The sequence below is a fragment of the Pleurodeles waltl genome, chromosome 6 (genome assembly GCF_031143425.1).
Source record: "Pleurodeles waltl isolate 20211129_DDA chromosome 6, aPleWal1.hap1.20221129, whole genome shotgun sequence".
In the NCBI taxonomy this organism is placed as follows: domain Eukaryota; kingdom Metazoa; phylum Chordata; class Amphibia; order Caudata; family Salamandridae; genus Pleurodeles; species Pleurodeles waltl.
The window spans coordinates 298,085,456-298,373,813 of record NC_090445.1 but is presented as its reverse complement, the minus strand read 5'-3'; the positions used below and the strand labels follow the sequence as shown (position 1 = coordinate 298,373,813).

The window sequence follows — 288,358 nt, the reverse complement described above, 5'->3', positions numbered from 1 at the left end:
ACTAGTAAATTTGTAGGTGGTAAGGTTTCTAAATACAGAATGATCTAACTAGAGTACTCACTTTATTAAATAAAGCTCAACACAAATAAAACTCGGGTGAGGAAAAAGGCAAATATCTGCTGCCATAGTGCATATTCTTCAGAAGTAACAGCATACCTGTTAACTCACCTGATTTGGTAGGTGTCACCCACTATTTAGTTCTATTTACAACCCTGACAAATAAAATGCTTCCAAAGACTTTATTGGAGTCACCCCCTTTTTCAACCTATATCACCCTCTATGAAAGTGTTCATGCTACACTCACCCTCATTAGATCATCCTCTTAAACGTCTATTTCCTTGGTGACAGACACATGTCCCTCAAAAACCGACATTAATAAAGTGAGTCAGAAACACCCACTTAAAAACGTTAGAAGTGCATCTGGAATAATTTACTACAGCAGGCCTGGATGGATGCTCTTGCTTTATACTGATGCTGAACTTGATCGTTGATGAACATGAGTACCATGTATTTTAAAATACAGTTGCAGCAGCTCAGGAAAAGGATTTTAGGCATAACCTCATTGCAAAATTGGATCTAAAAGAGACCTGGAAATGCAGTGTAGCAGGACACCCCTATTAAGTGACTGGGTATGCATGAACCTTACACATTGCTACGATCCAAAATGTACTGTGATGTTGTGGAAGCAATACTGCACCCCAATATTTTGGACACCCCACAATTTATTTTAGGCGGTTCTCCCACTGAATACATTTGCATATAAAGGAACTCTCCCTGTCATCAGTTTAGCACAGCTGCAAATAAAAGACATCGGGAACCACTCACTGAATGAGTTCTAGATCAAAGAAAAGTCAAAGGGATTTATTATAAAATTTGCATAATTACAGGGTACAGAATAAATGCCATAAAGGTGCAAAGTAAAGTTATACAGAGTAATGAAAATGAGAAATCATTCTAAGTCCTAAATAGCAGCAATAATCAAAAGGGATATCAACAGCATCCCTATTAGGTAATCCTAAAACTCCGTCTCGCTCCTAGAATCTAGGGGTCTTTACACACAATTCCTGCATAACAGTTCTGTAGAAACATCAGATTCATCATAACATGATCGAAATTACCAGCTCATTGGCAAATCAGAATTTAAAACGTCACTGTCTTAAAACATAAGCGCATTCTCATTGTAAGAATTTACCAAGAAACTTCCATGAGACTGCCACCTGAAGATGCTCAAACAAAATCTGAAACGTTTAACAATGGTGCTTCAAACGTATGAAAAAGCGTTGGTCTGCACAGCGGAAATGAAGCAGAAAAATCTGGATTAGCAACACTTGGGTACATACAAAGCTTATTGAAAATGTGTATTCAATACAGTAGAAATGACCCATTATATTAGCTCCACTTTCCTTCTGTGAATCCTGTGTGGAAAGAAGATTCGTGTGGGACAGGATGGGAGGAGGAACAGTGAGCAGGAGTAAAACGACAGAAATAGCATCGATTGTGTCCAAAATGTTTTTTCGCAAATAAATGCGGCCTAACTAAAAACACATCAATAAGCACACTTCTCTACATCCTAATATATTTCTTTCAAGTATTTTTAATTCAGTATTTTCCTATTGGATCTGACATAAAAAGCATAATTGTTCATTACTTCTTGTTGCACACAAATATAAACCAGGAACAACTTTCACAACGTCATCAGCACAAAGAACTACAACAATCACATCCTATCAACATAACACTAGCATCAGTATAGTTTCTCATCCAACTATCCAAAGATGGTAAGAATATGCAACCGGTTCTCTTTTATCATTCCACTGCACTCCATGCATAAGCATAACACGTTTGCTATATTGAGCTTTGTGCGCCCGTGCAGACATCGCACTCTAGACCCAAACTAATCCCACAAAGACCTCTCTTATAAAATCACACTCTACCAGCCAAGCACAATGAACCTCATTCTCCAACACCCAGGTCAGCTTTGTGACCCAGTTAGGGATATAAAGCGTTATACAACTACCACAACACAATAAAATAACATTGTGTTAAATATGGTGTTAAAAACCTGACAAAACATCCTCTTTTTGTTCACAGAAAGCTGACAAGCACGTCCTTGACACTGCTCAGTAGTCACCAGTGAGATGGCATTGCATATATCCTGAGAGACGCAAGCCCCTAAGACAAACACTTAACCATCCAACTCATGCAGCTTGACTATAACTATTGGGAGGCCCCCTGACTTCTGCACTACCGCCAGCCATTCCTGGCTTTCCAGCCTGGGGGACAGGATGGGAGGAGGAACAGTGAGCAGCAGTAAAATGACATCCAAAATCCATTGTGTCCAAAATAGTTGTGATGGAACGTTGAGCCTCTGTATGCAATATTATAAGTCCCAACGGAGAACTGTGTGGTAATATGCTCCTGTTGGAGGTATAGGAAATGGGATTACATCCTATTCCACTGGAACTTCAGGAAGTGAATATTCTGTGGGAGGCTGTTAAGTTTTGAGTCAAGAACTGGACCTAGGGGGAGGGGCTTGGCCAGCCACCAGCAAAGATGGCTTAAATCCCCCATCATCTGTCCATGAATCTGACTAAGACCCACTTGTTCGCTGCTCCAGTGAAACCTCACAGCCTCTGACTGCTAACTCTGTTCTCTGCGACAGTCTCTGCGGCTCACACAGCCCAAGATCTGCTGACCATCCTGACGGTGCTGTGGGGGACAAGATTGCAGATGGAGTGGAGATGATTGTACAGTGAGGTTGCGGGTCGGGAGCGCCACCTGGCCACCAAGTGAGCCCTACTCTTCCACACTAGATGCTTTGCGGACCTGATGATTGGTGGAGGGTGTTGTGGCCCTGCAGTGCCTCTCTCAGTGACCGGAGGACAATCATGGACCTGACAGCAGTGGGTGGTGAGTGAGTGCCAACGCTGTGTACCTGAGAAACAGCTACAAACGGCTGGGTGCTATGTGATTGCACACCCCAGTGGCCCTGAAACAAAGTGTGACCAGGGAGATTGAGCCTCCAGTTACCCATCATGGAAGAATTTGGTGCCCCTGGCCCCGCGTACTTTCCTCGCTGCAATGAACTAGGGACTGGGGCTCTGCCCCCACAAGGCAGCGTTGCTGAGGCAGAAGAAGCATGTGGAATCACTTGTGGTCACTACCATGAGAAGTCCCCGCTGAGGCTCATATGGGACACTGGCCACCTCTAAAGAGGTGATGTGGCGCATGGAACCCCTCTGACTATTGAGAGGGACTAAATCAAGGCAGTGGCAATTGGTCCTACAGGGGGGGACAGACTGGGCCCTGTCCCTGAATGACACTGTATGACTGTGGGGGAGACCCTTATGGTGCGTCTGCTGCCGGGGACCCTGGGTGACCAGAGGGCTGGAGCTCACAGATACTCACCTCTGGTGTATTTAGCTTCCTAAAATATCCATACCTACAAAAGGGAAGATGGTCACAATCTATTCCCTTCATCCTCAGCTCTGCATATCTGCTTTGACTCACCACGGATGGTGCAAAAGGCCTGGTCCCACTAGTCCCTCCTCTTGCCAGGGTATGATGCCTGAGATACCTGGTGTAGGAAAGTACCATCTTGCCTGGCATGTCACCCCCATTTTTAAATGTATGTAAGTTTGTTTTTGCCTGTCTCACTGGGATCCTGCTAGCCAGGACCCCAGTGCTCATAGTTTGTGGCCTGAATGTGTAGACCTGTGCAGTGACTAACTGTGTCACTGAGGCTCTGCTAATCAGAACCTCAGTGCTTATGCTCTCTCTGCCTTTAAATTTGTCACTATAGGCTAGTGACCACTTTTATCAATTCCAATTGGCACACTGGAACACCCTTATAATTCCCTAGTACAGGGTTCTCCAAAGTCGGTCCTGGAGAGCCGGATCTATGCCAGGTGTTTAGCATATCCACATTTAGAAAAAAGATGTTTCAGAAATCTACATTTTTTTAAATGTGGATAAGCTAAAAATCTGGCATGGACCCGGCTCTCCAGGACCGACTTTGCAGAACCCTGCCTAGTATATGGTACCTAGGTACCCAGGGTATTGGGGTTCCAGGGGATCCCTATGGGCTGCAGCATTTCTTTTGCCACCCATAGGGAACTCAGACAAACCTTTACACAAGACTGCCACTGCAGCCTGAGTGAAATAACACACACGTTATTTCACAGCCATTTTCACTGCACTTAAGTAATTTATATGTCTAACCTTCACTTGCTGAAAGTTCGGTGCAAAATTACTAAGTGTGAGGGCACCCTTGCTCTAGCAAAGTGCCCCCACATAGTTCAGGGCCATTTCCCTGGACTTTGTGAGTGCGGGAACACCATTACATGCCTGCACTACACATAGGTCAATACCTATATGTAGCTTCACAATCGTCTTTGAATATGACATTGTAACATGTCTAAGATCATGGAATTGTCCCCAAATGCCCAATCTCCATTATGGACCCCGGGTAATGCCAAATTAGCTCTCTGGGGTTTTCTCTGCAGCTACTGCTGCTTCCACCCCACAGACAGGGTTCTGCCCTCCTGGGGTCTGGGCAGCCCAGTCACAGGAAGGCAGAACAAGAATTTCCTCTGAGAGAGGGTGTTACACCCTCTCCCTTTGTGAATAGGTGTTAAAGGCTGGGGAGGGGTAGCCTCTCCCGGCCTCTGGAAATGCTTTGAAGGGCACAGATAGTGCCCTCCATGCATAAGCCAGTCTACATCGGTTTAGGGAACCCCCAGTCCCTGCTCTCCCCTTTTGGAGGGTGGAGCATGAGCTCCGTCTTCTACAGAAGAGCAGTGACAGCTTGCACATAGCCAGTGTAAATTTCATCAGGGAGTCTATGACAGTGGCCTGGCAGTCCCGGACATCGGTCAGTACTACTGGGCTTCACATCTGGTGGTGATAAATGACTAGGTCTTTGCAGAACAAAGGCGAACTGGTATAATCGAGTAGACAGAGAATCGATGGGACCTGGGGACGGTGTGTCAGTTCTCTACCGTAGGCACAGAGAAAGAGGTTTCCGACACATACCGAGACGGCGATGAGGGCTTGGGGGCAGGTGACTAACTATTTGGGTTGGAAGAACAGACTCACTAACTTGACCCTTCTGTGGGACAGTGATTTGCTGCAAGAGGCAGGCCATCTTACCGGCTTCTCAAAGCAGAAAGTTATTGGCATTGAGCACTTGCAAAACATATTGCATGAGCACTCCCTGGGGCAGTTTGACATTCTGCGTCAGGAATATGTGTAGGAGGCAGGCCTGGCTTGTAGTGGGTACCAGAGGTATTTACACCTTGTGCCAGGTCCAGTTATCCCTTATTAGTGTAGAAGAGGTGTTTCTAGCAGCTTAGACTGATGGAAGGTAGCTAAGGCAAAGCAGCTTAGGCTGAACTGGGAGACATGCAAAGCTCCTACTAAACCACTTATATCATATGCACAATATCATAAGAAAACACAATACACAGAGTTACTAAAAATAAAGGTACTTTATTTTTATGACAATATGCCAAAAGTATCTCAGTAAGTACCCTCAGGTAGAAGGTAAGTACTATACACAAGTTATATGTACACACACCAAAATTAGGTAAGTAAGAGCAAGAAAAGTAATGCAAACAGTGTAGAATTACAATAGGTTGCAATAGGAACACATAGGTATAGGGGCAACACAAACCATATACTCCAAAAGTGGAATGCGAACCACGAATGGACCCCAAACCTATGTGAGCTTGTAGAGGGTCGCTGGGACTGTAGGAAAACAGTGAGGGTTAGAAAAATACCCCACCTCAAGACCCTAAAAAGTAGGAGTAAATTACACCTACTACCCCCAGAGAGCACAGAAGTCGTGATAGGGGGATTCTGCAGGAAGAACAAACACCAGCAGTACACTGACAACGGATTTCCGGATCTGAGTACCAGTAAGACAAGGGGACCAAGTCCAATAGTCGCAGCAGTGTCCAGGGGGGACAGGAGCCCAGGAAACCCAGATGAAGGTGCAAGGAAGCTGCCACGGGTTGGAAGAAGCTTGGAGTTCTGCAAGAAAGAAGAGGACTAGGGACTTCTCCTTTGGAAGACGAATGTCCCACGTCGCGATGAAGCTTGCAGAGGTGTTCCCACACAGAAAGACCGCAAACAAGCCTTGCTAGCTGCAAGGGTCATGGTAGAGGTTTTTGGGTGCTGCTGAGGACCAGGAAGGACCAGGATGTCGCCACTTGGAGGAGGAGACAGAGGGGGCACTCAGCAACTTGGAGAACCCTCACAGAAGCAGGCAGCACCCGCAGAAGTACCCCAACAGGCACTTAGAAGAAGAGTGAACCGGAGTCCATGCGAAGTTACAAAAGGGAGTCCCACGATGTCAGAGGACAACTCAAAAGGTTGTGCACTGCAGGACAGAGTGCTGGGGACTCAGGCTTGGCTGTGCACGAAGGAAATCCTGGAAGAGTGCACAGGAGCCGGAGCAGCTGCAAATCACACAGTACACAGCTTTGCAGTCTAGCGTGGGGAGGCAGAGACTTACCTCCACCAAACTTGGACTGAAGAGTCACTGGACTGTGGGAGTCACTTGGACAGTGTTGCTGTGTTCCAGGGACCACGCTCGTCGGGATTAGAGGGAACCCAGAGGACCAGTGTTGCAGTCTTTTGGTGCCTGCGTTAGCAGGGGGAAGATTCCGTTGACCCACAGGAGATTTCTTCGGAGCTTCTGGTGCAGGGTGAAGGCAGGCTACCCCCAGAGCATGCACCACCAGGAAACAGTCGAGAAAGTCGGCAGGATTAGGCACTACAATGTTGCTGGTAGTCGTCTTGCTACATTGTTGCGGCTTTGCAGGCGTCCTGGAGCAGTCAGTGGTCGATCCTTGGTAGAAGGTGAAGAGGGAGATGCAGAGGAAGTCTGGTGAGCTCTTGCATTCGTTAGCTGAAGAATTCCCCAAAGCAGAGACCCTAAATAGCCAGAAAAGGAGGTTTGGCTACCAAGGAAGGAGGATTGGCTACCAAGAGAGGTAAGAGCCTATCAGAAGGAGCCTCTGACCTCACCTGCTGGCACTGGCCACTCAGAGCAGTCCAGTGTGCCCCCAACACCTCTGTTTCCAAGATGGCAGAGGTCTGGGACACACTGGAGGAGCTCTGGGCACCTCCCCTGGGAGGTACTAGTCAGGGGAGTGGTCACTCCCCTTTCCTTTGTCCAGTTTCGCGCCAGAGCAGGGCTGGGGGATCCCTGAACCGGTGCAGACTGGGTTATGCAGAGATGGGCACCATCTGTGCCCATCAAAGCATTTCCAGACGCTGGGGGAGGCTACTCCTCCCCAGCCCTTCACACCTATTTCCAAAGGGAGAGGGTGTAACACCCTCTCTCAGAGGAAATCCTTTGTTCTGCCTTCCTAGGCCAGGTCTGCCTGGACCCCAGGAGGGCAGAAACCTGTCTGAGGGTTTGGCAGCAGCTGCATTGGAGACCCCGGAAAGGCAGTCTGGCAGTACCCGGGTTCTGTGCTAGAGACCCGGGGGATCATGGAATTGTCCCCCCAATACCAGAATGGTATTGGGGTGACAATTCCATGATCTTAGACATGTTACATGGCCATGTTCGGAGTTACCATTGTGACGCTATACATAGGTAGTGACCTATGTATAGTGCACGCGTGTAATGGTGTCCCCGCACTCACAAAGTCTGGGGAATTTGCCCTGAACAATGTGGGGGCACCTTGGCTAGTGCCAGGGTGCCCACACACTAAGTAACTTTGCACCCAACCTTCACCAGGTTACTTATGTGCAGTGGTAAATGGCTGTGAAATAACGTGGACGTTATTTCACGCAGGCTGCAGTGGCAGGCCTGTGTAAGAATTGTCAGAGCTCCCTATGGGTGACAAAAGAAATGCTGCAGCCCATAGGGATCTCCTGTAACCCCAATACCCTGGGTACCTCAGTACCATAATACAAGGGAATTATATGGGTGTACCAGTATGCCAATGTGAATTGGTAAATTTAGTTACTAGCCTGTTAGTGACAAATCTGGAAAGCAGAGAGAGCATAACCACTGAGGTTCTGGTTAGCAGAGCCTCAGCGAGATAGTTAGGCATCACACAGGGAACACATACAGGGCACATACTTATGAGCACTGGGGCCCTTCCTGGCAGGGTCCCAGTAACACATAGACTAAAACAACATATATATAGTGAAATATAGGGGTAACATGCCAAGCAAGATGGTACTTGCCTACAATATGAACTGTCAGAATCAGAACAATTTAGATACCTGCAGCTAGGGCATGCATATCACAGAGGGAGAGCAATTGCAGGAGGCTACCCCACTTTAAGATTGCTGGCTAGCAGATCCAATTAACAAAAAAGCTATTTTCACTATCTACAAGAAGCTAGTTAATAACTCCCCTGACACCACGGTGACCCTTAGGGAGGCTTGGGTCTATGACCTGGGAGGAATAGAATATGCCGATCAGATAGAGGTCCTATTAGAACCGCAAGAGCTAGCAATTCGAACATGCTTCAGACTGGTGCAATTGAGAATCTTACACCAATCTTATCACTCTGGGGGTACTGTTACAAAGGATACAAAGGACAAACACACCACTGTGCCTCAGAGGTTGTGGTCAGGAGGGTACCTTTTTCCATATACTTTGGGACTGCCCAGTGATACACGAGTATCACGAACAGGATGTCCCAGGTCCACTCGCAAGAACTTCCTATGGATGTCAAGTGGCTACTCCTACTGCTAACCGGAGAGGAGCTTTGGGCAGGGTTGGCAGCAGGGGTAGCTAAAACAATTGCACAAGCCTGGGGAACAATGACCTCCCCACGACTGGAGGATTGGGAAAATGATCTAGACTTGTGTGAAAGAGTAGAACAAGTAGTCTAGCAGAGTAGGGGTTGACCTAAGAAGTGGGACAAAGTGTGGGGTGCATGGAATGCCTTTCAGAGTTCTGGCATGGAATAAGTGGGACATAAATGGGCTGGGAGAGGTGTCCCTGTTCTCTGCAGGGAGGAGGTGCGAAGTGATTTGATGTAGGTTGTAAAAGCACTGGACCTGGTCTGGAGCAGATGGCTGGGATGACTTTCCTGTAAAGTACATCTTAATATAACAAACCTTTTTCTGCAACTTGGATCTTGGACACTCATTTATGAAGGATTAAACTTTGGGACAATCATGTGAAGGCAGAGGTGTCACACACAATAGCAGACCACTTGACAGGTATGACTGATTCCCACGCAAACGATTGGTGCCCGCTCATACATTCTGTACAAAAATTATTACCTTGCACCACCAATTACACATAGAGAAGGGCCCTTTCTGGCACCTCAAGATGCCATTTAAGGCCTGCACTTCCCTAAAGTCACACTCCTACACCCCTGAAACTGCACCCCCCCATTAATGTTTATCCTACTTCAGCGACATTTATAGCCTGTCCAACTCCTGCAACCCACAATTTTCCACCCGAGAGCACTCCTTTGCACTCTCCCCACGACACTAATATTCTGTGCCTCTTTCTGCTACCACATGCCCCTTCCCAAGACCTTAAAACACAGGCAATGATATTGAAGTACATAAAGAAGGTTGTTAACCTACTTCCCTTCAAATGATTGATGGTCTTGCATTCTGGAACTGTTAAGGACAATCTATCTATTTTAATGGGAAGAGAGGACAGAGATAGCACAAGCAAGCAACAGAAAGCAAATTACTCTGTGAAAAACAAGCACTAGCTCAGGTGTCAGATTACAGGGTTATTCATGTGGGTGGCACAACCAGTGCTGCAGGCCCACTATTAGCATTTGATTTACAGGCCCGGGCTACCTCTAGCGCACTTTAGTAGGGACTTACAAGTTAATCGAATATGCCACTCATGGAAAAGCCAATTACACATACAATTTACACAGACAGTATTTACACTGTAGCACTGGTCAGCAGTGATAAGGTGCCCAAAGTACCAAAAACAGCAAAAACAATGTCCAGCACACAGTCAAAACATGGGAAGCAGAGGCAAAAAAGACAGGGGAGACCACCCCAAGGATGTCAGGTCTAACACCTAGTCCCCCCCCCAGCTGAAAGTGGGTAGAACTTCCCAACCACATGGGAGTTCTCATAACTAAGGTGGAAGAATCTGAACAGACCATCATAATTATCCTGTTCCAGGGTGGTGTTCCACCGTAAAGTCCATTCCCTGTAGGGAGATAGACCACCTCAACAGTTTTGGGTTCTCATCCCTCATCTTCATTAACCATCTCAGGGGCCTGTGGTCTGTCTGAACCCAGAAATGAGTTCCAAACAAATAGGGTCTTATCTTCTTCAGTGCCCAGACCACAGCAAAAGCTTCACGCTCAACTGCACTTCACCTATGTTCCCGTGGAAGTAACCTCCTACTAATGAAGGCTACAGGCTGGTCTAGACCCTCTTCATTTAGCTGTGACAACACTGCTTCCACAACATGCCCTGAAGCATCAGTCTGCACAACAAATTCTTTAGAGAAGTCAGGTGCCTTCAGAACGGGTGCTTTCAGGGCATCAAAAGCTGCCTGGCAAGCGTCAATTCAGATCACCTTTTTGGGTTGCTCAGTCAAGGGAGCAACAATAGTGCCATACTCCTTGAGAAACCTCCTATAGTAACCTGATCTCTCCTTGGCCCCCTCATTCAGAGCAATCTGCCAATATCCAGACGTTAAATCAAATGTGCTGAGATATTTGGCAGCCAGTAAACGATCAATGAGCTCATCAGCTCGAGGGATTGCATGTGCGTCAGTCTTCATGACTGCATTGAGTCCCCAGTAATCCACACAGAACCTGAGTTTGGGAGTGGCTTCAGGAGCAGCAGCTTTTGGGACCAAAACCACCGGAGTGGTCTAAGGTCTACTGGAAAACTCATTAATCCCAAGAGCTATCATTTTGGATACCTCATCCTTAATGCTGGCTCTAAACTTGTCAGTTACCCTGTAAACTTTATGTTTCACAGGTGGACTGTCCCCAGGGTCCACATCATGTGTGCAAAAGTGCGTGACCCCTGGGATCAAGTAAAGGAGAGAGGCAAACTGTCCCAAAACTTGGCGGCAGTCCCTCTGTTGTTCTAGAGTCAGTGAGAAGGAGAGGTTCACACCCTCCACTGAACCATCTTTCTTTTTGGCAAACAGGAGGTCAGGAAGAGGATAATTCTCTTCCTCCGCCCCCTCATCTGTTGCCAAGAGCATAGTCACTTCTGTCCTCTCAAAGTGAGGCTTTGGGCGGTTCACTTGCAGGACCCTCAAAGGATTCCTAGGAGTCCGCAAGTTCACCAGATAGGTGACATCGCTCTACTAGGCGATCGCCCACACTTTTTGTCCAGGATGAAGCTCAACCAGAGTGGCATTCTGGTCATACCATCATTTCATATCTTACTGGCTTGCTTTCAGATTCTCTGGGCGAGCTTCCCGAAGCGGGCAGTCTGGTTCCTAAAAGCCGGCATGTAACTGAATATATCCTGGAAGTGCTTACTGGAGGCCTTCTCCAAGCCTTCCCTAACCAGACTCAAAGGTCCCCAGAGAGGGTGGCGATACAGCAACTCAAAAAGACTAAATCCAAAGCCCTTTTGTGGTGCCTCCCTGTAGGCGAACAGAAGGCATGGCAAGAGGACGTGCTACTTATGCCTCAAGGGCTCTGACAGGCCCATAATCATGCACTTCAAGGAGCGGTTGAATCTCTCAACCAGACTATTTCCTTAGGATGGTAAGTAGTGATAAACTTGCAGGTTACCCCACACTCCTTCCATAGAGACTTCATATAAGTAGATATGAAGTTGGTACCCCATCAGAAACCACCTCCCTGGGGAACCACATGCGGGTAAAAAACCCCATCAATGCACGTCCAACCACAAGGGCAGTGATTGATTTCAAAGGAATAGCCTCTGGGTAGCATTGTCCACCAAGACCATAATAAACATGTTGGTCAAAGGCCCCACAATGACAATACCAACCCTTTCAAAGGGGGTGCTGACAACACGAAAAGGTTGGAGGGGAGACTTACATTTCCCCCCACTTTGCCACTTGCCTGAAAAGTTTTGCAAGACCTACAGTGTGTATCAGAGTGCCTGCGCAGTTGGGGCTAGTAAAAGTGGGTGACAAGCCTCTCAAAGGTCTTGTTCTATCCCAAATGTCCATCTAAAGGAACATCATGAGCCAAACCCAGTAGAAAGGCTCTGAAGCACTGGGGTAACACCAGCACATGGGCTGCCCCAGGCTCAGCAACCTTATGCTTGCAATATGGGAGGCCATCCTCCTAATAAATCAGATGTGAACCAGACTCCTTGCAAGACGCCTGGTCTGCAGCCTGATGCCGCAAACTCTCCAGAGTAGAACATGTCTTCTGTGCCTCACAGAATGATTCCCCTGGTGGGTTCCCCTTCCTGCTGCCACTGAGTCAGCTCAGAACCTCCTCTAGTTCAGCCACCTGTTTGTCTGTAGGTGCCGGGGCATCCCCCTCAAGTTCAGCCTCCTCTCAGACTGTGGGAACTTCTGGAGCGGGTTTCACGCACCCCATGCCCTTCCTCCCTTATACAGACACCTGGGCCACTCCTTCAGGCTCCAGATATTCCTGATCACCCTGACGGGCTGCCATTGACCGTGTAGACACACACACCCATCCAGGCAGACCCAACATCTCCAAGTGAGATCTGTGTTACATCACCTTCCAAGGGAAATCATCCAGGTCATTGCCAAGCAGACAATCTTCAGGCATGGTTGCACTCACAGTTACTCTGAAGGCATCTGAGACACCCCCCATTCAAAGGGAACCTGTGCCACTCTGCACAGGTACTCTGAGTTGTTTACCACAGCTACTTCGTGAAGTGCATGGGGAGCTACCTGCTCTTCAGCCCCCAGGTGACTTCTCATAGTAGTCACACTGGCTCCTGTCTCTCTCAGAGCCTCCACCCTCTGCCCATTGATGGGCTCCCACTGCGTGTACTTTTTAGTGTTCTCAGGCACAAGGGTCTTCTGGACCGTCTCACTGTCCCCTACTGAGACAAGGGTCATCTCAGCTGGCACCCACCCACCTGGAACCAACTCCTCCCCAAGCACTACACTGGCCAAATGCTGTGACTGAGCACCAGTGGGCGCCGGTGTCCTCTTGGGACATTTGAGATCCCCCCTCACATGACCTACCTTGTTACATGCATAACACTTGCGGGGACCCTTCTCTGCAGGTTTCCCCGTAGAGACCAATAGCTTCTTTTCACTGGAGGGCTGGGGTTATTTACCCTGGAAATTAGGTTGGGGCCCTTTAAAGAACTCCCCCTGTTTACCCTTACCCCCCACTTCTTCAGATCGGGACCCTGCCCACCCTTGGTGGAGTCTCCCCCATACCTCTTGTGGACCCTGGTGCTTTCCCACCAGTCCGATTCCTGAGCAAGCTTCCTGGGGTCAGTCAGCTTGCTGTCAATTAGTTACTGGTGCTGCTCTGGAAAACAAATACTGTACAAGTGCTCCCACACAATTAAGTTGTAATGGCCCTCATAAGTTGTCACCTTACTGCCCTTTCATCCAGTGACCTGCAAAAAGAGTCAACACATTCTAGCCAAGTTTGGAATCCTTTATTTTTGTAGGACCCAAACTTGTCCTTGTACTGCTCAGGAGTGAGACCATGTCTTGTGAGTAGGGCGTCCTTCATGATCGAGTAGGTGAGTTCCTGAGGTTCCCCTAAGGATGTCGGAGTGTCCCTCCCCTCTACCTGAAAGTGGTTCAACAGACCTGTCCCCCAATGTTGTTCAGGGACCATGTTCATGTGGAGAGCAGACTCATATCCCTTGAACCACAGATAGATGCCATCCTCACTTTTGTAACCCTTCACAGATCTTTAAAAATGTGTCCCCACTCTCAGGCTGCACTGAGGTACTGCTGCCACCATCTCTACCAGACTGGCTCCTCTGATCTAGTTCCCTCAAACTAAGCTCATGAGCCAGCAGTATATTCTCCTCTTCAATGGCCAGTCTCCTCTCTTCCATCTCGCTCTGCACCCTAAACTTCTCTAACTCCAGCTGGTGAACCCTCTCTGCCTGTCTGTCCTGCAACTCAGACCCTTGGTTGACACACTGATACCTGCCCTGGAGGCCCTCCCCCAGGCAGAACAGGTACATCCACTAAACCATTGTGAATTTCGCTGCACCTCCCTCTCCTCATCCTCTTCCTCGATGTACCCCCCAACCTCCTGGGGTGTCACCCAGGCCCTCAGTGCCTTTTGCAGCTCCTCCTTCCTGGTGGAGCTCTTAATGGGACAGGCAAGATCCTTACAGAACTGTTTCAGTTGAGCAACTGTGTACCTTTCCAGTTTCCCTAACTCAAAATCAGCTCCATCTGGTGCATCTCCAGATTGAGACATGATGGCAAATCAAAAGAGCAAAGTTCCAAGAGTTCCCAATAAGAAGTTCAAGAATCAAAAAAAGATCACCAAAAATATGGAATCAGGAAAAAATCCAAAAAGAGCAAAAGCAAAAACAAGTAGTATGTGGTCACGTAATGGTCTGCACTGAAAACAGTAGTGTACACTTAATCACTGGATGTCAAGCACAAATACAAGTCTGATCCTCACCGCTGATCACCAAAGTTAGATATGAGGTTGGCAGTCTGGTTACCCCCTGTCCAAGCAAGGACCCTCATTCTAGTCAGGGCAAAGGAGAAACACACCTGGTTAACCCCCACTTTCCCCCTTGATAGCTTGGCATGAGCAAACAGGCTTAACTCAGAAGCAATGTGTAAAGTATTTGTAACAAACACACAGTAATACAGTGATAACACTAAAAAATGGACACCACACCATTTTAGAAAAATAGGCAATGTTTATCTAAATCTAAAAAGACCAAAACGACAAAAATCCAACATACACAAGCCAAGATATTAATTTTCAAAAGAATAAGAGTCTTACTGCATAAAAAACAATGGAAACGTTGCCTGGTCAGTAGTGTTAAAGTCCCCAGAGTACCAAAAACAGAAAAAACTGACTCCAGCACACAGTCAAACCATGGGAAGCAGAGCCGAAAAAGACAGGGGAGACTACGCCACGGATGCCAGATCTAACAGAGTCCAATACTAGCACATATGTTAGAGCGCCTAGAAATAAGTTCACTCTGGATGTGAGCTGTATTACAATGTAGTGAGCTGATATGACGTGAGTAAAATAATTTGAGAGGAGGTTCACTGTTTGCGAACACCATGCACGTGTTTGCCAAACCAATATCATATATAAGCCAGACTTAAGTACATAAATGCCTCTGGCAATTGCAGGATGTTTATTAGTTTAGAATTTAGCAAGGTGCCTTAACAAGTCAAAACAAGCCCCACCTCAAATTCTTTGCTAGAGCTGATCAGAGCGAGATATTGCCTTCAGCTTTATATCAGCTGGGTCGGTGCACTTTTAAAACTAGTGATGCAAAGGCCAAATGGAGTGTCTTGGCAAACTGCTGCCGTTCAGCAGACAGTAAATTCCTGAGGCCTGCTAATGCCTGATTGAGTTATTGGCTCCCTGCATGAATATCTAGAAAGGATTGCAACTGGGATGTAAGGCAAACTGGAGGAGGGGCCATCACACGCTGTAACAGGAGGAAGCATGACGTAGTGTGATGGCCAACAAAAATGCTAACTTAGTGAAATTGCTTGGGAGGGAACTCAGCAGACAAAGGAGGGACATTTCACAAAATACACCAATAAAAATTAATCATTTAAAGAAGAAGAACGAAGAATGAATTGCAAGAGTGGGCGTGTTTAAAACCCCAAAGAAAGATTACAATTGGCCAGAGCGCTTGTGCGCGCAAGCCTAAAAGAACAAAATTTAAATGTTTTAAACGCGTGTCTTTTTAGAATGAAATGCATCACCCTCAGCAAAGTGTTATCAGGCAAGTATCGGTATGTTTAGGGCACTTCCTCCCAATATCTGAATAACAGTGGTGTCCTGCTGAAGTGTCCCAGTGAAGCATGTGAGATACAATGCTCCTTTTGTTGGGAAAATTAGCTCTGAATAGTTGCCAAAACTCTAAAAACTGTTATGTCCTATCCTGAATATACTGGTTCATATATAATTGGAAGACTGCCCCTCTATGGCAGGATGATGGGAAAGCCTCATTAAAATAGGTATTTTTGCAACACGGTGCAATATTTTCCTTTTCTCTTTTGAAATGGGAAAAAGACTAAACTAAACAAATTGCAAGATCATTTTTGTACAGTGTACAGCCCGAGCCAAAGTATTGCCAGGTGCTCTATATGTAACAATGACCTCATTTGCACATATATGAGCGCCTTGAATAGATGCATACAGGGTGTGCACTGTAGAAAAATGTGTCTTTATTTGTAAATCGTACATCCTACCATGTTACGAAATCAGTGAAAGCCACAAAGACTCAAGCTATGCAAAGAAGGACAGAAAATATTTACAGGAGTATACCAATCGGACCCCCCCCCCAGCAGTCAGGCAACCATGTGCTGATGTCTCCCGGCTGTTCAGGGACAAACAAACACAAGCATTGGCAAAGGCCAAATATTTCTCCATTATCTTTTTTCTATGCAACTGGCTTAAAATATTAAAGAAATGGTATAATAATGTTAGTTTTTTATTAAAAATAACATTATAATCACATTTTTCTAATATTTGTAAGCCAGTTACATAGAATAAAAGACAGAGCAAAACGTATTGGCATGCACGTTAGAATTAAGGAGATTGAAGAATGAAGACCGAAGACAGAATAGGGCAGATGACATGAGAAGACAGAAAACGTGAGAAGATTGCAGACGTGAGAAGGCTGAAGACAGCATGCAGCAAAGAAGACAGAACACGATATGCAGAAAGAGAAAAGAAGACGGACAGCAGCAAAGAAAGAAGACAGAGAAGAAGGCATCAAATAAATAAGATGTTAGCGAATTAAGAAGACGGCATATTGGACGAAGAAAGAAGATAGCAACAAAGAAAGAAGACAGAGAAGACGGCAGTGAAGAAAGAAGACGGCATGCAAGAAGAAAAAAGAAGTGCCTTCAGCATTGCAGCCGGAGTAAGGGCACCGGCCAGTGTCGAATAGGAAGTGACCTATAGGAGAACTTAGTCTGCAGACAAGTCCACGGCAAGACAAGCAAAGAAGATGATGAAGACAGGAAGTAATTAGAAGACAATGTGCTGCCCAATCCGCAGCAGGTAAATCAGAGCTATGTTGGAGTAAGCCAAAGGTAAGTAAGGGGCTGGTTCCAAGCACCTTTTATGTTATTTTTTTCACTAACAAAAGATTTTGCAAGCATGCGCGCATGCAGGCAAACCCTAAAAACAGTGTGGAGGGAGGTACTAATCTGCTGCCCACCACTGGAACAAACACTTTTATTTTTTTATTTTTCCTGCATCAGTAGATTAAATCATGGCCATCGCGCACCTTGGCTAATTTTGCAGTGAAAGCGTGATTCATGACATTGGGAAAAGCTGGGGGGGCATCTGTTTAATGCAGCTTTAACATGAAGTCAGCGTCTTAGTAGCATCGGAGTACAGTTTTTAGAGTAGGCAGAGATTACTGGCCTGCAACTCATAATGCTGCCTGTCTAAGTGTTCCCGCCTTTTTTCAGTGCTGCATCCTTCATGAGCGCTCCACTGAGGTATGTCTTCCCAGTGCTCCATAGGGTTCTGTGAAGAGGAAACAGAGCCTTTGTTATCGAGGAGAAATTGATGCATATGGTTTTGTAAGCAAGACTTTCTTTGGGGATTCCTGTATCTGGATACGTTCATATGGAACATAGGTGGTCATTACAACCCTGGCGGACGGTGTTAAAGTGGCGGTAAGACCGGCAACAGGCCGGCTGTAAAATAATTGCAATTACGACCGCGGGGAAACCGCCAACAAAGACAGCCACTTTAACACTCCGACTGCCATGGCGGTACAAACAAACAGCGCGGCGGTCACCGCCAACAGACAGGCGGAAGACAATGTACCGCCCACACTATTATGACAGGCCAATCCACCACCTTTTCCGGGGCAGATACACTGCGGATAAAAACACAGCAGAAACAGGAATTTCGAAGGGAAAACGCTCACCTCTACATACTCCACTAGGAACGAGGACACCATGGAACCGGAACTCCAAATCCTACCTGCGATAGTCTTCCTGCTCCTCTACCAGGAGCACGAATGCCGGCAGCGAAGACCACGGTGAGTACTGCACCTATGACACGGGGGGAGGGAAAAAACAGGGACACACACACACGCAACATGCAACACCCCCACCCTCACCCACTACAACACACATACTAATGCATATCAATACATCACAGTTACACCCCCCAAGCCCCCCGTAAGAATGCAAAGACCAAATAAAATGAGTGTAACCATCGGAATATATTACAAACAAGTAGGCAGAAATATATATATATATATATATATATATATATATATATATATATATATACAACATGTACAAAATATATACCAGGCATAGTAGTCCAGGTACTGCACAAAGAAAGTCTGTGGAACACTGGGACCACACAGTATGGGCGAGGCCCACACAAGATCCCCGACCATGACGGAGAGAACACTGCAGGGGCATCAGACAGCAAGAAAACAGGCACCTCAGGGGGAGGGAAAGGGGGAGGCACCTCAGCCGCTTGAGTGCATGACACCAAATCAACAAGGGGGCCACATGCCCACTGTCCAATCCTGGGGAGTGCAAAGACACAGTCTCTCAAGTCTCTACAGTGGGTGGGTTGCCCACTGCCATATCCTGGGGAGTGCAAAGCCATAGTCTCTCAAGTCTCTACAGTGGGTGGGTTGCCCACTGTTCAATTCTGGGGAGTGCAAAGCCACAGTCTCTCAAATCTCTACAGTGGGTGGGTTGCCCACTGTTCAATTCTGGGGAGTGCAAATCCACAGTCTCTCAAGTGGATAACAGTCTCCACTGGTTCTGGAGGGGGACTGGTGCCCAGAGTGCATCACTCACCCAGTGATGGACCCAGTTGCGTCAGTGCCCCTGCCGCTCAATGGCAAGCGGTGCTTGAGTTGGCGGTGCCCTGTTCAGTGGTGCTTGAGTTGGCGGTGCCCTGTTCAGCGGGGCTTGAGTTGGCGGTGCCCTGTTCAGCGGGGCTTGTGCTGGTGGTCCTTCATGGCCCAGCGGGGCTGGTGCTGGCGGTCCTTCATGGCCCAGCGGGGCTGTTCAGCGATGCTTGAGTTGGCGGTGCCCTGTTCAGCGGGGCTTGAGTTGGTGGTGCCCTGTTCAGCGGAGATTGAGTTGGCGGTGCCCTGTTCAGCTGTGCTTGAGTTGGCGGTGCCCTCTTCAGCGGGGCTTGAGTTGGCGGTGCCCTGTTCAGCGGGGCTTGAGTTGGTGGTGCCCTGTTCAGCGGGGCTTGAGTTGGCGGTGCCCTGTTCAGCGGGGCTTGTGCTGGCGGTCCTTCATGGCCCAGCGGGGCTGGTGCTGGCGGTCCTTCATGGCCCAGCGGGGCTGGTGCTGGCCTCCTGGGCAGCTGGGCTGGTGCTGGCGGTGGCCTCCTGGACAGCTGGGCTGGGGCTGGCTTTGGCCTCCTGGGCAGCTGGGCTGGGGCTGGCGGTGGCCTCCTGGGCAGCTGGGCTGGGGCTGGCAGTGGCCTCCTGGGCAGCGGGGATGATGGCGGTCTTCCCTGCCGTGCAGCTCTTCCCAGACTTGCCAGGTTTCTTGTGGCCCTTCCCCACCTTGGAAGGTGTCACAGCTGACTCCACACTCCCAACGGGACCCCTGGGAGCGGCTTGGGTGGCTGGAGTCTTCCCCCTTTCCCGCCGGGCACTGGCCAACTACTGATGCTTCACAGGTGGGGGACTGTCTGTGCTGTGGCTCCGTGCCACACTGGCTGTCCTGGTGGCCGGTGCACTCCACATACCGGTGACTACAGGCACCACTGGTCCCGGAGATGTTGTGGCTGAGGTGCTACTTTGGGACCTATGAGATGGACGAGGTGGGGGAGGTGTGGGAAAAAGGTCAAGGCTGGACAGGAAAAGTTTTTGGGACACACTGGGACGGGTAGCTTAAGGGGGTTTGGGAGTGGAGGAAGAGGTGGTCGTAGGAGGTGTTCGTTTGGTGACTTTGGGTGCAGGTGCATGCCCTGGAGGCTGTCGTGAGGTGGATGGCTGTTGGGTGGGTGTGTGCCTGCGTTTGTGTATCTTGGGAGGGGGCGTCACAGACACACTGGGAGAGGACACAGGGGACGTGTGAATGGTAGTGGGGGTGGTGACTGCACATGAGCGGGGTGTGCTGGTGGGTGTGCTGGTGAGGGACGTAGTGGCTGTAGAGGTAGTGCATGCAGGTGTGAGTGTAGACGAGACTGGGAGGGAAGAGGGAGACGACGAGGAGGGGGACACAGTTGAGGCAGTGGATGTTGGTGTGTCTGCATGTGTGTGTTGCTTGCATGAGTGCCTGTGGGATGTGTGGTGCTAATGTTTGCCTGAGCTTCCTTTGTGTGTTGAGGTGTGTGCATGTTGGTCTGATGGTGTGCTTGGGATAGGCTGAGGTACAGGGGATTGGGTCAGGGTGGAGGAAGTTGGAGGGGGAGGCTAGAGACGGGGACAATGGCTGCCATCAGTGCTGAGGCCAGAGTTTGAAAAGCTCGGTGAAGGGCCGCCTGACCAGAATGAATGCCCTCCAGGAATGCATTAGTTTGTTGCAACTGCCTTTCTACACCCTGGATGGCATTAAAAATGGTAGACTGCCCAACAGTGAGTGACCTGGGGAGGTCAATGGCCTCCTCACTGAGGGCAGCAGGGGTGACTGGGGCAGGGCCTGAGGTGCCTGGGGCGAAGGTGATGCCCACCCTCCTGGGGGCGAAGGCTGAGGGGCTGCTGGGAGGGAGGTGCTGGTAGGGGGGATGGCGGCTGTACCTGCAGATGCGGGGGCACAGATGTTGCCATCACCACAAGGGAGCTCCCATCAGAGGACAAGTCCGTGTCGCTGGTGTCAACTCCTGTGCCCGCCGTGAAGCTCCCCTCGCCCTCTGTCCCACTGGTGAATTCCGAGTCCGTAGTCTCTCCCTCCAGGGCCATGTGGGATGCAGCTCCCTCGTGCTCCGGTGCCACTGCTCCTCCGCCTGATGATGCTAATGCACACAAGAACAGGGAGACCACAAAAGGGGCGGGGGCGACAGAAGAATGACATGTTGAGTGCATGGATTACTGCTACAGTTGGCGGACAAGACAGTCACAGAAGCCCCCTGCACTACGCCGCACTCTTGGGCTCCACTGTTCAATTCCTGGGAAATGGCCTACAATGCTATGAACGACATCTGCACACATAGATGATACAGGGGCATGAATAGCTGTACTTGGCACTCTACAGAGGTGGGCTGGGGTGCCACATGGCCTGCCTTACGGAGGGGCCTTGCCTACGGAACTCGCCCTGGCCTGGGGAAACCCACAGCCCTCCTCCCCCACCCAGACAACTCCACTGCGCGCAAAGTCAGCAGAATGAGTGTGTACTCACCCCCTTGTGTCTGCTGTGATGCCCTCAAGCGCCCATCCAACTCCGGGTAGGCCACCACCAGGATCCTGAACATCAGGGGGGTCATGGTGCGACAGGCACCCCTTCCACGTTGCGAGGCCATCCCCAGCTGAGCCTCCGCCGTCTTCTTGCTCCAGCGGCGAATGTCCTCCTATCTTTTACGGCAGTGGGTACTCCGACTGTGGTAGACCCCCAGGGTCCGGACGTCCTTGGCGATGGCACGCCAAATATCTTTCTTTTGGTGGGCACTGACCTACATGAAATGTACAGGGGAAGAAGAGAAGTCATTACCAACTGCACCGTCAAACTGATTGGCCCCAATACCTACCCTTGCCATGTGGCACATGCATTCACCGTCTTTCATGCACGCAGCACTCTGCCCCCTTCCTTCTCACATCCAGCACTCTCCACACAGGCATCGCCCATACAACATGCTCCCTGTGTACTTACTTGTTTGTCTTGAGGACCGTAGAGTAGCATGTACTGGGGGAGGACCCCATCCACGAGCTTCTCCAACTCCTCCGATGTGAAGGCAGGGGCCCTTTCTCCAGACACACAAGCCATTGTCTCTTCCAGAACGAGGTCACAGCAGCACTTGCAGTGTAAGTCCTCTCCTGTCGAAGATCTGGTATCAAGTGATTGAACAGAAAGAAAATGGTAGTCACGTCCGCGGCGGTGCGCACCGTCACCGCCGGCGTACATCGTCATTGCCTCCTGGGACCCATAGGGTCCAATGTTAACCAATGCAGCATTGCGCCGCGGTCTTCGACCGCATACCGCGACGGTGTACAAAGCCAACGCAGTTACTTCACATCCCATTGTCCCACTTTACAGGTCAGACAGCCGCCATTTCAGGGGCCCACATGGCTTCATTTTCAACTGCGTCACACATACCTAGGCCTAGTCTCAACACACATACAGGCCACCTTTTGTGTATAATTGGTGTTCTGGGTAAACTGTGGGTAAGTACCTCTGAGTTGTTTGACTCTGTGCTTGCTGTTGTCCTTCATAGGCACCCTCCGCTGGGACATGTGAGGAGATGGCAGCATCCTCCGGAGTACCAACCGTAGGTGGACCTGTCGACAATGGAGGAGCGACATTTGATAATTACCTACAGGCTTGACCATGCCACAATCTAGGAACTGTGTACCCAGTTGGAGCCAGACCTGATGTCAGCAATCCGCCATCCCACAGGAATCCCCCCTCAAGAGCAGGTGCTGTCAGTGCTCCATTTCCTTGCAAGTGCCTCTTTTCAAACAACTGTGACCATGGCATCAGGGATGTCCCAGCCTATGTTTTCCAACGTATTGTCCAGAGTGTTGTCTGCCCTTCTGGAACACATGCGGAGCTACATCGTTTTCCCTCAGGTGGAGGATTTGCCTACAGTGAAAGGTGATTTCTATGCCCAGGGACATATCCCCAACATCATAGGTGCCATTGATGGGACCCATGTGGCTTTGGTACTCCCCCACAGGAGTGAGCAGGTGTACAGAAACCGGAAGAGTTATCATTCTATGAATGTACAGATGGTATGTTTGGCAGACCAGTACATCTCCCATGTGAATGCCATGTTCCCTGGCTCAGTGCATGACGCCTACATCCTGCGGAATAGCAGCATCCCTTATGTGATGGGTCAACTCCAGAGGCACCATATGTGGCTATTGGGTGAGCAACTGGAAGCAAGTCAGTGGGAATGGTTGTCTGGGTCTGGGGTTATCCCTCCAGGTTAGTGTGTGTCTAAAAGTTGCCCCTCACCATTTGCAGGTGACTCTGGTTACCCCAACCTGTCATGGCTACAATGAGGCCCATGGGGGAACTAGGAGGGTGATCGAGCGGACATTCGGCCTCCTGAAGGCCATGTTCAGGTGTCTCCATATGACAGGTGGATCCCTATTCTACTCACTAAAGAAGGTGTGCCAGATCATCGTGGCCTGCTGTATGCTTCACAACTTGGCTTTGCGATGCCAGGTGCCTTTTCTGCAGGAGGATGGTCCAGATGGCGGTGTTGTTGCAGCTGTGGAGCCTATGGATAGTGATGAGGAGGAAGCAGAGGAAGAAGACATGCAGAACAGGGACTCCGTGATCCAGCAATATTTCCAGTGAGACACAGGTAAGAATACAATCCTGCCTATTACATGTATTTTAACACTACTACCTCTCTCCTCTCTGTCGTTTTCACCCAGTGTATGGTCACTGAGTTGTCACTTTCCCTTACGGTTTCACAGATGTGGGTCCCACTGTGTGACATCTGCTTAGATTCCTCATGGACTAGAGCTGTGTGACATAGGTAAGTTGACATTACTATTTAAAAAAAACATTTTGTCACTGTAATTGCTAATACACTATTTCAAAATCACAGACAGACTCCAGATAATTTTGTGCTTTAGGTGTGTTTATTTAAATGCTAAAAATTGGAGGGGGTAGTGAAGCCCATACACTGTTCCTCCTGCATGCACTGGGTCTCTTGAAACTTGGCCAGTACCGTTGCCATTGTCTCCTGGGAGTGGTGGTAGGCTCCCATGATGGAGGAGAGGGCCTCGTGGAGAGTGGGTTCCCTTGGCCTGTCCGCCCCCTGTTGCACGGCAGCCCCCCCAGTTCCCCTGTGCTCCAGTGCCTCCGTCCCCTGGACCGTGTGCCCACTACCACTGCCCCCAGGTCCCTGTTGTTGTTGGGGTGGTGGGTTATCCTGGGTTCCATGTAGTGGTGGACACACAGCTGATTGATGTGTCCTGGGGACAGAGGTATGGGCCCGCTGAGTGGATGCTGTGCTGGTGTTTCCAGAGGAGGGAAGGTCTGTGGTGGCCTGTGCCTGTGTGAGGGGAACCGACTGTCCAGAGGTCCCCGATGGTCAGGGCTGGTCATCTAGATCCAGTTGGACATAGGTGCTGTCATCACTGTGGGCCTCTTCTGTTGGCGGTGTGGACATGTGTGGACCCTCCTGTCCGGTGACGTTGGGTAGGGGTCCTGCAGGGGTATAAAAGGATGTTTATTACATCTGTGTGTTTAATGGTGTGCAATGGGTGGGTGACAGTGTACCCCAGTGCTAGCATTCCTGTGTGGGATCTTGTATGATGATGGTTTAGGGGGGTGTATGGGTATGTGCAGTGGCCATGCTTTGGTGATGGGTGTCCATGCTTTGTTGTTGCATGCAGGGCTTGGTGTTGGGATGTGTGGTTTGTGATGTTGGGACATTTGTGAGGAGTTGGGGTGCTGGGGGTGAGGGTGGGGTTATGTGATAGCATGCAGGTAGGGTGGGGGATGTAATAGTAAAGCTTTGACTTACCAGAGTCCATTCCTCCACCTACTCTTGCGAGGCCCTCAGGATGCAGAATCGCCAAGACCTGCTCCTCCCATGTTGTTAGTTGTGGGGGAGGAGGTGGGGGTCCGCCACCAGTCCGCTGAACCGCCAGGTGGTGTCTTGAGACCACGGAGCGCGCCTTCCCCCGTAGGTCGTTCCACCTCTTCCTGATGTCCTCCCGATTTCTTGGGTGTTGTCCCACTGCGTTGACCCTGTCCACTATTCTGCGCCATAGCTCCATCTTCCTAGCTATGGAGGTGTGGTGCACCTGTGCTCTGAATAGCTGTGGCTCTACCCAGACGATTTCCTCCACCATGACCCTGAGCTCCTCCTCCGAGAACCTGGGGTGTCTTTGCCGTGCCATGGGGTGGTGTATGTGATGTGTGGGGTGGAGTGTGTGGTGATAAGTGTGGTGATATGTAGTGTTGTGTGAGGTGCGTGGAAGTTGTGTGGGTGATGGTGTTGTGTGCCTGTGGATGCTGTTGTTCTTGCTGGTGGTGTCTCTCTCTGGGCTTCTTTCGGATTTTTTGTTGTGGGGGTTTGTGGGTGATGTGGGTGTGTGTTTTATATTGTATTGGGTGTGTGGGAGTGGTGTGTGTATGTGTCTCAGGTGTGTGTATTTTGAATTGTCCAATGTGGCTATGTTTTGTAGGAGTGTGTGTATTTTGAACGCGGCGGTGTGTACCGCCAATGGAATACCACGGTTGAAAGACCGCCGCATGGATTCATGTGTTGTGATAGTGTGGGCGTATTTCTGTTGGCATGACGGTGGAGGTTTTGTTTTCGACAGTTAATCACTGACCTTTGGTGTGGCAGACTTGTGTGGGTGTCTGACTTTTGGCGGATTCTGAGATGTGAGTCATAATAGCTGTGACGGAATTCCGCGGCCGCGGCAGTGTGTTGGCGGTCTTCTACACGGTGGTAAGCGCCTTTTACCGCCAATGTTGTAATGACCGCCATAGTGTCCGTGGTAGCATTAAGTAATCATGATCAGAGGTCTCATTAGGAGTTATGGATGTCGAGGCCAGGTGATTCACTATGTTAGGATTTATGAATAAGTAATTAATCCAGGTACAGATATTGTAGGGACATGAGGTGAATGTATAATCATTTCCAGTAGAATGGAAAAGTTACCACGGTACAATCAGTGCGTGATCTGTTATTAGATCCTGTTATATATTTCAGCCCCTGTTTTGTCGGCGGTCTGGTTTTCCAGACTTGTCAAGAATGGGACCAATGGTGATGTTCCAATCACCTCCCAGTAGAACTTTAGTCTTCCTGAAGGAGGTGATTAGTTTTCTTTAGTGTTGGAAGGAAATCTGATTAGTCTCCTACTGGGACGAAGATAGAGCCCACAAATATGCAAGAATAGCGTATGACACATTTGACAAATATGTATCACCCCTTTGGGGTCTGTCTTTGTCTGTAGTACCCTGGCAGGGAAAGACTTATGCAACAGCATTGCAATGTCTCTCTTCCAAAGCGATGTGGAGGATTCAAGTGTGGAGGGTGTCAGAAATGTATAGCTAGCAAGTAAGGATTTGCCCACCCAGTCTCAATACAATTTTGCTCATTCACAAGCGTCAGGTGGCTTTCCTGAATTAGGGCAATATCCAGTTGGTTACTATTAAGATAGGTGAGAATTACTAACGTGTGATGTAATGAGTCAAACTGTTAATTGCGAGAGAGGCTATCAACAGTTTCAGGAAGACAGGTCTCGTAATGTCAGTTTCCTACTTAAAAGAACGGCTGCAAAAAAAACAAGAGTGGCAGAGGGGTGGGTGCGGTCCCTGTGATTCTCAGGGGAGAGAGAAGGAGGGATGTAAAAACAAAAACAAAAACAAAAACTAAAGATTACAGCATGAGTAAGAGGGATGGCTGGTAGTTCTATGGGAGGGCTGGTGTGAGGTGGATAAAGCAAGCTGTATGGGAAATATGGGTGAGAGTGGAGGGGTGTTTGTGTGAGTAGTCAGACTACTTGCTGCAATTTTTAGCTGGTGATGGGTTGGCTCCCTAACCAAGGGAAGGAGGTGGCTGGGGCCAATAGATAACAATTGAAAGGCAATAACAAAAACATTTGTCTCAACTATAGAGAGAACCAGTGTGGGGAGCAGACATTCCAGTCAGGGTGCCACATATCTATCCCCTCTGTACCAAGAGTCCCAGGAGGTCTGTCAGGGTGCACATGGCAGTTGTTGGGAGAAGTGGTGGAGAGAGTGAAAAAGAGGTTTTAAGCGTATGGATTGCCGGGCATTGACACAAATCAATCCCCTTCATGACCACCACCCCACAAAATATCTGGGGAAAACAGCTGCAAGAGAGGACAGAGAGGTATGAGACAGATATGAGATCTGTAGGTGGTAAACCAGTAGGCTGTAACTGTGGAATGGCATGTAGGAGGTGGAAAGGAGAGGATGGGAGAAGGAGAGGTGCAGCGGGGTAGGCAGTTAACTACTTGAAAGGGGATCTCGATTTGTCTCTGGGTTTGGTATATGCCCCTTGCCGTGCCTTCCCTTCTTTGCACCATATGGTTGTTACTGTCGCCCATCAGTCTCTCCTCCTGATCCAAATGGGTTGGACTGGCTTCACACATTATTGACATGGCAGGATCATCCAATGATGAGGACGTCCCATCCATGTCCATGCATTCCAGTTAATCAAGGAGTCCATCAGGTTCATCATATTCCTTGGTGCTTCCTTGAACAGTTATCAACATCTGAGCCAGTTCCAGGAAGCTGTACTTAATTTATTTCCTATGGAGACAGGATCCCAAAGCAGAGAACTGGTTCTGCTTGGCATTTGTATCACTAGAGAAGTCTGCTGAGAGACATACTTGAATGTGCATATAGGGATACAAGCCATGTTTTTTCGCTGTCATAATAATGTGATGGGCCTGTTGATATTGAACACATGGGGAGGGGGCTTTTTAGTGTTGCAGAGTCTCCCCTGATGTGCCCATTGAAATTCCAGTCGGCAGATCAAGCTCAATGTTCAACAACTTGGGTCTCAAATCACTGAGAAAGCCATGCATATTGTTCCCTTCCCATTGTTCTGGGATTCCAGATATCCATACATTGTCTCTTCTATTGCAGTCTTCCAGGTCTAATACTTTCATGTGGAGTCTCCATAAGTCAGGCCCCCATTTGGATTGTGTATTGGCATGCCATTTCACATTGCCTAGTCTGCCTTCCACTGATGCAATCTGCGTCTGAAAGTTGGTGATGACCCCACACAGGGACTGTACCACTGATGTATCGTCCAATACTGCTGCATTGACGGTACCTACAGAGAGTTTGATGTCCTTGAAATCCTTCATCAAGGTCACCACTGCCATTCTTTGGATCTGACATAGTAGTGGATGACTACAATTTTGAACAGTTGGCCACTGGCTCTGAGTAAAGAAGTTGGAGCACACATTTGACTTTTGACATTTGTTAAGTATTGCCTGTAGGCCAGGCTCGTTCAGATTGGTGAATGATTAAGGAGAAGTGGGTGAACAGATAGTCAGTATAGTGGGTTTTACCCTTAGAAAGATCTGCCTGCTATTGAGACGATCACTTCTATCTCGGGCATGGGGGAAAGACCGAGGTGTAGATGGTAGGCTGTTTCACTTATGTGATAGGGCAGAGGGGTAACTGTCAGCTATGAGGAATAAAGCAGTTTTCAGCTATAAGTAGAAAAATCAGGAGCATGTCCTTGGACTAGGGAATGTCCCAGATTTGATCCCATGAGTGGTATGAGATAGGGGCCAAGACAAGAGGCAGAAAGAGAGAACGTTTCTAGGGTTTCAGTATTTGTAACCTAGGGCTGTACCTGTTCCAAGGGGGGTGTTGCTGTGTTTTCTCACAGTCCTCTTTGTAATGAACTGAGGGTATGTCTGGTCTGCAGTATCTCAGGGCTCCCAATAAGTGATGTGTAGTAATTTCTTGAGCAGCTGTGCTGAGCAAAGGGAAGGGGCTGTGGGGACGAGACCCACTCCCAACACAATGGTAGGGAGCTCTTTGACATGAAGTGGCCTCTGGTCTTGCAGTGGAGCAGGCCCGGTTTAATACTGGGCAATCAGGGAGAGGGTGTTTACCAGCTATTGTGGTATGTGTAGATGATTTTAGCTCCATCTTCTGTAGTGGTAAGGTGAGTGTGGGCCTCACTCCCCTATTTGTGGCAATCAGCCTCCCTAAAGTGCCCATCTCATCATGGCACTGCTGGCTACCCTCACCCCTCTTACACCATTACAGGGAAGAAGTTGCTCCAGGGACAGGGATCTCACAGGGCAGACAGTGTAGGGCCGAGAACAACTGCCATGTGAGACTGGGGCTCAGCAACTTCACCGGAGCTATACTGATGTGTGCCCATTGCTCCTTGGTGTCAAGCAACACCCTCCTGCTCATGTTGTTTCAACAAAGAAATATTGGGGGAGGCTGGGAGACATTTGGGCAGACTCAGATTAATTCCAGTTACTGACTTGCAAATAATGCACTACTGGGCTGCCCTGTTTTAGGGCTTAGCAGCTGTCCTTCTCTTTGCTCAATCTTCTGTGAGTCCTGACTTGCCTCTCTCACTTCTTACCAGGTCAGGTGGGCTCCCAGTTCATAGGCAGACCCACAGCTCGTCCAGCAAGCTATACAGATGTCTGGTGATACACACTGACCTATGGGAAACTGTCTGTCATACTGACACCAGCCCTAGATCTCAGTAGTTCTTCGAGTACTCCACAGAATACTCCCTTCCTTGTTCTTGAAAAAGTCAGAAATGAAACCAAGTGGTGTAGTTTTGGCCCACTCTTATTTACACGTATATGACAGGGGGTGCTAATCTTACTCTCAATGCTCAGGATCCAGCTTGGAGTGCTTCCTCTTTATATTACATGGTTTTCCACACTGCAGATATAATCTTTGTGAAAGGTAACAGCTCTCACTGCAGGTAGTTGAGAGACTGCTACCCAAGACATGATCACAATTATGAGTGAGTGATTTTCATCAGCCTTCTGAAGTAGCACTCAGGAAGAGACAAATGAGGGACAGGTCCTTCCTAAAAGCTTCCCTCCATCTAAACCCAGATTCTACTGATTTACCCAAATCCCCACCATTAAACCAAATGGCAGTGCTCAAGAAGGACTAATCAGTTACTCCCTGATAAAAAAGGTCACAAGATAATTTCTAAAGGAAGCCCTGCCTCTATTCTCCCACACGTCAGTGTCTAGAGTCACACCTCTCAGCTCAGAAATGCAAGCAATAAACTTCCACTGTCTGGGAAGGCTATTGCACAATCACCATCTTATGCCAAGTATCTAGCCGGTTTTAGCAATCTTATACTCATAGCCATACGGATCCTACTATCATGCCATACAAAACGCACACTTTTATAGGATGTCAGCACATAATGCATACGTAATTTAATAGTATTTTTTGGTCTGACATGGTTATACGTAAGTAGAAATGTAACAGTTAAAAAATAGAGAAAGTTATGGTAAAAAGTAACAGCCTTACCATTTGAGGATCCTCAGAAAAAAGGGAGAAGGTTGAGGTAAGTATACTGTTTATACTTTGATATGTAATCATCATTCACCATAACACCCATGGGAAAAGGGTAGAGAAGCAGCTACATGTAGGATAGAACAATCCACCATACTACCAGTGTAGTAAAAGAACAATGGTACTCCTTTTGTAGGAGTATATAGGAATGCCTATCTGAGATATTCAGTCACCGAGGTTTAGGGAGTAAAAGCTGAAGAAAAAAAAACATATCTAAGACAATAAAAAGGCTTATGTTTTAAATGACCTGCTTCTTATAGGTGTTTAGGCCATAGCATTATGTGAAAGTGACATGGGGCTCCATCGTGAGCATTCCAGGAAGTATATAGGTACATTCATAGTGGTATCACGTCAGAGTATTCTTTATCCAGGCTTCACTTTGGCAAACTTTTCTCCCTTTAAGTATTTGTGAAAACAGTACCCCTTTTCTTTACAAACTCCCCCTCCTTGCAATGACCACTCACTGCACTGCCACAAAGTTGTGGCCAGCAAATAGACTTCTCCTGGCGGCGTCTATCATTCTTCTGACCAGGTCCCCAATGTGTCTTCAGGGTAATCGAGAATCCTGTCCTCTGGTCCTGGCAGGTCCGGCTTCCCTCACTGGGTTTCTGGTGGACTCCTTCTGCGGCATGCTCAGAGCTTCTCTCAGTGGTTGGCTCCTTCTCGATGTGTGTGGGGCTTCCTTCAGCGGCTGGTTCCTCTTCCGTGGTTGGCATTCTTCCGACGTCCTGTTTGGGAAACTGCAGCGTGCTACTCCTCTGCCTTAGGGACAATTTTGTGGAACTCACCCCGCCCATGTAAAACTAAAAGGGAGAGTCTGCTTTTACTGGTGGTCACCAGCTTTCAGACTCCAGCCCCTTTTCATATTTAGAGTCTGGCTTTTCTTTTTCCATGTTTTGTCGGTGTACTTGGGGCTGCAAGGATAAATCTACCATCCTGGCCTTGGGTAAGTGGGGGACTGAGGAGGTCGTCCCTCACAAGATTAAACTCACATGGTGTAGGCTTGCAGTCTGCCCAGTGATAACCTGCCAGAAGGCGCACACAAGAAACAAACACCAAACACCAACATCACCTATGTTGGAGTTCAATGCACGAAAGCACCCATAGGAAAACGCATAAAGGGACCATGCATGGACATCCTCAACAGTGAGACACATCCCAAAGAACACTCCACCAGGTGCTAAGACACCACCAAAAGGGAAAAACACTCAAGGTAACCAACCAAGAAGAAAATTTGTGTTAGGAAGCTGTTAGAAATCGGGTCTCTAGCTAGATGTGGTAAACACCCTTGTCCAAGTGGGAACCACAATCCTAGTCAGGGTAAGTCACACACAATACAAATTATCTTGTGCCCACCCTGTGATAGCTTAGCACTGAGTAACACAGTAAAAACACAACAAAAATACACCACATAGGTTTAGAAAAATAGATAATATTTATCTGAACGAAAGGTGGTCAAAACCATGAACATTCAATGTACATAAGCAGAGTTATGAATTTTTAAAGATTAAATCCAACTATAGCGCCTAGAAAACACAATAGCTCCAACTGGGGATATCACAGCGTTGTTGACGGAGTCATCCCCAACAATCCAACACCACTGGTGCTGGACACGGGGTCACACAGACCCCCAGGTACAGTACCTTTGGAAAACGATGTACAACGGCGTTGCATGGAATCGGAGAGAGGCGTCGCTGGAGTTGGTGCGGCGTCAGTCCTTTACAGCATCTGAGGAGATGAGGCTTCAGTTCCGCTCTGCGAAGCAGGAGGAGGTGAGGCGTTGGTTCTGTCTTGAGGTCGAGGGAGTTGAAGCAATGCGTCCGTCCTTGGTGACCCGGCAGGCTCGCTGGTTCGAATCCGAGAGGTCTGATGTGTTGAATTCGCAGTGTTGCGAGGACCCTGTGTGACGTCAGCCGAGTGGCTGCAATGTTGGAATTGCGTTGCAGGCTGGAGTCATTGTGTGCAGCGAGGTCCACGGAGCGGGAGCAGGCCTCGGCACCACTGGGGTTGCTGAAGTTGTTTTGGAGTAGCTAGAGTCAGAAACTAGCAAAAAGCTAGCTGGTGGAGTCTTTTTGGCCCTGACACTTCAAGAAACAGGAAGCAAGCTCAATCCAATCCCTTGGAGAGCACTTTTCAGCAAAGTCAGAGGGCAGCAGGGCAACTGCAGGGCAGCAGTCCTCAGCAAGAGTCCAGATGAGTCCTTTGGGCAGCCAAGCAGTTCCTCTTGACAGGTTGCAGGTTCAGATCCAGAAGTGTCTGAGTTGGTGGGGTCAGGGTCCCAGTTTATATACCCCAAAATGCCTATGAAATGGGGGAAGACTTCAAAGAGTGGTTTTGAAGTGTACAACTTCACTTTTCAGTGTTTGGCAGTCCATTGTGTGAGGGCAGGCCACTAGCATTTGAAATGTAAGGGTAAGGCCCTCCATCCTTCCAGTCCAGGAAGTCCAATTCAGTATAGAGATGAGTGCAGGTGTGACTGAGTGTAATGTGTTTGTGGTTGTCAGGGTGAAATGCACAAGGAAGCTGTCAACCAGCCCAACCCTGACGTTGACTGGAGACAGGGTGTAAGGAACAGATGAATTTTAAGTGCAGAGAAATGCTCACTTTCTAAAAGTGGCATTTCTAAAATAGTAATAAATAATCCAACCTCACAAATAAGCAGAATTTTCTTTTACCATCCTGGCCATACTAAATATGACCTGGTTACCCCTTTCTGATCAGACCCTACTACTCAAACAGTATGTGACGGTAGTCATAATGCTATCCTATGAAAGGAGCAGGCCTCACAGTAGTGGAAAACAAATTTAGGAGTTTTCCACTACCCGGGCATATAAAACACACATGTACATGTCCTGCCTTTTACCTACATAGTACCCTGCTCTATTGGTTACCTGAGGCCTTACCCTAGGGATGACTTATATGTAGAAGAAGGGGAGATTAGGGCTTGGCAAGTACTTTTAAATGCCAAGTTGAAGTGACAGCAGGCCCGAGACATGGTTAAGGGCCTACTTATTTGGGTGGCACAATCAGTGCTGCAGGCCCTAGGCACATGTAGTGCTCTTTACTAGGGACTTACAAGTAAATTAAATATGCCCATTGGGTATCAGCCAATGTTAACATGTTTTTATGGAGAAAGCAGATGCACTTTAGCTCTGGATAGCAATAGCAAAGTGTTCAGAGTCCTAAAGTCAGCAAAAATGAGGTCAGAAATAGAAGAGGAAGGCAAAACATTTAGGGGTGACCCTGCGGAGAGGCCATTTTCAAAAGAAGCCCACCACCAGGGACACATATGCTATGCAGTTGCCAATGGGGATAGGTGCATTGCCTGTCTCAGCCAATTTTGAAATATATGTGAGATATTCAGAGAAAATAACCTTAAGAGATCACTCACCAATATTGAATCATGTCCCACCAATCCAAAATGGTAAACAACAGGAATCTATGCACCTGGTATATCTTAAACAAGAAAATGCACTCCAGGTCATCCCCTAATTCGAACCAATGTGCAGCAAACTACCCAATGTTGAAACGTGTGGCATGGAACTCATCAGTATGTAGCTTACACAAATTGAAATATGACATCATTTCACTGTCCATAATCAAAGCACCATGACTCATTTCCTTGTGGAAAGAAAGTGCAGGATGACTTTGTGGAAATCTCCTTCGACTGGATGTTCCTCTCATTCCCTATCATTTTAGTTCCCTACATCCTTGTTGCCATTAAGGGGAAGGCTTAAGGACCAGGTTGTTGCTTATAGCTATACCCCTTACAGTGGAGATCACTGAAATGGGTCCCTCTTGTTTACCCTCTGATTCACTTGCCCACTGCAGTGCTGATGATATGAAACTCTAAGAGGTAACAAAGGAGCAACAACAAAAACATGGCCATGAAAGCTTCATGACTGACACTTGCCCCTGTTTGATACCAAGCACACCCCCAACCCCTAAAGAAAATCACGCAACTGCACTCATCTGACCTCCCCAGTACACCAAGGTGAACAAATTCAGAAGTCATTCCTGGCTCCAAAATCAACCAGCCCACCAGATGTTCTCAGTGATTCACCAATACTTTTGTCTTTTTGAACACCTCCTTCCCCAAAGCCTTTCCAGAGAAGTAGCTCACCTTCAGCTCCAGACTAAGTTAACTCACTCTACTCTTTACTGTCCAGAAAGCCAACCTCCTATATCTAAGGAATTGAAGACACTGCTACAGGACTGGTACTGAGGAAGCAGCATTAGGAAAACATCTCACAACAATGAAATCTTTGCCCTAGCTCCATGTTAATTCATTAGCCAGCTTCAATATAACCAATAGAAAATTACAGTGCCAAAACTCTGAAAACGCCATATGCTCCTTTGACAGAAGCCTTCTCCAGACTGCAGCAACTCACACCAGCAGGTCAATATATTTTAGCAAAAACAACAAGTGATGGACGGAATGCTGAACATTGTCAAACACTCACCCCCAGTCATAGATCTGGGTTTAATCCATCGTTCTTTTGCTCACCATGCCACCCCAGTTTGGACCCAGCCATATGAAATCAGTCTTGACCCTGTTCCTCATGGGAACAGTCCAGACCGAACTGCCAAGCCAGGTCCTCACTGGACCGGAAACAAGCATCCTGGGACCGGTTTCGGGGTTTCACCCCTCATCAGCCAGGCTAGCTTGAATCCAGTGGCATGGGAAGCATGGGACCCACGTCTGGGCATACCCTTCCCACTTAGGGCGACAAAGCAAAAACAACAAGTGATGGACGGAATGCTGAACATTGTCAAACACTCACCCCCAGTCATAGATCTGGGTTTAATCCATCGTTCTTTTGCTCACCATGCCACCCCAGTTTGGACCCAGCCATATGCAAATCAGTCTTGACCCTGTTCCTCATGGGAACAGTCCAGACCGAACTGCCAAGCCAGGTCCTCACTGGACCGGAAACAAGCATCCTGGGACCGGTTTCGGGGTTTCACCCCTCATCAGCCAGGCTAGCTTGAATCCAGTGGCATGGGAAGCATGGGACCCACGTCTGGGCATACCCTTCCCACTTAGGGCGACAAAGCAAAAACAACAAGTGATGGACGGAATGCTGAACATTGTCAAACACTCACCCCCAGTCATAGATCTGGGTTTAATCCATCGTTCTTTTGCTCACCATGCCACCCCCGTTTGGACCCAGCCATATGCAAATCAGTCTTGACCCTGTTCCTCATGAGAACAGTCCAGACCGAACTGCCAAGCCAGGTCCTCACTGGACCGGAAACAAGCATCCTGGGACCGGTTTCGGGGTTTCACCCCTCATCAGCCAGGCTAGCTTGAATCCAGTGGCATGGGAAGCATGGGACCCACGTCTGGGCATACCCTTCCCACTTAGGGCGACAAAGCAAAAACAACAAGTGATGGACGGAATGCTGAACATTGTCAAACACTCACCCCCAGTCATAGATCTGGGTTTAATCCATTGTTCTTTTGCTCACCATGCCACCCCCGTTTGGACCCAGCCATATGCAAATCAGTCTTGACCCTGTTCCTCATGGGAACAGTCCAGAACGAACTGCCAAGCCAGGTCCTCACTGGACCGGAAACAAGCATCCTGGGACCGGTTTCGGGGTTTCACCCCTCATCAGCCAGGCTAGCTTGAATCCAGTGGCATGGGGAAGCATGGGACCCACGTCTGGGCATACCCTTCCCACTTAGGGCGACAAAGCAAAAACAACAAGTGATGGACGGAATGCTGAACATTGTCAAACACTCACCCCAGTCATAGATCTGGGTTTAATCCATTGTTCTTTTGCTCACCATGCCACCCCAGTTTGGACCCAGCCATATGCAAATCAGTCTTGACCCTGTTCCTCATGGGAACAGTCCAGACCGAACTGCCAAGCCAGGTCCTCACTGGACCGTAAACAAGCATCCTGGGACCGGTTTCGGGGTTTCACCCCTCATCAGCCAGGCTAGCTTGAATCCAGTGGCATGGGAAGCATGGGACCCACGTCTGGGCATACCCTTCCCACTTAGGGCGACAAAGCAAAAACAACAAGTGATGGACGGAATGCTGAACATTGTCAAACACTCACCCCCAGTCATAGATCTGGGTTTAATCCATCGTTCTTTTGCTCACCATGCCACCCCAGTTTGGACCCAGCCATATGCAAATCAGTCTTGACCCTGTTCCTCATGGGAACAGTCCAGACCGAACTGCCAAGCCAGGTCCTCACTGGACCGGAAACAAGCATCCTGGGACCGGTTTCGGGGTTTCACCCCTCATCAGCCAGGCTAGCTTGAATCCAGTGGCATGGGAAGCATGGGACCCACGTCTGGGCATACCCTTCCCACTTAGGGCGACAAAGCAAAAACAACAAGTGATGGACGGAATGCTGAACATTGTCAAACACTCACCCCCAGTCATAGATCTGGGTTTAATCCATCGTTCTTTTGCTCACCATGCCACCCCAGTTTGGACCCAGCCATATGCAAATCAGTCTTGACCCTGTTCCTCATGGGAACAGTCCAGACCGAACTGCCAAGCCAGGTCCTCACTGGACCGGAAACAAGCATCCTGGGACCGGTTTTGGGGTTTCACCCCTCATCAGCCAGGCTAGCTTGAATCCAGTGGCATGGGAAGCATGGGACCCACGTCTGGGCATACCCTTCCCACTTAGGGCGACAAAGCAAAAACAACAAGTGATGGACGGAATGCTGAACATTGTCAAACACTCACCCCCAGTCATAGATCTGGGTTTAATCCGGAAACAAGCATCCTGGGACCGGTTTCGGGGTTTCACCCCTCATCAGCCAGGCTAGCTTGAATCCAGTGGCATGGGAAGCATGGGACCCACGTCTGGGCATACCCTTCCCACTTAGGGCGACAAAGCAAAAACAACAAGTGATGGACGGAATGCTGAACATTGTCAAACACTCACCCCCAGTCATAGATCTGGGTTTAATCCATCGTTCTTTTGCTCACCATGCCACCCCAGTTTGGACCCAGCCATATGCAAATCAGTCTTGACCCTGTTCCTCATGGGAACAGTCCAGACCGAACTGCCAAGCCAGGTCCTCACTGGACCGGAAACAAGCATCCTGGGACCGGTTTCGGGGTTTCACCCCTCATCAGCCAGGCTAGCTTGAATCCAGTGGCATGGGAAGCATGGGACCCACGTCTGGGCATACCCTTCCCACTTAGGGCGACAAAGCAAAAACAACAAGTGATGGACGGAATGCTGAACATTGTCAAACACTCACCCCCAGTCATAGATCTGGGTTTAATCCATCGTTCTTTTGCTCACCATGCCACCCCAGTTTGGACCCAGCCATATGCAAATCAGTCTTGACCCTGTTCCTCATGGGAACAGTCCAGACCGAACTGCCAAGCCAGGTCCTCACTGGAACGGAAACAAGCATCCTGGGACCAGTTTCAGGGTATCACCCTTCATCAGCCAGGCTAGCTTGAATCCAGTGGCACAGCGAGCCTGGAACCAACGTCTGGGCATACCCGGCACACTTATTGCGACAAATGCAAACACACAGAAATGATGGATGGGATGCGGAACCAATCAAACATTCACCCCCAGTCACAGATCTAGGTTTAATCCATCAATACGTTTGCTCACCATGCCATCCAGGTTAACGTCAGACCTAAAAATGTACACTAAATTCCAAACCTGTCCTCCCCACTAGCTAAACAGCTTTTATATGGCAAGGTAACATAACCTAGTCAGTGGCATAGCCAGTGTGTCATAGGCCCTAGTACAATGAAGGAAATAGGTTGATGCTGTTTGAATTGTAAAATACAGCAGTAATAACGGATGAGTGGGCCCCTGATACAACTGGGCCATGGTGCCTCTGCATCAAAGGAAGCTAGCCCTGGCTTTGAAGCAAGTTTGTTTGAAAAAAAATAATGGTGTTATTTTAAATAATTTGTAGTTTTGGATAACATGTCCAAGTCCCATTCAGTCGCAGTGTTTTTCAAAGAGACAAGAAAAATCTGAGTATAGATATAACATACTGTGAAAAGGAGATACCAAAAAGATGAATAAAGTATAGATAAAAAGAGAGGAGCAGGTGAAAAATTATATATTGTATTTACAAAGTAGTACTCTGGGGATGCTTTTTTTAATGTAATGCATATAACGGATAGGTTTACAAAACATTGTGTGGGTTGTTGGAGCGTATATTTTAGTAATGCTTTTAGTGACCCAGACATGAGCAGAAAATTTCATGATTAAGAGTTTAACATAGAGAAAAGCTGCACTGACAGGTATTTTTAAAGGTGCTCATGCTTTCATTTGTGGTTGTCATCATCGTGCTAATAAGATTTAAATAATGGCAAAGTATATTTTATACTCTAGATTAGCTGCTAGTATTGAAGCTAATTTTGTTCTTTATTGTTTAATTTGTGATTTATTAGTTTAAATAGATGTGTGCATATATAATAAATGCACTTCTCTGTCATATTTAAAGTGATCTTTGTCAAGTTTGTAATTCTTAATGAAATGTTTTATATATTCAGATGATATATTATTAATGCTTAATTTACAAGTTTGCATATTATGGCCTTCATTATGACCCTGGCGGACGGCGGTATTTTGTAGAAGAGTAATGTCAACAGGCTGGCGGTACTCTTTCCCAAAATATGACATACCACTGCGTCTGCCAGGGCGGTAACAGCCGCCGGGCTGGAGACTTCAGTCTCCAGCCAGGCAGCCGTCACTGTCTCACCCACGGGATTATGACCCCGCCTACAGCCATGGTTTTCGTGGCTTCCTTACTGCCACGAAAACCATGGCGGTAGGCACTATCAGTGACAGGACCTTCCCTGTCACTGATAGGGGTCTCCCCCATCCCCTCCCTTAAGCCCTCCCCCAACCTCCCCCCCACAACAGACCCCCCACGACATACACGCACATTCACGCACCATCATACACATACATACACACGCTCATACCCACATTCACCCATGCATGAATACATCCATTCACACACACATCCACACACATTGACATACATACACACACCCAAGCATTCACACAACACAACATACATGCACACTCACAGCCATGCATGCACAAACTCATTCCACAAGCCACACACCCGCAGGCACGCACACACATACACCCACACCCCCACACACATCACCCCCTACCCTCCTCCTCTGTTGGAGCACCAGACTTACCTTTTCTGAGGGGGTCCTCCAGCAGGAGACGGGACAGGGCGCTGCTGCCAGCAGCAGCGTTCACCAGCAGAACACCGCCAGGCCGTATCATGTGTCATGATACAGTCTGAGGCAGCCTACTTGCGTGGTGCTGCTGCTGGCAGCAGCGCCACCTTACTGCCGTCCGCCGCCATGGCCGTAGCCGGAATTCCGCCATCCTTATGGCAGAATTTCGGCTACGGTCATAATATGGCGGACAGTAGGTAGCTGTGGCGACGGTGTTTTGGCAGCCGTCACCACGGCGGTAGGCTATGAATACCGCCAATGTTTTAATGAGGGCCTATGTGTGTTTTATTAACAATTATATTTATGTATGCTATTTCTTCTGTTAGCATAACTAAGCCTGCAGAACTCATATGTGCAGTCATGTAAAAATGATGAATTATTGTTTTTTATAGCATTACATTTTCCTCTAGTTTCTGTTCTCACGACATGCTTTGCTAGTAGTCAGAGACTCTTTTGTTCAGTTATACAGAGACTTGTAGTTAAATGACCTTGGTTCCGGAACATTTAGGCCTGTGGACATAATGTAAAATAAACAGTTTCAACTAACACAGATTAACATGGGACTGAGACAAGTCAATTGTATACACTGGGAAGAAACTGGATTGTTTCAAGCAAAAATAAATTGTTACCGAAATCTTTGGATTCACATGGGAAGAGAAGACAAGTACATACAAAACCTGATAAAATACCTGATTATTGCAACCTGACATTTTATTGATATTTGATTGAATGATGCCTCTTTTGCATGATGTGTGGTCACTGAACTGGTGAATCAGAACAAAGTATTCCTTTTGAGTTAGAGATTCAACTCTGTATGTTTCAGGCAGAATTGCCCTTTCTTTTACGCTCACCCTGTCAAGTTCTTCCCTTGGCTCTTGATCCTGCTGTTCTCTGTGCAGCTTGTGTTCTGCACTTCCCTGATCATGCTTCTAATGGACTTTGCTGCTGATCTGATGCTTTGCTGATGAAGAATCCTTGAATGCTGACCCTAGGAGAGGTATAGCTCTCTGATGACTGTCATTTTCCTTGACATGTCTGTCTTTTACTAGACTAGAAGCTAGCATGCTGACACTTGCATGTTTTACTTTTCTCATTAGTAATCCGTAGCCTGGTATGGAGAGATCTAAACCAGTGCAGAGGGCCACGGCTGCAGTGGTGTAACAAAGGTCCCCGCAGTGTGGGGGGGGGCTAAACTCCAGTGGGCCGCTTCAGCACAGTACCCTGACATGAGAGCTTCTTATTGAGTTCAGAGGGGAGCCCTCCATGAACTCTGCAGAGTTCATGGAGGGTTCATGGCTGGTTCTGGACAGTGAAGATCCTATGCAGGCACTGCATGCTGATGGCATTGGCCTGGCACTGCAGGATAAGAGCACTATTAAAATTCATGCTGAGGCTCACTGCTTACCAAAAGTGGGCTCGTATTCCATGAAGTAACCTCAAGCCCAAGCATGACCTCAAATAAGCTGTGTAAAGAACATACAGATTAATTGGGCAACCGATAAGTCATCACAGGTCAGCTCACACTGTGGCCTCCGTCCATGCTGGCTACTGGATGGTATATATAGCCACATAACTGGCTGCAGTGCTTGAAATGGGAGAAAATGACTCCTAGATCCCACAAATTGGGTATCAAGGTGTGGCAGCAGAAATGGGGAGACATCATGAGCAACAGAGGCATAAAAAAGTAGAGACAAAGTCAACTTATACATTTATTAAAATCAAATGAAAAAGACGGACGTGGCACTACATCTGTTCTGGCTTACTTAACTGGTCACAAACAGGCTGCATTTTAAATTATCTTACAGGGATAAGGCAACTGCTGCATGTCTGTGTGCCCAACAATTTTCTATACCTTTCAAACCTCATTGTCTCATACAACATTTCCTATCCATTTATTTAAACATGTGTATGATTCATTGACTCTGTTTAATGTTAATGTGAGCTGTAAAGAATTTTGACATTCTACACTATTGTATATATAGCTCTATAAAAGAAATGACATAGAAAATAAATTAATGTTATTTAAATCATTATTAGTGTAATTGCGCTTAAATGAAGGTACACCTGACAGTCTACAGTGCATGCAAATCTCTTACATACAGTGGTTCACCCAAGTCAAGCATCTAGCTCCAAATCGTAGTGTCTCTTAAGCACTAAGGAAGTTGACAACAAACTTCGTGCCTTATATTCTCTCTATGGCACTGACATCCACATAGCTGCCAAGTTATCACACTGCATATGTTTGACATTTCCAAGTTTTGGGTGTGCTTATGTGTGACATTTAATACTGTGTGTGACAATTTGATTTGAATGGCACTTCATAGCGAATAGCACAAGGCAATTTTGTCTATGAAATAAGATAACAGCCATTTTAATCTTTGCGTAATATAATGGTTTAAAATTAGCCATAAAACAAACAGAATTCTAAGTGCTAAAAAGCAAGGGCAGGCTTACGGTAACACTCACCCAAGACATGGGACCAGCCAGTTATGTCCTGACCTTGTCCTGACCCTATTCACACCATTACACACGAAGACACACAGGCCCTCATTATGACTTTGGCAGTAAATACCGAATACCGCTGTGCTGACTGCCACCAGCATACCACAACGGAGGCAGATATTCATCCGCCACATTATGACACATATATACAAAACAGACAGGAAACAGCCACAACCACAAATCCGCCAGACCCGCTGAACATGATAACCTGTCAGTACTAACACCCATATCGTCATGCCACCAATAATACACCCTCCAAATAATGACCCATCAATCACCACAGAGGACATTCAACGACAGTAAACCATTGGCGGTGAACACTGCTGCAGCAGGGAAGACCACCCAAAGACAATACAAGACAACATTGGCCATAACAAAACAAAAAAACACAGCTGACACAATTACACACATCCCAAACACCCACTAACAGCAAGATAAAACACACTCCTACATCACCCACAATCCTTAACTAACAACTAACACAGAAAGACCACAATAGCTAGCCACGCAAATCACAGAGACAACTACACAGATACACCACAACCACCCATTTATCCGTCACGCACCACACACCCCACACCACATTACTCAACACCCTCTACACACCACACACACAACACCCATGTCCCCACAAAGGCACCCCCGTTTCACTGATGAGTTGCGGTCATGGTTGAGGAAATAGTCAGGGTAGAGCCACAGCTGTTTGGAGCACAGATCCAGCAGATATCCATTGCCAGGAAGATGGAGCTATGGTGAAGGATCATGAACTGGGTGAACGACGTGAGACAGCATCCACGAACAAGGGTCAACATCAGGAAGAGGTGGAATGACCTACGGGGGACGGTAAGTTCCATAGCAGCAAGGCACCAGCTTGCTAAAAAGAGGACTGGCTGTGGACCCCACCTCCTCCCCCACAGCTGACAGCATGGGAGGAGCAAGTATTGGCAATCCTGTATCCTAAGGGACTCACTGGAGTTACCGGAGGACTGGACACTGGTGAGTCACCATTTACTACCTATCACCCCCTCACACCTGCATGCCACCACCACCCCTCACCCTGATACTCATTACTCCACTCCATCCCACACAGCGCACCACCTCAATTAACAAACCTCAATGCCAAGCCCTGCATGCCATACCCACTGCATGCACATCCCTTCCAGCCCTGCATGTACACCCACCACCAATGCATGCACAGCATGGAAAACGAACAATCCTACAGTATATCATCATACACAGACAAAGCTGTTAGGGCAACAGCAACAATATAGGGGAATCTAGGGATACAGAATATGTCACAGACATGTAGCATAACACACCACTTACATCTCCACAGATGCCCCAGCCAATGTCAGCGGCTACGAGGTCCCACGGCTACCCAGTCTCCCACCAGAAGATGCCCCTAATGGTGACATCAACTCTGGACCACTGGTCAGTCGGGTACCCCAGCCCACACACAGTCCACCACAGAGCCTCCCCCCTCAGTATCCAACACCACAGCAGCCACCCAACATCCTCAAACCTCTATCCCCAGGACACTTTAATCAAACGTGTGCCCACCTGTACAGGGACACAAGTCCACACCTCACAGGCAAGACAATGAGGGTCCTGGGTCAGTGGGCACACCGTTCAGGGGACACAGGCACAGGGGGCCAGGGACACTCTGAAGATGACTGTGCACCAGGGGGAGGACAGGCCCAGGGAACAGAGTGTCCAGGAGGCACTCACTGATGTCCTGGGGGCTTACCGACAATCCCAGGACAAGATAGGTCAGGTGACAGACATCATGCAGGAGAACCAGTGGTGGCAGGAGGAACACCACCAGGAGATCAAGAAAGAATTGCAGGCCCTGAACACCACCATGGTCTCCATTGCAGGGGTGCTGGGTGATATGGCATGAGGGAGTATGCAAGACACCAGCGGGCCCCTTCCACTAGCCAGTCAACTGACCAGCCCTCCAAATCTGCTGTAGCTATGGACAGGAGGCCTTGCCACAGGACCCACAGGCTACCAGCACCCCTCCCCCTCCAGAAGGTGACCCACCCCGCAAACATTCCCTGCAACCCTAACAGACACCGGATACACTTGCCTAGACCCAGACCCAGACCACTGCCAGGAAATGAGACCCTCCTGAATGTCCCCCTTGTGTTCCACTGTGTCACCTTGCCCACTTTCAACTGCCATTGCTCCCCTTCCTATGGCCCCTTGGATACTGGACCTGTGCTACAAACAGACTGGACAACTACCCGGGACTATTCCCAACCTTCACCCCACTTTATTGCACTTCCCATTGTAGAACAATTTTCAATAAACACCCTTGGAAACAACTTGAGTAATAGTGCTTTAACTACAGGTAATTTACAATGTAATCAACTGTAATGAACTGCATGATCCTTTGTAAATGTCCAGTAACATGTTGATCCATCGAACAAATGTGTCTCAGCAGTCTGTACACATCACAGTAGTACACTGTTGCAACAACACCAACATCTGCAATAAGGAAAGGCATGGGTGACAGTCAGTTGGGATGCAAAGGGAATGACTGGCATTATGCAGCAGTCTCAAAATACAACACTAAAATGTAGAAATGTTTAGTTCAACAGTCAGACCTGAGTGTCATTGGAAGTACTGCTGGATCAAATGTGACCTGTTGTCCACATCCTCCTCCTCTTCCTCCTCCTCACTATTCTCAGTGTCCACTGTTGCCACAGCTGCATTGTCACCCCCTCCTCCTTCAGATAGGGAACATGGTGTTTGAGGACCTAATTGTGCAACATGGAGCACACAACAACAATTCTGCAGACCTTCTCAGGGGAGCAGCATAGGGATCCACCTGTCAGATGGAGGCATCTGAACCTAGCCTTCAGGAGCCGAAGGTCCTTTCTACAATCCTTCTGGTATGCCCATGAGCATCATTCTACCTATTTTCAGACCCTGTTCTCGGATTCCTAACAGGGGTCGTGAGCCATGACAGGTTTGGGTAGCCGGAATCACCTGCAAGAAGTAAGGGACACACATTAGCCCTGCACAATGGCATGGGCCATTATTCCTGAAGGCATACACTCACATACATTGGGTGGGGACACGGCTCACCTATTAGCCACACTCTGTGCCTCTGTCGTTGTGCCATCAACTGTGGGACACTGCTATTCCTCAGGACAAAGGCATCATGCACCAACCCTGGATACTTGGCAGTGATGTGGGAGATGTACTGGTCAGCCAGGCCATCTGGACATTGAGTGAGTGGAAACTCTTCGATTCCTGTACACTTGCTCACTGGTTTTTGGGGGGACTAAGACAAGATGGGTCCCATCGATGGCCCTAATAACATGAGGATTATGTCCTATTGCATAGAATCCAGCCTTCACAGTGGGTAAACAACTACCTGGGGGAATGCGATGTAGCAGCACACGTGTCTGAGCAAGGCAGACAAAACCCTTGCAAGCACAATAGAGAACATTGGCTTTGACATCCCTGCAGCCAAGCCCACTGTCACTTGGAAAGAGCCAGCTGCCAGGAAATGGATCACTGAACCTGCACAAGAGGGGGGATTGCTGTGGGGCTACTGATAGCAGGAAGCAGATCTGGCTCCAAATCTTCACACAGCTCTGTGATTGTGGCCCTGTCCAGACAATAGGTGAGTATGATGTGCTGGTCCTCCAGTGTAGCCAAGTCCACAAGGGGTCTGTACACCGGTGTGTGCCTCCTCCTATTCCTCCGCAGTGATTGGTCCCTAAGGGACCCAAATGTAAGAAAGGAGTGACAACAGGAATCATGAACACACTACAGCAGTCTACATAGAGCATGTGTGTATGCTGGACACTGGAACTGTGTAGGTGAGTACATTAGACTACAATGACGCACTAATTAATCTATACATGTGTACCTGCATTAGAAAATGGCACCCGTCTGTCCTGTTGCACTGGATTTAGCAGGTAGAGTATTTACTCCTCCAGGAGTATCCTTTATTGTTTCTAGACGTACGAAAACAGCATCTAGATGTATTTCTTATCCAGCTTTTCTTCATAATCAGAAACTATGTGCAGCTAAGTGCTTGAAAGCCTATGAGGATTCTACTAGCGAAGTTTGTCGAGATGACCAGGGGCAAGTATTGATTTTGTTACAAAGACCTTTCGGTCCAGTTTCTGCAGCTACGCTGGCTAGATGGGTTAGATGGTTATTAGGAGAGGCTGGCATTGACATTTCCAAATTTGGAGCACCTTCTGTCCGTGGCACCATGGTTCAGAAAACATTTTGTACAGGTTCTCATTGGAGGACATAATGGCAGCAGCAGACTGGTCTTCAGAGTCTACTTTCAAGGAATTTTATCATAAACCTATTGATGTGGCTTCGATGGGAGTGGAACAGCTTTGAACTAGCATAAACTGAAGCCTCCGATCCTGACATAGAATAAAATAATTTCTACCTTACGCAACAAGAATTTTCAATTCTATTAAGGACACAGAGGCGAGGATTACCCCGCCCGTAAATCAAAAGATATTTCATATGGTCATAAATAATGTTTAAGTTCGATACACTGATTTGTGATGTTTTGATACTGTATACCCTTCCTTCGATACATTTGAGTCATGACAAATATTATTGGTATGTTTTATTGTTCCTAGGTTACAAGGTCACGGAGGCAAGGATTATGCTTCTCTCCATTCAGACAAACAAAACAAAGACATCACTTCCTGTGATGCAGTACCACATGACCACCATAGAGCCTGTTCCCAATATAAACCCATTAAGGAAATAATGCCTCCTCTTTCTGTGCAGGAGTCCAAATAACAGTAAAAGTCTGAAGAACAATCCCCAACGGAGGGAAAACAGCAAACCATACAGGAACTTCAACTGGACCACCGAAGATCCAACCAGCGAAGGGACCAACGGACCGGGTCCGAGATGGAGATCTCAGAGGACAGGAATGACGTCAACTACACGAACAGGAGTCACTTGTCTCCATTGCCTAAGAATAAACAAAGAAATCGGGCCATAAACACTGGACTATACCCTTTGACATTTCAATATCAATTCAAAAGGGGAGGGTAAGAAAAGGAACACAACATGAAAACAAGACATATAAATAACACGTGTGATACAATATAGAAAACACTTTTGCGAGGAAGGGATAATCCTCGCCTCCGTATCCTTAATATAACTGAAAAATTCTTGACCCAAAAGCTAGAATTTTTTTTATTCTATGTCAGGTCCGGAGGCTCCAATTATGCTAGTTTAAAGCTGGTCTATAACAATCGTTGCAATGTCTAAAATGGGTTTGTAGTGAATGGCCTTAAAGATAGACTCAGACAACCAGTCAGACGCTCCCAAAATGTCCTCTAGGCAAGATCCTAAAGAAAAAGATTTAGAAGCCATGGTGCCTCTCGCAGAGTGAGCCCCAAACTGAGTGGTATCAATGCCCACCTTATTCATAAGCCACTGCATCCATCTAGCCAGACTGGCTGAAGATACTGGGAGGAAAGGCTTCAGTAAAGAAATGAATAACTGACCGCCCATGTCGGAGCAAAATTCACCTGTACTCACCTCATAATCTTTTAAACATTGTACAACACACAATAATCCGGGAACCTAGGATAAAACATGGATCTAGTATTACATTTAGTACGGCGAGAAATAGTAAAAGATACCCTTTCAGGGGAAAAAAAAAAACTCCACCTGACAGATCAAATGTCTTTACATCAGAACCCCGTTTACAGGATACTAAACAAAACAGCATAGTAAGTTTAACAGAGAGCTGCTTCCTGGAAAGGTACTTATTAGCTGGCCAGGATTCTAAGAAATGTAAGACAATACTTACATCCCAAAGGGGAGAATAGCATGGCTGAGGAGGGTTAAAAAAACAAATTCCCCAAAGAAGTTTATACACATTTGGAAGTTCACCAATAGGTTTGCTCTCAATGGGAGATGGCCGACCTGTAATTACTAACAGATCTGTAGGCCATACCTGAAGCTGCCAAATGAGATAAGAAATTTAGGATCATAGAACAATCAGCTGAGTATGGATCAACACATCATTCACTGCATCAAGTACGCCAGTGTTTCCAAGAGGATGCGTAACGCTTGTGAGTGTTAGGGGCCCAGGGTCTCACCATGAAATCATGAGATTTGCGCGAATGGCCTGGGAGAGACCATTGTTCCCTGAAATTCTACACGCCACCAGGGTCAGGGAGTGCGATTGCACTAGAAGATGAGGAAGGTCCATCGGGTCCAGTAACAGGTTCCAATGATGAGGAAGTATATCAGGAGGACAGGAAGTCATCTCTAGAACTACAGGAAACCAAGCTTGAGCCCTCCAGAGGGGGGGTCACAAGTGCCAGCTCTGCTTTCTGCTGACACACTTGAGTCAGAACTCTGGGTATCATCATGAAGGGAGAAAAAGCGTATCCCAGGAACTGAGACCAGTCGTGCAGAAATGCATCAGTCGACTGGGCTTCCGGATCTGGGTGCCAACTGAAAAACTGATCCAACTGCCGATTGAGGCGAGACGCAAAGAGGTCTATCGCGAAAAGGCCCCACAGGCATTGGAGAGAGTAAAATATTCTCAGATGAAGTCTCCAATCGCTGAAGTCTCGAAGGTAAAGAGACTATCAATTGGCTAATGTATTGCTCTGACCCGGGAGATTCTCTGCCACTACTGAAATCCGATGTTGAAGGCAAAAGTACCAAAAGTCTTTGGCAATCTCCACCAAGAGGTGAGCTCTAGTCCCGCCCGCCTGTTGACATAATGGACTGCTGAAATATTGTCCATCAGGAGAAGGATGCAACAATTCGACTTCTCCGGTGAGAGGCTGCAGCCTAGGCCACCAAGAGTTCCAAGCAATTGATATGAAGAGCTAGCTCTGCCCTTGACCAACGACCCCCTGTAACTATCGAGCTGCAGCAGGCTACACCGCCCCAGCCGCTGGCATTGGATTAGATCATGATCTCCAGACATGAGCCAAAGATCGCTCTTCCATTCCAAGCATCCATATGATTGAGCCACCACTGGATCTCGGTCTTGGCCTCAGATGAGAGGGGAACGAGGGCAGAATTGCTGAGGCCCTTTTGGAGATGGGAGATCTTCAGACGTTGAATGGCCCAATAATGGAGGGGACCTGGAAATATAGCCTCAATGGAGGAGGAAAGGAGGCCCACTATACGTGCTAGGTATCTCAAAGATACCATCTATTTGGACAACATTGTCCTCAACTCCTTCGTTATGTTGCGGACCTTGGCGAGTGGAAGGATCAATTGAGCTAGGACAGAGTCCACGTGAAAGCCCAGAAACTCTAGCTTCTGGGAAGGAAGCAGGATGGACTTCTGACTGTTGATGATGAAACCCAAGTCCTGAAGGAGAAATATCGCCCACTCTAGATGGGTCAGTATAAGAAGAGGGCACTGAGACATGATGATAAGGTTGTCAAGATATATGATCTGATGTACCCATTTGACCTGAAGGTGTTCCACAATGGGGTGCATCACCTTTGTGAAGCCCCAAGGCGCTGAAGACAGGCTGAAAGGAAGAACCTTGTATTCGTAACAATGGCCCTGACATAGGAACTGAAGAAATCTCAGATGAGGAGGAAAAATATCAATGGTCAGATAAGCATCTTTTAAGTCTATGTGGACCATCCAATATTTTTCTCTTAAGATGTCCCTTAGCAAGTGTATGCCCTCCATCTTGAAATGGCGGTAAATGATACAGCCATTGAAATCCTTTAGATATAGAACCAACTGGGAACCACCGCCCTTCATTTTTACAAGAGAAATGGGACTGAGGAAATTGTAAGGGTGAGGAGAGGATTCCACTAAGGCCCTTTTGGCTAGGAGAGCTGCGACTTCCAAGGAGATGAACTCCAGATTTTGTAGGATAAAAAAAGATTTCCAGAGGAGATACCCTCTGTACTGGGGAATTATAAAATTCCAGTTTGAAACCCTAGATAGACTCCAGGACCCAGGGATCCTGAGTGATCTTTTGCCAATTGTGAACAAATAAAGCTGTCCTGCCCCCCAGAATCACTTCTAAAACCGAAATAAGTATCACCTGTAGGGTTGAGCTCCACATTGGAGGTATAGAATCCCTTAGATTTCCCTCTACGGAATCAGTTGCGACCTCCACGGGACCGTGTAGGGTAGAAGGTGGAGGTGGAGTCCTGTATCCTCCTCTGGCGTGTTGGTAGTAGCCATGGGGGGGGGGCCTTGATAGTAATTGCGGCTGAAGGCTCGCCCTCTGTAGCGTCCGGCCGTTAAAAACAGGGCAAAAAAACTTTTTTAAGGATCCCGGAGCCCTGTCTAGGTTGGCATAAGTGGAGGCGAACTTGGAAAGTTCTTTGAGGAGAGAAGCGATCCAAAAAGTAGACCCTGAGCGAATGGGCCCTATTCAGACAAAACCAGATGTCAGTTTGGGATCCATCTTGATTAGAATGGAGTGCCACCTCTCACTAGAGAGGGCACAGTTTGCGTTTTCCAAACAACATAAGGCTCTCTGGGCCCAACCAACCAAAACTTTTGGGTTAACTGGGACACCTGATTCCTTAGCCTGAAAACTAAGTTCCAGGATCTTAGTAAGTGGACCTGAGACATCCAGGATTTTATCCTGACAACCCTGCCAGTCATGATCAATGCCCTTTTTAGGATTCTTGGAGAATGTTTTGAGATAGGTTACCAGGGTGGGGTCTAACTCTGGGATGTCTGACGTTTGAGGGGAAATCAAGTCTGGGACATTCTGATCTCAGCTGAGATCAGACATCTTTGTTGAAACTATGGCAAATGTGTGGCTGAACGTATTCGGCCACCTCTGAAGGCAGAGCCCAGGAGGAAGATCTAGGATGGATGATATCTTCCGGTTCGAAAGTGAGTACTTTTAGGGGCTGAGAAGGCACTTTTGCGTGCTGGGATTTGGCCTTTTGTTTATGTGGAGGGGAATCAGTGTCTTTTTCCAGATTTTAGAAAGAAACCGAGGAATCAGAATCCTCCTTACTCTCATCTCTTGGATTAAGTGATTGTGACAATGAATAAATCGTGAACCGTAGCCAAGGATTTCTTAAGTTGTTCAAAGTTAGCTCGATTAGGATTTGCATTGAGCTGGAGGGATCTTGCGAAAAGGACAGCTCTTCCTGGCTGTGAGAATGGGGCATCCAACCCTGCTGCTGGCTGTATAGATTGGGCCAAGGCCTCATTGACAGTGTGTCTAACATCAGCATCGAGGGCATAGCCAAGGTCTTGCTCAAACGACCCCACAGGATCATCATAAAAAGTACCTTCCCCAGAGTCTTCTTCATAACCAGCCATGGTGGACAATACCAGGTCACAAAAAGCGAGAGTTTAAAGGACAGACAATCTGCCAATAATAACTTCCAATGAAGTGGGGAGGAGTTGCTGACAGTCCTCAAAGTAGGCTTACGGTGCTCAGGCAAATTCCCAAGCCAGAAATAAAGTGTGGAGGGAGGCCTTCTTAAAATTAGAGAAAACACAGAAAAAAAAAATCAACCAACAAAGTGGTATTTCAGTAAGGCAGGGCCCAATTATAATTATTATAGCCCAACAGCACAGCCGAGTGGGCGTAGGACAGAGAGCCAGTGAAATCCTTGAAGAGGGTGCATATATGCGTCCCTCACGTGTTCTGAGCCCACAGGGAACAATGGTGAATGCGCACGAGCCAGGAAAACACCAAAATAGAAAGAGGACAGTGCGTCAAGCATAATGCACTGTCCTCGCTCTCCCCACTCCCACTCCCACTAATAAACTATGCAAGAGTTAAGGAAAACCCTTGCTGGGAGGATAAATGTTACCAAAATGAAGAGATGTGGGTGCCAAACAAATCGGAAGCATCCGATTTAAGTGTGCCAATTATCAATCAAACAATGGCACAAGATAAAGGCAGCCGAACATGCGGCGCGGCCAGGCGATATGTTTAAAAACGCCAGTACCACCACACATGCTCTGCAATCACTGTAACTAGGAAAAGAAACAATGGCACTTAACTGCGAAGCAGCAAAGAAAGAGGAGGCGTTATTTCCTTAAGGGGTTTATATAGGGCTAGGTTCTATGGTGGTCATGTGGTACTGTGTCATAGGAAGTGATGTCTCTGTTTTGTTTTTAGGGTCGAGCCTGCGTCGCATGCGCTCGCGTATGCGTATCGCAGTGAGACGCTCTAGGTATTAGAAAAGGATTCGGAGCCCTGTCGACGTCACGTCAGTGTTTTTCATTGGTTCGTGGGCTTGCCTATTAAAATCTGCTTGCTTTCATTAGTCAAAGGCATGCATACGTCATGCCTTTTCCGGTGGCTAGCCTTCCTCGAGCGCATCGACCAAGTACAGAAAACATCCGAGGCTCGCTGTTTTCTGTCCGGCTCATGGACTACTTTTTCTCTATTTTCCTAGCGCGATTTCGCTTGGCAGAAGTCGAGCGCTTTACACAGTTAATTGCACTTTCTCGTGTTAGGTACATAAATGCACTTATGCCGATAGGAGAAAAGTCGGGTTAGGAGTTTACAACGCTATCAGCTCTAACATGAGCAAACGCGAGACCAGCTGCATTGCAAATGCTTGTTCTGGTTGCCTGCTGAAAAATGAAAGAATGGAAACAGAAGCACAATCGGAGTCTTCGGTCCTGACATAGAATTGGAGAAAATAAAACCACAAGTTCCGTTTTCCTTATCGACGCTTGCTGTAAAACAAGGACTGTCATCCAGTCCTAATTCTACCAGAAAATTCACACTTGTATCTGCACTCCTGGAAAATGTTTCGACTCCTGAAAAAAAGCATCCCGCAGAGTTGGCGACCATGCCTCACTTCTTTTCTATCGTCACCGATAACATTAGATCGCTGGTGCTTTAAAAACATATTATACATTGATAGTGATCTCGTGTTTGGAACTAATTTTTCGTTTCCTCTCCTCAGTCCTTTGAAACAGTGTAGGCAAAGCATTTTCACACGAGCCGCTACTTGCCAGCACTTCCGTGTCATGGGTCGTAAAAAGCTGTGTGTCCGCAAGGATATTTCGCATTTCCGTTTCACCAGTCGCCGTGCGGGAAGAACAGGAGAAAGAAGCTGCTTGCCCGCCTTACGTTCTTCTTTGAATACACCTCTATCCATATACCGACTTCAGTTTTATAAACAGCAGCCTCTGCCGTGAAGACATCCGGGAACATGTCTGAGGAGGTAGGGCAGAGAGTGGGGCTGCTGGGTAGCGGAAAGGCAATTGGTAGAGAAAGACAGGCAACAAACAAGACAGACTGCATGAGATCTCCAGGCTCCTCTAGTGCCCACCATCTGCAATCCGAAGGGGAGGTGTCTGTGTTTGAATGTGGTCAGTAGCGCAGGGCCTCACCACAAGCTCGTCTGATGTTAGATTTTGAAGGGTTTTTGTTACCCCGCTAGTCACACAAGTTTAGTGCATCACCTTAACAATCAGTTGCAGCTGAAAGGCAAAAGGTGCAGAAACGGTTACTGTCGTTTAAACAAGCCATTAGTTGTAGCGTTAAGTGACAGCCTATTGACTTTGGTCATTCTTGTTTTATCTGTCATGATCTTTGCAAAACATTATTTTTAAGGAGTTACCCGGCCCTCCTAAATATAGAAAAATCATCGCGTCTAGGGAAACGTATTTTTTAGTCCAAAAATGGACACATTCCCTTAGTAGTCCCCTGACGATAAGGGGAACTACTTTTTGTGTGGATATGCTGTTTATGAAACGAAAGCATAATGTAACCCAAGCCGGTGAAGTTAGACAATGGCTGAAAGGGCTGTGGGTTGAACAAAAATTTGAATAATATATCAATAGACGTGTGGATGTAGCCTGGCTGAAAATCCCTATAAGTATCTATCTTATACACATACTTTCAGTTAAATCAAAATGTCATACTAACACCTGACGTAAAAAAAAGGCAATCGATCTAGTGTTGGCTGCCAGCCCTTGCTAATGCTTTTTTATGCAATGTTTATTACAAATAGATGGAGAGGGTTGAAAATCACAGATAACTAGAGAGCCTTGCAAAAACAGAAACTCACAAAGACAGAGAGTTGTATATATACATAGCGGAGTAGGTAGATGCTAGACTTGCAAAGATAGAATGATAGACTTGTAACAATAGACTTGTAGTTTCAAAGATAGATTTACAATGATAGAAGTTGCAAAGATAGAGGCCGAGAGCGATAGAAGGACAGGCAGGTAAACGTTAGGTAGATAGATACATGACCGTTAGACAAGCAAAGAGGTAGATAGTGTTCCGAAGATAGATATATAGATAGATACACGGCACAGAACACATTCAGTTAATAATATAAAAGTTAAATATATAAGCATAACATACAAAGAACACTGAAAGTAAATTAGAAAGACATACATGCAGGACATAAATACTAAATTGTTTTCCAGATATAATCGTAGCCCTGAATTAAAACACATACATTAGTACAGTTGTAGCTTTCATTGTGTGCATTCTAAAAAGAGAATTATTTTATAAAGAATGTAGTGAAATGGACACAATCTAGTTTACTTTGAAATAGTATCAATCAGATAATTAAAAGAAGCTCCAAAAGGATTTTACATTGCGAGACAGGAATTAATAAAGCTTGAATGTGTCCTATGCTATGAAGAGGTGTTAGAAAGTGTCCTGCTATCAAATCAGGTTCTAAACACAAAGGCAACACTAAAGTAGTTATAAAGTAAAATAAAAACACTGGCACTGAAGGGAACTACTTTGTGTGTAGATGTGCTCCTTTTGTAAGAGCAAAATGCAGTCACTGACAGTGAAGTTAGCAGTGGCTGAAATAGGCTGACCCACTCCCCTTTGCCATGTGCTGTAGTGGAGGTGAGCAAAATTTAAATAACACAGCAACAAACAAATTAATGAAAAGAGGTGACTGAAAGCCACTTTATATAAGCATATTATATATATATCATTTTTGTAGAAGCAAAAGGTTTTGGGTTACCACAGATCTAAAAATAATGTTGCGAAGGCACTTGAGCAGAATAAACACATTTGCGTTTGTTTGCATTTTGTGTACAATGTCTAGTTTTTTTTTTTTTTTTTTGCATTTCAGCATAGTGCAAACACTACCCAAAGGTAATGGATCGCTTTACATAAACAGCAGAATAATTACACAGGGTCACATTAAATTTCTTGGGCACATGTAGATTGCCATTTGCCCACATTCGCAGGATGTTGGGCCAGGATTTCAGTGGGTCCAAAGTCAGCAGCTTTTGCCTTAACGCCACATGCTCTCAGTTTTAACCAACTCAGAGGGTAGGGCTGATGATTTTTTTTTTTTTTTAGCCACCCATTGCAGTATTTCAGCCTTCTCCTGCTTATAACTTCCTCCACCTCTCTACAAGTTAATAGGATCATTAAATACCCCTCTTTTTTAATATCTGACTCATCTTATTACAGGTATTCAAACATATGAACATTTAGTAAATATGCATGCACACAAAGCTACAATGTATTTAGACACGTCAATAGTTACAGGCAGTGTTCCTCATAGGCAAGCATATTGGCACCTAATTGACTCTGACCAACAAGCAGGGCTACCATATGACTCAATGTTACAGTTGTGCAATAATTTTTTAGGTATGGCTTGATAGTGCATTTGTCGCAAGATATTGTTATTAACCTACAAAAGTGCTTTAACAAGCACTTTCAAGAGAGGGGTTCTAGCTCTGTCCACATGTTTGTAGCCAGGAGTACATGTTTTGCTTGGGCAGAACGTTTGAGCTTCCACAAAAAAGCGCTTGCCCACACACAATTATAATCATGTTGTTTATCCAGCTGCCTGAGCAAGCACGAATGCTATTGAAGTGTCCTAAATAACTATATACTTTTCAGTGTTGGTTTTTCTGTGGCAGCAATACATACAGGAAGAGGGCAACCATTAACTTTAGGCGTTAAGTACAGTTTTGCGTTTGAGAGCCCATTGCTACACTTATCCACGTGGATGTTTAGGTATGGCTTGACAATGCAGATGTCCCTTGGCCTTAAGTGATGAACATAAAAGAGCTGTCAGAGTCCTACTGAGAAAGGGATTTAGACTGCACCCACATGTTGGTTCTCCAAAGCAAGGGATTTGACTGGGAGAAATGTATGTGCTTCCGGTAACAAGACTGCTTGTATTGCACTTTTTTACTTGTGGCAAAGTTTACACTCCATTCTGCAGGCCTTAGTTGTTTAATGTGGCAAGCCATTGATAGCTAGAGGCCTAATCTGTTTATTATGAAAAGTTATGATTATTGCACTAGGCCTGACATATTTATTGTGAAAAGCATATGTTAAAATTGATAGACATTTAAGGTTGGATTGTTATTACTTTATATGAAAACCTACTCAATCAACCGCCACAATTCTTATCAGGGTGAAACACAAGCAAACCCCAAATTAACCTGTGCTTAACCTTCTGGTAACTTGGCACAAAGCAGTAAGGTTTAAACTGTAGGCAATGTATGAAGTATTTATGCAGCACACAAACAATAATAAAGTGAAAATGCAACACAAGAAAAATCCCACACTGATATACAAAATTACAATAACATTTAATACATTATCTGACACCAAAATGATATAAATCCAATAAGTAGAACTGGAGATAGGCTTTTTGAAAGATGTATGTAAAAATAGTGGTTAAAAGCACAGAGCTCCAACTCTCGCCATCTGATGGCGCCACACCAGAACAAAGTCAGTTAAGCCTCACCGCAGTGGAGTGTGGGACTGATACAGGGATGAGTTAGGCCCCCTGAACAAAGTACTTTAAATCTAGGTGTAGAAAAGTCTTCCTTTTTGCCCTGGTCACCTCCAAACATTTTGGACATATACTGGTGGTTACTGGCTCTTGCCTGTGCCCTGAGTACTGCTAACCAGTCCCACAGCCAGTGTTCTGTGTAAAGTGAATATGCAAATTAGGCTAAGAATAATTGACAGTATCAACCTACCTATAAGTCCCTAGTATATGATAGGGCATGTAGGTTTAGGGACCCCACCATAGGTAGTGCATCCATAGGTGCACTGCTGAGGTGCCCAGTGGCATTTAAAAGGCAGCCCTGCCTTGCCAGCTCCTTTTAAGCTAAAGTTTCACACAAATTCGACTTTGGCTTTAAAAGTATTTCTAAAGTCTTAAACTACCTTATTTTTACATATGTCACCTCTAAGGTGTGCCCTATGTTCTCCTATGGCTGGGTGCTATGTAACTATAACCAGGGGCCTTATAAAACGTGTTTTATAAACCTTTGTGAGGAAAAATATCCAAATTCATTTTTCCCTCACTGTAGGTAATGGGCTCTATAGGCTAAAATTGGGAGACTATTTAAAATTAATAAAGTCCCAAAATGAGCTAAATTGTCAAGTTTGGTATCAAACTCATTGTTGTAATAAATCCAACAATTTGACATTGTTGTATTTAATATAAACTAATTCAGGGAAAGAGTTTTAGAACTCTACCTATAAGTTGCTAACGTCACCGCTGTAGTGCCTTTTCCTGATGGGCCAGCTTCTGGCAGCCTGGCCAGGTTGCCTCAATGAGATGTGAAGTGGCTTGGGCTGAAGACAAAGACAGTGCCTGGGGGAGGAGATCTGCCTTAGCAGATGGTGAAAACAGGATGAGGGGAGAGCAGCCAAACTTGACGTCAAAGGAAGAAAGGACATTTGGAGCAGCACATGACCTCCCCAGTTTCCGGCAAACCAAGACAACCAGGTGCTCTCTTGATTAGATTGAGAGGGTAAGAAAGGGGTGTGTTAAGGATTTTTAACCACACCAGTGGGTGGACTTAGCCAGACATAACCTCCAAAATTAAGTTTCTACCATTTTGGATTTTTAAAGAATGTTGCTCCCTAGTATTGATTTTTGCCACACTTCCAAGGAAGTGGTCATTCAAGAGGGTGATGCCCTGCCTGTGGTTGGACAGTTGCCCCCTCTCCCGCTTTCCACCCCAGGAGCAAGGATAAATTTGGCAGAGCTGCACCCACACCTTAGATCCCTACAAGTAACAATGTCAGAAGAAAGAGGACTACCCTGCTGTACCCCTGATCTGCACCTGGACACTGCACTCTGAAGGACTGCACCAGCTGCACACTTGGGCTTAACTATAAAAAGGGCTTTGCCTTACTCCAACTGTTTTCAAGAAGGGACTCCCTGTTTGCTGCAGGTGAGAAAGAGCTAACCAGCGTCCCCTTCATCAAATCCTGAAGAAACTGATCAGCTGACCACTGTCTAGTGGTCATTTTGTTGTTTGAGCCAGGTGCATTTTGGGAGTTGGAGTCTTAACCCTCAAGGAGCAACTCTGAACTTCTGGAACATTGGGGTGAGTTGTGGACTCCTAAAGCACCTTCAAAGACCTTCTGGAAGAAGATCAAGAAGTTTGGAGAACGTTTTGGAGAAAAGCTCCATAAAGGGACCGTCCCGACATCGTGAGTCAAGCCGCCTTACCTCAACCGCGATCCAGTCTGAGTTGCAGGTTTGTCCCACTGAAAAGTTCTGGAGCCCCAGACTTCCAGGATTTCACTGGGGGCTCCTGGAAAGGCAATCCGATGACGTCGACTCGAAATCAGCTTGCTGAGAGAATGAAGCTCTAAAAAGTGACAAAGTCCGAACGTAAAAAGTTGAATGGGACTTCCCATGCAGTGTATCTGAGGAGGGCTCCAGGAACGTCGGATCCAATTTCTACTTCGGCTTGGATTTGACTAAGCCCAAAGGTAGAATTCTTCACCGAGGCCTCCTGAGACTCGTATCCGAAAAGGGCTCCAAGGAGGTCATATCCAATCTGCGACTTCATTATGGTGAGAAAATTCTTTAAGAAAAAGTCTAAGTCCGAAGATAAACTTTAGACCAAGGCTTCCTGCTTACTGTAGCCGATCAGGGCTCCATTACGGTCGGCCTCAAACATTGACTTTGCCCCGGTTGGGGTGCAACCAGATACCCAGCGAGGCGCTTTTTGTTTCTATGTGCTAAAAAACATTTATTCTTTGAAAATTCATATCTACGGTTCGCCTTATCCGATTTTATTTGTTTTGGTTTCAAATTAAACATATGAAATATCTTAAAAAATTTTTTTTTTTTTTTTTTTTACTCTTTCCTGTGTTTTATTTAATACTGTTTTGTGATATTTGAATGATTTAAGAATAGACCAGGGGATGGTAAGAGGCAAGAAAAGGTGGATCCTCATCTTTTTTAGGCAGTGACACAGCAACAGCCTTTCTCAGTGATGGTGGAAGCTGGCCACGCTGTCGATAGTCATTTAAAAAGTGTCACCAGCCTAGGAACAAGTTCTTTTGTAAAAGCTGCATAGAAATCTAAAATCTATTGAGGCCCAGCACCTTTCCACCGTGCCAAATCCTGAATTGCTCCCTGCACCTCTTGCGAGAGGAGCTGTGAGCACATTCTCACCTTACTAAAAAAAAAATACAGTACCCCCATAACACTAGCTTCCCATTCCTTGCCCACAGACGAGGCCGCTTCGGCAATATCATTCCAGTATTGAGATGTTTTGTCACCCAGGAAGCCCTGAAAAGCTGTGTCGTCTAAAAGAGTTGGAACAAAACACCCTACAGGGACATTAGTTCTGCTGGAGGACCTTTGGAATGTGCCCAGCACAGGAGCGAGATCTAAGTATATTTGTGCTAAGTATTCCATCCCGGGCACTTGAACATAGTGTTCTACATGTAAAGATGCTGTCCAGATGGACCTCAAGATCCTGTAATCCAGAACGGTAGGCGTATACATACGATTCTGGGTGGCGAACCTGCCAGCAATCTATCAAGTCCCATTTGCCAGACCACGAGCGATCTGCCACTGCTAGCCTACCCACGGGGGGCACCATGTAGGGGCGCTTGTGACCTGTCCCAGCCTAAATCTTCAACACAATTAAAATCACCTCCCACCACTCTCCAGTAAGGGGTGCTAAGCCGATATGAAACAAGGATTGATCCACATTTGGGGCATAAGTATTTAAAAGGGTTACGTCCCTACCATCCGGGCTAGACAGAATGAGGAAGTATCAGCCCTCAGGGTCCACAATCGCCCTGCTCAAGCAGAAGGGGACTCCAGGTCGAATCCAGATATGGGCACCCAGGGAAAGGTGCCCTGAGCATGAGGCCCTCAGAGTCCGTAAGGTGGGTCGCCTGAAGGAATGATATATGGGCGACCTGACACTTCAAATAAGACAGCACATTATAATGTTTATAAGGAGATGCTAGGCCCTGGACATTCCATGTAATTAGTTTAATTTGTGTCCTCATGCGGAGAAGAAGACTTAGATGAAGGGCCACAAGGAGATCCCACTAATAACAAACTCACCAACATGCATGCTTCACTGTACCAAATACACAGCCCCCACACAAATTACAACACCTGTTATCAAACATTTCTCCCCCACGCCACAAGGACTGAGACATACAACCATCCTGTCCAAACAATACCACAAACAAGTCCAGAAAAGGAACCAACTAGAGGCCAATTAAGTCCATAGCAGAAAGTTATATGGGGAAGGAGCCACCAGTGAGAGGTGGGATCCCAGCTCTCAAAAAGACAATAGCATGAAGGGACGTGATGCTCAAAGCCCCCACACCCTGTCACCCTCCCAGAGTCCCTCAGACAGGGCCAAAGAAAGCAAACAGTACGCAGATCAACCCGTCCCGTAAATGTTGCATGTAAACAGGGCAAAATAGTTAGTATACGCCCATAGGACCACATCAAACCAAGTCATCCACTGATCCTGGAGTGACAGGTGTTGTAAGAATCTGAGGCAAAGGATTGGCATTCAGGGGATGTGGGCTGCAGAAAGTTCCTATCAGAGCCCATGGTGGTAGCTATTTCAGTCACCCACGATTGTTCCAGAGTCACCTGTGTCATAGAGGGGGGTGTCGCCTCCAGCCTCTGGGAACGCTGACACTTTGGGTGCGATGAATAATTAGGCCCAGAGGACTCCGGACACATCGTGCTCTTATTGTAGAATTCAGTCCAGTTCCACACTGCAGATTGATCCATAAAGAAATGTACTTTATCCTGAGGCTGGATCCGCAGGTGAGCAGGGTGTATCAAGGAGGACAAGAGGCCCAGTTTGTGTAGTTTCTTCTTCACTGCCATAAAGGAAGCCCTTTGAGTTTGAACTGAAAAGTAAAATTCAGATACAATAACACCTTAGAATTGTCCTCCCCAAATGGGCTGTGGGCTCGGGCCTGTTGGATATGATGATTCTGGTCCCTAAAACGAAGGAGGCGGGCCACCACAGGGTACCAGGACAATGCTCCAGAGGTGGTACCCTGCATGCACTTTCCAGGGTATAGAAGTTGGAGGGACCTTCCGGGGCCACAACTTCCTGGAACCAGGACTCTAGACAGGCCAATAACAAGTCTCATTCTGCAAGTTCGGGCAGCCCCACAATATGGATGTTGCTGCTTCTAGCCTGTCCCTCCTGATCACCCAGGCAGGGGGCAAGGCATTGAGTCTGTGCTTCGAGGGCCTGGATGTGGTTGTCTGCCAACTGAACTGCTGATGTCAGTAACTAAGCTGTGGTCTCCAAGGCTGTGACCCTCTCTGAGACCTTCCCCAAGTCTTCACGTATAATTCATAGCTCAAAGGAGAAGGAATCTATTTTGCCATCCAACCGCTCCCTGAGGCGTTAATGGCAGCCAGGAGTTTGTCAAATATGTCGTCCATGTATGACTTGTCTCTGCTGCCTGCTCTCTGCTTGATCCTCTGCTGGAAGGTGCTTGTAGCTGCGTCATCCTTAGCGCATTGTGTGCGCCCCATATTGACCCCTTAAATGAGTGTAGGCCCTTAAGTGATACCTGATGTATCTGCAGAGAACGGATAGCGGAGTGGGGGATCAATAAACTCTCAAGGCCCCCACAGTACTTCAGAGAGAGAGGGGCACATATCATGTTTAAGATCATGTTTTTTCAGACAACGTAGCAACTATTTATGCCTTTTTTCCATTGTACTCCAGAGCCGCTGCTTGTCTTAACCCTTGGTTTCAATCCTCGGATGATTGCTTTTGTGCACCTCTAGGCGTGTTCGCTGCAGGGTGGCAGCCCTCCTGCTGCGGAGCCTGCAGGGTAATGGAGATCAAGCTCCCCCAGTCCCATCGGTAAGTGTCCTGCGCAGTGGGACTAGTGAATTGCTTTTGTGCGCCTCCTGCTGCAGAGATTGCTGGGGAATGAAGTTGAGGCTATCCCGGTCCCGTTGGTAAGTGTCCTGCACAGCCGGACTAGAAAATTGCTTTTGTGCACCTACAAGTGTGTGTGCTGGGGGGTGGCAGCCCTTGTGGCGCAGAGTCTGCTAGGGAATGGCGGTAAGAATGCTCTAGGTTACTCCACATCAAGCCTATTGACTTTAAGGAGCTATCTGCTCCTGCTTGACCCAGCATCCCCCTCTATATGCAGCGAGTGGCGTAAGCTATCCATCCTGTGCTTCATGAACTATTTATTAGCTCCCTGTTATGCCAGGTTCCACAGTGATGGAAGCATGTGGTGGTGGTCCCAATGCTCAAAAAACTTTGTTAAACCCCACCAAGTGCAAACATTATCAGACCATATCGCTGTTACCATTTTTCTCCAAAGATGGAGAGAAAAATGGTAAGCAGCTCCTCTCCACTTTTATTGAGGCCAGTGACCTACTCCACAGGACGCAGTAGGGCTTCCACCCTTCCTATAGCACAGAGTCTACCCTATTACTTACCACAGAATCCATTCGTCAAATTGTAGACAGGGGTGCATTCTAGATCTGAGTATGGCTTTCGACACCATCTCTCACAAGCGTTTGTGGAGTAGCGGTGTCAGCTATAAAGCATGTGATGGTTTCCTCCTTCTTGCAGGAGCTTTCAGGTGTTTTAAAAAACTTTTCCATTCTCTTTTGTAGCAGGGGGTGCTACAGGGCTTGTCCCTCAGCCCAACGTTATTGTACTTGTACATTTGACACCTGGCAGAGGTCATTGTATTTTACGGCTGCAACACCATTACGTATGCAGATGGCACTCAGCTCATCATCGTTCTGTCACAACATGGTGTCTGTACTCTATTGGCCCTCCACCTGTGTTTGGTTTGACAAGAGGCTGACCTTCAACTGCCAACTCATGGCTCTGACAGGGAAATGTTTTGGGGTCTTGAAGACCCTTAAAAAAACCTTATGCTTCCTGCCACAGTCTGCATAAAATAGTAGCCTATGCACTGGTTATGTCTAGCCTGGACTGCTGCAATATCCTGTACCTAGGGATGTCTAAAACCAGGCTGAAGAGATTCCAACAAGTGTAGCATGCAGGGGCCTGCCTTCTGTTGGATCTTCTCAGACTGGCTTCTATGGGGGCCGCACTGTCCAAGCTCCACTGATCACCTTGGAAACAGGGATACTCTTTCAAAGCCCTCTGTATTTGTTACAGGGCTTGCGCAAATAAGGGTTTGCTTTCTGCATTCCTTCGTCAAGCCTTACCTCCTTCCAGGAATTCTAGATCCTCTGGGGCTTTGCTGGCAAGCATTCCCTTTAGTGTGCATCAGGGACTCCTCAGTTAATAACTTCTAACCTGGATTTTTTGGCTTGGGCAGATTTCATGTTAAATTAGTTGTATTCTGGACATTCAGGAGTTAGACTTTCAGTGCTGGGACACTTCAGCTGAAATAGCCATGCACGTTATAATTTGCAGTATTATTAAGGGGAACTAGGTCTGTGGAACTCACCACAGTTGCCACAGATGAGCCAGGGATTAATCCCATTGTCCAAGGTGCGGTTACCCGTTTGATTAGGATCCTGGGCTAGGAACCGCTGCGTTACCCATGCCCTCCACTACAGGCCACAAAATATAGGCATGAAGGGTGGAGGGCTTGCTTGTGCCCATGGGGCATTATTGACTTTGACCCACTCTGTTATCCTCTCTGATGCAAGACTGATTCTGCTCCAGCCCACCTGGGCTCTCACTGGTGATCCTGATGTGGCTGACCGCCTAGCTCAACTAAACTTTCAGAGAAAGTTACTGAATCTGAGACAGCCCTACCATCCTTTCTGAAACAGTTCTTTGACTAACTTATATACTACACTTGTCTTTTCTAGAAGACCTTGGCCTGTGACCAACCATTCTTTTGTCCCTCCAGCCTTTTGCAGGTATGCTAACATTTTGAAGACTCTGCTGTGAGTCTGCTCTCCTGTCAGATGATCCTGACAAGAACAGGGGTGTGGAATTTATTAAAATATCTACTTGTCCAGGGGACAGGTTGCTTCTCAAATCTACTTGTCCTGTAAAAAGATCTACTTGTCCCTTTGGTGCCATGTAGTGTGGCGACAAATTATGGCAGCAATCTCATTATGTAAGTGCTCTGATAATAGCCTCTCTGATTATGCCAGGGCTACTACCATAGCATGGCTTGAATACTTGCAGTTTCAATCCCTACTGTAGCAATTTCCTTATTTTGCCACCTTTCTGCAGATCTGCATAGTGGGGCTGGAGGAAGCAGTAAGCAATAGTTCCAGGGCTGGAATGCCTTTGAGTCTGCAAACCTACTAACCTGCATGTTTTAAAGATTTTTACCAGCTTCTCTCTAATATTTTCCCATAATAAGAAAGGTTGGACATTTACTCCTGACAATGGCAGAATTAGAACTTCTTCCAGGGTTGGGAAGAAAGTGGCTGGAGGGAAAATGAACTTGCAAATGCTCAATAGATTTTTACATGAGCAAATCTACACATCGTATTTACCCATGCTAAAATACAGTTCACAAATATTTTATAGGGGTACGACATATACCATGGGTGCACTTTTGTGACTTTCTTTAAGAATTTGGGGCCACATGTAGGTAGGTTCAGATTTGCGACCTGCAAATTGAGAGTCGCAAATCCGAATGTAGGATGGTGTCCCTGACACCATCTGTGATTCGCAAGGGCTTCGCAAATGCCCACCTCATGAATAATCATGAGGAGGGTCGCAATTTGCGACCCCCTCGCGAATGGCGGCCCTCACAGGGATGGTGGCCTGCTGGACACAGCAGACCACCATGTCTGTGACTGCTTTTCAATAAAGCAGGTGTTTTTTTTTTTTTTTTTTTTAAATGCAGCACGTTTTCCTTAAAGGAAAACGAGATGCATAACAAAAACGAAAAATGAAACGTTTTCGTTTCTATTTTTCAGAGCAGGCAGTGGTCCACAGGACCACTGCCTGCTCTGAAAAAATGTTTACAGTGACATTCACAATGGGGAAGGGGTCCCATGGGGATCCCTTCCCTTTTGCGAAAGTGTTAGCACCCATTTGAAATGGGTGCAAACTGCGATTGGTTTGCGCCCGCGTTCGCGGTCACAAAACAATCCTACATTGCAATGCGAGTCGCAATTAGGAAGGGAACACCCCTTATTAATTGCGAGTCGCAAACCCGTTTTGCGATTCGGTAACCAGGTTACCGAATCGCAAAACTGGGTTTGTGCATCGCAATGTGCTTTTTGCACGTCGCAAACAGCGAAAGTCGCTGTTTGCGACATGCAAAAAGCTACCTACATGTGGGTCTTGGTCCCTAATTAGGTCTGGAGTTAACAAAGACATTTTGTTTTTATTAAACTTCTATTTCTCTCTCTTTCGGCTGGCTTTACTGTGAGTGATCGCATTCGGCTCTTCCACAAGGAGCATATTGCCACACAAAGTAGTTTTGTTCAGTGTCAGGAACTACAGTGGCAATCAGTGACGTAACGAAACTGGAGGGTGCCCCTTTGCAAAGAACATGGAGGAGCCCCCTCTCCAGACTCACTCGGGGCAGGTGCTGTGCTGAAGTGGCCCCCTGGAGGGCGGGTGCGGGGCCTTTGTTATGCTGCTGGTGGCAACGTGTGCTTTTAGAGTTCAAAAACTTTTTGGGGGGGTTTTGCCAGTGTTTGTTACAATGTTGAGGTCCTGGTAGCTCCCACAGCAATAAAGTGTTACAAAAGCCATGTCAAAACAAGACACGCACTGATGAAACTAAAAGACTTATAAAAATATGTCAGATTAGTTGGCTTTGTCAGTGTTTGTTTATTTTCATGCTTCCCATAATCGTGTTGAAAATGGTTACACTGATTTTCCATTAGAAATATTTTTGGGAAATACTAGCATGCATCAAAACATTTTACTAAATGACACTTCATTTGCATCTAATCAGAGAGAATTCTGGGAGCATTATATTTAGCCTCATAGCCTAAACTTTTCAAACATGTGTATACAGTTATTTTTTTTTTGTACTGGAACCAACGTCATTAGTGAAGTGTGACCTTAAAACATTTATTTACAGCACTCACCCTAATAATGAAGGCTTTCAAATAATGAACCATAAATACAAGCTCGAACAGCATTATCTTTTGGAAACACATTACCTCAACTGCAGAGTGTTCCACTCTCTGTAAACAGGAAGCCAAAGGGTTTGTGCTGCAGGGGGTTGGGCCTACTTGTCCCAAGGACAAAGTAAACATAAAAACTTGTTGCCCTTGACCCCAAACAAGATGTCCCGGGCGTCGGCCGATAGGAATTCCACATCCCTGAAGAAACTGGAGTGCTGCTACTTTGCCCATGCCATGTATATCCAGAAGTACACTGCCTTGTGGGACTTGACATTTGGAGTGTTTCCTTGATGTGTATGTGTTACACTCACTGTATAACTTGCGCTTACCCTTTGGTACCTTGGCACTGAGCAATGTGTAAAGCATTGACACAGCACTATCACAATAAATACACTAACCATCACAAAAGAGACTTCACACATGTGGTATGTTAATAAACACACATTAATTAACACAGTATGAACTTCTGGGCATATATCACATGGCCCGATATCAGGAATGTGTACACACAGATAATGACAACACTTAAGTAGCTCTGTGGGCCAAGGCTGCACGGGTAAAACCAGTGTCAAACGTAGTTTTCTGTTGGCAAGAAATCAACATGCAAAGCAACACCACCGGCCGATTTAAGCACCAACACGTGATCCTCAGGCAGTCACACCTACACCTACACCTACACACACCTACACACCTACACACACACATATATATATATATATATATCCGGCAGGTCAGTTGATAGCACTATGCAGGCACAATGCAGGCCCAAGCCCTCCTCCAGCTCACCCGATTACCCCACACCCACAGTTTGGAGAGAAATCATCCACACTCCTGGTACTAGGCCGATCGCAGTCAGATTCACACTTAGTCAGAATCCCAAAGGAGAAGTGGGGGGGTTAGAAGACAGCAGTTGGCAAATGGGGGGTGGGGTGTTGGCCACCACTCAGGAAGTTCACCCCCCAGGATGCAGATCAGAAGCAGCTAAGTGCAATAGTTTGTTCAACCCAAGGATTCCGTGATGTGCCTTCTGGCACCAGCCCAGTTCTGCGAAGCACCGGGGGAGGAGATCACGCAGTCTCTTGACCCACTTCCATTTGCTTTCGGAAGCATTCCTTCAGCAAAGTGAATTACTCTCACCGCCCAGGCCCAGCCCGGGCAATACTACCTGGCAACACAATGTAGTCGGTGGCTAGGTGAGGAGAGGGCAGGTAGTTCTCTGCAAGGAGAACACAAAAGGAACTAACCGTGAAGGGGAATGCAGCAGGGGAGCCTCTTGGAAGAGAGAGAGCCCCCCCCCCCCCCCATCTGGTACACGTTGATCAGTCTCACACCCAGCAATCCAGGCACAATGCCTGGTGCCACCAGACAGTTCTAGTCATACACAACGAATTGTTATACATTCCATGCCTCCCGGGAAATAAGGCATAACACCTGTTGGGCGATGATACAGGTTGCACCAGACAGTTCTTAGAACATTCAACGAAGAGATGCTAATTTGTGCCTTCCTGGAAATAAGGCACGACTCCCAGTGTGGATTGGTATTGGTCACACTGGACAGTTCCGATCACAGCACAGGCACTAGTTCAACACTGCCAAAGGAGGTAGAATGAGGCACTCCTATGGGTACATCCTAACCTCCGAGGGTCCCCCTTCTGAATCTGACATTGCACGCAATGAGCATGCTGTTGGCATGTCACACGTGAGAGATGCGGCACACTAGACAAAGTGGGCCACCCAACTGGTGAATCCGCTCACCGCAAACAAGACTCTTGTTGAGGGCCGGCAATGCTGTGGCTACACTCCTTAGATGCGAGCAATGCTCTTGGATCTCCTCGCCAGGCAGTCTGGTCTTCATAGTTCTCAGTTCCACGCTCATGGCGTGCTACCAGTTGAGATTCAGCAGACAATATGGGCACTTATGAGGGCATGACTCTCCAGGTGTCACATGTAGTCAGTGTGGGTGCAGGAGGTTTTTGGTGTCCCTGAGTCCTCCACAAGAGAACAGGGGGCAAGCCACAAGCCCTTGGAGAGCACACGGCAGCAGGTAGTTTGCCCAGGCCAGCCACTTTTCAAGAAGGGTGTGCAGTCCCTTCAATGGCAGTAATCAACAGATACTTCTGGCAGTGTGCACCGCGCGGACCAGGTTTTCCACTCCCATGTCCCCACAAGTATGGCACCAGTATCTATACTGTAGTGTGCCTTTTGAAGTTGGGGGTGGTTCAAAGGTTCTCCATTTGAACCACTAATATCTCCCCTAAATTTCGATCCTGTCTTCCATGGGCCCTTGGAAAGCAGATCTTAATCTTTAGTGGGGCCATGATCTGGCTCACAGAGGCCAAGTGTCAAAAACTCTCCCTCCAATGTATCCAGCCAGGCCCTCAAATGGCAGAGGTCTGTCATTCCACTTGCATGCCCAACGTTTATAGCTGTTGCATGCACAGTTCTGCTCCCCCAGCCTCCAGTGTGAATTAGAGCCAAGTAGGAAGGCACACAACAAATTTTGGAGCAGAGAAATGCCCACTTTCCAGACAACGTATTTCTAAGCTAGTAATGATAAAAACACCTTTACCAAAGTAAGGGGTTTGTCCTTGCAAATCCAATGATGGGAAACATTATGAGGCTGCCTGCTCCACAGCAGTCCACTTCTGCAGCGTGGCGTGATTTCAATCAGTCCCCCATGCTAGCCTTATGGGAAGAGCAACCCTCAGAAGTAGGAAAAACACACATGGGTATTCTTCACTACCTGGGCATAGAACACCTTGGTGTACCTGCTCTGCTTTTCACCTACCGCTTGCTTCTTCTTTGCAGGACTTAACCATGGGGTGCCCAATTGGTAATGAAAGGTCTCCTGTGGGCTGGCTGGGGATTTAGAAATGCCAACCTGAGCATATGTGCAAAGACGTTCACGCAGGCCTGCAGTGGCAGGCTGGGCACGCTTAGAACACCATGGTGCAAGCGTGCACACTCAGACCTGAAATGGCACGCTTAGCAACATGTTTAAAAACACTCTTGATGCAAGTGCACACACACTGGCCTGCAATGGCAGGCAGAACACAACACCATGGTGCAAGCGTACACACTCGGGCCTGCAATGGCAGGCTTAGCACACGTTTGAAAACTTCCTTGGTGCAAGTGCTTATACTCTTCTAATTGCAACATGTTTAGGAAGGTGCACACACTGTACTTATGGTGGGAAAGCTCCCAGATCCTTAAGGCCGCTAAAAGAGAATCAGCAAAATCTATGTGGGGAAAAATCAAAAATGTTTCGGGAACCACTACCTCAAGCGTGTCAGGTCTAACATTGCCCCTTCTTGTGCCACTCTCCTTGTCTTTTTCCCTGCCAAGAACTTGTTTACATTTTTTTGGATTTGCCCCTTCTTATTGCTACTCTCCCTGTCCTTTGCCCTGCTAAGAACTGGCCACTGTTGGCTGTATTTCCCTTTCATGTTGAGCTCAAATCTCACTCTTGCTGTTGTCTTGTTTGTAGATTGCAATGTGTTATTTAATTTTTCTGTTGTTGTGCAAAATATTTAAGTGTATACTAATGGCTTTCAGTGTAGTATTTCCATTGACATATTTGGTTTTTACTCTTATACGAGAATATCCCCTGCTCCCAAATACATCAAGATCCAAACCAACTACTCATGCATAGTACAGATTGCAATATCTGCTATGTCTACAGTGAGAATCTTCTTCCATGTGTTTTGTGGTGAGTACATTTCAATGTGGACTTCGATGGATTTGACATTGCAATTGTTGACACTCGCTGACTATATGTATTGACAACATATCTCTCCACTGCATTTTGATTAGTTAAATAGTGCATTGAGACAACTTACCAATTAATATTTGTGAATTACAAGTTAAACTTTTTTTTCACAAATTAAGGATTTCTAACTTACATCCCTGTGAGCCTGTATTTGTAACATATGAACTAGCAGGTTTTCTCTTTAGTTGAGTGTGTGTCCATGCAAAAAGGGACATTTAAACGCTGCAGAAAGTGTGTGAAGGATCACTAGTCACATCAATTTTCAGAGGAAACAGAGAAAGCAAGAGAACTATCAAGAGAAAAAATTAGTGTGAAAAGAAAGAGTTCTAAAGTTAACTTAAAATGTAACCGGTGTACTCAACCAAAGAGCTACATAAACAATCATTAGTGAGTTACTTCTCTTAGTGAATTGTATGCATTTAGGGCTGTTCCGGTTTGTGAAAGGAAGGTTACTAAATATCCGTTGTAAGTGTAATGTAAGAATAGATGTATATGTAATTTAAAACAGTCATAAACTGTTCTTACTTTATTAAATTGGATCCTTAGTGTTTTCAAAAGTGTGAACCAGATTTGAAAGCCAAATGTAAGAAATTATTTTGAATACCCACATTGGAATAAAACAAGAACTCTGTTTACTGTCATTCTGATTTTCTTTTCAGCAGGAGCCAAATCAATTTTATTGTGTTGTTATCAAAAAAGAAGATGAACTTGAAGATGGGTATCATGATAACTCAGTCCCTGAGTTCACTGGGAATGCAGTATCACCAGGTAAACTTCTCTGGTTGTCATTTATTAATGTGAGACTCCTCCTATCCTCTTATTACATACAGCCTTGACCTCTTTTGAGAAAGCTGCTTTGCCTCCTACTCTTCGCAAATCATTATTTACCTACTAGAAATTCCTCTACTCTTTAATTGGTGAACATCTAGAATTAAGCAACAAATTTGAATCCTGGGACAGATATGTTGTCACTCTGCTGGAGATCTTATAATAAGTTTAACAGAATTATTAGAACATCTGTTTAATATTCTGAAAAGCGGCTAAGGGGGACAAAGAATCAAACTGTTGTCTCTTTCGGGGTGGATGGGGTGGAGTGAGTGATGACTATGATAAACATTTTCCTTTTTTGTGCGACAGGTCATTATGGAGGACTGATGCACTGGTAGGAAAACAGAGAAGATGTTTACATATCTCACATCAATGAGCTAAGAGCCCTTCCAGTAGATAATAAGAATGATGCTGTTGAGTGAAATACAACCATTGCCTGTGATCACACAATTTGACCGAGTGGGGGAAACAGGGATTGATCCCAGGTTTTCTGGTTTCACATTGTGCAATTCTATTTCATTTCATTCGATCACTCAAGTTACGTCTGTTTTGCACTTGACTTTCCCAGGTAGGTGATAAGAAGTAGAGAATGTTTATCCCAAGATACGGTAGAAGCTTAGAGATTCAGTTACAGCACAACAGAGTATAGTGAAAGCTATCACTGCCCACACCATGTACATGCTTAGCTCTCACTATGCCCACCTTGCACCCCCACCACCCAAGTCCTGCTCCCAACCTGCTGGCAGCAGTGCAGCACTTTGGTACACCACAAATCATCCTTTTTGCTGACTGGTAAAATGCTTCCAAGCACCTATGTTCTTGTACATTTTGAGGATCTAGCATAGTTAGTAGTTTTTTCTTCTATATTGTTGATACAATCGTAGAGCCTTTTTCTGAGTCGATATCTGAAAGAGCAACACTAGTTATCATTCAATACTTCTACAATCATGATTTTGTAAGACTCTATGTATTATAAACCACACATTGTAGTATTACAGTCACGTACAAAATCCACCAGGACATCACTAACCTCATTAGGAGGAAGAAAGAACAGGGCTATGATATTCATTCAACAAGGCAGTCTAATAACAGTATTCTTCTCTCTACATCAATAAGCAAGCTATCTCAAAAAATGAATAAGCATTCTACTTGTCCTGATATGTGCTAGATTTGTGGGATGACTTTCCAGTACTAATTCATATTACATAACTTTTACCTCTAAGGGGCCCATATGTCTCTGTGTTTTAATGCAACCGGAAGTTATCTTGCAAATATGTTGGATGCACCGCTACAGAAAATTAGGGGGCTGCTTTATATTTTGGCAGATGGAATAATTTTTATCACCTTGGTGGAGTACTTTACTCCTGCCATGGTAAAGGTGCTCTACTGTGAGAAAGTAGCCTCTTTCTAGCATAGTTACTCCCACTTTTGGCCTGTTTGTGAGTGTGTCAGTGTGTTTTTACTGTGTCACTGGGATCCTGCTAGCCAGGACCCCAGTGCTCATAGTTTGTGGCCTAATGTATGTGTTGTCAGTAGTGCTTGACTGTCACTGAGGCTCTGCTAATCAGAACTACAGTGCTTATTCTCTCTCTGCTTTTAAATTTGTCACTGTAGGCTAGTGACTTCATTTACCAATTTCAATTGGCACACTGGACCCCCCCTTATAAGTCACTAGTATATGGTACCTAGGTACCTAGGGCATTGGCGTTCCAGGAGATCCATATGGGCTACAGCATTTCTTTTGCCACCGATAGGAAGCTCAGACAAACCCTTGCACAGGCCTGCCATTGCAGCCTGTGTGAAATTACGTACACTTTATTTCATAGCCATTTTCACTGCACTTAAGTAACTTATAAGTCACCTATATGTCTAACCTTCACTTGCTGAAGGTTAGGTGCAAAGTTACTAAGTGTGAGGGCACCCTTGCAATAGCAAAGGTGCCCCCACATATTTCAGGGCTATTTCCCCGGACTTTGTGAGTGCGGGGGAGCCATTACACTTGTGCACTACATATAGGTAAATACCTATATGTAGCTTCACAATGGTAACTTCGAATATGGCCATGTAACATGTCTAAGATCATAGAATTGTCCACCCAATCCAATTTGAGTATTGGGGAGCCAATTCCATGCATCCTGGGGGCTCCACCATAGACCCCCAGTACTGCCAAACCAGCTCTCTGAGGCTAGCACTGCAGCTACAGCTGCTGCCACCTCACAGAAAGGGTTCTGCCCTCCTGGCAGCCCAATCCCAGGGAGGCAGAACAAAGCATTTCCTCTGAGAGCAGGGTGTTACACCCTCTCCCTTTGGAAATAGGTGTTACAGGCTGGAGAGGGGTAGCCTCCCCCAGCCTCTGGAAATGCTTTGAAGGGCACAGATGGTGCCCTCCTTGCATAAGCCAGTCTACACCGGTTCAGGGACCTCTTCTCCCCTGCTCTGGTTTGAAACTGGACAAAGGAAAGGTGAGTGACCACTCCCCTGTCCATCGCCACCCTAGGAGTGGTACCCAAGAGCTCCTCTGGAGGGCTTTGAGTGGCCAGTGCCATCAGTGACGTCAGAGACTCCTCCTGATAGGTCCATAACTGATAAGGTAGCCAATCCCCCTCTCAGGGCTATTTAGGGTCTCTCCTGTGGGTTCTCTTCAAATTCTGCTTGCAAGTTTCCTTCAGGAATCCTCTGCAACAACTTCAGACTCTTCTGACCTCGGATCAAGAAACGCTGCAACTGCAACAAAGAGTCTACACGAGACACTTTTCTTCAGCAACCTCATCTCCAAGTCAGCAATAGCAACAGTTTCCACAGTGTGCACGCTCTGGGGACTCCCTGTCTTCATCCTGCACCAGAAATACTGAAGAAATCTCCAGTGGAGTGATGGAGTCACTCCCCTTCTCCAAGCAGGCACCTTCCAAGATGACAACCGGTACCCTGGGACTCCTCTCACAGCGATGAGCGTGCTCCTAAGGACACAGAGGATGGACATAATCGACGTAGATTGTCCTGAGGTCCTGCTGATTCAATTTGGAGAAGGTAAGACCTTGCCTTCCCTGAGAGCGACGGTACCCCTGTGTACTGCGTCTTCTTTGTCTCCTGAGGCCTCTCTGAGCTCTTTGCAAAATTCCTTCATGCACAGCCTGGCCCATGTCCTCAGCACTCCTTATTGCGATGCTCAACTTGCTGAGTTGTTCTCTGGAGGTGTGGGACCTTCTTTTGCTGTGCTGCATCAACCACGTTTTTGCACCTCCTTTAAACCCAGGTCCTGCGGCTCCTGGGGGTGCTGGCTGGCATCCAGAGGGCTCTCTAAAGTGCTGAGAGCCCCCTCTTCCACCTCACACAGAGTTTAGGCCCCCAGATCCCTCCTGGGTCCATCCAGCGCCATTTTGACACAAAATGCACTTTTTACGTAGCCAAGGCTTGTTGGTGCCTTCCAACACAAAATCTCGTCTGCAACGATCTTCACGCCGTGGGGCATCTTTTGCATCATGCAGGAACCCACAGGCATCTTCCTAGGGTGCATTTCTACAGTCTTCGACTAACAGGGGACTCTTCTTTTGCCCCCTCTTCTGGGTTGAAAGGGGCTCCTGTCCTTCCTGGAACGTCTTTCGACTTCTGGACTTGGTTCCCTTCCTTTGCAGGTCTTCAGGTCCAATAATCCAGCAGTTGTTCTTTGCAGACTTGGTTGGCTGCTGCAAAATCCCCAAAACGAGGTGTAGTGTGGCCTAAGGAAACTTGCAGTACTTTACTCCTGCTTTTCTGGGCTCTGGGGTGGGGTAATTTACTTACCTTTACTGTATTCTCACTCTCCTAGCGATTCAGCACACACTACTCTTGTCTAGGGGGGAATTCGTGATTCGCATTCCACTTTCTTAGTCTATGGTTTGTGTTGCCCCTAGACCTATTTTCTCCCATTGCGTTCTATAGGATTTCCTACTGTTTGCATTGTTATAGGACTGTTTACTTCTCTAATTTTGGTGTCTAGTGTATAATACTTGCCTCCAGAAGGATTATTGTCTCTAAGATATTTTTGGTACTGTCACCCAAATAAATACCTTTATTTTTGGTAACACAGAGTATTGTCTTTACTTGTGTATCAGTACTGTGTAACTATAAGTGGTATTGCATGAGCTTTGTGTGTCTCCTAGTTCAGCCTAAGCTGCTCTGCTATAGCTACCTCTATCAGCCTAAGCTGCTAGAACACTACTACTTCACTAACAAGGGATAACTGGACCTAGTATAAGGTACCCACTACAAACCAGACCACCCTCCTACATCTACCCACCAAATGTAAATATGTCCACTACCCCTGTGGGCATCTGCAGCATTTTCAGGAACTGTCATGACTGCAGTTCCGGGAAATGCACTGTAAGGCTGATGGTCGGCTCCATCATCAAGACTCTTACCCCCGAGTACTACCACCCTCTGCTTTGCCAGTAATAGAGCCAAGGCTGTAAAAGATCTGATACTTGGTGGGCCATCTGAGATATCCTACAAATACTACAATTCGGGAACTAATCATTCTATGCTGCATCATTTCTCTTATTCATTATATATCTCCACCAATACACTGCTATCCCAGCAACCAGGCTAGATGAAGAATATCAGCCCTATCATGTGAGTATCGAGCTCGTGTAGCAGCCGCAACAGTGCCAATTCTACTTAGGCGATACAGGGTATGGTAGATTCGCTGCAGTAATTTTAAATTAAGTGACTTTTTCCATTCAGTGAAACCCTTTCTGTCTTCCAACAGCAGTAGCCAAATGTCTCATCTGTGATGCCTGTTACAGCTGCTGTCTCCCTGCTGCTTCTAGTACAGTGGTTTCCAACCCTTTGACTTCTGTGGACTCCCACTTTATCATTACTGGAACCCGGGACCCCCACTGAATCACTATTGGAATCTGGGAACTCACCACTTAGTCAGTACTGAAAGCCAGGGACCCTGGCCTAAATATTGTCAATGATTTGAAACACAAAACATTACACACAAAATACAGAAACAAGCATTCATCAAACACATACAGCATGATAACACATTGTATTTAATTTGCAAATATAAATCAAAAACAAAAAATGTGACTTTAATAGGATAATTGGAGTGTTTCTAAATTCTATTGAAGCAACACATTTTCCATACTACAGTCTCTTTGATGCACCTGCACTGACCCCACAAATCAATCTGAGGATACTAATGTAATTTTTAGCCTTTAATTTAAAGTCATTGACCTTTGCAGAATGTTTTAAATTGTTCAGTTGTACATTTAGCTGCATTATATATATACACTTTATTAATCTGTTAATATTGTTTAATTTTCTGAGCAGTAACGGACCCCCTGAGGAGGCTTTGTGGACACCCAGGCGCCCCGAACCACTGTTCTAGTACAGACGCTTACCCGTAAACAATTAAGTGTTGCACCAGAAGTGAAAGGTCACCCGGTTGGGGCTGAATAGTTACACCCAAGGTGATAGGGCACCTGGGGCAAACTGGCCAGCACTGAATGTAGGGCACAGTGTTTGGGAGGCCTGTGAAAAGAAGGGCACTAGCCCTTGGGGTGAAATAAAATGATGGTTGAAGGATCGCTTGTAAGTTTAAAAAATTGCCTAAGAAACTGCAGCCTCATTCCTCTTATAAAAGTGAAATTGTTGTGGTCTGAGTCTTTTTGGTATCTGGGGGGGTAGGGGGGTGGTAGCGGGGTAGTGCGACCAGTAGGGGGTGCCGCCGCTATGCACAAGGAGTGCTAATTATTGATGTGATTTGGGTGGGGATGAGGCTTTTATGGAAATTGTGAGTGAAGTGTTCTCAGCATGTTGCTTACACTGAATATAGTCACAGATATGGGGTGCGATTGTGAGGGAAGAGAAAAGGCGCTCAAGGACAATAAAGGGCACAATGTGTATATAAGGTGCCTTCACAAGGGACAACACCCAATCCCTAAATGTTTACCAGGTAATCAAAAACTAAACAGAAACCTACGTGAGGCACTCATACAAATATAAACAAGAGTAAAATTGTGTTGAACATAAGAAACATTTAAAATATCCCAATGAAATATTTCACAGTCCAAACAATTAACCAAGGATCATTTGTTAATGCATTGTCCAGTCTTTATAATTTATTGAAGAAAATGTATCTGGATACTTAGTTGTTCAAACTCTTAGGTACTCTGCCAATTTTAGAACATAGAACCCCGTCAGTCCATTCCTCGGAGATTCAGCCAATTCTTGAACCTAAAGCCAACACGTGTATCGTCACGGGGAAATAACCCCTTCGACTTCTTCAGGCCTTATTCAAGAATGAAATATGCCCGCCTCTACAAATTATGATAACCTTTCCTTTGACTCCCCCTATTTCCTACCCTGTTTTTGGGCGGAGGTGACATTCTCTGTAAGATCACTAAATTAATCACATTCACTTTTCATTCACCATGAACTGAAGACGTCCTGGAAAAAAACTATCTTAAAACACATTAAGCGACTACAGTTTTACAACTATATGACCTGCTGGTCTTCTGAAGAACTAGTGTAAAGTCTCGAAAGAGCAATATTGTTGATCCAGCGTAGTTGAGATCTCTCTTTTGCATGTGCCAATTTTAATGCCATGTCCAAATGTTTATAGTTTAGTACTCTAGCTGTGGTTGACCTTGGTGGTGCTCGTGTGTCTGACTGCAGATTCATTGCCCTGAGCACTTTCTCAGCAATGTAGGCTGATGAAAAGCTGGATTTAACAGATTACTGAGGAGTGGTTCAACAAAGGTTTCCTTTTTAGCAGTGTTCGTCTAATACAGGATACTGGTGATCCTAATGCTCATACACCAATAACTTGCTTCTGGATCGTCATTTCTGGCTCTTACACGTTCCAGGTCTTTTTGGATTTTAAGATTATTGTCCATGTGCACAGGCATATCATCTTCAGTATTAGATTTGCGGCGCTTCATGTGTCAAGTCTAGCCGTATTTCTGGCTACAGTGCAGTCTATTCAAGGTACAATAGGAATAGTTTTGCCCTCTATTATCTTCATGCTGTTTCTCCTATAACTCATTATGGTCTTGATATTTTAATCCATTGGGGTTCCTGGTTGGGAAGATCGGACCAAGTTCTGAATGTCTTGGACTTTGTCACCATTGTGTACTGAGAGTCTGATGTCAGAAGTCCGTTTTGCTTTGTCTTAATCAGCTGTTCCCATTGCCTTGGAGCCGGGCAATTGGGTCTGCAAGCTAACTGAACCAATGTTCAGTTCCCTGCTCCTCTGAGTGCACTCATCTAGCACCCGCACAGGTCTTAATGTTGGTCTTGTTCAATATTGCTTATTTTGACCTCCTTGCCTCATGATTTCTTTACCTGGCCTCCGATCATCTCATAGCTCTGCCGCTCGTACACAGATAGTCATAGGCAACAGGGGCTTTGTACCCTGCTGCCTGTTTGGGTCCATTTGTGCACTGATTCTCCTTATTGTCACTTTGTCTGTTTGCATCTGATGCTCAGCTGTCTGCGGTCCTAACTGCTGCAACTGCTGCTGGACAGACCAGGGAACCCCCCTGCACCCGAGCCCCATTGAGGAATTTCGATCCGTGTCAGGCTCTCTCACGTAGATGAGTGGGTGAATGATCTGGATGACCAGATGAGTGCTAATAGCCTGACACTTGTTTGTGCCAGTTCCTCGGCTAACCTGGATGTAGGTCTCTCAGTACTTGTCTGGGGGTGCAGTATGCTTCATCCTCAATGCACAGTGCTGCAAGCCGTGCCCCACCATTTCCTAATCTAAATGCAGATGCAAGGGTGTATATTGTTACTCGCAAAGGCTTAATGGATCTCCACTCCCAACATAAATATTGGATTATGTGAGCGGCCAGAGAAGCAGCACTGCAACATGGCTATTTCCTAGGCCAGCAGATTCTGTAATTATGTTTATGATGTTCCTGCTCCATGCTTATTATAATATGGAGCTGGGCAGTCAGATATCTGCTAATTCCTGTATTGTATTTGGACCCAAATCCCCGAAGACCTGTTGCCCAATAAGATGGGACAAAGCACCCAGTGTTCCAACAGGAAATACAAATACTGTATAAATTGACCTTCTTGATCTCTCAGCTGCTCCTCTCTGACTGGATCCTGAAGTTGTAGAGAGCTATGAAAACTCTTGTATTGTACGTTATCTGCAGTATCCAATAATGTTCAATGGCTTCCATTCTGTTGCCCCATGTGCCTATCCTACTCATTGCATTCCACCTCTGCTTTAAAAGTTTCCCGGTAGTGCTTCCATACATCTTCATGGTGGTAGGGATGCTATAAAAATCTGCACATTAATAAAATATTCCATAATCTTTTTGGAGTAAGAAGAATGTTTTTTATTTTTTATTTTTATTTTTTAAACATCTTTTTATTATTTTCAAGATTTATCACATATTGTTATGCTTACAGTACATTGTACTGGTGAATTCAGAGGTATATCATACACATAATTGTTTGGTTGTCAGTGGTATTTTACATTATACACCATGTATGAAAACCTTGTAGGTAGCATAATACATTCTGCATATATGTAGCTTTATACATTTTAATCCTGCGTCCCTCATAACATTTAACCTTCCTATTCTACATTATTTTTTTGTTTTGTTATTTTAACTTGACATCACAGCTTTATAGGGGGGCATTTACAGTTGTGCAATAGTAATTTCATTATCAAGTTGTACCTCTTTGTGACTATACAACATATGCTTATATTAGGAGCTCTCCACTATCACTCACAACACGCGTTTTTATTTCAATGACAAGTTACTGCCTGAGACTGTTTATTGGCATCGGTATTCTAATTTATACTGCTGTGGCCGTCGAACATAGACACTTCTATATTTTAACCTGGATCCCTTCCACTTCGCATGATGTTACAAATGCATCTAATAGTTCGTCCCATTCCGCAGCCAAAGGATGGCTTCTCATTCCTCTACTCTCCTCTCTTCTAAGGGCTATACATTCTGCCCTTCCCCAGTCTATCACTTCTATACTCCATTTTGTCACCGATGTGGCCATTGTGGCCTTCCAACGCTTGGTTAGTAGGAGTTTTGCCAATATAAGTGCTAAATGTATTAATCGTGGGAGTGCTTTCCCTTTTCTTGAGTGTGGGAATAGCCCCAGCACACAAGCTTCAATTGTCTGGCATACAGTGCTTCCCGTTGTTTTCTCTAATATAGTTCCCACCCCATACCAATATTGGGCAATAGTAGGACAGCTCCAAAGCATGTGTATTAGTTCTACCTCTTCAACTCCACATCTGGGACATCTTGATGGTGCTTCAGGGTATAGTAAATGTAACTTGTGCAGTGTGAGGTATGCTCTATGCAGTATAGCGTACTGTATACATTTGATTCTTGTGTTGCAGGGAATTTGACTAGGATACTTTAATGTTGCCGCCCAATCTTCATCGGACAGCTCTCTGCCAATATCTGTTTCTCACTTAGTTTTTAGTTTTGTCAGGGGTTGTAATAAGTGAGTCCTGAGACCTTGGTAGAGCCATTTTATTAAGTGTTTTCAATGCCCTGCGGTGTATATAGTACTTACAAGATTGTGCGTAAGGGGTTCCATACCGTCTGGGGCCCAGTGTATTTTTTTACATAATGTATAATATTGGCATGGAGAAGGAAGAGCAACGATGACAGGTTATGCTCATGTGTGAAGTCAATGTGTGCAAGTATAACAGTGAACCAACCGTGTCCACGCCATCATGTGTCCATCTTTGTATTTGGCGATGGGTCAGTGCACCGGCATTAACTGGCAATCCCAACAGTGGTATATTAGGGGAGTAAGGGGTTGTTTTAGCTGTGTATTTGAGTGACCGTTTCCAGTATTGCAAGGCCACTCCTAGTAGAAGTGGCATTTTCTCCGGAGTCTGAGAGCCAGGACACAACAAGGAGTGTATGCTGCCTTTATCCAGCATTATTTGGGTGTACTCTATTTCCTGCAAGTTTCGTCCGGCCAGCCAGTATGCCAGCCATTGCAGCTGGCTCGCCACACAGTAGGCCTTGAAGTCTGGTGCACCCATGCCTCCCTGATCCACCAGCATCTGCAACTTGGCTCGGCCTATATGGCGCCTTCCCCTTCCCCAAACAAGTTCAAGCAGCATCGAGTGAAGTGTCTTAAAGTAAATCTCTGGCACTTTCACCGGTAGGTTCATAAAGTAATATAGAATGCGGGGCAGCATCACCATTTTGGCCAGAGCCAGTCTACCTGCAATTGATATTGGTAATATTATCCAAAACTGGATCTGTGGCCTAAGTGAAGTCATCGCTCTTTGTAAGTTACCTTCTAAGAGGTCTATTGGGGTACGATAAATTTGTATACCAAGGTACCGAAATGTGTCTGTGGCCATTTGTAGTTGTTTATCACCAAATGGTACTGCGTTTCTCATATCTGGTCCATAAATGGAGATAGATTATAGATTTATCAAAGTTTATGGCCAGTCCGGATAGTGGTGTAAATTCTTGAAATATCTGTGCTATAGTGTCCAGGTTTAGCCCTAGATCTTTTATGTATAATATAATGTTGTCAGCATATAATGATACTGTGTGTTTTGTTCTAGCTGTATCTATTCCCCAACACTCGCTATCATGTCTCAGTCGGTGAGCTAAGGGCTCTATCGCCAGGACAAACAGTAGGGGGGATAATGGGCATCCTTGCCTGGTGCCCCTGTGTACCTGGTAGGCATCTGAGATGTTCTGTCCTGTGCGTGCCCTTGCCGTTGGTGTAGCATATAGCAGATGAACCCAGCGTGTGTAATCCCGTGGGACACCAAATTTCTCCAACACCTTAAACATACAGTCCCAACTCAAGGAGTCGAACGCTTGACGAAGGTCTAACGAGAGACATCCCGCATGTGGGTACCTTCCCTCGGCAGAGTCCATCACAGGATATAATCGGAGGATGTTCAGGGAGGTGTTCCGAGACGGAACGAATCCGCATTGATCCGTATGTATTAGACTGTCTATAAAACTGAGTAGTCTTTGCGCTAATATGTTTGCTAGTATTTTATATTCTGAGTTCAGTAAAGACAGGGGTCTATAGGACGATATGTCTGTTGCGGCTTTTCCGGGTTTTAATAGTGAGGTAACTATTTCCTGTTTAGTTGTATCTGGGAGAGTTCCATTTTGTAACGAGGCATAGTGTAGCTTTTCCAATTGTGGGGCAAGCTGTGTGAAATAGAGGGAATAGAATTCGGACGGGAGTCCATCCGATCTTGGTGTTTTATTACACACTATGGTGGTCATTACGACCCTGGCGGATTACTTCCGCCAGGGCCGCGGGATGCGGTGGCACCGCCGACAGGCCGGCGGTGCCCCGTGGGTCATTCTGACCGCGGCGGCTTAGCCGCGGTCAGAGAAGGGAAACCGGCGGTCTCCCGCCGGTTTCCCGCTGCCCCCAAGGAATCCTCCAGGCCGGCGCAGCTTGCTGCGCCGGCTTCGGGATTCCGACTCCCCCTCCCGCCATCCAGTTCCTGGCGGTTCTCCCGCCGGGAACCGGATGGCGGGAGGGGGAGTCGCGGGGCCCCTGGGGGCCCCAAAATGTATTTCACTGTCTGCCTTGCAGACAGTGAAATACGCGACGGGTGCAACAGCACCCGTCGCACCTTCCCACTCCGCCGGCTCTATTACGAGCCGGCATCCTCGTGGGAAGGGAGTTTTTCCCTGGGCTGGCGGGCGGTCTTTTGGAGACCGCCCGCCAGCCCAGGGAAAAACTCATAATACCCTCCGCGGTCTTCTGACCGCGGAGCGGTATTATGGAGGGCGGAATTCTGGCGGGCGGCCTCCGCCGCCCGCCGGAATCGTAATCAGGCCCTATGTTTCTAATAGTCTCCCGTATCTCTTCTTGTGTTATCTGAGTGCCTATTTGTAGTCAGGCCTCTTCCTTGAGTGTTGGTAATGTAATGTCATCCAGAAAGGAGTCGATCTTAGCCTGATCTGTTTTTGGCGGGGCAGAATATAATGTAGTGTTGCAGTCGCAGACTGCTGCATTTATCTCCAATTGTGTAGTTATATTAACTCGTTGTGGTGTAACAATATGGAGAATGGGAGTGGGGGATGACTCTTCTTTTATTAGGTGTGCCAGTAGTGTCCCTGCTCTGTCCCCTTCGCTGTGAGCGCGTTCCCAGTATTTAGCATAGTCTATTTTTCATTGCCTTTCAATGAGTTCTGTATGTTCGGCCCTAGCTTCCTGTAGTTTCTGAGCCTTAGAGGGGTGTAATATCATCTCTTTTTCTAGGGAGTTCAGTCGATCCTCCACTTGTATTAGCTCTCTTGCCAATACCTTTCATACTTCCGACGCTGCTCCCATCACTGCCCCCCTTATCACTACCTTGAGCGCCTCCCATTCCAGCAGTGGGGAGGACGCCGAGCCCGTGTTGTCAGCGAAGAAGTTTGTGATCACTTGGGTCATAACGTCTTCTAATATTGATGGTTGTAAACACCATGTAGGGATCGGTGTAGACCGTCTGCCCCACAACAAGGTCGGCTCTAAAGGGTTATGGTCTGATAATGTTTTCCCTAGGTATGTAACCTGTGATATCTGTGTTTGCAGTGATGTAGTACATACAACGCAGTCTAGTCTTGTGCACCTTGTGTGGGTGTCAGTAAAAGGAGCACTCTCTCATACCTACATTTCTAGCCTGCCATATGTCTGTTAGTAACCAGTTGTGCAGTGTGTCTGCCTGTCTCTGTGCATTAGTGCCTGGTAATGAGGGGGTGGTGCGGTCCAGAGTGATATCTAGTACCGCATTAAAGTCTCCGCCCAGTATCCATGGGATATGTGCCCATTGTGATAGTACCCTTGACAGGCGCTCCAGGAAAATGTCTTGGGCAGTATTTGGGGCATATATACTACCCAGTATTATGGGTCTCCCATCTAAATTGCCTCTGATCAGTGTGTACCTGCCCTCATCATCTATCTTAGTCTCTATTACTTAAAAGGGTTCTCCGGCCCGTATCCATACTGCCGCTCCCCTCGCAACGTAGAGTATGATGTGTGAAGGAGTTGTCCCCGCCATTTCTTGCGGAGTTTGGTCGCTTCATGGGTAGTGAGGTGAGTTTCCTGAAAATAGGCGATGTGCGTTTTTCGGCGATTTAATTGGGCCAGTATTCTATGTCGCTTTTGAATAGACCCCATTCCCCGTACATTCCAGGTGATAATATTGTATTCATGTAACAAAGTCATTCTGAGGTATTAATATGGTTATCATTCTCGTAGCCCAACTTAGCCCCTGCCCCTCTTGATGTACTATGTATGATGTGTGTGGTGATGTCGAACTTATGAACCAGTAAAGAATGCCTGTTATTAGACTTAATACTAGGCGAAGCCGAAACTGGCTTTGCTAAACTTTTGTGCAATACAAAACCATTATTATTGCAAACCAAAGGAAAAATATACAAGGAGCCTACGCAATGGGGTTATACAAGATGTGCGTTCAGTAGTTCACGCACGTGGCCAACGGGTTTCTTTATGTATAACAGGGATCACGGTGCTCAACCCCCTGGGCCCTCCATTTAGGAGGGGAGATGTGGTCTCCACAGAAGATGGGTGCATAGTCAATGCTGAAGTAGTGGGTGTTTCCCTTAGAGATCTTGTGCTGTCTGTGGGGTGGCAGAGGGGAATAACGCCAAGCTTCCCTCTGAGTCAGATGCTGCGGTGCTATCCATGGACAAAAGAGCTCTGTGTGGGGAGGGGTCTATTCCTTGTAAAGAGTATGCTGATTGTAATGCATCAGTTAGACCTTCCAGAACCTGTAATAGCGTCAGGCCAGTTTTTTTCCATGCCGATTGTAGTCTATTGCTTTTGTCTCTGCGGGGCTGGTGGGGCTGTCTCGGGGAGGCATACCACTATGCTCTCCAGACTCTTGAGTGAGGGAAGGTTGCATCCAGCCAATTACATGCCAAGTCAGGTGTTTCAAAGAAGTGTGTTTTTTGATTGAATGTGATTTGTAACCGGGCCGGGAATAATAGTGCGTATGTTATCTCTTCTGCTCGTAATCTCTTTTTAACAGATTGGAAAGAAGCTCTGCGTTTCTGGACCAATAGCATGTAGTCTGGGTACAGGGAGATTCGGGCATTATCCACTGTGATGGGGTCCAAGTCTCTCGCTGCTTGCAGTAATAGTATCTCAATCTCTTTAGTTTAGTTTTTGGGCTATCAATGGGTGTGTCGGTCTCCTGGTGGAGGTCCCTTACCCGGTATACGGTGCGCTCTTTCTACTGCGAAGTGTGCTGACAATCGGTCCATTGTTATCTTTTTCAGCCAGTCTTCTACATATTGTGTGGGGTCTCTCCCCTCTTTTCCTTCCAGGAGACCAATTATCCGGACATTATTGCGTCGAGATCGTCCTTCTGCATCTTCAACTCTTTCCTGCAAAGCTTCTACTTGTTGCTGGAGGTGCTCGATGGCGTTTTTATTTTCCTTGTGAGTCGGGAGGAACTCAGCGACGTTTGATTCAGTTTGTTTAATTCTATCTGACAATTTCTTCTGGTCGTCTTTCAGGATACTCAATTCTATTGTAATGGAGCCCAGTTTTTTTCTCTATCGCTTGTTGCAAGTCTTTGATTTCCTGCAGGATAATGTCCAGTTTGTCCGTTTGGCCTCCAGATGGCATTGTCAGCATTGGATCATCGGGGTCGACATCTCCATGCCTTCAGGTTGCTTGCCTTTTGTGCTGCCCATTATTGTATGTCTTTGGAGCAGTTCTATTCCAGTAAGTTGGTATTTTTAAACACTCAGTGACGTCAACAGGGGAGTTTGCGCAGGTTACGGTTTCTTCCCACACAGCTATAGTTGATTAATGGGCAATTGCGCAGGGAGCTTTCAAATCACAAGGTAGACACCGACTGATAGTTCTATTCTGCCCAATTCAGGATATGGGGCCGCCTTACATCGAGATGTAAGATTTTCGACTTTTAGCGCTGTATTTGTGTTGGTTAGTTCACTGTATTTTTCCCTCTTTTAGGTTTATGTGTCACTTTAGTGTTTTACGGGCATCCCAACTTTGCCACTTGACCGCTCATTACGTGCCAGACCTTGTTTTTGATGAATCCTCCTCAGCGTGGGAAGGCGGGATCTGCAGCCCAAGCCCTGGCTCCCTCATGCAGGATCAGTCACCGCTAATTTTCTGTCACTTCTCCCGCACATCGGGGCACGCTGTTGTGACTTTGCAATGCTTTCTCAGTCCCGGCCGCAGCATAAGCGTAGCCAGCTCTAGGTTTTGTCTCTCCCCTCGCCGCACCACGCTTCGCGTTCTTTGTAATTTTTCACCGGGGGGGGTGTCAGGGGAGACTCCGCCCGCAAGCCCCGGTAGAGTACACCACCTCAGCCCAGATTCCTGCGCTCGGTATTGGCCCCGGCCCCACCACCCACTCACTGCGGCTCGACTCCAGTCTGGCTGCCATCCCGCTTCAGCTCAGCCACCGCGCAGCAGGCCCAGTTTTCGGGAGGGTCCAGCGGCACCTTTTCGAACGCTATAGGGAGTTTAAGCTGCGCTCCGCAGACGCTCCGTCATCTCTCCTGAGCAGCGGATGGTCCGTTGTTTGTAGTTAGCTCCAATTTCACTCCGATTTATATGATTTGGCGGGCCTGAGACGGGAGCTCTGCGATCAGACGACCACCATCTTGGGCGGTTAGCCACGCCCCCAAGAAGAATGTTCTTTTGCAAGCAAATATTGTTTTAGAAGGAAGAAAGGCAGAGTTAACCATTTAAACTTGCAATCTGCGTATCCAAACACCAGCAGCAAGCATTTAACTCACAGACCCATTCTGTAGTTTTGGCAGTATCCCACCATGGAGTGTGAAGCACAGTGTACATTTTATTACGCTATAGTTTGTGTAATAGAAATAACCATTTGTGTGTGGTTTTCTACCAGATTTCTTTACTTGACAGTTTTTTTTCTGGCTGTAGAACTCTGCACTTTATGCCAGCTAACCAGTGGTAAATGTCTGCTCCTCTTTCAACATGATGAAATTGGCATAACTCTTATTGGTATGTCAATTATTTAGAAGTCCCTAATACATGGCACCTAAAGTGTACCCACAGCCAGTAAGTTAAGTCGCCAGTGGACTGCAGCACTTATTGGGCCATGCACTAGAGTGGCAGTATAAACTCTTCTTTTAACCCCTTCGCTGCCAGGCCTTTTCCCCGTCAGGTGCCAGGCCCTTTTTTTGGCTATTTGGGGCAGTCCGACCTTAGGCCCTCATAACTTTTTGTCCATATAAGCTACCCACGCCAAATTTGTGTCTTTTTTTTTCCCAACAACCTAGGGAGGCTAGAGGTACCCAGAGTTTGTGGGTTCCCCTGGATGAGACCAAGAAATTAGCCAAAATACACCTCAAATTTCATTATTTTATTTTTATCGGAAAAAAGGGCTGCAGAAGAAAACACATGTTTTTTTTCCCCCTGAAAATGGCATCAACAAAGGGTTTGCGGTGCTAAAATCACCATCTTCCCAGCTTTCAGGAACAGGCATACTTGAATCAGAAATCCAAATTTCCAACTCAATTTTGGCATTTTACTGGGACGTACTCTATCTTTACTATTGTTTGTGCTTTCAGCCTCCTTCCAGTTTGTGACAGAAATGGGTGTGAAACCAATGCTGGATCCCGGACAGCTAAACATTTCTGGAAAGTAAACAAAATTCTGAATACAGCAAGGGGTCATTTGTGTAGATCCTTCAAGGTTTTCCTACGGAAAGTAAAAGCTAAAATAAAAACAAATGGAAATGGAGGTGAAAAAAGCACCATTTCTGTTCACATTTTCTTCTATAACGTTTTCCAACAATGGCAGATTTTTTAAAGCAATATACTGTTATGTCTGCTGGGCTCGTCTGGTTGCAGGGATATAGGGCTTGTAGGTTCATCCAGAACCTTAGGTACCCAGAGCCAATAAATGAGCTGCACTTGCAATGGGTTTTCATTGTATACCGTGTATATACAGTGAAATATAAAGAGTGAAAATAGATATCAAGGAAGCCTTTGTATTTCCAAAATGTGCACAAAATAAAGTGTTGCGAAGCAGTGGTTATTTACTCATCTCTGCATTTCGGAGTCCCCATACTAGAATGTGAATTACAGGGCATTTCTCAAATAGATGTCTTTTTTTACACACGGTCTTACATTTGGAAGGAAAAAATGTAGAGAAAGACAAAGGCAATAACACTTGAACTTCTATCCTGTGTTCCCCCAAGTCTCCTGATAAAAATGGTACCTCTCTGGTTGGATAGGCCTAGTGCCTTTGACAGGAAATGCCCCAAAACACAATGCGGACACATCACAATTTCCCAAAGGAAACGGACCTGTTTTTTGCAAAGTGTCTAGCTGTGGATTTTGGCCTCTAGCTCATCCAACAGCTGGGGAAACCTAGCAAACCTATAAATTCTTTTAAATCTAGGGGACTTCAGAATGGGGTGACTTGTGGGGATCTCACCAGGTTCTGTTACCCAGAATCCTTTGCAAACCTCAAAATTTGGCACAAAAACACTTTTTTTGCTCACATTTTGGTGATAGAAAGTTCTGGAATTTGAGAGGAGCCACAAATTTCCTTCCACTCGGCATTCACCCAAGTCTCCCGATAAAAATGGTACCTCACTCGTGTGGGTCGGACTAGTGCCCGCAACAGTAAATGCCCCAAAACACTACGCGGACACATCAAAATTATCAATTGCAAATCTACCTGTTTATGCGGTGGGGGGGGGGGGGTGGGCATCTGCATTTTTGGTCCTGGGCGTACTAGCCATCTAGGGAAACCTACCAAACCCAGAAATTTCTGAAAACTAGACACCCGAGGGAGTCAAGGGAGGTCTAACTTGCGTGAATCCTCCAGTGTTTTCTTACCCAGAATCCTCAGCAAACCTCAAATTTAGCTAAAAAAAAAAAAACATTTTTACCACATTTCTGTGGGATCAGAGCACCGGCACAAATTTCCTCCCACCCAATGTTCCCCTCAGTCTCCTGATAAAAATGAAACCTTGCTTGTCTAGGTGGGCCAAGTGCCTGTGACAGGGAAGAGCAAAAACATTGAGGGGGGACCAAAGTGGGCCCAAAAAGGCAGCTTGGAAAAAAGTTTTTTAGGCCGACAAGTGGGGCAGAATTTGTATCGGTATAGATGCGACAATGCTGGGTGGTAGGAATTTTGTGGATTCCTGCAGATTCCAGAAGGTTCCATCACAAAAATGTGAGGAACATGTGTGATTTAAAGCAAAGTTGGAGGTTTGCAGGGCATTGTGGGTAAGAAAATGGTGCGGGGTGCATATGAAGCGCACCACCCTGGACTCGCCTAGATGTTTACTTTTTAGATGTGTCTAGATCTCGTACATCTTTCTACATGGCAGCGTCCCAAAGTCCAAAAAGTGCTGCCCTCGCCATTCCAAGTAGGATGATTTTGAGAGTCAGACAAGCTCTCATGGCCCAAATGTAAAACCAGAACCCAAAATAATCAAATGTCCTTTTGCTTGCCGTTGAGATAAGATCTTTTAGTTTGCGTGGGAGAGCTGAAAGACTGTTACCCCCTTAAGTTGGGGTGGGGGCGTAACCATGCCCATACTGGTTGGTAGCCACCACCCCACTATTTTTTTATTTTTTATTATTCCTTGGCATCTAGTAGGCTTTCTGCCTCCCCCCCCGGGGAATGGATCGGGGGTAATTGCCCCATCTGCCAACTGGTGGGCAGAACAGCTTTATCCCCATTTCTTGGGGGGCCACACCCCCACCGTCTTTTTTTTTTTTTTTTCCTTTTTTTTTAAATCTTCCCTGGTATCTGGTGGACTTTTTGCCCCCCCTAGGGGGCAGAGGAGCCTTACTAAAATAGGCTGATCTGCCCCCAAGGGGGTGGGGGGGGCAGAAATTACCTAAAATAAATTTGCCCCCCAGGGGTGCAACCCTTGCCTAAGGGGGTCGCTCCCCTTGCGTGAAAGTGGTGCAAAAAAGAAAAGACCTGGTGTCTAGTGTTTTCTGCCCTCTTTGGGGACAGTTGGCCTAAGAAAAATATGCTGATCTGCCCCTAAGAGGGGCAGAAATGGGCTAAAATAAATCTGCCCGCCGGGGCAGCGACCCTTGTCATGCTTCCACTGCGATGGGAGGTGACTTCTAATGAGGTTAGCGTGCAATCGCTCGCTGACGTCGTCAGATGTCACTGCGGGGATAGGTGGTGGGCTTGGAAAGGGAAGCAATTCTCCTTCCCTCTCTGCCCATGGGAGGCCCTCGAGGGGGAGCGCTAGCGCTTCCCCCAAGGGCTGGGTGCAGGACGTAATAGTTACGTCCTGGGCACCTGAGCGGTGCTTCCCAGGTCATAACCGTTGCATCCCAGGCACCCAAGGGGTTAAATATTGATAAGTTACCCCTAAATAGGTCTTACTGCCCATGAATGCAGGGTATATGGTATTTACGAATACGGTGTGTACAAGCTTACTGATAAATATCTCCTTACATTGAAAAGGCTCAAACTGCGTTTTAACTGCAGAGCAGTGTCCTGCATTATTAAATGTAATATTGCTATATCATCATGGGAAACAGCTACACAGTTCATTATTGGATTTTTTTTTTCAAATAGTTGTTACCGACCTAATTAATTTATAAAGTCTGATTTGTAATAAACATTTTAGAACATGTGGTTTTAGCAAGTTGCCTGTTGTCTGCCTGAAGACTCTAAAAGCCTGTTAGAATGAGCTTCCAACTGTCACCCAGGAGCTGAATAGCCTCCTTATTGAGGTGTGAACTTGCTCCCTGAGCTGAGACAAGGGCCTTGAATGTGAGGAGGTGTTCGCTTTCTCTGGCATGCTGACTTTATGGGCAGTGCCCACAAACCAAATTAACTTTGAAGAGGCCTTTGCTGTAAGAGACAGATGTAGATAACACCTGGGCCTGTCCCTTCCTTTGTTCCTCTAACCAGTCAGACACCAGGCCCAGTGGGAGAGGAGCTACCACCAGAATCATTTTTGAGTGACATAGTGGAGGGATTGCTCACTTCATTGGCCACACCTCTAGAGTGAGCTCGGAATACCTTCACAGGGGAAGAAAGGTTCTGCCATGTTGGTTTTGGAAGGAGAGGGGCATTGTGGGATTGTATCAGTAAAACACATGGTAAGTGCTGAAAAAGTAGGATTTCTACCTGCTGGTTAGTGAGTGAACAGGAGTTTCTCTTACCATCTGGCTGGCACTGGACATAAATGTAACACCCACAGTGTCCTCCTGAGATCCCTTCTGGACCTGCTCTTTATAACCTGAGAAGAACCCTGAAGACGATCTGCTCTCCATCTTGTAACTAGGACAAATAAATGGACTACAAGAGTAATAAGGCTGACCTCCTTTTTGAACTACAGGTCAGAAGCTCTAGGAGGCCTTTTTCTGCAGCTGACCATTCCTGAAAAGTATCTGACTAGCAAGGGACATTCTATTGACGCAAAATTAACATTTCTCTTGATAGGACCTCTCCCACAGCTTCATCAGACCTCAATTTGGAGCTATCCGACAACATGGAAATCTCTTTGGGCACAGCCTGCTTGCTTGCTCCACTGATATTTGACTTTCATTCCAGAGACTCCGGGCCCAATTTATATCTTGGTGGATGTGAACTGATTGTTGAAAATTGTCAGTGTCATACAGCTGATTTCAGTGCCTGTCACTGCTTGACATGGGAGGACGAGGGGAGCATTTTGTTTTAGTTTAAAAAATAAAACTTTTTTTTTCTTTCTAGTAAAAAACAATATAGTAAATTTGCCATATGGCTCCATTCTGTTCTTGAAGCCGTCCGTCAAACCGGCATCACAGTTCCTACCAATGTTAGAAGTGTACACAGTGCTGGCAGGCATAAATATTTGGGGTGGTTCATCACCACTCCAACGCTGGTGGAGGTTCTTCAGTTGAAAATATATAGACCGGACGGGAGATCCTCTGCCAGCATGACTGGTGAATTGAAACCACAGTGTCGGAGGACTGGTTGCTGGACCTCAAAAAACTAAATCTGAAGGTAAAACTTTTCATTGGGATGTACTCATTCCCTGTATCCAACCAGCCCTCCATTTTAATCATCCTTAAGCTTTACCCTTGTCCCTGTCAAATGATTCCAGCACAGCCAGATGACCTGGTAGCACTATCGTGAACCTTTAAAAATTATAAAATCATAACTCCAGTCCTACCTAATGGAAGCTGGTCATTTTGGTGCCATGTTATTTATTAAAATGTTCTCCTATGTGCTCTGTACTATAGTTACCAGGGTGTTGAGTTCAAGTTAACTTGGTAACTGTAGCGGTTCACCCAAACAATTATTATGGTTATTATTTGAGGCAGACACTTATCCCCCTCAACTAAAACCCACATTTCTTTTATCGTATATAGCATAGGAAATAGAATTGCCTATGATTTGCAAAAGCTGTGAAAAGTTTTCATTAAAGTGAAGCCACGGCTACACTTGTAGTACTGTAAGACCGCTTTTACTGTGTTGAATTACACTTAGGAGTTTACAGCGCACTTACAGTTACTAGCAAGTCCAGTTACTAACACTTTTGACTGCCCGGAGTGTTGGAAATTATTATTTCAGTTAACAGTACTAATGTGTAAAAATATCTCTAGGGCTCTCTTTGAAACCAAGACTAGATGTTTAAAATATAAAACAAACTTAAGCAGAGAAATTCAACTTCTGAGAAGAGGTTGATTTTCAGGAAGGAAAGCTAATCTTGGATTTCAGACCTAACACCTTTTGACAAAGCTGGTTCTTGATATGGCCTTCCCACTAGTACTCAGATGCAGGATGTCTTTAGGAAAGTGTCCAGAATTTAAGATGGATTCAAAACCCACTAACTACACGTTTTCTTTATTATCCCCACTGATCTCGAACTTTGACAGGAACTGCAGTCAAGACTGCTACTGTCAAGGTACAACGTTTGTTGGATGGCCTCTGTGTTTTCACAACCATCCACCAAACTTTAAAAAATTTGAAAAACAAACACCCCATGCTAAGGGAGTTTTTTCACATTGTGGGCGAGGGGGATCATTATTTGTATTTTTCTGTTCCTCACCTACACGTTTTACCTTGTGACAAACCGAAAAAGGACATCACACCAGCCACCCTAAATAAGAAGGGCAAAGTAATCTATTTTTCTTATGGCCACTACTCTGTCTATCCATTGGAGGACGCCTTGTGTCGAGGGAGGCAATAAGGGCTCTGTCAGAAAGCTGGCAGTCTCCTGTTTCTAAAGGATTCAGATAGACTGAGTGTTTGGCATAGAGGATGCTTTGTCATGTTTCTAACAGAGCACCCTATCTGCCAAACTCAAAATAAGCCAACAAGGCTTAAAAGTCAATACAAGAAATGTTAACTTTTCGAAACGTTATCTCTAGCATTAACTGACTTCATTTGCTTCTGATTTTGCCAGAGGCATATCTGCCAAGTGCCCACATCTCCAATGTGCCATTCTTTTAGCCATTAGTGTCTGTTTGTTTTATCAGCAGAGCAATTCATGCTTGTGTTTCTTGTTCAGTAGACACTATTGGTAAAATGCAGGTAATGGCTTGAGTAGGCAAATAACTACCATCTAAATACCCAGGACTATCACAACGGGTTACAAATGACAGCATGTTTCAAAGCTAATCTGGAGATACTGTGAAACCATCACAAATGTGTGTTTATGTTGTCTTTTGGTTTCAGATACCTTATCACAAACGTTAAAATCAGAGGAGGTATCGTGTGTAAGCATCGGTCCGGAGCCAAATAAACCAGGTGAACATCTGCAGTTGGGAAGGTGAAATGGAATCTGTTGTGTGTTGTAGGGTGTTGGTCAAACTGTAAAAGATGAGTGAAAGGGCTCTTTCAAGTAGTTTTGGAACAAATGTGGAGACTTCTGAGTAAAAGCCAAGGGACACTTTTAGCCCCCAACCATCAGCATCTTAATGCTGGCCAATGCTGGTGTTCTGTAGTAAACAGGAGTGCTTTAAACCTTGATCCCCGTGGCAAGCTCCATCCTAAGTTCAGTAACCCATTTACTAGAGTAGATCTAGTGCTGAACATCACAGAATCTTCCAAGAAGCTGGGAGGGGAAGCAAGCAGAATATCTCTGATGACACTGAGAAAGGTTGACTGGACTTCTTGAAGTTTGATGGGATGGTTATTTAGAGGAAGTTTAGGTTGGATGATAGACTTCCCACCACCTCCATACACTGCTGTTCCAGCTCAGATAGGGTGGGAACCAGGATATCTTATAAAAAAACAGAAATATGTGCATGTTTTCCACCTCTGGATTCTGAGTGTGTTAGATAAACCTCGAGCTGCACTTTTGTTGTCCATGGAACACTGCACTCCTTGGTGAAATGCTAAGTAGGTGTGACTGGCAAAACTTCAGCAATTAATTATGTCTTTCAGATGAGATCACATTCATTGGCAAGACAAGGGGAAATAAATGATGTACTGGCTTCACTTCAAATTTTGTAAGGTATACTCCTACTACATTATCCATGGCAATTAATGCTCACCATTTGAAAGGCCAAAATAGAAGATGTGAGTTTTGTTATTTTTGACATGAGGTTTTCTTAAGAGACAAATAAGTTAATGAGTGATGGGTGTAGAGCATTCTTAAAAAAATAAAGTATCAAACTGTTTAAGCCAGTCGGAATGCCAGGTCTTTCTTATTACTGAAACTAATTTGATATCGTTTTTAACTTTCAAACTGAATACAGACTGGGTGGTTAAAGTTGAAATATCTGAACTTGTAAATGTCAGGGAAATAAGATGATTTGTTTTATTCATTTGATGCTCCCGTTAATTTCACAGCAGGGTGAGAACATTATGGTACAGTTGACTCCTTGATGTAACTAGTTCTTCTCTAGCTGAGTGTTTCCATCTTCAGTTTAAAGACCTTGATCCAGTAGCCAGACACCATTCTTCCTCTCATTTTCTCATTCCCACCAACATGGTTAGGCTTTCATGTGCAGTAGACTTGTGTCATGAGTCACCCAACAAGATGCCTTCATGTTTTTGAATGTTGCTCACCAACATATTGCTCACCTCTATTGGTATAAAATATCCACTCAATTTGGTGCCCCTTTTTATCAAGAGACCCCTATGACCAGACAGTGGCATGTCAAAAGATTGGTTTAGCTGATCAACTTTCTCTTTGCTACAGTCTCTATATATGTGGATGTTACAGGAGGCTGCAGAGATGTTTAAGACAAGTGTAAGTGATCTCTAACCCAGTGCCCCATCCTTTTAAAGGTACATGTTTAGGGAGAACACAGATCTCACCACTGCCTGGTCTGTGTCTGTTGTGTGTTTGAAAGGCTCCAGTACAGTCTTTCTCTGCCTCTAAGTCCATTTAGAATTCGCATCACCCGACACCCTGGTTGTGAGAATTACTGTGGAGGATAAAAAGGTTTAATGTTTAGTTAGTTCATCAGACCAGTAGGCCATCTGTTTTGCCCTTCTGCAACTAGTATCACTGTTAAAAACTGGGTTATTAGTTGTGAAGGATGAGAGTTTTTCACAAGTCTGTAATTGTCTTTTTATCGGGCTTCAAGTACTCCTTGTAGCACTTGACTCTCCCAGCGTGGTGATGAAGAGCAGTCCAAGTCCTACGAGGGGAGGTGGGGTGGACCTCTAATCCCAGCGGTCTACTACGCAACACCAAACAAAAAAGTATTATCCAGTCAGTGCTTTTTCCTTTAGAAAGGAAAAGTGTGTTTATTACGCACAAAATACTATATAATACACATGAAGGCACTGATTACGAGTCTGGCGGTCAACAGACCGCCAGACTGGCGGTGGTGGTCTTGACTGGTCCAAGTTTGGCTGTAGGACCGCCAAACCACCACTGTCTCTGCCGGGGCTGATGGTGGTCTAGGTTGGAATAAGCCAGGGCGAAGCTGAACTCTGCGCCACTGTGCTGATTACAACCTGGTTCTCCCTCAGCCTTTTCATAGTTGTGGAGAACAGGTGCTGGGGGCCATGGGGGGGGCCCTGCACTGCCCATGTACTTGGCATGGGCAGTGCAGTAGACCCCCCTGCGCAGCATCCTCGCGGTGCTCACTGTCTGCCTTGCAGACTGAGCATTGCGAGGATGCTGGTGCACCCATCTGGCGGCAACATTGCCGCCGGCTAGATTACGAGCTGGGGACAATGCTTCCGCCCCTTTCCCACTGGGCTGACGGGTGGAAACCTTGGTTTCTGCCCGTCAGCCCAGCGGGAAAGTCGTAATAGGCCCAGCGGGGAGGTAGCCAGTAAGGCAGCAACCTCCTCGTCAGAAGTTCGGCGGGCCGGTCATCCTGTCCGCCAAACTTGTAATAGGGCCCTTGATTACAAATGTAATATATGCATATACATGCAGTTAGATATATAGAATCAGATTGATAGAGATACCTCTAGCAGACCCTGAACCCTGTAACCATAATAACCCCCTTATATACTAGATACAACACCACAATATACAGTGGTGGTGTTAGCAAAAAGGCAGGGCTACTGGGAACAGTATATATATATTTTATATTGTATGACCCACCATTGTAGTCAAAAGAATTTAATTGTTGCACAATCTGTGTGTGTATATGTATAAAATACATGCACTATAAAACTATAAAAAACAAACCGTCTAAGAAAAAAAATATTATTTAATGTAGCCAAAAAATAAAATATTACACATTTAAAGCCCAAAAAACACATTTACTAAAAATTCTCTAAACATTAAAATAAATTTATCAAAATAATGAAATATTATAAACTATAAAAAAGCAAGCAATTGATGCTATAAAATCTATTTTACAAATATTATGAAAGCTATTGGAGGCTAAGAATATTCATTATACTGTTCTCACTCTGCCTTCTGCAACAGTACGGAAAGAGTTAGACTTCAGAGGGGTTAAATATACTATTCATACTCCAATCTAAACAACCACAGTGTTGGACTTTGAAGGGGTGATGTTTACTATTCCCACTCCAAACAGTGCATCAGTAGGGGAAGCGTTGGATTTTGAACGGGTGAAAGTTACTGATACCACTCCAGTCTATGCAACAGTAGGGAGAGCATTGGATTTTGGATGGGTGAAATTTACTATTTCCACTCCAGACAGCGGAACAGTGGGCAAAGTGTCAAACTGTGAAGGGATTAATTTTACTATTCGAACTCCATGTCTAAACAAGAGTATAGAGAATACTTCGCTTTGAACGCATTATTATTACATATATAAGTAACACTGTGAATGTAGTATAATAATAATGTTAAACTCTACATATAAAAATGACTGTTCAGTAAAATATATATATATGTTAATGAATGAATAATTGAATAACAATTATTTATTAATTCCCCACCCTATGACCCCTCAAACCTAGCAACCTTCACCTAAGATGTAACAAAACACAGAATAAGAATTGCATAATTTGCATTTTTAAAATCAATAAAATGATTAACAATTAATAGTTAATTGTTAATTATGAATTAATTACCTTTCCAGTCTAAACCCCTACAAATCTAGCAGCCTGCAACTAAATATATTTAGTAAAAATAAGTATTCGATAACTTACATAGTTTCAATTCAAATAAATAAATAATTTACAAATAATATTCATTTATTACTATGTCTCACATTATACCCCTACAAGTGTAGGGCCCTGCAACTAAAATATATATATATATATTTTTTAATATATTTTTATTGTTTTAACATGTAACAAATAATCATAGAGAAAAGAGATAGATACAGGTGATCAAGTTACATGGCAAATAGTAACATGTTCTGCACAGCCCTCAGCTATCAAATCAGGTACCTCCTGGTAAAGATGCCCAGTGGTGCCGGTGCGCGCGCGATCAGGGAGTGGCGCGCGCTGGTTTGGTAGGGCAGGGCACAGGGAGAATGTTTATCTGATCGACCTTAAGAAATTAAGAGTCTATTTCTAGGGAAGTATAGATGAGAGCACAGGTCAGGGGGTGGGGTGCCCAGCCAGCGAGCGCCGTGGGCAGAGGGGGGGCACGCAAGGGGGGGCACGCAAGGGGGGGGGAGGGGGCACCGAGCCGCTTTTTTTTTTTGTTTTGTTTTGTTTTGTTATTATTGTACATTGTTATTGTGTGTTCCTTTGCCAGAAGTGTGTTGAGCTTTCCATGTGCCCGTGTAGTTCTGTGTGCTTTGAGACACAACCTTGTTATGTTTATGTTAATATGAGGTAGTGTTAACGGGATTGTGGTGTAAAGTCTCGGGGATTGCCGTTTTGTAGGATATTCATGGTGGGCGTTCGTCGTCTTTGTTTTCTATGGTTGTTACAAAGGAGTTCCAGGTGGTTAAGCCTTTAACTAGAATCCCCCTGGCCAATAGGAGCTGCAGCGTGTCTGCTTCCGCTTTGGCCCATCGCAGCAGCTCAGAACGCCACAGATCTATCCCAGGGGCGGCCGGGGCCTTCCAATGCATGGCTATGAGGCGCCTGTACATCACCAGTGCCAGAGCTATACATCTCAGTGACTGTTTCCGGTTTTTAAGTCTTGGAGCTATCCCCAGTAGGCACAGTTCGGGTGTGGGGGAGAGCGTAATGGTCGTCCATTCCGACAGCAAAGTTATTATGTCATTCCATGTTGTTTGAACCGGGGGACAGTCCCAGGTCATGTGATAGAAGTTGGCGTCAGGAACAGAGCATCTGGGGCACACCTGGGTTGACTGAGGGAACATGCGCGTAATACGATGAGGGGATAGGTATGTTTGGTGTATATAATTGAACTGGGTATAGCGGAAACATGGGTTGCGTGATACCTCTTTTATCATGTTCATAGCTTGGCTCCATGCGTGTTGTGAGAGTAGTGCAGTCAGCACGTTGTCCCATCTGTTTTTTGCTTGTTCTTGTCTGTGTTCTTGGTGGGCTGCTAGGATCGTGTATGTTCTGGATACATTTAGTGGGGTGTCTATGCTGCCCAGTATGTCGTGGAGCGTGGGAGCAATGTTGGGTTCTAAATTGCCGCAGTTCCACCAGGAGCGTATTATCTGTCTTACTGCTCCAAATGTTATGAAACCACCCTGTCCCAAGTCATACTTTTCGGCATGAGCATTGAATGTTGGGAGGTGCCCTTCACTATATATATATCGCCGATTGTGCGTATGCCTTTATCAATCCATCCATCTAGCCCCACCCTTGCAGCTATATTGGCAAGTTTTGAATTAGCTAGTAGTGGAATTTTGGGGGAGTACGGCGGTTTTTGGGCGCCGGCTAGGACGTAGCGGCCCCATATCCAGTGCGCGGTTTTCAATAATATATTGCGTGGGTGTTTGGGGTGTTCACGATTCATCAGGTATTGTAGTAGTCCCGGGTTACCCATTGTGGAGAGAATCAATTGTGATTCCGCGCTATCAGGGCACCCAAACCAGGTGGATGTCCACTGTATCTGGGCGGCTGCGTAGTATAGTTCAAGTCTGGGTGCTCCCAGTCCTCCCACGTTCAATGGTTGATATATTTTAGTTAGTGCTACTCGGCGCCGGCCGGTGCCCCAAATTAAGGCTGTTAATAGGCTATTCAGTGGTTTCAAGAAGGATGCTGGTAAGATCACTGGGAGGGCCATAAAGTAGTATAATAGCCGCGGGAGGATTATCATTTTTGCTATGGCCACTCTGCCCAGGGGCGAGAGCGGGAGCGAGAACCAGAAGGGCAGGGAGCCTCTTATGGATCTGATTGCTTGACCTAGGTTGCCCTCCCTAAGGTTGTGTGTATCATGGTATATATTTATGCCTAAGTATTTGAAAGTATTGCTGCACCACTTCAGATCGCCCGAGCTGGGAGGCGTCCTGAGTGCTTCAGGGACTGGGCGCATAGGGAATATACACAACTTTGTCCAGTTCACCTTTAAACCGGCTAGAGCGCCGAATTCACTCAGTAGTTTCAATAGGTCCGGCAGAGTTTCATTGTGATTACAAAGGAAAATAAGGGCATCGTCAGCGTATAAAGATACTATGCGGTATGTGTGATCGTCGCGGATGCCCCATAAAGGGGCAACCGCTCATAATCGGGCTGCTAGTGGTTCGCTAGCAAGTGCGAACAGGAGTGGTGACAGTGGACATCCCTGTCTGGTTCCCCTTTCTATGTTGAATGGTTGGGAGATCGTGTCGCCAGTTTTGACTCATGCGATGGGGTTAGCGTAGAGCACCCTCACCCAATCCATGTATATCCGTCTGAATCCCATGCGCCGAAGTGTATCCATCAGGAAGGGCCATCCCAACGTATCGAAAGCTTTTTCTATGTCTAATGACACGGCAACACAGTGATAGTCGCCCTCTGGGGAGTTTGCCATTAGGAGCAGTAAGTTCCGGATGTTGCTGAAGGTGCTGCGACCTGGTATGAAGCCGGATTGGTCTTGGTGTACCAGATATGTCATATATGGGAGTAATCGATTGGCTAACAGTTTACCTAATAATTTACAGTCTGTGTTAAGTAACGAAAGTGGTCTGTATGAGCGTACATCTAGTGGGTCACGGCCCGTTTTGGGGAATACCGCTATTAGAGCCCCCCGGCAAGTGTCAGGGAGTTGGCCGCGCTTCAGGGCTTCAAATAGCATAGCGAGATATGGAGTTAATGTTTGAGTCGGGAACGTGCTGTAATATTCTAGGGGTAACCCATCGCTGCCGGGAGCCTTGCCTTGTGATAGTTGTTGTAAAGCCTGTTGTAGTTCCATAATGTCTATTGGCCTATCTAGGTCAGCTGTTTGTGGGGCGGTCAGGCAGGTCAGTGTGATATCTTTAAAAAAACTCATTCAGTGATTCTGTGGGAGGTGGTGGGTGAGCTTTGTATAGTGTACTGTAATACTCTCTGAAGGTGCAGTTTATCTCAATTTGCGTGTTTACTATTAGTCCTGTGTCGAGGCGGATGGCCCCTATAGGAGAATTCTTTGGTTCGGAACGCGTGAGCCATGATAGGAGTTTGCCTGACCTATCTCCTTCCGCGTGCGCACGCGCCGTGTGGTGTTTGAAATCGAAGAGCCTTAGTCGCCTATCCGTTTCATGCCATTGTGTACGCGTTCCGGTGAGCTCAGCTTGGGTAATTGTGCCACAGGCAAATTTACATTCCGAGGAGTGGACTTCATCCTCGAGCTTGCGGAGCTCGCGTACCAATGTTTGGCATACCCGTACCGTTGTTGATATGCAAGCACCTCTTATAACTGCTTTGTGGGCGTCCCATTCATTTGCTCTTGTGCTCGTTGATCCGTCATTGTGAGTGAAATAGGAGGAGATATGTGTGGCTAGTTCTTTTCTGAATGGCAGGTCCTGTAATAACTGTGTTTGCAGGCGCCAAGTTGGAATACAAGCGCGTGGCTTGCCCCACTTGATATGTGCAATAAGTGGGGAATGATCTGAAATTACTCTGGCAGTGTATTCAGCGCTTGTCCCGCCCAAGATTTCGCCAACCGCAGGATCTCATCTGAGGGGATATGTGTTTCTTGAAGAATAGCTATGTGGATGCGATGTCTTTTTAGATGTGCATGAATTCTGTTGCGCTTGTTTATTCCCGCCATGCCTTTTACATTCCAAGTCATTATATTGTATATTGGTTCCTTATTCATTATGTTAATTTGAGGTTTAACGTGTCAGCGAAGTGATCCCGGGATCCCATCCCCAGTGTCTGTAACGCTGTCAGAATGGCGTGCGCATCCCCAGCCCGAGCCCCCCGCCTGTCCTGCACCGGCACGGAGGCCACTCCAGCCGCGAAAAGGGGAGATAGTGCAGAGGTAGAGTGGGAAAAATAGAGAGGGAAAACAAAATACAACGCTAAAGGATATTTCGGGTAAGGCCCGATTTGAATCAAAGTGGCACAACCGGTTCCTAAACAGCAGTCCAGGAGGTTAAGTTCCACATGGGTTTGAGGTTGATTGGGAGCGTGTGTTAATTGAGGTTGGACCTCCAGTGGCCCATCTCAAGGATAGTTCTTTCCCTGTGTGCGTTAAGTTGTGGACTCGTCTCGCGGCGGCAGTTCAGCGAGGAGCCGGAGGGGCGGAAGCCGCTCCGGCCCCGGTCCAGGGCAGCCGTGCGGCTCCATTCGTGGCTACGTGGGAAGGGGGGTCCAGCCCCCCCCCTCGCATGGCATCTGGAGAGAGCGCGGTTCCGGCTCGCGTGGAAACATTAGAGTTCGTCAGCCGAGCGTGGGGTGAAGACGGGACCGGCCAGGAGAGGGGAGAGGGATGGACTGGACCCCCCTCCGGGAGAGCCATTGTCGGTGTTGTCCGCCTCGCTTCTGGTGTCGGTTTGGGATCGGGTGAATGTGCTAGTTTCCTTTAAGCTTTGTGCTTGATCGGCTTCCATCTGTGATTTTGTTGGTCGAGATGTTGTTTTGGGTTTCTTTTTCCTTCTGGATTTGGGGGTGACCCATTCTTCAGTTGGTTCTTTTCCTTTGGGCGAGTCGACCAGGCCCTTTGCATGAATCCATGTCCATGCGTCCTCTGGAGTGGGGAACATGAGTGTTTTATCGTCGGTGTCTATACGCAGGCGGGCTGGAAACACAAGTGAGTAGATGATGTTATGTTCCCGCAGCAGTTGTTTTATCTTGACGTATGCCGCTCTTTTACGATGCACTTCCAATGTGTAGTCTGGGTAAGCGGAGACCGTGCTGTTTTCCAAAATGATTGGATTAGCGTTTCTGAAGTGCTGGAGGACGGAATCTCTTTCCCTGTGGTTAATGAACCTAGCTATCAGTGGGCGTGGCGGTGCTCCGGGTCGGGGGGGGGTTTGCCCGGAATTCTATGGGCTCTTTCTATTTCCGGAACTTTGGCGGTGCCTTGTATATCCATAATGTTTTTCAGCCATTTTTTGATGAAATCTTCAGCTGTAGGTAATTCCAGGCGCTCCGGGATGCCAACAAATCTGATGTTATTGCGTCTGGAGCGCCCTTCCGCTTCTTCGGTCCTGCGGTGCAGTTGCGCCAGTTCCGTTTCCATTTGTTGGATTTTATTTTTTAATGTCTGCTATCTCTGGTTAAACCGTTTTTAACGTTGATTCTGTAATATGCACTCTGTCTGTCAGTTTGTGGTGATCATCGCGGAGTAGGGAGACTTCCAATGCCACCGCGTCTATTTTCCCTTCTTGGTCTCCGTTATTGCTTGCATGATTTTGTCGAACTGTTGGGAATGTGTTCGTAGGGTTTCGCTCAGTTGGAGCAGTGTTGCAGCTTGCGTATCAGGGTGTTCGGCGTCATGGAGGGATTCCCCAGCAGTGGGGGGTCCCGGTTTGGGGAGCTTTAGCTTGACCATGGTGCCCTCTTCTTGGGCGGGATAAGTAGAGTTAGGTAGGATCCAGCGGGGGTTCCAGGAGGTTTAGGCCAGACAGTTCGTGTGTGATATGGAGATGCAGCGTTCGGTGCTACCGTTGTGGGGTTCTATGAGTAGTAGTGCGAAGTTTAGTACTGTTGTGGAGCCAAAGGTTGTCTGAGATTATGTTATTATTAGTGCAGGATTATATATATATATATATTTTTTTCTTTGCCTCTCCTGCGCAATCCACAGTGTCCTCACATGTGTAGCCCCCTCAGCAACAGCCTCCGCTGATTGGAGAGCAAAGGTATTATCGTGCGCCAATGGTGTTTATTGTAGTCAAGTACTTACTACTTAAGGAATTTTGTTTTTCTGGTATCTAATTAAAGATTTTTTCCCTTTTTTCACCTTTACTCACTTTTTTTTTTTTTTTTGTCCTTTTATGCTTTTCTTTGTTTTTTGGGTTTCTCCAAAGTAGTTTTTGTGACTAGTCCTGGTGCACCCACGGCCTCAGGATTATATTTGCTCGTTCCTTGTTGCTATCCTAGGCCGTGGACAGGCCCTCTTGTTTTCCTCGGTGTGGGGGGAGGGGCAGGCACTTCAGGTAGGCCATATTTCTCGGCCTAGTCGTAGCAGGCCCAAAAAGCAACGTTCAGGCCACCCCGGTCCGCACGGGGCGCGCCGCAGAGCCTCCGGGAGTCCGGGCCCCCTGCGGGACGGCCCTCCACAGCTCAGCTTCACTCCAGGGGTGAGCAGCCCCGACCGGACAGAGCGGGACGCGCGTGCGCCCTGGGCCCGATCCCCCGGAGGCACCAGGGCCCGCGCGCCGCCACCGCACGAAGAGAATGAGGCCGGCGGGTCGCAGCTCCCCGCCCGGGGGTCGGCCCTTCCGCCCCTCGCGCTCCGGGTCGAAACCGCCCCATTTGACCGTGACCAGGGCAGAGGGTGTTGGAAGCGATCAGCGTGTTCCGGGAGGCAGCGCACAGCCCCCGCGGGCCCCGCCAGGCATCGGGCGGCAGCGGCCACCACGCGGGCCATGGGCGGCGCTCTCCTCCCCTCACCTCCTCAGGTGCGGCCGCTCCTCGGCGCCGGAAGCCTCGCGCCCGTCCCGCTCCGCTTCTCGCTTCAGAGGCGCCACCGGTCCAGGGTGTTCGTGTGCTGGGCTTCCCCTAGAAAACAGGGGGGAGCCTCTTTGCGGTGTTGCGCATCAGGGATCAGGATATTTTAATAATCGGTGGGCCGAGAGCGGCGCTCCTGAATCAGGTGGCCGCTCCGGCTGCCATCTTGGCTACGCCCTGCAACTAAAATATAAGTAAAATATTTTTTACATTGTTTTGCATAATTAAAATTATATTAAATAATTAACAATTTTTACTTATTACTTGATTAACTTCCCACCCTACACTCAAACAAATTCACCAGCCCAGAACTTTTTTTTACATAATAAATATCAGTCCTATAATTAAATACATTTTAATAGATATTTCGTAATTACTACCTAACTTCCCACCCTACACCCCTACAAACACACCGACCCACTACAACCCCATAGATTATTGACTTATTATTTTAAAAAAAATTCTAAATCACTTACAACTACAAGCTATATTTTAAAACAAATATTACATTTATATAAACGATAGTAACACATAAAATTAATACATCAACTAACATTCAAATATTTAAATAAAACAATATATTGTATTAAACAAATATATGAACCACTATCTTATTGAAAAATATATTCAAACATATTATTAAAATAATATAGTATCTCAAAAAATGATATTCTTCTCAATTATATTTGTGCACCACAATATTTGTTTATTACAGTATTTAATTCTGATACTTCTTTATCCCAAAATGTTTAACTTACACCGGCCTTGCATAAATAATGAGACCTTCCCGCTTGTGACTCCTGTTTTATGACTGCCTTGCATCACATCATTTTGTTTTAAAAAAAAATTCTTGAGCGCTTCCCTGTCCAACCAGGGGCACCTATGATCTTTTAGTGGTTGTTGGGGAATCCCTGGCTCGCTCCCCTTATACCTACCAGGACCTCACAGAAGCCAGCGCCACTCTCCTCTGCACCATCCTTGGGGGGGGGGCAGGAGATACTCTGTTGAGTCATTCTGCTGGCATGCTTAGCACCTCCCCCAATACAAGCAGGGGCAGAATATACACCTGGTAGTATTTTGGTGTCCCGGAAGCGGTGGAGTCCCCCTGGGACATTGTTTATTGTGGCAGGTACCTGGAGGTGGGGTGTTTGGGACCAAAAGCTGGCTAGGGAGAGGGGAGGTGGGGCAGACATGCAGCTTAATAATGAATTAAGGGCTTGACATTTCCCAGGGGAAGTTTAACAAATTGCTGTGAAGCATCATGGAGCTCCGTTGTCTCTCTGTTCTCATAGGATGCATCTCTAGACTAGTTTTGCTCCTGGTGGTCAGCCCTACCCACCACGAGTCTCTTCTACTGGTATCCTGGCCTCTAAAGCAGTACGTTTCATGAGAAGCTTTGTTTTAGTGCTTCCTGCACCTCCTGGTTCCATGCCAAATGCATCCAGGACATTAAGGGGGTCATTTGAGTTTTGACGGACGGAAAACTCTGTCTGCCAAACTCCCAACAGGGTGGCCGCCGCCTACGTGGCGTCCTAACAAATGGAGTTATTAAGAGTTTCCCACTAGATTGGCGGCAAGAAATGTAAGTTTCCGCCTGCTGGCCTAGTGGGGAAAAAGGCTACAGCATTGTCTCTGGCTCGCAGTGAGCCAACGGCAGTGCTGTAGCCAGCAGGGTACATCAGCACCCTCGCAATGTTCTCTGTCTGCAGAGCAGACAGTGAACACTGCAATGGTTCTGGGCAGGGGACCCCCTGTGTCTATGAAAAGGCTGACTGAGAACAAAGTCATAATTCCCCAGGGCAGCGCTGCCTTTTCGTATTGGGATCTCTGCCACCGCCAGCCTGCCTGATCCAAGATCCTGATGGAGCTGGTGGTTTCCTGGAGGTCCGATCGCCAGGGGTGTTATCTGGCCACCACACTCGTAATCAGGCCCTAAGTTCATACATGGTTTGTGCAGGTCTAGGCCTACACATTCCTTGGGTACACAATGCTTCTCCTGACTCACTCTGCTTGGCAATGGTTCAGTGACTCAGGACTGTTGCCATCAAAACAGTTAGGTCTTAAACGTGTCCCTCGGGTCACTGGTATTTCTCTCTGTGGAGAATGCACACCTCCAGTACTCTAATGCATCCGGTTCACTACATCCTCGAGATACAGGCGTGATCACCTTAGAGGACCCTCTGCCCTTCACCCACAGCACTTATGATGGGAACTATAGCTGCCACTACCCTTGCAGAGGACAGATTTATCTAAGGAAAGGTTTGCCTACTCAAACCGGAGGAATTCCCCTGACAAAGAATCAACCCTGGGCAACCAAAGACACAGGAACTATCCTTCAAACTCTAGCCGACCTGTTGTGTCAGAACAATGTCCATGCCACTCACCTGTGGACACTCAAGCCTCACCGGGTCAACTGGAAGTGCCACTGTGCCTTAAGTAGGCTACACTCCATCCAGACAAAGCCCAGACCACTTCCCAGACTCCAGGATCTGAAATTAATGCTGTTAGAAAATGCCCCTTCTTGCATGGTCACCTCTCTTTTTTGCTGAATTATATTGCTGGGTTTGGCCCATTTCTGTTTACTGCCCAGTGAATGTGCTCTGATTCCTACCACATGTAGAAATTGGCTAATCCCTTGTTGGTTTATTCAACTTTCATATAAGGCCATAGTATATGGTATAGAAAATACAGCTGTTGCATAGAAAATTAAAATATCACCTGGCCTAGAGCACCTGTTTTGCCATCCCCTGGTGTGACAATGGAGAACATCTCTTCATGCCTACCATTGTTGCCTCAGTGCTACAATGCAAACATTGCAGCAAAACCTGTTACAATAATGCCATATAACACACATAAATCGTCCTTTTAAATATTAGTAAGCCACTCCTATTTAGGCCTTGTGGCCCAAAAAGTAGGATGCATGGTATTTAAAAGTGGCCCATATAGAAAACAAAAGGACACTTTAGGAGAAGCTTGATTTCAGTTCTGCCTGCACCAGACCTGTTGTCTGCTTGAACTCCTAAGGCTCTCTCTTGCTCGGGGGCAGCAACTATAATACCCTCCTTGCTGCACTCTTCAGTCTTATGCCCTCCTGTCTGTTTCTCAGAGCACCTGTGAGTCAGCTGCAGGATTTGCGAGATCCATCCTAGCCCTGGGATCAACTGGAGTCAAAGGTCATCCTTGCAGGGTATTAGGTGGCTTCTCATTCTTTCGCCATTGTCACTTCCAGGTACAATGTCTTCTTGTCTGTCTCTCCCTTGTGCAATTTTTTAACGTGGTAGTGGAATGTTCTAGAAGCCAAGCACCCCTGGAAATCCTAGGGTTCACTGTCATCACTACAGCCCTATTTCTGACAGTCCAGTAGGGTGACTTCATGGAGCTTACAACTTAATAACACATGCCTTTACAATTCATGTAACTTAAAGAGTTGACCTTTACAATGTGTTGCATTACATTGTGGGTCCTTACCATGTATTTCTGTGGTATTCTATACAAAACATTGGGGATCCACCAAGCCCCCTTTAGTGTGTGTGTGTGTGTGTGTTATCTTTTGTTATTAGTTTGGAGGCTACCTCCTCAAACCACACTTTTTTTTTATACTCCTAACTTTTAATAGCCTCTTCCTTAATCTCCATCCACCACTTAACCCTAAAAAATACCCTTACCTCCCTTTACCTCTATCGACCCAAAAGCCTCAAAATTACTCTTACATCCCTTTACCTGGACCCACCACTAAACCCTAAAATTACTCATTGCTCTTTCTACTTCTACCCATTTGACCAAAACATTATTGTACATTCCTTTACCTCTGTCCACCATAACTTCACCATTACCTCCCTTTACCTCTACCCGCCCCTTAATCCTTAAATCACTTTTACTTCCCTTTACCTTAACCTTGTTTAAATATAAAAAAATAACGTAAATACTAGACATACTTACTGTGTGGTAAGATATCACATAGTAAAGGATGCATAGTAAAAGTTAAAACATGTACTTAACTGCATTGTAAAGACTACGTGTAAAGGTCCTGTGTCCTAAAGACTGCTTCCCTGAGAGCCTCAGTTCTGTCTTTATCTGACAAACCTGCCTGGTCCCTTCCCACCAAAACCTCAAAGTTGAGTTTCTCTTGTCTTCACTCCAGAGGTCTGGCCCTCGTTCTTTGATTCCTCGGGTCTGAGCTGTTCCACCACAGGAGCAGTGTGAAAAGTGTTGAACGTTTTCGTGCATATGTGTTTTTTGTGAAGTATTAACAATGTGCAGAATGTACTTTTATACTCTGTTACGCAAGTATTCACTGTTTTTTTGCTTATATTTTTCTTAAAGAAATATCCTATGAGATGCTGAAGTGCATTTCCTCATTCTTGTTTACTAAGTCTTAATTTAGGCCTGGCAGTCCTGTTTTCTAAAATGGATGTCTTTCTGTCTTCCCCTGCACACTTCACTGTTTATTTCTGCAGCAAACATTCAATCAGAATCTTGATTGTTTATCTTCACTGGCATTGTTCCTGTTCTCAAAGTAATCTTCCAAGCTTGGTTACAAAAACCATAATAACTTATGTCAAGGTCCTTCCATTAACTCACTGTGCCCTATTCATTCATAATAGCATGCTGCAGTTCATGTATCTAATTTGTTCTACCATCTCCGGATGGCATTAGCATAAAGTGGACAGAATAAATATTCATAGGGTAGGATAGTGCTAAGGCAATATGACGCTTAATGAAACTGTTAGGATTTGCTAATGAAATTATACATTTGCTCGTAGCATAAAACCACATTTTTCTTTCTGTTCTCTGAGATTATTTACTATATAAACTCTTGATTTTTTGAGGAGGGCCAGAAGACTTACTGATTCTACTAAGGGTGCTGTATGTTTCTCTATTGATTTTGCTGCCCACTTGGGACTTAGACTTTTCTTGATTTTGCAGATATTTGTACTTTTTATTTACTGAGTGCCTTCTTGTCAATTATTCTATACCACATCTTTCAAATTCTGTAATAAAACTCTTACATTTTTTCCACTGATCTAGAAATCAGTTATGGAGTGGGCCCTTTTACTTAATTGACCTCATTGATAATTTTTAATGTTTAGGACATGCATACCTCGCATACTTATTGCCTCATGAAATTGAGGTTTAACACGTTCTCCAATTTATCAATGTATGGGCATTCTATTGAGGTGCAGAAAATGTGGTTAGCCCATGCCCGCAGTTTGTGGTAGCAGAGGATGGTTACAAGTTAAGATCATCTGCTTTAGAGATTACTTTTTCTGTCCTCTCCCTAATTTTAGTGGGTTTCTTAGTGTGGGTTTTCCTGTGGTTGATTTTGCTGTCTACCTGGCTTGTGGTGGTGTTGCTGAGCAAAACAAATTTTAAGTATGAATAGAGCGGAATAAAGTGTTCCAGTGTGTTCTGGATGTACTATGGTATGCATGTGTGATAGATTTGTATGTAATATGTGAGGATTTTGTTTATGCAGTGTTTATTCCTCATTCAATTGATAGTTTGATTTCTGTGATTTTGATGCACTATTATTTGTGATTAGCATCGAAGATGGTTTGGTTTTTATTATTGTTTGGTTTGGGTATCAAATTCACCTGAATCCAAGATCTCAAGGTATTACTGTTGAACTTGTCTGCATAACGGTAGTGCATTTTGTAAGGTTCTGTAATACACAGAAAGGGTTTTTTCTGAACTAACGTGTTTTCCTTTTCAGAGGTTTGGGTGTCGAATCCACTGTAGAGTAATTTGGTCTTTGGTGCACAGGAGTAAATACACTTTGCTAAGTTGGATTGCCTCTAATGGGAATCTGGTTTAATATAAATTTAATTTCCCAAGTGCATTGGTGATACTAGTCTTATTTCTATTGTTTGTGAATTTGATTTGCTGATACTCTCCTATTGAGATTAAGCAGATAAGAATGTATTTTCATCCTAAAGTGTATGTTAATTAAAAAAGGCTTTAGAATTGTTTTCTTATTCACGAAGAAGTTGGTTGCAGTTGGTTAGTCAGCAGAAGAGCAGCTTTGGGATTGGTGTGACTTTGCACACAGTAACTGTGCCATTGGTTGGTTGCTTTCGAAGGAGTGTTGTGATAGCCACGCTGGGATTGGTTGTTGTTCTCTAACGTTTTTTTTGCGTGTATTTAATACTTTTGAATGAGTGTGAAATGGTCCTTTCTTCAAAATTATCCCCAAACATTTTGCAAACCATCTTCTGACTTTTTGTGAACAAGTGGCACTGGCAGCTTAGAACATCTCTACACAGAGGTGCCTGTTTCTGAATCCTGAAACACTACTGTCTGTTGCGGACAATAGTGAAGACAAAAACAGGAATGATGATGAGGCTGTACCAGATAATGTCCTCAATAATTTCGGACGTATAAGCCAAGACCATAAATCAGAGAAACCCCTCTCGAAATGGCTGATCTGATTTTGTCTTTTGATAGCTCTTGCTTAAAAGACCATCATTGAGTACTGAAGGCTGCAGTAAATTTTATGGCAAGACCGGAGGCTAGCATCATGCACAAACATTTATTTACTATTTCGAAGCAGCAAGCTCTTCAAAGATCCAATATTAGAACATGGCATGACGCATGACATGAAGCCTAGAACACTCTGTCTATAAAACCTGATTACATCCATCTTTTCCCTCTTTTGTTTGCTGCTCCTTAGTAGATAAATATATTCAGTTATATTTGACTGAGGTTGCGATTGGTATAGATTGTATATTTCTTGATAAGTCAATCCCACTTATAGATTTCGGGAGCATATGAAGATTTGTTTTTGATTAATTTAAAAAAGAAATGACATTTGAAATGTAGTTGTTTTTATTTAAAAAAATATATAAATTAGTTAGGGTAAAAATGCTCAGAATACCTGGGAAATTGTTAAAGAGTGCTTAAATAAACAAATCCATTTTAAGACAGGTTTTTAAAACGTGCGCCACGAGCTGTGTCTGCTTGTGTGACAAGGTGATGACAGGTCTGCCCATACTTGGTTCAGTAGAGATGCGAAAGGGGGTGGCATCTTTAGTAAGGGCACACTCTGCATTTAGTGCATTTTTAAAAGGAATTGGGCCGTGTTTTACAAACGTCTGCTAGGACGTTAGAGGGAAGGCTCTTAGATTGCATTTCATGATCAGAGGATTCATTAAGAATTCATGAAAGAATACGCTGAGGATTGCTTTTAAAACACGTTTAGCATAGTTGGAGGCTGCATTTCAGATAGGTAGAATAAGTTGCTAGTGATAAGGATATTTGAATGAGTTTTGTGGTAGAAATTAGGTATTGATGTGGTTTGTTTATACTCAGGATGGCTTAGGAACAAGGGAAATATGAGGCGGATAGACTATAGGAGATTGTGAGACAGGAGATAAGACTGCAGGAAACTATGAAATCTATTAGGCAGTAGGAAAAGAAGATTTATAGGAAATGAAGAGGAAGAGCTTTGGTCTTTCTCTGCGGAGAGGAGTATTACATGAATAAAGATCAGAGGGGTAGGTGGATGGAACGAGCTACGGTGGGCGACCCGGGGCTTACAGTACCTGCATATGGGGTGGGCCAAAGTTCGGTGTTCTCACTCCAGGGGGCTGGTCAACGAATGTGCATTCTAGCCTTGTCATGGAAATACGTATGGTGGCTGATGGCTGTTCTTGCAGTCTCTCAAGTGTCTGTCTTGGGCTGTCCAACAGAGCTTTATGGGCCTTTGCCAGTACACCAGTAGGTGCCAATAGCCAAACTAAAGAGCCTTCTCCAAATGAAGTTCTTGAAGGGGATGGAGTCATCCTCAAGGCTGCAGGCAAGAGCCTTAGTTGGCAGCGGGGAGCCCCAGGTGTGTCTGGAGGGAAGGTGGCAACTGGTCCCCTGCCACCACTGAAGCAGCCAGTCAGGTGGGAAGTGGGGACACCTCCTTCTTATGGCTTCGGGATCTCCGTGCAGCTGTGTGTGTCCACGGATCCTGCTGCACTATACAGTGAGTATGCAGTGCGGGAGAAGCCTCCTCTCTCACCTCCAAGCTCCACAGCCAAGGGCTGGCCACATTGCACAGGTGTGGAGGAGTGCCAGTGAGATGTCTGGGCCACCCATCTCCTTGCACCACTAGGAGGAAGAGCAGGGGTGAAGCCAAATGCTCATGAGGTGGAGTGATGATGTCATGTCAGGCAGTGTCCTCACTATTTTCTGGGCCAGGACAGGTGCTTCAGTCCTTGTGTAGGGGATCCATGTCCCCACAGCAGACGTTGCTGTGTGCCTAATCCTGGGCAATTGCAACAAGGGTCTACCCAGCTGGGTCTTGTATTCGGAGGTGGGCACCGTTGTGGCAGGCACTGTCTGCGACTCTGATGTCCGCTCCTCAGCTCTTTTTCACATCTGTGGGGTCCCGTGGTCTTTGTCCATCTACCTGCAACACCCTCCCCTCCCCTCCCTCTCCCCCCCCAAAAAGTCCTTGATGAGTGTTAGGAGCCGGGGAAGGCCAGGGCAGCCTGGGTTTGCACCATTGTGGCTCAGGCTTTTGGGCAGCAGCTCCAAACGCTGTTGGTGGTCACCGGGCCGGACCTGGTGTGCAACAGTGCCAATGGACACCCCTCCTCCCAATTCCTCCCCCCACCCACCTTCCCCACAGGGAGCTGCAGGAGATTCAGGGCACTTACGGGCAGGTAGTCAAGTCCAGCCCGCAGATAGTTGGAAATTTCAGCGATCTACGATGCGGAGCTCTAACTGGGAGCAGCAGCCTTCTTGGCTCATCAGGCCTTGCCCCCGGTGTAAGTCAGTTGCTAATATCACATGTTAAACCTTATTAAGCAGTGTCCTTCGTACAAATGTAGGATGGGTAATGGAAGTCATGTGTCATATGTGTGTACGTTGGAAGATTAAAATCACATTCAGTGAGAGGCGCTATGGCTTCCAGAGTATTTACAGTAGGAGCCATCTGGAGGAGATGATGAAAGCGACAGATTGGTCAAATGCCGAAGTTTTCAGGAACTTCTGTTTTAAGCCTGTGGAGCACGTTTCAAGTTAAGCTTTTAGAGACTTTGAACATGCATAATTCTAGCCTCCTGTCTTGCCATAAAACATGATTCTCCTAGTTTTGGTGGATAGAGAATCATGATTTTATTAAAGACAAGGATACTAGCACCTCTCTTCTCAGGTATATAAGGAGGCGAATGGGAGGGAGTAGATGGAACTTGTAAACAAGGGAGAAGCAGTTAAGAAATTTTGAATCGAAATGAAGTCTAAATGTGGTAGAATGGAAATATTTGTAAAAGTGTTGAAATAGCATTTAGATGATAAACGTTTGAATTTTTTGCAGTGAAAAGATACATTACACGATTTGGTTTCTTGCAGATGCTTAAGAAACATCTTTGGATTAAAGAGAAGCTGAGGTGGACTTAATAAACGAAGAGCTGCGCCAAAAGATGGGGACGTTGGAATGTTATGGGGTTTTATACCCTGTGTGTTCTGGATATCTTGTTATGAGTCATACAATGTTGCAAGCCTTCTTGTCTTTAATAAAATCAGGATTTTCCATCCACTTAAGCCATGAGAATCCGCATTCTTGAAGCATCATACCAGAGTGATGTATTTTCAGCAAAAGTGGCAAAGTTGATGGCATTGACAAGAGCATGTTGCCATGCAGATGATTTGAATGTGATGATTCATGCAGGCAGCCATTATGATTTTGGAGTGGCCTATGACAATGGATGGTTATAGTCACAAAGAGGGGTTATGACATTATCTATAACTCCCATGAGGAATGATTGGACTTGTTGGAAGACATACAATAGCCAAAAGAAATTGCAGTGATCGAGTGTACTGCTTATAAGGTCGGAAAATATATGCTCACACTTGAAAATAAATATGCAGAGCAAGTGGCCAGATATTGTGCAGTTGAGGCTAAAACTGTGAGATCCAATGCACAAATTACCATTTGAGAGACAGAACAAAAAGAATCAAGTGAGGTTTCTTCTGAAAATGCAGAGAATGTAAATTATTTCTCGCTGACTCCAATACCATCTTCTCTGGGTGAATTGAAAGACTTCAGGAGGACATACCAGAGAATGAAAAAAGAAGGTCTGAAATGTTGGGTTTCAGAAAGAATACTAAGATATGTAGATCACTCCTGAGCACCAATACATTTTATCTGATTCAGTGTTAAACAGGGTGACTAGATATTTGCATACACCCTCTTGAAGGGATGCTATGACCAGAACTTTTATCAGATATTGGGCAAATTCCAAATTGAAAGGTATTGCAGAAGATGTTTAGTTTGTCAGAGAAATAATCAGAGAAAGATGACTGCGGTCCTTGTGAATCATATTGGCAAATCAGAAGGCTCATTTACGAGACCTCAAGCAGATTTCATAGAGGGACCAATTTACATTAGCCTTAAATACATTCTCATGATTGTCTGCTTATTGTTTTATTTTATTTTTTTAAATGAGTTGAGGCCTGTACCTCCCAGAGATCAGACAGCGTGACAGTTGTCAAGCTTTTTTTGAGGGAATTATTATCCAATTATGGTCTGCCAGCTTCTATTAAAGACTGGCCCCAACTCTCATTTTAAGAATGAAATTTGTGAAAACGAATGTGTACAGCTTGCCTAATTGATCAAAGGTTCCACTGTAGTTATTTCCCTCAATCAGTTCTGGAGAGGATAATTGGGACCAGCCTAAACAAACTGGCCAATGTATGTGCATCTACTAGTTTGAAGTGGCCAGACTCTTATCCTTTTGTTTTGATAAGTGTTAGAAGTACTCAGATAAAAAAAACTATTTGCTTGCCTTATGAAGTGCTAAGCAGCAGAACAATGAGATCAGCCTATACTCCTTCAGCTATACTTACTTCAATGACTGATGATATACTTGATTACTGCAAATGTGTGGTTGGTGGTGAAATTTCCCACTAGGTGAATTTAGCAAGAACATAAACTAAAGAAAGTCAGCGTCATACTCTGAACTCAGATGACTGGGTTCTTATAAAGAAGCATGTCTGTGAAGGTTGCCTTGGCAAAACACTGGAGAGACCCTTTCCAGGTTGCACTTGTGACTGACACGGCTGTGAAGTGTGCTGGAATCCCACATTGGATCCAAGCTGCTGACACAAGAAAAGTGAAGGTTGTGAATAAGTGGACAATGACTTATTCACGGAGTCCAGCTCAAGATCGCAGCGTGGATTCAGAGGTTGTGAAGAAATATTCCAAACTGGGGAAGATTATGGTGAAACTGAAAGTGAAGATACTGCCAGTTTTAATTCTAGGGTCAGAGTGAAGAGCTTTTTACAAAGTCAAGAGTGGTGGAAAGAAGTAATCTCTAATCTGACCAGTGAAAGGCACCAGTTGCAAGTTCAGGTCTCAAGAACTCCCAGAGTGAAAAAGCAGGTCATAGTGAGACAAGAAGATGCTGAACAAAGTACAAGTCCATTAGTGAGTGAAGAAGGTTCAGTAGTAGTCATGAGTGACGATGCAAGAGTCGAAACACAAAAGGCACTAAAGAGAACATGGAAAATAAATCATAGGCAGATTGAAAGGTTAGTCATTCCAAGAAGAGCCTGGAGTGATTATAGTTGGCTCAGACAGTAGTGGGAGTGAGTCATGTGTTGCTTTAAAACCAGAAGGAAACAGAATTCCAAATAAAAACTATGTTTCACTCTAATGGGCATATTTAGCATCTATGTCAAAGAAGATGAAGAAAAACAAAACGTATAGATCTGTAGCCCAATAAACTGCTGTGGATTCCATTTTGAAAGTGATTTAGGAGAAGAACCACCTTGAACTTTTGAAAATCTGGCAGTGGTGAAAATAGAGATTGAACTTTACAAAAGAATCCGGATGAAGAAAAGAATTTGAGCAAATCAACTAAAGAGCAGAGCTGGAATTGAAAGAAAACAGCATAGATGTTTTGACTTTGAAGACTTTTGATTTTTTGAACCCTCCACCCCAATTTTTAATCCGGATTGTGTTTAGTTTTTTTGTATTTGTTCTCCATAGAAATGGCATATAGCTAATGTTGCAACGTTGTTGGTTTGATCTCCTTGATAATGGCACTAATAGTTTTAGTTGGTTTATTGTTGTGCCTCATTTCTGTGTTGGAATACGAGTCCACAGTGGTTGAATCAACTACAGTACATCAGGTGTTGGATCTAAAAGATAGACACATAGGGACAGTCTAGTCAGTGGTTTTCATGATAATATCTATGCTATTATTTTGAGTGAGAATGCATTCTTTATGGAGGTCAAGCATTGTTTTCTGTGTACATTCCTCCTTCGGCAGGTGATGATGCGGCCTACTTGCAACTTCAGTTTCTTTTGGATTATCCTGTAATGTGTTTGTTACTGTATTTAATAGCCATGGGTTTCTATTGCCATATCTATCAGCTTTTTACTAGAAGACCTTTTTCTGGGATGTATGACGGAACCACACATATATTTACTATGCATGCCTTTACAGTGCTGTTAATACAACGCATGGTCATTACCACACATTAATTTACAAAGAAAGTTTTTACCACGCATACCTTTACCACAAGAATTTTGTGGTAAAGGAATAGGCGTGGTAAAAAGTAGAGTAATAAGTATAACCCCTACCTACTCTAAAACACCCATACCCACCCTAAAACATAAAAATTCCCTTAGACTCCCATTCTCACCCTAAAACTCCTTACCACCCTACATCTCAAACCAACCTTGAAAAACCATTTACTGCCCAAAACCCATCATATCCACCCTAAAACCTAAAAATGCCCTTACCACCCCAAAACCCATACCCACACATAAACCTAAAAATGCCCTTTCCACCCCAAAACCTATACCCACCCTAAAATGTCCTTACCACCCAAAATCCAGTACCCACCCTAAACCCTAAAAACCATGTGTGTATATATATATATATATATATATCTATATATATATCACTTAAGGCACTTAATACATACCTGCAAAACCTCTACCCCCACATACACCTTTACCATTCATGCCTTTACAAAATTACAAAAATAATACTTACCTGCAAAACCTTTGTTGTAAAGGCATGTCCGTTAAAGGTATCTTCATGTTAAAGTTTACAGGGGTGTTATAGTTGGGAAATCGAATTTTTAACAAAAACATAGAATTTTCTTTAAAAAAAACAAAGATTTATATTTCGTTTCTGAATTTACTCGTACAAAACCTTAGAAATTCACCAGTTATAATTATTTCAAGTAACTATAACTCGTGCCCTAAGGTAACTATATATTGTGCCCCGCCATGCACAGTTTTTTTATGAATAATTTTACAACAAATGTTACGATTATATTATCCGTGATGTTATAAAAGATGCCATGATTGCTATAATATCTGGGGTAATTATTAGTGCATGGCAAGGGCACAAGTTATAGTTACTTGAAATAACTAACCAGTGAATTCTTTAGGCTTTGTAACTGTAACCTCCCTGTAACCTTTGTTTTTTCCAGTGAATTTCTGTGTTTTATTTTAACGTAAAGTAATTTTCATTACGTTAATCCAATCACCGCCGCGCATGGCCTTTGGCCGTGCGCAGCAGGGGTTGACTGGAAGGACTGCGTTCAACCTCCATAACCACCCAATCTTGCGCACGTGCACAGTGGCAATTGGCCACAGGGCCGGGCCTGCGGTCAGGCCCTGCAGCCAATCCCCTCTAACCACCCAACCCTGGGACAGAAAGTGAGACATTGAGTGAGAGAGCGATTTAGAAAATGATTTGACAGAGAGATATTGAGAGCGAGAGAGACAGATAGTATTTTTAGCCTCTGATGAATGGTATACTTAGAATTAGATATTTCTGGACAAATTGAAAAGAAAAATGATTTTGCCAGTTAAAAAGAGTGAGATCACCTTTCAGCTGGCCTTGGTCCCACAAGCAGGGAGCTGCTTTAAGTAGCAGCTCCCTGCTTGTGGAAGCAATGTCAGCCCCACTTGCAGAAAACAGAGTGTTTCCCCTGACTTGGCCTGAGCTGTCAAAGCTCCCACCAAGTGATAGCAAACAGCTATGGCCTGGGATGGGCCATAGCAGGAGCTCTCCCTAGGGGTGGTGGTCCCCAGGGCCATCATTGGCTCCTCATGGGGGGCAGTGGCCCTGCCCCGTCACGTTTCAATTAGCGGAGTTGGCGAATTCCCTTTTTTGCCCCATTTATTTAAATTTAAATCCCAGTGGGGTGGAGGGCCCCCACATTTAATTAGTCATTAGCTCCGGGGAGGGGGCGGTCTCTGGGGTAGCAGAAGGGCCAGGCGGCCCCCCACATTTAAATAGTCATTAGCCTCAGGGAGGTGGAGGTACCTGGGGCAACAGTGGGAACCCCACCTTTCATTATATGTTCGGTCCCAGGGCGGTGGTGGTCCCTGGGGCTTCAGCAAGCCCAGGAGGGTTGTGGGTGGCGAGGGGTCTGGGACCCCAGCACCAGAGCTAAGGCTTTCCCTACCCTCCCTACCCTTGCCCCTTTTCTTATTTTTTTATGTTAATCTTTGTGGGACTCGGCTGAAGCAGTCTCAAAATCACTGCCAACATTTCCTGATTGAAGTATTGTCAGCCAATCAGAGCTCTGCATTTCCCTGCAGGAGCTTGTTATTATTCGCTAACTCTTTGTGCATCTAGATATCTATATTTATTTTACCTTTAATGTCTCAAAAAGTACTGAATGGATTTACACCAAATAACAAAATTCAGTCTTTCTGGGCCAACTTTCGGCCTGTAGTTGTGTCTAAAATCCCGATCGGAATTATATTGGGAAATGCACTTTTTTTATTTATTTATTATTATTTTTTTATACCCCCCCTTTTTTTTTTCTCAGCCCCTACTTGACCTATCACCCCAAAACTTCCCATGTACTACACGATTTTCTGGAACACTTTGGAAAATTTTGTGAAGTTTTGTCAAATGTCACCAAAGGTATAGGCAAGTCAAAAAACACATTTCAGTGGAAACCTGATCCTAACTAAAACTACCTACTGGCGACGTGTGTGTGTAATTCCCAGGAAAAGAAACCACTGCTCTCCGTTTTTCATGAAAAATTAACAGTGTTTAATCCATGCCAAGAAACACCAACGCGTTTCAACTCTGAAGAGTTGTGAACAAAACTGTGTCTCAAAAGGCAGGACTCTGAAGCTGATAAAGCCACAACAAGGTTCATGGGTGGGACTAGAGTTCACACCTAGATGCCAGCCATAGTGACAAGTGCATCAAGACGCTAATCCTGGGTGCTCAGCCCTACTATATATGATTACTTTCTGCTCTAGCATATTTTTCACAAACAGTAAAACAAATCAACATACATCTCTTCCTTAAAAATATTTAGCAAATATCCTTCCATCTATAAAATACGTAGATAACTCCTAATAGAGTCAAACTATATTTAAGGGTTTGCAAATGTTAGATAATAAGCATTTTAAATTAAATTAACTATGATTCTAGTCTCTGTTATCTATGTATGCTGGATGATATTGCAGTAGGAGGCTATTCCTCCATCTGTCTTAAATATATTACTGCCTTGATTCTCTCATCTTTATTCAGTTGACGATGAGCACTGGATATTTTGTCTTTATGACAGACATTTTAAGCCCCTGGCTTAAAAAAAAGAATTATATTTTAACTTTCCTCGATCAGCTGCCTGTGCTACCCTCTGCTGACCCTGCACAACACAAAATCATAGGAACACTTCCTGTTTTTTTTTGTCTATCTTCTGTCCGAATGTAACAGAAGTTTGAGAGTGTGGCCTACTCAGGGTGTGGGGGTAGCATTTTCAAGCCTTTCTATGAAATTCCTTGATTATTAATTTATTAATATTGTGAATGTCATCTGTGTGCTTCCGTCACAACGCTGGGGCACATGGGTTTAGAGGAGGAGGTGTCATTGCTAGGCAGTGTTAGGCAGAAGGATCATGGTGACACACAAAGGTAAGAGAACACTGAAATTGTTCTCTTAATTTACACCAGCTCTGTTAGGTGCCTCGTATGGTTTGTGTATGCCTTTGTGCCCATGGTACACAATCATTGTAACGCCATCTCACAAATGTGTGTAGAAATTTGAAGAGACAGAGAGGATGCAGCAGCAGGTCATGTTCCCACTCTTCATCTGCTTCATTGAATGCCACTGACATAGGTTATCTGCCTCTGAAGGGGGGCCTCCTCCCTTCATCACAAGCTAAATGCAGCCCAACATCTCAAAGGCAGTGGTTGCTACAATTGAAGATTGGCAGAGTTTTTACTTCTGTGTCAGAAGAGCAAAAGAACTCTGAAACTTACTACCACTTTATGGAGAAGGTTATGATGCAGGAGGTGTTGCTTGATGTCAGAGACTATGGGCCTCATTGCGACCCTGGTGGTTTAATGATTGCCAGAGTCGTGGTGGCCGTCTGACCGCCACCAGTGTGGCGGTCCGAGCGCCATATTACAACCATGGCGGTAGTGCCACTGTCAGACTGCCAGAATGGCCAGACTACCACTTAACATCGGACTGACAGTGCTAATGGTACTAATCCACCAGGGCACCGCTGCCCTGCAAATTACAACCTCCTTCTCTGCCAGCGATTTCATGGTGGCAACACCACCATGAAAAGGCTGGCGGAGACTGGGTGCAGGGGACGAGCCGTAGACAATGCTGTAGGCCGTTTCCCGATGGCCCAGCGGGTGGAAACTGGGTTTCTGCCTGCTATGCCAGCGGGAAACTCTGAATGGGCCCGCCGGGGAGGCTGTCACACTGGCGGCAACCTACTAGTCGAGGCGGGCTTTTCCTTCTTCCAAAGTCGTCATAATGCGCTATGTTAGTTTGCCACCAGAAAGGGGGATCAGTTTGGGAAGAGAATATGTTTTACAGATATAAACTGCGTTCTACTTCCTGAGAAGAACACTGAAAGGTCGATCTTCACCAGATTCATGGTTAAAATGTGTCCTGTTGATGGCGAGGATCTGAGTTTGGTGAATGGAGTACCTGTAGGTTCCATGCACTTTAATCTACATGAAAACCTTCGATAGAATTATGATCACCATTGTCTCTTTTCTTTCACTCAAAAAATGAAACTATCAGCTCCACCTTTTTCCACATCTTTAACATGCAACAAGTTCGAGATGATTCTTAGTTACTGGGATCTTCTGCCTTGGACTTCATACTTTGTCACTATTGCCACTTCTGGGCGAGAATCAACTGCTTGCTTTCCCATTCTTTCACACTCTGCTGGCTCCACTGTAAATGTACTCACCATTAGATCTTTGCCAACCACGTATTTTACATTGCACAGTTGATCTTTCACCCTGTCAGTCTTCAAAAATATTATTTAGAATAGGATATTCATCTACTTTTCTTTACCGTGTACGGCTTTAGGCCATTGCAGAGCACAGAGTTGGCATTATTGGATATTGCAGACAGCGATAGGCTAACCCTAAGCCAAGGAGGTGTTTTTGCTCTGATTTTATTGATTTGTTGGCTGCGTTCCGCACCATTCTCTTTATTCTGTTTTTTGCCTGGTCATTGACAGGTGACTTCCTTGATTTAAAAAAATATATATATTTATCATAAATTGAGTACTGAAAAAACTGACATTTTCAATTTTGGGAAGTCTCCTGTGTTAAGGAAATGAGCCAGGCGGCCTACTTGGATATGTTGCATTTTCGTTTGTAGTTTGCCCGTGGTTCCTGCATAGAGTGCGTTACCGTAGTCCAGTCGGCTGCTGACCAGGGCGTAGGTGACTGTCTTTCTGGTTTCGACGGGAATCCACTTGAAAATCTTGCGGAGCATGGGCAGGGTGTTGTAGCAGGAAGAGGAGTCTCCGTTGACATGCTGAGTGCTGAGTCCAAGATGATTTCCAGGTTTTGTACTTGGGTGGTGGGTGTGGGTGCGGCTCCTAGGGAGGTAGGCCACCGGGAGTCATTCCAAGCGGAGGGGTTGCTGCCGAAGATGAGGATCTCTGTTTTTTCTGTGTTTAACTTGAGGCGGCTTGATTCCATCCAGTTGGCGATGGCGTGAAGTCCATTGTGGAGGTTGTTTCTTGCGGTTATAGGGTCTTTCGTGAGGGAGATGGTCAGCTGGGTGTCGTCTGCGTAGGATACTATGTTGATGTGGTGGGATAGTGCGATGTTGGTGAGAGGTGCCATGTAAACGTTGAAAAGTGTTGGGCTGAGGGAGGATCCCTGGGGGATGCCACAGATGGTCTTGGAGGATTCGGACAGGTAAAGCGGAAGGCGGACTCTCTGGGTTCTGCCAGAGAGGAATGAGGAGATCCAGTTGAGGGCCTTGCCGTGGATCCCGGTGTTGTGGAGGCGTGTTCGAAGGGTGTGGAACAGACGGTGTTGAAGGCTGCAGAAAGGTCAAGGAGGATGAGCGCTGCGGTTTCGCCTTCGTCAAGCATGGTCCTGAAGTCATCTGTAGCAGCGGTGAGTGTGGTCTCAGTGCTGTGGTTCTTGCGAAATCCGGATTGGAGCGCTTTGCTGTCTTCCATGAAGAGGGATAGTTTGCTGTTCACGATTTTCTCAATGACCTTCGCTGGGAAGGGGAGGTGGGAGATGGGCCGTTGGTTCTTGGGGTCATCTGGGTCCGCCTTGGGTTTCTTCAACAGGGCGTTGACATCGGCGTGTTTCCAGCTCTTCGGGAAGGTGGCTGTCTTGAAGGAGCTGTTGATGATGGTGCGGAGGTGGGGGGCGGTGATGTTGCTGGGTTTGTTAAAGATCTGGTGTGGGCAGGAGTCCGAGGGGGAGCCGGAGTGGATGGAGGCCATGGTGTTGATGGTGTCTTCATTGTTGACGTGGGTCCAGGCGCATAGAAGGTTGGTGTTGCTTGGTGCGTAGGGTTTGTGGCTGTCTGTGGTTGGCTGGTGGGTCTGGGGTTTCACTGCTTTCGGCTGGTCAGACTTCAGAGGCTAGGTTTCTTCTTTGGATTCCTCTTCATTCTCATATTTTAAATGGCTTAAAAAATTATATTGACTTCCCGTTTAAAACGTTACTTTCTGACGGTTATTTGGTTTTGCCATAGGGCCTTCTATAAGCATTCTATTTACCGTCCAAACTTATATCTTGATCACGTTCCTGCACTCATCGTTCTTTCTTTGTGCTTCTCTTTGAAATTCCTAAAATGCAGAAAAACACATAAATGGTATAACCTTTTCCTTCCTGGCATCTAGGTGCTGGAATCTTTTCCCTTTGTCTATCCATCTTAAATCGAACTATCTTTTATTTTGCTAAAAACTTAACATTTTTATTTTTTCTGCTATGGTTTTTTAGTGGTTTTCTCTTGGACTTCTGGTGTGGGGACTTGAGGGCTAAGATTAATTGTTGTGGGTTCATCCTGTGCTTAGTCTTCGACAGCGATGGCTGATGCCTCACTTGAGACCGGGAAGAGGAATAAATGTGAACTCTCCTGCACCCTGTATTATGACTGATGCCAAGACTGTTGGTTGGGAGGCAATTTTGAGATGATAGAGATGTAGAAGTGTGGGAGCAGGGCATATGGTTTGCGATCCTTTAACTTGAAAGAAATGTTTGCTGTTTTGAGGGATCTGTAGAATGTAACTTGAGCATCCCTTGTCACGACTGTCCAGCATTATCAAGTTCTGTAGGTACAGCTAGAGCTGTGCTAATAGTCGAGCCATCTGCTTCTGGTCCGTAATCCAATAACTTGTGTGTGTGTTTACGAATGACAATGTTATTGGTGTAGTTTGGCACTAGTAGTGAAAGCGATGGTGTATTCCTCAAAGTATGCTGTGTAGCCCCTCCTTTTAAGCCTAGGACCAATGGCAACTTCAGAATTAAATGTGGCATGCTAATAACGCTTACTATAGATGTCACTTGCTGACATGCTCTTGTGTGTTTTTAGCGGTACAACAGTAGACGTCACTGACATCAATCAACACATGGTACTCATTTAAAAAACCCCATAGCGATGAAATGCTGCGTCAGGGGCTACAAACTGAGCATGTTATAAAAACATGTCTGCATTAAATAGAGAAAGTCCAGTGACACTATGGGGGTTATTCTAACTTTGGAGGAGGTGTTAATCCGTCCCAAAAGTGACGGAAAAGTGACGGATTTACCACCAGCCGTATTACGAGTCCATTATATCCTATGGAACTCGTAATACGGCTGGTGGTATATCCGTCACTTTACCGTCACTTTTGGGACGGATTAACACTCCTCCAAAGTTAGAATAACCCCCTATGCCTTCGGGTGCTTAGCTTTCTAGCGGCAGATCTTGCTTTTAAAGCAAGCATAGTTTAGCACTTTAGTTCACAGTTTGAAGTGATTCGAGAAAACGTTCCCAGACTTTAGAAAATGATTATGTTAAAAATGAATAGCGCCGAGAGCTGCTATGTTCTCTGAGGAATTACAGTTTGACAAATCACTGTTACTAGGTGTTTTGGAGTGATCAAAGACTACAACTCGGGGCAATAAAAATCTTACAAGTGTCAGGCTCGTCTGATGGCTTTAGCATGAACCCACTGAGCTGTATTTGACCTTGCAAGAGTCACTTGTTTCAATCATTGGATTCTGGGGCTCTGTGCTATAGCATTCATCCTTGCCTTGGATGGTTCAGTCCTATAACGCTCCTTTCTCACCCTCCTACACATGGCCAAGTATTTCATGCAGCCGAAGGTTAACAAGCATTTGCAATGCAACGGGTCTCGCATTTCTCCGAGTTAGAGCTATTAGCAGTTGTAAACTACCAACTGGAATTTTCTTGCCTTATTAAATAGGGAAAAAAAACGAGCACGATTGTGCTGAAAGGTAGTCCACAAACCGAACGGAAAATAGCGAGCCTCGTATGTTTTCAGTAGTTGGTCGCTGCCCTCGAGGAGGGCTAACCACCGGGAAAGGCTTGAGGTATGCATGCCTTCCACTAATGAAAGCAAGCAGATTTTTCCATGAACCAATGAAAGACACTGACATGGGCGCGGCTCTGAGCCCCTTTCTAACTACTACAGCATCTCGCAATGATACGCATGCGCATGCTACGCAGCTTGACCCTAAAAATGATTCATTGCAATGGCAGATGGTGTGAGGGAGAGAGGATCTGTGTCTGAGGCAAGCGAGTGAGGTGAGAATTGGCAAGCAGCCAGGCGGTGGGGGTGGTTGGTGGGGGCAGAACAAACATCAACAAATGCGGGCCTAGAGACAGCCTGAAAAAGATGCACTCTGATGGATTGCTTCACTTCAAAATAAACAAGCATTGAAAAATATAATAAGTTTTGTCTTTGCAAAATCTATGAGCTTTGTCAACACCAAAGTTTTTAGACATATTGTACAGAAGCGCAGGCTACTGTGCAACATGGCTTAAATTAAATGAAATAAAATAAACAGCAATGAGGGAGCCTAATATCGCACTTACTTTCTTTACTTTCAGCAAGGCTTGCTTTTTTCTTTGCTGCTAATCCTTTGCAATTAAAGAAATATGAAGATAATCTGTTCCTGTGTATTTAAGAAAATGCAGGACTTTATGTGCACAGGGACTAGGAAGATTATTATTGTGCCCCTTTTTCCAATCCGAAGAAATACAAGCAACTGCTACATAACCTCTGATTATCTACAGAGAGCATGAACGTAATTTCTAATATTCAATATCGGATTCCCTATCTCTCATATATAATAAAACACAGCGCCAAGGCAATTTTTGTCTGGTTTTCGATATACAATTAATGAAACCTGTAGTACGAACAATGCCCAACAGCATAATCTTTGTTTAACAGCATTAGATTTATAGAAGATTGTAGAGCGCACTGCTAGTTATTTTATCGTCTTCTGAAGGATGACTGGCAAAGACAACAGCTGCATTTCAGTGCTGTGAATTGTAAGATACAAATAGGTGTCCGTAGCAAGTGTTTAATTGACTGAGGTGTTGTGCCAGCACGGCAACAGTGCATCAGAACACTTTATACTATTTTAGGGACCGCGTAATTATCAATAGTGCAGCAGATGCAGTTGCCTATGGCCCCTAGGGGTTTAGGGGTGCATTTAAGTACCCATACAAATGCTAGGAGCCCATTGTACATGCTTACACGAGGACGCATTTTGAGAGAATACCAGGGGCGTGGATGGCGGGAAGAGGGAGCAATTAATAGCTGAAACAAGGAAACATAAAAAACAATCTTCATGAACACACTTGATGTTTGTATATGCAAACAACCTTACAAATGAAAGAAAGGTATCCAGCAGTTTGTAGTAAAAGATAAGCGTATTTGCAAGAAAAACGTTTCAGGTGAAAGCAAGTCCACAAACAGCGAGCGGAAGCTGAAAGGAGAAGGCAAAGCAAGTGAGTGTAGAGAGGGCAAGCAGGGAAGGGGAGGGGACATGCAGCTAAGGAATGTGGGCACTCTCACTGCACGTCCGCATGTATCTGGGAAGATAGCGCTAAGAACTTTCATCACATCAGGTCTTTTAAATTCATGGTGCTTCATTTGTAATGGTTGTTATCTTGAATATGCTTTAAAGAAATGTTATTTTCTCTGTGAATTAGCAGTGCAGCTCACTCGTTCCCTTTGGAAAAAGTGTCACGAACGCATGCTTTCAAACATGGGTTTGCATTAAGTAAGACTGAGCAGGACTGTGCGATTTTTAACCTGCTGTAAAAAATTTTTTTTACCGTAATGACGAGAGTACCCTGTCTACTCTTTCCATGCACGCCCGGGCCAGAAGTACAACTGAGTGTGTATTGCAGCTGGTGGGGCTGCAGCGTCTCCCTGCCCAACTTTGAGATTGAGTGTGAAGGATGAGTGGGTGGTAATGGATCCCAGGCGTGGATGGTGGGAAGAGAGGAAGCAGTTAATAGCAAGGTCAGCAGGAGGTGGGTGGGAGGGGAATGCGATTATCAGTAACACCAACTGAGGGTGGGAGAAAGCAAACCACAGTATGGAAAGTCGGAGGGGAGAAACCCATGCACTCTTGTGGAGTGCGACCAACAAACAAAAAAATAAGAACCTCTAAAAGCAAGCGGCCGGTGCAGGGACACTGGCCACGGACAGGATGCAATACTTCGTCCAACCTCCACAGAATGAGCATTCCACTCAGAAGAGAAAATGAAACCAGGAGGCCTGACCTGTGAGAAGCAACAAAATGAGAGTGCTTTGGAAGCTAGCCAATGGTATGTAATGGGTGGGCTCTAATCCCTTTTTAGTTAAAAAAATTAAAATTGTATTTACAAGAGTTTTTGAAAGCTCTGTGCATGTGGCAACTAAAAGGGAGTACCTTTGCAGGTGCCTGGACAATGGCCACCAGAATCGGTACTTTGTTCAGGCTCCACAGGATGACAGAGGCAAGGAGGAGACACTGACCAGCAGAGTGATGGCCAGTGACTAAGTAAAGTGAGGAGGGAGCCACGTGGAAGCAGGGCAGTGGAAAGTATAGGTAAGTATGGGGCAAGTTCCGAGCCCCATTAAAGATTTTTTTTCATCAATACAAGAGATTTTGCGAAACCTAAAAACACATCTGTGCTGAAGTCAGGCGCATAAAATGGACTATTTATAAGGCAGCATGCCTTGTGTTTGTCTGGAATGTAGTGAGGGAGATTAGACTATCCTTAACAAAGATTACCATAAGCAATCCAGACAATAGCTGTTAAATATAAATATTACAAATAATCTCTCTATAATTAGCCGTTGTCCAGGAAACCTGTATATGTCTTAAAATGATTGTGGGCAGAGATTAGAATTATGTTAAACAAAGCTGTTACGTCTTGTTAATTCGATACAGAGAATTTTTAGGTCTGGGTTAGATCTCCATACCTTTTGTAATGAATAATATATAGTATATTAATATACCTTATAAACATTCATGGGGTCTTTGATCCATCCCTCGTGAGCCATTGTTCAAGTTGGAGTACCATTCTAAAAATTTGACCTTCCCACAAGCAGTATGCAAAGAGAGGCTGTTGTTAGCTATTGCTTTATTGCTAATGTTAGTAACATTTTTGGATCAGTCCATCGGACATTCATTTGGTGATGAGGATGACACTGAAATTGAGTGACGGCATTTAGCCCTTTCACAGCCAGGTCTACACAAGAAGGAATGTGAAGAGAAGCAACACGTAGTCATTCTTACTTCAAGTACTTCACACTAAAATCACTCACCAGTGCATATTGATATGCACTCTGTGGTCAATAGAGAAGACATATCCCTTTTTTTTTCATTCAAACAATTTCTATTGAGTTTTTCACGAAGAAATCCACAAAAGAATACAGTTAACATGGAACAGCATTACAGATCTCAGGATGAAGTAATTGTTTAAGGCACATAATTCCAAATATGTAACTACGAAATACTAAAAAAATAAATAAAAAAAAAAAAGAACAAATAACTGGAAAGAAAGTTGAAACAGAAAATCAATTAAAATATAGCAGTACAACACAAAAAATCAATATGTTACAATCATAGATTTGACAATACAGTGGTATGGAAAAAGGGTACTAATGCAGCCCATTGTAAAATTACACAATTCTACAACAGATAAAGGATAATATGGTAATGATTCACAGAGGTTTGGTTAATAGCAAAGTAATTCTCTATAGTTTTTCAGAGTAATCTGTATGGCGGCTTCCAAGGTAAGTTTTATAGAGAAACATTATCTGCAATTGAGTAGGATACTCAGTTGAGCCAGGATTTGAAAGAGGTAAAGGAGGTGTTTTTCCAGTTAGTGAGAACAGTTCTACACACCAAAATCAGCACTAATAAAAGAGAATCTTCAGTTGTCTTAAATTGAGGATCAAGAAATCCTTGGATAAGTGAAATAAAATCTGATCACAGTTGAATTCCAAAGTGGGATCTTATAAAGTTGAATACCCATTCCCAAAATCGAGAGATAGAAATACAGCAGATTAGTAGGTGTGGTAAATAACCAAGTGCCTCACCAACTGCCTCATTTCAATTCTAGCGTGTTGGATTTTATTTAGGGTACATCTTATGGAGACGTGAAGGGGTCCAAAAAGTCCTATGTAGGAGCCAGAATTTCATTTGAGATAATGCTGAGAATATCTTATGGGTAACAACTGATCCAAATTAGGTTCCGGTCCTCGAGAGAAATAGCACAGAGAGTCCCATTTCTTTTTTTTATTAGGTTGGAGTTTTAGTGAGCATTCCTAGCTTTTCATAAGTGATAAAACCTGGAGGTTTGCTGACTGGATTTATTAAAAGCAGAGATGAGTGTACTAAGGGAGGGATGACCACTAGAGAACTTAGATTTAGCAAGACGGGATTTAAGCTTAAGGAAATCTCATAAGTCTATGGGCTTCATTATGAGACTGGCGGGTTAATCGTTGGCCCACCAGCCCCGTGGGCAGGAGACCGACTTGGAGGTCTCCCCCTCCCACGGCCCAATGACAGTGTTTCCGTATTAGGAGCATTCCGCGGGTCAGCCCAGTGGAAACATTGCCATGGCATTGGCCTCTGCGTCTCTTGAAGCTGAGGCCAATGCTGTTGCACAGAGGGTGCCCCTAGCACCTTTGGAATGCGAATTGGGTTTTATAGCAGACAGTGCAGATTCCAATGGTACTAGGCGGGAGGCCCCAATATGCTTGTGGGCATTGCAGGCCCCCCTCCCCACGGGGCTCCCAGCACTTGCTTTCCCCAAGCCTTTTCATGGCGGAAACCCTTCCATGAAAAGGCTGTCAGAAAGGGGATTCATAATCAGCATCACTACCACCCTGCCAGGATCCATGATCCTGGCAATGGTGGCGGTCCGACCTCCAGGGTTGTAATCGGACTAGGAGAGCAGCGGTCTGACTGGCACTGCAGGTTTGGCAGTCCCCGAACACGTAATAGGGCTCTATATCTAATAATTTGAGTTGGATTTGAAGTTCTCTAAATGAAAGGGGGGACCAGTTGTGAGCCCAGTTGTATCAAAAAGTGAATGCCTTTAGATGCACAGGTAAAAAAGAGGAACGCCAACATTTTAATTGTAGGATTGTACCAGAGTGGTGCCATATTGGAGAGGGCGATCAGGGTTTCTAGTAGTCTATCAATTCTTAAAAGAGCACATTTGGTGTTATTAAAAATATATTTAGCTAGCAGAGAGGGTATAGATGTAGAAGATAGCAACATAATAGGACGATAAACACCCAGGATTTTTCTTTGAACCAGTAGCCAAAGGGGGAAAATAATCTGACTGTTGGGAAAGCCATAGTGAACCTTGTGCGGTCAAGAAAACAGTTTGATAGTTTCTAAAGTCTGCTAGGTTAACTACCCACAATCCTGTAGGTGGATGACGTTTTCAAGGGAGAATCTATGATGTTTGTTTTGCCAAATGAATTTTGATAATTTATAGAGTTTCCTTTGAAAGTCAACAGATAGGACCAAGGGGAGCATACTTATAAGATCATTAATTATAGGGGTTACCATCATTTTAATAGTCTCTGTGCGACCCCACTAGGTAACAAATTTAGGGTTCCGGTTATATAAAAGCATTTCAATTTACTTTAGGACCAGTTTTTTGTTCTGCTGAATAATCTCTAACAGATCAGAGCCAAATTCTAATCCCAAATATTTAATAAAGTTTAGTTGCCGGCATAGTACTGAAGAATTTAATAGATCTTAGGTACAAAGATTATTTAAACTCTTAACTTCTGATTTATCTGTATTAAGTTTATAACTGGCAACTCAATGGCACACCTCATTTGTTTACATAGGTGCAGTAATAGATTGTTTAGCATTCTCAGTCATAATCAAAATGTCATCAATCAATCAATCAAATTTCTTAAGCACGCTACTCACCCGTTAGGGTCTCAAGGCGCTGGGGTGGTGGGGTGTTACTGCTCGAAGAGCCAGGTTTTGAGGCACTTTCTGAAAGTTAGGAGGTCCTGGGTCTTGTGTAGGTTGGTGTGGAGGGAGGTCCAGGTTTTGGCGGCGAGGTGGGAGAAGGATCTGCCGCCGGAGGTGGTGCGTGGGACTGTTGCGAGGCCAGCGGAGCGGAGCTGCCGTGTCGGGATGTGGAAGTTGATTTGTTCATTGAAGTAGGCCGGTCCGGTATCGTGGAGGGCTTTGAGCGTGGATTAGGATTTTGAAGGTGATCCTTTTGTTGATGGGCAGCCAGTGTAGGGATCTGAGGTGGGCAGAAATGTGCTTGTGGCGAGGAAGGTTGAGGATGAGACGTGCGTCTGCGTTCTGGATGCGCTGGAGTTTTCTCTGAAGCTTGGCTGTAGTCCCTGCGCAGAGGGCGTTGCTGTAGTCCAGTCTGTTGCTGACAAGGCCGTGGATGACCGTTCTTCTGGTTTCTATTGGAATCCACTTGAAAGACTGTAGGAGGCTGGCCTGGCTTATAGTGGGTAGCTTGTGGTACTTACACCTTGTGCCAGGTCCAGTTATCCCTTATTAGTAGAATAGAGGTGTTCTAGCAGCTTAGGCGGATAGAGGTAGCTATAGCAGAGCAGCTTAGGCTGAACCAGGTGACATGCAAAGCTCCTACTATACCACTTATTTCATATAGAACTATATTATAAGAAAACACAATACTCAGAGTTACTAAACATAAAGGTATTTTCTTTTAGTGACAATATGCCAAAAGTATCTCAGAGGATATACTCCCTTAGGAGGTAAGTAATATACACAAATGATATGCACACAAACCAAAATCAGGTAAGTTACAGTTAGAAAAGTAGTGCAAACAATGTAGAACACACGAGAATGCAATAGGGGAAATAGGCCTAGGGGCAACCTAAACCATATACTCCAAAAGTGGAAAGCGAACCACGAATGGACCCCGGGCCTAGGTTAGAGTCATGGAGAGAGACAAGTCTACAATGATGCCGAGATTGCGTGCGTGGGTGGTGGGTGTTGGGGGTGGTCCTAGGGTGGCAGGCGGCCATGAGTCGTTCCATGCTGTCTTCGTGGGTTCCAAGATGATGATCTCGGTTTTTCCTGAGTTCAGTTTGAGGTGGCTTGCTGTCATCCAGCTAGCGATGGCGAGGAGTCCGGCATGGAGGTTGTTCTTGGCGGTAGATGGGTTCCTCGTGAGGGAGAGGATGAGCTGGGTGTCGTCGGCGTATGAAATGATGTTGAGGCCGTGGGGGCGGACGATGCTGGCGAGCGGAGCCATGTAGATATTGGAGAGGGTGGGGCTGAGTGAGGATCCTTGGGGGACTCAACATATGGTCTTGGTGGCTTTAGACCAGAATGGAGGGAGGCAAACTCTTTGGGTTCTTTCGGAGAGGAAGGAGTTGAGCCAGTCCAGGGCTTTGTGGTGAATTCCGGTGTCGAAGAGGTGTGTGCGAAGGGTTTGTGACATATGGTGTTGAATGCTGCGGAGAGGTCTAGAAGGATGAGGGCAACGGTTTCACCCTTGTCCAGTCTGGTCCTGATGTCGTCAGTGCAGGTGATGAGGGCTGTCTCGGTGCTGTGGTTTTTGCGGAATCCAGACTTGGAGACGTTGAGTATGTTGTTGTCCTCTAGGAAGCGGGACAGTTGTTTGTTTACTATCTTTATGACCTTCGCGGGGAAGGGGAGTAGAGAGATAGGTCGGTAGTTTGTGAGGTCTTCGGGGTCTGCTTTGGGATTTTTGAGTAGGGCGTTGACTTCGGCATGTTTCCAAATATCTGGGAAGGTTGCGGTCTCAAGGTGTTGTTGATGACGGCCCGGAGCTGGGGAACGATGATTTGGCTGACCTTGTTGAAGACGTGCTGGGGGCAGGGGTCTGTTGGGGAGCTGCCACTTTTATAGTAGTCTTTTTAAAGGTAATTCCAGAGAATGATTGGCTGTACTGAGTGCAATGAATTAAGGGCTTGAGAGACAGAATAAATAGTGAGTGGGAAAATGGACACACACTAGAAAGGGTTGCACCTCTAGGGTATCACAGCCAGTCTGTAGGCATAAGGAAAAATGACTCCCAAGATGGGGGCCTTGTTGTGTCCTGTCTCCTGCAGCGACAGGGCTGGGAGGGTTGCTGTGGCACCTGGCAAACATCGACTAGACGCCAAACCAAAACACATAGGTAAAATACATTGGAGGTCATTCTGACCCTGGCGGTTGAAAACCGCCAGGGCAGAGTGCTGCGGAAGCACCGCCAACAGGCTGGCGGTGCTTCATGGGCAATTCTGACGCGGTCAGAAAAGGGCAACCAGCGGTTTCCCGCCGGTTTACCCCTGCCCCAAAGAATCCTCCATGGCGGTGCTGCTCGCAGCACCGCCATGGGGATTCCGACCCCCTTCCCGCCATCCTGGTCCTGGCGGTAAAAACCGCCAGGAACAGGATGGCGGGAACGGGTGTCGTGGGGCCCCCTAACAGGGCCCCATTATGATTTTCAGTGTCTGCCTAGAACACCAGCAACTCCGCACTCCGCACACCAGCAACTCCGCCGGCTCCATTCGGAGCCGGCTTCATCGTTGCTGGGTCTTTCCCGCTGGGCGGGCGGGCGGCCTTTTGGCAGTCGCCCGTCCGCCCAGCGGGAAAGTCAGAATGACCGCCGCGGTCATTTGACCACGGTGCGGTCTTCTGGCAGGGGAACTTTGGCAGGCGGCCTCCGCCGCCCGCCGAAGTTGGAATGACCCCCATTGTCATTTACAGCACCAATAGCTCTTACAAATGCGAGACCTATTGCATTGCAACTGTTGGTTCTATATATACACTTTTCCCCTTTCCAACCAGTGTTGGTACTTTTGGTATCTCCTACCTCCCCTTGTTTGAGTACTGTTTTCCCTAAAAGACTCTGTTGTTTCAGAGAGCTCCAACTCACCTCCTAAGCTTTCACCCTACTAAGCTTCTTTTCCAGTGGCATCCAGCCTGTGCATCAAGGCAAAGTGTGGAAACACAAAGGACATCTACTTACTATGGTCTTGCCAGGGACTCAAACTAGAACGCCTATTCTTGGTCTCTCTCTATGTCTTTTCTCTTACGTGATCTGACAACATTTTTCAGTAGCATTCTATAGACACTAACACACACTTACCTCACCTCTGCTCTAGTATTACCCGCTCTTGTCTCATTCCTGCAGGCATACCCTACAGTCTGGTGCATTATTCTTTCTCCTACCTGTTGCTCCTCTACCAGTGCTGGCAACATTACTGCTAGCATGTTCGTTGCCATTGTTAAGGGTGAACATCTCAGACATACAGCATAGCTGGTTATTTTATGATTCATCATATGTCATTCCTAGTTGGCTTATTATATAATGCTCATTCCTATGCACTCTTTAGAAATGCACTGGATTGCCTCTCTGCTGTGAACCCACCACGATATATTGTATGACTGACTGTATAAACTCTTTTTGGTATACTATTCATACAATGGCTGGTTATACAATGCCCATTCCTAGAGATGCTTCTCTGTTACTTCTGTATTGGCTCTACCTGACATACTTTAATCATTTGAAATTTGCATCTCTTATAACTACCACCTCTGCCTGTATCATGTACTCCTTACGCACATGTGTAAGCTATATCAAACAGCTGCTTCTAAGATAGCAGGTATCTGCATGTGTGGTCATGTCTGTTTTCAATTTTCTCCAACCCAGTCAGTAAGTGTGTAGCCACAGAGTTCCCGCAACATGGTGTCAGCAGTGTCTGCCGTACATGACAAATACAGGAAACATTTCCAACAAAGCCCACATTGCACTCGCGCACTTTATGCCCATTCATACGAAAAACTCTTTTTGCCCAGTTTTCTTTGCTTTACTGCATGCCAAGGTGCAGCAACAAAGCCTGAGCACAGCTGTAGACATCATCATCATCAATATCATCATTATCATCAACACACATTCACACAAAAAAATAAATCAAAGTACTACCAACAGGAGCAACGTTACAGGGACACATTGCACCTTCCAAAGCACTCCCAAAGAGAAGTGTGCTACTTGTTCGTAAATGAGCTATGATGCCTCATCAGGGGTATTAAACACTACGTAAATGCAACTACAATGGAATACAATGAAATATTTAATGCAGCAGAGGTTCTTCAAGCATAGGAAAGAAACAAAAGCCAGACAACAACATCAGGAATAGGTATTGTACTTGCTGATTACAAGGAGAAAACCAGGGGTTTGACATGTCAGTGTAGTAATGCAGGTGCACAAGGACACAGGTCAATTTTAAAATAGAACACAATGTTATCAAATGTCAAATTGTAGTAAAGAGAACCCACACTACAGAGTCAGAAATCAAAAATAGTTTTACTCAGTAATTTTTCATTATTGACACATGCCGGGAAAAGTGGGGGATTTCTATGTAGTATCAATTTTGTGTTGTTCATTACAGTGTAAGTTTAGAAGTGCAGGTTAGTGTGGGAAAGTAATTGAAAATATGTCTGACTACTTACTTACTATTATATCTGGGAGTACTCCCATAATTTGCACATAATGTTTCTGGACATCTCTCAGACATTCCCTTGGAATACTAATACCCGTCATTGTATGTGCTACTTGTGAACTCTGCAGTTGAACTTAACACATGAAAAAGCTTTATGATTTGAACTTTGAGTTTTGGGGACGTGATTGTTCAATTCTCCTCCATCTTCAATCTAGTTAATGGTCAATTATGTCATACTTTGTATTGCTGGCAATAAATAGGCACTTCAGGTCACACCTTTCAATCCATTGTTGGTTCAGATTGTTCTGTTCCTTAAAGGCCTTGTTCGAGGTTGCTGTATTATCTCCTGGGAATGTTGTGTTTGCTCCAAAGGTGCTTTCTGATTTTCCTTCAAAAGGATCAAGAGAGGGAGTAAGAAGTGTAAACCTGAGATACTCTCTGCTTCCTCGATAAGTATCAGCAAAATCAGCAGGAGTACACCCACACCATTCTCAGTAAATTGATTGCCTCAAGATAATAATGGGACCCTCACTGGCTACTCCCCTTCAGTGGTGTGTATGTTTCACTGGAGTACCGGTAGTCCGTAGCATCATCATAACATCTTTCCTCCACCAGGAGGTAAGGTCTTCCTCATTGAGATATAGTTGGTTCTGTGCAAAAAAATATTTACAATTGCTTGGAGTCCCTGAAAGTTCTGTTGTTTGTAATCAGGGGTAGGGACCTGGGCAAGATTTCAAAAGTATAGGATGTTCTTCAGGTGTGCAATCCGCCCTTTACATCCAGTTAATGATAATAAAAATCAAAAAGGGTCAACGTGTTTCAGCCTACTTGCACCCAAAGGTCGACGGCTTTCATCAGGACCAGTTTGTATTTGAGATCCCCATTATGCTTGGTAGGATATTTTCCTAGAACACCGACGGATGCATTTACTCCATCAACTTGGGGCGTTTACTTACTTTCGTCCAATAATGGAAAGATTTTCAGAAGCCCCATGTAAATCGCAGGAGGGCAGGAATCGCTATTGGTGTTAAAACTCATCAAAAGTTTTTTTTCATGATCTTGAGGAACCTTATTGTGGGTCTGGTATGAATAGGTAAATATCAGGAAATAGGAGCTTCATGCTGACAAACCAAGCGAAAAGCAATAAAGGCCGAAATTCCCGATATTTACCTATTCATGCCAGACCCACAAAAAGGTTCTGCACGATCATGAATAAAATAAAAAAAAAAAATTACAAAAAAAAAAAATGTAAAAAAAAAAAAAAACAACAGGGAGGGTAGAGGTAGAGGTGGAACTTGGGGTGGTGGACAAGGATAAAGTTCGAACAGATCCTGTGGAGTCCACCACCACTCAGGAGTGTCCACTGGAGGAAGACTCAAGATGATGAAGTAGAAATTTTGTCCTCCATTGCACTCCCCCCACCCTCTCAGCCACTGGTTTCCTCTGTGTCTATACTGTCAGGACTGGAACCACGGTGGCCAGCTGCTTCCCCAACGATGCTGACCATTTATCCTTCGCTCTCCTGGGATGAATATGAAATGGCACATAAAAATTTGGTTAATTGCATCTGCATGAACACACCTGACCATCAGATTCAAACACAAAATATTACAAAAGTGCACAGATTACACCACTTTCATGGTGTACTACATGGCCATCAACATTAGCACAAGCACATGCATGGATGCTACATTACCTGAAAATAGTTGGTCACAGTGATGTCAAAACCCCAGACACTTCCAATACTTGTCTACACTCCATCCCTTAGGTACATACTAAGATAGTGATCTTCTTGTATAGTTTGGCCTTTGTAACATAGTGAACTAATGTCACCAAACAGGATGGCTACTAAAAAGCCCCTGAATTCTGCAAATGCTGATTTACCTTAAATCATGATGTAATCATGGGTAAGTAATACAGCAATGTAGCTGCAATATGTGCTGTAGCAGAAATCATTTCACATGCAAAGGCTTATTTTACACTGATTTAATCTTTTCCTTGAAACTACCTCAGATGTCCTCTGTCATAATAGTCAAATGAAAGGTGTAATGAAGTAGTTTAGATAGGCATCACATGTAGCATAGAAAAGTAGCTGTGAGACATTTGGGGCCAAATTATTGGGAGAGATATATAATACAAATGCACACATCATAAGAGTTCATATAAGCCTATGAACATCCCCAGTCCTGCTTGTTACTGGTGACAACACCATTCTTAGACTGTATTCCTAAAAGCCAATACACCTTTGAAGGTTGTCATATATCAGTGAATAGCTATAACATGAAGAGGTGGAATCACTTTAGTCCTAATGGGATGGCACATCACTGCTCCATTTAGTATTGCGAACACCAATTGCCCTATAAGACTGAGTGTAGACATACTTACATCTCACTCCCTGATGCATATTACCAGTCAGTGAAAGAATCTTGAAACAGTATTGCAGATGAAGCAACAACAGGGAAAGGGACATAAGGCAACATGTAGGCACTAGTAATGATTGCACACTCTTGTTACTTTAGAATCCCAACTTACCAATGGGAAGTGTTGTCCAGTCACTGTATGCTATGTCACATGTGATAGGGCTACCATAACGTGAGACAAAGTAGAGAGGGAGCATCACTCCTGAAATAATGGAGACAAGTGGCCTGTTTGGTACAACTGTCACCCAGAACATCAAACAACATGAGGTGATTTTTTACTTTACCCAGCCATGTGTCTGCTCAAAACAGCACATTAGTAGTGGACTGGACTCTCCTGGGTTCCTGGTCATAAAGACAATAGGCAAGGCACATCATCATGCACCTACTACCAGACTTTCATAATCCAGAACTGTTCTTGTGCATTGGACAAGGCTTACCCCCAAATGTTGATAAGGAAATGCCTGGACCAAACATGTTGGCGATGTAACATGTATAACTGTGTCCAGAACCCACCCACATGTAGCTGCTGTTGGGCCCTCAACTGCCCTTCCAGCTCCGATAGGCCACAGCCAGTATGTGGGCCATTATGGGTTGTCAGGTTGTGGTGTGCCCCCCCGTCCATGTTGGGAGGACTTCTCCAGCTGGACCTCTGTGATCTAGGTCCAGCACCTCAGGTCCTCCTATCTTTTCCTGCAATGAATGCTGCAGTGGTGATAGACCCCCAGGGTCCACACTTTCTGGGCGATGACTTTCCAAATGTCCCTCTTCTGACGGGCATTGACCTGTTTCGATACAAGAGAAGGAAAAACAGTATATAACTGCAACTTTTTTGATATCTGTTGTGTTGTCAATCAATTTGTCGACATCTAGCACAAGCATAAATCAAAACGTAGCACACTACGTGTACTTTTCACATGCTGAGCACTGCAAATACATGAATACACACTTTTGTAGCCATCTGCTGTCCTTCCTTATTCCTGGTCATGTCCTACACTGATTAAGCCAGCCCACTGACATCCTGTATCCCTGGGCCCTCATACATGTACTGTGATGTGAGCTACTATGAAACACGACACACAGTGGTGAGCTTTTGAAGAGTACATTACTTGTGCATTATTGTACAGACACCTTTACAGCAAGGATCATTGACTTGATGCATGCAGTCCATAGAGGCTGGAACCATGATATAGACTACATCCTACGATTTGGGTCACTTTGTAAGGGTTGCCATGTGTGTCAGTGAGAGCTTCCTCTCTGGGGATGTGTGGACATGGGGACTACTTAATGTAATATCTTACTACGTCTCATTTTATGTGGTATGTACTGGCATCACAAGACAAACCCTTTGCCATATATGGCACTGTTACAGGGATGACATCAACATACAAGTGTATTTCTTGCTTGATTGGTTGAATGTAAAAAACATATTCTGAAATAACAGAGTACCTGCACTGTTAATGTGTTACGTGTGAAAAAGACCTGTACAGTGCAACCATTACTTATGGAAAATTTAAAATAGAGCTGTGGGAGTAAGGGGCCTGTCATTAGTAAATGACCCACAGTGACAATATGAGTCAATGGAATGAAGTATCAGGTCAAAGGGGTTACCCCAGTCACCATTCCAGATGTATTACATGTAAATAGAATCAGGGCTTCTACTGTCTGTGAAAACTCTTTTTGTGATCATACAAGGATTCACAGGTCTATAGGGATTTTACTCTGTGTGTAGGAAAGTACCCTCTTTCTGGCATGGTTACCCCCACTTTTTGCCTTTTGTCAGTATGTTTTGACTGTTCACTGGGATCCCCATTGACTATGCTATCTGACTTTAAATGTGGTTGCTTGGACCACCCCCCACACACATTTGGCATACTCGTGCCCCCTTGTAAGTCCTTAGATATGGTACCCAGGGCATTAGGGCACCAGGGGTTCCCCATGGGCTGCAGCATGTATTATGCCACCCATGGGGGGGCCCACGCAAAGTGTATCTACAGTCCTGCCAATGCAACCTGTGGGAAAGGGTGCATGCTCCCTTTTCACTATATGCACTGCACCAGGTCACTGTAAGTCACTCCTTTGGTAGGCCCTCCTAGCCCAGAGGGCAGGGTGCAGGTTCCTGTGTGTGAGGGCACCCTTGCATGAGCAAAGGTGCCCTCGTGAACTCCAGCTCTACTTTCATGGACTTCATCAGTGCAGGGACGCCATTTTACGAGTGTACTGGACATCGGTCACTACCTATGTCCAGTTGCATAATGATGTTGCATAGGCTCTCATTATCCTATTGAGACTACTGGATTTTGGGCGGCAAGATCGTTCGCAGTGTGGGGGACTAAGTCTGACCCACGGTGAAGGACCCTTGTCACCCCAAATCCGGGTTTTGCTCCGGCTAACTAGCACTGCCTCATCTCTCCCGAAGGGAAGAGACAATTGGGCAGCCGAGCGCATGACATTTTAGTACTTCCCAGGGTAGTCGTGGTCACTCAGGTCACAACCGGTTCTCTCATACACAGTACGGTCTCATAGAAATGACAAAGGCAGTTTAAGTTTTAAAGATTGGTTTAATAAAACAACTGCATTTGAGATAGCAAAGTGTGAGCTGCAATAACCAGAACTACACAACACAGTAGGATTGAAATAGTAACGATGAGAGTGAAGCACATGAATAAGGCTATCATAGTGCAACTAGATTAGGTTCTCTCTAAGTTATATTCTGAGCACAGCATGTGAAGCTCTAAGCCTGCCTTTCAGGTTCCCCCGGGAGGACATCAACCCTCATACCTGAGCAAAGACCTGTAAACTGCAGCAGCATCTGCAACGAGGCAGTCAGCATCTAGTTGTAGGTTCCTGGTTGGAATCTCCCTCTGACGTGTACTAGGACTAGAAAGTGTTTTTATAACTAACACGCAGATGTTCTAAGAAAACGTCCCTACGTAAGAATGCATATTTTCTACGAACACTAGAGACTAAACTTCTACCACGTTTACCGGCAATGTACCAGACTGTAGCCTTGACTGAAGCACAGGGTGAGCAAGAATGCATTGTTTGAGAACACAGTGCTGAACTAAGCTGAACAGTGTGATAGAAATAAATAAAACAAGACCGTAAAACTGATTATTGTAAAATAACAGTGCGAGGCTAAATAGAATGTATCTAGGGCAAAGTGCACAGAGGCCTAATATGTTAACCTATAGTGCATGAAGCTATATTAAAAATGGCTACACTACAATAGTAATAATGGTTTGGTATCAAACATGTCAGAATCATACCCCAAGGCTTTTGAAACCATTGGTTGTATGATTCCATGCACTCTGGGGGCTCAATACAGGACCCGAGCATTGATCCTACCAGCTTTGTAGGGTTTTCCGGGCAACCCAAGCTACTGCCACCCTTCAGACAGGTTTCTGCCCTCCTGCTGCTTGATCAGCTCAAGCACAGGAAGGCAGAACAAAGGATTTTATTTGGGGGGGGGGGGGGGAGAGAACACCCTTTCCCTATGGAAATAGGTGTTACATGGCTTGGGAGGGGTAGCCTCCCCAAGCCACTGGTATGCTTTAAAGGGCACATTTGGTGTCCTCCTTGCATAAACCAGTGTGCACCGGTTCAGGGTCTTCCAGTCCCTGCTCTGGCACAAAACTGGACAATGGAAAGGGGGTAGTTCACAGAGCTCCTCTGGAGGGTCCCTTGAATCTGCCATCTTGAAGCCAAGGTGGGCAGAGGACTCTGGGAGCATATGAGTGGCTAGGTCAGGCAGGTGATGTCAGAGCCCCCTCCTGATAATTGGTCACCAGGCTAGGTGACCAATCCCCCTTCCAGGGCTATTTAGGGTCCCCATATTCGGCTTGCAAGATTCCAGCAGGACTCCTCTGCTCTACTTCGACTTCTGGCCACTGGAACTGCGACTGGACCCTCCAGGAACAGACAGTCTGCATCCAAGACGAAGACTGTGCTTGCATTATTGTTTCCACAGCTCCTTTCAGTTTCTGCAACATTTCTTTGGCTGTGCACCCTCAGAGGGCGGCAAGTCTTCAGTCTACACTAGAAGGAAGAAGGAATCTCCCTTGGAGTTAAATAGTCACTCCCCTGCATCTTCAGGCAAATACTGCAACAGTGACCGGCTGATTGGATCTCCTCTCATCCTGAGCTGTGTGGATCCTGCATCACAGGTGGTGGTCTAGAGTGGTCCCCTTGGCCCTCTCTGCCAGCTGTCAACTTTGGTGAAGGTAAGCCCTTGCCTCCCACGCAGGACAGTACGTACCCCAGTGCACTGCGTCTCTTGCAGCTACCAAGAATTGGCATCTGCTGCAATGGATCTTCAAGCTCTGTGTAGCCCCTGCTCCCAGCACTCATCCCTGCGACGCACAGCCATCTGCGTGCTTCTCCTGCAGTGTGGGACCCTTTTTCAGTTGTGCTGCGTGGGCTCCTCTTTTACTCCTGGGTCTTCTTCCAAAGGGTCTCCTGTGGGGGCTACCTTTTATTCTGTGGACCCTCTGCATCACTGAGGGTCCCCTGGGACTTCTCCCGATCGGTTGAGTCCTCCTGGACCTTGTTGGTCCCCAGAAGCTCCACTTACCATGACTCTTGCCTTTGCCAAGGCATGTTGGTGGCTTTTTTACTCCACCGGCAAACTGCAATCTTCCTTCCGGTGTGGAATGTCCACTGCATCCTCCAGGAACTCTTACCGGCTCCAAGGCTGCTTTGCTGACCGTCTTTGTCCAACCCCCAACCAACTCCTGCAGCCACAGACTGGTACCTACACTTCACTAATAGGGGAACCCTGGACCTAGTATAAGGTGTAAGTACCATAGGTACCTACCACACACCAGGTTGGCTTCCTACACTGTACATCAGTTGTATTGCCACAGTACATCTGCCCCAGCCTAGCCCATGGATCAGACGGGGCACAACTCATTGTCAGGCCTTGCTCTCTGCAGGCTGAGCATACTAAAACCACATGAACATCACTTTTCCACCAGTTCAGCATATATAAAATTTTCAGATTATGGCCATCCAATAATGAGCTCAAGGCTGTGTGGCAGTCTGAAGAGGTCTGTAAGCTACTAATAGCTCACAGACAACAGTTTGTCGAGCCCTGACCAGGCTGAGATATATATGGGACTTTACACCTAGCTAACATCATCCTCAACTGCTTTTTACAGAATACGCTCACAGCTCAGCTCATTTTAGCTTTGCATGATCTTAATAGTAAATACACTTCATGCACCAAAAATGAAACCTATGGCTTTCTTCACTTCACACATTCCAATAGTGATGTTAAGTACACAATGTATAGTGCTCAACAATACCTGACATTATTGTCCTATGTAGGGACCACATAACTTTATAACAGTAATCCGACTTAACACTTTATCTCTGAGGCGCATTGTAGCATGTGAGAATGGAAATGATGGATTAAAATAGAGTAACATATGTATGTGGGATAGGGGTTAGGGACAGGGAAAGGACCTCATCAGCCAGCAGCTCCAGCTCCTCTGCAGAGAAGACATGTGTCCTCTTACCTGCTTGGCCTGCCATGATTGCTCCCAGAGGTGGGAAACCGCAGCTAAAAATGGACGTCTTGATAGCAGCAGTGTCAGGAGGCAAGTGAGGTGTTTTTCAAACATTGGCATACATGTATGCGACGTACGCGGTCATCAGCGTGTGCGGACACAGCCAGTGACCCTCTACCATTACAATCACCAGTGTTACTGCATGGGTGTGTCCATTGTGGACTGAACCATCCACGGCACAGTCGACCTCCCCTAAATGTGGTGATGCACAATGTCCAATATGCAAGGTCAGGCAGTTGCCATTTTAGCGATTGAAAGTACTTTATTGGTGACTGTTAACTGCATCACAACCACTCCAAATGAGGAGTTACATGTTTAAATATGTGCTAATCCAGGGACATAGAAATATAATTCCACTATTCATTTGTATATTGTGGTACTATGCATTTAGGCTATGATAGAACAGTGCAAAGTACACTGTTGTTAACAGTATTTTGTTCAAAACAAAACTTTAAATAAAGGGTGAAAATAATACATCCAAGATGCATTATTTACACATTAATAGTCACTGGGGACTGGTGATGGATATAGCACAATACAGTATTTAAAAATAATTTGTGTATATTGCAATCTGAAACAGTTATGACTGTCACATGAATTTTGGCTCACTCTTCCCATATGTTACTGTAGACATTGACCAACGTTCATGTGCTGTTTTCAGTTCACACATACAGCAACAGCCTCCAGTGTATTGCCCATTTTCAGACCTTCAGATCATGGAAGAAAGGGGCATCATCAAGACGTTTTGTTTGAATAGGCAAACCATACAGGATTTATTTCATCAGTTGGAGCCTGGTCTCCTGCCTCATAACACTAATCCCACATGTCACACCAGTTGTGAAAGTTATGGCAGTATTGCATTTTCTGGCCACAGGTTTCTTTCAGTATGTAGTGGCAATATCTGTTGTATGTCACAACCACGTTTCTGTGGTGTACTACAATACGTGGTTTTGGCATGATGAGACACATTGACAGCTACATCCAGCTCCCCAAACATAAGGATTTAGTTGATGCAAAGGTTGATTTCTATAGATTTGCTCGCCTTCCGCATGTAGTTTGAGCCATTGATGGCACCCATATTGCCTTAGTAACACCACAAGCCAGGGAACAAGTTTACCGTAACAGGGAGAACTTGCATTCTATCAACGTGCAAGTTGTCTGCTTACTGGATTTTTATATCTCAAATGTTTGTGCCCAGTTCACTGGATCAGTCCATGATTCCTTTGTACTGCGGAACAGCACCATATCCCTGCTGATGTCACAATTACTACTGGAGAGGGCTTGGCTTATTGTTAAGTTATGATCTGTCCTAATTGTGTGTGGGTAATGTCAGGTAGTTTAATCAGAAAGTGTGTAACTCATTGTTGCAATTAAGTCCGTCTTTCACCTAGGAGACTCAGCCTATCCCAACCTACCATCGTTGTTGACACCACTTCATTAAGGCCCATGGAATGACAGGGTGGCCAGTGGGGCAACCTATTGGGCTCCTGAAGGCCAGATTTAAATGTTTGAACAAAACTGGGGGAGCCCTCCTCTGCTCACTGTAGAAGGTCTGTCAAATCAGAGTGGTGTGGTCCATGCTCCACACCCTCACCATCCAACGGAACCTCCCTTTATCGCAGAGGATGGAGACCATGAAGTGGCACGGGGTGAGCATCTTGAAATTCTAAATGATGATGATAGTGTCGAAGAGGAAGAAACTGACTTGCGTCAAGATCTCGTCAACAACTTCTTCTCATAAGTGTATTTTTGTCAAATATCATGACTTTGAGTGTTACAGCAGCTCTTGTTGCGATGATGAGAGTAGTATGTCAAGGGAAAATGGAAAGCTGTAGGTAATCCAGGTGAAAGGTGTTTGTTGAACAAGGTTTTGACACATGGTCACTTTGTTTGTAGTGCTTTGTTTTGCTCCTGGACTATGTCTCCAGGAGTTGACTATATGAAGTTTCTTATATGCATGGTTTGATTGCTAATTTCTTTGTTTTGGTCTGTGTGAGGTCCCTTCACTGTGGCATCTTCATTTAGACATTTTAGAGTTGTGACATTTGTGGGTTTATGATGCTGTTTGGAGGTCCAATGGGGACATGCGTTGTTCCAGGGTATCACAGACACAGACTTTGGATGTACAAATCCTATACCAAGACAGCTTGCACAGTGATAAGATGGAAGATATGAGGACTCCATTGGATTTTTTCCTAGTCATGTGGTGGTCCTAATGCAATATGTGTGCCATCATGTTCTCCAACAAGATATTGTTGTGGAGCCCAATCATGCTTCATGTTGGCTAAATCTTCATTTTGTGTAACGTTTATGAAGCTGTTGATGTGTCTCCTCATTGTAGGGTAAAGTGCGTGTGGCACACCACAGAAAATTGTTTGTGACATTCCACCAGATATTGGACCAATGGATTGGAATGATTCTGTGATCAGAAAATATAGTACTGCCATGTGTTTGTGTATTGGTGTAATTGATGTGCAATTCCAGTTGTGAGCTAGGCGATATGGATCCAGCTGATGACATAGACCAATTGTATTTTGCCTATTCAATAGGAAATTGCCAGATGTATCTCCTCCTTCCATGTTGTTAAGGTATGCAACTGCAAATGTGACCACACTGGCACATATTATTGGTGTCATTTATGATTTGCTATGTTTCTGGCATAATGCCAGCATATTGTTTGTACAATGGAATAAAGATGGTATATGAGAAAACACTTGTATGTATGCTTTGGTTTGAGCTAAACATTGTGTACACGCAGCATATCCATGCTTACACAAGTAGATATTTTTGGCATTGGAAAACTCACATGGGAGGGTATTGCTGGATGTGAGAGATACTACAGTGGGCAGTGAGTTTCAGACTAGTGGACTTATTTAAGTGAACAAGGAGAAAAAAAAAACACTGTGAAAACCAAACAGGAAAACTGAAAAGTTAAGAAGTCAGTCATGGTAAATGAAACCTTAGTTGTAGACTCCAAATTGTTTTTAGTTCAATGTCCAAAATACTACTGCTACCAGAAAGGTAGATGTTTCCAGAAATAGTCCATAGTGAATGTGTTACACACTAGAGGAAATTAGGTTTGAGGTTGCTGGTAGGAGGTCGTGTATTTCTTGCTATCTGTGCCTCCTAGTAATTTGCATGGGTGTTCCGCCTTGATATTGGGTCGGGGATACACAGTTTCAGGAACAGGGGTGTCTGTAGGTGTGTCTTCGTCTGGCAGAGCCTTCCTTCCTGTGGCTGCAGCAGAGTTTAATGTAGATATGATGTGGATGGACCAAAGGAAGAGGTAGATGGTGCTTGAAAAGCCCTGTACAGGTGTGTGAATGTCCAGCACCATCCCCATTTAAGGAACCCAAGTTTGAGTTATGGGCCTTCATCTCATGGTGTATGTCCCTCTTCAGCTGCTTCATCTCCTCAATTTCAGCGAGTATGTGACCCATCATGCACTGGGACTCAGGATAGGCTACCAAGACTTGCTTTATGGTGTTTTCCGTGTGAGCATCCCCAGTGGCCTCATTCTGCCAGCCCACAGGTATCCTCACATGACCCCTACCACCACGAGCCTGTGACCTTGGCCTAGGGTGCCCTCTCCCACTGCTTCCTGGCTCCTCTGTAACTGGATTGGTGATTGTCACATCAGGATCCAGCACTGGAGTGCACACTATGATTGATTTGCTAGGTACACATGTTGTGAGGATTGATGTTGGCCGAGGTAATGTAGCTAGGGTGAGAGGTGTTGTTGTGGGCCCAGTGACACTCACTGATGACGTCTGCCCAGGCTGACCAGATGGACCAGCACCGTCGTCCTCATCCAGATCACCAAGAGTGTTGTCATCCCTGAAGGCTTGGTCTTGGGGTGGAATGGGTGTCTCTTCTGTGGCCAAGCTCTGGGCAGCTGCTCTGCCAGAGAGACCTGTTGTAAAATAGAGAACATTGTTAATGGTTGAAATGTGACATCTGCATCCAAATCTTTTGTGACACAGTAAGTAGAAACCTAGAAAAAGACAAAATAGGTAGAGATTAATTTTGTGATATATTTCAGTGATATTAAATTAGTTTACAAGACATTTGTAGATTCTAAATACATATATTTGAATTAAGCAGCTCATTATATGTCCTTAGGTGTTGTTTTTTTAATTAAAGGATAAACATCACATCTCCCAAGCATTCAAGGCAACACAGTAGGGAGTTGACAAGTGTGTTTGACCATTGCAAGGCCTAGCTGTATACAAAATGGGCAATCACACATCTTGGTTGTATATTTAGCATTAGTCATTATGTGAGCAGTGCAGAGTCAATGGGTCAACTGCAACTTCTAATCTGGTGAGTTAACGTCATTGTTGGAAAGTAGATTATTGGTAAGGGCAGGTAAGTACCTACACTTAGCAGAAGGCCACTAACCGCCAGTTAGGTCTCAATAAATTAAACCCAGCTCAACCCTTGGTAGCTTGACAATGAGCGACAAGGCTTAATTTACGAGACTATTGTGTAAAGCATTTAAAAATCACAAAACAGTAAATGAGTGAAACACAAAACAATAAAAATTAACCACCAATTTATAAACATAGATTATATTTTTATCTTTAAAATGACACCAAAACAAATAAAATCGGATAACGGGAATGAATTTTTTAAGAAGGAGTGTTTTTTAGCACCTAGAAATTAAAAGCTCCAATCTGGTCATCTGGTTGCACCTTGACCAGGGCAAAGTCAAAGTTTGAGGTCAACCGCGATGGAGCCCTGCTCAGCTACAACAAGCGGGAGGCCTGGGTCAAAAGTTTACATTTGGACTTAGTTGTTTTTTATTGAAGATTTTCTTCAGCGGGCGAGCCTGCAAGTCAGGCCGGATCTCGGTTGAGGCAAGCCAGCTAGAGATGTCGTGGCAGGTCGGTATATTTATGGAGCTTTTTCCAAAAAGTTCTTCAATCTTCTCCAAACTTCTGGATCTTCTTCCAGAAGGTCTTTTAAGGTTCTTTTGGAGTCCATAGATCAACCCAAGGTTCCAGAAGCTCTGAGTTGCTCCTTGAGGGCGCAGACTACAACTCTCAGAATGCACCTGGTTCAAACTCTAAAACGGCCACTGGACAGTGGTCAGCTGGTCAGTTTCTTCAGGATTTGATGCAGGGCACTCTAGTTAGCTATTTTTCACCTGTAGCAAACAGGGAGCCCCTCCTTGAACCAGTTAAGTCAGGCAAAGCCCTTCTTTTGGTGCAGTCCTTCAGAGTGAGGTGTTCAGATACAGGTCAGGGGTCCTGCAGGGCAGTCCTTCTTCTCCCAATGTTCTTCCTTGTATGGATCATGTAGGGATCTGAGGTGTGGGTGCAGCTCTGCCATATTTATCCTTGTTCCTGGGTGAAAAACAGGTTATCCGGGTTCTCCAATCAGATGCATAGTCCTTCCCCTTGTGATGACCACTTCCTGGGAAGTGTGGCAAAAATCAATTGCAGGAAGCAACATTTTTCAAAGATACATCATGGATGAAACAGATTTTTGGAAGTTACATCTGGCTGAGCTCGCCCACTGGTGTGGCTAAAAATCATAAACACACCCCTCTCCTGCCCTCTCCTAATCTAATCAATTTGGCACCTAATTGTCTGGGGTTGCAGTATGTGAGGGAGGTGCTGGGTTGCTCCAAATGTCCTTCTCTGCCTTTGAAGGCCAGTTTGGCAGCCCTCCCCCGTCCTGCTTCCCTATCTTCTGAGGTAGTTCTCCCCCAGGCACATTCTTTGTGTTCAGCCCAGGCTACTTCTCACCTCATAAAGGCACCCTGGGCAGGCTGCCAGAGGCTGGCCAATCCGAGAAGGCACTACAGAGCTGAAGTTGGCAACTTTTTAGATAGAGTTTAAAACTCTTTACCTGAACTAGTTATATTAAATCCAAAAATTGTAAGTTGTGGGATGTATTATAACAATTAATTTGACACCAAACATGAGGTATCTGACACTTAGGGGGACTTTGTTAATTAAAATAAAGTGTCCCCATTTTAGCCTACGGAGGCCATTCATTACAGTGAGGGAAAAACAAATTTGGCTATTTTACCTCACTAGTGCTTATAAAACAATTTGTGTAAGGTCCCTGCTCATAGTTACCTGGCACCCAACTCTAGTGCCACATACGGCACACCTTAGGGGCGACTTATATCTAAAAATAAGGTAGTTTAAGACTTTAGAAGTATTTTAATTCCAAAGTCGAATTTGCATTTAATTTAATTTAAAAGCAGCCAGCAAGGCAGGCCTGCCTTTCAAATGACGCTGGGCACCTCAGCAGTGCACCTATGGGCGCAATACCTATGCCAGGGTCCCTAATCCTACATGCCCTACCATATACTAGGGATTTATAGGTAGGTTGACATAGCCAATTATAATTAGCCATAATTTGCATACTTATTTTACACAGAGCACAGGCCCTGCGTCTGGCTAGCAGTACCCAGGGCACCATTAGAGCCAGGAAAACACCAGCGAGAAGTGAAACATGGGGGCAAAAGGTTACGGGGTCTCTGGAACAGCCCTGTTTTCTCACAGTCATGCCTTGCAAATATTTGAGCCATACACTTGTATGAGGTCCCTCATTCCATCAATTGTTTCAGTTGAGGAGACCAGGATAACATGAAGCAAAGCAGGCAGGGAAGTCTTTGAGTAGAGCATTGTCTGTAGATTGCTCACTCAATGAGAAATGAACATCAGTTGTGATATGTCAGATAAGTGAGAATGGGCAAAATCACAATTTTGTCTTGTTTTGAGCTACAGAAACAGGGTCTCATGATAGTTGTAGTCATTTGAATCTCTACTTACAAAAGGGTTAGTGTAACATACCTGGATGGACCATATATTTACATATTGACACATATCATGGGTCTTGAAATTATATTTTTGTAAAAATACACTTACTTGGCATGGAAGGGAGATTGATACATGTGACCTTATATGCAGTAGTACTCATTGACACAGACAATTCAACATCTCTGACACCTTGTGGATTGCATGTTAGGATACTAGGTGCACAACGCAATGGCAAATGCTGAGTTGAGAGCAAATGGGACACTGAGGTATTGTGACAGTTAGTGAGGTGTAACTTACCAGACTGCAGTCCTCCAGGTATTCCTGTCAAGCCTTCAGGATGTAGGATCTGGAAGACCTCCACTAAGGAAAACATTTTGATAGAGTTGCTGGGAGAAACCACCGCCAGTCCTACTGGCCTCTAGGTGTTGCTAGGAGGCCAGAGAACATACCTTTCCCCTCAGGTCATTCTACCTCTTCCTAATTTCCTTGTGTGTGTACACAGTGGTACCTACAGCATTCGCTCTGTCTACTATTCTGGACCACATGTCCCTTTTCTAACTGATAGTAGTATGTTGGACTTGGGCTTCAAACAATTGTGGCTCTACTCTTATGACTTCATCCACCATGACGGCCAACTCTGCCTCTGAAAAACATGGATTTTGTGCCTTGACATATCCCCATATTTAAGTCAGTGACAATACAACCAAAAATACATCAAGAGATGATAATAAAATGTGTTGGGAAAGTGTGTGGAGAGTGGTAAAAGGCTTTCTCTCACCAAAATGTTGTGCTGCAGTGGAGTTGTAAAGGATCATGGTATGGAATCGGAAAGGGGGGCAGTGTGTGATTTGCAGGTGTATGCACTTGGCTAATGATGGGTTGTATTTTTATCCATCCAGTGGCCACTGTTATGGTGCCACTGTGTTTTCTTAATCTGCTCAGCTGGAACCCACGGCCCTGAAGGCAACGGAGCAAGAATCGGCAGCATTGCAGTCTGCCGCTTCACAGATGGGACACAATCCATCAACACGGTTGGAGGTTCAGGCTGCATACATCGTGATGGGGCGTGCGAAAGACCACAGACTCAATGGAGTTCTTGGGACTTCCAGCACGGTGGAATGGCTGTACGACTGCCAACTTGTTACCAGGCCCTTACTGCTGAATATCACTGTTCTGCTATACTTTGGAAATCCGGATACCTTCTCAACACCAGTAGAGAATCATGGATTCATAAATTGGGCATTTAGCTTCAGTGCTACCAGGCTTAAGGATAGTATTTGTGTCTAGTTATTTGTATCCACTCCAGTGGTATACCACCGATGGTGGGAGCCCTCTTAACCTGTTAGGTGCGGGCGTCGGCCACTGGCCGACGCCCACACACCCTCCCTGGTGCGGGTCACGACCAGTGGCCGACACCAGGAAGGGTATCAATAAATCCTCGGGTGCGTCGCACCCGAGGATTTATTTTTTTTTTAAACCCCCCCCGGGAGACACGGAAGCTTCCGTGTCTCCCCCCGCCCCCCCCACCCGCCCCTTTGTGACATCAGCGCGCCTCGCGGCGCGCTGACGTTGCAAAGGTGTTTTCCCCATCAAAGCAGAAGGCAGCCTTGCGGCCGCTTCCTGCTTTGATGGGGAAAACGGCCTTTCTCACGTTCGGGAAGGCCTCGTAAGAAAGGGGAGTGTCTCCCCTTTCTTACGAGGCCTTCCTGAAAGTGTTTCCTGGCCCCCGATCGCGCCCCCCTCCCCCCCCCCCCCCCCGGGGATTGGTTTTTTTTTTTTTTAAATAATAAAAAAAAATAAAAAATGACAGGGGGTCGCCCGTGGGCAGGGTGACCCCCTGTGGGGGCAATTTTTTTTTTAGATGTTGTAGGGTTTCCCTGGGGGCCATTTTGGCCCCCAAGGAAACCATACAATAACTAAAAAAAATAGATCTATATATAGATCTATATTTATATATCTATGTAGATAGATATATCTATGTACATGGATATATCTATAGATATATCTATGTACATAGATATATATATATATATAGAGGTAGATCTATATATACCAAAGAGATTTATAAAGTGTGCTACTCACCTGTGAGGGTCTCAAGGCGCTTGGGGGGGGGGTGGGGGGAGGGAAAGGGGCTGGGAGGTTCACTGTTCGAAAAGCCAGGTTTTGAGGCCCTTCCTGAAAAGAAGTAGGTTTTGGGTCTTGCGAAGGTGGGTTGTGAGGGCGTTCCAGGTTTTGGGTGCAAGGTAGGAGAAGGATCTGCCGCCGGTGGTGGTGTGTTTGATGCAGGGGACAGAGGCGAGAGAGAGGTCAGCTGAGCGGACGTTTCGTGTGGGGGTGTGGAAGGTGACTCTCGTTGAGGTAGGCAGGGCCTGTGTTGTGGAGTGATTTGTGTGCGAGGATGAGGATCTTGAAGGTGATCCTTTTGTCAATGGGGAGCCAGTGGAGGGATTTGAGGTGTGGAGAGATGTGTTCGTGTCGGCGGAGGTCGAGGATGAGTCGTGCTGCTGAGTTCTAGATGCGTGTAGTTTGCGCTTGAGTTTTAGAGTGGTGCCGGCGTAGAGGGCGTTTCCGTAATCAAGCCTGCTGCTGATGTGTGCGTGAGTGACAGTTTTTCTGGTCTCTGTGGGGATCCATTTGAATGTTTTTCAGTATACGGAGTGTGTTGAAGCATGAGGAGGTGAGAGCGTTGATTTGTTGGGTCATCGAGAGGGAGGAGTCTAGGATGATGCTGAGGTTGCGTGCGTGGTTGGCGGGGGTGGGTGCAGGGCCTAGCGTGGTGGGCCACCATGAGGGGTCCCAGGTGTTTTTGTGTGGGCCAAAGAGGATTATTTCGGTTTTGCTTGAGTTGAGTTTCAGGTGATTGGCTGTCATATATATATCACTTTTGTCAATATGTGTGTGGTTTCCCTGGGGGGAAAAGGGTCCGACTTGTCTAGTGGCAGTTTTAGTGCCATAAAGAAGCGCAGAAGGTTTATATGCCTACTGCAAAGAGCAAATCTGTATTTTATGTAAATAGCTGAGTACATTAGCAAAGTCTATGGAGAGATGAAGGGCACTTTTGCTGGGTGGTAATGAGGGAATCCGAGGAGGAGGGAGTGGGAGCACCAATAATGATTGTTGGACTGGGCGCAGGAGGTGCTAAAGACTGTGACGAATGGTATGTGAGAAGGTGTTTTTTGAGTGTCTTGAAAGTACGTGCTGATTGAGGGAAGAAGCGCAGGTAAGGTGGCCTCTACTGTTGCACGTATCTCACACACCATCGATTTTGTGACTGTCTACGTAGGCTAGTGTTTTAGAGCAACAGTTTAGCCAATAGCAGAGATGGCATCTTGATGGATGACTGCTGCCTACACTCGGGTTATAGAGGACCGCTCTGACATAGGATCAGAGACTGAGACATCAGATACTGAGACAGCATCTGAGGGATAGGACAATGGCGCAGACTCTGGGAGTGATTTTTCAGTCAGAGGAGTCCCATTCGATAACTCCTCTTCCAGTACATTATGAGGGAGGTGATGAGGACAGTCCTGCTGTCCCTTCGCAAGCTGTTTGTGCAACTGGGTAATAGTGGGTTAGGTCAACCCAGAGAGCAGGTGAATGCGGCGGCAAGCAGAGAGAGAGTGCTCTCTTGGGAGCTCCCCAATTTAGTTCAGCCCCAAATTCCACCACCCAAATCATATTGTGGAGACATCAAAATTATCCATGGCAAAACAAACTGGTTTTGTAAGGCAGGCACCTGTGTTTTTGGTCCTGGATTCGGCGGCCATATAGAGAAACACACTAAACCCAAACATTTCTGGAAACTAGACATTCGGGGGAGTCCACAGAGGTGTGACTTGTGTGGCTTCCCCAAAGTTTTCTTACCCAGAATACCCTGCAAAGCTGAAATGTTGAAAAAAAACTAAATTTTTCTCGCATTTCTGTCACACAAACTACAGGAATATGCTGGGATCCACAATATTCCTACCACCCAGTGACTCCTCACCTGTCCTGATAAAAACACTACCCCACTTGAGTGCCTACACCTAGTGTCTGTGTCAGGAATGGATCACCCCAGGGTCAACAGCTGCCTCACGTAAGGACCAACATTGACCATTGTGTGATCTATTCCTGTCGCAGGCACCAGGCCTAACCACACAAGTGAGGTATAATTTTTATCGGGAGGCTTGGGGGAACGCTGGGTGGAAGGAAATTTGTGGCTCCTCTCAGATTCCAGAACTTTCTGTCACCGAAATGTGAGGAAAACTTGTTTTTTTAGCCACTTTTTGAGGTTTGCAAAGGATTCTGGGTAACAGAACCTGGTCCGAGCCCCGCAAGTCACCCCTCCTTGGATTCCCCTAGGTCTCTAGTTTTCACAAATGCACAGGTTTGGTAGGTTTCCCTAGGTGCCGGCTGAGCTAGAGGCCAAAATCTACAGGTAGGCACTTTGCAAAAAACAGCTCTGTTTTCTGTGATGTGTCCACGTTGTGTTTTGGGGCATTTCCTGTCGCGGGCGCTAGGCCTACCCACACAAGTGAGGTATCATTTTTATCGGGAGACTTGGGGGGACGCTGGGTGGAAGGAAATTTGAGGCTCCTCTCCGATTCCAGAACTTTCTGTCACCGAAATGTGAGGAAAACTTGTTTTTTTAGCCACTTTTTGAGGTTTGCAAAGGATTCTGGGTAACAGAACCTGGTCCGAGCCCCGCGAGTCACCCCATCTTGGATTCCCCTAGGTCTCTAGTTTTCAGAAATGTACAGGTTTGGTAGGTTTCCCTAGGTGCCGGCTGAGCTAGAGGCCAAAATCTACAGGTAGGCACTTTGCAAAAAACAGCTCTGTTTTCTGTGATGTGTCCACGTTGTGTTTTGGGGCATTTCCTGTCGCGTGCGCTAGGCCTACCCACACAAGTGAGGTATCATTTTTATCGGGAGACTTGGGGGGACGCTGGGTGGAAGGAAATTTGAGGCTCCTCTCCGATTCCAGAACTTTCTGTCACCGAAATGTGAGGAAAACTTGTTTTTTTAGCCACTTTTTGAGGTTTGCAAAGGATTCTGGGTAACAGAACCTGGTCAGAGCCCCGCGAGTCACCCCATCTTGGATTCCCCTAGGTCTCTAGTTTTCAAAAATGTACAGGTTTGGTAGGTTTCCCTAGGTGCCGGCTGAGCTAGAGGCCAAAATCTACAGGTAGGCACTTTGCAAAAAACAGCTCTGTTTTCTGTGATGTGTCCACGTTGTGTTTTGGGGCATTTCCTGTCGCGGGCGCTAGGCCTACCCACACAAGTGAGGTTTCATTTTTATCGGGAGACTTGGGGGGACGCTGGGTGGAAGGAAATTTGAGGCTCCTCTCCGATTCCAGAACTTTCTGTCACCGAAATGTGAGGAAAACTTGTTTTTTTAGCCACTTTTTGAGGTTTGCAAAGGATTCTGGGTAACAGAACCTGGTCAGAGCCCCGCGAGTCACCCCATCTTGGATTCCCCTAGGTCTCTAGTTTTCAAAAATGTACAGGTTTGGTAGGTTTCCCTAGGTGCCGGCTGAGCTAGAGGCCAAAATCTACAGGTAGGCACTTTGCAAAAAACAGCTCTGTTTTCTGTGATGTGTCCACGTTGTGTTTTGGGGCATTTCCTGTTGCGGGCGCTAGGCCTACCCACACAAGTGAGGTATCATTTTTATCGGGAGACTTGGGGGGACGCTGGGTGGAAGGAAATTTGAGGCTCCTCTCCGATTCCAGAACTTTCTGTCACCGAAATGTGAGGAAAACTTGTTTTTTTAGCCACTTTTTGAGGTTTGCAAAGGATTCTGGGTAACAGAACCTGGTCAGAGCCCCGCGAGTCACCCCATCTTGGATTCCCCTAGGTCTCTAGTTTTCAAAAATGTACAGGTTTGGTAGGTTTCCCTAGGTGCCGGCTGAGCTAGAGGCCAAAATCTACAGGTAGGCACTTTGCAAAAAACAGCTCTGTTTTCTGTGATGTGTCCACGTTGTGTTTTGGGGCATTTCCTGTCGCGGGCGCTAGGCCTACCCACACAAGTGAGGTATCATTTTTATCGGGAGACTTGGGGGGACGCTGGGTGGAAGGAAATTTGAGGCTCCTCTCAGATTCCAGAACTTTCTGTCACCGAAATGTGAGGAAAACTTGTTTTTTTAGCCACTTTTTGAGGTTTGCAAAGGATTCTGGGTAACAGAACCTGGTCAGAGCCCCGCGAGTCACCCCATCTTGGATTCCCCTAGGTCTCTAGTTTTCAAAAATGTACAGGTTTGGTAGGTTTCCCTATGTGCCGGCTGAGCTAGAGGCCATAATCCACAGGTAGGCACTTTGCAAAAAAACAGCTCTGTATTTTGTGAAAAAATGGGATGTGTCCACGTTGTGTTTTGGGGCATTTCCTGTCGCGGGCGCTAGGCCTACCCACACAAGTGAGGTATCATTTTTTTCGGGAGACTTGGGGGAACATAGAATAGCAAAACAAGTGTTATTGCCCCTTATCTTTCTCTACATTTTTTCCTTCCAAATATAAGAGAGTGTGTAAAAAAGACGTCTATTTGAGAAATGCCCTGCAATTCACATGCTAGTATGGGCACCTCGGAATTCAAAGATGTGCAAATAACCACTGCTCCTCAAAACCTTATCTTGATCCCATTTTGGAAATGCAAAGGTTTTCTTGATACCTCTTTTTCACTCCTCATATTTCAGCAAATGAATTGCTGTATACCCAGTATAGAATGAAAACCAACTGCAGGGTGCACCTCATTTATTGGCTCTGGGTACCTAGGGTTCTTGATGAACCTATAAGCCCTTTATATCCCCGCAACCAGAAGAGTCCAGCAGACAAAACGGTATATTGCTTTCAGAAATCTGACATCGCAGGAAAAAGTTACAGAGTAAAACATAAAGAAAAATGGCTGTTGTTTTCAGCTCAATTTCAATATTTTTTTATTTCAGCTGTTATTTTCTGTAGGAAAACCTTGTAGGATCTACACAAATGACCCCTTGCTGAATTCAGAATTTTGTCTAGTTTTCAGAAATGTTTAGCTTTCCGGGATCCAGCATTGGTTTCACACCCATTCCTGTCACTAACTGGAAGGAGGTTGAAAGCACCAAAAATAGTAAAAATGGGGTATGTCCCAGTAAAATGCCAAATTTGTGTTGGAAAATGTGGTTTTCTGATTCAAGTCTGCCCGTTCCTGAAAGGTGGGGAGATAGTGATTTCAGCACCAGAAACCCTTTGTTGATGGCATTTTCAGGGAAAAAACCACAAGCCTTCTTCGGCGGCCCTTTTTTCCCATTTTTTTGGAAAAAACTAAATTTTCACTGTATTTTGGCTATTTTCTTGGTCTCCTCCAGGGTAAACCACAAACTCTGGGTACCATTAGAATCCCTAGGATGTTGGAAAAAAAGGACGCAAATTTGGCGTGGTTAGCTTATGTGGACAAAAAGTTATGAAGCCCTAAGCGCGAACTACCCCAAATAGCCAAAAAAGGGCTCAGCACTGGGGGGGAAAAGGCCCAGCAGCTAAGGGGTTAAGAGACTGTACTTCCCATGGACATACTTTAAAATGTTATGAAAACCAGGTATCAGGCAATGGTTTGTCGTTAGGGTGAGAACACATACATTTGGCATTGTGCACCTGTGTTCCATTTACATTAAATGTACAGTGCTTTTGATTGTTTCAAAACAGGCAGTCATATTTGTTACCTTGCAAAAATACTTTTTGCAGCATACCAAAATCAAGTGGTGTAAGGCCCACATGTGGAGGTTTGCGTGCAGCATACTTGCTCAGAAACTTGATGGGTATCATGTACACTGTATTAATAATGTTGTAGGATATAATTCACTTGTATTACAGTAAATGGGATACATCATGTTTGTGATGGTGTATTCCAATTGATTAACTCAAAATCAGGCCCTGTTTTCCTACAACCTGCTATACAATATCTGCCTGTCCCTTACCTACGCAAGAAGCACCATGTTCATATTTATCAGATTTGCAAGTCACCCTTTGTAAAAACTATTGTACACAGAAGATCATGTATTGCATGTTTATCAAGATAACTCTGTCCTCCATTATTATTTTATTGTAATTTCCATTATCAGAAGTGATGTCCCTCAAACCATCTTCCACCCACCACTCCAACATCAGAAACTTTCCTGCTGGTCTTGATTGTGAGGTTGTGTAGCTTGGCTCATGTGGTTTGTCTGATCAGGTTGAAAGGCTACGCCTCACTGAGCTAATACTTACAGTAGCATTATGTAGTCCATGCCCCCACTCAACATTCGGGTATTCCATCTGCTCCCTGTGGCCCTACCGCCGCCACTTTTTCCATTTTGCTTCTGTATTTACTCTAACAACCATGTCTGCTGTTGACACAAGACCAACTATCATGGTGCACGCAGAACCAGGAGCACGAGGTGAGATTACCTCAGCCGAGAGGCAACAGATGCTCATAGGCTTTGCACAGCTATGGATCAAAACATGATTGGTGCAGCCTTCAGACAGATCAGATGGGGCAGATGATAGTTCTCCTCCAAAACACAATGACCTCCTTGGGATTGTGGAGAGCGGGGAAATCAGTTGCAGAGGGAGCACACTGATCTTATGGATCATCAGATATCAATCATGTGCTTCCTTTGGGGGGTAGTGCTGGTAGATTTTAAGGGCATTTGTTGGGCTGTTAGGGAATCATTTACCCCTTTCTGTGGTGAATCATCACGATCAAACATTCAACCAGGTTCTTCCACAGAAAGAGAGGCCCACCAAAGCTCTGAGACACCTGGCATCACCATTGAGCCTGCAACTCGGGAGACATAAGTCACCCTCAAGTGCCGTTGTTTGTCTGGATCAATACGAGAGAATTCATAGTAGACCACCACAAAAGGTGCAGCCACTACTTCCCTTCTCTGAGGCACCAACATTCACTTTTGGGCAATTTCTTGGCCATATTTGCCTTTTCCAAAAGGTGTTTTTTCTAGACATGTGCTTCAAAAAACTATGAACTAATCCTACAAAATTAATTGAAACCCACTAGTTAATTTTGACTCTGGAAATGATTTTTGTTATGTTACTGACTTTATTTGGTCATTGAAAATATATTTATTTTTTGTTCAAATTTGATAATTGAAAAATAAATCGATCTTCATACAAAAATGTATATTCAGTTTTCTGATTTCTACTTTCCTGTCACAGCATATTTAATAAAATTCAACAAAACTTATCATTTTTCTAGAAACTCACAAATTCAAGCCTTATATCATTATTCTCAATAACGCGAGTAATGAATATATTTATTGTTTCGGCTAGCTAAAACTGCTACAATACAGTGCAGTTGAAATAAAGAGGTAAAAGGTGATGCTAGTTTACAAAAAACATTAAAACACTACAATTGCGGCCTGTGACGAAATCACCATGTTGTCCTGCTTTTTATGTGGGTAGTTTGTTAATGACATCCTATTAGTTGAAGTTTTTTTCCTTTTTAAAACTAAATCATTTTATTAGATAATCATTTTCTATATTTGCCAAACTTAGAAACTTCTGTTATGTCACTGATGTTAAAGCACAGAAATAAGGCTTTCCTACGAGTAAAAACTCTTGTTTTATTTATTTATTTTAAAAGATAAATTTGATTAAAGTGAAATGTGCATAAAACAATTCAGGACAGCAACCAAGACGGTGCAGAAAAGATTTGCACCTGTAGTCACAGAACCTGCATGGCATGGTGAGTGAGAGCTGGACTGTACCTCCAGGATGCTCTGTACTATTTAATAGTGAGAACCACGAATCCTACGGACAGGATATTGTTCTGCAAGGCTTTCTTAGCGTCATCTTCAGATATAGGTGCATATTGTCTGTTTCGGACGAATTAGGAATTGGTTTAAAATTGCAGCTGTTTTTAGTTGTTTTAGATCCATTTCCCTTGAAGGAGCCAGGGCTTGCTTTTTCAGTATGAATTTCAACCCTATGTAAGAGAGAGAAACGTTAAGATTGGCCATGAGAAAGTGTTGGTAATTAATGGCTGCTGCTAAATACGATGATTACGGATTGTTGCTGAATTATACATTTCTTGAATCACAAATTTCAGAGTACCTGGATTTGCCTTTGTCACTTGGTGTTAAGATTTAATAGGTGCTGATTTACATTCCAAATCCTGTCTATGTTGGCCAATTGCTAGGCGCATGTGGGTTCGTTATTTGTATTAATAAAGATGAAATATCCGTCTGTATGTTATCCATTGAAGTGTGTCCATAACTTGCATAAGGTTAGCGCAGAAGGCATGGTGACCATAGGAGTGTGTTGGTATTGACTTATAGTTGCCTCTGCGGATGAACTGTATATATGTGAGTTTAGTTTACACAGAGTGAATGTTAAGGTACTGGCTTTTTCCTGATGCGATTTATATGTATGGTAGGACTTGCCACAAGCAGATAACCAGAATCAGAGGTAGTCCTACCTTTATTTTAGTTTTTTCCAAAAACCATGTTGGTTTTGTTGACGTTAATTGTCATGTTGTTTCCTATGTTATAATTATTCAGTTCATCCAGTGCACGTTGCATGCCAATTTTTTATCTCGTTTAAAATGACCAGATCATTCTCGTACTGAATAATCTGAAGCTGGTATGTGCCAGTCCTGGGTGGGGGAGGACTAAGGGGGAATTTTGCCCTTTTCAGGACGCTTTCAAGGTTGGCTATATAAAGACTGAGCAATGATGCCAGGACGCACCCCTGTCTAAGGCCTTTGTTCATTTGTATTTGTCAGTTTGCCCATTATAATAAGAACCCAGGTGTTGGAGTAGAGTGTTACAGTTGCGTTGAGTAATGCTGGTAGTATGTCCCATTTGATACGTTTTGCCTCTAAAAGCTGTCAATCTACTCAGTCAAAGGCAGCCAAGTGATCAACAAAGGAAGCAAGCAGAGGTGGGCTCGAATTATGATGCGTGGTGTGCCAGGTGAGATAGGACTATGATGCTATCAGTTGAGGATTTCTGTCTGAAACCTGTCTACTAGAAGGGAATTAATTTTGCGGCATCTGCCCAGTGTTCCAGAAGGCTTAATAGATTCTTGGCGTGTGCTTTTGCATCAACATACAGAAATACTACACACCAGTTATTTGCTTTGTCGATGTTATTGCCTTTCTTGTGTATTGGGAAGAGGATTGATCCACACCATGATTGAGTCACTTGTGCATTGCAAAAGGCTGCTTTATTTAAAAAAGGGTTAACCAATGCGTACAGAACTCCGTTGTGAGAAAGTAGCCTCTCTCTAGCATGGTTATACCCACTTTTGGCCTGTTTGTGAGTGTGTCAATGTGTTTTTACTGTGTCTTTGGGATCCTACTAGCCAGGACCCCAGTGTTCATAGATAAAAACCTTTATGTCAGTGTGTTTTGCCTGTCTCATTGGGATCCTGCTAGTCAGGACCCCAATGCTCATAGTTTGTGGCCTAATGTGTATGCCTGTGTAGTGCTTAACTGTGTCACTGAGGCTCTGCTAATCAGAACCTCAGTGCTTATGCTCTCTCTGCTTTTAAATTTGTCACTGTAGGTCAGTGACTTTATTTACCAATTTAAATTGGCACACTGGACCCCCCTTATAAGTCCTTAGTATATGGTACCTAGGTACCCAGGGCATTGGGGTTCCAGGAGATCCATATGGGTTGCAGCATCTTTTTTGCCACCCATAGGGAGCTCAGACAAACCCTTACACAGGACTGCCATTGCAGCCTACATGAAATAGCACACACACTATTTCACAGCCATTTTCACTGCACTTAAGTAACGTATAAGTCGCCTATATGTCTAACCTCCACTTGCTGAAGGTTAGGTGCAAAGTTACTAAGTGTGAGGACACCCTTGCACTAGCAAAGGTGCCCCCACATAGTTCAGGGCCATTTCCCCAGACTTTGTGAGTGTGGGACGCCATTAATCATGTGCACTACATATAGGTCAATCCCTATATGTAGCTTCACTATGGTAACTCCGAGTATGGCCATGTAACATGTCTAAGATCATGGAATTGTCCCCCCATTCCAAATCTGGTATTGGGGAGCCAATTCTATGCATCCTGGGGGCTCCACTATGGACACCCAGTACTGCCAGACCAGCTCTCTGAGGCTTGCACTGCAGCCACAGCTGCTGCCACCTCACAGACAGGGTTCTGCCCTCCTGGGGTCTGGGCAGCCCAGTCCCAGGAAGGCAGAACAAAGCATTTTCTCTGCGAGCAAGGTGTTACACTCTCTCCCTTTGGAAATAGGTGTTACAGGCTGGGGAGTGGTAGGCTCCCCCAGCCTCTGGAAATGCCTTGAAGGGCACAGATGGTGCCCTCCTTGCATAAACCAGTCTACACCGGTTCAGGGACCCCTTCTCCCCTGCTCTGGTGGGAAACTGGACGAAGGAAAGGGGAGTGACCACTCCCCTGTCCATCACCACTCCAGGGGTGGTGCCCAGAGCTCCTCCAGTGTTTTCTAGACTTCAGCCATCTTGCTTTGCAAGGTGTGGGGGCACTCTGGAGGGCTCTGAGTGGCCAGTGCCAGCAGGTGACATAAGAGACCCCTCCTTATAGGTCCATACCTGATATAGTAGCCAATCCCCCTCTCAGGGCTATTTAGGGTCTCTCCTGTGGGTTCTCTTCAGGTTCTGCTTGCAAGCTTCCTTCAAGAATCCTCTGCAACAACTTCAGACTCTTCTGACCTTGGATCAACCGCAGCCTGCTCCAAGAAATGCTGTAACTGCAACAAAGTGTCTACAAGAGACACTTTTCTTCAGCAACCTCAGCTCCAAGTCAGCAACTGCAACAGTTTCCACGGTGAGCATGCTCTGGGGACTCCCTGTCTTCATCCTGCACCAGAAGGACCGAAGTAATCTCCTGTGGAGTGACAGAGTCACTCCCCTGCTCTAAACAGGCACCTTCGAAGGCGACGAGCGGTAACCTGGAACTCCTCTCACAGTGACAAGCGTGCTCCTAAGGACACAGAGGGTGGACATCATCGACATAGGCTGTCCCGAGGTCCTGCTGATGCAATTTGGAGGAGGTAAGACCTTGCCTTCCCCGAGAGCAACGGTACACCTGTGTACTGCATCTTCTTCGCCTCCTGAGGCCTCTGTGCACTCTTTGCAAATTTCCTTCGTGCACAGCCTGGCCCAGGCCCCCAGCACTCCATCCTGCGACGCACAACTCGCTTAGTTGTTCTCTGGTGACGTGGGACCTTCTTTTGTTGTGCTGCATCAACCTTGTTTTGCACCTCCCTTAAACCTGGATCCTGCAACTCCTGGGGGTGCTGGCTTGTATCCTGAGGGCTTTCTAAAGTGTTGAGAGCCCCCTCTTCCTCCTCAAACAGAGTTGAGGCCCCCAGGTCCCCCCTGGGTCCATCCAGCGCCATTTTGATGCAAAATGCACTTTTGTTGTAGCCAAGGCTTGTTGCCGACTTCCAACACAAAATCTCATCTGCAACGATCTTCATGCTGTGGGACATCTTTTGGATCACACAGGAACCCACTGGCATCTTCCTAGGGTGCAACTCTGCAGTCTTTGACTAACCCTCTTCGGGTTTGGCATGGGCTCCCGTCCTTCCTGGATCTTCTTTTGACTTCTGGACTTGGTCCCCTTCCTTTGCAGGTCTTCAGGTCCAATAATCCAGCAGTTGTTCTTTGCAGGGTTGGTTGGCTGCTTCAAAATCCCCAAAACAAGGTGTAGTGTGTCTTTTGTTCCAGTCCCAAAATGCTTGTTTCCGGTCGAGGGAGGACCTGGCTTGGCAGTTCGGGCTGGACTGTTCCAATGGGGAACAGGGTCAAGACTGATTTGCATATGGCTGGGTCCAAACTGGAATGGCATGGTGAGAAAAAGAACTGATGGATTTAACCCAGATCTGTGACTGTGGGTGTGAATGTTTGATTTGATCTACATTCTGTCCCTCAATTGTTCTTTTCGCATTTGTCACCCGAAGTAGGAAGTGTATACCTAGGCGTGGGTCCCGTACTCACCATGCCACCAGATTCAAGTTAGCCTGGCTGAAGAGGGGAGGTACCCCAAAACCGGTTCCAGGATGCTTGTTTCTGTTCTAGGGAGGACCTAGCCTGGCAGTTCGGGATGAACTGTTCCCATGCGGAACAGGGTCAAGACTGATTTGCATATGGCTGGGTCCAAACTGGAATGGCATGGTGAGCAAAAAAGCTGATGGATTTAACCCAGATCTGTGACTGCAGTTGCTAAAAGTGGCGTTTTCAAACTAATAATTTAAAAAACAACTTCACCAAAAGATGATTTTTAAATTGTGAGTTCAGAGACCCCAAACTCCATATCTCTGTCGGCTCCTAATGGGAAATTACACTTGAAAGATGTATCACGGGAATCCTCATGTTAACCTATGGGAGAGATAGGCCTTACACTAGTGAAAACCGAACTTGCCAGTATTTCACTATCAGGACATGTAAAACACACCAGTACATGTCGTACCTTTTAAATACACTTCACCCTGCCAATGGGGCTGCCTTGGGCTTACCTTAGGGGTGACTTATATGTAGTAAAAGTGAAGGTTTGGGCCTGGCAAGTGGCTGCACTTGCCTGGTCGAACTGGCAGTTTATAACTGCACACAGGCACTGCACTGGCAGGCCTGAGAGATGTTTACAGGTCTACTCATGTGGGTGGGACAATCAGTGCGGCAGACCCACTAGTAGCATTTGATTTACAAGCCCTGGGCACACATACTGCACTTTACTAGGACTTACTAGTGAATCAAATATTCCAATCATAGATAAACCAATGACCAATTCCATTTAGACAGAGAGCCCTTGCACTTTAGCACTGGCCTTCAGTGGTAAAGTGCCTAGAGTCCTAAAGCAGGCAAAAACAAAATTTAGCACAGGGTCAGAAGCAATAAGATAAGAGAAACCCTGCAGAAATGGCAACTTTCAGCAGGTGACATCTTCCCTGAATGATTGTAAGGCCCTTCTGACCAAGACTTCTGTCATCAGTTACCCCCCCCCCCACCCTTTGCTTGCGGTGGATATTTTCAAACGGTTTGCTTATTGTTTCCTTGATTGTTTCTTGATTGTTTCTTGATTGTTTCATCAACCTAAGTGCCTTGCACATGAACAACCCACTAAGCTTCAGTGATTCCATTCCATAAATTATTGGATTTGTTTAGGGAGTAATGTAGGCCCAGACTTTTGCCTGATTGTTGTGACCCAAAAAGTATATAGTAGAAGCCATTCTCCTTCCATGTATTTGATCCTTTCTGCCCACTGAGGTTTACAGTATGCCTTCCTGGTTTGCTGTCCTGTTTAACCTATCTTTTCTGTAGTTTCTTGTTCCTGATCTAAACTATATTTTGCATTTCAGAAATTCACTGTTTAACCAACCTTTGATTTGTTGGGTGTTCTTACATTTATATGGATTTTCCACACTTTTATTTTAATGTTAAGGTTCAAGCAGCTGCATTATATAGAGCTGAAATATGGTGATTTAATAATGTGGATAAACTCACTTTGTGAAAGAACAGGTGTATGAGATCATTACTCAGTGTCCTTAGTCGCACATTCTTATCCCTTTGTACCAAGGCATTGACCTCAAGAGAGCTACTGGAGCTTTTGAAGCTGCATAACTCTCGTAGTTTCTGTTGATTCCAACATGTTGAGTCTTGGTTTGCTAAGCTGGATTTGGGTTCCTTCTGAAATGCCCCTCAAACTTTACCGTACACTTCATAAGGCATCTAAAGCTGATTTATTGGGAATATGTGACTATCTAGTTACATTGGAATCCCAGGTTGGATAGGTTTCTGTGCAATTTCTACTTTTTAAGCCCTTCCTGCATTTTGAATCCTTTCTGGGTGAGTACAGCCTCAGCTGGCCAAATTGCTCTACCTGAGATATCATTACAACACCCTTCAAATCAGAGCATTTACATCGAGTTGAGTACGAAATGCCAGCGGCTCCGGACACTAACTACAACTTGTGTAACTTACAGGCTGAATAAAATCTGGGGCACATTTTATTTCTCTGCCCTACAAATGATAATTTCAGAAGGAAATTAATCCGCTCCAGGGGCCAGATGTATCAAACGATTTTGCATTCGCAAACGGTGCGAATCACAGAAATCGGCCGTTTGCGAATGCAAAAACGTGGTCTGCGATGCATGAAGGGCATTCGCAGGACAAAAACAAGGAATTGTGAAAATTGTGATTTTTAGCAAAGCGACATGGTTTTGCGTGTCGCATTTTGCGTCTCGCAATTTGCGACATGAAATACTGAATCGCTGTTAGCATTTCGCAAATTGCGAGTCGGAATAGCGACTCGCAAATACAGAATCGGTAATTCACGTCAGAAATTGCGAGATGCAAAATGCAACACGCAAAACCATTTTGCAATTCGATGCATCAAAAATTCGCAAATTGCTAATTTTCGCAGAATGGCCTTTTGCACATGCAATTTACCACGGATTAAAACCAGGTGGTAACCAGGTGCACCCTATATAAAGAGGCCCAAAATGCCTCAGACTCTTTTCCACAATGGCTGCACTCTACGTCATGGCGAGGAGAATGAGGATCTTGGCAGGTTTGAGGAGAGGGAGGAGGAGACAGGAGCGCATTTTCAGAGTGCGCATTACCCTTTTTGACTAGACTGAGGAGGAAATATATGAGAAGTACAGGTTGAACTTAGCCATGATACCCGACCTGATAGCTGAGCTACAACCCATACTGCAGCGCACAACACACAGGACCAATAGCATACCCACCCATGTGTAGGTATTATGCTCCCTGCACCTACTTGCCTCAGGGAGCTATCAAGGGGTCATAGCAGCAGCTGGAGGGGTAACACAGAGTGCCCTCTCTAGATTTTTCAATGCATTTCTAAACGCCATGCTGAGTAGGATACACCAGTACATCAGATTCCCTCACACCCCTTAGGAAATACAACAGACAAAAATAGATTTCTACCAGATAGCTCAGTTCCCCCACGTCCTAGGTGCCATAGATGGGACAAATGTTGCAATCTTTCCACCATCGGCCACAGAGTATGTGTACCACAACTGTAAATACCAACATTCAATGAATATACAGGTGCTATGCATTGCCTCCTATATCATAACTGATCTCATGGCCAGGTACCCAGGGAGCACACATGATTCGTACATCTTTTGCCACAGCGGGATTCACACAAGACTGCTATCTGGGGAATTTGGTGAAGGTTATCTACTAGGTATTTTCCCTCTTTACAATGGTGCATTGATGGCAGTGTGACGTCAAATGGCTCAGCTACTCATTATACCCTCTGTTCCTTCCAGGAGACAGTGCCTACGCAGTGCGCACCCACATGATGACTCCCTACCTAAATCCTGCAACACCAGCAGAGCGGAGATACAATTCAGCACACAGGGCAACCCGCAATGTGGTGGAGCGCACCTTTGGCCTGCTGAAGAGTCGCTTCCGGTGCATCCACAAAAGTTGAGGGGCACTACAGTACAGCCTGGACATGACCTGCAGAATAGTGGCCACATGTGCTATCTTGCACAATATAGCTACCACCAGGGGCATACCTGTGGAAATATCAGAGCCAGACTCAGAAGATGATGATAATCCCATACCACCCCTACAGCCAGTAGACAGGACCAGTGCAGCAGAGGGCAGGCAAAGGTGTGCTGACATCACGCACAACCATTTCAGATGTAAGTCATGACAACACAACCTCACTGACGTGTTCTAGTAGTTAGCACCTTTATTACCTTGACTTCAGGTAACATACGTGTCACTAGGACAAAGCAATACACGTGTCATAAATGAGCCATTTAGGGTGTTGCACTATTGTCTTCATGGTTTACTGTAATTCAACATGTGCAGTTAGTCCCCTGTAGCCATCAAAGTAACTTTTTATTGCCACGCATTCCACTCGAGTGCGCGGTGGCCTCGCCGGCACCTCTTGTATCAGCCTCAGTGGCAGTGCTGAGCCTGGTATTGCGACGCCTAGGATCCACCGTGGGCACTGCAAGGCTGCTGAGGCTAGATGACTCCTCAGTATCCCCAACTCCAAGTTCACTGGGTGTAGTACTGCGATTGGCCAGCATGGTATCCAGAACATTTGTAATCTGAACCAGTCCAGGCTCAGATCGGGGAGAGGTACAATCCTTGCCCTGCATCTGATTGGCACAATACTCAATGGCTGTTGGCGGTGTTGGAGTCTGATGGAGGCTGTGTTTCAGCATCCCCCACAATGGCACAATCTGCTGCTGCTGGGCCTGGGCCATCTGCAACGACAATGTGCAGCATGTCATTTATGTATGTATCACCAAATGTTGCACAATGGTAATACATGTACACTTACATCGTATTACTATGTAGTGGGGGTTGTGTTCTTCTGGGTGTCGCTCTACTTAATTACATTCTATGTGCTACTTTCAGCTCTGGGTTGTGAACTACCACTCCCATAAAGCATTGTTGTGCTGCATCTAAGATGTGGAATGGAGTACTTATCACAATGGTTTGCACTACTTGCTATTTCCTAAGGGGCATTTGTACATACACATATGGGGTTACATATCAATATTGGACTTACCTTTACTGGTGCTGGGTGTGCCGGATGTGTCTATGTCAGTGACCCCACTGAGAGCTTCTGGGAGCAGTGTCAACTCCACCAGGTCTTCCATGGGGTTGGAGGGTGTCTGGGTGGATGTTCTGCCTCCTTTGCTCCTTGCCTCCTGTAGTCTGCTGGACGCCCTCTCCTTGGCACGGGAACGCAGGTCGTACCACCTCTTCCTTATCTCCTCCACTGAGCGCTGCACAAACCCAACGGCTCAGATTTTGGTCTGGATGTCAGCCCAGAGTTTGCGCTTCTCACTCTGTGGGACCTGGAGTGAGCTCTTCCCAAATAGCTGGTCATGGCTCCTCACCACCTCCTCAGTGAGCACCTCCAGTTCTTGCTCACTGAACTTAAGCTTTCTCTTCCTCTCTCCCTTCTCCTTCCCATTAGCAGCATTGGCCATGGTGATGTAAAGTCCTGGCTTGCTCACAGACTTGCTCCCTGGAGCTGGGCTGTGTCTCTCTCACTGCTCCTTTGGGTGTGGCTCCTGGAAACAGCCTGGGCTGACTCACTTCCTGCTTGTGATGTCATCAGGCTGTGCCAGGTGTCCGTTTTCTCAATTTGCGATTTTCAAATACCGAATCGCAAATATTTTTGTGATTCGGTATTTGGGCCTCGCAATTTGCATTAGCGATTTTTAAGAAATCGCTATTTCTGAATTGCAATTTTGTTACATTGCATTTTGCGACTTAGAAATAGCGATTTCTTAAAAATCGCTATTTGCGATTCGCTAAGGTTTTTTTTTCATACATCTGGCCCCATATGCCGTAACTTGGGGTTTAAGAAACATCAAGATGTACTAAGGATCCTAAAAACTGATACGTCTCTGCCCATAGTTTACAGCTTAAGTAGATATCTACTCGCAGTTGGAGTCGTGCGGAAATAGAGCTCATTAATTTTAAAGGTATATTGCACTTTTTATTGACTAGCAGAAAAGTTGTATTTTCTTGTACTTTCTTCGTTCACAGAATTACATCACTGCAGCATTGCTTGATAGTGAAAATCTTGTGGAGCTTGATGGCATTGAAGTTATCCTTAAATCCGCCATACAAAAATGCTTTAGTATGAATAATTTAGTATGGAGGAAGAAGAATTTGTGGTTGCAAGCATATTCCGCACCCCAATTCTCAATGTAAAAGTTCTTGCGTTGCAAAGTTGTAATGTGGTTCAGTTATAACTACCGTAGAACTGATCTGGATGATACAGTAGCCACTTTAAAAACTGTTGCATGTAGCTGACTAACGTCCCTAATGTGGTGAACTATGCCTGTGTGGTAAATTACTTGATGTAATTTGACCAAGGGATGTGCGCCCAAAGGTCTGCAGGGTGGACCCCTACTCTTCATTGTTGTCTTGTGAAGATAAGCAGTAATTGCTATAGAATGTGCTAAAAGATTGTTTGCACTTGACGCCTGATCATGGATTATTTTAATCAAATAGATACACGTTAGGGATTTACTGAAATTATGTTGATGGGTTTAACTGTTTAATATTGTATGATTATGTATTATTTGTTTTATGAGATATGTACTTGTGCTTTTTAGGGATTTTAACCGAAATAAAGCTATACACTATTAAATGTTGATGGTAGGTAGTCTATTATTTCTGCCTATTTAACATTAGTAGGTTGCCAGCTAATAGATTGGCTAGTTGGTTGCTTTCTGTTGCGTAATTTAGCAATTTAAGAAATAGCCCTCGATAGACCTTGTTCCATTTCAGCCTCTTCATAAGAGAGGCGGATTCTCTACCTTCAGATGTTCCCTTGCTTTGTAAGTTTTGCACAAATTGAAGATGTACTGAGAGCATGAAGTTAGGGTAAAAAGAGTGCTGTCACTGCGCTGAGTAACTGTAAAATACTTAAAAAAAGAAAGAAGTAGTGTAGGCATGAAATGCAACTAAAGGAGCGAGGATATGTTTTGCAAGAGCCCCGTCTTTATCAGCTATTTGCAGAGGCTTAATGATGGAAGCTAAAAGTAGGTCAGTAAGCTTTCTGGCGTGGGGTTCGGTCTAGACTGGCCAGGTGTGTGAAATCTTTAATGTCTGCCTGAGTACCCAGATTGTTTAAGTTAAAGATGATTTCTTGAATAGCATATTTGCAGAATAGATTGCTTGAGGACTCACATAAGTCAGATATTATTTGCTTTTAGTTACCTCAGTGTAAATTCAAATACATGTTGATAATATTGATTTTAACTGTCTGCCCTACTATTAGTTGCTTGACTGTTATGGCTTGTAGGGAAGGGTTTTGAATATCGACTGTCAATATTTTTACATTAAAAGCAATAGAGACTTAAAGTGATAACCCCCCCTACCCATGCTGGTCTGCCACAAGTTAGTTGTAATGTGTGGATCGTGTAACCTGTAGTACCTTTCGATCAATTGATAGCTCATGTCTACGTAGAAAAGTGAGAAAATGCTAACAAGAGATCAGTAAATGGGACGAATACTGATTCTTTCATCTCCTTGTCACTGTAGTGAACTTGTGCAAGTATTACGCCCGACCTGCGCTAAGTGAAGACTAGCAGTGGCATAGAGCCAATCAAATGAGTAGAGACGCACGGGAGAGAATTGCCTAGTAAAAAATATAAGGCGTTAAGGCCCGGGTACTATTTTCTGCTTAAATTATGTTGATGGCCACCATTTCCCAGGTTAGCTTTTTCATGTCTGCTTGTGTCGCTGCCGATGCATCAGGTTCATTCAAGGTGCATTGGTAAGCTTTATGTGTGACTAACTCCACAGCTGTGCTCTTGAAATAATGATTTAATGTTAAGGTATCAGCGTTCATCCCTTCATGTACCCATCGAGCTTCACCCTCAACTGCTTCAATCTCCTCAACATCAGTTGATTTACGTTGACCCATTAGCTGTTTTGCGTCTCTTGTCAGGTATGATGAAGAGGAGTTTGAGTTCTGCACACCACCTTTAGTTTGGTGTCCATTCTTTTGCCGAGTGAGCTTGTTGCACTTCATTATGAAGACTCTACGTAAAAGTTTCCAATTTAATAGAAAATGGTGTCTCGTGCCCGATGGTTCTGATGACACCTGGGTGTCCTTGATGCACTTAGTGGGCAGTTGATACCGGGCATTTATAGGCAACAGTGCAAGCTCACGTATTATCTGCCATGGGTGGATAGACATGCTTAAGCTGGTATTCAGTCAGCCAGCTAGTGGGCAGGACATGTGTTGCTATAGTCCTTTAGTGATTTTAAATAGTCAAATGGATTTTCAAGGTGCTGCATCAAGTGTGTGGCCTATGGCAGAGTAGAAATGATACGTGTGCCAAAGAAAACCACTTGCCTCCTCTCCCACTTACCTCTGTAGAGTTCCTGCTGCCGCCTCTACCCCAGTGCTTAAGTTGTTCGGTGGCCTATGTGTTTCCTTATAGCGCACTGTATGTGATCCACGTGAACTCTGTCCAAATAGAAAAGGCAATACCAATATTCCAGTCTTCCAGTGCACCAGTCCGCCTAGACCGGTGATTAACTCTGCGTAGATGAGTTGGTCTAAGCTGACGCAAAGTTAATGAAGTTGCTGAAGTCTAATAGGCAGCCAGAGCTAGGCTGACAGGCTGGCTGATGGTAAGGCATACCAAAGCGGAGTCTCCACTAGCCCTGCCACATGCCCAGTCCGCCCCGGCTCCCCTTGGAGGACGAGCAATGTGGCACTAAATCTAGAAAAAGTTCATACGTGCCACCTTCTGCCTGCCTTCTCGGATCAATCCACTGTATTACAGGCCACTTGGGCTCTGCCATCTGGGCGGAGTAAGTTGATGCACTGATGCCAGATAAACACAGGTAGGGACAGAGAGAGGGTAGTTCATTCCTTCATTTTAGGCATCCCGTCAAACTTTGTACAATATAACATGAGCTTGGCATAAAATGACAGGTGCCCTACTTGACCGTCATGCAAGACGGACACAGTATGTCAAATGGGACATCCATCCATCAGTGGCATACACATCCATAAGTTAACATTGCGTGATTGACTTTAGAAAAAATAAAATGATTGGTGTAGGCGTCAGTTGACATATGCGAATGGGACTTTGTACATGTATCTCTAACGATTTCTCCTTTCCATCTTAACCTTTGTACAGTGAACACTTTGTCCAAGATTGCTGCTCACCAACCTCTACGAGCTAAAATGGCTGAGAGTTCTGGAGACAGGGCCCCCAACTTCACAGAAGAGGAACTCCTTATCTTGACTGATCAGGCCCTGTCTCACTACAACGAGCTGTATGGCTCAGCAGAACAACAGGCAAGAAAGACACTCTCATTGCGCATGTAGTTGTATTTATAACATTAGAAAATTATTTTTAAATATAGCTAAACATTGTACAAACATTTACAAACATCTAGATAAGAAACAACATTTTGAAGCATTACTATTTTGGGTTACTAAATGTTGCCAGAGCTTTCTAACCTATTAATAATGTCATTGGTTACACTTTAAATTGTTTTTAGATTTTGTAAAGCTTTATGAGCTGCATATGTTACTCTGCTAAGTGTCTGAACGAAGTAAAGGAAGAGTTTGAATGGGTTATGTATGTGTATATATATGTATATGTTAGGTGGCATGTGTAGCTGCAGATACACATGCTGTGCATTATCCTGCCATTTAGTGTTGGGCTCGGAGTGTTACAAGTTGTTTTTCTTCGAAGAAGTCTTTTCCAGTCACAAGACCTTTCGGCTCCATTGCGCACGGGCGTCAACTCCATCTTAGATTGTTTTCTTTCCGCCATCGGGTTCGGACGTGTTCCTTTTCGCTCCGTATTTCGAATCGGGAAAGTTAGCTAAATTATCGAAAATGTGACGGTATTGTTCTCGTTCGGTATCGGGTTAGTGTTATTGTATCGGCACCGACAACAAGAGCGCTCCGGCGGCCCTTCGGGGCTTCCGTTCTTCACTGTGGCCTGGTCGGCCTGACCACACCTATCGTCGAAGACTAATGGACCGGACCCCCTTCCACTTCTGTCTGAAGTGTCATTCAAAGTATCCCTATACAGACCAGCACCTGGTCTGTAATCTGTGTTTATCACCGGAACACAGGGAGGATACTTGCGAGGCTTGTCGAGCGTTTCAATAAAAAAAGACCCTACAAGATCGACGAGCAAGAAGACTGCAAATGGCGTAGACACCGAGAGAGCAGCTTGACGTCGGAGAGGAGGAAAGCATTTCCATCCTGGGATCGGACTCGGACGAATCCGAAAGTGGCCGAACCTCGACGGTGCAGCGAACAGTGAGTAAACCTGCCCCATCCAAAACTCACACAAAGATCGTTAAGACCAAGGGGACGCCAACGCCAACAGGCCATGGCTTAACCCATCGAAAAGAAGGTGACCAAACATCGGCACCGAAAAAGGCTAAGGATTTTCCGAAGACTTCCGACTCCGGTCGAGATTCCGGCACTGAACGTTCTCGACACTGAGAATTCGACTCACCCAAAGTAAGAAAAAATATCATGGAACCGAAAAAGACTATGGCCCTCATTCTGACCCTGGCGGTCTTTGACCGCCAGGGCGGAGGACCGCGGGAGCACCGCCGACAAGCCGGCGGTGCTTCAATGGGGATTCCGACCGCGGCGGTAAAGCCGCGGTCGGACCGGCACCACTGGCGGGGTCCCGCCAGTGTACCGCGGCCCCATTGAATCCTCCGCGGCGGCGCAGCTTGCTGCACCGCCGCGGGGATTCTGACCCCCCCTACCGCCATCCAGATCCCGGCGGTCGGACCGCCGAGATCCGGATGGCGGTAGGGGGGGGTCGCGGGGCCCCTGGGGGCCCCTGCAGTGCCCATGCCACTGGCATGGGCATTGCAGGGGCCCCCGTAAGAGGTCCCCTAAATGTATTTCACTGTCTGCTGCGCAGACAGTGAAATACGCGACGGGTGCAACTGCACCCGTCGCACAGCTTCCACTCCGCCGGCTCGATTCCGAGCCGGCTTCATCGTGGAAGCCTCTTTCCCGCTGGGCTGGCTGGCGGTCTGAAGGAGACCGCCCGCCAGCCCAGCGGGAAAGTCAGAATTACCGCCGCGGTCTTTCGACCGCGGAACGGTAACCTGACGGCGGGACTTTGGCGGGCGGCCTCCGCCGCCCGCCAAGGTCAGAATGAGGGCCTATATCTGAAACCTCGGTACCGAAAAAAGCGGCTTCGGAGCCGAAAAGAAGCTCTTACACAGAAGAGCAAGGACTTTCCAGCCAAATAAAGGAAAGACATAGATTTGAGCAGGAATTAAGTATGGACGAACCGGACCATACACAAAGGAGGTTGCATATCCAGAAAGAGACTGGAAAAATACAAACTCTACCTCCAATCAAGTCCAAAAGGAAACTGGCATTTCAGGAGACAGAAATGCAGCCTAAGGCGAAGGTGGTTAGAGACAAATCCCCACCACCAAGGTTTTCACCACAGCCGTCCCCACCGCATTCACCACAACTGTCTCCATTGGGAACACCTCCAATGCAGTCACCCACACATACAGGGATGACACAGGATGATGCTGATGCATGGGATTTATATGATGCACCAGTATATGATAACAGTCTGGATTGTTATCCAACTAAGCTGTCACCTCCAGAGGACAGTACTGCATATACGCAGGTACTATCCAGGGCAGCTACGTTCCACAACGTAGCAATGCACTCAGAGCCAATAGAGGAGGATTTCCTGTTTAACACCTTAGCATCCACCCACGCTTCCTATCAGAGTCTGCCAATGCTCCCGGGTATGCTCAAACATGCAAAACAAGTATTCCAGGAGCCAGTTAAAGGAAGGGCTATCACGCCTAGGGTTGAGAAGAAGTACAAGCCACCCAAGTCCACAAAGGGTACAAGCGTTCCAAAATGTAACATCAAGCATACAGTCAAACCAACACTACCCAGTACGGTTTATAATGGAACTTCTAGGCATGATGTCTTCATGCATAGCCATTGTCCCAAATGCAAGGTTACACATGAGGCCCTTACAACAGTGCCTAGCAAAACAATGGACACAAGCACAGGGTCAACTTCAAGATCTAATGTTGATAGACCGCCAAACACACTTCTCGCTTCAATGGTGGAATCCTATAAATTTAAACAAAGGGCGGCCATTTCAAGACCCAGTGCCTCAAGCTGTTATCACAACAGATGCTTCCATGATAGGGTGGGGAGCACACCTCAAAAAGCACAGCATACAGGGCCAATGGGACAATCAGCAAAAACAATTTCACATAAATTATTTGGAACTGCTAGCAGTGTTTCTAGCATTAAAAGAATTTCAACCACTGGTAGCCCACAAACACATCCTTGTTAAAACCGACAACATGACAACAATGTATTATCTCAACAAACAAGGGGGGACACACTCGCCACAACTGTGTCTCTTAGCACAAAGAAATTAGCATTGGGCGATTCACAATCACATTTGCCTGATAGCACAATACATACCAGGCATTCAGAATCAGTTAGCCGTCAATCTCAGTCAAAAACACCAGCAAACTCACTAATGGGAAATTCATCCCCAGATCCTACAGGATCACTTCCACCGCTGGGGAACACCAAACATAGACCTATTTGCAACAAAAGAAAACGCAAAATGCCAAAACTTCGCGTCCAGGTACCCACACCCTCAATCCAAGGGCAATGCACTATGGATAAGTTGGTCAGGGATATTTGCTTATGCTTTCCCCCCTCTACCACTCATTCCTTATCTGGGCAACAAACTAAGTCAAAACAAACTCAAACTTATACTCATTGCACCAACCTGGGCTCGCCAACCGTGGTATACAACACTGTTGGACTTATCGGTTGTACCCCACATCAAACTACCAAATATACCAGATCTGTTAACACAACACAAACAACAGATCAGACACCCGAATCCAGCATCGCTCAATCTAGCGATCTGGCTCCCGAAGTCTTAGAATTCGGACATTTACATCTTACACAAGAGTGTATGGAGGTCATTAAACAAGCAAGAAAACCAACAACAAGGCATTGTTACGCCAACAATGGAAAAGATTTGTTTGCTACTGCCAAACTAACCAGATCCAACCACTACATGCCTCCACAAAGGACATTGTAAGTTATTTATTACACTTACAAAAGTCTAATTTAGCATTCTCTTCCATTAAAATACATCTCACTGCAATATCTGCCTATCTGCAGATTACTCATACAACATCGCTTTTTAGAATCCCAGTCATTAAAGCCTTTAGGGAGGGACTAAAAAGAATCATACCCCCAAGGACACCACCAGTACCTTTGTGGAACCTTAATATTGTATTAACACGACTCATGGGCCCACCATTCAACCCATGCATTCTTGTGAAATGCAATATCTAACTTGGAAAGTAGCCTTTCTAATAGCTATCACATCACTTAGAAGAGTAAGTGAGATACAAGCATTTACTATTCAAGAACCCTTTATACAAATACATAAACATAAAGTGGTTCTCCGTACAAATCCGAAATTCTTACCAAAAGTCATATCACCATTCCACCTAAACAAAACTGTGAAACTCCCAGTCTTCTTTCCGCAACCAGACTCAGTAGCCGAAAGAGCATTACATACATTAGACATAAAAAGAGCACTAATGTATTATTACATTGACAGAACAAAACAATTTCGTAAAACAAAACAATTGTTTGTAGCCTTCCAAAAACCTCATGCAGGTAATCCTATATCCAAACAAGGCATCGCCAGATGGATAGTTAAATGTATTCAAACTTGCTATAATAAGGCAAAAAGAGATTTACCTATTACACCAAGAGCACATTCCACAAGGAAAAAAGGCACCACAATGGCTTTTCTTGGGAATATACCTATGACAGACATTTGTAAGGCAGCCACATGGTCTACACCTCATACATTTACTAAGCACTACTGTGTAGATGTGTTAGCAACGCAACAAGCCACAGTAGGAAAGGCTGTATTAAGAACATTATTTCAACTCCTACAGGCTAAACCACCGCATTTTGGGGCGATTACTGCTTGGTAGTCTATGCACAGCATGTGTATCTGCAGCTACACATGCCACCAAACGGAAAATGTCACTTACCCAGTGTACATCTGTTTGTGGCATGAGACGCTGCAGATTCACATGCGCCCTCCCACCTCCCCGGTAGCCTGTAGCCGTTCTTAGTTGAATGAAAATTGAAAATTATGTAAATAAATATTCTTTTGATACACATTAATTACATACATAACTACTCCATTGCATGGGCACCTCTAGTATACGCACAACTCCTACCTCACCCTCTGCGGGGAAAACAATCTAAGATGGAGTCGACGCCCATGCGTAATGGAGCCGAAAGGGGGGAGTCACTCGATCTCGTGACTCGAAAAGACTTCTTCTAAGAAAACCAACTTGTAACACTCTGAGCCCAACACTACATAGATGGCAGGATAATGCACAGCATGTGAATCTGCAGCGTCTCATGCCACGAACAGATGTACACTGGGTAAGTGACATTTTCCATATATATATGTTCAATGGCATGTGTAGCTGCAGATACACATGCTATGCATAGATCCTGCCATCCAGTGTTGGGCTCGGAGTGTTACAAGTTGTTTTTCTTCTAAGAAGTGTTTTCGAGTCACGAGATCGAGTGACTCCTCCTCTTCGGTTCCATTGCGCATGGGCATCGACTCCATCTTAGATTGTTCTCTTTCCGCCATTGGGTTTGTACGTGTTTCTTTTCGCTCCGGTAGTTTGGAAAAGTACTATAAACTCTCTAATTCATCGGTATTGTTTCGATCGCGTACCATCTATCATCGACACTTCGGTACCGGCGGATCCAACTCCTTTACTCACCCTTTGGGACACCCACGCCCAACTCAGGCCTGGTCGGGCCTACCAAAGCCTCGTCGAAGCCTCATGGACCGGACCCTGTTTCACTTCTGCCCTTGGTTCCACACCAAGTTCCCGTATAAGGACCAACATCTTGTCTGTAACCTTTGTCTATCTCCAGACCATCGAGAGGATACTTGCGAGGCCTGCAAATCCTTCCGCTCGAAGAAGACTCTACGAGACAGAAGAGCGCGAAGGTTGGAAATGGCGTCGAGAAGCACTGAACGTCTCGACGTGGAGATTATGCACACTGCAGTCTCCGTTCGGGGGTCCGACTCTGAGCAAGAGTCTGAGGGGGACAGACCGGTAACGGCAGGACAGCACATGAGTACGTGAATACGCCCGCCCCTGTCCAATCCAAGCCCAAGCACAAGGCCTCGGGAACGCCGGAAGGCCATGGCTCCACCTGCAAAAAGACTTTCGGCACCGAGAATGGCCACGCCACGGAAGCCTTCAGACTCGAGCCGAAGCACAGGCTCCGAAATAGGCAAACACTGACCCATCGAGTCGAAGCTTCAAAAATCCCTGTCGGAGCCAAGGCCAATATCTACTTCAGGCCTTTCGATCCCAAGGAAACCTGTTTTGGAGCCGAAAAGACCCATATGCACAGAGGGCCATGGACTTTCCAAACAACTTAAGGAAAGCCATAGATTTTTTAGGAACTCACGCAGATGGAGGAATTTGATGAAAGGCAGGCCAGAATTCAGATTCATAAAGGCACTGGCAAGATCCTAACTGCACCTCCTCTAAAAACAAAGAGGAAGCTAGCCTTTCAAGGACAATTGGACACTGATCAGCCACCAGCTAAAGTGCCAAAACCCAAACAAAAAACTCTGCCTTCACAATTCTCACCTCATCAGTCTCCTCCTCATTCTCCTCACTTGACTGTCTCTCCACCTACTACCCCCACTGCACAGTCTCCAGTACACTGCAGATTCACAACAAGATAATGTCGACCCATGGGACCTCTACGATGATCCCATTTCTGATAACAGTCCAGACTGCTATCCTTCAAAACCATCGCCCCCAGAAGATAGCACTTCATACACTCAGGTTCTAGCTAGGGCAGCGTCATACCATAACGTAGCCATGCACACAGAACCTCTTGAGGATGCATTTCTCTTTAATACGTTATCCTCCACTCACACTACATACCAGTCCCTTCCCATGCTTCCAGGCATGTTAAAACATGCACATCAGATTTTTCAAGAACCAGTTAAGGCAAGAGTCATCACTCCTAGGTTAGAAAAGAAATCTAAGCCGCCTCCTTCTGATCCAGCTTTCTTACCCAGTCGCTACCTCCCGATTCCGTAGTTGTCATTGCAGCAAGGAAAAGGGCTAACTCCCAGCCGTCTGGTGATGCACCACCACCAGACAAAGAAAGTAGAAAATTTGATGCTGCTGGTAAAAGAGTGGCATCGCAAGCAGCTAATCAGTGGAGAATAGCCAACTCCCAAGCACTACTGGCTAGGTACGATAGGGCCCACTGGGATGAGATGAAAGATATCATTTAACATCTCCCAAAAGATCAACAAAAAAGAGCCCAGCAAATAGTCGAGGAAGGGCAGGTTATTACAAATAACCAAAGTAGGTCAGCTGTAGACTCCGCAGACACAGCAGCAAGAACAATTATTACTGCGGTCACCATTCGGAGACACGCATGGATTCGGTCGTCAGGTTTTAAACCGGAAATCCAGCAGGCTGTCCTTAACATGCTATTTAATGAAAAACTGCTTTTTGGCACTCAGGATGATACAGCCATTAAAAAAATGAAAAAAGACTCTGACACTGCTAAAGCCATGGGTGCTCTTTATTCTACACAGTACAGAGGTTCATTTTGAAAGCCTCAATACAAGGGTGGTTTCAGAGCCCAAATATCTGAGGCATCCACCTTACAATCAAAACCGTCTTACCAGCCTTAGTACCAACAAGGTGGGTTTAGAGAAACTTACAGGGGCCAATTCCCCAGAGGTAGGGGAAAATACCAGCCATCAAAGCAAACCTCACACACAAAACAGTGACTTGCTCCACATCTTCCCTCACCACACTTCCTCTGTGGGAGGGAGACTGAAAAAGTTCCACAAACACTGGTTACCCATTACAACAGACAACTGGGTATTATCCTTTATCCAAAATGGTTACTGCATAGAATTCACACAAATTCCTCCAGATATACCTCCAAAACCACACAAACTCTCCTCCCAACACATTTCCATGTTGCAAACAGAGGTACAGTCACTATTACTCAAACAAGCCATAGAGCTTGTACCACATCATCAAATAGGAACTGGGGTTTACTCCCGGTTCTTCCTTACTCCCCAAAAAGACGGAACATTGAGACCAATACTAGATCTCAGAACCCTCAATCTTTACATCCTATCAGAACACTTTCACATGGTAACACTACGGGATTTAGTCCCACTGTTACAACAACAAGATTTTATGACAACATTTGACGTCAAAGATGCGTATTTCCACATACCCATCCATCCAGCGCACAAGAAATATCTCAGGTTTGTAATACAAGGAAAACATTACCAGTTCAAAGTGTTACCCTTCTGGATAACAACAGCTCCCAGAGTATTTACAAAATGCCTTGCCGTAGTCGCAGCCTACCTAAGAAGGCAACACATCCATGCCTTCCCATATCTCTACGACTGGCTAATAAAATCCAACAGCCAGACACAGTGTCAACACCACACACATATTATGTAATACAAACCCTACACACTCTAGGGTTTTTAATAAACTACCAAAAATCTCACTTACAACCAGCGCAAGTTCAGCAGTATTTAGGAGCCACATTAAATACGCAAACAGCACTTGCAAGCCCAAGTCCACAAAGGATACAATCATTCCACAATATATTACCACAAATTCAGTCAAACCAACAGTACACAATCAAGTTTGCCATGAAACTGTTGGGCATGATGGCATCATGCATCGCCATTGTCCCAAATGCAAAACTAAACATGCGGCCCTTACAACAGTGCCTTGCAAAAAGAATGGTCACAGGCACATGGTCAACTTTAAGGTCTAGTGTTGATAGACCGCCAAACACACATCTAGCATCAGTGGTGGAATTCCACAAATTTAAACAAAGGGCGGCCTTTTCAAGACTCTGTGCCTCAAGCCACACTTACAACAGATGCATCAATGATTGGATGGGGAGCACACCTCAACAATCACAACATTCAGGGACAATGGGACAACAAACACAAACAACTTCACATAAATCACTTAGAATTGCTAGGCGTATTCCTAGCACTCAAAGCCTTTCAACCTCTTCTCGTTCACAAACACATTCTCATCAAAACAGACAACATGACTACAATGTACTACCTAAACAAACAAGGAGGGACCCACTCATCACAACTGTGCCTTCTATCACAAAAGATTTGGCATTGGGTAATACACAACAATATTTACCCTGTAGCACAATACATTCCAGGGATACACATTCAATTAGCAGATGTTCTCAGCCAAGATCGCCAACAAACACACGAGTGGGAAATTCACCCCCAAGTACTTCAAACATACTTTCATCACTGGGGAACACCAGACATAGATCTATTCGCCACCAGCAAAAACGCAAAATGCCAAAACTTCACATCCAGGGTCCCACACCCCCATCCAAGTGCAATGCTCTATGGATCAACTGGTCAGTGATATTTGCTTACGCTTTTCCCCCTCTCCCGCTCATTCCATTTCTGGTCAACAAACTGCGTCAAAACAAACTCAAATTCATACTTATAGCACCAACGTGGGCACGTCAACCATGGTACACAACATTGTTAGACCTGTCAGTAGTACCACACATCAAACTGCCAAACAGACCAGATCTATTAACACAAAACAAACAACTGATCAGGCATCCAAATCCAGCAATACGCAATCTAGCGATTTGGCTCCTGAAGTCTTAGAGTTTGGATATCTACATCTTCCAACAGAATGTATGGAAGTATTTAAGCAAGAAAACCCACTACCAGGCAGTGCTATGCAAACAAATGGAAAAGGTTTGTGTTTAGACTATCAATCGAAACAAATGACCCCTCTTTCCGCATCGCTACAAGACATTGAAGGGCTAAAACGTATCATACCACCAAGAACACCTCCAGTGCCTTCATGGAATCTCAATATTGTACTTGCGCGACTCATGGGTCCACCATTTCAACCCATGCATTTGTGTCATATTAAATACCTAACGTGGAAAGTAGCATTCCTTGTTGCAATCACTTCATTACGAAGAGTTAGTGAAATACAAGCATTCACTATTGAACAACCCTTCATACAAGTACACAAACATAAAGTAGTACTTCGGACAAACCCAAAATTCCTACCTAAGGTGATCTCACCGTTTCATATCAATCAAACAGTGGAACTTCCAGTCTTCTTCCCACAGCCAGACTCAGTAGCGGAAAGAGGGCTCCATACATTAGACATTAAAAGAGCTATAATGTATTACGTCGACAGAACAAAATCATTTAGGAAAACTAAACAGTTATTTGTGGCATTCCAAAAACCACATACTGGAAATCCAATCTCCAAACAAGGACTAGCTAGATGGACAGTAAAATGCATCCAATCGTGTTACCTAAGCGCCAAAAGGCAGCTATTAGCAACACCAAAAGCACATTCCACCAAGAAAAAAGGAGCAACAATGGCCTTTTTAGGACATATACCAATGACAGAAACCTGTAAAGTAGCCACTTGGTCAACACCCCATACGTTTACCAAACATTACTTTGTAGATGTGTTAGCAGTACAACAAGCAGCAGTAGGACAGGCTGTACTAAGAACACTATTTCAAACAACTTCAACTCCTACAGGCTGACCACCGCTTATGGGAGGAAAACTGCTTTGTAGCCTATGCATAGCATGTGTATCTGTAGCTACACATGCCATCAAACGGAAAATGTCACTTACCCAGTGTACATCTGTTCGTGGCATGTTCCGCTGCAGATTCACATGTGCCCACCCGCCTCCCCGGGAGCCTGTAGCCGTTTAAGTTAAAACAAACATTTGTACATATGTATATATATTTCTATTCCATTAGCATGGACATCTCTTTTCTTTATACTCTATCACTTCTACCTTACCCTCTGCGGGAAAACAATCTAAGATGGAGTCGATGCCCATGGGCAATGGAGCTGTAGAGGAGAAGTCACTCGATCCTGTGACTCGAAAACACTTCTTCGAAGAAAAACAACTTGTAATACTCCAATCTGCAGCGGAACATGCCACGAACAGATGTACTCTGGGTAAGTGACATTTTCCATATATATATATTTTTAAGTGGAAAAAATTATATATATATATATATATATATATATATATATATATATATATATATATATATAATTTTTTCCATATATATATATATATATATATATATAATTTTTTCCACTTAAAAAACCAACGGGTACAGGGAGACCACAGTTAGGATCACACTTTAAATGTACAAAACCATTGAAATTCACCACTTATAGTTAGTTACCTCAAGTAACTATAACTCGTGCCCTAAGGTAACTATAACTTGCGCCCCCGCCATGCACAGTTGTTTCATCAAAACTTTTACTGCAAATATTGCATTGATATTATCAATTACGTTATCAAAGATGTCATGCGTACCATAATTTGTGGGGGTAAATAACGGTGCATGGCGAGGGTGAGAGTTATAGTTACCTTAGGGCATGTTAGTGGCTCCTCGAGGGGGTTGCGCGGCCCCCCTCCGCAATCATATCCTTGGGGAAGTAGTGATCCCCAGGGCTAAAGGGATTCCGAAATGGACCCCCATTAAATTTTTTATTATAACCCTGGGAGGTGGTGATCCCCGGGGCTGTGGGGGGGGGGCAGCGCCCCATCTCATATCTGAGTGTAGCGCCGGGGAGGTGGTGATCACTGCAATATGAAAGCATTTTTGCTTTGGGGTGTGATGGTCCCCAGGCTTGCTGCAGCCCCGCTCATATTTTAGTATAGCCCCGTGGAGTTGGTGGTTCCCGGGGCTGTAGGGAAGGCAATTGGGCCTCCCACACGTTATTAGAGCAATTTTGCAGTGGGGGGTGGTGGGATGCAGGGGCTCATATTCACCCTGGAGAGATGGTGGTCCCCGGGGCTGTAGAGGGGCCAGGAGCCCCCCCTGTTATAAAGAATAACCCGGGATCTGGCCCACACAAGGGCTTACTTGAAAATAACGGTGGGAGCCCGTGCTTGTTTTTTTTTTTTCTTTTTTTACAGCGATTCGCCACCTCGTCGCATATTCACTGTAAAAATCTAAAACATTTTGAAAAAGATGCTTTTTAGCCCTGACCCCAGCACCAGAGCTAAGGGGTCAGGGTGTCTCTACCCTGGTCTCTTTTAATTTTTTCACATTTTTTGCTGGGACTCGGCTTGCGTCCCACGATGGCTGACAACACTTCCTTGTTTGAATTGTAGTCAGCCTATCAGATCTCTGCACGAGATTGGGAGGGCTAAAAAATCCTTCATGTTCCTATATATACAAATTTGGATTTCCTTAAATTTCTCCAAAAATACTACTGAACGGATTTATACCCAATAACAAAAAGGACTCTTTCTGGACCAAGAGCTACCTTTCTGCCAAATTTGGAGTAATTCCGTCCAGTGATTTTTTTTGCGCTATCGATGTTCGATTTTTCGTATGGGAATTAACATTGGAAACGTGCTAAATTTCCCCCCCAACCCCCCTTTATCTCAGCCCCCGCTTGACAGATCACCCCAAAATTTTCCAGACAGCAGCTCACATCACTGTTGCTTATTATTATTCGAATTTTTTTTTATTTAGTGAGGATTGGTCAATTGGCGCCAAAGATCTAGGCAAACAAAAAAGAGCTTTTTCTTTGGAAACTAGTGGCGGGATTTCCCACCTTGTTCATGCTGGCGGTCTAAACACAGACCGCCAGCCCGTTGAGGACCCCGCCGGCCCAAAAAAGAACATTCTGCTGGGCCGGCGGGTGGAAACAGCGTTTCCGCCAGTTGGCCCAGTGAAATGCTGGGCCTGGACATTGCCGACGGCTCCACATGGAGCTGATGTCAATGTTGCAGTGCGGCGTGTGCAGCATCATATCACTGCCTGTAAATTGTGCAGTGGCATACACGACGGTGCTGTGCACGGGGGCCCCTGCACTGCCCATGCCAAAGGCATGGGCAGTGCAGGGCACATAGGGGGTCCCCGGAGCCCCCATTCCGCCAGCCTTTTCCTGGCAGGGACAGCAGAATAAGGCTGGTGGTCACAGGTTCTTTATCTGGCGAGCAGCGCTGCTGCAGCCCTGCCTTGTCAGATAAAAAATTCCGCCATCGTCAGGCTGCCATCGGCGGTAGCCTGGTGGTGGCGGAGTTCTGCCTGTGGCGGTCACGCCATGAACATTATATGATGGTCCGGACTGCCATGCCGGTGGCGGTAATTTCCGCCACTGACGGCATGGTGGTCCGGACCGCCAATGTTCATAATGACGCCTAGGTCCTAACTATAAGTGCCTACTGGCGACTGTCAGTAGGTAATATTTATATATATATATATATATTTCAGGCTTTAGAGTGCCACATAAACTATGCAAAAATTAAGCAGAGAACTTGCGCTAGTTCACAAGTTTAGGTGGAAAGCAGCCCCTGTATAGAGCACCCTACAACTCTATTGACACCGTGAATCTGCTTACTTAAAATGTCTGTTTTTCTAGCAGAGTTTTAAAGCATAGGAATAGCACCATCCACGCCAAGCTAATAGTAGAAATTATCTTTATACATTGAATATTTGTGGTTTCTTCTGAAAAATTAATGCATAGAAATATTTAACCAAACTCATTGGTAAAGTTGTTTTGACGATTGTGTAAGCATATGTGATTCGAATAGTAAATGTTCCCCCGATCAATTCATTAATGGTTCCCCACATCAAGTGGGCCTAATTCATCATATTATCCACCGAAACCAGACGAACAATCACCCAAGCCCTCGTAAGCAGGAAGCTGTACTACGGCAATGCTCTCTACGCAGGAACCACAGCCAAACTCCTCCGCATGCCTCATCCTGGACATCCCCCACCACTGCCACATCACAGACCACCTGAAAAACCTGCACTGGCTCCCAGTCAACAAGAGAATCACCTTCAAACTCCTCACCCACGCACACAAAGCACTGCACAACACCGGACCAGAATACCTCAACAGACGACTCTACTTCTACACCCGTCCCGGCATCTCCACTCCGCCAACCTCGCCCTTGCAACCGTCCCACGCATCCGCAGAACTACAACCGGCAGTAGATCATTCTCACACCTCGCTGCCAAAACGTGGAACACTCTTCACACCCACCTGCGCCAGACCAAAGACCTCCTTACTTTCAGGAAACTTCTCAAGACCTGAATGTTCGAGCAGTAGCAGCACATCCCCCCTACTCTCCCTTCCCCTCCTTAGCGCCTTGAGACCCTCACGGGTAAGTAGTGCGCTTTACAAATGCCTGAGTGATTGATTGATTGATAATTGTCTATGGGTTGTTATCCAAATATATATATATATATATATATATATATATATATATATATACATATATATATATATATATATATACATATATATATATATATATATATATATATATACACGGAGTTCCAACATAATTCAAAAGATAAGCCATATTTTATTAAATAATACAAGCAAAACAGAATTACATATAATACATCACACCCCAGTAGGCTTAATCAATTATCTTACTGACTACCCAAGAATATATGCATTCTAAAGGCACTTTAATTAGCTTCTATTCAAGATAGGCAAGCAAGAAACATTGAATAATTGGAAGAAATCATCAAAGTGAAAAAATCTAAAAAGTTCCAATGAGACAGACAAGGCTATGAACAGGGGCGAATTTACATGTTTTCAAAGTAGACAAAAGCTATCTGAGTACAATAAAAGTAAACAAGATGCACAATTGACTTATGTTCTGATGTAAGTTCTGTAGTGGAATATGAAGGGAATGGCATCAGTACAGTAGGGCCTACAGATATCCTGAATGAGTTCCATTTTTTTACAAATGAATATAAGGTTACAGCAGGGACCAACGAGGGGCCGCAAAAAACCCAGAGGAGGATGAAGAGGCGCAGTGGGGTCAGAGAAATAACAGAGGATAATGTGGCAAAATGGAGAAGGAACAGCATATAACAAAAATGTAGCAAACAGTAATGAATTTCACTAATGGACCAATAACCATGGCTGAACCCCTGGGGCCATCCTTTTGCTTGGAAACCTCACTGAACTACTCACAGACAAGAGCAGATGTTTGTAAGTTCATAAGAAAAATGAAATTGCTAACAAGTTCCAACTGAAATAAGATAAATGTACAAGTTTGTGTCAGAAACTGACAAGCTGTAAGTTTGAGAATTTACATAGTGATGTACTAGGGACCCTATTTAAACTTTAAACCAATGCAGAGAGTTTTGATCCTAGATGAACAGCAAGTGATTGAACATTTGGAATTATATGTAAGCCAGGATATAGGTAGCTCCTTTAGGCCATATTTGAAATTTCTTCCAAAACTACCCTAGGACATGGTTGATGCATTCCCTGAATGTGTAATTAATAAGCTTTTTTAAAACAATTGAGTTATGTGAACACAAAAATGGAAGGAAGATGGGGTAATACTTTTAAAGGGTATGAAAGAGTAATAAAATATCACAGAAAGAAAGAAAGTGCATCATGAGAGCATCAGACAAAGAGGGGGACATTGTGTTGTGGCCCACAGATATGTATTTGAAGTAAGCTTATTCTCAGCTACATGATAAAGAATGTTAAGATAAGATCACACAACTGCATACCTGACTATAATACCTTACTATCAAAAGACCTTATTGACCTGAAGGCAAAGGAAATGATTTAGTCATGAAGAACACGTGTTTCTGCGGGTGGAATACCTGAAGGCACCCACTCTATACCAAATCCCCAAATTTCACAAGAACAAAACCAATCCCCCGGGCACATTGCTCATTTCGGCTTGAGGAGTCTCTTGGAAACTACATCTAAGTATGTGACAGTTTCCTAAGGCCACATGTACATTGCTTGCTTTCTTATTTACAAGACACTTCAGATTTTCTGTAATGCATGTTTGATATCTCATGTTAGAAGGAATGACAATGGATGTATCATCATTATACACATGTGCTGGTGCCAGGATGGCTTACAAGCCTCAGGTCATTTGAGATCATAACCCCTGAAATTTTATGACCACTGATGCTTTTAGAAATGATGGAATTCTGCCAACAAGAAACCATATTTGTGTTTAATAATGAATGGTTCAAACTAAAACATGGGATGGCTGTGGGCACCTGTTTCACTCCCAGCTATGCTAAGTTGAATATGGGCTGGTGGGAGGAACAGGTGATCCTTAGCACGGAGATGGAAAAATGGGCAAGGCACAGAGTTTTGTGGGTTAGGTTCATTGGTGATTTATTTATTATGCGGAAGGGCCCAAAGGCTTAGCTAAATTTGTTTACATGAATAACGTCAATTACCTCAATCTACACTTTACTAGCACTTTTAGGGATAAGTCTGTACTTTTCCTGGATGTCGAGTTAGCAATTGTGAATAATAAAATATGTACATTCGAAAAGCGAGTGGCTGTTTACAGCTTTTGACATGCAAACAGTTTTTATCCCATTGCTCTTAAAAAGGAAATTTCCTATGGAGTACTATTACGAATAAAAAGAAATTGCTGTAAGGAAACACCTTATGACAAAATAATGGATGATACTAACCAAAAGTTTAGCGATTGGGGATACAGAATGGATATCATCAATAAAGCAGTAAAGGGGATGAGAAACCTTAAAAGGGAGCAGATATTATTTAAGACATCTACAAAGACTCAGAAAACATAGACTGAGTGCCTCAGGTTTATAACGACTTACAGTGGCCAGAATGATTTGGTTAGATAAATTCTACACATATAGTGGCCAATATTGAAAAATAATCATGTTATAAGCGTATGATTAATAATAGACCAGTTGTGGCTTATGGGAACTCAAATCAGTGCATGACTAACTGGTGCACAGTGATGTAAGAATTGATAAGTCTAGCTTTCCTAAGGAAAAAAATGTTTTCTTCACATGCCAAGCATGTAGACCCGGTGTCAATTTAAAATCATTTGAAAACCTACAAACCAACACCAAGAACCTACTCGAGGAACTTTATACCTGTAAGGTAGAATATGTGGTGTCTGTCAACCTTCCCATGCACTAGAAGGTATGTAAGTAGTACTAATCTCCCAGTACATAAAAGGATACTACAATACCTGAGAGCCACAGAACACATTGATAGCTCATATGTGTAGCCAAATATTTTTGGAATTACAATAACGGTATGGCCATGCTGAGGGGTTGAAGAAAACCCTGAAAATCATGATTATGGGTCTGCCTTAGCCCATGAGGCAAAAGTGGGATGCTCTTTTACCATGTCTGCTCTTTGCCTACAACGCAGTAGGTACCACAAAAGGAAAAAGGAATTTGAGTCAGCCCATTTGAACTCTATGGTCACCCAGTTAGGGGGACCCTCAGTCTGGTGAAGCAAGCTCCCAGAATGCTCTGGTATGACAAGCCTGGCCAGAAAGTGTTGGTTATGGAGCCAGTGGAGCCCAAGGCTTTTCAAGACCGTTGGTCAGGGCCTTATGAGGTGAAGGAGAGGAAGGGGACTGAAAACAAAACAGAAGACAACTCCCACACCAATTTAGAAAAATAAGGTAAATTTTAATGAATTATTTGACACCAAAACAACAAAAATCCAATCGATGGTACCAGAGAAATGTAGTTTCAAAGATTTAAAGTAAGTATAGCATCTTAAAGACCAAAGCGCCACTCAAAGTTACCTAGTCAAGTAAGACCGGTTAAAAATAACAAATTCAGGCTGACCACGATGGAGTGCAGGGCTCAGGTTAGTTCCACTGAAAAAATTACCTTCTTGTAGTCCAGAGCGAAGAGTCCAGTCTAGTTCGCGGTGGAGAAGGCAGTGAAGAGCAAGCAGAGTGTTGTAGATGGCTGTCGCTGTAGTGTGAAGAACAGGTTGGGATTCTTTGATGGTCGTCGTTGTATCGCAAGGATCCTGTTTGATGTTGCAGATGGTTGTTGCTAGAGATTTCCATTGGCGGTCACTGCAGGCTGTCAATGCTAAAGCGCAAAGTGCAAATCTCACATTTCTACATCACTTGAGTTTTGCGTTGGCAGCCGGCGCAGGCAGCAAGATCTTGACGCAAATGTGCCTTTTAACTTAAAGCCCCAAAATTCAAGAGAGACTCGACTGATGCCAGCCAAGGACATAGAAACTCAGAAGGTGCTTCTTGAGGATCAGAAACTAACTCCAGCAGAGGCTATCAGGGCCAAGACAGGTCCAGTTTCAGGTCCAGGCTGTTGGAAAGTGAGTTATTGGTAGTGGTAAGTATGAACCAACCATTGGCACTAATGCCATTATCCAAATATAGGTGCAGTAAAGGTCTCAGTAAATTAGCCCCTTGCTCAACTCTTGGTAGATGTAACCGAGCAGGCAGGCCTAACTTAGGAGACAAGAGTGTAAAGCATTCAAAAACACAAATAGAGTAAATAAGTGAGACACAGTACACAATTGAAATCCCACACCAATTGAAAATAATAGGTTATATTTTTATGACACCAAAACAACAAAATCCAATGTAGGGAACCAGAGATATGAATTTTAAAAGAATAAACACTTCCTAGTGCTTAGAAACGCCACCTTTACCGTAATTCTCCAGACTTCAGGGGGTGTTTCCTGAAGTCCTCCTTTCAGGTATGAAAGGTCCAAAACACAAATCCAAGGGTCTGGAATCTCCTGATTGGTCCTGGTTGGTCCTTGGAACTGGAGATATGAATTTTAAAAAGAATAAACACTTCCTAGTGCTTACAAACACAAGTGCCAACTTTACCAAAATTCTCCAAACTTCTCGAATCTTCAGGAGGCGTTTCCTGAAGTTCTCCTTACACGTACAGAGGGTCCACAACACAAATCCAAGGGCCTGGAATCTCCCAGAGGGTCCTTGGAAAGTTGGACCACAATTCCCACAATGCACCTGTCCAAATCCTTAAAAGTCCACTAGATGCACTCCAGGCTGGGGACGTTTGCTAGGGATGATGCAGGTAAAGCTATGGTAACCTGTAGCTGCAGGAAGTCCACTCCTGAGCCCTTCTTGAAATAAGGCACCGCCCCCAGGGCTGTAGTACCAGATTGTGCAGCAGGCACAGTTCACTTAGAAGTGCAGGCCAAGGGTGCAGATCCAGATTCCAGCAGGGCAGTCCTTCTTTCTCTTGTAGTTTCAGGCAACAGATCTGAGAGGCTATGAACCTCTCACATATTTATTCCCAGCTCCTGGGCATCAGGAAGGGGGGCACCCAACCAATAGAATTCAGAGTGCCGCCCAGATGCATTACCACTACCTCCAAAGTGTGGCATATTCCTGGCCTAGAAAGCACCAATCTTCCAAAATCCATGATGTCTGAAACTAAGAGCTGACTAAACCATCCTCCAGTGTGGCTCACTTCCATAGCTCTCCTAACATCTGCAAATTCCTTCCTTAAGCCTGGTATCTGTCTGAGGGGTCCAGGATGTGGGGGTTAGGTGATCTGGCATTCCCTCCTGTCTTGCTCTCCTTTGAGGCTGTATATTTTATTACCCTCCCCCTGCTCTGGGATTCCTGTGTAGCCCCCGACCTGCCCTTCACCAGACAGGCTCTCCCCTGGACAGCCACTTATCACTTAATCAAGCAGCTCTGCTAATCCTGTGAGCACTGACTAATCAGAGGGGACCTTTAGAAGGCTGGATTTTGGCTTACATAAAGAAAAGCCTTAGAACATATTTTCTTTACAAGTTGTGATAAATTGACCAATGTCAAATTGCTGGATTTATCAAATTAAATTTAAGTCCTTGAATGCAGAGTCAGGCTGCATTTAGAAATGACAGATAACCTCCAGCAGTGCCCACATGCAAAAGGCAGCAATTCTGCTGGGCCTCTACTTCCATGCCCTATTATGTACTACGGTCTTTTAGATAGTTGGCACCCCCTTGCCACATGTTTTTTACTTGGGACTTATAGGAGCTGTCATGCAAATGGTAGGAATTAACCTTTAAAGACAGGCTACAAGACAGGTCTGCATTTAAGAGGACAGGAAGCACACAGCAGTACACACATGCAAGTGAAAACTTCTGCTGGGCCTCTAATCTGCATGCCCTATTATATACTAGGGGCTTATAGGAAGATTGTACATCCTTGCCCTATTATACACTAGGGACATACAGGGTCTTTCACGACAATTGGAAGGGTCCCCTAATACCTAGTGTACTTTACTACATGTGTGTGTTTTAACATAGCACTGGCCTAGTTTTGGCTAATGGAGCCCAGGGCACAATCAGAGTCAGTTATCCTCAGCACCAGTCAGCAACAAAAAATGGAGATGAACTGAGCAAAAAACTGACTTTGCAACACAAGCATATCCAAAGCAGCAGATCAGCTAGGCAGTTGCAAGAAGGCCTCATGAGCTTGTTGTGTCCCTGTAGTTCAGAACAGTAGGTCAGTCAGCTGACCCTTGGAGCTACTTCAGGTAGCCAGAGCAGAAGCGAGCATGCCCAGTCTTCCTTCCCAGACAGCAGGGCAGGTCTCAGGCAGCATGGTAGTTCTTTGGCAAAAGGGCAGTCCTTCTTTACTATTCACAGGTCCAGGAGTATACTGAAGAGTAAGTCTGAGGGCCTTATTCGTATACCTAGTGACCGCTTTGAAGTGAGAGAAGGGTCTGGAGGTTTTAATTCTCAGAAATGTGTAGAATTTCATGCCTCCCTCCCTGGTCTGAGGTTGTGTGGAGTCATATTGTGAATTAACATCGAAGTTTACCATTAAAGAGGATTTTAAATTACAATTTCTTAGACACCAAACATGAGCTTCTTACCTGCTCCCAAGCAACAGTTATCACTTATTGAATGTAGTAGGGTAACCAATGTTATCCTATGGGAGAGGTGGACCTCACTGTAGTGAAAAACAAATTTGTAAGTTTTTCACTACCAGGACATATAAAACTTTAAAGCACATGCCCACCTTCTTGATTATATTGCACCCTGCCCTTTGTGCTGTTTAGGGCCTAACCTGGGGTTGACTTACATGTATTAACAAGCATTTTCAATGCAACGGGTCTCGCATTTGCTCGAGTTAGAGCTATTAGCGTTGTAAAGAAAAAAAACTAAGCGCGATTGCACTATGTAAAATGCAGCACGATCGCGCTGTGTGGAAAATAAACAGATAAAGTAGTTCGGACCCCAAGCTGAAAACATCGAGCCTTGTATGTTTTTAGTAGTTTACCGGTGCTGTGTAGGTGGGCTAAACACCGGAAAAGGCATGACGTATGCATGCCTTTCACAAATGAAAGCAAGCGGATTTTAAAAGGCAAGCCAACGAACCAATGTAAATGACTGACGTAGCATGGGCGTGGTTTGAAGCCCAAAAAGAGATTACAGAATGGACGGAGCGTTTTGCGCTCATCCATAAAAACAGCCTCCTACCCTTGCAGCCTCCCGGGGAAACGCCCTATGCCCGGTAAAGTCGGTACGGCCTTGCATATCCCTCTTCCTGCAGCTCTTCCTCATCCTGCCTGTGCTCAGGGAACCACACACACACACCAGCAGTTTGGGGAGCACAAATAACTGACCCTTAGCACAGAGCAGGTCAGATGAACAGAGGCAGATGTCCCAACAGTGACGCTAGAATTGCTGACCAGGCGGCTGGCTCAAAGAACAGATGTCCTTTTCTCCTTTAGACAGGCAAAGTGAGAGCTCAGGGCACATAACTGAGAAGGACTCCTGGCACTATCACATGAGACCCATAACTATGGTGAACATCACTACAGATAGACATGTCCATGTTGACATTAGACAGGTCACTCAGATTTGAAAGTATCACCATGCCAGGTGCCCCCTAACATCTCCAGAAAGCTCTAGAGCATCCTAATTGTTCCCTAAGGGTGTATTCAGTGGACAGTGAGCCAATTAGTCCACCTTTCGGGCATTTTTTCTAAGGGTTTGAGGAGTCCTTACAGGCAGGGGTTCGTGTTAACTTTAAAAGATTGGTCTAGTAAAGAATTTGTGTTTCTACTTTGCATTTCTGCAAGCTAGGTGATCTAAGTCATTTTTGGCAGCAAGGTGCTTGAGTTGCCCCTTCTGGGGGAACACCTTCCTAAGATTGCAGTAGGCCACACTGTCCTAAGCTATGAAGCCAAGGGTTGACCTGCTACAAATCCTAAAATATTTGTCAGACTGTTCTGATGTCCTTCATTTATATCAAGGAGGGCCCAAAGGGAAATCTTTTCATCGCTCTTGGACGAGAGGCCTTCTGATATCCCAAGAGCAAAAAGACTGATGTGCGCTTGCTTTCATTTCTAGCATTATTTGCAAGGTTGTTGCATTTATGACTGTTTCGCAGACCTGAATGATGAATATTAAACTAGTGTGTGGCCAAGATACGTTTTGGTAAGAGGCGCAGCCAGTGCTTTAAGTATTTTGGAGAAGTTGGATATCACTGAAGGGATGTGACCAAAGAATTAGAAATGCAAAACGTCTGGCCTATGTAAATAAGAACATGTCCTAAGACACATGAGGTAGAATCTGGGGCTCCACACAGCGTGCCACCTGACCAGTATTTGTGTGGCTCCATGAGTTTTAGTCAAGTATCACAGCAACAAGCACACACGGCAAAAACAAGCCGCACCTATTGGCGTTACAAATGATAGTTAGCACTGATTCTTTTTTTTTTTCAATATTCAAAAAATGTGTAACAATGACACTGTTGTGAATTTGAAAATGTCTCAGTTCTAAAAATATTAATTACGGGAGAATTCTGAAAATATGAGATTTCGAATTAGACAATACAAAATACCGTGGAAGGGTGGTGTTCCGAGAGACTCAGGCCCTCATTCTGACCCTGGCGGATTGAATCCGCCAGGGCCGAGGGCAGCGAATGCACCGCCAACAGGCTGGCGGTGCATTCATGGGCATTCTGACCGCGGCGGTAACGCCGCGGTCAGAAACGGGAAACCAGCGGTCTCCCGCCGGTTTCCCGCTGCCCATGGGAATCCTCCATGGCGGCGCAGCAAGCTGCGCCGCCATGGGGATTCCGACCCCCTTCCCGCCAGCCTGGTTCTGGCGGTTTACACCGCCAGAACCTGGCTGGCGGGAACGGGTGTCGTGGGGCCCCTGGGGGCCCCTGCAGTGCCCATGCCAATGGCATGGGCACTGCAGGGGCCCCCTAACAGGGCCCCACATTGCTTTTCAGTGTCTGCTTAGCAGACACTGAAAAGCGCGACGGGTGCCACAGCACCCGTCGCACACCTTCCACTCCGCCGGCTCCATTCGGAGCCGGCATCCTCGTGGAAGGCGCTTTCCCGCTGGGCCGGCGGGCGATCTTTTGCAGATCGCCCGCCGGCCCAGCGGGAAAGTTGAAATGCCCCCCGTGGTCTTCTGACCGCGGGGCGGTGTTTGGGCGGTTTCCGCCCGGCGGGCGGCATCCGCCGCCCGTCCGGGTCGGAATGAGGCCCTCAGTCTCTCCTGCTCACCCCTTCACATCATTTTCCTCTGCAGTATATGATAACTGTGCAATAGTCACTGGCACCATTTTTTATTAGATTTGTGCATCATACACAAGAAATACAACAATATAATGGCAAGTAGTGCAGTATACAATGAGATAAAGTCCATTATCGGCATCTGTGCAGCATCGTGACCACAAGTACACACGTTCCAGCCATGCAGTTTTGTGGAACTTGCCTCCTGTTAACCCAATCCTCTAAGACACAGCCGGGACTGTCAGCAGATAAGCAGTAATGTCCAAAGTACATGGTCTGTCATTTTGTGCAGCAACATACAAAGTAGTAATAAGACTTCTCTGCATAGTGCTTGTAAGTAAAGTTTGTAGAGAACAAAGTGTAAGGTGTTTCCTGGGAAATTGGGGATATAGCTCTTGCATGGTGATAGTATGTGAATGTCAACAATGGGGTATGCTGTTGTGCGTGTGAAATGTCAGCAAGAGCAACACAAGCATTTAAAATGCAACGGGTCTCGCGTTTGCTCATGTTAGAGCTGATCGCGTTGTAAACTCCTAACCCGACTTTTCACCTATCGGGCAAAAGTGCATTTATGTACGTAACCCGAAAAAGAGAAATTAACTATGTGAAGCGCTCGACTTCTGCCAACGAGATCGCGCTCGTAAATTAGAGAAAAAGAAGTCCACGAGCCCGATGGAAAACAGCGAGCCTCGCATGTTTTCTGTACTTGGTCGCTGCGCTCGAGGAGGGCTAGCCACCGGAAAAGGCATGACGTATGCGTGCCTTCGACTAATGAAAGCAAGTAGATTTTATTAGGCAAGCCCACCAACCAATAAAAAACACTGACGTGAAGTTGACAGGGCTCCGAGCCCTTTTCTAAATACTAAAGCGGCTCGCTGCGATACACATGCGCGAGCGCATGCAACGCATGCTCGACCCTAAAAAGGGAGCTTTATGCTTGACAAAAGGTTTATTTTGCCAAGTCAAATTGGCAGTTTACAACTGTATGCAGGCTGCAAATGACTGACCTGAGACAAGTTTAAGAGGCTACTTAAGTAGGTGGCACAAAAAGTTGCTGCGGGCCCACTAGTAGCCTTTAATTTACCGGTCCTGGGTTTATGGTATACCACTGTACTATGGACCTATAAGTAAATTAATACAGCAACCAGGTGTAAACCAATTTTTTGATGTTTTATGGAGGAAGTGTAACTGGTCATCAGTAGTAAAGTGCACAGAGTCCTAAGGTCATCAAAAACAACTTCAGCAAAACACGAGGAGAGAAGACATACAAAGTTTGGGGATAGGCAACCGGAAGGCTGACAGGTCTAACAAGCCACAGGTATAGCACGATAGATGAAATACCTGGGACACCTGAGAAAGTGAGAGGAGGAGACAGGGAAAGGGCACTACATAGGAGGCAAATATATACTTGAGCTAGACATCAAAAAGCCTAATTGATTAAATGGACATTTAAGAGATTTTCAGTTAAAATTCCGACCATTAACCCATTCAGAATTATGTAACTCTTGTTTTGAAATGAAAATGATGTATGTTTTAAAGGTTTTTTAAAACTTTTTTAAGGTGTTTCAGTTTCAAAGAATATTGAAGGTCAGGCCACCCTCTTAACAAGGAAACTGACTGAAGTAACTTTTGAACAGATAGAATCATGGAAACTAAATTAAGATGTACAATTAAGCCTACTTGGATGTGGAGGACTTTATTTTTGTATTTTTATAGTTCTGTTTTGGCTTGTATTTTTAGTGCTATATATATATATATATATATATATATATATATATATATATATATATATATATATATATATATATTTATATATATATATATATATATTAGTTGTCAGTACTCCAAGTATATAAGGATAACAACCCACAGACAAGTATGATAGATTAAACCCTCTTGGGACTTATTGGTGTGAGAGTATTAATGAGCTGATAGTGGGACCATTTTATACAATTGTCAAAATAACTTTGATTTTAGTTAAACATTTCTTTGTGTGTTTGGAGCGCAACCACAACTCCAAGTTGTGTTCCGAATGCTAGGCCATGGTACCAAAGGCTTTGAGGGAGTGGTCTCTAAAGCTGCTCATGGCCTAGCAGGCAACTCCGTGTCGGTCTCCATACTGGTTGAGAGGAAAGTCCTGGGATCATTCCAGGAGTCCCACGTCCTCTTCGTCCTATTCAAAGCCGTCCGAACATTCAGGTAAGAGGCATGAGAAACACAAGAAGTCGAAATGTGCTTCAACTTTTCTTATTCTTTCGGCCGATGCAACAAAGTAACGTCAGCGTTCAAGGCATGGTTCTTCACTGCCTATGCCAGGGCCGACTCCATGCCTCCCCACCTTTCAGGGAGTCTGAGCAACCCCTGCTCAAACAAAGCATTTTAGGAGGTCATGTGCCTCATTCGTGAGTGGACTGACCCCTCTGGAGCACCTTCGGGCCCTGCAGGATTGGAGGGGGGGCCCGTCTTGTTCCGCACAAATGGATCTGACCCCAGCTCCGATGAGTCCCCATTGATCTGGTCATGGATCTGAACCAGTGCCGGTCGTGCCACTGTGACCTTCCACAGCGCCTTTACCCAACACCAGTGCCAGTCCCATTGTAATCCCTGACGCGGAGCTGCGTCGACTGATGCCGACAAGACCCTTGTGTCCTAGTTCAGTGCCTCAGCCTTATTGTTAGGGACAAGGCCTCGGGAAGAATGGGGTATTCTAAAGGGTCACTGTACCCTTTTGATTACCAGTCAGAAGAGCAGCATGTGGACTGGTGTGAGGAACTGGGTGATGCCAGAGGACTGGACACGTCTGCAGATACCAGCATGCTTTTACCTCCTACTGAGGGTATAGAGGAGGGAGCTACTTATGCTGTGGTGGTGAAGAAGGTGACTGAGGTGCTTAGTAGTAGTCAGGACTAACCTTGCAGAAGGTGCTACAGTTGGGAACTTCCTTGCATGAACTCTTGCTCCCTTTTAATGAATCCCTCACTGACGTCCTACTGGGATCCTGGTCCAAGCTCAGAACAGGGGCTCCAGTGAATAGGATGATGGCCCACTGCCCTGCCCAGGAACCCAAGTGTCCTCACCCAACACCCTGCCCCGGAGAGCTTGGTGGTTCAGGCTTCCACTTCTTATGGCACATTCCCTGCTGCACCCCCCAACTGGTAATGCAAGAGTCTGGATAGCTTTGGTATAAAAATGTTTTCTTCCACCCGCCTTGCATTGGGGTCAGAAAACATTGTATGCTTATTGTGCCGCTATTCCCACAGTGTGGGGCACAGTTGTGCAAGTGCTGCCAAAGGTCCTGGAGGAGGCACGGACCATTCTCTCCCAAGCAGTCAAGGATGAGAGAAACACAACCAAGTTCACTATCCACTGTGGTTTGGACACGACTGACTCAATGGGCAGAGTGTTTCCATGACAGGGGCGCTCAGACGCCACGCCTGACTGAGATCATCTGACTTTTCACTGGATGTCCAGGCTTCCCTCTTGGATATGCCTTTTGATAGCAATCGTCTCTTTGGAGACGAGGCAGACCTGGCGCTGGATCATTAAGGACTCACGTGCTACTGCTAAGACCTTGGGCCTCTCCGCTGCCCAGCGTCATCGCCAGTCTGCTTTTCTCTCCTTTTATGATTACGCAAGGGGCTTCGAAACGTGCCAACAATATCCAAGCCACTGGCCCGTGCAAGTTTCCCAGCCTTGTGTGGACGAGGATGCAGTTGTTCTTGATCCCGTGGTTCAATAAGCCAGCGTTCTGCTCCAACCTCCCCCTCCTTAGGAGGTGCAGCCTACAAACCATCCTAATCTTGCGTCTGGTTGGTGGCAGGATCTGCCGTCACCTTCACAACTTGCAGCCAATAACATCGGACAGCTGGGTTCTACAAATTGTTCAGAGGGGCAACAACTACCTCCCCTTCAAAACCACTCTTTCCTCCATATCTCCAGCTTACGACCTGCTGAAAGAGGATCATTTGTCCTTGCTCTGCCAGGAAGTACAAGCTTTCTTGACCAGGGGAGCTTTAGAGAGGATTCCAGTGTCAGAAGTAGGCTGTGGTTGCTACTCCAACTACTTGCTGGTCCTCAAAAAGGACAAGGGTCTTCGCCTCATCCTGGACCTTCAAACCCTCAACCTCTTCCTCAGAAAGGAGAAATTCAGGATGCATTTGCTGGGTTTCATTATAAATGTCCCGAAGGCACACCTGACTCCCTCTCAGATGCTCCCTTTCATCTGAGCTGTTATGAACACCCTCCAGTTGCAGACCTATCCTCCCAAACTACAAGTCAGGGATGTTCTGGCTATGATACCGATGTTTCAACCTGTATCCTGGGTTTTGGTGAGACTCACTCTGAGGTTGCAGAGCCTGATGGCTTCCTGCATCCTGCTAGTGACACATGCCAGATGGCATATGCAGGCTCTGCAGTGAGACCTGAAGTTCCAGTGGACACAGCATCAGGAGAAACATGGTCCAGATCTTGGTGGAAACTGCAAAGCACCTGCAGTGCTTACTAGCGGACCCCGATAGGGTTTGAGACAGACTGCTCTCCCTTCCCCAACCAAATATCACAGGAGTGGCAGATGTGTCCTGGATTGGGGTGGCCAACTGGGAGATCAGAGGTGTAAAGAAATGGCTCCCTGTTGCAGTTACCCCCCACTTTTTTCCTGATACTGATGCTGACTTGACTGAGAAGTGTGCTGGGACCCTGCTAACCAGGCCCCAGCACCAGTGTTCTTTCACCTAAAATGTACCATCTTAGAGATGCCCCCTGTATTTTACCCAATTGTTCAGTGCAGGACTGACTGGTCTCTGCCAGCCTGCTGCTGAGAGACGAGTTTCTGACCCCATGTGGTGAGGGCCTTTGTGCTCTCTGAGGACAGAAACAAAGCCTGCTCTGTGTGGAGGTGCTTCACCCCTTCCCCCTGCAGGAACTGTAACACCTAGCAGTGAGCCTCAAAGGCTCAAGCTTCGTGTTACAAAGCCCCAGGACATTCCAGCTAGTGGAGATGCCCGCCCCCTTGACACAGCCCCCACTTTTGGCGGCAAGTCCAGGAGAGATAATGAGAAAAACAAGGAGGAGTCACTGGCCAGTCAGGACAGCCCCTAAGGCAACCTGAGCTGAAGTGACTCTGACTTTTAGAAATCCTCCATCTTGCAGATGGAGGATTCCCCCAATAGGGATAGGAATGTGACCCCCTCCCCTTGGGAGGAGGCACAAAGAGGGTGTAGCCACCCTCAGGGCTAGTAGCCATTGGCTACTGCCCTCCCTGACCTAAACACACCCCTAAATTCTGTATTTAGGGGCTCCCCTGAACCTAGGAAATCAGATTCCTGCAACTTACGAAGAAGAGGACTGCTGAGCTGAAAACCCCCTGCAGAGAAGACGGAGACACCAACTGCTTTGGCCCCAGCCCTACCGGCCTGTCTCCCTCCTTCCGAAGAAAACTGCTCCAGCGACGCTTTCCCCAGGACCAGCGACCTCTGAATCCTCAGAGGACTGCCCTGCTTCCAAAAGACCAAGAAACTCCCGAGAACAGCGGCCCTGTTCAACAAAGACTGCAACTTTGTTTCCAGAGGAGCAGATTTAAAGACCCCTGCAATCCCTGCAAGAAGCGTGAGACTTGCAACACTGCACCCGGCGACCCCGACTTGACTGGTGGAGAAACAACGCTACAGGGAGGACCCCCCGGCGACTCCAAGACTGTTAGTAACCAAAGTTGTCCCCCCTGAGCTCCCACAGCAACGCCTGCAGAGGGAATCCCGATGCTCCCCCTGTCCGCGACTGCCTGACTCTGAAATCCCGACGCCTGGAAAAGACCCTGCACCTGCAGCCCCCAGTACCTGAAGGATCGGAACTCCAGTGCCGGAGTTACCCCCAAGAGGCCCTCTCCCTTGCCCAGGTGGTGGCTACCCCGAGGAGCCCCCCCCGCTTGCCTGCCTGCAACGCTGAAGAGACCCCTTGGTCTCCCATTGAAACCTATTGAAAACCCGACGCGTGTTTGCACACTGCACCCGGCCGCCCCCGTGCTGCTGAGGGTGTACTTTCTGTGCTGACCTGTTTCCCCCCCGGTGCCCTACAAAACCCCCCTGGTCTGCCCTCCGAGGACGCGGGTACTTACCTGCTGGCAGACTGGAACCGGGGCACCCCCTTACCTCCATTGCCTATGTGTTTTGGGCACCTCTTTGACCTCTGCACCTGACCGGCCCTGAGCTGCTGGTGTGGTGACTTTGGGGTTGCTCTGAACCCCCAACGGTGAGCTACCTTGGACCCCAATTTGAACCCCGTAGGTGGTTTACTTACCTGCAAGAACTAACAATAACTTACCTCCCCCAGGAACTGTGAAAATTGCACTGTGTCCACTTTTAAAATAGCTATATGTGTTTTATGTAAAAAGTATATATGCTATTGTGATTATTCAAAGTTCCTAAAGTACTTACCTGCAATACCTTTCAAATGAGATATTACATGTAGAATTTGAACCTGTGGTTCTTAAAATAAACTAAGAAAATATATTTTTCTATACAGAAACCTATTGGCTGGAATTGTCTCTGAGTGTGTGTTCCTCATTTATTGCCTGTGTGTATGTACAACAAATGCTTAACACTACTCCTTTGATAAGCCTACTGCTCGACCACACTACCACAAAATAGAGCATTCATATTATCTCTTTTTGCCACTATCTTACCTCTAAGGGGAACCCTTGGACTCTGTGCATGCTATTCCTTACTTTGAAATAGCACATACAGAGTCAACTTCCTACATTGGTGGATCAGCGGTGGGGTACAAGACTTTGCATTTGCTGGACTACTCAGCCAATACCTGTTCACACGACATATTCCAAAAATTGTCATTAGAAATTGATTTTTGCAATTTGAACTATTTTTCAAAATTCTTAAAAGTCCTGCTAGGGCCTTGTGTTAGTCCCTGTTAGCATTTCTTTTAGAGTTTAAAAGTTTTGTGAAAGTTTGAATTAGAACCTAGAACTAGTTTTAGATTCTTAAAAAGTATTCCAACTTTTAGAAACATAATGTCTAGTGCAGAGATGAATGTGGAGGAACTCGACCTCACACCTTACCTCCATCTTAAGATGAGGGAGCTAAGGTCACTCTGCAAAATAAAGAAAATCACAATGGGCTCCAGACCTTCCAAACTACAGCTCCAGGAGCTTTTGGCAGAGTTTGAAAAAGCCATCCCCTCTGAGGATGGCAACACAGAGGATGAAGATATTGACTTGGAAGAGAATTCCCCTCTTCCAGTCCTACTTAGGGAGAACAGGGCCACTCCAGCCCTGCATCCAAATATACTAGTCAGAGATGCTGTTTCTCTCACAGGAGGGACCAACATCTCTGAAATCACTGAGGATAACTCCAGTGAAGAGGACATCCAGTTAGCCAGGATGGCCAAAAGATTGGCTTTGGAAAGACAGATCCTAGCCATAGAAAGGGAAAGACAAGAGATGGGCCTAGGACCCATCAATGGTGGCAGCAACATAAATAGGGTCAGAAATTCTCCTGACATGTTGAAAATCCCTAAAGGGATTGTGACTAAATATGAAGATGGTGATGACATCACCAAATGGTTCACAGCTTTTGAGAGGGCTTGTGTAACCAGAAAAGTAAGCAGATCTCACTGGGGTGCTCTCCTTTGGGAAATGTTCACTGGAAAGTGTATGGATAGACTCCTCACACTCTCTGGAAAAGATGCAGAATCCTATGACCTCATGAAGGCTACCCTGATTGAGGGCGTTGGATTCTCCACTGAGGAGTATAGAATTAGATTCAGGGGGGCTCAAAAATCCTCGAGCCAGACCTGGGTTGATTTTGTAGACTACTCAGTGAAAACACTGGATGGTTGGGTAACTGGAAATGAAGTGCATGACTATGTTGGGCTTTATAATTTGTTTATGAAAGAACACATTTTAAGTAACTGCTTCAATTAAAAGTTGCATCAGTATCTGGTAGACCTAGGACCAATTTCTCCCCAAGAATTGGGAAAGAAGGCGGACCATTGGGTCAAGACTAGGGTAACCAAAACTTCCACTGGGGGTGACCAAAAGAAAGGGGTTACAAACACTCCCCAGGAGAAAGTGGGTGACACTAGAAATAAAGAAAAAGAGTCTTCTGTAGGCCCCCAAAAACCAGAACAGGTGGGTGGGCCCCAAGACACAACCCAAAACAAAGGTGGGTACCAGGGTAAGAACTGGGATGCCACTAAGGCATGGTGCCATAACTGTAGACAGACAGGGCACCACACCAAGGACACATCTTGTCCCAAAAACAAACCCCCCAGCAAAATCCCAGGGGTGACCAGTGTAGCCATTGGGGATGACTCCTCAGATGAGGAGGTCTTCATAGCCTTCAACTGGAAAAAGGGCCCAACAGGTGAGTTAGAGATTCCAGAGGGAAGTAGACACTTCCACCACCTACTGGTGAATGGAATCCCAGCCACTGCCCTGAGAGACACTTGTGCCAGTCACACTATTGTGCATGACAGGCTGGTGTTCTCAAACCAGTACATCCCAGGTGAGACTGCCAGAGTAAGAGTTAGCCCAGACAGGGTCACTGATAGGCCTGTGGCTTTTGTGCCCATAGAAGTGGGTGGGACTTTTAGCTGGAGAAGGGTGGTAGTCAGTACAGACCTCCCCCTTGATTGTCTCCTTGGAAATGACTACCCAGAGGTTAGTCAGAGCCCAAGAGAGGAACTGGTCCAGTGCCAGTCCTCTCCCAAGGATTCTGAAGGTGCTGCCTCTGCAGTAACTGCAAGCAGGCCCCAGAAGAAAAAGATAAGAAAACAGTGTAGGAAGGGTGGACCACCTTTAACCAAGGTTCCAGCAAGTCAAGGAGATTCTGCTCCAGTAGGGGAGAACTCCAAAGTGGCACTGGTAAAGTCCAACCTGACCCACAAGAAGTCCTGGCTAGTCAGGCAACTGTTAAGCCTGAGTGGGTGGCTCCTCAGCTAACAGAAGAAAGAGTGGAAGAAGGGTGTTTACTACAAGATGTGGTAACCCCCACTCTAATACAGCAGACAGGCACCCTGAACCCAAAGAAGCCTGTAACTTAGCCCCTTCCCTTGTAGGTGAAGAGCTAAAGGTGTGGTTCTGGGCATTGACAGCTGCCAGTGGCCTCTGCTGGGTGTTAGCCTTTATGGCTGCACTATCCTTGGCATGGTGGTGTGACCCCATGCCAAATAGCAAGTTAGGCCCCCTGACCCTGTTGGTCATGGTGGGGTTACTCCAGCTCTGGGTAACCTCTTTGGGTAAGCTAGGGGTGACCCTGGCTAAAATAAGATTAGCAGAGGTGGATACCTCTAACCCCAAAATAGAGAGAATGGGTGGAGACATTAAAGACACAGAGAAGAGGCAATTCAGACTAGGTCCTATCACTGTGGAAGTGGGTCAGTTCCCCAGAGGGAATGACCTGAACAGGAGGATGTAAGGCAGAGTAGGCCCTACAACAAACCAGCCTTCCTCTACTCTTCCTCGCCTGACAGACTAGGAAGACTCTCCCAGCTTTGGCTGAGTCTCCTGGCCTGTGGGCTGGGGGGGGGGGGCTTGTGTAAAGAAATGGCTCCCTGTTGCAGTTACCCCCCACTTTTTGCCTGATACTGATGCTGACTTGACTGAGAAGTGTGCTGGGACCCTGCTAACCAGGCCCCAGCACCAGTGTTCTTTCACCTAAAATGTACCATTGTTTCCACAATTGCCACACCCTGGCATCCAGGTAAGTCCCTTGTAACTGGTACCCCTGGTACCAAGGGCCCTGATGCCAGGGAAGGTCTCTAAGGGCTGCAGCATATCTTATGCCACCCTGGGGACCCCTCACTCAGCACAGACACACTGCTTGCCAGCTTGTGTGTGCTAGTGGGGATAAAATAACTAAGTCGACATGGCACTCCCCTCAGGGTGCCATGCCAACCTCACACTGCCTGTGGCATAGGTAAGTCACCCCTCTAGCAGGCCTTACAGCCTTAAGGCAGGGTGCACTATACCACAGGTGAGGGCATAGGTGCATGAGCACTATGCCCCTACAGTGTCTAAGCAAAACCTTAGACATTGTAAGTGCAGGGTAGCCATAAGAGTATATGGGCTGGTAGTCTGTCAAAAACGAACTCCACAGCTCCATAATGGCTACACTGAAAACTGGGAAGTTTGGTATCAAACTTCTCAGAATAATAAACCCACACTGATGCCAGTGTTGGAGTTATTAAAAAATGCACACAGAGGGCATCTTAGAGATGCCCCCTGTATTTTACCCAATTGTTCAGTGCAGGACTGACTGGTCTCTGCCAGCCTGCTGCTGAGAGACGAGTTTCTGACCCCATGTGGTGAGGGCCTTTGTGCTCTCTGAGGACAGAAACAAAGCCTGCTCTGTGTGGAGGTGCTTTACCCCTCCCCCCTGCAGGAACTGTAACACCTAGCAGTGAGCCTCAAAGGCTCAAGCTTCGTGTTACAAAGCCCCAGGACATTCCAGCTAGTGGAGATGCCTGCCCCCTGGACACAGCCCTCACTTTTGGCGGCAAGTCCAGGAGAGATAATTAGAAAAACAAGGAGGAGTCACTGGCCAGTCAGGACAGCCCCTATGGCAACCTGAGCTGAAGTGACTCTGACTTTTAGAAATCCTCCATCTTGCAGATGGAGGATTCCCCCAATAGGGATAGGAATGTGACCCCCTCCCCTTGGGAGGAGGCACAAAGAGGGTGTAGCCACCCTCAGGGCTAGTAGCCATTGGCTACTGCCCTCCCTGACCTAAACACACACCTAAATTCTGTATTTAGGGGCTCCCCTGAACCTAGGAAATCAGATTCCTGCAACTTACGAAGAAGAGGACTGCTGAGCTGAAAAACCCCTGCAGAGAAGACAGAGACACCAACTGCTTTGGCCCCAGCCCTACCGGCCTGTCTCCCTCCTTCAGAAGAAACCTGCTCCACCGACGCTTTCCCCAGGACCAGCGACCTCTGAATCCTCAGAGGACTGCCCTGCTTCCAAAAGACCAAGAAACTCCCGAGAACAGCGGCCCTGTTCAACAAAGACTGCAACTTTGTTTCCAGAGGAGCAGATTTAAAGACCCCTGCAATCCCCGCAAGAAGCGTGAGACTTGCAACACTGCACCCGGCGACCCCGACTCGACTGGTGGAGAAACAATGCTACAGGGAGGACCCCCCCGTGACTCCAAGACTGAGAGTAACCAAAGTTGTCCCCCCTGAGCCCCCACAGCAACGCCTGCAGAGGGAATCCCGAGGCTCCCCCTGACCGCGACTGCCAGACTCTGAAATCCCAACGCCTGGAAAAGACCCTGCACCCGCAGCCCCCAGTACCTGAAGGATCGGAACTCCAGTGCAGGAGTGACCCCCAGGAGGCCCTCTCCCTTGCCCAGGTGGTAGCTACCCCGAGGAGCCCCCCCCCTTGCCTGCCTGCAACACTGAAGAGACCCCTTGGTCTCCCATTGAAACCTATTGAAAACCCGACGCGTGTTTGCACACTGCACCCGGCCGCCCCCGTGCTGCTGAGGGTGTACTTTCTGTGCTGACCTGTGTCCCCCCCGGTGCCCTACAAAACCCCCCTGGTCTGCCCTCCGAGGACGCGGGTACTTACCTGCTGGCAGACTGGAACCGGGGCACCCCCTTACCTCAATTGAAGCCTATGTGTTTTGGGCACCTCTTTGACCTCTGCACCTGACCGGCCCTGAGCTGCTGGTGTGGTGACTTTGGGGTTGCTCTGAACCCCCTACGGTGGGCTACCTTGGACCCCAATTTGAACCCCGTAGGTGGTTTACTTACCTGCAAGAACTAACAATAACTTACCTCCCCCAGGAACTGTGAAAATTGCACTGTGTCCACTTTTTAAATAGCTATATGTGTTTTATGTAAAAAGTATATATGCTATTGTGATTATTCAAAGTTCCTAAAGTACTTACCTGCAATACCTTTCAAATGAGATATTACATGTAAAATTTGAACCTGTGGTTCTTAAAATAAACTAAGAAAAGATATTTTTCTATACAAAAACCTATTGGCTGGAATTGTCTCTGAGTGTGTGTTCCTCATTTATTGCCTGTGTGTATGTACAACAAATGCTTAACACTACTCCTTTGATAAGCCTACTGCTCGACCACACTACCACAAAATAGAGCATTAGTATTATCTCTTTTTGCCACTATCTTACCTCTAAGGGGAACCCTTGGACTCTGTGCATGCTATTCCTTACTTTGAAATAGCACATACAGAGCCAACTTCCTACAAGAGGACTCTGGTCTCTGGTGGAATCTGGACTCCACATAAACATGCTGGAGCTCCATGCACTCCGGCTGGTATTGAAAGCCTTTCTACCCTCCATCAAGGGAAGACTAATGCAGGTGTTTACAGACAACACCACTGCCATGTGATACTGCAACAAACAGGGCAGGGTGACTTCATGGGCCCTCTGTCAAGAGGTCTTGCGCCTCTGGACATGGCTGGAACAGCAGGGCATATCCCTGGTTGTTCACCATCTCGCAGGTTCCCGGAACGCCAGAGCAGACAAACTTAGCCAGTGATGCCTAGTAGATCACAGGTGGGTGTCTCCACCTGGAGGTGGCGTAAGGTCTCTTTCAGCAGTGGTGAGAGCCTTGGTTAGATCTGCTCACCTCCTCCGAGAATGTGCAATGTCAGCAGTTTTGCGTGCTGGAGTTTCCAGTGCAGCTCTCGCTCTGAGACACTTTTCGTCTCACGTGGAGCTCAGACCTTTATGCCTTTCCGCCCATGCCACTCCTGCCCATATTTCTAAAGACCAGGAATTACGAGGCCCAAGTCATCCTTGTGGCTTACGACTGGACACGGAGAGTCTAGTGTCCTGAGCTCCTGAACATGAGTAACAGTCCTCCGATCATGCTGCCCATTTGGGAGTATCTTCTGTCACAGCAGCAAGGGAAGGTCCCCCACTAAAACCTGTCATCTCTCCGCCTTCTTGTGTGGAGATTGAGTGACAGCAGTTGACAGCTTTCAACCTTTCTCCCGAAGCCTGCAATGTTATTCTGGGAGCCGGGCATCCCTCCACCAAAACTGTATACACCTTCCAGTGGAAGTGATTTGTATCATATTGTACAGACCAGTTTATTGATCCCCTTTCTGCTTCTCTTTCCAATACTTTGCTTTTTATCCCTACCCTTGCACAGCAGGGCTCTGCTTTGGGGACTCTTAAGGGTTATCTTTCTGCTCTGGCTGGCTTGTTTTGACGCCTGACCCAACCCGCTTTAATCCCCTATTGTAAATAGATTTCTAAGGGGCCTTGTACAAATGTTTCCCCCTCCTCCTCTTATTTTGCCGAGATGGGACCTTAATTTAGTTCTCACAATACTGATTTGTTCTCCTTTGGGCCTCTCCACACTTGTCCCCTCCAGCTGCTCGCAATTAAAACAGCATTACTCTTGGCCATTACATCCGCCCAGAGGGTGAGCAAGCTGCAGGCTTTGTTACCTCACCTTTTCCGTTTCTCCACATCCCTTCAAAGGAAAGGAGCGACTTCACCGTCTGGACCCAAAAAGAGTGCGGGCGGTGCAGAAGTGGACCATCTCTCGATAGGTCCTTCTCCGCATCAAACTATGCTACGCAGTGGCAAAAAAGCAGCTTCCTGAAGGCTTATGGGCTCATTCCACCAGAGCTAAAGCTGCGACCACTGTCATAGCACGTGGAGTCCCAGTCCTGGATATCTGCCAGGCAGCACCATGGGCTTCTTTGCACATGTTTACCAAGCACTACTTCCCAGACTTTCAGATCCGCAGGGGCCTGAATTTCATCTGTTCAGTCTTGCAGGACTTGCTGGCTTAAATTTGGCTGCAGACTCACCACCGTGGACGGTATTGCTTAAGTATCTATTCAAAGGTAAGGAATCTGCTGCTAGAAGTGTCTGTCAGATAAACAAGTTACTTATCTTCGGTAATGCATTATCTGGTAGACAGAATATCTAGGCAGAGATTCCTTAACGTTCCACCCATTCTCCCCGCTCTGCAGACAGATTTCTAGGGTGAGAGATGAACCCTTTCAAGGCCCTAGTCTGCACACACCAGTGACAGTGTTCTGGCATGAAAAGTCATGTAAAGTAACATGCCAGTTTCCCGAGGTGGCACCTGTAGAGGTGAATCGGACATCACTTCCGGTGTAGATGCTGCCGCTGCACGGAATGAACCGATTCCGCCTATTCGCAGACTGGGGGACTTGTGAAAAATCTTCCCGATCCACTCTGACGCCTGGGGAGAATTCAAAGGTAAGGAATCTGTGGCTAGATATTGTCTCTACTACATAGTGTGTAGATAGAAGTAAAATGCTTAACCCACTCCTGGCTAGAACTATTACATACAAAAAGTGGATTAAGAGAGGCATCACGCTGACAAAACCTTTTGACTACCTCCCAGAATTCTTTACTAGTGTTCTTGGCGGCTGCCAGTTCCAACATTTCTCAATCCTTTTTGTTCAGAAAATACTTCCTATCCCAGAAAGATTGTTATAGTCCTGTCTCAGCTCCCGATCCTCCCTAGCATCTTTTGAGCATTCTGCTAAAGCCACCCTCAAACTGCAGTTAGCTGCTTAACAGCTTGCATCAAACAGCAAGGGTGCTCTGCAGCAGAGTGCCATGGTTTCAGCAGATGATTCTTAATAGCGAACAGAGATGTTGATAACGGGTAAACAAAGTTTCCTCAGGATCCTCTGCTGAAGACCTCATAAACACCATCAGGGTTGAAGGGTTGAAAAGTAGTTATTTTAAAATCATCACACAGCAATTATCGGGTTTGGAGTGCAGCACAAGTCCCTGTTAGCTCCAAACTCATAATAAAGCAGACCAGCTCCCCAAATAGAAACAGAAAGAATTTGAAAAAATGATTATTATAAAAATTTACCAGATAAAAAAAGAATGGACCATGGTTATCCTTAATAGGGAGGTCCTATGCAGAACTAACTGTACTGATAACTCATAATACTGCCCTAGGTTACCTATATAGAGAGTCCCCCCCATGGCTCTCCCATGAGGAGAAGCTATAGTTAGACCAGAGTAACAGGCAAATCCCCTGCATGAGATCGATGTAATACCCTAAGTCTTCTGCATAATAACAACGTCAGATTTGTCAGTAAAGGCCAACCAATCCAGATTTAACAAACAGTTTGAGCATTTTATTGGCGCATGCTACCGGACGTGGAAGACATTTGATCATAATGTTACTATGACTTTGGTGCACAGTGTGCTTTCTCACCTGCGGGTGAACTCAGTTCAGTGGACAAGTGATGAATGTGAAATACAGGTTATCGGAACCCCGCAAAACACTATTCAATGTGTAGTTGACATAGAAGTATTGCTTAATTACATGCTTATGACATATTTGACTCCCCATAGACTGTGATTTACAGTGGTGGGCTTTACAGCTGCCCCTAATGCAATGGACCTGATGCAGACTTCTGCCACATGACATAGAGCTGCCCCCGCTTACAGCCTTTCTCGCACACAGTGGTGAAGACCCTTAATTCTACTTTGAACAGATCCCTACCATGTAGTCTTGAGATATGTTTACTGGGGCTGTTTCTTAGCTCATGCAAGAGGTGGGTGGGCTCCCATTTCATACATCTGGCACTGGTGCTGGTGAGACGGCGCATAGCAATGGCTTGAAAGTTGGCATCAGGGTCCAATACTGACCGTCTGGAAGACCAATGACAGTAAAGTGAAGCTGATGAAAGGACCTTGTTGCATGAGGACTCTAGTGGAACACAGCATCGTCCACTGTGGAGCTTTATGCAGAGATTCTTACCACGTGGGAGAATCGGAGGAGGGAGAATCGTAGTGATCGGATGAGGGATTGGTCACCGCAAAAACAGAGTCGGTTGGAATTCCCAGGGGACGGCTGAGGGGAGATGAGCCGTACTGTGAACAAGGACTGAGAGAAGAGTTGGAGACCCTTGCTACAATGGAGCTGTGCCCTTTGCTGATCCTAGATTGACTCCCCAGGCAGGCGTCGGCCCGCCTCCCTCCCCATTGGTCCCACCGGGGGCGATGTGGGTGACCCTGCTCCCGCCCCTCACATACTGGACCTCTATTGCAGGATTCTCTTCCATAGAGAGCCTTCAAACCCTTCCAGTATCTCTCTTGGGTCTCTTCCCTATATCGCAAAATCTTTAGTTACTTAAAAAACTTCTGGGATAGATGTAATGTTTTTATTCAGTAAGTTCTGAGTTTACTGTCTATTCTTACATACACCATCGACAGAGAACCTCCCATATAGTAATGAGCTGGTGACTAAGAGACAACCATATATAGGAAAGGGCTGGAGGCTGTAATGACAGTTACTGATAATACTCCCACACAAAACAGTACTGATACATAAGTTTGGAGGGTTTAGACATAAATATCTGTGAAAGGGTTGTCTAATACGGAGGTTTTATCTTGGACCTCTCAGTGATGGGATGAAACTTTTGGTCCACAATATGAAAAACTAATTTGAGGATGCAATTTCTAAAAAGTATATTAGTGCTGTATACTGTATGCTTAGGGGAGCATTCTATTTGTATTGTTTTGTATTGTATTGTATATGCTATAAAACAAATTGACAATAAACATGTATTAAAAAAAAGACATAGAAGTATTGCTTTTGGGTTACTAACGAATCCCCTAAAGGGCTCAGGGGCACTATGGAAACAGAAACAATCCTTATTTCGTTATTCACAATATCACACACAATGTGCTAAGAAGAATAAACACTTTAAAGTAAAAGTATTACTACAGGGACAATCTGTTTCTTTGTTCATCTAAAACAATTACACAGAATATTTTCAGAACAGCAGACAGACACTTAATGAATAACAAGAAAAATGTGAAAGTTTCTAGCAATTTTTAAAATGTCATTAAACAATTTATCTGGAGCCTAACACTCTAACGTATACTTCTGTGTGCTATACTGTGAGGGCATGGAAGGCAGAGCAACTTGCAGTTTCTTAGAAAGAGAAGATGCGCTGCATACCTTGTTGACAGCAAATTCTGGTTTTATCAGCGGAGGCACAGAGACAGTGTTCCTCGCGAAGGCCAAATACACTGCAAAAGCAGTCATTCTCTATGGCTTAACGTTATCGGCTTCAGGCGTGATGTAGCATCCGCAAAGTGTGAGGTGTGCCGGTAGTAGGTGAGAGTTCTTGGGTGATAATTTGGGCAAAAGACCTCTCTCCTTCCATGATCAAGCGGTTGTGTTTATATAATTAACTTTATCTGGGACTGGAATGTCTGACATAAATTATGTGCATCAAAGTATGTGTCCTATACATTTCTCTATGAATATATAAGGCATACGAACGTCAATTCAGAGTACATTATCTTGGTTATATGTCAGTGTGTGTTTTCAGTCATCCTTGATGGGGTTCACAATAGGCATTTGTCTCAGACAAGTGATGCCTTGTTGGTTGCATCTGTGTCATTGATCGAAGAGCTTGGCACTTCCACAGTTCTTAGAAAGATAAGGTCAGGTGACATCCATCTCTAAAAGCAGTCATGACAAATTGTGCTGCATAAATAGGGGAAGGTGATAACCTCCATTAGTCAAGATGGAGCCCATATATGATGGAGTCAGACCTTAGAGACTACTCTGTTTCACTGTCTCCAAACAACAGCAAGACTTGCACTCTAGAGCCAATAATCCAGCAAATCCTTGTAAGAAAATGATAACTTATTTAGGTGCAGACATGCTGAATCATGATTTGAATTTGCATGTCTGCATCTAAATAAATGATCATTTTCTTGCAAGGATTTGGTTGATTTTTGGCTCCGGCATGTGACTCTCGCTGCTTTGCTGAGGGAGTGAAAGGGAAGTTTTATGGACGCCTCACCTCTACTTGCCCCAATACGGCCAGGGTCTCAGCTGGGAGGATCCATGCTGTCTATGCATGTGTGTGTGTGTGTGTATATATATATATATATATATATATATATATATATATATACACATACATACCAAAAAAGGAAAGAACTAGCGATACTCTGAACCTGCTCACCTCAAATGTCTGTTTTTCTAGCAAAGCTTTTAAGCATAGGATTAGCTTTGGTTTGTTTTAAAAGGCTTTCACTTTGTTTTGGTAATTTTTGTCCCTTTTCAAACGCTTTTGTTATTTTAAAGCTCGGCATGGACGGCCCTAGCTAACCCTAGTAGTAAAGAATTTATTGTAAATATGGCAAATGAATGTGTCCCTTTCTAGCTCGGCGTGGGTGGCCCTGTTATCTTCACCCAACAATAACATCACTTTAACATTTATTTTTTTTCCCAGTTGAAAAACATATATTATTATTTATATATATATATATATATATATATATATATATATATATATATATATATATATATATATTGCATCGGCAAGCCACCGTCGCTGATTCCCCACCTTCTTTACAAGGCCAGCCTGCGGTAGGGTAGCAAACTCTCTTAAATCCAATATTTTACAAAATTCTCCTTTCTGTATCATAAGGAAACAGAACACATACTGCAGCTTATTTTCACAGAGCTTATACTTATTCTTGCATCATGCATGCAACAGAAAAATAACAGCCCAAAGCGTTTCGGAGTCCTCGCTCCTTGGTCATGGGTCAGGTTTCATTGTTCGTGTTTATGCTATATAACCACACAACCACATATTTCATTGACAATAACAAAGGACTAACAAACCATAAAATGGTCAGCTTATTTGTTACGGGAAAACGTTGGCCATTACTAAACATTATGAATCTCGGGCCCAATACTCACACCATACACAATATTTACAGTGTATAAGCAAATGTCTCTTTGGCCCAATGCAAGGTACGAAGCAAACATATCTGATGCCAAGCCTAGTAAAAATAATCTGTCCAAGTGGGCAGTTATACATACTACTTCAATAAACCTACATCCTTAATTATGTTTCCACATGAAATTATTTATCTCAGTGTATTTCTGCGAACAAATCAAAATACATTATAGCATGTTTCTTCACCAAGGCATAGAATTAAGAGTTCATTAATTAACGCAACAAACTTCATACTACTTCCTGGTACTGCCCTAGTAGGCCTTACACCATTATCTCTTCTTGTCCTATATATCTAAATAAACTTCATCCATACCTATCTTGTATTAGAAAAGGGAAACCACATTGCACCATACCCTCGTACTTTACGTATATTGCTTTACTTTTAACATGACCTAGGCCCAAGCCAAACCAGATAATAATGTCTCTTTTGTTTTCCTTTTTCTTTTTTCATCGCTGGCTCAAATCATCCCTGTAAATATGAATACAAACTCATTTTTTTTTTTTTATCACCAATCATCTTAATTATTATAATACAACCCTCACATGCACCTAAACATATAAAACACGTATACAAATCCTCATTTGAAGAAGCAGATCTGCAAAATGTAGTCAGACATTATTATTCCTTCATATACCCTGACCTTGTTTTTTCACTCTCTCAACCCAGATGGACTGATAATTCCTCATCCATATTTAAATCTTCTCTATGTAGAGTTTTGTACTTTATAATGAATTTGGACTCTAAACACTTAACCCCTGTTCTCTATTTTCTCCTCTTTTGTGCATGGGAATACAATCTTACACACAAAACATGAGGAGATTAGTGTTCTTTCCATGTAGAGCTTTGAAATGCCTAACCACTGGATATTGGTCATTCTCGTTATTAATTGCTCTCATGTGCTCCATTACTTGTATCTTTGCTTAATAGATCCTACTCCCAATGTAATACTTATGACAAGGACAATTTAAGGCGTACACACAATAATCTGTGTTGCATGTAAGATGTTTTTTGTTTTGTATATGGCTTATCTTCCTTTTGACAATTGAACTGATTTGCAATTGGTACTATAGTTGCACGCCTTACATGTACCATGTGTAAAAGCTAACTATCCTCGATTGGTCACTTTTTGTACCTGATTGGACTAGGCTCTCCCACAGCTTGTCTCTCAAAGACATACCTCTCCTAAAGGTGATTTGAGGTACTTCTCTCACATATTTCTCAAGATTTTCTTTCATCCTTTCATTTCCTAAGGCTGTGTTTAACCTCCCAGGCCTGACTGTGAAAAGGTGTAATATCTAACTTGATCAGGTCTTTCCTTCTGTTTATTCCTTGGAGCCAAAAGTGCTTCTCTGCTCATCCTCTTGAGCTTGCCAGTCCTTTACTTGTTGCCCAGATTATACAAAGATCCTGCAAATCCCCCAGGAGACTTACTGTCTCTTCAAGAGGAAGTGTGTTTAAAAATAAAATAAAATATATTACAATTGCAAGATATTTTGTATGGGGAGGCAGGCATACTGTCCCCCTCTCCGATACTTTTCAAATCCTCGATTCATTTAATATGGGAAGAGGTGAGAGGTCTTGAGGTTCTGGTGACCCATCCCCCAGAGCTGAGTTAAAAATGAAGGGGTGGGGGCTTGCTAACCCCCCTTCACTGCTCCTCCTTATTACCCTGAGTACCCCATCCCAGGGGCCGTTGAAACATTAATGGCGAGAGAGGGCCTGCAATTCCCCTTTTTATGCCATGCTGTGGCCCCTTGATTCCCGGCCTGCAAGAATACAGGCAGGCATGTCTTCTTTCCTACCATCCGGCAGGAGCAGAAAGCTGCTCTCGCTGGGTTGCAGCACTAACGTTTGTCCCTGTCCGCGCTCTCTCAAACAGGAAACACAGAATTGGTCCAGCCCAGCGGCCAGCTCCTGTGCTTGTGCCCTTGGGGAAGGGAACAGGGACACCCCTGTCGTGAATGGCGTGCGCCTCTCAGCGAGACTGCTGGATTAGAGGTGGTAACTCTTTTGTTCAAAAGTGACTGAGTTACTCCTACGCCAGTTAGAAGCTGTCGGCCCAAACCTCCCTTCTCTCTGACAGTACCTCACCCAAACCCTAAGTAGTAACGGTGATTTTGGGCAGTCTAGCACATGGACTCTGGAGACCTCTCAAGGAAGTCATGGTGTAACAAATCTTACCCCTTTTCTCTCTTTAGAAATAGGTATTTTACACACACACAGGCAATGAAGGAGATGCAGGACGGTTTTCAATATATCTATTGAAAAATCTACGATAAAATGCACTAGGTTATGGCACCCCCCCGACCCCCCCCCCCACACACACACACACAGCGTCCACCGAAAGTTAAAGATGTATATTATTTATATATAGGCCGTATCCTGTTCACATCTTTTATATGCAATGTGTTTAAATGAAGAATACTTTTAAAGTGTTATTTATCTGTATATTGATATACATAATGTTTATATATTTTAAATGTATATGTCAAGAATTATACAAATTTTGTAATAAATAAAATTAAGATTTGTATTTAAAATGCATCCTTAGGAATAAAACATGGTACATGTTGTTTACTTTTTAAAAATAAATGCATCCTGCATTTTTCTTTTGACATATTTAATGGGGTCAGATTTACATATGATTTTTGTTTTTCTTGTTTTTGTGTTATGTGTAGGTCAGCCCCCATCAGAAAAAGAAAATCTGGCTGGCCACCGCAAGGAAATTGCAGGCCCTCGGAGTCCATGAGCGCCGTAGCCTGCACTGCCGGAAGCGGTGGGAGGACCTGCGGCGCTGGACCAAAATAACAGCAGAGGTCCAGCTTGGAAAGTCCTCTCGGGAGCGGAAGCGGGTGCGACGCACCCTGACCCCCTTAATGGCCCGCATATTGGCAGTGGCCTATCCACAGCTTGATGAGGAGCTGAGGGCCAGGGAGAAACAACAAGGGGGTGAGTGTAAGGTTGTATGGTGTTGTATGATTAATAATGTTTTTTTAGGATCAAAAACGTATTGCTACCCAAGCCACATTTAAAACAATATGAAGTCTACCTTTTGAAAATAGGTATAATGTGAGGGATGCTGTATGATCAGCAATACATATATTCCATTGAATGCACCTGATCACAACTGTATTAATGCCCAAGGCAATTCTCATGAAGCATATGAAATATTAGATAAGCTTTGAAGATACATATAATTGTTTACAAAACTGCAACATCTGTCATTTGCTGACTCTTAGACTGTGCAGTTCGATGTTTTGAAGTTTCATAAGTGGAAGACAATTTTTTTTAAAGAGAAGGTGGTTTTAGAAATTAATTTACATTTGCCACAACAATATTGTCAAAAATAGTCCTAAATTCCCACATTAATATATTACTATGGTAGTTAGCATATATTTATTCTGGTTTTCATATCCAATAGAATTGGATACCCTTATCTTGATTACTTTATCTTCTTCTGTCTCGTTTTTGGTGAATGTACATAGCTTCTGGAAACTATTATTGTACCAATTGCACATCTGCCGTGCATATACGTACACAGACACTATCAACAAAGCATAAATTACTTTATAGGATTCAGTCATAATACGTGTGCATGCATGTATTGCCTCTGATGTTCTAAGGAGCATCAGTTATAGTGTAGTGTAAGTTACCACTTAGATTATGGTCTAGTTCCTTTCAGGGCACACTAAGCAAATTCTTTCAAACAGGTTTTATACATATAATGTGAATATAAAAGGTATATCAAAGTGTAATGTATGAGACTTCTTTTCTTTCCATCAAACATAAATGTGAGGTATGGACAAATGTAATGCTTTAAGAGATTTGCTAGAAGATAGGCTCCTATTTTAGTGAACATGTACAGTTTAAACATAACCTACTTCAAACGCTGATTTTTCAATTTACCTGTACTGAAATGACCCCACTAATTGTGATAATTTGGAGATGAAAGTCAATTCCAGCAGCATGTACCTTTAGGTGATAGACTTTACATCTCTGTCCCAGTCTCCTGTTGTTTACAATCTCACAATTTAGCTACATTTTGTCAAAGTCTGCACTTTATAGTAAGACTATCTACTAGTGTTTTGGACCTTGTGTAGAGCTGTGGCAGGGAGGATTAGTGGGTGGGCGTGGGACTGCTTAATACTTAGTTGTGCAGATGGACACTTTTGTTGTCCCTGTAAATCATTCATAAGGTTCATTGGGTCACCCATGGAGATATGCTGGGGTTCTAGAGTGAAGGAAATTAGGTCAGCCCTTACTTTTAGTTTCAGACTGCATGACTGTCCTTCAGGTCTTTACAGGGCCACTAGTGATGTGATTTTACATTTAGAGGATCCTGTCAATACAACTATTGGTAGTCTAGTGGTGGGTAAAATGTACCTTTGGCCACAGAAAACTTGTTTTGTGAGTTTCCTTATCCCTCTGAAGTGTGTGTCCTGCCTGCCTAGTGAGATATTCCTCAAAGGAGACCTGGTGTCAGCTTCCTTTGTGTCCGTATTGTCCATTCCCATTTGAAAGACAAGGTACCAGGTCCACCCGCACCATCCTGCCAGCATACTCCACTTCCCTCAACACCAGGCTCCATTCTACACTGTCTCTCATAAATATACTTTCCAGGATGTCTGAAAATCATACCCCAGGTGCAGCAGCAGATGATGATTTTTGACCTTTTGATTTAGAGAATGTAACATTGTAATAGAAAAAAGTGAAATAAGCATCCTTCTTGCATTTCCGTATACAGAAATGAACCATCATTGTGATGAATAAAGTTAGCCAGTGTTAGTATGTGGGAATGCTAGTCTTACACTAGAATAAAATTATTGTTAGGTTGCATGAAGTAGTTCAACACCTTTACACATTAAATATGCATGTTAAATTAAACAAACCATGCTACCTAGCCTCTGGCCTTGAGGAGCCCACCTTCGGTGCTTAGTATAAGTATAGAAAAGTTATGTTTACACTTGACATGTTGTTTCCAAGTAAAGTAAACTGCCTCAGAACCTTAAGTCATGATATTCTTTCTGACTCAATAAAAGAGCCATACATAGCACAATGTTGTAATGCAATACGAGTAACAGAGCCATCATCATATTTGTGCCAGGGTAAAACATCATCAGCAAATGTTATGACTATTGAAGTGCACTGAAAAATTTGAGGAAAACAGTGCTACAATAAATGAAAGTATTTTTCTTTCTCTTGTAAGCATTCTCCCGAACTAGTGAAAGAGACGTTGGCCAAGATGGTGGGGAACAGGATGTCCGCTGGGAATCTGAAGGTGGCAGCACTGAGACGGAGGGAGCCAGCGGCACAGAGGGTGACGGGGCTGGAGAGGAAGCCACAACGTCTTCAGAATCAGAAGCCTCCATATCGGACCAGCCCCAAATGATGGTAGACCCAAGACCATCTATGGGGCTTACTACCTTGTCCACCACCAGATCCATCAGCACCCTTCCCTCTGCACCCAGTGTAGGCCAACACCCAGCCTCCAAAAAGGCTGGAGTCTCTTTCACCCCAGGTGCCTCTTCTGCTCCTGTCCATCCAGCAGTGCTTTCTGAAGAGGCTGTTGATCTGTTGCGAGGCCTCTCTGTAGGCCAGACTGCACTGTTGTGTGCCATCCAAGGAATAAGCCAGCAACTCACCCAGTTAGTAGCGTTCCTGGATGGTATACACTATGCTGTGTCTGCAATACAGAGAGGCTTGGGCAGGAGCAAAGCCCCTTCAGACAGCACAGCCTGCCACCCAATACCACCTGCCTCTCCATCTCTGGACCCTTACTGCTCCCAAACTCATCCTCCACCCACCATCCCCCCACTAATCTCCTCGTTCCAAACAATCCCAACTTCAGACTCCAACACTATACCCACACACCCCCACACACACAAAGCAAAACGCAAACGCAAACATTCACCCACAGCATCACCCATCCACCAAACAAAACGCATACATAAACACAAAACAAAAGACTCCAACACAACACAAAGCACCACCACTACAGAACCATCCAACTCACAGACTCACATACACCCATTCATCCATCACAAATCACAACCACTACCACATATCCCACTGACACACAGACAGACACACCCATATACCAACACCCACCTATAGGAACACCCTCACCGTCTACCAAGCTTCTTGCCAAAACCACTTCCTCACCAAAACAACCACCAAAACCCCTAGCCTCACACAAGCATATACCCCAAAACATCCTCCCCAAAGCATCCACTCAAAGCCACACCCATCCAAAACCACAACCTCACCCCACCCAAACACCCAAAGACCCACCCAAACCACCACCACACCTGAAGCCAGCACAACACACACACACACTCACTCAAACATGCAACCATTCCAAATGCACCAAAACTATCTCGGCAGCTCCCAAACACCCACTTACCTAAGTAAATTTCCCTTACACCTTCCGCACAGATGTCTGCTCTTATGCCCATACCCCTAAAAAAAAAAAGCCATCCCTTCATTTGTTGAGGTGCCTGAGCTACAATAGCTCATGGAGGAAGAGAATCCCCTTCAGGAGGAGTAACTTTATGTACAAACCAATAAAAGAGACACAATTTAGCAGTACATAACTGTTAGCTATATTTGTTTACTATTGTTTTTTTTAAAACATATGTAATGTATGTATAATCCAATTTATGTTTATTACGAGAGAAAATTATCTAAAAAAAAAAAAAATGTTTTTTACAACCACATGGTTTCATATATCATTTTCACATGCGCAATATAAAATGTATTAACTTTGATTTGAATACCGGCCACAAAATATACAGTTATTACATTGACATAACATGATACATTCTTGTATATCAATATCAATACTTTAAAGATCATAGTGTCTGAAAAATCAAAGCAAGAGAAAAAAGGGATTAATTAAATGTAAGCTAAGAGGAAAGGCAAGAAGGGCTATGCATTTTCCCAATTAAATTCAAGTAAACTGAAATGCAACATATGTTAATTTATGATATGGGAATATCACGGTGCTGTACAAAAATAGGTATTACCAAACAACTACACATGTAAAGGTATGTCTCATAATAAATGCACAAATAAGAATTTATAGAGCTTTATTTTAGCAGTACAGTCAAAGTATAATAAACATTACTTATTTTGTGTGTGCTTCCCCCATATTTACGGAGGATTACACCAAACTGACAATAGATAGTAATGAGGGAAAACAAGGACAGAGCAGGTTGTATTAGAATTTTTTTTAGGTCGAGCGCACAAGCGATTTGACCTGTTGCAAATATTGTGGGCTTTTAATCACACCTACCTCACTCCCATCACTTTCACTCGTTCATGGGCTTGCCATTCAAAAATCTCTTGATGTCATTGGTTATTGCTTTACGTTTGTCCCGCCTTGGGGCAGTTTTGTTACTGCCTTGCAGACTGACCCTGTTACACGGATAATTGCACGATTGCCGATATACTTCAGTATGGGTGAACTATTTTTTCTTTTGTCTCTCCTCTTCGTGCTCCATGGCATCCATGACGTTCACAGCATCAACAGCGCAAACTCGATCGGTGGTATTGGAGCGCTGGTCACATTGCTCACAATGTTTCCTAATATTTTTACTCCCCTCCACGCTCCGTAGCTTTACCAAAAACACTTATAATTCATAAATGCTTTACTAAAAAGAACAGAAATCTGCAATGCGGCTCTCCCGGCACAACAGGAGAGCCGATACTACAATATTCGCTGCACTCTGGAAAATTCACCCCATAAACCTTTGCGAACATTCTTTTTCAAAACATGTTTGCCCATAACTCAATACTTTGGTGGTCCTAGGACAATGGGACTGTTGCATAGGTTCTCATTATCCTAATGAGAATACTGGATTCGGGCGGCAGAATCACCTAGACTGCAAGGGACTGAGTCTGAGCACGCACCATGTGACACCTGTCAGCCTAATCCAGGTTTATTCCGGCTAACTAGTAGTGCCTCATCTCCACCTAAGAGTAGGGATGATTGGGGCAACCGGTCGCATGACATTGGTGACTCCTCAGGGGAATCGTGGTCACTCAGATCTCATCTGTTTCTCTCAGTTACATTAGTCTCACATATGCAAGGACAATCAGAGGCAGAGTATAGTTCAATAAAACATATCAATGTTAAAGTGCACAGTGGCAGGCCTAGTTTGCTAAAACACCATGTATGAAACTATAGCTAAAATGGCTACACAACAGGACCACCAGCAAAATGTTCAACATGATGCACGTTTAGGTCATCTCTGGGTCCCCACACTAGGTTAGTGGGGACCCCAAAATAATAACTCCTCCCACCATTCAGTGCCTTTTTAAGCTCTTTTATGGCTGGGACTTTTGTTTTACAGCTGGTAGTAGTTTGTGTTCTTAGGGCCTTAGTATTGTAGTAGGCCTGGAAAATGTGTTAGGCACTACACCCTCTAGGGGCTAAATATATGGTTATGTGACCATGTTTTGTACAAATTATATTTATATTGTAATGTTCTCTAGGAGCTGTTCTGAACATTACAGTCATACTGCAATATTTGCTGCACTTGGTCGTCACATAATGCTTTGCAGGGCATTCTTTTACAAAACATTTATGCTCATAATTCAGCTTGTGGTGGCCCTAAGACAATGGAACCACCTTCAAAACCTTCACCACAGCCTGCTCTTTCTGTCTAGCTCATTGCTGGGTCCCCACACTAACTTAGTGGTGACCCTAAAATAATAACCCCTCCCTCGATTCAGTTTCTTTTTAACCTCTCTCGTGGCTGGAACTTTTGTTTTATAGCTAAAAGTTGTTTGCGGTCTTCTTTGTACTATCATTGCAGTAGGCCTGTTAGCCCTGAAAATGTATAATGCACTGCTCCCTCTGGGGGCTAAATAAATAGTTACACTGCAATACTTTCAGTCATTTCCTTTTCATGTGGTTATGCCCTCTAGGGGCTAACTATATGGTAACATGGCAATGTTTCTTACAAATGCTATTGTCATTGTAGTATCCTCTACAGGCTGTTCTGAGCATCACAGTCTAATGCCAAACGTTTATTTCTGGAAAAGGTTTTTATTGGGTTTATATGAGAATTACATATATCTTATTAATCTCTTATTGCAATTATGACCATGATTCAGACCAACTTAACATCCTTATTACACTATGACTGTTTGAACACTCTTGATATGTTTGGGTGACCCTTCTAGTTTATTTATCTTGTTACTCCTCCATGTCTGTCTTGTTTTGGGAATGGTGTTAGCCAGCCAGCAACTCTGATGGTGGGGTGGTGAAAGTGGTATTCCTTTGGAATTAGCATGGCAGATTCAAATTAGGATGCTAAGTGGCAAATTTTTCATTTTTGGCTGCAGACAGAGAAAGAAGGTAAATGGAAGTGCTTTAGTTATATGCAGGGCGACTGGAAATATGTGGCAGGAAAAGACCAAATTATGAGGCAGGGTTGACCAATTTATGTGGCAAGGAAAGTCCAATTATGAATTTACAACGCCAATTACTCTAACTCAAGCAAATGCGAGACGCATTGCATTGCAAATGGTTGTTATATTTGTAAAGGCTGTTAGTAAACATTAGAATGCAGAAAAAAGACCCCCAAAAAAATGTTTAATTAAAAATATATTTACAAAATTTGATATTTCAAGTCAAAACCTAGCATTTTGGAACGGGGAGTTTTAAGAATTAAAAAGAAAAACCACTCTCGATTAGGTCGGCGACATTGCGGCTCGTCATCCATATTAAATAACAGGTAAGCACAGCCTTGCAACATCAGATTCATGGTGAAAGATCTGTTACGAAATGTAGGTGAGCTGTGTTGTTCCCTTTTAGTGATATGAGACTGCCAGGTTCGGTGTAGAGGTACAACTGACGTGGGTATGGTGACAAAAAACCAGTCATAATCTGGCGAGTACAGTTCCGGCAGAAATGTCTCCATCAGCTGCTTTTCAGCAAATACTCCACTTACGTAGTATTCTGAGGTGAGAGAAGAGCGATGGAGATGGCGGAGGTTTGATTGAGTTTCATCCGTCACATACTGATGACATCTAAATAGGGCGAGCAGACCGTCACAACGGCGGATAGCTGAAAAACGATTATGGGCGGTCTGTATGCAACCACCAAGAGATAAATCGGGTTTTAAGTATAATAATATCTGATAAGAAGAACTTTAGTGCCACCTGCTGGACAATTCTATGGATTGAAAAAATAGTACCTTTAATAATACAATGCTGCCATATATGATAGTGATTTTCTGACTGGTAAATTTGTGAAGTAAGAAGGAGGTCTCCCAATACTGCGCATTTTGTATGGTCCGCTGTATATAGGTACTGTTAGAATGAAGGGGGCTTAGAGATTGAATAATGATGTAAGTGGCTCTTTTGTTCTACTGAGACAGTAAGCAGGAAATCAGATGCAGGAAAAATATTTTCACATGCATGAAACGTACGTTTAAAGATATTAGTTTCTGACATGCCAAGTACGTCTAAAGATTGAATGCGCGTAGTTTTAAGCTGATTTATGTGTAGCCCAAAAACACAATGAACTGACTAATTCCAGTTATAAAAAAAAAAAAAAAGTGAATTTACATGCATGAAAACTTGACAGATTGAAAAATCTAACAGTGTAAGACAAGCGCAGATGAGGAGCCCCATTGATTTGGCCATCTGGGTTCCCCGGGAGTAGACTGGTAAATCTTAGATAAGGGCACGATGAAGTATTGAATGTCTGTGTCTCGATCTCTACTAATGAAACAGTGGCTAGTTTTATTTTTGTTTCCGAAACACAAATATCCTATGCAATATATTTGGCTCACAGTTTATCTATACATTTCAAATCCTAACAGGTGCACTTCGAATGATGTAAAAGCTTCAGTAATATAATATTGAATTATACATAGGGTTGCATTGTACCTGGACAAGTGAAACTAAACAATATGGAACTATATTGTGATTAAGATAATCAGGTCACCATACAGATTAAATCAGAAAAGTTGTACCAGTGTTGATAAACAAAGGTAGATGGTATGATCCAGTCGCTTTAAGTGCTTGAATTATGACACCAAACTCATGCACGCTGCGAGCAGCCCTTCACTAACTAAGCAAACAAGTGCAAGAGCAATCTAACCTTTGTGGAGGGTGGGGTTAATGGTCATGGAGTAGTTTACTCACAGATTTAGGGCAAAATGGTGTTTGTTCATCCCCTTAGTGACAAACAGTGTCCTTGTGACCATGCAAATAGGCCCACGAATATTAAAAAACTAAAAGCTGACGAACCAAAGATACGTCAGTGAAACAGAAGCAGAGGTGGCAGGAAAGATGCAGGAGAACCTCTGGCATGGGGGTACCGGCACCCAAAAAGCAAGCGAAGACAAGCAATGGTGAGCAAATCAGCGCTATTGTACAGGAATGTTTAAAGTCCTTTGCGCCATTGCTGTTTGCAAAACGGGGTCAGGGGGGTCGGGCGCGATGAGTGGGGGCGAGGCAGTGACACCCAAGGGAAGCAATGTAGCAACAGGCTCCCCGGGCAAGAGCGCTACATCCACAGGTGTGGAGGTATATAGTGGGTGGTGCCCATCACAGAAAGGGTGGAGGAAGACCTACCGTCGACAAGCACTGGGACACTGCCTATATAGGTATGGGGCGCTGACACAGGGGCCAAAGCAACACAATTGGGCAGCTCAACTACAGGGGTGCTGGCCCCAGAGGCATACAAAAGAGGCAGTCTAGGGAGGCCCTACATGGTCGCCAGAGCACCAGGCTTAGCTAGTATGATACCGTTAGCAGTCAAGGAGCATATTTGGCAGAGGGAATTCATTGATATATTTTCACTCCTGGTTATAAGAGGAGGGCCTCGATTTGGCCACTGTAGACAAGAAGGAAGAGGAGAAGAGCTTTGATAACTGGCTTGACACATTTAGGATTATGGCATGTATCATAGTAGAGACATTTCTGCACTGCGCAAAAGACTAATGGCTATATGAGTCAAAGATACACAAGGATCGAAGGCAGTTTGTCGGGGACACATGGTTAGATAATGATAAGGGTTTCAGTCTAGTAATGCAGGCACACCCAGACATGGAATGGGACAAAGAGGCTACATCCACAAGATGCTGATAGCAAGGAAGGCCAAGAGCTGGTCGGAAAGAGCGACCACTCCTTTCATGGGAACCGGAAGGGAACTCAGGCAGGGAAAGGGTATCGTATGTTTCAAATATGACAAGGATAAATGTACTTGGGGAGTGAGCACCCTGAAATAATATGAGAAAACATCAACAAAGAAAAAGAGCTGGGGAGAGATGAAGCCCCTTTTCAGGGAGTCGGCCCCCCAGACCCTGGTAATCTGACCTCTAGGAGTGGTACCCAAGAAGGAGCAGGGAAAATTCAGACTTATCCACCTCCTATCTTTCCCAGAGGGCGAATCGTTTGTTCGTTCGTTAAACTTTATTTCGGCAAATATTGCCATAAAAGTCAAGACAAGAGATAAATACAGCATACATATATACATTTTACAATTAAATATAAGATACAATACATACAATTGGCAAGAAATATATGGATGTCTCCATGATTAAGCAGTACCGCATATAAAAATATAAATAACAATTTATAAATTAATTAAAAGCCAGAACTAAAAAACTAATTAACTTGGCTCGAAGGAACAGTGCATCATATACCTATACAAGGAAGGGAAAGAGCGGGCCACCTAACAAAATATTACAGTTTGTGACCAAGTCGTTTTCTAATAAGGTACACATTGAATAAAAATCTACTCGTGCCAAACACCACTAATTGTGAAGTATTAGACTGGAATATGCGCTCTGCTTCTTTGTAGGATCTAACCCCCACATATTTACAAACGGGTTTGATCCAACGATCCCTTGGTTTCTTATATACTGGGCAAAAGAAGAGTAGATGAACAACATCTTCTTTAGCCCCTAGAGTACAGAGAGTGCACAATTCACAACCTTTTACCCCTCCCCAATTGCATGTGTATGCATTAGTCTGTAAGACCCCATACCTAAACTGTAAGTATAGTGTTTTTGCCAGTGGAGGACCGATCTCATCCAAAAATTGTTCGAAATTAGGTGTATCTTTTATGTTCAAAAAATTCAAAGTCAAAATACCAATTGATGAGCTATGCAATAGCTCTCCGTTGACATAAGACCAAAAGGTGTCCTTTACATGTTTCCTGGTACATGTTGTCATATTCTGAGGAACTTCCCATAGTTGTGATAAACCTAATCTCTCATACCACTTAGATACATATTTTAACCAAGGAGTATTCATATGACCATCTATCTGAGTTAATTCAGTCAATCCACTCTTGTAATCACTCAACTCCGGGGTTACCCATAACCTAACCCAATACAGCAGTGGTCTTAATAATGCTTGATAGTCTGCTTTTTTAAGGTTAATATCAAGGAAAACAGGGACTAGAGGAGTTCTTGTCGGTATTTTGAGTAGCCTTCGTACAAAGTGGTTTTCCGTTTTTCCAAAGTTATTGTTACAATAGTAGCCCCAGAGTTCAGCACCATAAAGGGCAGCCGATTGGGCCTTTGCTTTATATACTTCAAGTGCCGGTGAAATTGCTTTAGAATAACTAGCTCCGTGTACTTTTAAAATAGGCATTGAGTTTTGTTTAAGGGATAAGATGCTTTTATCCATCTGTCCTTTCCAGGACAGGTTACTATCCAGCATTAACCCCAGATAATTAAAACTCCCTACCTGTTCCAGTTTTTGATTCTCCAAGGACAGATTATTCCTGAGGGATTTCTTGGGGTTTATGGACATATACTTAGTTTTGGTAGGATTTATTTCTAACCCCTTCCCCACACAATACTTCTGGAAAGAATCCACCAAATTTTGCAAACCTCTCGGAGTTTGAGAAATAAGGATGGTATCATCGGCAAATAATAATGCCGTAACCGGCTCACCACCTAGCTTCGGGGAGTCATGTACACAATTCCTTAAATAGCTCGGAATATCATTAACATATAATGAGAAGAGTGTAGGTGCTAACACGCAACCTTGGCGCACACCATGGTCTACAGGTATGGCCCTTGAGGTTTCACCTTCTTTTCCCCATCTAATTTTTGCATAGTTCCCTGTGTGTAGCTTGATAAGTTCTTTAAGTAGTTCCCCAGGGACCGCCATGTTCCTTAGTGTAATCCACAACAAATTGCGAGGAACAAGATCAAAGGCGGCCCTTAGATCCCCAAATGCCACATAGAGACTACCCTTCCTTATGTTTATATACTTCCAACAGATGCACATAAACCTAAACACCTGGTCAACCGTACTGATTTTTATTCTAGAACCAGCCTGATATTTCGTTATTATTTTAGTCTCTTCAATCCAATCTAAAACTATTTAAAATGTGTCTGGCATATATCTTTTGAAAAGTGTCTATTAAACTTATTGGGCGATAATTGCTTGGATCATAGCGATCACCTTTTTAAAAAATTGTTGTGATTTCTGCCCCTTTCCATGAATCGGGGATCGGTGTGCCTGCCACAATGGAATTACTCAGGTAATTTATATAAGGCCCCCACACATCCACATCATATTTTAGTAGATCGCCAGGAATTTTATCAGGGCCTGGGGCTTTGCCCATTTTCACAGCTAATAAAGCCTTATTAGTTTCTTCTAAACTAAAAGATAATGGAGCGATACTCATTTCTAAGTTTGTCTCATAGTCACCGAAGGGCAAACTCTCCTTTTTGTTAGCATAGAGCTTAGTGAAGTGATCACACCAAGTATTTTCATCTAAAAAAATATCCTTTGTTGATCTACCCTGCTTGTTTCCCTTAGCGATTAAATTCCAGAACATGCTCTGATCCCGTAACTTAGCTGCACTCAAGAGATCCTCCCAAAGACTTTCATCCCATACTTTTTTAGCTTGGGCCATAGTGTTTTTGTAGGTTAGTCTACTGCTTTTTATATCCAAACAGTTCCCGGATTTTACTGCCTGGATCAGTCTTGATTTTGCTATTCGACAATCTTTATTATACCATGGGTTCGCTGTCTCAAGATGGTTCCTTATCCTATTACCATCTTTTTTATAAATTTTACTCACTAGTGGGGTTAGTGCATCTACCAGCTTAAGATGTAAATCAAGAACACCTTGTGTTCCCACTAATGCTGACTGTAAGTCTCCTACCGTTTCAGTAAATACATTGTAAATATTTATCAGCGTCTTTTCTGTTCCCAAGATATATGGCCATCTTAGAGCACGCCTGTTATTGGTTACCTCTAGCTCCGCGACCGTGGTATTTAATAGGGTCTCTTCTTCGGATCTAATAATAAATGATTGAGAGTCTAGCCATAGTTGGAGGGGGAAATGATCACTCTCCATCCTATGGTCTATCTTGAAATCCCATATATTCCGGGTAGCCATTACAAAATCTATATGTGACCTGGAATTTCCCTTAAAATAGGTTGGAGCTGCTGGTCTGTCTGATCGGAATCGACCATTACAAGCCCTTAGATCATGTACCACAGCCAACTGTAAAATCTGTAGGGCGGCTTTAGTGCTTTTAGCTGAACTTGCAGATTCTAAGGGCAAGATATCATTAGCAGCATCTTGTTCATCAAGCAATTTTTCCAACCCCAAGACAGGCTCATATTTACAGTTAAAATCCCCACCAACTAACACCTTCACATTATCTCCTAATGAATCTAAAAGGGAATCCAAGAGTTCTACCACCTCTGATTCCTTGTTAGATGAGGATGGTCTATTATATATATTTATTAAATATATAGTTTCTTTCCCTCTTGTATCAATTTTAAGGCCTAGTAGGTCCAGAGAGGGGATGGATAATTGGGTGACAGCTATTTCTAGAGTCACTTTAACCCAGATAACCAGCCCCCCTGAGGCTCTACCTCTAGTTGATGGAATAGCATAAGAACAGTATGTTTTATACCCCAACCTATGGGGGGTTTCTACCATCCAAGTTTCCTGTAGGAATATGATATCGTAATTTTCAATATAGGAACACCATACCACGTCCTCAAGGTTCCTGGCTAAGCCAGCTATATTCCAAGATATCAGTCTAATATTTGATTTCCCTTTTACACGGGGTGAATCTAATACTACGGGTAAGTTGTCTTTTTCTGTAACATCCTCTAGTTTGACTAAAGGATTTAACTCTTTGTCTTGATTATAGTCTTTACTAACATCATTAACCTCCATTGTCACTGTGAGGCACTTATCAGGTACGCCCAAACTGGTTACCTCACTCAAAATAGAATAAGGGGATTTAACGCTATTTACCAATTTAACTGTCCATGAGTTTCTGGGGCTCGAAGGTACTAAAAGTTTCGGTTCTAAATATTCTATACTCTGTTTTTGCTCCCACGTCTGGGTATATACTAACATTTCTGTGATAGGTTCCCCTGCTCGTGGGAGTCAATCGTTTTCATCCAAAGTACTCAGTACCGAAAATCTATTTTCAATTGGAATATAAAAATTTGTGTTTCTTCTATTAGTCAAGAGTCTGTGTTTTTTAGAAAATTCTGATGTACTGGCTAGATGTCTATAAAAATAACCCAGAGGGTGCACACCCACGTCAGACTCCTCTAGATCCAGAGAAGCTGCTCTGAGAAGAACAGTCGCAACATGTTGAGGGTGCCTAAAATTAACAATTACACAATCCCCCTTACATTTTTTTCTCACGTTTCTGATCCATGATACCCGTCTAGTAGACAGTATATGATCGGATAGATGTGGGGGGAAACCACAATTTTTGTTTAGCCAAGCAACTGATTTCCATTTGAGAGAATCATGTGATTCCTCACGGAACTTAATTGCTGTTGGGTCTAAGGGAGGAACATTCGAAAGGACTATGACATATGGTTCACAATCAGGTGGGAGATTAATATGATTTGGTCTGTTCTCGGGAGTAGTGTACCTCACGGTATTGGATGCAGCTGCTTTCATATGAGAGGTACTATCCACCATACATGGAGGTTCCCTAGATTCTGGTAAACATGACCTCTGTGCTACAACCAATTGTGCAGAGCTACCAGATTGGACGGGTAGCTCAGACTGTTTCATAGTCTGTTCCTTACACATCTTATCTAAAAGACCACCCAACCTAGATACCTCCGTAGATAACACTTCAATTTTTTCCATAAGAGGTTTAGTCATATGGATTAGTTTTTCCTCAAATAGCTTAGCGATGTGACCCAAGAGATCACAATTCACATCGTCCTTATTAATTATAATCTCGTTATTAGCTACATTACTTCTATGACCATATTCTATCGTTGGTTTAAGATGTATGTTCCCCCGCTTTATTTGCGTTTTTCTGCATTTTCTAACAGCTCTCTTAGGAGGAGAGTTAGACAATACAGACTCACTTGGGGGCTCCAATGGGTCTTGGATTGGTGGTTCTAAAACTAAGGGCAAAATGGCTGAGTTTTCCAAAAGGAAAGCTTCAATATTAGGGGGATCCACCATAATAGAACCGCTACCATCGTCTACAGAAGAAAACATTTCTGAGGTGGACTCCTTCCCTAAGGATTTACTTCTATCAATGTTTATCTTGCTCACCATTTTAACTAAGTAATTATCCAGGGTGGAAATATTTTTAGCCATTCTCCACCACCCTCACGTATATAACAACCACTACTAGTATTGATAGAATACTCGATGGACTGTCTAGTATTTTATAACCCTGCCCTACACAGAGCTTTTATATCGTAACAAAGTATAGGGCACCTACATATATCGACAATAACACAGAACAGCAAGTGTATATGACCCAAAAGGCACAATAATTCAATTAAATGGAGCCCAAGTATACAGCTTACTTAAAGCGTTAAAATAGAAGCAATTAACAGCTTAGCGAATTGGCCCAACCCGACCCCTTCCGGCCCCGTGACGGCTACACAACGGCCTGCCCTCTACCCGGGCTTAGCCCGGCGCGGCCCGCGCGCGGTCCCGCTCAGCCAGGGGCAGGACCAGTTTAATAGCGCCTTCGGGCACGCAAAATGCGTTGGTTCCGCTTCCAGGGTGCAAGGGGACCTAGGTAATGTAGTCCCGTCCTGTCCCGTCAAACGCTCCCCCCACACAGCGGTCGCGATGTCAGGTGACGGCGGAGGGGAGACGTGGAGGCCAGCAGAAGGAACAGCAGTCCCGAGGTGTGAAAGGAGACTTAAGGTTTTAGATAACCAAAAGTGAGAGTGGAGACAGTTCCAAATGAGTAAGAACGGCAAGCTAATAGGCTATAGTTTCAACCAGACTGTGCCTTTTAAATGGGATATTTATTAGTTGTGTAAGCCAGGTTAACACCAACCCAGCTAAAGTAGTTAAACAATCTAGCAGAAAGTGATGTGTATAGAGAACACTTTGCCGAGGGGTAACAATCTATTTGGATATAAGTTAGGATTAAAAAGAAGGAAGATAAGAAAAAGAATGAATAAAAGAATAGATTGTCACTTATTTGTCCCGCGTGTGGTAGCTCCTGAGATGTTCCTGGTCTTGATATCCCAACAAAGGCTGAAGGCGAGTCCCGAAGTTCCCAAAAAGACGCTGCTGGCCGGGTCAGGAAGGACGATAGTTCTCCGTTCCAGTTAGTATTTCACTTTCCTTTATGAGCTGGGGCCCTCAGAGGGCAAGTGAAAGGGGGGGGGCCCAGCCCAGCCTCTTCCGGGCAATGACGGGCAAGGACGGGCCCGCGATTGGCCGGGGCTTCGCCCGGGCGACGCCCGCGCGCGTCCCGCGCGGCAGGAGCGCGAGTTTAATTTAAAGGGCTCCTGCCCTTTCACAGCTGCAACGTGTTTCCCCGGTCTCCGGCTTGCAAAGTGCTTCCCGCGATGGCGGGAGCGCAAGGTTAATTTAAAGGGCTCCTGCCCTTTCACAGCTGCAAAGTGTTTCCCCGGTCTCTGGCTTGCAAAGCGCTTCCCGCGACGGCGGGAGCCCGAGGTTAATTTAAAGGGCTCCTGCCCTTTCGCAGCTGCAAAGTGTTTCCCCGGTCTCCGGCTTGCAAAGCGCTTCCCGCGACGGCGGGAGCCCGAGTTTAATTTAAAGGGCTCCTGCCCTTTCACAGCTGCAAAGTGTTTCCCCGGTCTCCGGCTTGCAAAGCGCTTCCCGCGACGGCGGGAGCGCGAGTTTAATTTAAAGGGCTCCTGCCCTTTCACAGCTGCAAAGTGTTTCCCCGGTCTCCGGCTTGCAAAGCGCTTCCCGCGACGGCGGGAGCGCGAGTTTAATTTAAAGGGCTCCTGCCCTTTCACAGCTGCAAAGTGTTTCCCCGGTCTCCGGCTTGCAAAGCGCTTCCCGCGACGGCAGGAGCGCGAGTTTAATTTAAAGGGCTCCTGCCCTTTCACAGCTGCAAAGTGTTTCCCCGGTCTCCGGCTTGCAAAGCGCTTCCCGCGCGGCGGGAGCGCGAGTTTAATTTAAAGGGCTCCTGCCCTTTCACAGCTGCACAGTGTTTCCCCGGTCTCCGGCTTGCAAAGCTCTTCCCGCGACAGCGAGAGCACGAGTTTAATTAAAAGGGCTCCTGCCCTTTCACAGCTGCAAAGTGTTTCCCCGGTCTCCGGCTGCAGAGGGCGAATCAGTAAACAACGGAATACACCCAGAAGATTGTGCAGTGGGTTACGCATCTGTGGAAGATGCTGTAGTGAAAGTGTGGTCATTGGGGAGAGGTGCTTTGATGGCGAAAGCAAATGTGGAGTCTGCTTTCAGGCTGCTTCCTGTCCACCCAGAGGGTTACCACCTCCTTGGTTTCAAATTTGAAGGGAAAACCTATTTCGATAAGGCTCTGCCCATGGAGTGCTTCCTATCATGTGCCTACTTTAAGCATTTGAATACCTTCCTAGAGTGGACCCTGCATAAGCGACACCCAAAAGGTGGAAAGCTGCACTACCAAGATGATTTTCTATTTGTAGGGCTGCCCAGCAGTCCAGAATACAGAGATTCACTGAGTTCTTTCCAAACCCTGGCAGCAGAACTGGGAGTACCGCTGGCAGACGACAAGACAGTAGGCCCTCCTATCAGATTGGTATTTTTAGGCATAGAGCTGGACTCCAGAGTCGGCACGTCCAGCATGTCTCCAGAAAAGGTGCGGGACATGAGTAAGAACATTCAAAAGCTATTGGGAAAACAGAACACCATCCTGGGGGAGCTACTGGGGCTGATCGGTAAACGATATTTCACAGCGAGAGTCATCCCAGTAGGGAGAATATTTGCTAGGCGGCTACACCTGACAAAAGAGCTTCAGAAGAAACACCACCACACTAGGCTGGGTTCAGGGGTAAATAAGGATCTGAAGACATGGCTAACATTCCTAGAAGAGTTTAACAGTACCTTGATCTTGAGAGAAGGTTGGGTGTCAGCAAGCAAATTGAACAATACACTGACACAGCCGGCAGCATAGGCTTCGGGGCGATTCTTAGGAACAGATGGTGTGCTAAAACATGGCCCCGGGAATGGTCAGCTACAGGCCTCACAAAAAACATCACAATCCTCTAACTATTCCCTGTTGTGGTGGCCCTAACTATTTGGCAGGAGCAGCTGAGGAACATAAAAATCATGCTGTGGTCAGACAACCAGGCGGTAGTTCAGGTAATTAACAAGGGAGCTGCTTAGTGCCCAAGGGTGCTAAAGTTGCTGCAGTACTTGGTAAAAATGCAACTAGCAAGCAAATTGGACATTAGGGCAAGGCACGTTCCAGGAGAAAATAACGCTAAAGCAGATGCACTCTCTTGCTTCCAGATGGAGAAATTCAGGAGTTTGGCACCGGGAGCAGAGCGGAGATGGTACTGTTTCCGAACAGCTTGTGGGAATTGGTGGAGAGGACCTGCATTAGCCCCAAAGGTAGCGAGACAATATGCAACCTATACAAAAATAGTGCAGAAGGTGCCAGGTCTGAGAGCCTTTCAGAACCACGAGGAGTTGGGGAGGGCGATAGAAGAATGTATACATTGGTCATTCACACAGAAGAAGTCCAAGTCATGGGCGCAGGCACACCTAACAGCGGTAGCACATTTCAGCCAAATTGCAACAGGGCGGTGATGAAAGGGTGGCGCAGACTAGAGGAACCCACAAGTGATACATGGCGTCCAATCGAATTACATACACTGAAGCAGCTGGTGGGGGTGTTGGACTCAATATTCTTAGACAGCTTTGAGAGCACGCTGTTCAAAGTAGTGTTAGCGCTAGCATTTTTTGGGGCTTTTTGGGTAAGCGAGTTAGTGGCCCCCTCCAAATGAGGGGGTATGTGCACATGTCTATCGAGCCAGGATGTACAGATAGGTGCAAGGTAGATGGAAATTTTACTAAGGAAAACCAAGACTGTCCAAATGGGTAAGGGAGCCACAGTGGATCTAAGGTTTGGGCGAGCATGACATATGCCCAATATGCAATGTACGGAAATATGTAGAGCATAGGCCAACCGGGGATGGGGTGCTGCTTGTACACAACAATGAGGATTACCTGAGCACCTTCCAGTTTAAGACAAAGCTAAAAAGGGAACTGACCAGAGCAGGGTTGCAAGCAGACAGCTTTGGCATGCATTTATTCTGGATAGGGGCAGCGACAGCAGCTACCCAGCATGGGCTACCGGCGGCATGCATCAAGGCAATTGGGATTTGTAGCTCCAATGCCTACCAAAGCTACATCACAAGGAAACAACCAGGGCAGTAATAGGTCTCTTCCCTGACACTAGCCACAGCGTCCTCAGAAGAACTTTGACACAGGGGGATCAACAGAAGTGAGAGCCTGACATCACTGCACTTGCTTCACATACTGGTAAAAGACAGCTTGGGTGGTCAGCCACTCGTTTGGGCAGAGAACCCAGGCATGTTGGAAGGCTATGGGGCCACAGAGGGAGCTATGCCCCTTAGCTGAAAGAAATTGAATGGTTCGGAATGGCAGGCATGAATTGGGAGCATCTAAAGCCCACATTTGAGGAATTGCAGGCTTCACAGAGACATAAGCTGGATGTTCTAATCATATACCTGGGGGCAGCTACCTCTCTCAGCTAGGCTGGAGGGAGCTCCTGGAGCGCATCAAGAGGGATCTCATTGGGGTGCGAAGCTTCTCTGTAACTCAATGCTGATCTGGTCAGAGATCATCCCAAGGATGAAGTTGCTGGGGGGTCAAGTCAGCCACGGCCATAGACAAGTCCAGAAAGAAACTTAAAGCAGTGAATAAGTTCTGCATGGCTACCTGCTGGAAAGGCATTTGCATGGCTTAATCAGTCTACAGAGGCCGGAGTATTTCAGCGACGACGGGGTGCACCTGTCTACAGAGGGGATGGATGTTTTCTAGGCACACCTCTGGGCAGCCATGCAGCCAGTCGGCTGTGAATAAAAGGGATCAAGTTGGGGGAGCCGCCTATGGGCGATAACCCAAAGGCGGCGTGATGGCATAAATGAGGAGGACAGATCCAGCACACCGGGTGGCAGGGATACTTACCTTGGGATGCCTTACGGCAGGGTAAGGCAGTCATTGGAGGGGGTACACAAAACACAGCGATCACAGCCCGGGTCCGCTATAGGGCTGGACGCAAGGGATAATCCAAGGTAGCGAGTTAAGCCTAAAAGGAAAAGAAGTACCCACCTCTAGACATGAAAGGAAAAACACCAGTGCCATCCATTTTGATTGATTTATGGCTACGTGATTTATGGGCATGTGACATGCAAACGATGCGCGATTCATGGTAAAACCTGCCAACGATGATTTATGGCCTGTATTTCGCATAAATGTCAAAGGGATCTCTGGCATGAACTGTAATTAGCATACTTGTCAAGAGTGATTTATGACAGGCCAATAGCTCCAGGTGGTCTGTAATTATGTTAATAAACTGCAGCCAATATTTCCCACAAACAGAAAGGACTTGTGTCATTATTTCAGGAGTAGGCCACGTGGAGGGGTTTAAGCTTGACGCCTTGTTTTGCTTTCCCTATCTCTTGAGGCAGACATCCCATTCTGGCTTTAGTTCTTAACTTAACACAGGGATCGCGCACTGGGAGGTTTGGAGGTATAGTAGAGTGCTAAGTGATGATGTCTGGAAGGAAAAGGGTGTTGCCCTCAGTGTCTGTGAGAAAACCTCAGAGTACAGAGTGGTACTTTGTAAATATGTTGGTGTCATTAAGACGGCTAAGACCATATTTGGGGGTTTAGCCTGTCTGCACTATGATGAGCAATTCTGGACATGGGGGAGTGTGATGCCGAGGAAGTTGTCGGGTGAAACAGACAATGAGGTTTGGCTATACTACACTAACCCTTTTTAAGTTGTTCGAGTCAAAGAGGAGTGGGAGAAGCAAGTAGACAGACCCAATGGGAGCATGCTGAAAACTAAATTAAGGGGCTTGCTACTGTTATTGATGCAAGTTTCAACACAAATGCACGAAATGTAAGACATCTGGGGGTGCACCTCTCCAAATTATTTTTCCCCTTACTTCTGTCTGATTATTGTATATTGGTGTTTTCTGTATTTAACTCTTTTGATTGACCTATGTGTCCTATATGACCTCCTTCTATGTATACGTCATAAGCAATATATTCTTAAGTTGTTACAAGTATCCTTCATGTCAATGGAATTTGGAGCTTTTTTTTATATAATTCCTCCCCGTTTTTTCTCTTCGGGGTTGCTCAAAGAATTGTCCATTTAATCTTCTTTCTTGCCATTATTTTGATAGGTTCTCTTTTAACACAACTTTAAATTGTATTGCCATTTGTTTTTGTAATTTTGCAATGTTCTATGAATTTGAATGACATAATTGTTATGATAATATTGTGGTCTTGCTGGGACTAACATTGGTTCCCATACATATATATTTTTTACTTGGTGCATCTCTTCACTCTGGGTTTTTTAATGTTTCTCACTATTTTTTCACTTTTATTTTGTATTAACTTTACTAAGTATCCTTTTGCTGTAGATTTTCAAATTTTCTCTCCATTTATACTTATTCTTTTATACATTTTTCTTTCCTCAATTGTCCTTACTTTCGGTCTATTCTCTCTGGGCATGTTTACCGGTATTCCAATATGGCCGCTGCATTTCTATCAAACATGACGACCATTGTTTGTTTGTATGTCGTCTATTTTTAAGCTTCTTCCTGGCTGGGGCGGGACCTTTAAACAATCGGCGTCCCCTTCATAATTTACCCTGACGGTACGCCGAACTCCGACATTTGTAGCGGGACGGATGACATACGGCCGGGCCCGTTTTCATTGTGAATTCCAGCCTTTTGACACTTTTCAAAGTGCCACGCGGCGTTTCTTTATCGCCTCTTCTTTCCAAACGGTGGGACAGGTGGCCTAGGACTCGGCCCGCCTGTCCTTTCAATCACCAATTGCAAACACCACGTAGTCTGCCGCACAGCATTGTACTGCAGTACTTTCACGCAGGTAAGGCCCCAGGTGCCTTCAGCTGCGTCTCAAATATGGTAACCATTTGGGTGACCCTTTACTGATTAATGACACTTATGGATCTATCTAATGTCCATCTCGTTTCTCTCCTTATTATATAATAAAATAATACAAATGTTTTTCTTTGTGGGGAGAATAATACTACATATATTATTTGTTCGTTTTTGCAAACGACTTCTCCTCCCCCTGTTTTTCTTATTTCTTATTTCTCTTTTCCCTTCGTTTTTCTTTTTTCTTTTTACATATATCCCCACAGTCTCTTTTTAGGTCCTTTTATGGTCCTTTTATTCTTTGTTCTCCTTATTTTTACTAGGATTACTTTTTACCCTTGTGTACTTGCCATTTGCGTATCAAACCTTTTCCTGCTCCATCAGGAGGACGACTCTGGTATGTTTCTCGTGACTGAAAATACCTCTGGCTTTTTCACTTTCTGCTTCTTTGGTACTTTTGGAAATCTGGACCTATTGGTAGTGGGATCTCTCGTCTTGCATCCACATAAACACAATACTTGTTTCTCTCATTATGGGAAGAATTATTCCATCACCTTTGCACATGTAATTTTCTTACGTTGCAGTTTATCTTATCTTTGATTGTGTGCACTTATCCTTGCTAGTTCTGGTCAATTAATTATGTTTGACCTGACATTGGTCGGGACATCTTGACTGCTTAAACTTTGTCTTTCTGTTGTTATTATACTCATAAAAGTAATCCTTTGTTTGCTAAAAGTATACAAGATAGCTTTTCCTATGTTAGAGTATTTTTCTCTTCTTCTGTTACTTGATCTATGTTGTTTCTTTACACGTTGTTGTGGTTATATATTACCTTACAGCCCTGAAGAAGCCCTTTTTGTGTTGGGCGAAACGCGTTGGCTGTTCCGTTGCTGTATAAAGTTCCCTATACAAATTAAAAAACTTCGGGAAGAAATCCACAGAAACTTTGCATGATTATTTACCGAATACTACTGAACTTTTTACGTGGACTTGTTTTCAGTTGGATAATTTGGAGTGGTGCACCCCCATATGTCTTACACTGTTGGGGCTTTCCTTGCCTCTTAGGTCCTTTCTTGCAGCAGGGGCCTTTGGTGGAGTTGCACACCATAGGATTATATTGCTTCTACTGTTACACGTATTGCGATTTACTGGGTATAAATAGGGATTGCTGCGTTCTTGCCTGGCCTGCTGCATTTTGTTCTTTTCTATACAAATGCACGAAATGCAGGATGCGGCATCCAGTGTTGCAATGCACTGGGGGGGCGGGGCAAACAGCAGCTAGAAGGGGGCGGGGCAAACAGCAGCTAGAAGGGGGCGGGGCAAAGAAAGGAGAGTGGTGGAACAGCAACTACTCATGTTAGGCTGTGTGCCGTGCTTCCTTGGTTAACAGTGTGCAAATGGGTTGGTTAGCACTCTGCTGTGGAAGGGGTTTACGTGAGGATTTAGACTACCACAATGGGCCTTGCAGGGATAGATGGGCTGACAATCTCGGGTTTTACAAAGAGTGGCTGGCGGTGAAGAGGGATAAGCTGTGAAAGAAAGCAGCGTTTGGCAGAATGGCGGGCCTTTTTAATCGCCTCTGGTCTCTAATGTCATGGTATCTCCACCTGAGGGTGGTTCGGAAAAACAATAAATATTGCCTGATATACACACACACACACACACACACAGGTCATGGCAGGGGAAGGATGGGGGGGAGGAGTGGGGTCAGGATGGTCAATGCTCAATTTCATTGAACCAGCAGAATCTACTCTCCTAAATAAACTTGAACATGGCCATGGAATTGATCAGGTGGTGGAGCAGGCAGAGAAATGGGTAAGGCTGACACCCAGGCAGCATCTAGCTTCTTTGGTATACCTAACCTGTTGGGGGTGCATTTCTAGGGTGAATACTTTGTAGATAAGTGCATGCCCATGGGTTGTGTGATGACGTGCGATTTTTGAGAAGTTCAGCACATTTTGTCAAATAAGTAGTATGGTCAGTGCCCAGGTCCCATTGTGTCTTACAGTATCTGAATGACTTTTTGGTGATAGGTAGAGCTGTACCCCTGGGGAATGCCTAAGATTGATGAAGACATTGGAGGTGGTGGCAAAAACGTTTGGGATTTTCTCAGCGGTGGGGAAGGCTGAAGGGCCCTTGTTTTGGGGTGTTTAAATGCATTGATAGCCATGGTTTCAAAGTTACATGGAGATGGGTTATCAGCACTGAATGAGTTCCTGACTTATGTTCTGATAAAGGAGAAATATGAGTTGAGGGTGATGTAAACATTGCTGGGCCACTTGAACTTTGAGTGCTGGGTGGTGGTGCCAGGGTGTGCAGTCCTCAGGGCCTCAAGTTTACAGTGCCAGGAGACAGTGATACTACACCATGAGATAAAGGCATTGAGGATGGTGCACAAGGATCAAGTAATGTGGCAATGATTCTTGATAAACTCCTGTTGGAAATGGCCCTTTCTACAAGGTCCACCCTCCCAACCTTTTTGCCTTCTTCCTCCTACATTTTGCTGGATTTTTGCCTGTTGGCCTTAGGACTCTGTGAACTTTACTACTGCTGACCAGTGCTAAAGTGCTTATGCTCTCTCCCTAAAACATGATTTGATTGGCATATACCTGATTGGCATATTTAATTTACGTGGTCCATTGTAGAGTGGTATACTATATACCCAACACATGTAAATTAAATGCTTCTAGTGGGCCTGCAGCATTTATTGTGCCCCTCACTTAAATAACACCTTAAACTTGTCCCATGCCTGCCAGTGCAGCCTGAAGGCAGTGTCCCACTACCATGTTGACTTGACTTTAAAAAACCCTTGCCAAGCCTTAAACTCTCCTTTTATCACATTTAAGTCACCTGAAAGTTAGGTCCTAGGTAGTCCATAAGGCAAGGTGTTGTGTCATTAAAAGGTAGGACATATAGGTGGTCATTACTAACATGGCGGTCTGGACCGCCATGCCGGCGATGGGGGTCCAGACCACCATATAATGAACGTGGCAGAAGCGTGACAAATGAAACGCCGCCACCGTCAGGCAGTCTGCCAGTGGCGGCGTTTCTGATCCAACAGGGCAGCGCTGCAAGCAGCGCTGCCTGCCGGATAATGAGTCTGATTTTGCCAGCCTTTCCCTGGTGGTTTACGCCGCCGGGGAAAGGCTGGTGGAATGAGTGACTTGGGACCCTGCACTGCCCATCCACTTGGCCTGGGCAGTGCAGGGGCCCCATGCACACCCCGTTGCGCATTTCACTGCCTGATTTGCGGGCAGTGAAATGCGCGACAGATGCTGCTGTACCGGCTGCACTGCTACATTGCCGCAGGCTCCGTTTGGACCCGGAGTCAATGTTCAGGCCCTGCTTCCAGCTGGGCTGGCTGGCTGAAACACTGTTTTCCGCCCGCCAGCCCAGATGGATGTTTATTATATGGCCGGCAGGGGTTCTGCGTGCTGGCGGTCTTCTGTAACCCGCTGAGATCCTAATGAGGGCCGTAGTCTTTAGTTTAACATGTCCTTTTAGTGAAAAACTCCCAAATTCGCTTTTTACATTTGTGAGGCGTAGCACTCTGATAGAACAACTTTAGGGATTCCTTATTATATTTAATAAGCTGTAATTTCTAAACCAGAGGAGGTGACTATGTCATGTTCGGTACTTATGAACATGCAATGATAAATCCTCTTTAATGGTTAAGTCAAATGTATCATTACAAGCTTAAATATGCCACTTGTAGAAAGTTGGCATTTCTCTGCTCTTAGCCCTCTGTGCCTGCAGCCTGCTTAGGGTCTCATGATTGGGTGCGGAGGACTGCATGCTGCTGTGACCTGCTGTCCATTCTACCAGACTGCTGCTGTACCCGAGAGAGCTGTTTTGCTGCCGGGAGCCAGCATTAAACCTTGAGAGGTTAGACTTGTTGTGGAGCCCTGCATCTTCACCTGCACCTAGGGCTTCAAAAGTGACTCCAAGGACTAGTTTAGCTGGCATTCTGTTTAGAGCCACAGGAGCATAAAATGCTCCCACCATCATGAACCAGCACCTGAATATTGAACTCCCAAGAGGTCTCCATCCACTCCTGGACCCTTGGTTGTGATGCTTAATGTGCACAGATGGCCATTTTCCAAAACTGAGAAGGTGCTATTTTGAACCTTAATCTTAAAAAAAAATCATAACTCTGATTCTGATAATTGGATTTTGATGGTTTTGGTGTCAAATAGTTTGTTATAATTTACTCTGTTTCTAAATTGGTTTGGGATTTTTATTCTGTTGTGTTATCACTGTATTGCTGTTTCTGTTCTGCATAAATACTTAACACATTGACTGCTTTCTGTGCCAAACTACCCATACTTGCAGCTGCTATAATGATCAAAGTATTAACATATAATGCACAAAGCCTATAGAAAATACTTGAGAACTACTGCTTTTGACAGATAATCACAATTATATGAAATTATATTAACAATATGTTTAGTTTAATTTTTGTCACAGACCTTTAACAATCCAATCATGCAGGGTAAATGAAAGCGATAATGTTTAACATCAGCAATTGGTTAATGTATGAATTAACATCAATGCTCTTGACTCAAAAATTGAATGTGATAGTTGGTACGCAGTAATAATTCTGATACATAAATGTCTTGCCAGAAATGTGCATATGGTCATTAATTATATAAGGTATGTGTTTCACCAAAGAGAAAGAAACACACACGATTTTAAATTGAGCTAGAACTACAAGAGTCAAAGAAATTAAAGGTGTGTGTATCACCGAAGTGAAGAAGAATCAACATGCACGTTAATGACTAAAAGGTCAGTTCAAGTTAAATCCAATAATCACCGCGAGACACACACGTCTCAATTCAAATGGAGCAGCATGAGTTAATTCAGCTGTTATCATGTACGCACGTTTTAATAGATGCAAACAGCTATAGTAACTAATGGTGTGTGTGTGTCATCGTGGACTGTGGTTCGCCGACAACTAGAAGTCTTCAGGAGTCAAAATATAAGGTGTGTATGTGACAGAAAAATAGTGGCACATAGCAGAATGGTGAGAATATCACCGTGACTGCGGCAGACATGCTCTAGATGCCGTGCAGTTTAGCTGAACATCCCTACCCTCCCTTCTCTCCGCCAAGTGAAGGGTTACTCTCGGCAAAGGTTTCCGAGAAACGAGCTTCAGGATGAGGAAATGGCGCATAACATACCCATGGGAGGGTAGACCTTCGTAAGAATTTGTGACAACATTTCGACTCAGAAGGTTAGAGGACTACACTCTGGAGTGCTCATTCCACAGATAGACATCCCAGAGAAGGGCTAAAACTGTCTTCAAAGTTCCGGAATGATGAATGTATTGTACACGAAGAACCTTCTTAAGCAGGCGAAGCGCAGATGAAGGACAGTAGGAAATACTTTAGGGCTCTACGAAATCGCAGCCCAGTTCCACCTCTTAAAGGATAAGGAACATTCAGGCAGTAGATCAAAGTAATGCAGAAGGGAAGGAGACGGTGACTGCACCCTTACACAGACCAACTTGTTGCCAGTGTTGTAGTTCTGACTTGAATCAGTAAGTAGAATACTTCAGCCTGTATTCACATCTCTTCTCCTCCACAACCCTCTTCAACAGTTGCCTTACAGAACAGAATTTTCTTAATATTCTTAGTCAAGCTGCCATACAACTGTCAGAATGTTCCATGTAGTTGGGGAGGTAAGGGGCAGTACCATTTTGACATGTGGATCAATAAATGAGGAATTAACATGCCTTTGGCTCGGGCCTTTAACACTGGAGCGGGCCTTTAATGGCTGGTAGAGCCCGCTACGGTGGGCTCAAAGGCTATATTATAATATAATCTTAACACAGTATAACAAAGTGCTTCTTAGTGTCTTGTTTTGTGCCCCTTTGAGTCTATAACAGTGCAAGAGGTTTCTGGCTTGGAGCATCAGTTTGTATTTAGCAAAACTGAACTCCAAACTAAGTTAAACTTGAGATGTTGCATTCGGAAGATGAAATAACACTGATAAAAGCTGCACTGTATATTATCAAGCCATTTTGCAAGGGTGTGGCTAAAAGCCACCATTTCATGCAGCAAAGATAAGGTTAATTTCCAATCAATAACCTAGCACAGTATGCTGTTTAGCAGTTTCACACAAGATCTATTCAGCTGCCAGTCTGTTTTTGATTGCCTGTTTCTGTGGCATGGTGCGGACCCTTTCATCAAACCGTAAACCAAAGTATAGGATGAAATTCTTTTATTTTCTATTGGCCACTGCACTGGTTTATGTAGCTTCCGATCAAAGGATATTATCTTAGTTTTATCAGTACTGATCTTTATAGAATTGCTGGCACAGTAGCCAGCTGAATTATCCAGTGAGCGTTGTAACCCTACTGCAATCGGATCTAATAAAATAATGTCATCCACATTTTGTAGGAAATTGATACTCAGCCAGATTCATAGAGCACACTCTAGGGGATGTAAAGACTGCAAGTATATCCACCTGATATAGATTGAATAACAAGGAGAATAATGTACCTCCCAGTTTTAAGCCTTTATCATGATTTGTTTGGATGTATTCAATATAAATGCCAGTTTTATCATAACCCAAGCATCAGAGTATATGCCTATTACTTGCTCTTAACAGCAAGGGTTGGGATTTTCAGATTCATTAGTTTAACCCACAACTTGCCTTTGTTTACATTGTCATATGCAGTAGTTAAGTCAATAAATGGGGCATGCAGTGGTCTTCCTTTTTTTCATTGCTTGATCGACCAAGATTGCTAAAGCATGCAAATTATCATCTTTATTGCATCATTTATGAAGTCTGGTCTGGAGGGGTGGGACCATGTATCTCTCAGCCACCTAGCATTCCAGGTCTTTAAGCAGAAGTTGTGCACACTATTTCTAATCGATGGCTACAGGTACTATTAGCCTGTAATTGGCTGGACTTTAATTGGATCCCTTTTAATGGATGGGAACCAAGAGTGATCCCCACCAGCGCTCAGGGAACGGAACATGTGGCTGTACAAGGGAGTTAAGAGTGGACCATTGTAGCTCCTGTAATGACCGCAGGAATGCTGTTGGACTGGGCTGCCCCATTCCATCGTGTGGATTTGATGGTATTCTTGACTTTAACTCTGGTTATTAGAGTTCGATCGGAAGTAAATGCTGCCAACTGTAAATCTATTCCGATTTCCTTGGTTGTACTGACATCAAATTATCCACATATGAGTTGGCCACTCAGATGGAAAGATGTTATTCACAGCTGATTTTTGTTGGGATTGGCTCTGATTACATTCCAAAATTTCCTCGGTTAACTTTGTTTTACAGACTCGTGAAGAGCTAATATTTGGCTCCCTTCGTAGCCTTTTTTGAAGAAGAATCTGAAAAATTGCTCTAACTGTTATGCCTTCTTTTAATGAACAATCACCCGGGTGTGTTTCTTTTGCCTCAATAGTTTGCTAAGCAGATGTTTCAAGAGTCTAATCTCCTGGTTTTGCATAGGTTTATGTATGTGTGACCCAAGTACGCCTGGGCAAATGGTCAAGCACTGACTAGCAGGGTCCCCTGTTGACAGTTGGGTAAGCTGGTCGATGACTTGCCATTACAAAAGAGGTGATAAGGACTGACTTCCCCTTATTTTAAATGAGACCATATAATCATTTATGTCCCTACTGTTCATCTCCGGATCCCTGAACTCCCAATTAATTCTTCTTTGTTATTCAGGTGTAATCCAGGGTGGCCAATTGGTAAGGTGAAATTTATGTGTACTCTGCAGGATTATCCAGTGAAAAGCGGCCATTTAAATGTTGCAGTCTTTAATTTTGCAGGATTTTTGCTAAAATGGCCCCTTTTTAGGTTGAGCATAAGAGTACAGCCTCATGTATACTTTAGTATACATCTCTCTTTCTCTGTGCTTAAAGCCACCCCCTGTTTTTCATTTCTCATTTGTTTGTTTCAGTGTCCTTTAAAATGACTTGCTTGTGAGTGGTTAATGTTTGCTCTTTGTCCCACCTTTTGATCAATTGTTACTCCCAGGGAGCAGTGCTGTAGTACTTGTACCCTTCCACTTGTCCCATTATAGTAACTGTAATTACTTTTTACCTTGGCCAAGAGCACTGTATGCGAGTGTTTGATCTTTTCAGTCGCTTCAAACTCTGATTCAGCAAACAGCACACTCTCACTTCACAGCCGATGCGCTTCATATTTCAGAAGGCAACGTCTAACTTTTATCTGTACTGCGCACACTGGTGCCTGATTCACAGCCACTGTTTCATGTTTTTTTTTCTATTAGTACCCATTACGGAAGAAGAGAGAAACACACAACTGCGTATCAGGAAGGCTTCTAGCAGACTTGGGCCATTTAACATCAGGCAAACGTCACACTATTCATGCCCTTTCTGTGTCCTCCCAATCTCAGTTCGTACTTCACCTGCATCGATAGATAGGTATTCAGTTGCATTAGTCTGTTCACGTCCTCCTCTGATCAGTGCTCTGCTGCTTCTGCCTTTTATTGCTGACTCAGTACAAGCTCGGCTCTCCATCAAGAGTTGGTGGTGAGGAAGGCGCAGCAATCTCCCACGAAGAGTGTGCATTTGCTGGCTACTTTTTTAGGGTCGAGCCTGCGATAACATGCGCTAGCACATGTGTATCACTTGCGAAACGCTGTAGTAGTTAGAAAAGGGCTATGAGCCCCACCCATGTCACGCCTGTGTCTTTCATTGGTTCATGGGCTTGCCTTTTAAAATCTGTTTGCTTTCATTAGTGGAAGGCATTCATGCTGAAAACATACGAGGCTCGCTGTTTTCCGTCTGATTTGTGGACTACTTTTTCTCTTTTTTGAGTGAACATTTTTGTTGGCCATCACACTAGTCACGCTTCCTCCTGTTATAGCTTGTGATGGCCCCTCCTCCGATTTTGGTTTGCCTTTCATCCTACCTGCAATCTTTCTAGACATTTAAGCAGGGAGCCAAAAACTCACACGCTCACCCTCATGACAGCGGTGGCGCTTTGAATCGGCTTGTGTTTTCCTTGGATCAAACAGTTAGGAGGCGCCTTACTTTTCCCCAATGAAAGCGCTTGTTCTATTTTGATTTACTAGCAGCACAACCACACCTTCGTTTCCCAGCTACGCGAGGGCAAATGTAACGATTTACAGGCTTTAGCAATCACCGTTCAAGCTCACTGATTCAGAGTCATTTCTGTTAGGAGCAGGGGTCCCCTATTTAATTTACAGACATTGGAAATTGCCCATGTGTGGCGAACTCCAAGGTAATTTGTGCGCAATCATCGCGAATCGATACAAAAGCATGACCATCACCAACCACTGTTACAGGGATGTAGCCCCGTTTCTCCATGGGCTGCGTGCTATCCGCAAGACATTGGAATATTTCTCTGTAGAACATTTTCGGATCGAAAGAGTAGCTAAATGATAAATTAAAAAAATAAAGGTGCCTCCTCCGCCGCAGCATCTGCGTGGCTGGCAAATTATATATTTAGTTATCTTTCATTTCTCACTTCCACCATCTACACCTGTCTGCATTGTGCTGTTATCTGCCACGGCCCAGCCGATAGCCAACTGCCTGCCAGTACGCCAAGATCACACAAAGGCGGTCATTCTGACCGCGGCGGGCGGCGGTCACCGCCGAATGACCGCACCGCGGTCAAAAGACCGCGGCGGCCATTCCAACTTTCCCGCTGGGCCGGCGGGCGACCGCCAGAAGGCCGCCCGCCGGCCCAACGGGAAAGCCCCTTCAACAATGAAGCCGGCGGAGTTGAAGGGGTGCGACGGGTGCAGTGGCACCTGTCGCGATTTTCAGTGTCTGCACAGCAGACACTGAAAATCTTTATGGGGCCCTGTTAGGGGGCCCCTGCACTGCCCATGCCAGTGGCATGGGCAGTGCAGGGGCCCCCAGGGGCCCCACGACACCCGTTCCCGCCACCTGTTCCTGGCGGTAAAAACCGCCAGAAACAGGATGGCGGGAAGGGGGTCGGAATCCCCATGGCGGTGCTGCTAGCAGCGCCGCCGTGGAGGATTCCCTGGGCCAGGGGTATGCCCTTTTCTGACCGCGGCTTTACCACCGCGGTCAGAATGGTGTCATTGGTGCAAAAGCTGAGATCTCGTCCCTTTTGCTTTCTCCTTTGGTATCGCAGAGGCAGAAAGTCATGAAGATTTGTTGATTTGTTTGGGGGTATTTAACCCTTTCCTGTGCGTTATAGTGTTTCTGTATTGACACATGGGGGGAGGGGGTGCTTGTTTATCGCCTGCTGCATAATACATTTCCCATAGGCGCGCTGTGTTGCAGGTAATGACAACAAAATGGAGACAGGATTGGAGAAACACCAATTACTGGTTGCGTTCTCTAAGGGTCCAAGCTCTAATAAATAGTGTTTATTATTTTGTTATCAGTCAGGCTAAACATTCCACTCTAGCTGCTGCAGTGCCATGGTTTTTTCCACACAAGCCTCCTCCTTCTTTCTCAAACTTACTCGCCCCCAACTCTCATCTTCTAATGTTATTTCAGATACGTTTTTGTATAAAAAACATTCTTTTTTTTAAATAATAGTGTTCGTTGGTTTCGGTTTAAAACTCCGCCTAGAAAATCATTTCAGCAGGCTCCCGCGATTAAAATTGTATTTCCCCAAAAGACCCAATTAACATAAAACATAAATTGAGCATTTAGCCCTAGGTAAAACAATATCGCCAGGCTGCCCCATGGCTGTTAGCCAGCAGCACTGTGCATTCTGGGACTTGTAGGCCCATCATTGGATTGGAAAATATGAGCCTCCAAGACCCAGGATCTAAAGTTCTATTTTGGTTCAAAAGGCTGTGCTGGCTAGAGGTGTGGTATATAAGGGAGGATCACTTGTCAGCTGTGCAGATATGTTAAACAAATGTGCAAAGATTTGGGAACACAGGGAACTTTTGCATCGGTAAAAGGGGCAATGTTATTTTCCCATGGATGTCTGGGTTAGCGATAATAAAAAGAGAACTAAATATACACTTTTCATGCGCTAAAGAATACATGCTGTTCAAGACACCACACACCTAGGGTCGGACTGTCTTATGGGGCAGCCTAGCAGTGCTTGAAGGGCTTGTCTGACAGGTCAGTGTGGGGGCTGAATGTTTGTTGGCTGTTTGTGGGCCTGTGTTATGGTCTGGCGAGCTGGTTTGCACTGTTAATATCCCTGATACTAACACAAACATTGCCTGCAGCAACCTCAGATGCCTTTACAAGTTTAAAACTGCCCTGAATTGCAAATAGAGCCCACTTTTTTAGCTATCCGATTCGCTAATGGGGGCACTTTTATTTAGGTTGCCTGTTTTCTGTCACCGTCCAACTGTGCGTCTTCCTAATGCATTTTTGGAGTAGTCTTGGTGTATATTTTATTGTGTTAGGGAGTGTTGTATGGCATGGATATGCCTTTAGTATGGCCTTGCAAGCTGTCAGAGTTCTAAAACCTTCACACCCCGATCGCGAGAATTCCACCACAGACCAAATGGAACAATGTGAATTATCAGTGACTTGTGTAAGGAAATCCAAGGATTTCTATCTCCATAGCTTCTAAGAGACACCGAGTCATGTGTCCAGACTTTCTAGGCAAGTGCATTTTTCAAGCTGGTATTTGTAGCCTATAATTTCACTGTTAAAAACTAAGCTACAAATCCCAGAATGCAATGTGATTGGCAGTTGGTATCCAAATAAGTGAGCTCCATTCTGCAATTAATGAACAAGAGGTGGCTTTCACAGCTACTCCACATTCAGTGAACGCACCAGTTGGTCACAGGATTCTGTCAGTTACCTCCAGGTTAAAGGTTATATAATTGTTCACGATTGAATCCATCATCTTATCGCATGCTGTATTCTTCACGATCTTTGAATATTCAGTTAAATGATTCGTGCCATATGTCGATGTAATGGAATTATTTCCCATACATTTCTCCCAGTTGTTTCATGTTTGCTTTGGAGCAGTTATGTTACGCCTTGGACACTGACCTTGTTACATGGCTATTTGACTGTTGCTGATAATTTTGACTGCGAGCAAACTTCGTTTTCCTTTTGTGTGTCTCTTTCACGTACATGGCATGAAGGGGCTCGCTTATGTGAAACTGTTTTACTTTTCATTTTCAATTTATGTGGCAAGAAAATTCCGGTTAGGAGTTTACAACGCTAATAGATTTAACGCAAGCAAATGTGAGACCCATTGCATTGTAAATGCTTGTTATATTTGTTATGCTCCAGATGTTTCAGGAAGAGAGACAGATAGTGTTCTTCAACTAAGCAGCATTCCGATTAGCGTCAATTTGGAGCATCAACGGAAGCCAGCACCAATTTTCAGGAGCAGTAGCTATGGTGATAGCACATGCTCTTATCCTATATTTGGCCCCCGCAGTGCACAGTTTTTTTGCCAAACATTTTACTACAAATATTAAATTCGTATTATCAATTATGTTATTAAAGATGTCATGAATACCGTAATTTCTGGGGAAATTAGCAGTGCAAGGCGAGGGTGCGATTTATAGTTACCTTAGGGCACAAATTTTAGTTACTTGAGATAATGCTAATTATAACAGGTGAATTTCCATGGTTTTGTACTTTGAAAATGTGAGCCTAACCATAAAGCCCCTGTAACATTTGTTTTTTTCAGTGAATTTCTATATTTTTATTTCTTTTAACGTAAATTAATTTTGATTACTTTATGGTGTCCAACTCCTACAACAACCCGGCCTTGCACACCAAGGGTTGGCCGCAGGGAGTGGCCTGCAGGCAGGCCCTTCAGCCAACCCCTGTAACCACCCAAACCTGTGCTGCACACTGCCCGGGGCCGACCCCTGTAACAACCCAACCCCAGGTTGTGCATGGCCTTTAGCCGTGCACAGCAAGTGTTAACAGGGTTTAACAGCAGAGACTGGCCTGCAGCCAGGCCCTGCTGCCATCCCCTATAACCACCCAAACCCACGCTGCACTTGGCCAAAGGCTGTGCGCGGAGGGGTTGGCTGCAGGGCCTGGCCTGCCACCAGATGCTGCAGCCAACCCCCCCAACCACCCAACCCCATACTGCACACAGCTTTTAGCCATGTGCAGCAGGAGGTGGCTGCGGCCTGTCTCTGTGGGTGTGAGAATAGGTGTGAGGGGTGTATCTGGATGTGAAAGTGTCAGTGTGAGATTGGGTGCGTCAGTGTCTTAGTGGGTCTGTGAGTAGGTGGGTCAATGTTTGTTTACCTGAGTTGGTACTTGAGGGTTTCAGTGGGTGTGTGAGTGGGTCTGTGATTGGGTGCGTGAGGGTCTGAGTGCAGCTGTGAGGGAATGCATGAGGTCTGAGTGGGTGCATGTGTGTCTGAATGGGTCTGTGAGTGGGTACGTAAGGGTTTCAATTAGTATGTGAGTTGGAGACAGATTGAAAGAGAGAGGTAGAGAGATACAGAGTTTTTAGGCTTTGATGAATGATATACCTAGAATGAGATGATTCTGGAAAAATTGAAAAGAAAAAAATTATTTGTCATTTAAAAAGAGTGACATCACCTTTCAGTATGAACCTTAAACTTTTGAAGTTTAAACGAAATTAAAGTGGGGTAAAAAACGCAGGCCCACACCTTTCAATGTGGGGGTCTGTGACCCTAACCTTTAGGCCATAGGTGACTCTTTACTGTGATGCATCCAGACATACCTATGACAGTCAACCCACAAATGTGATTGGAAAGAAACGTGAGTGTTTCATCACTAGGAAGGTTTAACAGTCAAAACACCAGTAAATAAACAAACACACTGCCAAGCGATACTAGGATTTGAACCTTCAGCCTGCTGAGTGACAGCATAAGACCTTGACCATTAAGCCAGAAGTGACTATGTTCTGCTCTGCATCAAAGCATAACTATAGGACTAATGGTCCAGGGTGATTCTTCCCTGCCCACTTTTCTTATTTTATAATCTTTTTTTCTGGGACTCGTCTGAAGCCGAGTCGCAAGATGGCTGCACGAGCTCACCATTATTCATTAAGTTGTCGCTGCCAGAGCTATACAAATTTGGATTTCCTTTAATATCTCAAAAATTACTGAACAGATTTACTCCAAATAACTGAAAGTGTCATCTGCGTACCAACAGCTAGTTTTTTTGCCAAATTTGGTGTATTTCTGTCCAGTAGTTTGCTCTGTAGTCGTGTTCAAAACTCCTACGGGATTTAATATGGGAAATGTGAGAAAGTAGCCTCTTTCTAGCCTTGTTACCCCACTTTTGGCCTGTTTGTGAGTATATGTCAGGGTGTTTTCACTGTCTCACTGGGATCCTGCTAGCCAGGGCCCAGTGCTCATAGTGAAAACCCTATGTTTTCAGTATGTTTGTTATGTGTCACTGGGACCCTGCTAGCCAGGACCCCAGTGCTCATAAGTTTGTGGCCTATATGTATGTGTTCCCTGTGTGATGCCTAACTGTCTCACTGAGGCTCTGCTAACCAGAACCTCAGTGGTTATGCTCTCTCTTTACAAATTGTCACTAACAGGCTAGTGACCAATTTCACCAATTCACATTGGCATACTGGAACACCCTTATAAATCCCTAGTATATGGTACTGAGGTACCCAGGGTATTGGGGTTCCAGGAGATCCCAATGGGCTGCAGCATTTCTTTTGCCACCCATAGGGAGCTCTGACAATTCTTACACAGGCCTGCCACTGCAGCCTGAGTGAAATAACGTCCACGTTATTTCACAGCCATTTACCACTGCACTTAAGTAACTTATAAGTCACCTATATGTCTAACCTTTACCTGGTAAAGGTTGGGTGCTAAGTTACTTAGTGTGTGGGCACCCTGGTACTAGCCAAGGTGCCCCCACATCGTTCAGGGCAAATTCCCCGGACTTTGTGAGTGCGGGGACACCATTACACGCGTGCACTATACATAGGTCACTACCTATGTATAGCGTCACAATGGTAACTCCGAACATGGCCATGTACCATGTCTAAGATCAAGGAACTGTCACCCCAATGCCATTCTGGCATTGGGGAGACAATTCCATGATCCCCCGAGTCTCTAGCACAGACCCAGGTACTGCCAAACTGCCTTTCCCAGAGTTTCACTGCAGCTGCTGCTGCTGCCAACCCCTCAGACACGTTTCTGCCCTCCTGGGGTCCAGCCAGGCTTGGCCCAGGAAGGCAGAACAAAGGACTTTCTCAGTGAGAGGGTGTTACACCCTCTCCCTTTGGAAAAGGTGTCAGGGCTGGGGAGGAGCAGCCTCCCCCAGCCTCTGGAAATGCTTTGATGGGCACAGATGATGCCCATCTCTGCATAAGCCAGTCTACACCGGTTCAGGGATCCCCCAGCCTTGCTCTGGCGCGAAACTGGACAAAGGAAAGGGGAGTGACCACTCCCCTGACCTGCACCTCCCAGAGGAGGTGCCCAGAGCTCCTCCAGTGTGCTCCAGACCTCTGCCATCTTGGAAACAGAGGTGCTGCTTGCACACTGGACTGCTCTGAGTGGCCAGTGCCAGCAGGTGACATCAGAGACTCCTCCTGATAGGCTCTTACCTGTGTTGCTAGCCTATCCTCCTTCCTAGGTAGCCAAACCTCCTTTTCTGGCTATTTAGGGTCTCTGCTTTGGGGAATTCTTTAGATAACGAATGCAAGAGCTCATCAGAGTTCCTCTGCATCTCTCTCTTCACCTTCTGCCAAGGAATCGACCGCTGACTGCTCAGGACGCCTGCAAAACCGCAACAAAGTAGCAAAGACGACTACTGCAACCTCGCTGATCCTGCCGGCTTCTCGACTGTTTTCCTGGTGGTGCATGCTGTGGGGGTAGTCTGCCTCCTCTCTGCCATAGAAGCTCCAAAGAAATCTCCCGTGGGACAACGGAATCCTCCCCCTGCAACCGCAGGCACCAAAAGAACTGCATCACCGGTCCTCTGGGTCCCCTCTCAGCACGACGAGCGTGGTCCCTGGAACTCAGCAACTCTGTCCAAGTGACTCCCACAGTCCAGTGACTCTTCAGTCCAAGTTTGGTGGAAGTAAGTCCTTGCCTCCCCACGCTAGACTGCATTGCTGGGTACCGTGTGATTTGCAGCTGCTCCGGCTCCTGTGCACTCTTCCAGGATTTCCTTTGTGCACAGCCAAGCCTGGGCCCCCGACACTCTAACCTACAGTGCACAACCTCCTGAGTTGTCCTCCGGCGTCGTGGGATCTCCTTTTGTGATTTCGGGTGAGCTCCGGTTCACTCCTCTTCGTAGTGCCTTTTCCGGCACTTCTGCGGGTGCTGCCTGCTTCCGTGAGAGCTCCCTGTCTTGCTGGGCGCCCCCTCTGTCTCCTCACGCAAGTGGTGACATCCTGGTCCCTCCTGGGCCACAGCAGCATCCAAAAACCCTAACCGCGACCCTTGCAGCTAGCAAGGCTTGTTTGCGGTCTTTCTGCGTGGGAACACCTCTGCAAGCTTCTTCACGACGTGGGACATCCATCCTCCAATGGGGATGTTCCTAGTCCTCTTCGTTCTTGCAGGATCCACAGCTTCTACCATCCGGTGGCAGCTTCTTTGCACCCTCAGCTGGCATTTCCTGGGCATCTGCCCAATCTCGACTTTGTCGCGACTCTTGGACTAGGTCCCCTTGTTCCACAGGTACTCTCGTCCGGAAATCCACCTTTGTTGCATTGCTGGTGTTGGTCTTCCTTGCAGAATTTCCCTATCACGACTTCTGTGCTCTCTGGGGAATATAGGTGCCCTTTACACCTACTTTTCAGGGTCTTGGGGTGGGCTATTTTTCTAACCCTCACTGTTTTCTTACAGTCCCAGCGACCCTCTACAAGCTCACATAGGTTTGGGGTCCATTTGTGGTTTGCATTCCACTTCTAGAGTATATGGTTTGTGTTGCCCCTATACCTATGTGCTCCTATTGCAATCTACTGTAATTCTACATTGCTTGCATTACTTCCTTTTGCTATTACTTCATATTTTTGGTATTGTGTACATATATCTTGTGTATATTTGGCATCCTCATACTGAGGGTACTCACTGAGATACTTTGGCATATTGTCATAAAAATAAAGTACCTTTATTTTTAAGTATATCTGTGTATTGTGTTTTCTTATGATATTGTGCATATGACACCAGTGGTATAGTAGGAGCTTTGCATGTCTCCTAGTTCAGCCTAAGCTGCTCAGCTATAGCTACCTTCTATCAGCCTAAGCTGCTAGAAACACCTCTTCTATACTAATAAGGGATAACTGGTCCTGGTACAGAGTGTAAGTACCCCTTGGTACCCACTACAAGCCAGGCCAGCCTCCTACAGGAAACAAATTTTTTAACCCACACTCCCCCCCTCTTTTTTCGGTCCCCGCTTGTCGGATCACCACGAAACGTCTCATATGCAACAAAAATAACAGGCACACTTTAAAAAAAAAAATTTGTGAAGATTCGACAAATGGTGCCAAAGCTATAGGCATGTCAAAAAATGCTTTTTCTATGGAAACATGGTCCTAACTATAACCACCTGCTGGTGAGAGTCAGTACGTGATATATATCTTTGCTGTTTCTGCAAAATATGCACATGCACTCCAGTTGTGGTGTGAACCAGCGCATATTTATTTTAACGGCAAGCTCAATCTTCAGCATGTTTTGGCAGCCACTGTTCTCTTGATCACGAATTGTGATCAAGACAACAGTGGTTGTGGAAACACTTTGAGGATTGAAGTTGCCATTAAATTAAATACGAGCTGGTGTCATTTCTCATATGGGTCCAAGAGTTCCCTGGCTAATGTTCCTTAACCGGGGACGCTCCTCTCGCCTCTGGATACCAGACCTTGCTCTGGGGAGAATGTGGCGCAGCCTGTACTCTCTTAGGGCAATGGCTGCAGCAACAGATCTAGTCCTCCATCTACAGCGCCAGCTCCTCTTCACTGTGTCACAGGCTGTTCTTTGATCAGAAGCTTAGCACAAACTTTGCTAAACAAACTTAAGAGTATGGCTCAGCGTATCACTTGGAGCTGTGGAGTTTGTTTTTGGCATTTGCGCTGAGCACCGTGGTATGAAACCCCAGTCAGCCTATAAGCCTGTCAAAAGGTCAGGAGCTGTGAAGTTTGTTTCTGGTGTTGGCGCTGAGCACCTTGGTATGAATCCCCAGTCAGCCCAGAGGCCTGTCAAAAGAGCAGAATGAGCAGGGCTTGCAGCATCCTAAGTGGCTGAGAGTAAAGTGTCAGTAATGGAGCGTGGTTTCTTAAATCTCAATCTCTTAGTAAAATCAGAAAAGAGAATCCCCCACTGGTCATATGAACCTTTGATTGTTGACTTGAAGTGTAAGAAAGGAGCTCATTGCCAATTCATCTCAGGTACAGGTAATCCAACATAGCTTCACAAAAACAGCAGAGAGAATGGTGTCTAAACCTTAGGGGTTTTATTAACGAAATGTAGTTCTTACAAATTAAATCAGTCAGAAAAATTGTTAATGAAAAAGTAAAATCATACAGATTTAATTACTCAGGCAATCTAAATTTATATATTATAACAAAGAATATGGAAAAGACACAGTCACAACAAAATATCAAACACACAAGTTCCATAAAGGAGCTTCCCTATTCTAAATATAGCATTGAAAAAAGAAAGGGGAAACTCTATGACTCTCTGTCAGCATAAAATGAACTAAGTTTAAGGTTTGATGGGGAAGTATAAGTATTCAAGCATGAAGCTCAACACTGGGCAGGAGAAATCAGCATAGATAAAAAGATGTTTTCTTGATGCAAAGTCAGGACAGGGTCTGTTAAACTATTCTTAAGATGACACAACTAAAGAATCTTCCTATTAGTTTCCCAAACAAACCAATCGGAAGATGGTGTTCTCTGAGAGCTGGTAAACTCCCCAGATTCCCAGCTCTCAATCAAAGGAGTAGTCATCTGGGCGACCTTGCATGTAACATCACTGTGGTCTGTCCGTTACAGAAGTTCTCGCCCACTGTTTCAGTCTTCACATCCAAAGCTAAATCCTAATAATATTTCAGTAGCTTAACATATCTAATACAATGCTGTAAGGAAATTCCCCTTTTTGCATGCTCACCTCCATCTTTTTGGACTGATGCTGATGTTTTTTTTTACTCTGAAAGTGTACGGAGGCCTGCTAACAGACCTCAGTGCCAGTGTTTTAACCCCAGAGAATGTACATGTTGAATTGGATACACCCAATTGGCAAGGTCTAGTATAGGGTACCCAGGGCATGTAAGACCACTCAGGGGTGCGGCACTGTTTGTGCCAGACTTCGTGTGACAAGGTGCAAAATTCGCTCAGCCTGCCACTGCAGACTGGAAGGGCAGATTTTCAACTGCCAGTCTGACTTTGCCATTCAATCTAATGGCAAAGCCACTTTATCCCTTAACATTATGAATAAGTGTCCTCTAAGGAATGCCTATGGAGTCCTATGGCATGGAGCTGTATTTTTTTAAGTGATACATATGTGCTTTGATAAGTCTTTACAGCACTTACAAACTGTCGTTTTGCTGTGGGTGAGGTTGATAGCTCCATTAGCAACACAGGGTTACCTAGTGGCATCCCAACCCAGCTCATTTTTGACTGGGGCTACCTAGGTAATGCAAGGTATCAAATTACTTGTGGCATTAAATGCGACCTGGTGGCTAGGTTGAAATTAATGTCACTTTTAAAGGTAGGCAACTTTTACAAAGTTGCTATGTTGTGCTCTGGTCATCCAGTAGCCTCGCAAAGGGGCACACACACACAGACAGCTTTCTGACCACCTGGGGAGATGTGTGAACAACTCCCAGGCTCAAGAACTAAGGCATTGCTACAGCAGCATGGAGTCACCTCCTCTGCCAGGATGGCCACTTGGGGTTAATTCAGAGGCAACCTTCAATGAGAAAGCCACCTTAGATGGGCTGCCCAAAAATATGGCACTCTAGGATATCCAGATGCCACACAGTACAATAAGAAGGGGACCCAGTAGCTCATTGGCTACTGACCACGTAGTCCCCTCAGGGCATTTTCCTGGTATAAATATGGCACCCCTGGCATCCTGACCGTCAGATCACACTGGTGTCAGAGAGAGGGCCAAAAAAGGACTGCCCCACTGCCCTTGGACCTGCATAAAGAGAGGCTGGAGGCTTGGAAGGACTGCACCTGCTGCACTTTGGGCTCACAAAGATTGGACTGTGCCTACGGCTCCTAGCTTGGGGAAAAGGTGATTCCTGACATCCAACAACAGCACTGACACCAAGGATCAGTCAGCTGATCACCTGGAACCAGCTCCCGGCATACAAGATCTGAAGCTGTCCAAGTCACAAAGTTGGTAGCCACTGTAGACGTTTTTCCACTACCAGTCATCTGGCACCCAAGAGGACAAATCTGAGATAGCCAAAACCCACACCCATGTCTGCTGACCCCAGGAGTGCTATCCAGGACTGGATTTGTCATACCCAAGGAACACTAACCCCCACCAATAGATTTTGCTCCAGTCGCTGTGCAGACTGACCAGTAGCCCAGCAGCAGATGTCTGGTTACTACAATTACATTCCACCACCTTTGGAGCTTGTCTAACTGACGCTTAATCCAATCAAATGCCTCCTGACACATGTCATCCCACTTAAACACCACATTTGTTTTAACAATCCTGTTAACACTTTAACATGAAAAGCATAATCTGGCATAAAACTTGAGTAAAATTCACATAGTCCCATAAATAACTTGAAGGTTGTCTTGCCTGTGAGTGCTACTGCATTTTTGATAGCATCAATAGGGCTTGAAAAATCCACTCGACCACTCGCATTGGTGAGTCTTATTTGATCAGGTCAAGCTATTTATAATACTTACTCCTCCCTCTGGCAAGTTGACACTGAACAGGTGTTTTGTTCATTTGAAAGTGAGGGGCAATAAAAGATGCCTTTATATCTTGTTCTTATGCCACATTTGCTCTGTATTCACAGACAGAGGTCAAAAGTCAGTTTTTCTTACAATTAATTTTCCTTCTGACTGCAGAGTTCCAGGACTTTGTAAGGTGAACTGTGTGACCTGCTGCTTAGAATATAACATAAAGAGATGTAGCGTGTCAGGTTTTTCCTAACACACAACATTTAAATGACTAAGTCAACTGTGCAAACATTTCAAAATATATTTCAGTAGTTGTGAAAGCCTTTATTTTATATTTTTGTGTGATGAAAAAATATTTTAATATGATGAAAACTAATCAGAATACTTTACATGTTGATGTGCAAAGGATTTGTTTTCTGAAACCCAATTTTCACAGATTGTTAATCCACTATATAGTTTTATCAGTAAAGTTGCAAGTTAGTGGTGAGGTTTTTGAACATTTCTTGGAAAGTTACTATGTGTAGATGACAATATGTTACCAAATCATGGTTTAGTGATACATTTATAAAAATTGAGTGTTTAAACAAACTGAGAAACACTCCTGGCAATGTTGTTAGTAAACTAAAAGAAGTCCTAGGTCTTGTGGGCTAGACCTCATGGGTATGTGGGCTAGATTCTTGTGATGCATGCAGCAAACTTTAGTCTTCTTAATCAAACAAAATAGTTTTTTTTGTACTGCAGAAATGCTGAACTCACGTATTTGAAGGTGCAGTCATATGTGGGAATTAAGAAAAAGGTGTCTCTGTAAACTATCTGCCTAGGATCGCACAATTTGAGACCCATTTACGGGTCAAGTACATTGCAGTTAGGTCGACTGGATTATTTAAGTTACTTGACCTGCAGGTCTAGTAAAATTTTTATGATTTTTTGAGCCCTGATCAACCAATCCAGGCCTGGTTCAATACCATTCGCTGACACACTACGGCCAAGTTATTCCAGTATGTCTTTAAGAAATTCACTCTTCGCCATTTGAAGCACTACGTCCTTCTCTTCCCAGACAAAATGGCCAATACTTGATAGAGAATCTTATTATACTCTTCCACAGATTTAGCAAATATCAGAACATCATCTTGGAAGGCTGCTATACCCTGCACTCCTTTTAACAGTTGGTATATTAGTCTCTTGAAAACTGCAGTGGCTGAATCCAACCCAAATGGCATCAGGCAGTATTGGAATGAGCCCACAGGTGAAACATGCAGTATAGTGTCTCGAACAAGGTTTAAAGACAACTTGATGGTATGTAGAGGCGAGGTCTAATTTGCTCAACCATTTTGCTCTGTGTATGAGTTATAACAAATATGTGATCTTGGGAAGTGGATGGGAATCTATCCAAATAGCTTTGTTGAGGCTGCGCAGGTCAACACAAACCCTCAACTTCCCATCCTGTTTGCATGCAGCCACAAGCTGGGAAAGCCAAAGGGAAGACTCAATAGGTTCTACTGTTCCTTTCTCACTCAAACCTTTTAATTCTTTTTTTAGATCATCTCTTACAGAGAAAGTAACACTATGTAATTTGTGTTTAATTGGGCCAGAACCTTCCCTGGCATATTTTATGGAAAAACCCTTTGATGTTACCAACCTCCTCAGTGAAAAGCAGTGGATACTTTTAATTGTTCTACATGATCCTCACCTATGACTGACACTTGATCTGTGGTTCCTGGTCTGAAAACAATTTTGAAAAGTCCCTGATAGACTAACATAAAATTAAAAGCCCTTTTATAGCTACATACATTTTTCCAAAATTGGTTCTTCCTTTGAACACTATTGTTTCTTCCAAAGAACCCTGCTAGTTCTATTCTTCTACCTTCATATGAGACAGAGCCCTGTCATGGGTTCTAACTCTCTGTCTGGCCATTTTTCATGGAAAAGTTTCACTGTAATCTTCATAACTCTGCCTCTTGTATCTACCAGTAATTTCACTGTCTTATTTCTGACTAACACATTAATGTACTGGTCTATACATTCTGGTGGATTTCTTCACTTACAACTAAGATCATATCCTCCAAAAGTACCATAATTCCTTTACCTGAGTTGGTTTTACTACTCTGGCAGACTTTGGCAAAATGTCCTACATGTTTATAATTTCAACATGTAACCCACTTTCCAGCACATGATTACCCCCTTATTAAGTGGCAAATGTCCACATCTGAAACAAAACTTTGTTTGATTGAAGAAATTTGTTTTGCCCCTTTTCCTCACGTCTCTGTTGTCTTTCAGTCTATTTTCCTTTAAACATTGGTGTCCCTAATCGTAATTACATTAACAGTTTTTTTTCTAACTCTTTTACAGAGATTTGTGATGTCACTATTTCTTTTTACGTGGGATCACCTTAGGACAACAATTTTGCTGTATACCTTTGATTGTGCAATGGCTGATAAACTGATGACAAGCTATCTGGTCTATAAAATGATCAAATCTGCATTCTGCCACCAGCCTCCTTAATACAAAGACATACGCATCCACGTTTTCACTTCGTAGGAGGCTGGCCTGGTTTGTAGTGGGTACCTATGGTACTTACACCTTATACCAGGTCCAGTTATCCCTTATTAGTTAAATGTAGGCAGTGTCTAGAAGCCAGGCTCTCTAGAGGTAGATGTGGATGAGCAGCCAAGGCTTATCTAGGAGACATGCAAAGCTCATGCAGTATCACTGTAGGCACACAGTACTCACACACATGAAAGAAAATATTCAGTGTTAAAAACATAAAGGTACTTTATTTTGGTGACACAAATACCAAAAATACCATAAAGACTATACTCCCTTATGAGGTAAGTAATACACAAATTGCATAACTAGTATGCAGAAACAGGTGTAAAATCTTTTAGAAAACAGTGCAATTAGTGAAAATCACAATAGTTAGAAATGGGCCTGGGGGAACGGTAGGAGGCTGGCATGGTTTATAGTGGGTACCTTGTGGTACTTACACCTTGTGCCAGGTCCAGTTCTCCCTTATTAGTAGATTAGAGGTGTTCTAGCAGCTTAGGCTGATAGAGGTAGCTATAGCAGAGCAGCTTAGGCTGAACTAGGAGACATGCAAAGCTCCTACTATACTACTTATATCACTTAGGGCCAGATGTAGCAAGCATTTTGCATGGTGCAAACTGCGAAAATCGCAGTTTGCGCCATGCAAAATGCCGTTTGCGATGCTCATTCACAATTTGCGAGTCGGTACCGATTCGCAAATTGTGAATGCGACTCGCAAATAGGAAGGGGTGTCCCCTTCCTATTTGCAACTCGCATCGCTATGCTAAATTGCTTTGTGACTGTGAATGCGGTCGCAAAGCAATTAGAAGTTACCACCAGTGTCACACTGGTGGTAACCAATTCGCAAAAGGGAAGGGGTCCCAAAGGGACCCCTTCCCCTTTTTTAATGTTGCCACATGTCGCACCGACTTGCAATTTCTGATTCGCAAAATCGGAAAATGCTACATCTGGCCTTACGATTTTTAAATAATTACTGTTTGTTGAATTTGACTGCTTTTTTAAAAAGAATTACGATTTTTAAATAATTACTTTTTATTCATGGGTCTTTTCACTCTGGGCCTTTTAAAATTACCTTTGACTTCTGTTTCTTTATTCACGCCGTGTTTGAGCACCGGAGCCCGTGGTTAGTGGCTACCGGGTGCTCAGCTTTCTTTTACCCTTCTTCCTGTATGGGACATTTCTATACCGCCATTTTGTTAGGTTGACGGTATAGTCTTTTTCTCTTCCCTAAGCCGGCTCAGGCTGCCTCTCGTCAGTATTTAATGACAGAGGGGAGCCGGCCGCGCAGCGACTGACACACAAGTAGGCTCCCATTTTTTAACATTGGTGATTGTGATAATTACTGTTTGCTGAATTTGACTGCTTTTTAAAAAAAAATTCGATTTTTAAATAATTACTGTTTGTTGAATTTGACTGCCTTTTTAAAAAGAATTACGATTTTTAAATAATTACTTTTTATTCATGGGTCTTTCACTCTGGGCCTTTTAAACTTACCTTTGACTTCTGTTTCTTTATTCACGCCGTGTTTGAGCACCGGAGCCCGTGGTTAGTGGCTACCGGGTGCTCAGCTTTCTTTTACCCTTCTTCCTGTCTGGGACATTTCTATACCGCCATTTTGTTAGGTTGACGGTATAGTCTTTTTCTCTCCCCTAAGCCGTCTCAGGCTGCCTCTCGTCAGTATTTAATGACAGAGGGGAGCCGGCCGCGCAGCGGACGCGCCGCTGGCGCGCCGAAGGCGTGCCAAAGGCAAGCCCGTCTGCGCCCGTCCGCGCCCTGGAGCGCCCTGGAGCGTTCTGAGCATTTTGAGCCCAGAGATGCTGTTCTTTTTTCTCCAATGAGGTTAGTCTACTCTTCTTCGCAGCTATTGGCTTGTAGGACCTCTAATTCCTGTCTCACCCATTCAAGCGACCTTCATTTCCCCTTCCTCCTTTCCTGCCCACGCTGTGGTTGGACCGCCCTGCCCTCCACATCCTCTGAAATTCCTTCTCCCCACCCAGCAAGAATGATGCTGCTGAACTGCCGATCCCTCCCTCATTCTCTACACATCTATAATCTCCTTGAAGATCTTTTGCCTGATGTACTGTTTCTTACTGAAACCTGGCTCGATGAAGATTCTACAGGACACATCTGTAACTCTCTGCCCTCCATTTATTCCATGATTCATCTAGATAGGCCCTCCACCAGAGGTGGTGGAATAGCTATCATTCATAAAACTACTATTAAATGCACCACCTTACCCTTAGATATTCCTGATTGTGAGAGCCTAATGTTCTCACTATGTTTGTCCCCCACTTTCACCTTTTCAGGAATTCTGCTCCATCGACCACCTGGACCTGTGCTACGTTTCCTGGATTCTCTTCCGGAGGTTGCAGCCAGTCATATCTGCAATCTCTCCAACTTAACTATTTTAGGAGATTTTAATATTCATCTCAACAACTCCGACTGCCCTTCGGCTAAATTACTGGCAACTTCTCTCGCAGCACTCCAACTAATTCAGCATGTATCTGGCCCTACCCACCAGAAGGGTCACACGTTGGATCTTATATTCAGCAATATTGCCAACTTGCTGACGGCCCCTCCCCTGCCATTACTCTGGACCGATCACTCCCTTCTCACTTTCACTTTCCCGTATGATGCCACCAAAGGGCACCTCCCCAGCACCACCACATCTGGACGCATTTGGTCAAAACTGGACCCGGAAGAATGGCGTGAGGCCCTCTTGACTTATGGCAAAACCGGTCACTCATCTGCCCCAGAAACTGCAGACTCTTTTGATAAATGGATCTCATCCTCCTTGGATGTTGTTCTACCCATCAGAACCAGAGTGGTTCCCTCACCCCACAAATCTAAACCCTGGTTCTCCCCTTACCTGCTTGAACTCAAAAAGAACTGTAAAAAACTTGAGAGACTGTGGCGTAAAAACTACAGTCTCTCTAACAGAGAGATCTACAAGCAATCAGTCAGAACCTATCACCACAATATTAAAACTGCCCAGTCTACCTTTTATGGTGGAAAAATAGAATGTTCTTCATGTCCTCAGAAATAAATTTTTCAAATTTTTAGAGATCTTACCTCCCCTCCCATTTCTACCCCTATGACGGAAGCCTCTGTCTCCCACAGTGATCGTCTGGCATCCTTTTTTCAGGACAAAGTCATCAGTATATACTCTGGGTTTCCCGTCTATATGAATGATCCCTCTATTTGTAATGACACTGACTCCCTTCCTGTAGGAGTCTCTCTAACCTCCTTCCCCCCTCTCACCGAGGAGGTGACCATTAATTTCCTGTCCAAAATTAAATCCGGCTCCCCTCTGGACCCCGCCCCTCCCTCTGCTCTCTTGCAGGTAGCAGGCACCATTGCTCCTCCTCTCACTAAAATTCTTAACAGCTCCTTATCCTCGGGCTCCCTTCCCCAGTCATTTAAACATGCTGTGGTTAAGCCCCTTCTGAAGAAACCCAAACTTGACCCCACTTTATTGGAAAATTTCAGACCTATTGCCCTCCTCCCTATCTCCGCAAAAATCCTTGAGAAACATGTCAACACTGAACTAACCAACTATCTCGAAAGCAATGAACTTCTTCATCCCACCCAAATGGGCTTTAGAGCCTTGCACAGTACTGAGTCAGCTCTCCTCTCAGTAACTGAGACGGGCCGCCAGCTCTTAGACCTAGGGTCTCACGTAGCCATCATCCTGCTTGACCTAAGTGCAGCTTTCGACATTGTCGACCATGATCTTCTCTGTCGGAGACTATCGGATGTAGGAGTCGGAGGTTCCGCCCTCTCTTGGTTTTCCTCCTTCCTTAGAGACAGATCTTTCCAAATCTTGGACAGGACCTTCTTTTCTGGCCTTTTCCCCTTGGCATGTGGAGTCCCCCAGGGCTCGTCCCTTAGCCCCACTCTTTTTAACGTTTACTTGTCACCTTTAGCTAGAGTAGTTGCCCCTCACAATCTATCCTTGGTCACCTATGCAGATGACACCCAGTTAGTGGTATCCCTCTCCAGCTCTGGAGACTCGCCGGTGACCAATCTCTCCCGCAGTATGAGTGACATCGCCAAATGGATGACCAAGTCCAAACTCAAATTTAACGATAGAAAATCGGAAGTCCTGGTTTTGGGCAACGGCCCCCCCCCCCCTCTTCCCCTTCCCTCGCTCTCAGATGCCTTCAGTACTCTTCCTCCCCCCAAATCTCAGGTTAAAACTGTAGGTGTGATGCTTGACCCCAGGCTTACTATGGACTCTCAAGCCAGTAAAGTTTCTTCTACCTGCTTTGGTCTTATGCGCATGTTCAGAAAGATTCTCTCTCTTCTTCCTCCTACAGCCAGAAGAATTCTCATCCAAGCCTTAATTCTTTCCCGTCTGGATTACGGAAACTCTGTTCCTTAGCTCCCCTTTTTATGTTATAAAGAAGCTGCAAAGAGTGCAAAATGCAGCTGCCAGGCTTCTTAGTCACTCCTCAAAATATTCATCCGCCAAATTGGCTATCTACACCCTCCACTGGCTCCCCATCAAAGAACGGATCCATTTTAAATCTCTCTGCATTGTCCATAGGGCCCTACATGGTAAAGGTCCCATCTCTCTAAGGAAACGGAGCTCCCTGCATACTCCTTCTAGGAACTTACGTTCCTCCTCTCTTAGGTATGCACACATTTCTCGATCTAAGAGAGCCTGGGGCAACAATTCTTTTTCCAGTAAGGCCTCCCACCTTTGGAATACCCTTCCTTTGGAGCTCCGTAATGAATCCTCCAAGCACCTCTTTAGGAAAAAGCTCAAAACTTTTTTATTCTGTAATTAGCATTAGTCCCTCCTCCTATTTGTGCGTTGCTGCTTCTAGCGCTGGGATGCCTTCGGGTCGCCATGCGCTTTACAAATCTTATAAACTAAACTAAACTAAACTAGTACTATATCATAAGAAAACACAATACGCAGAGTTACTAAAATTAAAGGTACTTTATTTTAGTGACAATATGCCAAAAGTATCTCAGAGGATATACTCCCTTAGGAGGTAAGTAATATACACAAAATATACACACACAAACCAAATCAGGTAAGTAAACAGTTAGAAAAGTAGTGCAAACACTGTATAAAAACAATAGAATGCAATAGGGAGAAATAGGCCTAGGGGCGACACAAACCATATACTCCATTTCTTTTTTAATGTTGCCACATGTCGCACCGACTCGCAATTTCCGATTCACAAAATCGGAAAATGCTACATCTGGCCCTTAATACTATATCAGAAATATCAGAAATAGGCCTAGGGGCGACACAAACCATATACTCCAAAAGTGGAATGTGAACCACGAATGGACCCCAGGCTAGTGTAGTGTGTAGAGGGTCACTTGGAGTGTAAGAAAACACTAAGGGTGTCCAAGATACCCCACCCCATTTGTAGTAGACTTCCCACCACCACTGCTATTACTAGGTGCACTAGAGGTTGCAGTTGGGGTTGTGGTGGTGGGAGGTTTGGTGTTTATCTTTGGACAAGTGGAATCACTTGACCAATGGTCTTTTACTTTACATAAATAACACCAAGGCTTTTTCTGATTGTTAGAAGAGGATTTGGACCCACCACCCCCAGAGGATTTTTGTGGGCCTGATGAAGACTCCGAATGTTTTTTATCTTTGTCCCCACCCTTGTCAGAAGACTTACCATCCTTCTTCTTGCCATCCTTGTCACCCCCTGTATCATCTTTTCTGTTGACTCTTGTTTTGACCCATTTGTCTGCCTTCTTTCCCAATTCTTGGGGAGAGGTCAGATCTGAGTCTACCAAGTACTGGTGTAACAATTCAGACACCCAATCGTTCAAAATATGCTCTCCCAGGATCAGATTATACAGGCTTTCATAGTCAGTCACCTTACTGCCATGTAACCAACCCTCCAAGGCCTTCACTGAACAGACTACAAAGTCTGTCCAGTCTTGAGAGGGCTCTTTTCTGGTGTCTCTGAACTTAATCCTGTATTGTTCAGTGGTTAAGCCAAATCCATCCAGGAGTGCATTCTTCAAAACTTTGTAGTTATTTGCAGCACTTTATCTGACAGTAAAGTGCCTATCCCTACCCTTACCAGTGAAAGATAGCCACAAGATAGCAGCCCACCACCTTTGAGGGACCAACTGTACCATACAGGCCCTCTCAAGTGCAGCAAACCACTTGTTAATGTCATCCCCCTCCTTGTTAGAGGGGACTATCTTATGCAGGTTTCTGGAATCTTGCTCTCTAGCAGGATTGCTATCAAAAACACTGCTGCTGCCACCATGGGCAACTAACCCCAATCTCTGCCTTTCCCGCTCTACATCCAGAGATTCCCTGTCTAAGGCCAGCTGCTGCTGTTTAAGCTTCAGCCTGGCCTCTTCCAACCTCAGCTTTCTGAGTTCCCTTTCCATAATATTATCCTCAGGTTGGGAGGCTTGGGAATTGTGAGACACAGAGGAAATATGGGAATTGTCAGAGAGAGATCTGTCCCTAACTGGCTGGACCCTAGTAACCTGGCCTCTAGGAGTGAAAGGTGCCCTACTAATGTGTGACCCCCTCCGAATACCAGTGTCACTAGGTGGCCTGCTAGCTGGCAGGTCTTTGGAAGAACCCTCCCCAGCATCATGAGGGGACTCCTCTGAGTCTGGCTGGACACCCCCATCTTCTACCTCCTGTTCCTTGGATGGGCCAGACTGGTTCTGGTAATTTTCTAGGAGAAGGCGAAAGAGAAAGTCTTTGGTAGGATTCTTGCCAATGCTTAAGCCTCTTTCTATGCAGAGACCCCTCAAAAGTTTAAAGTTTAAACTCTCATAGGTTGCATGAACAACTGTGGGAGTAAGTTCTACTGCAGACATGATAGAAAAGGTTTAGGACAGAGAGAGAAAAAGGTTTTGGAACTTTTGAAAGCACAGAGAAAAAAAACTTTTTCAAACTTTTTGAAAACTTATAAGAAAGTTTTTGAAAAGGAAAGTTAAACTGTTTAGTCCAATGTGTATATCTTGAAGTATTTGGTATATGTTTTTCTCATGAAAAGCACCAATGACAAAGTGGTAAAGCAGTTACAAGTACTTATCCCACCGCTGCACCACCAATGTAGGAAGCTGGCCTGGCTTATAGTGGGTACCTTGGGGTACCTACACCTTGTGCCAGGTCCAGGTATCCCTTATTAGTAGATTAGAGGTGTTCTAGCAGCTTAGGCTGATAGAGGTAGCTATAGCAGAGCAGCTTAAGCTGAACTAGGAGACAAGCAAAGCTCCTACTATACCACTTATATCACTTAGTACTATATCATAAGAAAACACAATACTCAGAGTTACTATAAATAAAGGTACTTTATTTTAGTGACAATATGCCAAAAGTATCTCAGAAGATATACTTCCTTAGGAGGAAAGTAATATACACAAAATACACACACACAAACCAGATCAGGTAAGTAAACAGAAAAATAGTGCAAACACTGTAGAACACAATAGAATGCAATAGGGAGAAATAGGCCTCAGGGCAACACAAACCATATACTCCAAAAGTGGAATGCGAACCACGAATGGACCCCAGGCCTAGTGTAGTGTGTAGAGGGTCGCTGGGACTGTAAGAAAACACTAAGGGGGTCCAAGATACCCCACCCCAAGACCCAGAAAAGTAGGAGTAATGTTACCCTACTACCCCAGAAAGACAGTAAAGTCGAGATAGGGGATTCTGCAAAGACAACCACTGACTGCACAGCACTGAAGACGGATTCTTGGACCTGAGGACCTGTAAAGGAAGGGGACCAAGTCCAAGAGTCATGCAAGTGTCCAAGGGGGGCAGGAGCCCACTAAACCCCGGATGAAGGTGCAAAAGGGCTGCCTCCGTGTGGAAGAAGCCGAAGATTCTGCAACAACAGAAGGTGCCAGGAATTTCTCCTTTTGTCAGAAGATGTCCCACGGCGTGCTAGAGGATGCAGAGTTGTTTCCACGTAGAAAGACCGCAAACAAGCCTTGCTAGCTGCAAAAGTTGCAGTAGAGGATTTTGGGTGCTGCCAGGGCCCAGGAAGGACCAAGAGGTCACCCCTTGGAGGAGGAGACAGAGGGGGCGCTCAGCAACACGGAGAGCCACAAAGAAGAAGCAGGCAGCACCCCCAGAAGCACCTGGCAGGCGCTCGGAAGATCTGAGGATGGCGGTCGACTCAGCACAACAAAATGGAGTCCCACGAAGTCGGAGTCCAACTCAGCCAGTTGGGCAATGCAGGACGAAGTGCTGGGGACCTGGGCTAGGCTATGTATGAAGGAAGTCTTAAAAGAGGGCACAGAAGCCCTAGCAGTTGCAGTTCACGCAGTACACATGGGTACTGTCTGGCGTGGGGAGGCAAGGACTTACCTCCACCAAATTTGGACACAAGGGCCACTGGACTGTCGGGGACACTTGGACCCAGCTCCTGTGTTCCAGGGACCACGCTCATCAGGATGAAAGGGGACCCAGAGGACCAGTGATGCAGAAGTTTGGTGCCTGCGTTGGCGGGGGAAGATTCCGCCAACCTACAGGAGATTTCTTCTTGGCTTCCAGTGCAGGGTGAAGGCAGACAGCCCTCAGAGCATGCACCACCAGGAAACAGTCGAGAAAACCAGCAGGATGAGGTGCTACAATGTTGATGGGAGTCTTCTTGCTACTTTGTTGTGGTTTTGCAGGTGTCCTGGAGCAGTCAGCGGTCGATTCTTGGCAGAAGTCGAAGAGGGAAGTGCAGAGGAACTCTGGTGAGCTCTTGCATTCATTATCTCATGAGATACCCACAGGAGAGACCCTAAATAGCCCACAGAGGAGTATTGGCTACAGAGAAAGGTAAGCACCTATCAGGAGGGGTCTCTGACATCACCATCTGTGCCCTTCAAAGCATTTCCAGAGGCCTGAGAGGCTACCCCTCTCAGGCCCTTCACACCTATTTCCAAAGGGAGAGGGTGTAACACCCTCTCTCAGAGGAAATCCTTTGTTCTGCCTTCCTGGGACTGGGCTTCAGTGAACGACGGCGGCGACGACCACGGTGAGTACTGCACCTCCAACACAGGGGAGGGGGAGGGAAAAGAGAGGGACACACACATGCAACTTCCCCACCCCACCCTCACCCACAACAACACACACACCAATACATGCTGCAACAATAGATTTACACCCCCCTAACCCCCCTGGAAGAATGCAGTGACAAAAGGAAATGATTGTAACAATTGTAATCAATACAAATCCTTTAGTCAAAACTTTAAATACAGTATAAACAATTATGTACACCAACTATACAAGTCCGGATAGTGCACCATTCAAAGTCCGTTCACTCGGCCCAAAATGCATGGGCGAGGCCCACACTCGATACCAGACTGCAAACGGAGAGAACACTGCTGGGGCATCAGATCGAAATGAAACAGGCACCTCAGGGGGAAGGGAAGGGTGGCCCCTCAGCCGGATGAGTGCACAACGCCAGCTCCACGAGGGGTCTCCATGCCCATTGATGTATCCTGGGGAGTGCAAAGCCACAGTCTCTCAAGTCTTTTCAGTAGGTGGGTTGCCCACTGCTTTATCCTGGGGAGTGCAAAGCCACAGTCTCTCAAGAGGATGCCTTTCTCCACTGGTTCTGGAGGGGGCTTTGTGCCCAGAGTGCTTCATCCTGCCAAGGACTGAGGTAGTGGATGTGATACTCCACTGGTTCTGGAGGGGGCTTTGTGCCCAGAGTGCTTCATCCTGCCAAGGACTGAGGTAGTTGTTTTGCTTTCCTTCTCTTATCTTATGACCAAGCTTACAAAACCTCTCTGGAATGCACTTCTTAGTTTAAAGAAGACATTTATTATTATTAATACTTCACCATGAGGTTCCTGAAAGACGAAATTAGTAGGTTGGAAGCACAAGTTTAAAAGTAGTCGCAGCAATGTAAGCAAAATATATCAAAGTACTTCTCAGTTGCAATGTACACAGCAAATACATATGATTATATTATAGCATAACTTCAAAGCAAAGCTTAAAAGTCAAAATTGCATCACCGTAGGGACTTTCACTCCGCTTCATCTTTCTCAGGTCTGCAAGTTGATGACTCCGGTCCAACTGCGAGAAAGAGATTTTCCACCCAAACGGGAGACAGGCAACTGATGTCCGTTCCTGTCTGAAGTCAAGATCCTCTCCCCCTCGCTGTTGCCCAGGGCCATCGTTAAAAGCAAACTCAGTGTGGGAACCGAATAAACTTGGAGAGTGGCCAATTCTCCAAACTTCACTCGTTCCCAGACTGGATTGAGAGGTAAACACAAAATCTACGCTCTTATCAGCTAGGGTTTGGTGTGAAAAACACAGCTTGGAAAAGCACAGCTCATCTGCAATGTCTCAACTGCAATGTCTAACTCCACGTTAAAGCCAATAGGCAGCTAACCTAAATACCAAATGTAATGTCTAATGCCATGTTAAATCCAATAGGCAGCTAAACTGAATACAGAATGTAATGGCTAATGCCATGTAAAGCCAATAGGCAGCTAAACTGAATACCAAATGTAATGTCTAATGCCACGTTAAAGCCAATAGGCAGCTAAACTGTATACAGAATGTAATGGCTAATGCCATGTTAAAGCCAATAGGCAGCTAAACTGAATACAACATGTAATATGCTACTGGTGGACATTGAGCAACTAATATGCGCAGTGGTGAAACACAAAGTCATTGGTCAAACACAATTAGTAGCATAACAGTAGTGGATGCCTTTCTCCACTGGTTCTGAAGGGGGCTTTGTGCCCAGAGTCCTTCATCATGCCAAGGACTGAGGTAGTGGATGCCTTTCTCCACTGGTTCTGGAGGGGTCTTTGTCCCCAGAGTGATTCATCCTGCCAAGGACTGAGGTAGTGGATGTAAATCTCCACTGGTTCTGGAGGGGGCTTTGTGCCCAGAGTGCTTCATCCTGCCAAGGACTGAGGTAGTGGATGCCTTTCTCCACTGGTTCTGGAGGGGGCTTTGTGCCCAGAGTGCTTCATCCTGCCAAGGACTGAGGTAGTGGATGTGACACTCCACTGACGGTGGTGCAACATGCAAGCTGGCCAGGCTCCTGGAACTGGCCACCAGCCTCGTACGACTGACCACTGGGAATGGCAGCCATGTCTGCAGTGGTGCCACTGGCTCAGGATGTTGCAGGGCCGCTGGCGGTGCTGGCGGCGGTGTCAGTAGCGGCAGTGCTGGTGGCGGGCTCACTGACTGCGGTGCTGGTGAAGGGCTCAGTATCTGCGGTGCTGGTGAAGGGCTCAGTGTCTGTGGTGCTGGTGAAGGGCTCAGTGTCTGTGGTGCTGGTGAAGGGCTTATTGTCTGCGGTGCTGGTGGTGGAGTCTGTGGCGGCAGTCCAGGTGGCAGTCTTGTCCGCCGTGCAGGTTGGCGTCGACGTGGACCTGCCTTTGATTTTTTGGCCCTTCCCCACCTTGGATGGTTTGCGCAGCTGTCTTCCCACTTTCCACTTTTGTTTTGCCTGAGCCCTTGGTGGCAGGTGTTTTTGCCTTCTCCCTCTGGGATGTGGGCAACCTTTTCTATTTTGGAGGTGGGGGAATGTCCTTGTCCTCGCTCCTTGTGACACTGGCAACCCTGTTGCTTGGCGCACTCCAAAATCCCGCTATTGCTGGCACCACTGTGCCCGGTGATGTGCTGGCTGAGGTGTTGGGTTGGGACCTGGAAAGGCGGGCCCTAGGGGACGGATGGGGGCGGGGAGGTTTAGGGAAGGGGGCAAAATTTGATAGAAAAAGCTTTTTAGACACACTGGGACGGGTAGATGGCGTGGGTTTGGGAGAGGAGGAAGAGGTGGTGGATGTAGGAGGTGTACCTTTGCTGACTTTGGGTGAAGGTGAATGGGCTGGAGGCTGTTGTGATGTGGATGGCTGTTGGGTGGGTGTGTGACTGCGTTTGTGTACTTTGGGAGGATGGCTCACAGACACACTGGGAGAGGACACAGGATGTGGGGGTGGTGAGTGCACGTGAGCGGTGTGTGGTGATGGACGTGCTGGTGATGGAGGTAGTGGCTGAAGATGTAGTGCATTCCGGTGTGAGTGGAGACTAGACAGGGAGGGAGGAGGGAGAGGTGGAGGAGAGGGACACAGTGGAGGCAGTGGATGTTGGTATGTCTGCATGGGTATGGTGCTTGTGTGAGTGGGATGTGTGGTGCTTATCTTTGCCTGAGCCACCCTTGTGTGTTGAGGTGTGTGCATGCTGGTCTGATGGTGTGCTTGGGATAGGCTGAGGTACAGGGGATTGGGTCTGGGTGGAGGAGGTTGGAGTTGGGAAGCTGGACACGGGGACAATGGCTGTCATTAGTGCTGAGGGCAGAGCCTGAAATGCTCGCTGTTGGGCTGCCTGGCCAGAATGAATGCCCTCCAGGTATGCACTTGTTTGTTGCAACTGCCTCTGTAGACCCTGGATGGCATCCAGAATGGTAGACTGCCCAACAGTGAGGGATCTCAGGAGGTCATTAGCCACCTCACTGAGGGCAGCAGGGCTGACTCGGGCAGGGCCTGAGGTTCCTGGGCCAAAGGAGATGCCCACCCTCCTGGGTGAGTGGCCACGGGACAAATGCTGAAGGGCTGCTTGGAGGGCAGTGCTGGTAGGCGGGGTGGCGGCTGTACCTGTAGATGCGGTGGGCACAGAGGGGCCCGCCACTGCAAGGGAGCTCCCATCAGAGGAGGAGTCGGTGTCGCTGGTCTCTGCTCCTGTCCCCGCCGTGGAGCTCCCCTCACCGTCCGTCTCACTGGTGACTTCAGACTTTGTTGTCTCGCCCTCCAGGGCCATGTGGGATGCAGCTCCCTCCTGCTCCGGTGGCACTGCTCCTCTGCCTGATGATGCTAATTCACACAAGAACAGGGAGACCACAAAAAGGGGGGGGGGAGAAGAAAGACATGTTCAGTGCATGCAGCACCGCTACCATTGGCAGACACTACAGACACCACAGCGCTCTGCACTACGCCATGCAATTAGAGTTCCCTAATTAATCATAGGGACATGGGGTACAAGGCCTATGCCTGATTGCTGCACACATGGAAGTCACAGGAGCCTGACTAGGTGTAGATGGCTTTCACCACTGGTGGGGTTGGGGTGCCACATAGCCTGCCTCAAAAAGGGTCCTTGCCTACAAAGCTTGCGCTGGCCTAGGGTAACCCACTGACCACCTCCACTAGACACCTTCTAATGCGCGCAGAGTCAGATGGATGTCACAGTACTCACTCCCTTGTGGCTGCTGTGGTGCCCTCAAGTGGCCATCCAACTCCGGATACGCCACCGCCAGGATCCGGAACATCGGGGGGGGCATGGTGCAACGGGCACCCATCCCACGTTGGGAGGCTATCCCCAGCTGGGCCTCCGCCATCTTCTTGCTCCAGCAGCGAATGTCCTCCCATCTTTTCCGGTAGTGGGTGCTCCGTCTATGGTGGACCCCAGGGTCCGGACGTCCTTGACAATGGTACGCCAGATATCCTTCTTTTGGTGGGCGCTGACCTAGAGGAATAGTACAGGGGAAAAGGATGATCTTTAACCGTCCGGACCGTCACAGTCATTGGCCCACGTTCCAACCCTTGCCCTGACGCACATACACTCACTGTCCCCTCATGCAGGCCTCAGTCCCCCCGTATCTTCCATCCACAACACTCCAAACAGGCATTGCCCATGCAGCATGCTCACAATGTACTCACCTGTTTGTCTGGAGGACTGTAGAGTAGCGTGTTCTGGGGGAGGACCCGATCCACTAACTTCTCCAACTCCTTCGAAGCGAAGGCAGGGGCCCTTTACCCAGACACATGAGCCATCGTCGCTTCCAGACACAGGTCACAGCAGCGCTTGCAGTGTAGGTCCTCTCCTGTCGAAGGTCAGGACATTTGCAGGTGACTCTGGGTACCCCAACCTGTCATGGCTACTGACCTCAGTGAGAAATCCCAGGACAAGGGCAGAGGAACGCTACAGTGAGGCACATGGGTGAACCAGGAGAGTGATCGAAAGTACCTTCGACCTCCTGAAGGCCAGGTTCCGGTGCCTCCATATGACAGGTGGTTCTCTCTACTACTCGCCAAAGAAAGTGTGCCAGATCATCGTGGCCTGCTGTATGCTGCACAGCCTGGCTTTGCAACAACAGGTGCCTTTTCTGCAGGAGGATGATCCAGAAGGAGGTCTTGTGGCAGCTGTGGAGCCTGTGGACAGTGAAGAAGAGGAGGCAGAAGAAGAGGATATCGACAATAGAAACAACGTGATCCAGCAATACTTCCAGTGAGACACTGATAAGAAGACATCACTGCCTCCTACATCTGATAAAATTGTTAGACCTATCATATGTCTGTCACTTTCACCCAGTGTATGGACCCTGACCTGTCACTTTGCCTTTCCATTTCACAGATGTGGATCCCACTGTGTGACCTCTGCTATGTTACCTCATGGACTAGAGCTGTGTGACATAGATATGTTGACAATACAATGGACATTGCTATTTTCCTTAGTTATAGCAAATACAAATTTGTGAAAGCACAGACTGACTCCAGCTTGTTTTGTGATTCAAGGGTGTTTATTTAAGTGCAAATTAGTGGAGGGGGTTGAAAAATGGTCAGGGGTGATGGTGGAGGAATGTCCATGGCAGAGTCCAGTTATTTGTCTCACAGGTGCATTGTCCAAAGGGGCATAGGAAGTGGAGCTAATACAGTTTAAGGATGGACAGGGTGACGAAGTGGGACAGAAGGATGACATTCAGGGTGGTCTCATTTCTTGGCGGGGCTCTTGGCATTGTTCTCTGTCTTTGTCCTGGACCTCAGGGACCGTTTGCGGGGTGGTTCTCCATCTGCAGGGGGGGGGGGTGCTGGTGTCGTGGTCCTGTGCAGTGCCTCTTGTCCACTAGCGCTGGCGGAGGTGGTGGGCAGTTCATCATCGAGGCTAGTGTCAGGGGCCCCTTGTTGTGCCACAGTGTCCCTCCTGGTGTTCACAAGGTCCTTCAGCACCCCTACAATGGTGACCAGGGTGGTGTTGATGGACTTGAGTTCCTCCCTGATCCCCAAATACTATTCCTCCTGCAGCCACTGGGTCTCCTGAAACTTGGCCAGTACCGTTGCCATCGTCTCCTGGGAATGATGGTACACTCACATGATGTTGGAGAGGGCCTCGTGGAGAGTGGGTTCCCTGGGCCTGTCCTCCCCCTGTCGCACAGCAATTCTCCCAGTTCCCCTGTTTTCCTGTTCCTCTGTCCCCTGAACCATGTGCCCACTGCCCCCAGGTCCCTGATGTTCTTGGGTTTGTGGGTTTGCCTGGGTTCCCTGTAGTGGTGGACACACTGCTGCTTGACGTGTCCTGGGGACAGAAGTATGGGCCCGCTGGGTGGGTTCTGTGCTGGTGTTTCCTGAGGTGGGAGGCTCTGTGGTGGCATGTGCCTGTGTGACGGGAACCGACTGTCCCGAGGTCCCAGATGGGCCGGGCTGGTCATCTAGATCCAGTTGGACAGAGCTGCTGTCATCAATGTGGGCCTCTTCTGTGGGAGGGTGGACATGTCTGGAACCTCTTGTCCGGTGACGTTGGGTAGGGGTCCTGCAGGGGTGTAAAGGCATGATTATTGCATCTGTGTGTGCCATCGTGTGCAATGGGTGGGTGACCCTGTACCCCAGTGCTTTTATTCTTGTCTTGGACCTTGTGTGATATTTGGTTTGGGCATCTGTGTGGATATCTGTAGTGGAGATGCTTTGGTGATGGGTGTCCATGCTTTGTTGTTGCATGCAGGGCTTGGTGTTGGGATGGGTGGTTTGTGACAGTGGGACATATGTGAGGTGTTGGAGTGATGGGGGTGAGGGTGAGGGTTTGGTATGTGATAGCATGCAGGTAGGGTGGGGAATGTAATAGTTAAGATTTAACTTACCAGAGTCCATTCCTCCTGCTACTCCTGCGAGGCCCTCAGGATGCAGTATAGCCTAGACCTGCTCCTCCCATGTGTTAGTTGTGGGGGAGGAGGTGGGGGTCCGCCGCCAGTCCTCTGAACTGCAATCTGGTGTCTTGAGACCACGGAACGCACCTTCCCCCGTAGGTCGTTCCACCTCTTCCTGATGTCATCCCGTGTTATTGGGTGCTGTCCCACTGCGTTGACCCTGTCTACGATTCTGCGCCATAGCTCCATCTTCCTAGCAATGGAGGTGTGCTGCAATGGAGGTGTGCTGCACCTGTGATCCGAATAGCTGTGGCTCTACCAGGACGATTTCCTCCACCATGACCCTGAGCTCCTCCTCAGAGAACCTGGGGTGTCTTTGCGGTGTCATGGTGTGGTGTGGGTGATGTGTGAGGTGGTGTGTGTTGTGATGTGTGAGGGGATGTGTTGTGTGAGGTGCGTGGTGTTTTGTGCCTGTGGATTCTAGTTTGTTGATGGTCGTGTCTCTCTCTCTGTGCTTCGTTCTCAATTTTTATCATAGGGGTTTGTGGGTGATGTGGGTGTGTGTTTTATATTGTATTGAGTGTGTGGGTGTGGTGTGTGTATGTGTATCAGGTGTGTGTATTTCGATTTGTCCAATGTGGTTGTATTTTGTAAATGTGTGTGTATTTTGAGCGCGGCGGTGTGTACCACCAATGGAATACCGCGGTTGAAAGACCGATGCGCGAATTCGTGGGTCGTGATAGTGTGGGCGTATTCCTGTTGGCGTGACGGTGGAGGTTTTGTTATCTCCAGTTTATCACTGACCTTTGGTGTGGTGGACTTGTGTGGGTGTCTAGATTTTGGCGGATTCCGGCCTGTGGGTCGAAATAGCTGTAGCAGATTTCCGCGGCCGCAGCGGTGTGTTAGCGGTCTTCTGCACGGCGGTAAGCAGCATTTACCACCAGTGTTGTAATGAGGGCCATTATCAGTTGGAACTCAAAGAGAATTGCAGGTACATTACAACATTTTCTAAACATATTTAATACGTTTCAATACAAAGGCCTAGGGCCCTCATTATGAGTCTGGCGGTTTTCAAACCGCCAGACTCACGGTGGCGGTCCCACCGCCGACAGGCCAGAAGTGTGGACCGCTAAATTATGAGTGTGGCGGTTTGGCCTGTGCCAAACCGCCACTTTCCTGCGCTTACCGCCAGAGCGGTCAGACCGCTGGGCTGGAGATAAGCATCTTCGACCCGACGGTCTACCAAAGACCACCTGCGGGATTGCGAGTCCCCTTTCCGCCAGTCGAAATCCCTGGAGGGAGGACTACTGCCGGTAGACAACACCCCCATCAACCCAAGAGACCCCAACCCCCTTTCCTTACAACATTCCCACCCCCCACCTTCCCCGAACCTCCAGTAACCCTCCCACCACCGCTCCCAGTAGTGACCCCTGCATACACTACTTACTTCCCACCCCCGATCCCTGTACTAACCTCCTACTCCCACATACCTACATGCAGCCACAGACACGCACACCCTGACTCTTACTCACTCACAATACCCTTACACTCACACGCGCACACACCGACACACAACACTCCCCCCAAATCCATACATGCACACATGCACAACACCCCACTTACACACACACTCACTACATTCACACCCATTGACACGTGTACACAATCCATCCTCAATCCCTCCTCAATCCCTCCTTTCCTCAACATACATACACACCCAACCTCCACCCCTGTCTACATGCAAGCACACACGCACCCGACCCAGCATGCACAGTCACTCACACACGCATCACCACATTTACACACAGACACACACACATGCATGCACAAACACTCCCCCTCCCCCATTCATGACATGCATACACACACACACATATCCATTCAAACACCCAAGCCCCCTTCCCTTGCGGAGGACATTTACCTTGTCCGACGAGGTGCTCCTCCCTGAGTGGACGGGACCCCAGCTCTCCCACCGCCGGCAGCGCCTGCCATCAGGACACCACCAGGCGGTATTACAGATCATAATACGGCTGGTGGTGTCCTTTTGGCGGGGGGCTGCCGGTGGAACTGCCTCAGTACCGCCAACCGCCAGCACTGCTGGCGACTTTCCACCTAAAGAATGGCGGAAAGCTGCCAGCAGTCATAATATGGCAGTCTGAAGACCGCCAGCTCTGGTGGTCTAGTGGCAGCTTTGGCTTAGGTGGTCTTGGAAAAAGAACGCCAAAGTCATAATGAGGACCTAAGTGTCGGTTTATCATAAGCTACAGACATTTTTCAAGATATCTTTAGACATATCATGCCACCTGTTGTGAATGCTTTCAACTATAGCAATAATTTATTAGTGTTAGAAATTGGGTCTTTGGCAGTCAGTTTACCCTGTGTCCAAGCAATGACCCTCACTCTAGTCAGGGTAAGTCACACACAATCCAAATTATCCTGTGCCCACCCTCTGGTAGCTTGACACTGAGTAGTCAGGCTTAACTCAGGAGGCCATGTGTAAAGTATTTGTGCAATTAATCATACAATAACACCATATAGCACCATAAAAATACACCACACAGTGTTTAGAAAAATAGATAATATTTATCTGATAAGATGCAGGTGAAAACGATTAAAATGCAATAAGTATATGTCGAGATATCACTGTAAAAGTGATATAAAGGCGGTGATTCTAACCGCGGCGGGTGGCGGTCGCCGCCCGCCATGCGGTTACCGCCAAATGACCGCACCGCGGTCACAAGACCGCGGCGGCCATTCTGGCTTTCCCGCTGTGCTGGCGGGCGACCGCCAAAAGGCCGCCCGCCAGCACAGCGGGAAAGACCCAGCAACGATGAAGCCGGCTCCGAATGGAGCCGGCGGAGTAGCTGGAGTGCGACGGGTGCAGTAGCACCCGTCGCGAATTTCAGTGTCTGCTAGGCAGACACTGAAATTCTTTTTGGGGCCCTCTTACGGGGGCCCCTGCAGTGCCCATGCCATTGGCATGGTCACTGCAGGGGCCCCCAGGGGCCCCGCGGCACCCCCTACCGCCATCATGTTCCTGGCGGGAGACCCGCCAGGAACAGGATGGCGGTAGGGGGTGTCAGAATCCCCATGGCGGCGGAGCGCGCTCCGCCGCCATGGAGGATTCTCAAGGGCAGCGGAAAGTCAGTGGTACACCGCCGACTTTCCGTTTCTGGCCGCGGCTGAACCGCCGCGGTCAGAATGCCCAGCGGTGCACCGCCAGCCTGTTGGCGGTGCTACCGCGGTCATTCGCCCTGGCGGTTTTTACCGCCAGGGTTAGAATGACCCCCAAAGTGTCTTAAGTCTTTTAAAAGCAAACAAAGTCTCTTTCAAGCACAAAGTACCTGGTTTGCGTGAAAAATCTCCATAAAGAACTGCAGAGGAGGAGATGCATGGAAACAAAGGGGTGTACGTCGATCTCTCAGGCCGCACACAGCGATGCGTCATTTAGTTTTCATGCAGGGATGGCTGTGCGTTGATTTCCGGCGCTCGTCGTGGATCCTCTTCAGGTTGCGAGGTTTTCAGACGCCCCGGGGATGATGCGTGGATTTTCTGTGCTGGCATGACAAAGTCACAGGGGCTGAGTCGATCCGGTGGGCATTGTGTCGAATTTTCTACCGCACGGCAGGCGCTACGTCGATTCCTCTCTGGAAGTTGGGTTGCATTATTCCGGCTCGGCTGTGCGTCGATTCGGTGGGCCGTGCGTTAAATCTCCAATCGCTATGCTGGCATTGCATCGATCTTCTCATTGCAAAGTCGGGCTGCGTCATTCCATTTCGGTGTGCAGTAAAATTTTCACCGAAGTGCAGGCTGTGCTGCGTTTCTGGCAGACTGTGCGTCGAATTTCGCCGCACAAGGAGTCCTTCTTGTAGAGATTAAGGGGGTCATTACGACCCTAGCGGACTGCGGAGAAACAGCGGTCTTGCCGCCAATAGGCTGGTGGTAAACATGTTGCAATTATGACCATGGCGGTTACCGCCATGGTCATCCGCCACTTCTCCGTTCCGCCTGCCGGGCTGGAGACCTGAGTCTCCAGCCCGGCGGTCGTCACAATACAGCCGGCGGTATTATGACCCGGCTGACCGCCATGGATTTCATGGGGCTTGGAACCGCCATGAAATCCATGGTGGTAAGCACTATCAGTGCCAGGGAATTCCTTCCCTGGCACTGATAGGGGTCTCCCCCACCCCCCACCCCGAGTCCTTCCCCTACACCCCCCACCACCCCTGCCACCCCCCAAAAATGGCAGGACCCCCCTCCACACCCCTACCCCCAACATCACATCACTCATACACACCCGACACGCACGCAGGCACCACCAACACACATACACGCACACACCTCAACAGACATGCCAACAGCCACACACACAGTCATACACACACACCCACATTCAGACATACACGCACACATCTATACAGACATACTTACAGTCATACATGCACTCATTTCCAAACACACAACACCCCGCAAGCATACACGCACTCACACACCCCCTCTACATACACAGATGCACACCCCCATGCACGCACACAACACACAACACCCCCCCAACCCCCTCCCCTAACAGACGATCAACTTACCTGGTCGGTTGATCCTCCGGGAGGGGATGGGATCCATGGGGCCTGCTCTGCCGCCACCACACCGTCAACAGAACACCGGCATGCCGAATCACAGGACGTGATTCGGTGGGCGGTGTTCTGTTGACATGGCGGTGGAGGTGGAGCAACCTCCACTTCCCCGCCGCCCGCCAGTATGGCTGCTGGCGGCTCTCCGTCCGAAAAAGGACGGAGGGCTGCCAGCAGTCATAATACGCCAAGCGGAAAACCGCCACCACTGGCATTCTTCAGCACGGCGGTCCCTCAGCGGTCTTCTCAAAAGACCGCCGAGGTCACTATGACCCCCTATCTCTTTTTGGTCCTGGGACTTCAGGGAACAGGAGACAAGCTCTATCCAAGCCCTTGGATAGCACTTCTTCACCACAACCAGAGAGCAGCAAGGCAGCAGGGCAAAAGCAAGGCAGCAGTCATTCACAGAAAGCAGACAGGTGAGTCCTTTGGGCAGCCAGGCAGTTCTTCTTGGCAGAATGCAGGTTCTGTTTCAAGTTTCTTCTACAGGACGTATCTGAGTTGGTAGGAGCAGAGGCCCTGTTTACATACCCAAATGTGCCTTTGAAGTGGGGGAGACTTCAAAGACTGGCTTAGAAGTATACAAGGTCACCTTTCAGTTCAATCCTGTCTGCCAGGGTCCCAGTAGGGGTTGTGGCAGTCCTTTGTGTGAGAGCAGGCTACTGTTCTTTGACATGCAAGTGTCAGGCCCTCCACCCTCCCAGCCCAGGAAGACCCATTCAAAATGCAGATGTATGCAAGTGAGGCTGAGTATCCTGTGTTTGGGGTGTGTCTGAGTGAATGCAGCTGTCAACTAGACCCAGCCAGACGTGGATTGTAAGGCACAGAAAGATTTAATTGCAGAGAAATGCTCACTTTCTAAAATTGGCATTTCTAAAATAGTAATATTAAACCCAACTTCACCAGTCAGCAGGATTTTGTATCACCAATCTGGCCATACTAAATATGAAATTCTTACTCCTTTCAGATTAGCAGGTACCACTCAAACAATGTATGAGGGCAGCCCCAATGTTAGCCTATGAAGGTAGCAGACCTCACAGCAGTGTAAAAACGAACCTAGGGGTTTTACACTACCAGGACATGTAAACTACACAGGTGCATGTCCTGCCTTTTGCCTACACAGCACCCTGCCCTATGGCTTACCTAGGGCACACCTTAGGGGTGACTTATATGTAGAAAAAGGGGAGTTTTAGGCTTGGCAAGTACTTTTTAATGCTAAGTCGAATTGACAGTGAAACCGCGCACACAGGCCTTGCAATGGCAGGCCTGAGACAAGGTTAAGAGGTTACTTAAGTGGGTAGTACTCAGTGCTGCAGGCCCACTAGTAGCATTTAATCTACAGGCCCTGGGCACATATAGTGCACTCTACTAGGGAATTATAAGTAAATTAAATAGTCCAATTGGGTTCAATCCAATGTTACCATGTTTAAAGGGAGAGAGCATATGCACTTTAGCACTGGTTAGCAGTGGTAAAGTGTGCAGAGTCTTAAAACTAGCAAAAACAGCATCTGAAAAGTGGAGGGACACAGGCAAAAAAGTAGGGGTGACCACCCTAAGGCTGTCAGGTCTAACATGTGTCTCCCCAGCAGAAAGTGGGGAGAGCTACCCAACCTCCTGGGAGCTCTCATCACTATGGTGGAAGTATCTGGAGAGACCACGAGTGTTGGCGTGGTCAATCCCAGGGCGATGCTCCACCGTAAAGTCCATCCCCTGTAGGGAAATGGACCACCTCAAGAGTTTAGGATTCTGACCGCTCATCTGCATGAACCATCTGAGGGGCCTGTGGTCTGTCTGAACCCAGAAGTGAGTCCCAAACAGGTAGGGTTTCAGCTTCTTCAGCGCCCAGACCACAGCAAATGCTTCTCTTTTCAATAGCACTCCACCTCTGTTCCCGTGGTAATAGTCTTCTGCTAATAAAGACTACTGGTTGGTCTGAGCCCTCCTCATTTAACTGTTCTAGCACAGCCCCATGCCATGTTCTGAAGCATCTGTCTGCACAATAAATTCCTGAGAGTAGTCAGGGGCCATGAGCACGGGGGCTGTGCACATGGCTACCTTCAGGAAATCAAAGGCTTTCTGACAAGACTCTGTCCAATTCACCAACTTAGGTTGCTTTTTGGAGGTAAGTTCTGTCAAGGGTGACACAATGGTACCGTAGCCATTACAAACCTACGGTAGCTCCCAGTGAGGCCTAAGAAGGCTCTCACTTCAGTCTGTGTTCTAGGTGGTTGCCAGGCCTTGATAGTTTCAACCTTGGCCTGGAGTGGCTGCACCTTGCCACCACCTACTAGGTGTCCCAAGTACACCATGGAACCCTGCCCAATCTGGCACTTCCTTCAGTCGACGATTCGACCCCTCAATATCTTGTTCCAAATCACAGCTCCACAATGGGTCTTCTTCAGGACTAACTGATGGGGAGTCCCTTAAAATATCCTCTGACTCTGACACTTTTTTACTTGTCTACTTATCAGGAGATTGAATCTAATTCTAAATTACAGTTCCTCCCCATACACTGGGTCACTGATCAATCACATGCACTCTTCATCTGTGTGTGAGCCCTCGTAAGACTGATTGTTGTCAAAGCAAAAAACTTTGAAACGTCGACGTATATGTCATAGTTCGGATTGGTTTCTGCATAGGATTTTTGGAGGACTGAAGGAAGTGATTTAGACTCTTTGAGGATTTGGAATGGAGTCAATGCAGCAAAAAAGAACCAACTGACTGTTTTTAATGTTTTTTTTGTATAGGTTTTTGAATATGTATTATTCTTCTTTCTGTCATCTATCACGAGCACTTTTTTCCACACTGCCTGTCCTTCGGTGTGTTGTTTATTAGATAGGATGTCCGTAAAGGATGAATATATTAAGATGATTTTTAGATGCATAAGTAGATGAATGAACATATATTTATATGAATAAATAGTTTTTCTATCTTCACCTATGTTGTTCTATGATGTATAAATAATTTGTTGGTTTTCCCTTTTAGGGCATTGTTGTATGTAATGATTACTTTTCACCCAGCCCTGTTGGGGTTTATGGTTTACTCTCTGTGGTTTATAAGTATGTCATCTAGGTAGGCTGCGCAGTAGGCATCCTTACCAGCTAGGACCCCGTTAACCAACCGTTGATAGGTAGCAGGGGCATTTTCAACCCAGAGGGCATCACCCGGCACTGGTAATGGCCATCAGATGTGGAAAATGCAGATCTCTCTTTAGGCCCCTCAGTCAAGGCGATCTGCTGGTACCCTGATGAGAGATCAAAAGTACTCAGGAACTTGGCAGTGCCTAGCCTGTCAACAAGCTCATCAGCTCAGGGGATGGGGTGAGCGTCAGTCCGTGTGAATGAGTTGAGACCCCGGTAGTCCACAGAGAACCAGAGTTCTGGCTTTGCACTGGGGGCAGCAGCCTTAGGGACCAGCACCACAGGGCTGGCCAGGGACTGCTGGACTTCTCAATAACCCATAGGACTAACATCTTGGAGACCTCCTCCTTGATGCTGGCCTTCAACTTATCTGACAACCTGTCCATTTTGTTCTTTACAGGGGGACTGTCTACCGTGTCAATGTCATGGACACACAGATGGGTGAGTCCATGAGTAAGGGGAAACAGGGAAGAGAACTGCTCCAACAACTCATAGCACTCTCCTCTCTGATCTAGAGTCAGGGAGTCAGAGAGATTGACACCCTCCACTGACCCATCACCTTCTTTGGCAGAGAGGAGGTCGGGAGAGGTCACTCTCCTCTTCCATGCCCTCATCTGTCACAACGAGCATACTGACCTCAGACCTCTCAGAATGAGGTTTGAGTCTGTTATGATGGAGAACCCTTAAAGGGTATCTAGGGGTCTTGAGGTCCACTAGGTAGGAGGCCACCTCCTCCCGCTCCTTAATCTCAAATGGGCCAGACCAGTGGTCCTGGAGAACCCTAGACTCTACTGGCTACCCAAACCTTGTCTCGTGGTGAGAACTCTACCAGAGTGGCCTTCTGGTCATACCACTCATTCATCACCTCTTGACTGGACTCAAGGTTACTCTTGGTCTGCTTTTAAAAGCTTTGGGTTAGGTTGTAGAGGGCCAGCATGTAGCTGACCATGTCCTGAGGAGGTGTCTTGGGAGCTTTCTCCAAGCCCTCCTTGATAATGCTTAGCGGTCCCCTGACAGGGTGACAGAGAAGCTGAAAGGGGCTGAACCCCACCTCCTTCTGGGGCCCCTCTCTATAAGCAAACAGCAGGCATGGCAAGAGGAAGGCCAGTGATCATGCCCTTAAGGGTCTTGTTGAATCTCTCAACAAGCCCATTGGATTGAGGATGATAAGGGGTGGTAAACTGTTAGGTCACCCCACACTCAACCTACATGGACTTCATGTACACAGACATGAAGTTTGTGCCTCTGTCAGACACAGCTTCCTTAGGGAATCCCACACGGGTAAATATTCCCATCAGGGCTCTGGTCACCACCGGTTCAGTCACTGTTCTCAGATGGATTGCCTCTGGATAGCGGGTGGCATGGTCTACCAAAACCAGGATAAACCTGTTGCCAAAGCAAGGTTTGGGGTCCAAAGGACCAATGACGTTGATTCCCACACTTTCAAAGGGGGTGCCAACGATGGGGAGTGGGATCAGGGGGGCTTTCAGCCTTTTCCCTGTCTTCCCACTAGCCTGGCAGGTGGGGCAGGCCCTACAGAAATGATCTGAGGCTACCTGTATTCTAGGCCAATGGAAGTGGGTGACAAGCCTGGCAAAGGTCTTGTCTTGGCCCAAATGTCCTTCCAGTGGGATGTCGTGAGCCAGACCCAGTAGGAAGGCCTGGGAACACTAGTAGACCACAAGCACACATGCTGCCCCAATGGCCGTAACCTTAGGCTCACTGTAAAATAGATCATTCTCCCAGTAGATGTGGTGATCACCAGAGGCTTAACCAACTGCTTGGGCTGTGGCCTGTCGCCTCAGACCCTCAAGGGTGGGGCATTCCTTCTGCGCTTTGCAAATTCTGCACTGGTTTGCCCACCCTCTACTTGCCAGCCAGCAAGTTCAGGCAGGTTGTACAGGTCAGCTATGTCCTTTCCAGTTGGCTCAGGGTCCCTGCCCACCACTGTGGGAGCATCTGAGGTGGGTTTCCCGTGCCTCTTGCCCTTCCTCTTTGCAGCTCTCTGGGCCATTGTTCCAGGCTCCAGATGCCCTTGACTCCCTTCCCGGGCAGCCATGGACCTTGTGGTCATGCAGACCCACTCAGGCAAACCTAACATCTCCTGGTGGGACCTGACCTCTACCTCCTTACAGACAATCTACAGGCATGGCAGAACTCACTGATACTTTCAGAGTACCAGAGACCCCCCCACTCAAAGGGAACCAGAGCCACCGGTAGGTGACTCTCACGATTGTCAGCGACTATGACCTGGTGGAATGTA

General features: G+C 45.6%; 1 protein-coding gene across 6 annotated transcripts; it reads left to right on the top strand.

Annotated features, from left to right (window-relative positions):
* The first annotated feature begins 52,972 nt into the window (after positions 1-52,972).
* LOC138299651 (myb-related transcription factor, partner of profilin-like) lies at positions 52,973-223,736 on the top strand. Of its 6 annotated transcripts, none has more exons than XM_069238107.1 (7): positions 52,973-53,147; positions 69,848-69,957; positions 70,680-70,785; positions 93,493-93,564; positions 172,745-172,905; positions 217,525-217,795; positions 220,053-223,736. In XM_069238107.1, the coding sequence occupies exons 2-7, from the start codon at positions 69,946-69,948 to the stop codon at positions 220,958-220,960; spliced, it is 1,530 nt and encodes a 509-aa protein (XP_069094208.1). In that variant the 5' UTR covers positions 52,973-53,147; positions 69,848-69,945; the 3' UTR covers positions 220,961-223,736. The 6 variants fall into 6 exon arrangements, with proteins under 6 accessions (XP_069094208.1, XP_069094206.1, XP_069094207.1 ...); XM_069238105.1 differs by having other exon boundaries at positions 70,677-70,785; XM_069238106.1 differs by lacking the exon at positions 69,848-69,957 and having other exon boundaries at positions 52,974-53,147.
* Positions 223,737-288,358: the final 64,622 nt, after the last annotated feature.

Coding starts and splice junctions, on each gene's coding strand:
- LOC138299651 (XM_069238105.1), top strand. Junction 172,906..217,524: donor ATGGCTCAGCAGAACAACAG/GCAAGAAAGACA, acceptor TGTTATGTGTAG/GTCAGCCCCCATCAGAAAAA. Junction 217,796..220,052: donor CAGGGAGAAACAACAAGGGG/GTGAGTGTAAGG, acceptor TTCTCTTGTAAG/CATTCTCCCGAACTAGTGAA.